The sequence below is a fragment of the Diabrotica undecimpunctata genome, chromosome 6 (assembly GCF_040954645.1).
Source record: "Diabrotica undecimpunctata isolate CICGRU chromosome 6, icDiaUnde3, whole genome shotgun sequence".
NCBI classification, from domain to species: domain Eukaryota; kingdom Metazoa; phylum Arthropoda; class Insecta; order Coleoptera; family Chrysomelidae; genus Diabrotica; species Diabrotica undecimpunctata.
The window spans coordinates 108,146,979-108,435,336 of record NC_092808.1 but is presented as its reverse complement, the minus strand read 5'-3'; the positions used below and the strand labels follow the sequence as shown (position 1 = coordinate 108,435,336).

At 32.3% G+C, this 288,358-nt stretch overlaps 2 protein-coding genes across 4 annotated transcripts; both read right to left on the bottom strand.

The window, feature by feature from the left end:
• Window positions 1–28,077: 28,077 nt before the first annotated feature.
• On the bottom strand, window positions 28,078–136,106 carry LOC140443711 (proton channel OtopLc-like). Its single transcript, XM_072535097.1, has 10 exons — window positions 136,032–136,106; window positions 115,601–115,699; window positions 102,017–102,128; window positions 95,467–95,665; window positions 88,432–88,592; window positions 85,669–86,041; window positions 74,022–74,233; window positions 67,004–67,221; window positions 37,708–37,864; window positions 28,078–28,445 (listed from the first exon to the last, which is right to left on the bottom strand). The coding sequence occupies exons 1-10, from the start codon at window positions 136,040–136,042 to the stop codon at window positions 28,224–28,226; spliced, it is 1,764 nt and encodes a 587-aa protein (XP_072391198.1). The 5' UTR covers window positions 136,043–136,106; the 3' UTR covers window positions 28,078–28,223.
• A 23,913-nt stretch (window positions 136,107–160,019) lies between these two features.
• LOC140443710 (proton channel OtopLc-like) lies at window positions 160,020–288,015 on the bottom strand. Of its 3 annotated transcripts, XM_072535093.1 has the most exons (11): window positions 287,742–288,015; window positions 272,908–273,198; window positions 238,218–238,307; window positions 225,768–225,982; window positions 216,651–216,734; window positions 194,035–194,198; window positions 186,586–186,712; window positions 178,676–178,927; window positions 169,377–169,465; window positions 167,785–167,968; window positions 160,020–160,539 (listed from the first exon to the last, which is right to left on the bottom strand). In XM_072535093.1, exons 1-11 carry the CDS (start codon window positions 287,765–287,767, stop codon window positions 160,043–160,045), a joined length of 2,019 nt encoding a protein of 672 aa, XP_072391194.1. In that variant the 5' UTR covers window positions 287,768–288,015; the 3' UTR covers window positions 160,020–160,042. The 3 variants fall into 3 exon arrangements, with proteins under 3 accessions (XP_072391194.1, XP_072391195.1, XP_072391196.1); XM_072535094.1 differs by lacking the exons at window positions 272,908–273,198; window positions 287,742–288,015 and adding an exon at window positions 253,765–253,919; XM_072535095.1 differs by lacking the exons at window positions 272,908–273,198; window positions 287,742–288,015 and adding an exon at window positions 243,117–243,247.
• Between the last annotated feature and the right edge of the window lie 343 nt (window positions 288,016–288,358).

Here is a 288,358-nt window from a genome sequence, read left to right as displayed (position 1 = left end):
TATTTCCTTCTACTTCCACTTGTTCATTTGTCTGTTTAAACCTTTCTCTTCTCTCTGTTAATAAGTTCTCAAAATGCTCTACCCATGTGTTCTCTGGTATTCTATTTATTATGACTTGGTTTTTTGTCGTTGTTCTCATCGTTTTTATAGTTCTCCAGGCTTCAGAGCTCTTTGTCCCTCCTATATGGTTGTCTAGGTATTGGCATTTTTGTTCCCATGTACTATTTTTCTTTTTAACCACTTCTCGTTTGACTTCTTTATTCAAGTTTTTATATTGTTGTTTTGTATGTTCGTCTCCCTGTTGTAATAACTGTAGATATACTTCCTTCTTTCTTTTTATCTTTTCTTCCACTTCTTTATCCCACCAATATGGTTTATCTACTCTTCGTACCTGTGGCCCTAAGGCTTCTAGCGCTGCGTCTTTCATGCAGTTTTTTATATGTTCGTATTCATCCGTCGTTGATCTGTGTGATTCCTGTAGTTTTTGTGTTAGTCTCCAGGAGTAAAGTAACTGTGTGCTCTCGTTATCTAGATTATCTAAGGTGTACGTAGTTCTCTCTATTTTTTCTCTGTGTTCTTTGTTGATGTCTGTGTGGTTCCTGTCTACGAATGGTGTATATATTTTTCCTATTATCAGGCAGTGGTCCGAGCCGCACTCTGCTCCTCTATTCACCTTTACGTCCTGTACTCTTAACTTAGTTTGTTGTCTTGTTATGAAATAATCTATTATCGATTTTAGACCTCTTGTGTGCTGATACCAGGTGTATTTATGTATGTTCTTGTGGGCGAAAAAACCATTCAAAATCTTTAACTCATATTGTTGGCATATATTTATGAGTCTTTCTCCGTTGTTGTTAACAGTTTCTTCTCCATGCATGCCTACCACTTTACTTTGAACTTGTTTTCCTACTCTGGCATTCAGGTCTCCTCCGCATATAATCTCATGGCTGTTAGGAATTTCGTTCAGGATTTTTCTAAAGTCTTCTTCAAAAGCTTCCTTTTCTTGCACTGAGTAGTCATCATTTACGGCATATACCCCCAGAATTGTTATTTGTGTTCCTCTTAGGAGAACCGTCACTTTAATAAAACGTTCGTTGTATGCTTCCCAAGATTTAATATATTTTTTAAATTTCTTGTGTACAAATATTGATATCCCTGCTCTTGCTCTTTGATCCTTTCCCACTCCTGAGAAGAAATGTAGATAGTCTTCTAAGTTTTCCATCTCGCTAGAAAATAAATTTTGTTCCATATCTATAATAATATATAAAATACTTATTTTTAGATACAAAAGTATGGTTATAATAATTACTTACCAGGTTCAGCGTCTATTTCACTATTTTTCAAAGCTAATGATATTCATTTTAAAAATATATCTCGATAATAAAAAATTTGTGTAGTCAAAAATCTCAACCCAACTAAATTATGTACAAGTTACATTCAGGTAAATGAGATATACTGTAACAAGTCGAACACAAACAAAGCAGCAACTCATATAGCATATGGGATTCCTCGGTAAACTACATACAACTTCATACAAAATTGACTTACGGGATACACCGTATGTTTGATTTGCTCTAAAAGTTAAGCATACGTGCAACAAAGCTGTAACTCCTTTAAAAACCCTATTAATCGTCAAATATATAGAAACTAAGTATTTAACATAGGAAGTTTTACTGCCTTTTTCACGCTAAAATAACACACGTAAGTTAAACGACAAGTTTTTTCAACGGAGTATTAGCTATTGAGAATTAAAGTATGCCATTTATATTGACGTGTACGCAATTTTTTACTGAATTCGCCTGTGTTGAAATCTGAAAATAGATCTAACTTGAGTTACAACCTTGTTTGATGGGGTTATCGTTGTTAATGTGTTGTGATAACTCGTTTTAAAAATTTACTCTCCTCACAAATTTATTTTGAATTTAAAACACTATTTCAAAAAATTGTAAGCTGTTTTCCATATCTAAAAATATCATTGTTGGAAATTAAAAAAACCATATATGAAGGAGGTAGGGCAAGATTTTTAGCATTGGAACCAGGATCCAACTTGTAAATACAATACATTTTAGAGACGGCTATCGCCGTATTCCCGTTCTCCTCCGCCAATCTTCCCGGTCTAGGGCCTGCTCCTCCTCCAAACCTCTCGATTCCGTCGCTTTTCTAATTCCTTCATTCCATGAGCGTCGAGGTCTACCTCTTTTTTTCTTCCAGGGGGCTTCTTCTAAACATCTTCTTTCTATTCTGTCAATGACCGTTTTAGTAGCATTTATGTTATTTCTTATAGATTCGTTGGTCTTTGTTATCAGCCTTGATGTTCTAGCACTTCTTCTCAAAGAATCCATTTCAATTGCCAACAATCTTCTCTTCAGGTCTGCATTAATTGTCCATACTTCAGAGCCATAAAAAAGAACTGATTCAAACCTTTATTCTTTTTTTGTTCCTTTTGGAAATGTTGCGATTCCACTATAAGTGTTCAGACATCCTACAATTTTACGTCCCTGGTTAATTCGGTGTTTAATTTTGGTTTCTTCCAAGCCGTTTTTATCAATGAGCGCATCTTTATATTTAAATTTTTCCACTTGTTTGATTTCCACGTCCTCGTCTATCAACACTTCAAACCTTGCACCTGAATTGGTAACTAAATATTCTGTTTTCCTCATACTGACTTGTAACCTTCATTTTACATATTCTCTGTATAGACGCTTTATCATAAATTCTAGATCATAACAACCTTGAGCTAGGACGACTTGGTTATCCGCAAAGTTCAGAGGAGAACAATACGTCATTTCCTATGAGGATTCCCATTTCCTGGCAGTGGTTTTTCCAATTTTGGAGGGCTGCCTCAATATATAAATTAAACAGTAAGGGTGACATACTGTATCCTTGTCTTAGTCCTTTAGTTACTTTTATTGGCTCTGATAGTCTGTTTCCGATTTTTAGGTAAGTAGTGTTATCCCTGTTATTTCTGTGATTATTCCTAAAAGGTATTGACTAGTGCCGAGTGCCACAATTTAAGTCTTGGAACTGTATCATACACCTTAGGTCGATAAAGGCTAGATGTACTTCGGTACCAACCGCTATTGTTTTTTCTATTAATTGTTGGAGTATAAACAAGTTATCAGTGCAAGATCTACCAGGCGTAAATCCACTTTGGTCTTCGCTAATTAGATGTCCTACATCATCTTGTATTTTTCCATTTATTATCTTTTCAAACAATCTCACGAAAGTAGGTAGGACACTTAATCCTCTGTAGCAGTTAGGATCTTTTTAGTTAGATTTTTTTCACATTGGAACCCAAACTAAAAAAAGTAGTCACGCTTATGCTTTTTACCATCTGTTTCTTTAAGGCAATACATGAATCGTTCCATTGAATTCTACGTTTATTTTCCCATACATATTTATATATCTGAGATCTGTCAAATTCTCTATTTTGATATAAGATTGATGTTCACTTATTCTTACATATAATGGTCTTGAATTTTCACCTAAATAAAAGTTTTCGCGTACAAGGTATTTTATAAATACAATCCTTTGTTCTTTCCTGTTCATTGTAAGGTTTTGTTTAAATATTTAATTTATTTTATATCTTTGTATGTCTGGTATTGTTATTTTCCTCGAATCGTATAAATGTTATGGATCCCGTCCTATGTTGTTTTGGTCCATTTTTTTTATTGTGGAAAATTTCTTTATAAACAATAAAGGATAATTATTTTTTACTAAAATAGATGGTATCAAATTATTCTCCTCTAAAAAAAAAGGATTTTCACTGAAACAAATAATTTTGGATCTTCTATAATAACGATTGAATTATTCCAATTTTAGTAATTATATTGAGGTGTGATTTATTATTTAGGATTAATTTTCTATACTAGTTAAAGTATCCAGTATCCTCTTTTGAGATTAAAATATCCAACGATGGTAATGAATTATTATGTTCCTTTTCCAGCGTAAATTTTATCGACTCTGTGTCCAGGAATATGTTCAATAACTTTAATTCATAAGGCCATATAGAGAACACATCATCTTTATATCTCCATCATACTGTGGATGGTTTTAAATTTTGTTTAGATCTAGTATTTAGTTCGTAGTCTTCCATAATTATATTCGCCTATAATGTAGAGTATTTATTTAACTACATAACAGATACAAATATTGTTTGTAGCAAGTCAAAAAAAACATATTATATATAAAACGTAACTTAAATATATACAAACAAGAACGCATATTAAACAGAAAAACATTTATGGCAAAGTTACGGTAAGCAGTTCAGTGGATGTTCTGCAATGAGTCATATATTCTTCTGAGCAGTAAAAACAATGTTTTAGAGGATATTTTTTTATAACTTTATCGAAACTGTTACAGCTTAGCTGTTTTATACTTTTTGATTAAATATTGTAATAGTTATAATTAAGACAATTTTTTTCTAAAAGACTTAATCTACAGCGCTTTGTTCGTAGGTAGTGACTGATTTGACTGCTATCAGACTGCTTTATTAAAGCTCAATGTATAAATTACATGCAGGTATAACCAAATTTTGCATTTTATCAGAGTTAAGTTTTAATTTGTTTGCAGTAAACCATGAGCTAGATTTAGTAGAAACTTCCTCATGAGACATTTTTAAGTTATCATAATTTTTCCTGATATAACGTATGTCGTATCATCTGCAAATTGTATGGTTTTGTACGGAGATATGAATTTATGCAGATCGTTGACATAAATAATAAACAAAAGAGGTCCTAAGACCGAACCTTGTGAGACTCCATGTTTTACGGATAGAAAATCGGAGAGATGACCTTTAGACACTACCGCCTGGTATCTACCACATAGATAAGAAGTTATAAGCTTAAGAAGGATACCTCTGATTCCATAGTAATTTAATTTGTAGAGCAAAATGTCGTGTAAAACGCAATCAAAAGCCTTCGACAAGTCGCAAAGAGAAATTGGTATGCGATTGCCGAGTTCAAGCCCCTCAGTTACCTCGCTCACAACATTAAATACCGCGTTCGTAGTAGAACGAGCACTTCTGAATCCATATTGTGAGTTGCTAAAGTAATCATTTGACTCAAAATAAGAATAAAATTGTTGTTTAATAACCTTTTCAATCATTTTCCCAAAAGTAGAAACAATGCTTATGGGTCTGTAATTGTCAGTTTTTGAGGAATCACCTTTTTTGTAGATTAGCAGTACTTTTACCTAACCTAGAGGTAGGATTAATACTATTATATTAATAAATATTACACCCACCAGTCTTTCGAGTTGAACCGTGATGATTTCCATTTGGCCAAGCTTTCGACATTCTTTCTGATTTCTTTTTCAGGGATTCCGAGGTCTGTCTCCGAGCCCCCAGACACTACTACACTTATCACTATTCATCTTACCACTTACACTTATCGCTGTAGTAGTATCACACAAAAAATATTATGTAACTTCAAATTTTAAGCAATAAAACACTTCTGCATATTTGTTTTTCGTCCGTCCCTGTGCGTCGCATTTCCCAATGTAAACTGAATCTAGCTATCAGTAGTCAGAAAATTTAATTAATGAGGTGGTTGTTGTTGTGTGACAGAATATTGTTTATAATTAGATTGTTCATTTTCGTTTGATCTATATAATTTAGTTGACTACGTTCCTAATGGAGTATATGGATGTATCGGTATAGTTGTTGTCGCTGTCGATCTAATCAAGTTTGAAAACTTGTAACCTGGAAGTTTACAGCCAATAAAAGGTTTATACTCCAGTTCAAAGGTTTCGTTTAATGTTCCAGCTGTTTACTATTTTAATAGTTAATAACGTTACAAGCGGCTGCTGTTTATATGGAGTTTTCTAAACTCTTTAGCTTGTGTTAAATTGTTGCTAATTTTTAATGTTTTAACCATTTAAAAGGTTTTATAATCATAAGTATTTATAAACTCATGGAGATACTTTAGTAAAACGTACTTACACATAATACACACAACGCAAAATTCTAGGGATATTTTTATAAATAGACGTATTTTGTTTATCTGTAATCAACTGTAATCAAAAAAAGTAATACAAAATTTGTAGTTTAAATTGTTGCTTAATATGTCAAAAACCATAAATTGCAAAAAAAAACAGAAAATTGGAGCAAAAAAAAATATATTGCAAATCACCCATGTTTCACATACCACCATAAAATGTCAAAAATACGAAATATAAACTTAAAATAAAGTATGGCCACCACGTTGGTTTATCACAACTCTGCATCTACTGTTCATGCTCCGAATCACATTGTTAATATCTGCTTGAGGTAGTTGTGTCCATTGTTCTCTCAGAAGCTCTTTTAATTAAAACTCATTGTAGATATTGCTCATATGTGGAGTAATTCTTCGTTGGAGCATGTCCCATACATGCTTAATGGGATTCAAGTCCGGTGATTTAGCTGGCCATGGCAATACATCAATACTCTCGTTATCCAACCAGTTTGTTATAGTATGCGCAACATGCGGTCGAGCGCTATCATGCATAAAGTAAAAAGTTTTCTCTAACAGCAGCAGCAAACGGGCACACAACAGGTTCAAGAATAGTGTCCAAATATTGCTGACTTGTGAGAAAACCACGTGGGAAAATGAGGTCAGTTCTTCCGTCAATCATGATTCCGCCCCATACCATTAATGTACCACCTCTGTATGCATACACTTATCCATATTTAAACTCGTCAATAAACAAAACTGTGGTCCAGTCATTATCAGTCCAATTCTGAAACTCTTGACACCAGGTTAATCTTGCAGCGCAATTGCCTCTAGATAGAGGTGGACATCTCAGTGGTCGCCGACTACGAAGATTGGCTTCATGGAGACGATTTCTCACAGTACTGCTGCTAATTGTTACATTATGTGCAAGCTGTAATTTATTAACCAGCTCGGGTGCTGTGATTGTTGGCTGGCTTCTGGCATTTAAAATTAAATGTCGGTCTTGAGCGACGGTTGTAGAGCTACCACGTCCTGAATGTTGCTCGGCTGGACTCCCAGTGTCTCTAAACCGACGCCACAATCGACTTACGACGCTTTGGGAGACACCCAGCTGGTCAGCAACTTAAATTTGTCGCATACCAGCTTGAAGGAAGCTCACGGCTCTATTCATCTCGTCCAACGTTAAATGTTGTCGTTGCATGGTAAAAAGACAATATCTTTAACTCACCTATTAAGCAAGAATGGTATAAAGTGACTAAAATTAAAAATAAACAAAACATAAAAATGTCGATTTTTTTGTCCCTTATAAAAAACATTCTAAAACACGTATTGCTATCAGTTTTACAATTTTATTTTTATAAGAAGTGAGTGTCTGTATCAACAATTAGAGTACAAGCATATTTATATGGCCATGAAATTTCTGTAATGCGTATTGTCAAATTATTCAAATATCCTTAGACTTTTGCGTTGTGTGTATATTTAGTTCCGTAATACTGACAATATTACGGGATGTGGTGTGGTGGAAAATAATTTGAAAAAAAAGTTTTTTATTTAAAATAAAATTAAATTAAAATAATATTATTAAAACCAACACTTTATACTCAGTTAAGATATGTAACCAGGAAATTTACCATGATTTGTTTTATTGCGAAAATAATTTATTATTGAATCATAAAATTTAAAATAAAAAAACTTGGTAATTTGGGATGTATACGTAAGTATGAATTATGTAAAAAAACAGTAAAAACAGAAAAACACACAAAGAAAGTAGAAGTAGCACAAGCTAAAGCAGAAGCGTATACAAAGGTATACGATCAACTGATAAGACTTACTACAGTATTACAGGATATTTATTGATAATTAGCTCAACAAAAAATAGGTTATTTGATAGATATATCTTTTGAGGTAATGATCAAGAAAATAGATATAATAGTGCATATGTAAGAAATGTTGTCAAAAGGCTATTTGGAACCTGGAAAATATGGTATCCCTGTCTTCAATGAGGTCTACAAAACAAATTAAATGCATCTCTTGCAATAATAAGTGCTACAGCAGTCCTCTACAATATACAGTGATGAGTGTCTTACCACCCGGCTTTTTAACGTAAGAGATAGAAAACACAGTTACCTTGTAAAATAAAAAGAAATGAAACTCGTAGATGTGAGAAATAATCTATAGAAACCTATAATTTACATAACATTACATTACCACTATCGATAGTCTCACACCTTTAGACGTTAGCTTCGAGCTAAATCACCTCGGTCATAATTATTATGTGTAACGTCGTATGTGTGACGTATTTCCATTTTTTAATTTCGCATAAAGTAAAAACTGATTGACCACAATAAAGCAAAAATGTGAATAAAATAATTTAATTAATAGTGATTATTTAATCTAAAGTTTTAAATTATTAACCAAAAATAATTTCTACTATGATTTGAACTGCAGCAGAACAATAACCCAAACTGTCACTAAATAATTATAAAAGTCTGGTGGATCAGAGTTCAAGGCACGATGTTCTCATCGAGGCGCTCAGGGTTCGAATCCAACATGGAGGTTTTACTTTTTTAAAAATTAAAATTTGAAATTATGCAGATATTATACCGTTTTGCTATAAATCACTTAACATTTTTTATTTCAGTCTTTATTAGAAGTGTTTATAGTAAAACATGAAAATCTTATTGAAAAAACAATGTCGAACTTTCGATAATAAAGTAAAAATTCTTCATTCAAACATAAAAGAACGTTCCAAATAAATGTACTTACAAAAAATGTTTAAATAGGTAAAAATTCTATAAAAATATTCTAAATAAACGTATTTTATTCTAATGAAATGTATTTACAAAAAATGGTCGAATAAGCCTCCATTAGCAGCAAAACAATAACCCAATCTATTATAAAAGTTTCGTCTAACATTAGTTAATATTTCTGGACTAATACTTCTCATTGAATCAAAGATCTTTTCTCTTAATTCTTGGAGAGAATTAGGCCTATCGTCTTCAATTCCATATAGTTTAGACTTGATATATCCCCACATAAAAAAATCACAAGGTGCAAGATCAGGTGATCTTGCAGGCCAAAAAATATCTCCGTGACCACAAATCAATGACGATATGACCATATGACAATTACCACTGAGATATTCACTGACGATGCGATAATTATATGCAGGAGAACCATCGTGTTGAAACCATATGGAATCGAAAGGTATTGGTAAATTACGAAGGGCTGGGACAATTTGATTTTGCAGAAGTTCTAACTATTTCCGCCCAGTCAACATACCGTCTATAAAAAATGGACCAATGACATGATTCCCTATTATGCCTCCCCAAACATTTACTTTTCGAGGACGCTTTGTACGAGCGACATAAATCTGACGAGGATTTCCTCGACACCAATACCGAGCATTCATTGAATTGTGACGGCCATGCAACGAAAACGTACATTCATCGGTGAACAAAACGTTCTCTAAAAAATGTTCATCTTGATGTGACATTTCCATCGCACTTTGACAAAATTCTCAACGTCTATAATAATCCCCAGGGAATTGTTCGTTGGATTTATGAAGTTTATAGGGACGGTATCCATGTCTTTTCAAAATTTTACCTACTCTAAATCTTGAAATTTCATATTGTTCTCCGAGACGAGATGTTGATTGGGTAGGATTTTGCTCAATATGGCACAAATCAAAGTGTTCCTTAGTTTCAAATCCTCCTTTACCAAAAAAAGGATTTACCTCCTTTCGTCTACGAACTCCTCTTGGAGCGAACACTGATCCATAAGTAAAAAAAATTACGGACAATAGACTGAATTGTTGATCGTGCTGGAGCCGGCCTATTTGGAAACATATTTACAAATTGTTGTCTAATCATGTTGTCTGATAATCCATTCACATGCCAGACAACAATTTGCACTTTTTCCTCGACCGTTAAAACCATTTTTACGAATTGTTTTTTCAATAAAAAGTTTCTGTTTATTGTGCAAAAATACTTCTCGATATGTTATTATTTAATGGCTGAAGGCTTGATGATTTGGTTAGCTGTAAAGCAGGCAGCTGTTCGCGCGCATCCATTCCAATGTTGTCAATTGTTTTGAAAATTATTACCTGTACAGAGGAATTGATATTAACACTGAGAATTTAATGATGGATTTGACATTAAACAGTCTTCACCGGATTATTTTGCATTCTTTGCATAAGAATAAATTGTAAATAATGAATTTTTCAAAAACTTGTTACCTAATATGTATCATATTTTTTATTATTTTTTGATTGAATAAAACAAAAATTTTATCCTTGGTGTGAATTGAAGCCCAACCTTCCTGTCAATAGACCACGTCTCTAACTATTACACCAATTCCACATACATTAATTGTTTTCGAACTGAACATACCTACCTTTAGTTTAGTCAAATATTTCAGTTGAGTTATTTTTATTATTAACTAACTTAAAGATTTTTAATTTAAAATCGCTACTAATTAATGTTTTTTACTATAATATATCTTAATTTATTCAATCATTTATTCTAACATCAGAAATTATTAAAATAAAATATTTTCGAGGTCATCCGTAATTATGACTGAAGTCAAATAGCCACGTCTAAAACTAGTTTATCTCGTACTATCTCACAACTTAATCTATCTTCTATCCTTTCCGCTATTTTGCCGGGTGGTAAGACACTTATCACTGTATGTTTACAGGAAAATAATGATAGTGACAATGATTTTCTAGAAAATACTGATGTGCTAGTAAATGGAAACGTTAATCATGTCGACCGAGGTTTAAATTTTAGGAGACATTTCATTTAACAATGTTTTGCATGAGAATGAGAATACATTATTGAATACTTATATTATGTTAAATTTTTTTTATTTTATTTGTCAAAATGTATTTCTATATATTTTAATTTAAAATAAATGGGGGTTATACTATACTCAGACAATTGAAGCAATATATCTTTACTGAGTAGTTCAAGGTGTTACCCTCCTTTTAAACAAGTGTTTATTCCTTTCATAAAACATTTCCTTATAAAAAAAAATTAATTTAAACATTTAAAATATTATTATTCTTTATTTATAAATATAATTATAAACCTTTTGATGAGTAAAGTAAATAAATACCTAATACAAAAAATAATCATTAAGTAACAAATTATACAAAATTATTATAAAACTAAAAAATGGAATAATATCGGACTTTATAAATATCAAATAATATAATAACCACTTTACAACCACCATAATATACATTAAAAACAAAATCACCAAAAAAATATTCACAACTAGTATTTACATTTAGAATTTTTAACAGGTTTCAATTTAATACTTCTTGTTTTCTTTTACGGTGCCTTCCTCTTGTTCTGTTTCCTTGGGGCTTCCATCTCTGGACTACTTTTACAGCTTGATTATCTGGCATTCTTTTTAGGTGACCAAGCCAGTTTAGTCTTTGCGACTTTACAAATCTAACAATATCTGCGCTCTGCATTTTATTTTAATTCTCCACGAACCATCACTGCATTGGGTTGGTCCAAATATCTTCCTTAGTATTTTGCGCTCACATATTCTCAGTTGATTTTCATCAGTGGTTGAGAGGGTCCACGTTTCACATCCATATGTGACCACTGGTCTAATTACTGTTTTGTAGATTCTAAGCTTAGACTCACGATTCAGTAACTTACTTTTCAATAAGTCTTTGTATGCATAAAAGCACTTATTACCGCTAAGAATCCGTGCTTGTATTTCTTGACTGATGTTGTTGTTGTCATTTATTAGTGAGCCTAGGTAGGAAAAAGTGGAGGCATATTTGTAGGTATGGTTGTCTACCTTCAGATTCTCATGTTGATTCAATTTCGTGCACTCCATATATTTTGTTTTGCTTTCATTTATATTTAGACCAAACTTCTGGCAGCTTCTCGTTTATTATGGCAACATCAACCGTAGATGCGCATATTTGCATTGATCTTGTATTAATACAGCCGTTTATATCCAGTTTTCTAACAACAGCTTCTAAAGTTAGATTAAAAAGTGTTGTTGATAAGGCATCACCTTGTCTAACTCCATTTTTAATATCAAAGGCATGCTTTATATCTCCATCTATTCTTACCATAGCTTTGGAACCCTCCAGAGCCATTCGTATAAGTTTAACCAACTTATTGGGTATCCCTAACATAGAAAGTTGCTTTAACATCTTTTGTCGATCTACTCCATCAAACGCCTGTTTGAAATCGATATACAAGTTGTAAATAGGTATGTTATATTCAACACATTTTTCATGTATACCTCTTAACATATGTATTTGGTCTATAGTTGACCTCTTTGGTCTGAAGCCACATTGGTATTCACCAATCATCTCCTCCGAAAACGATTCCAGGCGGCTGTATATAATTCCTGATAATTTAATTTAATACATTAAGTACAAATAGGAATAGTTATATGTAAATGATTGTTTTAAAAATCCATAAATATAGATTACCATTAACCTTTCACATAATCCAAACCTTTTTTGGCAAAGGTTTTTATTTGCAATTATAATACTGCCCCTATAATCCTCTGCCCCATTAGTAGTAGTGGTGTTTGTTAAAATTGTTATTATTGTTACAAATTGCTATGAGTACATTTAAGATTACTGACAATTTGAAGCACATTGACATATTCTATAGGAACAACAGGTGTCATATTACAATTATTACTTTAAACTATTATTAAATGCACAGTTAAGATTTCTCAAAATTATCATACATAACAACATCATACTTACATAACAACTCTTTATTTTCTTATTTTGAACTGGAAAAGCAATGAAGGAGTCAGATACTTCTGATGTTACAGTAATTAAACTTGTATGTCGTTCTAGCTGGTGGGCCTCCTTTTGTCTTACAATGATACTATGAATATATAGTAGATTTACCTCTTTAAAATACTTCTGTGCTGTCCCAAGGACAGTCGATGCTTACATATATGTCGGAAATAGCACCTTGCACAAACTCCAGCACTACATCAGGCTTTGGCTATTTCAAAGGGCCACCACCTGTAGCCAACATGATGTTGTTTCTCTGCATTTTCTACGAAAAAAAATTTTGCTTAAATAAATAAAAGTATATTACCTCTGTTTCAATTTGTTTTACAATTTTCGTAGCTGTTCTGAAGTCCTTAATATACCTACCTGGGGCTGGCAGTTATATATGCTTGTAATGTACTCCCAAGCCTTCTTTTTTCATTAAGGAAGCACCGTCTTTGTGTTCTTTTATTCTTTACAGTATTATTTTCCTTTACCAGCTGGATTAAAAACACCTTTTTGTTGAATACACTGCATATTTAGTACAATGTCCGCTTATCTAGAAATCCACATAATGGAAATTTATTCCCTCGAATGCATATTTTTTATAATATATTACATACCTTAAAATAATTGATTAAAAATTAATTTTTTTTTAATACACAGCATGCCTCTTATCCAATAAAGCTAAATTTGGCGCTCAAAATATTTAAATAAAGTTTAGTGACAATGATAATAATTGACAGAATCTTCTTTTTATTCGATGTCATTAATCAGATTTATTTAAAATTCCTAATTTTCGTGCTTGAGATCAATCTTGTACGAGAATAGCCAAAGTATCGTTTATAAAACACAAGAGAGACTTGAGCATGATCTTGACGTAAACTCGATTTAGCGGAGCACGTGCTCAAGTACGAGCTTGAGTACTGAATATAAATATGGGCATAAGAGACCACAATCGATCGCGTCTATCTGTCGCTTGTCTTGGTCTCCTTTGTTGATCCTTTGTTGCGGAATAGTACGTTAACATGGGGCAGAAAACAGAATTTCAAATAAATTATACAAAGATTAAGTAGCCACTCATAACTAGCTTGAATTTAACTTTAGGTAACATATTACGGCCACGTTGTTTCAAAAATTAAAGTAAAATATTAATAGTGTATTATTGTTAGTTAACACTTCAAAGGCTGACAAAAAATAAACCATAAAACGGTGTTGATTTTATTTCTTCAATATCAACTATTGATTTTTCTTGTGCGCCCATTCAGTATTGCAGTCTTTTTGATGTATAGAAACCTACTGCTTTTCTTGGAGGTTAAGCGATTTCTTATCAGCATAGTATCTCGATTTCTTCACAGTTTTTTTAGAATTCTGTTTTTAGCTTCACTGATTGTGCGTTTTGGGTCGCTCTGTGTAGACGCTCATATACGGCATAATCTGTTCCTTAATATTCTCTTCTTCTGTCAAGTATCTGTAATTTACTGTGGGTTTTCCTTGGTTTTTCTTTTCTGTTGTTCTCTGTCGCAGGTATTTGTTTAATATTTCTCTCCCAACGTCTTTTAAATGGCTTATTTTTATTTTAACATTATTTACTGCTTCTGACTTAAATATTTTGTTTATCGGATATCTCCTTATGTCTTATTTAATACCATTATCTCTTAGTTGTTTGAAATCATATCTTATAGGATTAAATTTGTGAATTTGTGAATTTTTTTAAGTTTTAGACTTGAATAACCGACGAGTGGGTTATGATATACCTTAATATCTGCACCGAGGTAGATTTTTATGAATTTATTGCATTTTTGAAACTTTCGTTTATTAAATTATGGTCAATCAAAACGAGAAAATTGCTTATACCGATAATCACTCGGTGAATTTTCATCATATCTGGCTAGGTATGACACAGTTTAGCCTACATACCTATGCAGTTACCCGGACTGGGCGCTTGTAGCCATAAATGAGAGTAAGGTGTCTTATGAAGACCTGTTATCAACAACCATCTCTGGTGCTACCTCTGTAACATAACCTAACACCCCATATGTAATACTCTTCTTATTATATCTGACATCAATAGTATCAATCACCCAATCATGTATTTTACTTTTGATTTTAAACCCATATGCTACTAAAAAATTAAACTAAATGCCATTTACTCGTAAAATATTCTAGGCAATCAAAAAGGTTATTATAACTTGCTTGCTATATTTAAGTATTCTTAGAGCTATAAAAATAACTTTAATTTAACGCACCATCAAATTGTTGAATTTAAGTTCTTGTTCGTGATAGGCGAAACAAGAGGCTATTAAAATAGGACGATTAAATAGAGATCAATCGATTTAAACTAAATTTTTAAGGGTTTTAAATAATAAAAATAAGATTAAAAACAGAAGTTTCCTCTAAAATACCTTAATGATTAGGTTCAATATTGATAGGAAAATTAAAAATTATGAATATTTTAAATTCTCAATTTTAATCACACCTTAAACAAAAATATTCAGTTCTTTGGGGTTAATTTTAGTTATATCTATTTGTAATAGTAATTACCTGACTATATTAAACTAATACTATATTTATGTTTTAGTTCAGATGGACCTAAAAATGGAGATCTGCATGTACGTACTTCTGAAATCTTAGTAGTTACGGGTTTCGTGGCTTCGTAACCGAGATTTACTGGTTCGTTGTCGACGAAACCTGCAATACCTAGGATACATTCAACATTAGAATTAGATCTACAATAATTACGATAGGTATTAACAATGTAAATTTGTTATTATTGTGTTAGTTATGAAATTTATGTAACGTTAAAATAAACTTATTTTGATTAAAATTTTGAGAGAGGGGCTATACGTTGCGCATCACTGTCCCTTACATCCCATGTTACTCAATAATAATAATAATCCATAATGTATATATATATATATATATATATATATATATATATATATATATATATATATATATATATATATATACATATAAACTAAGGTACACTCGAAGAGTGGTGGGTTTTTCGGTCAAAGTGGAGAAATAAAAGACAAAGAAGGTGGCTACTTCATCTATTTATTGAAGACATTTCGCTTTCTGCTCAGAAAGCATCATCAGTTCATCTAAAAAGAACAATATGAAACCATACATCCATAGAGAAGCTACAATAAAAGTGTGTTACCTTACAAAGACATGTAGCAGTCAATGATGTTAAAAATATGAAAAAGCTTACGAAACTGGACATTTAGAGTAAAGTTGTATAAATCAATTAATTGAAACTTGGTATAGTTTGCAATTTAACAAAATTAGCACAGCAAAAGAACATGTGATAAACATACATGTATATAAAAAAGTTATTATAAAAACTTAAGTAAAAAACATTAAGGTTTATTTTAAAGTGTAAAGAACTAGAAAGATCATGAGAAAGCACTTCCAACAATTTATTTAATCAATTAGATTTTAAATTTAACTTTAGGTAACATTATAAGTTATTTAAGATAAATATAGTATAAAGATAAAATGAAGTTACCAGTCTTAAGCTTACTGAATCTCGCCGGTAAATGAATTTACAGGTTTAACACCCACGCACACAACGTGAATAGAAATAGCCTTGAGGTCAAAATGACAAGAACAGCAAGGCAAACTACCAACCTCTATATAATAGGGCGGAATATTCAAAGAATGTAATAAATTTGGTTGACAACTTGTCGTTAAGAAACCAAACAATGAAAGGAAAAGGTGGTTAAGATCACCATTTATCCTACAGTGATTGATTTGTCAACAAAGAACAAAGCATACGAAGTCAATCCAAAATATCATATATTATAATATTATGACGTCACTGGTTAGCCAGCCAACAGGTGAAGATTAATACAACTTCCACAGTTCAAAGGTTCAAAACATTTAGGACCGTAATGAAAAAGATTCTATGAATCAATTTCAGTTTAAAATTTTATCAAACAAGTTCATCAAAAAGAACAATTACTTAATTATGTAAAAGTGATATTGACAAATAGTTAATAAAATGTAAGTTGATAAATCTAAGTTTAGGAAAGAATAATTTATTTTATTTTATTTTTATTTAAATTTATTATACGAAAATGTGATAAGAAAAAACCCATTGTGGGACAAAATTTAAGTAAACAACATATCAGGCCTAATTCTGCAAAATTAATGCATGATAATGAATCAGAATTCGTCACACTTATCCCCCTCTACCATTTAGATAACAAACAACAATTTTACCTACAATTATAAATTTCCTAAAAACTATTAACGTACTAATCAGTTTCTACAAATTCTTAAGAACTAACGGAGAATTATATTTTCTAAATATTTCTATTCTATTGTCTTATTCACTGTATATCGACGTAGAAATCTATTTGGAAAACCCGCTCGCATTGTTCACGATTTCACTAAGCTCACTCACGTCACTCGAATATATTTTACAAAGAAAATAATTTATGCATATCTTTAAATTTTGTTTATTACAGGTAATCCAGGATAAGGGACTTTCATTTCTTCGAAATATCTTTTATTTTGTACTTTGAAATATATTAAAAGCAAACCAATATTATTTTCAAAATTTTATATATATATATATATATATATATATATATATATATATATATATATATATATATATATATATATATAAGATAAACTTTGAGATTCTTTGGTAAAACCAGCTGAAAGGATAGGCTACGTATACTCTTTATTCCTTTAGTTTTCCAATATTTCGTCGATAGTCATCGAATTCATCAAGTTCCTTTCCTCGACACTAAACTAATTAGAACTAATAACAACAATATCCTAGTGGACTGGTATAGAAAACCAACAGCATCAGGTAGATACCTACACTACCTATCATATCACAAACATTCAATGAAAATCAATATATTAAAACAAATGAAGGCCAGGGTGATGAAAATTTCAGATATAACTTTTCACGAAAAGAATCTCAAACTTTTGCACAACCTTTTTACAGACAACTCTTACCCCACTGATTTAGTTAAGAAAATCCTTTATGAAACCCCTTCATTCCTTCCTCAGAGTATAGTAGACGAATTAAACAACATCAATACAAATTTCCAGGGGGGAGTAGGTAGTGCCGAACAAATTGACACCAACATCCAAGAAATAGGGGAAAATGTTGAACAAATTATAACCAATGAACCAATTACAGAATACACAATGATTTCTCTACCTTATATTAAGGAGCTCACACCCAGACTAGCAAGGGTACTTAATTATTTTTATAATTTCAAAATTGCCAATAAAACGGTATTTACAATAAAAAGCCTTCACACAAAAGTAAAAGACAAAACACCTAAGGAGCAAATTCCACATGTAGTCTACAGCATTCCATGCAAAAACTACAATAAAAAATACATAGGCCACACAGAAAGGCATTTAAAAAATCGCATAATTTCACACAAAAGCGACTGCCGACTGCATCATGACCGCTGCTCATTAGCGCTTCATGTAGTAAATGAAGGACATCAGATGGACTTTGATTCAGTAGAGGTTCTAGAAAGGGAAACCAATTACAAGAAACGTATTGTTTTAGAAATGGCTTATATAGCACAAACAGAGAACGACATAAATAAAGAAACAGACATCCACCACCTTAGTGAAATCTACTCCGTTCTTCTAGCAGTTGAAAAACAACATATTAAACTCAATAATTCAATAGATTCCATTTTAGAATAAGAGTATTACAATACCATATTATCACATAGTTTAACAATAGACTCTTAAGGAAAGATTCGTACAGCACATATTCAATTATAAACATTTCAAAAAAATTTTAAATACCACATCATTCAATACTACTCTTTAACCTTTACATAATAACTAGGTTTTGGAACTAACCAAGATCTAGTTATCAAACTCTTGTTAAAGTGATCTTCAATCACTTTAACAATTTTAATTGTTTTTTAAATAGCTAGAACTTGAGCTTCTAATCAAATAGAGGTATATACATCCAATGAAGGCAAGGGCCACTAAAATCTGCATTCTACTTCGACCATTTAAGAGAGAAGAAGATTTTAGAGGCTAGTGTTTTCAAACCTACAAATTAACCACATTACATATCATAAGGTTCAGGTTATGAATTAAATAAAATAGATGTAAAACTCTCGAGAGAGGACTTATTTCAGTCCGATACATAAAAGGAAACACTTGTTTGTTGTTTTTGTACCAGTTTTGTGAATTTACACTACATGTTTTTTGTAAGAAAACTTACACAATTTTTTACAAAATTTTTTATAACATTGATCAGCTTTCATTACGGCATTAATCTCAAATTGTAAGTAATATCAACTTAGTCAAATAGACTGTCAATTTTTCATGTAAAACTATTTGTAGCTTATCACTGATGATTTCGATGACTATCGACGAAATATTGGAAAAGTAAGGGAATAAAGAGTATACTTAGCCTATTCTTTCAGCTTTTTTTCCCAAAGAATCTCAAAGTTTATCTTTTAACTTTAACAGCTGTGATCAACACTATTATATATATATATATATATATATATATATATATATATATATATATATATATATATATATATATATATATATATATATATATATATATATATATATATATATCTATGTACACAATAATAAGTAATAAAAAATAATAATTGAAGAGGTGGATTCCAACAGGACTTGAGTAATTTTTTTCACATTTTGAGGTTTTAATTGGATTTTATTCTAGAGCATCATTTCTAACATTAGAAAACCAATTCATGCCATAACAGCTTAAGTCAAGTATACTATAAAGATTACGAATCAGTATTGTTTTCCAAATGTGCTTAGTAATGCCTTTTTATTTTCCAAACAGGCTTAAGTCAGCTGTTGAGTGTTTGCGCATGCGCTATTCCAGCTGTCAGTATATATATTCTGTGAGTTTTTGGTTATGTTGACTGTTTGAGGTGAAACAAGTGAGTAATCGAAAACATGTGTTATAAGTATAAAATGAGTTTAGATTCTGTAACAAGTGATTTTTCAGTATCTGTAAACGATATTAATAGTGCCAAGAAGAGGAAGCGAGAGAAAAATGAAGACCTGTGGGACAAAAATCTCAAGAAATTCGCAAGAAATAGTAAAGAAGCTCATCCAGGTTCTCGCATTGTTTGTGCTCATGAAGGTGATGTTTGTAAGGCATATCTATTGACTCCTCATGATGTAAGTAGCTTTTATGATAAAATCTACCCACATAAGACTACTGCTGATCAGAACAACTTTGTATTCAAATACGTTCTCAATCAAGAGTCTAAGCAACATAGGCCTAGAAATAAAACAAATCCGCAATCTCGAACAGTTACAAAATACTTCAGATGGCTACTACTACTACGACAGACAAATGGTGTTTTATTAAGTGTGTGTAATTTCACATTCCTGTCCATCTCACAATTTACATCAAAAAGATTGAATCGATTAGCTAAAGCTTTAAAAGAGTCAGGAGAATGTCCTCGTGAAAAGCGAGGTGGAGCTAGGATAAAACCCAAAGATTCAAGTACAGCTCAATCAATGATTGATTACATAAAATCATTAAAGTGCTGTGAAAGTCATTATGGACGGGGTAAGAGCGTCCTCGGTTACCTTAGCTCTGAGTTATCTATTAAAAAATTGTGGCGTATTTGGAAACAGACTTAAAAAGAACAGAAGAAGTCACTTGCAACTCAAAGTTCTTCAAGATCTTCCAGACGAAATTCAATCTAAGTTTTGGCAGTCCAAAGACAGACGTTTATTTTGTGATTTAACAAAAAGTGAAATAAATTTATGCAAATATCTTGAAGAAAAAGATTCACTTATTACTAACTACAGATTGCACAAGTTACGAGCTAAGAAGTTTTATGAACTGCTTAAAAGAACAAAAGCTAATGTAGTTAAGGTCTATTGACATGGAACAAAACCAGCCTCTTCCAAAACTAAGAGTTGGTGAGGTATTTTATTCTTGACAAATTTGGATTTATAACCTGACTTTTGTATTAATGCAAGATACACAAGATTCTACTAATACTTTTGTGTACACATGGACGGAAAACCAGAGTGGGTGAGGCTCCAATGAAGTAGTTTCAGCTCTGTATAACTTTTTGGGGCAGTTTCGTTTGAACCTTCGTATAGTGAGGACTGGTTTGTGAGTGTGTCTCGTATTCAATCGAATGTATTTAGGTTTTAATCAGGTTTACGTTAATTTTAAGTTATTAGTTTAGCAATTGTACCGTAAGTATTAATATTTATTATATTTTTTTGATAAATACTTAATCCTGAGATGTCCCATGGTAAAAATGGTGTATGTGGCAAAGACCCATCTCTACAGGATCCAGGGCATAACGACATGTTAAGTAATATTCACGTCAAAGATACTGTTTTTCTGAGGTTAATAAGTGTAACAATTCAAACAAAGTGTTTTGAATTTCAAAGATGCTATTATTAATAATTCCAACATTAAATCCATTGTTAATGATGGCAATAAAAACTTGCCGTCTACAACTCAACAATATAAACAATCAAGTCAGGTTTTAAATACTTCAAATCGATTTAGCGATACTGATACGGGACCGTATTTTATTTTTGTTCAACATACTGATTTAAATTTAGGTCGTCTTCATCCTATGAAAATAGGAGAAAAATTAAGTTCTCTCGCGGATTACGATAAAAATATAACTGAAATTGTTAGTGTTGGCAGGAATAGAATTAAAATCAAAGTAGATTCGGGACTGGTTGCAAATGGACTGGTAGAATAATCTTTTTAAAAAAAAAATAATTGAATTGCATTTATACCCAATTATTTGACAGAAAAAAGAGGTTGAGCTCGCGCTGTTTACACTAGTATAAGTGAAAATAAACTCCTAAATACTATAAAATCGAATATAATGGTTAAAAATCCAAAGAATGACTAGATTAATACAAAAAGACGGTATATAGGAGAGAGTCCCAAGACAGATAATTATTGTTACCTTTGCGAGCAAATTAATTTCCCAATTTATTTACATTAATAAAGTTAGATGCCCGGTCGAGGTATTTGTCAGTCCGGTCATGCAATGTTACCAGTGTTTGCGTTATGGTCATTCGGCTACTTAATGTAAATAAAAAAAGGTGCAAAAAATGTGGGAATGAAAAAAATAAAGATTGTCCTGATAAATGCTTTTTTTTAGTAAATTTATCACTCAGCTTAGTGTTACTCTTAAAAATTTTATTAAACAAATCTCTCAAGATTGTGTTAATGCTTCTCCAAATATGGCTTCTAATCTTAAAGTGAATGAAATTGAATTTGAGAACAAAGTTAAGGAAGTTGTTAATAACATTTTTACTTAAAATTCATGGCTATCAAAGGTATTAAAAAAATTATTTAGTGGAATATTCGATCACTTAACGCTAACAAATATTCTTTACATCAGTTTTGAAGAACATTTTAAAAGACCAGTTTTATCGGAAACTTGGTCCAAACCCTTAGATAATATTTGTTTTAATAATTTTATTATAGTAAGTAAAAGTGGAGCTAACGGATACGGTGGAGTAGCTATACTTATATCAAATAACATTAGTTACGAACCTATTTCATTTGTTAATAATTTCAATCAAAAGTTTGTGGCGTAAACGTTAGTATTGACAAGAAAAAGTTTACGATTTTGAGTTTATACCGACCAGTAAAAGCAAAAGTATCAGTGCAAGATTATGTCAACCTTTTTTCACAAATTAACACTGACTGTATTATTTCTGGTAATTTTGGGGATCAAATGCATGTTTTTCAAAGGGTAATATATTAGTGGAAGTCTTGGATTCTTTTCGTCATTTAATTATCGTAAACGATGGATCGGCTACTAGGGCTACTCCTTCAGGTTATGCCAAATTTGTTATAGATCTCACGATTTTATCTTCCAATTTATGCTCAACGTTTGACTGGACTTTTATACAAGATACATATGGATCCAATCACTTTCCTATTCGAATGTCTATCAATTATATTAAAATAGAAAATACAAGGTTTATATCTACAGTTAAGTGGTCGATGGCTAATGCTAACTGGAAGCAATTCAGGCTTACCATAGAGTAAGCGTTCACATTGAAGTCAGTTATTAATAATAGTAACAAGATGATTTTATTCTTATTAGATTCTATTGCAAATGCAGCGAACAAATCTTGCACACTAATTAAACATTCAACTAAACCTGTAAAAGTTCCTCCGTGATGGGATGAGGAGTGCCTAGCTGCTTCAATTTTAAGGAAAAATTATTTAAAAAAGTTTAAATCTAATCTAACTCTTTTGAATTTTAATGAATGTAAAAGAAACGAGGCTATGTGTAAATGTACTTTTCGCTTAAAAGCTAAATCTAGCTGGGTACAGTATTGCTCTTCTCTTAATAGACAAACCCCTTCATCAGACATTTGGAAAAGGGGAAATAAAATTTAGTCTCAGAAAAAAATTACCATTAACGATGAATCAGCATTTAAACAACTTTTATCTAAAATTGCTCCCGACTCTGTTCATCTACCAATAAATATACCAGAGAACCATATCGATGCCAACTGTTTACCCACTCCTATCACTCCAGGGACCTTACAGCAAACATTAAAATTTCAAAAACATCTCCAGGTATAGATGGTATAAACTACTCATGTTAACAAATCTTCCCGAAATTGCTATAGATTATCTATGCAAGATATTTAACAACATTTTACTAAAAGGAGATAATTGTGATTCTCTTAAGAAATGTCTGGTCATTCCTATACCTAAAATAAATAATCGTACTTCTTTAAGACCCATTTCTCTGATGTCATGTCTACTAAAAACACTTGAACGGATTCTTAAAACTAGATTGGAATGGTGGTGTGAAAAAGAAAACATATTCCCGGTAGCTCAGTTTAGGAGAAATAAAGGAACCATCGACTGTCTGTCACAATTATAATAGTCAGTCTGTCAGAATATAATACAAGAAGCCTTAATTTAAATTTGCCACTTCACAGATTGTCTATAACAGAGAGAAGTCCTTTGTATGCGTGTGTTAAATTTTATAATAGTCTACCATCTGACATTCAACAGGAAACGCACTATAGAACTTTTAAAAGAAAGGTTTTTCAACACCTAGTTGACATTGAGCCCTATACTGTGGCGGAGTACCTGGCCTATCCTTCTCCTAGATCAGCATATTTAATTTGTAATGTTAATATATTTTAAATGTGTAATGTCAGTATATATATTTTTTAATCTGTAATGAATAATGTGACGTTATTTGCTCAATTATGTTTAAAAATTTATGCAAATAAAAATTTACTCTACTCTACTCTACTCTACTCTACTCTACTCTACTCTACTCTACTCTACTCTACTCTACTCTACTCTACTCTACTCAATTAACTAGTGATATCCAATTGTCCTACTCAAATAATAATTATTTAGCAGCACTTTTTCTACATATTTCGGGAGCATATGATAATGTTATTTCAAACTTACTTTTAGAGAAACTAAGACATATAGGAGTCCCATCTAGATGTGCACAGGTATTGGTTAATATATTTGTTAATAGACAAGTATTCATTCGGTGCAATAATAAATTGATTGGTTCAAGGTTAGTTTATCAAGGTTTGCCGCAGGGATCTGTGTTTAGTACTCTCTTGTTTAACCTATATACTATGGATCTACATGGTATGGGTATTAATTGTAATATTTTACAATACGCCGATGATTTATGTCTTTACACTTCTAAAAATTCTCATCAGGAATGTATTGATTCAATAAAACGAATTATGTATAGTGCAAGAAAATACTTTCTTAACCTTTCTTCCAAGCAAGTTGGAACTTACTTCTAATAAATCCGCTATGGTGTTGTTTACTCGTCATCGCTTACCGAATAAATCCAGTATTAGAATTTATAATCTAGGTATACCTGTCCAAAAACACTATACTTATCTTGGCGTCACACTTGATACTAAATTAACATGGGAAGAACATATTAATAACTGTTTAAAAAAATGCGAAAAAAGCCTAAATGTTTTAAAGGTAGTTATCCGTCACCAAAGGGGCGCCGATCCTAAGGTTAATCTAATGTTTTATAGGGCATATACCAGGTCAGTTCTTGACTATGGTTGCTTTTTATATGAGTCTGCTACAAATACTAGACTTAAAAAATTCGACTGAATCCAGTACAAAGCTCTACATTTGGTTTTAGGTGCACTTAAATCTACGCCTACTGCAAATCGCTTAGTGGAATGTATGGAACCTCCATTACATTTAAGACGTTTTTTTAGCTAAAAAATTTATCCTTAAATGTCAAGATAATAACCAAACCTACCTATTGCAAAAAATATCCGACATATCTGTGTCTAACTTAGTTAACAAATGGTGGCATAACAAAAATTCTCGAAATTTAGCTATAGCATTTTCTAGTGTTTCTTCCTATTTAGAAATCCCATTTGAAACTAATTTTTTCCAATCTAGTTTTAATATTTTTTATTCCCAAACCAAAGTTTATTTCCCTACTTTTGATGATAACAACGCCATTTAACTTCAGCAACAACTTGCCAAATTTGATAAGCCATATAGGATTTTCATAGATGGGTCAAAATCCATTTTGGGAGTTGATTGTGCGGTATATATCCAAAACAATCAAGAACACACTATGTTTAAATGAAACCAACAATGTTCCATTTATTCCGCAGAACTGTTTGCAATATATCATCAAGTTCTGGAATGGACTATTGAGAAAAAAATGTCTGATCAACAAATAGTAATCCTGTCGGATTCAAAATCTGCGTTGTCTGCTTTTATACAAAATTATAAGCTTATCTTACTAGAAAATACTCGAATGAATAAGGATATAAGTAATAAATATGTTTACAGTTTTGAGTCATATGATCTATAGAACAGTATGTAGATGATTTACTTTTGGCACTTCCTAAACACAAAATTCATGAAGTAGTCAACTTAAAACCAAATGGTTCAGAAAACCTATGTGTAGTAACAGATTTATAAGCTATTACTATTATCCAAACAAGATGAAAATGTACCTTATAACAGGAGTAAAAGAACGTGTTTTAAGGCTTTTTCATCCAGATTATTTAGAAGAAGATCTTCAATTGTTGAAAACTATTTTAATTGAAAACTTTCATTCTCCAGATATGCTACATAGGATGCTTTTTTTCTAATACTGTTAATATAAATAACTTAACATCGTATTTTGCTAAATCTCAGAACATTGTATTCAACCAGAATATCTATTATCATTCACTACCTTATATACCATCATTGACACCTAAATGAATACAAACACTAAAGATTATTGACAACATAAAAATAGCAACAAAGAACATCAAAACTATTTCATCTTTATACTCTAAAATAAATGTAGTATACTGCATTGGCTGTACTCAATGTAAAGCTGTGTATGTTGGTGAGACCGGTAGAAATCTATCAAATCGTATTATTTCCCACAAAAGTGATGGTAGAATAAAAAAAACCATCTTGTGCTCTAGCAGAGCATGTACTCGACAAAGACCATTTTATGAATTTTGATACCAATAAAATTTTGTGTAATGAAGGTAAATAAATGCAAAAGGACTTTTTTAGAAATGGTTTGTATTAGAAGTAGTGATAATAATTTAAACAAGAGATCAGAAATTCAAAATCTAAGCAACATTTATAATTATATGATTTCTCTTTGATTTATTTATAAAATCAGTAGAATATCACATTTCTAATTTAATTTTCCATATACTTGTTACATTTTTTCAGGTATCTGTTAATAATACATGCATCTTCTTTTTATTATTAAATCAAAACGAATATTTGTCAAAATTTTAATTTTGACAATATAATTGTCAAAAATGAAAACTGTAAGTTGGCATTCATGACATTGAGGCTTATTTGTAATTTTATTGGTCGCTATTCTAACTTATTTATAATTCATCAAAATTGATTTGATCAAACAAAAAAATAAGTTTTTCCAAATTATGATTAAAAAATGTAAGAGAAACATTTATTAGACAAACTAATTTTTTAAAATACTGTTTTATAAATATGTGTGGCAGCATAATTTTATTAGCTAAACTAATTTTATTTGGTGAAATAATACTTTTTTTGAAATTATTAGTTCCACTTTATAAGATATTTTGTATATTTTTAGCTCTTGAAAATAATTGTAAACACAATTAAAAGCTTGAGATAAAGAATAACCTAATAGCCCCTGTTTATTGTCTCTAAAACTGTGTAGAAAAAAGATATAAAACAACTTTTGCGAAAAAATAGGGAAAATTACAAAAAATGGTGTGAGTGGCGAACTTTGAAAAATCGTATCTCAGATACTGTAAATCCTAAAGACTCTTTTATCAAATATGATTTTATAGATAAAGAATAGGAGATTTTTTTGTAAGGCAATACCTATACCTATACCGCCGTGGAAAAAAGTTATGGGGCGAAAAAGAAGAATCGCGTGTTATCGTGTTTTATTTTGCTTCGGTTTTTGAATATACTTCGGGTATAGATAACAGGTCTGGTTAAGATAACATCTGGTTATTTGATTGATTTTCAGGTGTATCAAGAATTCAAAAGACAACAAAATGATTATAAAGGAGAATTTGGTTTAGGAAGTAGTATAATCCTGCAATTTTCGGAGAATTTGCCAACATTTGAATGTGGTAAAGTAATGCCCCATGTTATTTATGTAGATAATTATTTAACTTTCCTCAAGAAAAGTGGAATAGGTTACGTTGATCACATAGAGTTGAAAGGTGCTCATTCAGCGAAATGGTCTCCGAAATCTCCACGTGCTCATTACGAGGCATATTATGACGAAACCAATGAATCGTTTTTGTGTAGATGAAATGACAACAGTGTGGTCACTGTTGCTTTAAATTGTCAAGATAAGGGAAACTATTGAAGGCCAACGTGAATTAGATTTGTTGTAATTTGGTCGAAATGTAACAAAAGCTTTGCTTATTAGTTATGGTACTCCGTAAAACAGTTTATCAATAAAACGAACTGTGGTTAATACCACATTTGATAATATTGGGCATTTTATAGGGCCGCAAGCAAAACGAACTAGTTGTAGTTTATATTTTCATAATAAATAAGATTTAGAGTCATTTTTTCTGTACTATTTTTGAATGGTTTAATGTTTGTCCTGTACTCTTGCTGACTAAATTTGTTTTTGAGTTTTGCATTTATTTTATAATAAGTGCCTTGTGTTGCGTTTTTGCAAAACCATTTTTTTTAAACGCTAGTGGTATTTGCGAGAAAATCTTAATATTTACCCATTTTGGATCTTTTTATTCACATATTGACTACACTTGAAATCCTGAAAAAATGTTCTGGGCATGAATGAGTTAATCTGGAAACAGGTTATTAATGATTTGAACATTTTAATCACTACAATATGTTAGAAATATGTTTTATTAAAATTTTACAGCACACATGTATAACAACAAAATTAGATAAAATAATATATCTTCAATCAACTTCAACAAAGGTGTATAAAGCTGTAAATTTTTATGCCTGGCATAAAAGGTTAACCATCACATCGGTAAGCTTAAGAATGGTTCTCCAAACGCATATCCTCACTTAAACTCCGTTTAATGGGTCGTTTATACACGTGCTTCCATATTTCATAAAAACATACAGTCGCTTGAAATCGGTACGAAACAACAAGTGGCATAGACACGTGCGTGATTATGTTCCAGGCCAGAATTCCGTAAAAATCCATTTGTTTGGGATGGAATATTGACCTGTTGTTTTTTATTCTATTAATTACCTGAAAATAGCAGTTTATATTAGTAATATTAGGTTTTTAAGGAGAATTTAATATAAAACTCAGTAGTAAATTTTGACCATAAACTTACGATAAAAAGTTTATGATTTATCTTTTATTTTCAGTATCAAAGAATCTATTGACTGGAAAAAAATTAATTAATTAATTTGTTTCTGGTCTTCCTGACAAGATATCTATTTCAAAAGTTAATCAAGTACCAAAAATTTTACCATAATTAGTAAAGTACGTCTAATAACTCAAATCGTTAGGTTTTTAGTCAATTAAATTCAACAACTTTTCATCCTTTACCCAAAAATTATATCTATCATTTTATATATTTATAAAAGCCAGATCAATAACAGATGCAGGTTTCATTATACCTGCTTGAGAAATACAGGGCTTGGGAAAATGCACACCACAAAAGTTCCCTGAGAAATTTTGTGGTGTGCGCGCTCAATGAGAAAGGCCTTCTCGGTGGCTATGTGAAGAATGTGAAAGACCAGTATGAGGTAGTAACAATCATACTCCAGCAAAGATATAATGAAATGAGCCATACGCGTAATCTCTTAAGTTATCGTATAATTTACCTGTCCCTATGAGTTTTACCAAGAAGCGTGTAAGTAGAGAAGAATTTATTTTTTATTAAGCGTATGTGACATATTAAAAGCACATAATTAAAAGCAACATTTTTATAAAAAAACGTTAAATGGAGCATTGCAAACAAACATCTAATATTTCAATATAATCTAAAACATTTTCGGTCGCAATTCAGGAATTCCATCTTCTTAGTTTTTCTTCCTGTTCAGTCAATACATTACCCATTTCTCTTCACTTCTTTTGTTTGAATTCTTTTTTGCTTCTCTTTAGTTTTTAGTAACATTTTCTCGTCTCTATTAACTTACTTAGATCTTACAGTTCTTAAAGTTCTTTGTTTATATTTTCTCTCTTCTTGCTGTCATGGATTTTCTTTTCTTCCTTATCTAGTTATTTATATTTCTCCTCTGCTTGTCGAGTTTTGCGCTCTTGTTACGTCAGTGAATATGCTCTGTTTTTTCTTTCTGTTATAATTTGACATTCTTTATCAACACAGTCATTCGTTCTTGTTCTTTTATGTTTACCTTGCATGCCTAGTAATTATTTAGCTGCTTCTTTCACGCTGTTTCTGCACCCTTTCCACTTTTCATTTATGTTTTCATGTTTTAGATTGTTTTCTAGTTTAATTTTTATATTTTGAATATATTCGCTATTTCTATTTGTATTTTTATGTCCTTATACATTGTATCGTTAATGTTTAGAACCTGTTTCCTTTTTAAATAATATTTCAAATTCTAGCCTTTACCCTACTTTCGATCCAGTAGTGATCAGTATCCGCATTTGCTCCACTTCTGTTGCGGACGTTTATTATATTCAATTGGTGTCTTGAGTCTTTAATGGCATGATCTATCATATTTACTGTAAGTCCATCTGGTTATTTCCAGTTACCTTTGTGTATATTTTGTTAAGCAAAGTTAATATCATACAGTCGATTCCAAAACAAAACTACTATGACAAAAAGAAGTTATTTTTGAAATCAGAGCATTAAAAATATTTAAAATTCGTTTTTTGTCAAGCACCAACTTTTTTTATTTTGTTGGGCTGTGTTATCGTTCCTGTTCCATAGCATGCAAGTTAAACGTTTACTTTGTATTCCAGTTTTCCTTTGACATAATTTTTAGTTTTTTATTGACCCTTATAAAATAAAAGTATTTGCTTCATTGTGTAGTTGCAGCAATCTGCTGATTCAGCTGTTTAGTTATCTGTTGTGTCTTTATTTTGCTGTGTATAAACATTTAGATTTAATGTCAAGACATTTAATAATTCAGTTATTAAGTAGACTTCTTGGTTATTTAACTAACTTCTTCTTCCTTCTTGTATTTAGGCTTTAAACCTGTTTCTTTCTCAATATTAGCCTCCTAAATTGTTTAATTTATCGCACCATCTTTCTCTTGGTCTGCCAATACTTCTTCGTTTTTTTGGTGACTTATCTCGTGCTATTCGTACTATCCTACCCTCTGCCATTCTACTAACGTGTTCGTTCTACTCCTGTTTTTCTATATTGCATGCTCTTCTTATGTTTTCGCTTCTCTCCCTATCCAACAGACTTTTCCCTGATATTCGTCGGAGTATTTTCATCTTTATTGTTTCTAGTAGTCGTCTCGTTTTAGATATATCAGGTCTTGTCCCCGTCGTATATGTGAATATAGGTCTAATTGCTGCTTTATAGATTCTTGGATTTGTATCTTGTCTTAGGTATTTGTTCTTCCAGATTGTGCCATTGAGAGATCCCACCGCTTTACTTGCTTTTAAGCTTTGTTGTCGTACTTTTTCTTCAACGTATCGGTTACTAGTTACATCTATTTCCCGATATCTAAACCATGCCTCTTGCTTTATTATTTTTCCATCAGTTTCGATTTTAAATCGTAGTGGGAATTTAGATGTCATACATTTGGGTTCTTTTTTGCTGATATTATTATATTGTATTTCTTGGCTGTTGTATTGAAGATATGTGTTAATCTTTGGAGCTTGTCTTCTGTCTCGGCGATTAATGTGGCGTCGTGTGCATAACGTGGACCCATTCTGTAACCATGATCTTTACGTACTGTTCGTATTATTTCGTCCATTACTAAATTAAAAAGAAGTGTGCTTAACGAATCACCCTGTCTGACTTCGCTTTGTACTAATATCATCATCCAGCCTCAAGAGTCCACTGCTGAACATAGGCCTCTTTCTCATGTTTCCAACCCCGTCTATCTTGCGCCGCTCTTATCCAGTTTTTATTGAGTCTTCTTAAATCGTCAGTCAATCTGGTAGGTGATCGACCGACGCTTCTCTTGTCTTCCCTTGGCCTCCATTCCAATAACCTCTTTGTCCATCGCCCATCTGTCATTCTGGCTATGTGTCCTGCCCATCTCCATTTTAGTCTGGCTATCTTCTCGATGATGTCAGTCACTCCGGTTCTTCTCCTGATATCTTCGTTGGTTATTCTGTCTCGCAGAGTTATTCCTAACATGGACCCCTCCATTCTTCTCTGCGTGACTCTCTCAAATACCTTTCTCTTTAGGCATGTGGGCAGCTCACTTTTAAAAGTTTCTCTCAGTTTTCCAAATGCTGCCCACCCAAGGCCGATTCTTCTCTTCAGTTTATGAGTCTGGTTATCCCTGCCAATCATAATTTCATGCCCCAGGTATTTATATCTATCTACGAGTTCTATTTCTTTCCCACCAAGACTGATGTTCTGGTTGGGTACCAAATTGGTCATGATTTTTGTTTTCGAGATATTTATATTTAAACCTACATTTTCTGTAGCCACAACGAGTTCCTGTACCATCTCTCTTGCCATACCTAGATCTTCAGCTATTATAAGTATATCATCGGCGACACGTAAGTTGTTTAGATATTCTCCATCTATTTTTATTCCCTTTGTCATCCAATCCAAATTCTTAAAAGCATGTTCTAGCACCGTATTAAAAAGTTTAGATGACATTGGGTCTCCTTGTCAAACCCCCCGTTCTATTTTTATGCGATTACTGTTAGTATGTAATCTGACAGTGGTTGTTGCCTGCAGGTATATTTTGTATAATAATTTAGTATATCTATAATCTAGCCTGCATTCTTTACTACTAATATACACTGTGTTATTTTCCATTTATCTTTGCCTGTATTCGATTATGGAAGTAGACGTTTTCGATGGTTTGTATAATATTGATTGGTATGTTTCTTTTATACAGTAGGTGTAAGACATCTACAACTTGAATGCGATCAAAAGCCTTTGTCAGGTCTATATAGCAGATGTGCTGGTTTATTGTAGTCGATGGCCTCTTGTGTGATTTTTTCTTCTTCTTCAAGTGCCATCTCCGCGGCGGAGGTCGGCAATCATCATAGCTATTCGGACTTCTGTGATTTGTCTTAGTACAAATACGGTGTCTACGCAGGATCTTCCGGATCTGAATCCTTGTTGTTCATCTGATACAGTTGTTAGTTTATTGATTTTGTTGGTTAGGACTTTTGTGGTAAGCTTAGGTGCGATATTCAGTAGATTTATACCTCTATAGTTGTTGGGGTCTTCTTTATCTCCTTTCTTGAAGATGAATATCATTATGCTGTTTCTCCATGCGCCTGGTATCTTGCAGTGCAATATTAGTTTTTGTATAAGTTTTGTCATCTCAAGGGTTATACTTTCTCCTCCGTGTTTTAGAAGCTTGTTGGTTATTCCGTCTAACCCTGGTGACTTTTTATTTTTGAGTGAATTTATGACTATCTCTACTTTCTGAAAACTGATTTCTATTTGGTGTCTTAATTCAGGTACGTTATTACGTTGATTAATATTTTCGTTTCCTTTAAACAGTTTCGTCAAGTATCTTTCCCATTCGTTTGCTGGTATGTTATTATATTCCTTCAATTCTGCCATTTCTTTCCTATAAATCTTATAAATCATATTTGTTTTTGTGTACCGTAGAAGTCACTTTCCATCCTTTTTGTAAACTGTTCCCAGTGTTAATTTTTTGTTCTTCTTACCAACTGCTTTTTTTTCATTTCGTATTTTGTATAGGTGTCTCGGGATTCTGGAGTATTTGATGTTTGTTTCTCTTTTATTTTATTTTTTCTGAACCATGGTTTATTGTTGTTGTTTCTTTTGTTTAGTATGACTTTGCATTTTTCTAGAGCTTCTGTTGCTGCTTCTTCAATGTTGTTTTTAATTTTCTCCCAGCTTGCGTTTATATCTTCGAAGTCTTCTATTTGTTTCAGCTGTATCTTCTGTGCTAGCCTCCTTTGGTACATTTCTCTTGTAGAGTCGTTCCACAGTGATTCTACATTAAATTATTACTCGGTTACTTCTTGTAGAAAATGTTTTGTGTTATTTTCATTCTTAATTTTGCTAGTACTAGCTTGTGTTCACTTCCAGCTTCTGCTGAGTTTAAAGTTCGGATATCTAGAATCTGCTTTGGGTGGATTTTTCTATTAGTGACTATAAAATCAATTATAGATTTGTGTCCCCTGGAGGTTTCAAATGCATATTTATACTGGAGCTTATGGTCAAAAAATGTATTATTGATTCTCAGTTCGTTAAAAGCACAGCGATTAGCCATGAGTTCTCCATTTGCGTTGACATGGCTTTCATTAAATCTTTGTTCTACTCCTGGAACTATTTCATTTCCGATGTGTATTAAAGTCACCCATAAGAATTAAGGGTTCTGCATAAGGTATTTCATCCAGGATGGTTTGCAATTGTTCGTAGAATGCCTCTCGTTCCTTCTGAGATTTGCAGTCCTCGAGGCTATAGACAGATATGACATTTAATTTTTGGTAGTCTATTGTGATGTTCATATATAATATTCTTTCAGATATACAACGGCAGTTATTTATGTTGTTTTTAAATTTTTATGGACAAGTATAACTACGTCTGCTCGTGTTCGTTCTTCTTTCTTCACTCCACTGTATGCTAGAAAATATTGATTATATTCTCCCTGGTAAGCTATTTAACTTACAAGTGAATTAAATTTTTCTTAGAAATAAACTTCGAATTTGGATCATTGGGTTTCGTTCTGTTGACTGCCGTAAACGCAATACGTATAACTTCTTCCAAGTAAACACGTTTTGGCATGTTTTTAGAAGAAATTATGTATATGCAGACCAAACAATCATCTGCGGCTGCGAGTACTCTTTCTACTAACTAACTAAATAATTAAATATCCTTCTGAAATAAAAATACTATACTAATTTAAGTATTTTACATCTTCTGGTATAAGTCCTTCCGCTCATTCGCTCAGTAGACACATTATTAATGTGAATGAATTCACATTAATAATGTGAATGAACAATTATTTTTAAAACTAGATCTTATGTATTATTTATATTATTAAAAGCAGAAATATACTATTTTATTGCTATAATGTAAAGATACCAGCAATGAAAGATATCTTCTAACGTGCCGCTAATAATCGTATTCAAAATTTTTAGCATTCATGATGGGCACGTGATTTCGGCTACATTTTACCACTTAGAGCTCGTGATTTCGGATGACTTATTTCATTTATTATTTGCCAGAATATAGTTAGGACAGATGAGGGACTTATAAATTTCATGTAAAAGTAGAATTGCACCAGAGCTCATTGCTTATTCCTTAGCGATTCTCATTAGTGTTGCATCATATAACAGCGAAACTACAAAGAAACAGGCATTGGTTCTTAATTTATGCTTATGATGTTAAACACTGAATGAGATTTGAAACAAAAACTGCAACAGTGGAGACTTGCTCTTGAGGGAAAAGGTTTAAAACTTAAAAGGGACAAAAACATATTAGTTAAAATGTTTATTAAAGAGATAATTGTAAAGAGTATTAGTTTTAAGTACTTAGAATCGGTATAACAGTGTAACCTCGAAAACCTTTTTTGGATGGTGCTAGAAAGGTCACCAATGGAGACGGAGAACTGCGGACGGCAGCTAGATGGTTGGTGGAGAGCGAGTCGTGGGTTCAAAACTGGCTTTTTGGAACCACGAATGGGTCCAACGGACGAAATAAGTAAAGGTAGAACAGGATAAGAAATATTGGAAAAGATATAGAAATAAACAAAAAGATAGATGGGTAAAATTACCAAAAATAAGAAAAGATAGAAACAGGGCCCCACTTAACTTTTTGGGTTCAAGGAGAAAACTAAGAAGCCTTAAAAAAGAAAAGAGGTAAGGAAAGATATTTAGGTTCTGAGACCAAATCCAAGAAAAGATATCAACAGTTAATTATTAAATAAATTTGGTCAACACACTATATAAACAACTAATAAATACATTAGGTGGACTTCGTCCACCTACCTACCTACGAAACTTAATTAGCCTGCTCTTTCTTCTGGTCGAAGATTTAATAATTATTTAATAAAACAAACATTCAGAGGTATTGTTATATCAGAAAACTTATTAGGAGTCGAGAAATAAAATTCATTAATAAAACAAAAAAAAAATATATTCAACACCACTATGATATAGGCAGCTGAATGTACACACATCTAAAAAAAATGCTTCATCAATTATTACATGGTGGTATACATAAAACAATACACAGTATTATAATTAGGAAATACCTTTACAAATACAATAATATAATAAAATCATACACAGTTTAAATTATCAGCGAAGAGAGCCTGATAGTATTTAATAGTATTCAACTAAAGCTGATAGAAATCTCTCTTTGCTGTTTATGGGCTTATCTCGAGATAACGGGTTAAAAATGTATAACAATTATAGCAAATAACAAAATGATTAAATTTAAATTCTAAAGAATACAAAAAGGTTTCAAGAATTCTGTATTATAAAAATTAAACCAACCCGCACTTGGTTTCAAGATAATTATCTGTATCGCATTGTTGTTTAATGATTAACTGAGAATTAAATGTTCGTAATTTAGAAGTTCTTAATAGCTACTTGAAAGTTATTAAGTATTAAATGTTCCTTGATTGAATGGTAACACGGTAGTTAACCTTAACTACAGGAGAAGAAATAGTCGACGGAGATTCGCCCAGATAGTTAAAGATAATATGATTATGACAACTTACGATAAACCTTGATGTCTGCTGCACTCTTCACTGAAGCTAAATACTTTACTTGTATTAAACACTGAAGTTAATTAAATTAAAGGTAGTTTCTACTAATCTTAAATCTAATATGGTATTAGATTAAGAAACTGAAACACTTAAGTGTGTACATACTTAAAGAAAAAATTCACAGAGACGGTAAGATAACACAGAGACGGTAATATAAGCAAGCGCCTTTACTCAAAGATCGCCCTGCCAGAAGTGAAGTTCCTCCTCTCAAAATTTCACAAGCTTCCCCAAAAATAAGGTGTGATATCCCCCACTTAAAAATGACGGGCCAGCCTGTATCCATTTCTAAGAAGATAAAAGGTTCGAACAAATATCGAAAATAACGGGACACTTCTAGTTAGGACGTGATGAAAGATAAATCCTTTTGGATTAGGTTCTCTCAGAAAAATACTACAACGTGCTTTCGACGATGTTTATCAAATTTAAAAGAACCCGCCTGACTGGAAAAAATTAACCAACTCGGCGTCTTTTGATAAGTACGACCTATCGGTACGTGAGAATTCCGTGATTCGGAAAGTCGGTAGGGTGCAATAAAATTTTCTAATGGTAAACGATCCCCCATATTCTTTGCAAATACGGCCATCGGCGTCTCAGCAACAGAGGTAAAAGGATTAAAAATTATTTAATATTTTAATTATAAAAAAATGTTACAACAGAGGAATGGAAAAAAAATTGGAGATGCACGCAGTAAACTTAGGCTGGGCTGTATAAAGTGAAACGAAGTAAGTGATGTGTTGTGTGACAAAAAGATGTTAATGAAACTGAAAGAAAAATATAAAATTGCCGTAGAACCAACTATGACATATGGAATTAAATGTTTAGCAGTTGAAAATAAAGGGGAACAAAGAATACATGTTACAAAAATGAGACTGCTTAGATGGATAAGTGTAGAGACAAAAAATAAAATTAAAAAAGAGTTTATTAGAGGAAGTCTAGGGATGGAATAAATGGATATCAAAAAGATATTTTGGCAGGACATGTTGGTAAAGGGGATTAATATTTATGGAGAAATGTAAATTGAGAAGGCAGCCCCGCATAGAGAGCAAAAGCTAGAAAGAAACTTTATGTTTATTTCAAAAAAAATTTTTTAAAGAGTAAAATATAAACTAATTTTATAGTTTAAAACGCTGAAATTTAAATTATATTTAAATTAAATACAGAAAACTTAACGCATTTAACGATTTAGTAACTATTTCAAACAAGATTGTAACTTTGAAAAGAAAGGATGATGAATGAGATGAAAGCAATTTCAAATCGAAAGATAAATTGCTATAGCAAAACCCTAAAAGTTACGTAGGTACTATATCTATATTTTTAGGTAAATAAAAGTAACACAACTAAAGTTCTTGTTTTCATCAAAAGGAGAATCTGCCAAAATCAAGTGCCGTTGAGTGTCAAATTCATAATAGGAGAGGAAAGAAAAATAAAATAGAACACAGTTCAAAACAATTAGGAAACGTAGATCTGTAAAAGAAACTAATATCGGTAAAAACTTATTGGAAAAAAAATATAATAAGAAGTCGATACACCGTATAAAGTATTGAACCTTTTAAGAATGATATAATAAAATACCCGATATCAGTTAAATTTGTTAAATAAATAAATAAAATATAAAAAGTAGAATGAATACTCACCCACAAAGATACATTTAATAAAAGCAAAAATGTAATGAGTTGTCTTCCAGGTTTTCTTTTAATTTGGTCTTCAGTAGAACAGCATCTTCGTCGAGCATCCAAGATAAAAGCAGTTTGACAGCAACTTTGCAGTACTGCTAGCGTAGGAGTCAGTATACTAAAATAATTGTAAAAATTTTCTTAAAATGTGTAGCTTAACACTTTAACACTACTTGTAGGTACCAAAAATAGTACACAGTAAATTACTCACGAGTTGTGGCTCAAATATAGTCACAAAATATTACATACTTAAACTGGGCAAATAGACTAGGCGGGATCTGTAAAAATTCAGACCATAATGGACATTTTCCATAGCAAGCTATTTTTTTGCCGAAATCCCTACAGGATGTGCCCAATATCGATAATCACGATATGCGTCAGTCGCAAACCCTGTGCTAAATTTTTTATTTAACAAAATCTGAAAACAATTGAAAATTTTTCATTTTTTTGCTCCTATTTTCGTTTATAATTCGGAAAATATTGGTCCTAGAGAAAAAAATTTATAAGAAGTTAAAAGTTTCGTTATTCAATTTTACACAATATTTCGTTAGCTAGAAATTGAAAATTTAATGTTTATTGTTGAAAAAATAGCAATAATTGGAAAAAAAAGTACAAAAAAATGAAGTTAATCCTTTAAATGTTTTCGACTTCCTTAACTTGACTTACAAGCTCCATATTCCGCCTAGAAAAACTTTTTAATATGTTTAAACCGTGTGCTAAATTTTGTTAAGATCGGTCGGACAGGTTTTGCATAATAATTTTGCAATCCAGCCTACTGTAAAAAATCGCAAATTTTCAAATTTATAGTAGGCCCTAAATAAGGCTCTCAGATAGTTGCAAATTTTTTTACATATAAAAGAAGACTCAAACTTTCAAACGCTTTTTATAAAATTCAAATCGGTTCACTAGGAGAGCCTAGAATTTTTTTTTTAAGTTTTCAACATTTTTTAGGTTTATAAATAAATTGAATAACTTTACGAGCTTTAAACATATCCTTCAAAAAAAGAAAAAGACTTTAAAAAAAATTATTGAAGATTGAGTTAAAATAAAGTTTATTTATGAAAGAAAAATTTTCGTTCGCCTTTGTTTTAACAGTTTAAATTATTTATTAAGAATTTATAAATACATATTTGTTTACTAAAAGTAACAATTTACTTCAATGTATAAATGGCAAGCTCAAAAAAATGCATGAAGAAAAAATGCAATTACTTGTTTAACATACAATTGTTTATTGCAAATTTCCCAATTTGCAATTAAAAATGTTATTTGAAAATATGATATTTGAAATCCTTGTCGTCCGAGACATCAATTCAAAAAAAAAAGAGCAAAATTGGTTAACAAGAAGCCTAGATAATGCAATTTTTAGCGCGCGCTATGATTTTGAACTCGCCACACATTTTGAACTTTGAACAGTCATGTATTCCGAGCGACAGTTTATGCGAAAACGGTTTTTTATTTGCCTTTTTTATGGATGTTGGCATGAAGCGCATTACGTAAAACTTTTCATATAAAAAGTACTTGACAAGACGAGGGTATTTGTTTAAAAACGAGCCCTCTAAACGAGTTACACGGCAAATGTATGCCAACTTTGACCTTCAATATCTCACAACCAGTAAGCCGAATGTATCTTTTTTTTTTAAAGAAGCGTCTTTTCATGTTCTTTAAGTGTATAAATTTTAAAATTGATATGTTTAAAGCTCCTAAAGTTATTCAATTTGTTTATAAGCCTAATATATATAAAAAATGTTTAAAACTTTAAAAAAATTTCTAGGCTCTCCTAGTGAACCAATTTAAATTTTACAAAAAGCGTTTGAAAGTTTGAGCCTTCCTTTATGTGTAAAAAAATTTGCAACTATCTGAGGGCCTTATTTAGGGCCTACTGTAAATTTGAAAATTTGCAATTTTTTTCCAATAGGCTGGATTGCAAAATTATTATGCAAAAACCTATCCCACCGATCTTAACAAAATTTAGGACAAGTTTTAAACATATTAAAAGGTTTTTCTAGGCGGAATATGGAGCATGTAAGTCAAGTTTAGAAAGTCGAAAACATTTAAAGGATTAACTTCATTTTTTTGTACTTTTTTTCCAATTATTGCTATGTTTTCAACAATAAACATTAAATTTTTAATTTCCAGCTAACGAAATATTGTATAAATTGAATAACGAAACTTTTAACTTGTCATAATTTTTTCTGTAGGATCAATATTTTCCGAATTATAAACGAAAATAGGAGCAAAAAAATGAGAAATTTTCAATTGTTTTCAGATTTTGTTAAATAAAAAATTTAGCACAGGGTTTGCGACTGGCGCATATTGTGATTATCGATACTGGGCACATCCTGAACGGATTCCAGCAAAAAAAAGCTTCCTATGGAAAATGTCCAATCCAAAACAGATCCCGCCTAGACTAAAATATTTTATATATTTCACAGAAACTGAGGTGTATTATTTTTTATCAAATTATTTTATTTAAAGAGTTACAAATCATGTCAAAATATGATACAAAAAGTTTTGTACCATAAACGGTTTGAAACAAAAGTTATTGTTTGAAAACTATGTAAATCTCGTTTGAACAAAATAGTACTTTTTATCTGACTGTTATATATAGCAAAAAACATTCAGTGCAAAAAAACACTTTTTATTGCAGGTCTTTTAAAATGATTTTACTTCCTTTGAATTCTTAAGTGGATACGCTTTTCATTTTTCTTTCTTTCTTTAATTTCTTTCACTCAATTTCTGTAGCACTGAGTGCAGCTTCCTCCCGTATTTCATTCAACAAGTTTGTAGTTTCTCTCAGGTTCTCTTTGCTCATTTGACTACTATTGACAGGCAGTTGAGGGCTGTTTAAAAAGTGTGTTCAAGATTTGCTCTCAAAACTATGTTATAATAAATTTTGTCAGTTATGGTTATGCAATATATGCATTTACCACTGCTACGTTCACTAAAAGTTCTATAACCACTTAATTAGGTTACTCCTATACCAATTAATTCTACGACAAACTGATACAAAAGGAATATAACTCCATTTGATCGAACATCAATAAATTATTTGATGATATTCTATTTTGGAATACTGGAATATTTCTTTTTTTTTGTTTCTTCATAGATTATATCTGGAGCCTTCTGTGATGTCAGAAATAGAACGTCTCTCTTGCCTCACCATTTTCCTACAACTGCCTTAGTATTACAGTATCTTGTCACAAATTCTCCCTTTTTGAGTTTTGCTTTTGTTACACGAGTCGGATTGTTTTCTTTTGAATTTGAATGTTTCTATTAAATGAGTATTATTAGGCTATTGATTATGTACTTTAGAAAGGAACTATTTTTTTAAAGGGGTCTTATTATTTTATATGGTTACTGGACCCCCAAATATAAAAAACCGGAGAGCGCTACTATTTCAAGAGGTACGTTTTTGAGAAAGGGGTGAATTTGTCCCTATGAACTAGAGTGAATTTGGGTTAATTCTATGCAGTTTTCTTGCATATACATCTACAGAAAAGTTGTTCAAAATTAAATTTCTTATCAAAATGTTACTTTTTAAAGTTAAAAATCATTTTTTTTACAAAAATATATTCAAAAAATGAGGCAGAAAAACAGGAACAAACTTGATGTTTCAAGAGAGTATAGGCATTGCTTTACAAAAAAAACCTTACAAAAATAAAAGAGAAAACCGAAGCCATTATTCTGAAGGGGAAAGGGAACAGCCAAAGTGTTGAATTACAATGTGCGGGAGCATGTCTAGCACCCAAGAAATACGTAAAATACCTAGGGGTGACATTGCACCAGAATGGAAAGTTGGGGTGGCACGTACGGGAGGTAGCCCGGAAGGCTGCAAATAATGCGGCTGCGTTGGCGAGGGTGATGCATAACATTGAGGGACCCAAGTCCGAAAGGAGGAGGGTCTTAAACGGTATTGTACAGTCGATCATCTTCCACGCGGCACTAGTCTCGAGAGATATCGGCCTATAGGAGGCTCATAACACAAATAAACAGAACAAGTCTGTTGTGAGTGACGAGCGCCTACAGAACTGTCTGCGGCAGCCTTGTGGACCATCACTGGATGTGTTCCGTTGCATGTTTTGGCGGTGGAAAGAAAAGAGAGAAGAGGTCCAAAACTTACTATGGCCGAGAAAAGACAGGAAAGGGAAAGGTCAATTGAAAGATGACAAGAAGAATGAAACAACATAAAGGATATGGCACAGTGGACGAAAATTCTGATTCCCAACATAAGAGATTGGGTAGACTGTGGCCACGGGCGACTGGATTATTTCCTGACGCAGGTGCTCACAGGACACGGGTGTTTTAGGGCCTACCTCTCTAGGTTCGGAAAGGCTGACACAGATGAATGCCTATAGTGTGGACACTCGGACACTGTGACATATACGATGTTAGAGTGCAACAGATGTATAGTAGAAAGGAACAGAATGGAACGAGCGACAGTCGTGAATTTTCTTAAGGTGAGAGAAATTATTGAGAGAATGATTCTAAATAAAGCAGGTTGGACTAGATTACACAACAGCTATATTCGTACAGTGATCAAGAAAAAGGAAGAGGAAGAAAGACAGCTAGACCAACGGCAAAAGTAAGAGAAAAAGATGCTGAAAGTTGAAGCTAGAAAAGTGGGTCAGACTATATGAGTTAGACTGCGTAAGTCAGACTGTGGGGAAGGAAGAAATGCCCGTCTGGGAGTGATGCCGTGATAGGAGCAATGAGGGTTTTCCACGCGCTACCCCGAACAAGACAGGGAGCGCCTCCTTGCTGACAGTCTGTGTATGAATGAAGTTAGTGCTTCGGAAGTGATACCGGTCTTGACAGAGGAGTGTTAAACTTTTTTGCATCTTTTTTTGGTGTCTAAAAATTGACATTCTCAGCAAAATTCAGATTGTTCGTATAATTTTTAGAGATAAAGTGGCATTTTCGTCTCTGACGCTGCGACTGGAGTATTATTTAATTGTACATTAAGTATATACAAATTATTGCAAGTGTCACAATTTGACGAACCGTATTTCGGTTACCGTTAGTCCTAAAATATTTTATAATAGACTATTTTAAAGTACAGAAAATAAGCTTTCTTTTTATTGGGTAATGCATATACCTAAATGCAGTAGCGGCACGTGGGGTAGTGCAATAGAGCCATGGGATTACCTTATTTTTATGCAGAAACATATTTTTTATCTTTAAAACGTCTTAAACTCGCAGGTAGAAAAATTAAACTGAAGATCAAGGCAAAATAAGGCTAATAAATGATATCATTCTACTGGTACTAACATATTATGCATCTTTTGCATGTGGACACATGTGTAACACTGCAATGAAGAGGATACAAGCGGCACACAACAGCAGCCTAAGAGAGGTAATCAACGTACCGAACTACGTCGCGAAACGATTTTTATTTAGAGAACTGTAGCAAATCATGGTGACTAAAATAGTGAAGGAAAAAGCCAGGATAAAATTCGCCAAACTGACGAATCACCCAAAATGCGAGAGATCTTGAGATACGACGCTTGAGATACGAAGCATAAAAGACCTAAGCAACAAATAGTGTAATAAGATAAAAATAAATCTTCTTCTTCTTCATGTACCATGTCCTTTCACAACGTTGGTTACCATCATAGCTATCTTAATTTTATTCACTGCCACCCTAAATAGCATGCTTGTATCAACACCATACCAACCTCGCAAGTTCTTCAACCATAAGGTTCTTCTTCGTCGTGGACTGCGTTTGCCTGCTATTTTTCCTTGCCTGGTATTTTGTAGCCTATCTTTGAAACCTCTCATTACATGTTCGAAATACTCTAGCTTTCCCCGCTTGATGCTTTTTATGATCTCAGTAGTCTTGCTGAGAAGTTCTAGTATTGTGGAGATTCGATTCTTCTTCACCCAGGAAACTTTTAAAATTCTTCTATAGCACCACATTGCGCAAGCCTCAAGGCGATTTAGATCGATTTTATTTAAAGACCAGGACTCGACACCATAAAGTAAGACCGAGAACAAGTAGCAGCGAAGTAGGCAAATCCTCAATGGCAATTTTAGGTCTCTATTACATAACACCTTGGACATCCTTCTAAAAGCCGCTCTAGTCTGCTCTATCCTAGATCTAATTTCTGACTTTCTGCGTTACAATTTAATTGCTGTCCAAGGTAAACTATTTTATTAACTTGCTCAAGTTTGGTATTATTTACATATATAGACGGTTTTATATGCTATTGTTTACTTATTACGAGTATTTTGGTTTTCCGTATGTTTAGATCCAGACCTGCCTCCCTACAACTCTCAACGACACTATCAAGTAATGTTTGCAGATCATCTTGAATAGAAGCTGGGAGTACTGTATCGTTCGCATATCGCAAATTATTGATGACTTCACCGTTCACAAGTATCCCTTCTTGTTTTTTAGAAAGTGCTTTTCTGAAAATTCTTTCGGAGTAAACGTTGAAATCAGGGGTGACAAAAGGCATCCCTGCCGTACTCCTCTTATAATATTAAGAGCCTGTGATTCCGCACCATCTAAATTTTATCAAAAATAAATCCTGGGGAGAAAATAAATAAATCATCAGAGAAATAAAGTGGAGAGTCCGTAGCACAACCACTGTGTAGGCCCCAAGTATTAAGTTTTTTTAATATGTACTAATAAGGTCCCTTTTTTACAGGCATACTACACAAAAAACCACAAACAACACAAAAAAAGGCTTCGGCGACCAAACAATTATAGAAAATACTAACAAAAAACGGCGCAAGCCAACAAAAAAATTAAACAAATCAAAAAATCTGGGCACGTAGGACCCAAATTTTTTATCTTTAAAACGTCTTAAACTCGCAGGTAGAAAAAGTAAACTGAGAATCAAGGCAAAGTTAAGGCTAATAAATAATATCATTCTACTGATACGTACATATGCATATTTTGCATGGGAACACATCTGTAACACCATAAAGAAGAGGATACAAGCGGCACACAACAGCAGCCTAAGACAGTCAACGTACCGAACTACGTTGCGAAACGATTTTTATTTAGAGAACTGTAGCAAATCATGGTGACTAAAATAATGAAGAAAAAAGCCAGGATAAAATTCGCCAAATTAAAGAATCACCCATATTGCGAGAGATCTTGAGATACGACGCTTGAGATACGAAGCATAAAAGACCCAAGCAACAAATAGTGTGATATAATAAAAATAAATCCTGAAGAGAAAATAAATAAATCATCAGAGAGAAAATAAATAAATAAGAAATCAAGTGGATAGTTCGTATCTCTAACAACGAGGACAACCACAAGCACTGTGTAGGCCCCAGGTATTAAGATTTTTTAATATGTACTAATAAAATTCTTTTTTACATACAAGCTACACAAAAAACCATAAACAACACAAAAAAATGCTTCGGATACCAAACAATTATAAAATATACTAACAAACCCGCGCAAGCCAACAAAAAAATTAAAAAAACCAAAAAACCTGGGCACGTAGGGCCCAAACCCTTAAGCACCAAGTCTCTAAACTGGTCGCAGCCCAGAGCTAAGACTTGAGGCCCAAGTAAGCAATTTTTAAACGCGCCTAACTCTAGCCTGAATTGAAATCGGATAGGGTACCATGTTGAAATTCTATTAACGAGGACTTCCACATAAAAAGAATTTGGCTGATAGTTAGATAGGGAGAAAGGGTTAGCCTGGAGCATTGATGCGTGGTGGAGTGATTCCTGCTTACACGCGAATTAACACACCTCGCTCCAATGAATTGTTACAATTGCTACACACTAACGTTATTGTAAGAGGTGAATAAGTCTCACAGTGTGGGTTCAAATAAATTGCTTGCTTTTAGGAGGACAAGTTAGTTCTTAATCTTAACAAAGCATGACCTGTTTTGACTGAGTAACCCATTTTATTGAAACTGCGTTTTTTATTTATCAGCTTTTCCAAAATCATCGAACTTCAAGACGTCTCTAACAAAGAAATTTTTTACTTAGAAATTTGCTAAAGATAAATAAATATAGTCTCAAGACTTTACGTTATCCCACAAATAACAAGTAAAGGAATTCGGGATTGTGCTGTTAAGATATCATTTCTTGGAAATAAAGAAAAGTATGGAACGGACTATTTCGCAAAAATAACTAAACAGCTCGAAAAAAACACTTCACTATTCAGACAGAAATTGTTAAAATAAATACAAGTCTGAGCGAGTTGTCGAACTGCCGCAGTGCTTCGATGCATCACCAACGATCAGGAATAAATAAAAGCCCAAGCGGACGACTTAGAATTATTCTACGACTTGGTTAACGAGCTGAAGCACCACTTTGTCGTTAAAATATTTGTCCGAAATAAATAAAGGTCTGAAGGAAATTATTTCGCGAAAGGTAATGATCTAAAGTGAACACTTTGTTGTTGAAACCTTATTTCAGAAATAAGTAAAAGTCTGGAAAGAACATCTCTGTTTAACAATCGAGGTGCCTTCTGAGCATAGACTACTAATAAACCTTTTTCATGTAAGATATATATTTGAATCTAAGAAACTACGAACTACTACAGTACTCTATATTGCTATTGCTTTGACAGCAAAGTCCCCAGTAAATCTCTCACTAGTATTAATTGAAACTGTATTGATTTCTCAAACAATGGATTGCTTAGATGGAACAAAAGAGTGTTCGTTAATCTTCTCGAGCGGCGGCTGTTAATCATCCAGTAACTCCGGATACCATGGAGGATGATTCGACCGTACGACATTACATACAGCTTAAGGCCTGCCCAGTCAATATCAATATAATATAGTGCCAACCTCCAAATACGGATATTAATAATATAAACGAAACAAATAAATTATATAAATGATTAAAAGACTTCTTAAAATACACTAGAAAAATTAGCAAACGAAAGGGCAGAGTCAAAAATGTTGGTGAGTATAGTTTGTGAAAATGTAATGGGCAATACGATACATGTCATCAATATAATTCTGTCACGAAGACAATTTTGTCATAAGGAGCACGTGGTATATTCCCGTAGACTTTATACTTGTCGGTCTCCGTAATTAAACTATTTATTTAGCGTATGGCTACATCACAGGTTCATATATATATATATATATATATATATATATATATATATATATATATATATATATATATATATATATATATATATTGATACGATTAGGGTTTATAGAAAATAATTTATAAGTTATATACTACATAATATTAGATATAAAAAAGTATTTGATTGTTTTAAATAAGTTATATACTAGAGAATTTAATAAAAATATATTTATGTGAGGGTATTTTTAATAAATTAGCATATAATAAGTGTAAAAAGTTGTATTTTAGTAATTATAATGTGGTAGATAGATTTAAGTGAGCCATGTGCCTAGGCAACCAAAAATACTCTCGAAATTTGACAGATATTTATACTCTGAAGTGACGTTTAAGAATATTTACGAATATAAAGTGGGTTATAATAATATATTGTTTGAAATGTGTATTTTATTAAATTAGAATGTTAAGTTACTAATTTAATTATATATTCTGATCTGAAAAGCCTAAATGTAAACAAAATTATTAATAGAAAAGAATGGAATTCTCTGGATCTCCGGAGATGGCCATGTTTGCGAAATGGTTTGTTCCAGAAAATTCAGACAAGTATTAAATAGAACAAATTGGAACATGATATCTTACGAGATGGTTCTAGAAATTCAAAAACATATAAATACCCGTGATTTGGATTCAAGATGGCAGTTTTTGAAAGTTTTTAGTCAGAAAAGTTTTAGATAGTGCAGTCAGAAGAGTTTTAAGAAGTTTTAAGTTTTTAGCAGTTTTATCATGAAAGTTAGTTAGAAGATAGATACATTTACTTAGTGAAGTCAATTGTTCGGCAGTTTTTTGAAAGTTTTTAGTCAGAAAAGTTTTAGATAGTGCAGTCAGAAGAGTTTTTGGCAGTTTTTGAAAGTTTTTAGTCAGAAAAGTTTTAGATAGTGCAGTCAGAAGAGTTTATGTCAGTTTTGGAAGTTTTTAGTCAGAAGTCAAGCAGTTTATTATGAAAGTTAGTTGGAGTCAGTGAATCAAGTACAAATAGTCAAAATGTTTAATATAGTGAGTTAAATGAAGATTAAAAATTATGCATATAATTTAATGCACATTTATAATTATACACAAATAATTATTGAAGATAAAAAAAGGTATATTGGAAGAAATTAAATTATATTATGGTTGGAGATTAGTATAAATCAACTTATAATAATTGGATATTGGTATATTGAAAAGAAGAATAAATATAAATGCTGTTTGCTGGTTTGGTTGGTGGTGTATACATGCTGGTGAAGAAAACTATATCTTAAATTGGTAGAAGCTGATAATTGGAAAAAGAAATTTCACAAAAACAAGGATAACCGAAGTACGAAGACTTTCAGTGGTGATTAGAATATATATAGTGGAAAACAGTTCATTTAGGTATTCAGTGAAAGAAAGGTACAAAATTTTGTTAATATAATTTAGTTAGTGTCATAACAATTTCAATTTTAAAGATAGTTTGTTTAAATTTTAGATTGTCTATAGAATTTAATTAGTTTTATAAGAATATCAGTTTAAAGATAGTTTATTTTAAATTTACATTGACTAGGTTAGATATATATGTGTGTTTCATAATAGTTATAATAAAGATAATTTAAAAAAGTACTTACAAGCTAATTCTTTGAGAACCGCGATAAAAACCCTATATATTATATTATTAAAAATACTCATTGTTCATCATTCAAACAAAAAACACATCATAACAATTTGGCACCCAACGCGGTGGCTCTCTATTTAAAAGAATTAGTTTGGGAAGATAAGTGCTCTCATATAATTAAATTAATTATCAGTAGAAAGAAAAAAGTATAGATTTTATTTTTAATTATATTTGAACAAGTAAAGTCTCAAAATGTCTCAAGGAAAGAAAGGTACAACAAGCAAAAAGAATGAAGAAGATGTGGAAGTAGAAACACAACCTATACAAGAGGAGAGTTTAGTTCAAGTTCCACAAGATACTGCAGAAATGAATCCAGAAAGAGAGGAAAATGTCAATATGGCAGCTTTGATGTCATTAATGATGCAGATGAACAAGACAATGGAAGAGAATACGAAAAAAATGGAAGAGAATACGAAAAAAATGGAAGAGAATTCAAAAGAAGTCAAAGAAGACATAAAAAAAATAGAACAGAAAATGGAAGAGAATACGAAAAAAATGGAAGAGAATTCAAAAGAAGTCAAAGAGGACATGAAAAAAATGGAACAGAAATTGGAAGAGAATTATAGAAAATTAGAAAAGAAAATAGAAGATAATAATAATAAAATTGTAAAGCAAATAGAAAAACAAATGGATAAAAAACTTGAAACTGCAGAGAAAAAAGTAGCAAATGAAATAAAAAGTATACGGAATGACTACAAGAAAAGGATAGACAATGAGAGGACAGAAGTAAAGAGGATTATTCAAGATAATAAGATAGATATAGAACAGAAAATAGAGTTACAGAAATGTAACTTAGAAATAAAAATTAACGAAGACAGGAGAAACACAGAAGAAAAATTAGACGATATACAACAAAATATCCAAATAAATTGTAATCAAATAAGAAATGTGGAACAGAGAATAGATGATATTTCACAAATGAGAGACATAGGGAGACCTTACTTAAATTTAACAAATGAGACTGGGATTAAATTCTCTGGTAATATAAAAAATTTGCATCCTAGAGTATACATAAATAGTTTAAAACATAAATTAAGATTTGTGAATAATATTAATGATATTAAAGATTATATTAGAGTGACATTAAATGACAATGCAGCAACTTGGTTTGCTAGTATTGAAAATGATTTAGATAACTTTCAAACATTTGAAAATAAATTTTTAAATTATTATTGGGGTGAATTAGAGCAAGCAAAGTTTAGAGAAATTCTATATTTTGGAAAGTATAATCAAAATTTAAAATCAAATATGGTAAATTATGCATTGAAATTGATAACAGTTGCAAAATATTTAGAACCACCACTTAGAGAGGATGAAACAGTCTTAAATGTATCTAGACATTTTGATGCTGATGTTGTGCAAACCGTAACTGTACAAAATATTCAAACAATAGATAGTTTTATTAATTTTATTCAAAGAATACAAAGAGGCAATATGACAAGTAATAATAACAACAGAAAAAACAACAATAACTTTCAATATAATAAAAATGATAATCAACAATATAGACAATCATATAACAATAATACTAGGTATGGTAATAATTTACAAAATTTTAATAATAATAACAGTAATCAAATTAGACAAAATTGTAATAATAATACTAATTATAATAGACAACATTTTAATAACAGTACTAATAATAATAGACAAGATTTTAACACTAGAAGAAATACAGAGCGACATAACTATAACAGACAGGTAAATTGTGTTCGAAGGAATAGAAGCTGCGAAGACAGGGAACGAAGTAGTACAAGGCAGGAAAATGTGAGTAGAAGTCATAGTAGGGAAAGACATAGGACATCAGATCCAAGTGGTCAGATACAATCTGACAATTCTAATAATCAAAATTTTGTGCAGTAAACTTTCTGAATTACAAGTTAGGCCATTGCTATTATGAAAAACCTTCTGAATTTATTTCTCTAGATGAAGATAAAATTATTGAATCTATTAATTTAATTTATATAAATGCTTTGGCCAAAAATAAAATGATTAAAATTATGATAGATACTGGTTCAGAAAGTACTTTAGTCTCGGAGAATTTGATTTTTAATACATTAAAATTATCAGATATAATAAAGATTCCAAAAATTAAAATTGTTGGTGCAAATAATAAGAAGTTGGGTGAAATTGATAAACTAGCCAATTTTAAAATTAATATTCTTAATAAAGAAATTAATATGCAAGGATTTATTGTCAAGGATTTATGTGTTGATATATTAATGGGAAATGATGAATTGGAAAAGAAGAAAGTAAAGATAGATTTTGAAGAAAAAATGATAACTTTGGAAGGGCAAATAATTAAATTTATGCAGAAAGATGAGGTAGAAGAAGGAATAAGAGTTGATAGGATATTATTAAAAGAAAATAATGATGTTTATGAAGAAGAAATGTATTTTGATGATAGGGAATTGTCCCAAAAGAATGTAAAGAATAATTATTGTAGTGAATATTTAAGGAATGGAAATTTTAAGCAGATGGATGCCTACGAGGCGGAGTGCGTAAAATTGGAAGCAAGGAATAATGAGTACATATTGAAGAATAATGTGATTTGTAAAGAAGAAGATATGATGAAAGTTTTAAATTACCCTGAAGAATATAAATTAATAGTCATTTCCATATTGCAGCAACACAAGGGACTTGTCAATAAAGAAAATAGAATTGCACAAAATTATATCCATAGTATAAAAGTTAAAGAAGAAAAAGATTTTAAAACAAAATCATACCCAATACCATATAAATACAGAGAAGAAGTAAACAAAACAATTAATAATATGTTAGAAGATGGAATCATTGAGAAAGCAGACACACGTTTTATTAACCCCATAGTAGTAGTACGAAAAAGATCAGGTGAAATCAGGTTATGTTTGGATGCAAGGAATATTAACAAGATTACTGAAAAGCAATTTGAAGCACCAATGAGTATAGATGGAATATTAGGAAGAATTACAGGAATGTCATTTTTCACTAAAATCGATTTACAGCATAGTTTCTGGTTAATACCTCTAGAAAGAAAAAGTAGACAGTATACAGGATTTCAGATAGATGGAGTAGTATATCAATTCAAAGTAGTACCATTTGGACTTCAATCATCTTGCAGTGCTCTATGTAGATGTCTTCATGATATTTTGGATCAATATGAACATTTTGTAATTCACTACATTGATGATATATTAATTTTTTCTAAAACGGCTGAAGATCATGAGAAACACCTAAAAATTATAATAAATAGATTAGACAAAGTGGGACTAAAAATAAATCAAGAAAAATGTACATTTTTTCAAAAAGAAGTCATATATCTAGGTTATAAACTTAACACTAAGGGAATCGAAATGGATCCAGAACGGACACAAGTCATTCAGGAATATAAAACACCACACAATTTAAGAACTTTAAGAGGATTTATTGGAATAATTAATTATTATAAAAGGATGATACCAGATCTAAGTATAAAAGAAATTCCATTACTTGAACTACTGAGAAAAGGTGTAAAATGGAGATGGGATCAGAGAAGAGAACTAGCATTCCAAGAAATTAAAAACATTTTTCTGTCAAATTTGAAAATATACTATCCTGACTATACACAGCCATTCATATTAAGAACAGATGCATCAATAGAGAGATTATCAGGGGTATTATTACAAATACATGATGGGGTCGAATACCCAATACAATTCATTTCAAGAATCACAAAGCCACATGAAAAGGGTTACTCAGTTTCAGAATTAGAACTAGCAAGTATAATACACTGTGTCACAAAATTAAGATTTTATTTGTTGGGTAATGAATTTACAATAGAAACAGATCACCAAGCTTTAACGTCTATATTAAATAACAAATATGGAAACAGTAGAATACATCGGTGGAGTCTAATACTTAGTGAATACTGCTTTGAAATCAAATACATTTCTGGAAAATCCAATATAGTGGCAGATGCTTTATCAAGGTTAGAAAATACATCACAAAAAGGGCAGCGAACAATAAAAATTGGATTAAATCAATTAGTAGAAAGTACTGGATTATATTCTAAAGAAGAAATTATAAGAGATCAGATCAATTTGAGTGAAAAACAAAAAGTCCTTAGGAAAGATGGGGTATATTATAAAATAATAAATGGCATAGAAGTATATGTAATAACTAGAACTTTAGCAAAGAAAATATTGAAAAATTTACATAACAATTATATGCATATTGTTTCAAGAAAGCTATGGATGCTATTTAGGGACAATTATTTTGCAAAGAATGACATAAGTATAGCAAAGGAAATTACTACCCAATGCCCAATATGTCAACTAAACAAAGAAAAGAATTTCAAAAACCAGAACACATATAAATCTAATGTTGTATATGAAAAACTAAATACAGTTTCCATGGATTTTATTTCAAATTTAGTTCTCAGTCCAACAGGAAAAAAGCATATACTAGTGATAGTTGATTTATATACAAAATTTATTAAACTATATCCCTGCTCTAGAACAAATGTTAAAACATTAAAATTATATATTAATCAATTTTTCGAAGAAATAGGACCATTTAGAAATTGCATAATAGATAATGCTACATATTTTAACAACCAAAAATTTCGGGCATTTTGTGAGAAAAAGGGAATCAACATTCATTTTACAAGTATCAGGCATCCTCAGGCAAATCCTGCAGAAAGATATATTAAAGAAGTTATAAAATATTTAAGGATACTGTGCCAAAACCAACATGAAACTTGGCAGCAACATATACCACAAGTAGAATATTTTTTAAATAATACACATAATTTGAATACAGAGGAAGTACCAGAATATTTAATGTTTGGCCATATAGGAAACAGAAAGTGGATTAGTGAATATAATCAGGATATGTTAGAACAAGTAATGCAGAAAGTGAATAACCGAATTAGGAGGAAAGCTGAAAAATATATCAGAAGACAAAATCGAAATATAAAAAAACCAATCACATTTCAAAAAGGAGACCTAGTGTTAATTCGTTCACTTAGAAAAAGTAATGTTAAAGAAAACCGTTGTAAGAAATTACAACCAATGTTTGAAGGTCCATATACAATTGAAAATCAGAATGGACTAAATAGTTATGTGTTAATAGATGCAGAGAACAGACTAAGAGGCATATTTCATATCAACGACATTTTTCAATATCATGAAGAGATTGAATAATGATTTCTATACCTTTAACACAAATATAATAACACTAATAACTTACTGATAGATCCATTTCATAGATAGATGGTAGATTTCATTGTTGTGAATAAATTTGACATCATACTTGTTGAATTTTGTATATATGGAAATTGTTTGGTACCCTAAAAATCATAATTTGGGGTTAGATACTATAATTGCTATAAAAATGTCTTTCTAATATAATAAAGTGGAAAAACTTACCAATTTATATTGATGAAGTTATTTTGAATGGAAATAATTCCTAGATTTTGTCTATAAATAAACAGAACACCATATCTATTATATTTTTAATTAAGGTTATATTTTATTCTCTGATATCGCATCCATTGCTCCATTTGACATGACAGTTTGACCATAGAATAGCCGAACTGTGCTCCGTTGTTCTCTGTTTTGACATAGACAGCGAACAGGGATGTTGTTAACACATTTTAAATAAAAAAAATTGATTTATTAAATTTAATAAGGTATGAGAAAATTAATATTTAAAAAAATAATAAGTAAATTATTTATTTTAAATATTATTTTGGGGTATTGATACGATTAGGGTTTATAGAAAATAATTTATAAGTTATATACTACATAATATTAGATATAAAAAAGTATTTGATTGTTTTAAATAAGTTATATACTAGAGAATTTAATAAAAATATATTTATGTGAGGGTATTTTTAATAAATTAGCATATAATAAGTGTAAAAAGTTGTATTTTAGTAATTATAATGTGGTAGATAGATTTAAGTGAGCCATGTGCCTAGGCAACCAAAAATACTCTCGAAATTTGACAGATATTTATACTCTGAAGTGACGTTTAAGAATATTTACGAATATAAAGTGGGTTATAATAATATATTGTTTGAAATGTGTATTTTATTAAATTAGAATGTTAAGTTACTAATTTAATTATATATTCTGATCTGAAAAGCCTAAATGTAAACAAAATTATTAATAGAAAAGAATGGAATTCTCTGGATCTCCGGAGATGGCCATGTTTGCGAAATGGTTTGTTCCAGAAAATTCAGACAAGTATTAAATAGAACAAATTGGAACATGATATCTTACGAGATGGTTCTAGAAATTCAAAAACATATAAATACCCGTGATTTGGATTCAAGATGGCAGTTTTTGAAAGTTTTTAGTCAGAAAAGTTTTAGATAGTGCAGTCAGAAGAGTTTTAAGAAGTTTTTAAGTTTTTAGCAGTTTTATCATGAAAGTTAGTTAGAAGATAGATACATTTACTTAGTGAAGTCAATTGTTCGGCAGTTTTTTGAAAGTTTTTAGTCAGAAAAGTTTTAGATAGTGCAGTCAGAAGAGTTTTTGGCAGTTTTTGAAAGTTTTTAGTCAGAAAAGTTTTAGATAGTGCAGTCAGAAGAGTTTATGTCAGTTTTGGAAGTTTTTAGTCAGAAGTCAAGCAGTTTATTATGAAAGTTAGTTGGAGTCAGTGAATCAAGTACAAATAGTCAAAATGTTTAATATAGTGAGTTAAATGAAGATTAAAAATTATGCATATAATTTAATGCACATTTATAATTATACACAAATAATTATTGAAGATAAAAAAAGGTATATTGGAAGAAATTAAATTATATTATGGTTGGAGATTAGTATAAATCAACTTATAATAATTGGATATTGGTATATTGAAAAGAAGAATAAATATAAATGCTGTTTGCTGGTTTGGTTGGTGGTGTATACATGCTGGTGAAGAAAACTATATCTTAAATTGGTAGAAGCTGATAATTGGAAAAAGAAATTTCACAAAAACAAGGATAACCGAAGTACGAAGACTTTCAGTGGTGATTAGAATATATATAGTGGAAAACAGTTCATTTAGGCATTCAGTGAAAGAAAGGTACAAAATTTTGTTAATATAATTTAGTTAGTGTCATAACAATTTCAATTTTAAAGATAGTTTGTTTAAATTTTAGATTGTCTATAGAATTTAATTAGTTTTATAAGAATATCAGTTTAAAGATAGTTTATTTTAAATTTACATTGACTAGGTTAGATATATATGTGTGTTTCATAATAGTTATAATAAAGATAATTTAAAAAAAGTACTTACAAGCTAATTCTTTGAGAACCGCGATAAAAACCCTATATATTATATTATTAAAAATACTCATTGTTCATCATTCAAACAAAAAACACATCATAACAATATATATATATATATATATATATATATATATATATATATATATATATATATAAATTATATATTATAAATTATATAAATTACAAACAACAGTAAATACAAAAATATTATTCTACAAACAAACATCTAGATTATAAATATATTCGATTGACTCTTTTGTAGCAGCCAGGAAATCCGAAGGGTTGCCGTTATAGGATCTAATCGGGCATTCCTCTACCATGTATTTTACTGTTTGCCTTTCGGCGCCGCAGTCGCAATTTGGTGATTGTATTTTTCCCCATCTAAAAGGTGAGTCGGAACATCTGCCACAGTTCGTCCTTATTCTATTGAGTGTGGTCCAAATTCGTCTCGGTTGGTTGAAGCCCTCATGTTTGCTTTTAATACATGGCATGTTCCAGTTAGCTGGTGCAGCGTTATTCTCCCATTGTTCTCTTCACCGTTCAGTTACATTAAAGTTTTGATCTACTAGCCTTTTTGCTGTTTTTAGAGGCGGGTGTCTTGAACGGAGCCTATTTACGTCTCTGGCGGAAGTTCCGACATGATAGCGGAGCTCAGGATCAGTATTGATTTTTGTAAATTCTCTGACAAGGGCATGTTCCCGGCGGATGGGTAGTGGAGCTATATGACTCAAAGCTAGTAACCAGTAAGTGGGCGTGGCCTTGATTGTACCCGATATAGTTCGCATGGCTTGGTTAAATTGGACATAAACACGGTGAGTATGTGGACTGTTTATCCATACTGGTGCACAGTATTCCGCTACGGCGTATACCAGCCCTAATGCTGTCGATCTAAGTGTGGGTGCTGAGGAGCCCCATCTAGTGCCGCAGAGCTTTTGCAGGATGTTGTTACGAGTTCGGATTTTTGCAGCAGTTTTAGTAAGATGCTCTTTAAAGTTTAGCGTTCTGTCAAGTGTAACACCTAAGTATTTTGGGTGTTTATTATAGTTAAGGAGTCTATCCTCAAAATGGATTTGAGGTTGATAGTTGGCCATCTTGTTGTTTAAATGGAAGCAGGACACTTCTGTCTTAGTTGGATTGGGTTACAATCTCCATTTGCGGAAATAATTCCCTAGGGCATTTAAATCGTTTGTTAGAATGCGTTCAGTGACCTCGAATTCTTTATGACCTGCGGCAAGCGTCCCGTCGTCTGCGTATCCAAACTTTTTTGATGTGGTTTCTGGCATGTCTGCTATGTAGAGGCTGAAAAGCATGGGAGCCAGCACGGATCCTTGTGGAAGTCCATTATTCAGTTTTCTTTGGGTACTAGTCTTGTCTCCCAATATAACTTTAAAACATCTGTTGGATAGCATGGCGTTAATAACCTCAGTGGTCTTTCTACATGGGATTATTCGCATTAGTTTATTTATTGCCCCTTGTGGCCACACAGTGTCGTAAGCAGCAGATAGATCGATGAAGACAGCGGTTGTTTTTAATTGCTTTTGAAAGTTTGATTCCACATAATTGGTCAGCGCGAGTACCTGGTCTGTGCACCTGCGGTTTGGCCGAAATCCTGCCTGTTCCACTGGTAAGTGTTGGAATATGGTTTTGCTGATTCTATTATACAACAGTCTTTCGAAAAATTTGTACACCATACTTAAGAGTGCGATGGGGCGGTAGTTTTTTGGTGAATTATTACTTTTCCCTGGTTTTAAAATGGCGACGATTTTTGCATTTTTGAGTTGGTGGGGGACGTTTCCCATTTGAAGGATGTCAGAAAAGAATTCTGCGAGCCATTGCCTAGTGAATCTGCCGCTATCGTAATTAAACTAAATATCGTGATAGACCAAATGGATTACGCAGCACTGAGATTTTCAGAAATCTAAAATTTTCAATTCAAGTCTTACTACATAATCCAGGTAGTAAAGTCATAATAAGTATTAGTTTACTTTTTTTGTGGTTTAACAAGTCTCCGTATCTGGTTTTGCAGTTCAAAAAGACTATCTTTGGTTCTTGAAGAAAAAACTTGCCAGGATTTGTCTTCTGATTTTTTACTAATGCTTTAGTTCTATTCCTTTTTTGTAGTTTTTGTAAGTTTCAAGTGTACAAATCCCACTGGGAAAGTACGACTGGTCAAGCACATTGCAAAACGTATATTGGTCTGATGTACTGCGCAAAATGAGCAGGAATGAGCTTAAAATTTTAACAGGCTTCTTTACTGGACGTGCGTCAGTCAAGGGACATCTATATACATTGGTCCGTTGCACGGATACTTAAGCTTCAGACTCTATGGCAGAGAGCCTGAAGAGGTCATCCATATTTTGTATGAGAAACAGGCACTAGATTGAAGACAACAAAAACTGTTTGGAATCTACTAAATACATCCAAAAACATGTAAAGTTCTTTTCAGTGCCTTTTTTCAGTGCGTCACAGTTTTTCGATTTCTTTCCAACGTATTACGTTGGATGTGACGAAAAAATCGGTAGTTCCGTGATTAAACACAAAAATATTGCAGCGTTACATACATAAGCGGTCTATTCCTAACCTACGTTTGATTTGTTGATATTAAAAATGCGCGCTTTCTAAAGCCAATCAATTACGCCGATTACGAACATTTGACGTAAAACTTCATCCATGTTGGCCATCCTTTCGAAGTGTAAAAGAGTGAAGTGATCGCTGTCATACAGGTCAGTATTTGACATTATTTCACAGCGCTAAGCATTATTTTGTGTTTTGGATTATTTATTTTTTTATTACATATTTTAGAAATTCCAAGATATACGGAAAAGGAACAAGTACTGATAGTCAAATTACTTAACCAGTTTCAATTAGAGAAGGGAACTAAACAAACTTTATTACCAATTTCTACTGTTCGTAGAATGAGTTTTAAATTATGAGGCGTTAGGAATTTCTTTGACAACTATAAAACGATTGGCAAATGAAGGTAGATTATTCCATTAAAATGAGCGAATCAGTAGCCATTCGTTTTGAACCCAAATTATTAATAAATAAATGAATCGAATCAAATATCAAATCTAATCAAATCAATTATCGAATCAAATCGAATCGTATATCGAATCTAATCGATTATCTAATCAAATAGAACCGATTATTGAATCGATTATCAAATATTAAATTGAATGGATCATCAAATTAATTACAATATTAAAAGATAAAGGAGTTGATAGTCAAGATTCATAGAAAAGTTATACTGGCGTCAAACAGCGACAGCTCGCATAAACGGAAAATCAACAGAAATATGTAAAATACAAAGAGGTGTCAGACAGGGTTGTATACTATCCCCACTGTTATTTAATTTATATTCAGATAGAATATTTAAAGAAGCGCTGCATAATTTGGAATGGAGCGTGAAAGTTAATGGAATTCTGATAAATACAATCAGATATGCAGATGATACAGTTATTTTAAGTGATAACATGAATGGATTACAATGCCTTTTAAATGCCATTGATACAGTGGGAAGAGAGTTTGGCCTAAACATAAACTGTTCAAAAACAAAACACATGGTGTTTAGCCGTTTAGCACATCAAGATGCACGATTATATGTTGATGGTCATATAATTCAAAGAGTGTCCAGTTTTAATTATCTTGGATGCCATATTACTGAACAACTAGATCCAGATCAAGAGATAAAACGTAGAATCGAGATAGCCCGCACGACATTTTTAAAAATGAAGTCATTCTTCTGTAATGATAACTTGCAACTTCAACTTCGAAAGCGCATGGTTAAATGCTACATTTGGTCAGTCCTCTTATACGGTGTCGAAGCATGGACTTTAAAAATATCCACCATTAATCGTCTGGAGGCCTTTGAAATGTGGCTGCACAGACGTATACTAAAAATTCCATGGACGGCTATGCTGACAAATGTGGCAGTTCTTGAGAGAGCAAATGCTGCTCGCGAGCTGCTTGATAACATCAAATGTAGAAAGATGGCCTATTTTGGACACGTAGTAAGGGGAGACCGATATAATATTCTTCAACTTATTATGATGGGTAAAATCGAAGGACGCAGAGGAATTGGTAGAAAGCAGGCCTCTTGGTTGAAGAATATCAGGGAGTGGACAGGAATGAGGAAAGCTGACCAACTCTTTAGAATAGCTCAAGACAGAGACAGTTTCGCCATGTTAATCGCTAACGTCAAGGGGACTTGATAGGGCACGTTAAGAAGAAGGATCATCAAATCGAATCGATTATCGAAACGAATCGATTACCGAATCTAATCGAAGCGATTACCAAATTGATTATCGAATCAAATCAAATATCGAATCTAATCAATTAACGGATCAAATCGAATCGATTATCAAATTGAATTGATTATCAAATCAAATAGAATCGATTTTATCGAATTGAATCGATTTTCCAGTCGAATCGATTATCGGATGAAATCTAATTGAATAGATTATCGAATCGAATATCAAATCAAATCGAAGTAATTATCAAATCGAATCGATTATTAAATAGAATCAAAATACAATAAAATAGAATAAAATTTAATACATACAATAAAATATAGTAAAGTAAAATAAAATTCAATTGAATCGAATCGATTATCGAATTGAATTATCGAATCGAATCAATTATCGAATTGAATCGAAATCGAATCGAATCGATTATTGAATCAAAATTGAATCTAATAGAAAATAAACCAATATCAAATCAAATCGAATCGATTATCGAACCTAATCGAATCGATTATCGGATTAAATCGACTATCGAATAAAATAAATTAAAGTAAATTAAAACCATCGCTCCTTGCGTAGACCATCAGAAAGCTATGCTTTCTCTCCTCGGTCACTCCTGAAGTCGGTCACATCCCTTTTTTTATTTCAGATATATCCTTAGTCGATATGTCGTAAAATAACTACAGGTTTGAAAACAAGCTTTTTTGTGTTTACAAAAAATGACGGCAAACTAATTTATTGTATAACTAGAAAACGAACTGACTATGCTTGTATTATATACGATTACAAAAATGGACCGTTTTGTTTATATATTTGAATGTTTACATATTAATTATAAATTTAATAAAAAATATTGTTTACTAACTAACAAAATCTTGATAGTAGAGGCCAGCAGTAGAGGCCAGCAGATCGAAAAAGTAAAAAAGTACACTTACCTAAGAACACTTATAACAGAAAATAATGACTACACTGCAGAAATCAAAGTCAGAATCGAAAAAGCACGTTCTAATTTTATGAAAATGAAAAAGGTACTATGTGGCAAACATTAGCTCTTAAAGTACGCCTAACAAAATGTTACGTATAGAGTGTACTATACTATGGAGTGGAATCATGGACGTTAAATCTGGACACAATGAGACGACTTAACGCCTTTGAAATGTGGACATACAGAAGAATTATGAGGGTTTCTTGGTTAGATAGAGTTACGAACAATAAAGTACTGAGAAGAATAGGTAAAGAGAAGGAAGTTGAACTTACAATTAAAGAAAGAAAGCTACAGTATCTCGGACATGTGATGCGGGGCGAGAAGTAGACGAATTTCATGGCTTAAGAACCTGAGAGAATGGTTTGAACGTAGCTTAAAACAACTATTTAGAGCTACTGCCTCAAAAATTAAAAAAGCTATGACGATTGCCAACCTCCGTAGCGGAGATGGCACCTGAAGAAGAAGAAGATTGTTTACTATTTAATCCACCTTGCAATAAAAGTATTAGTTTAATGCCAAAGTTTTTCATCTGTGGCTAAATACGATCCTAGCATTTGCCAGATTCGTCTATAATTACATGAAATAATAGGAATAGGTGGGGAATATCGACCGTAGGGTAATATCGACTACTCTCAAATTTCATCTAATTGACGTGACAGGGCAAAAAGAATGCGCACATCATTCGTCGCAGGCGCACTGGCCACTTAGTCGTTTTTCATACGCCATAATGTCTAGTAAATTTTTGTTTTGTGGAAGATTTTTATAATATTATACAATCGTATTTTAAGGTAAGGGTCCTTTATTAGCATTTTAGTATTCACAATACATGAAAATATATTTCTAGACTACAGATGTCACAAAATTATATAATTTCATGTTAAGTGTTTTTTAAAAAAGTTCATGTCAACAATGAGCACACTTTCGGATAAAATCGACCATAGTGGTCGATTTTACCCCAACGTGATCGATATTACTCTAATTGTGATGTAGTCTCAGTTGATGTTATTTATTTCAGATACCACGAACCTATTACAGAAAACACTTTTGATAAGAGGAGTATCCAAGTTATACAACATCCCTTATGGAACATTGTAAGACCGATTAAGAGGTCGTTTCGAGGCCAAAAGAATTACACTAGGACGAAAAGCTGTCTTTACCAAGGAAGAGGAATCAGAATTTGTATCTAGAATTTTAGAACTAAAAGCAAAAAACGCCTTCGACGTTTTTTTGGCCTTACGTCCCGTACCATACGTCAAATGGTTTTTAATTATGCAGAGCAAAACAAAATTAAACGTCCATTTAAAATGGCAACAAAAATGTGTGGTAAAGACTGGTTTTATTCATTTATGCACCGTCATCTAGAACTGAGTTTGCGTAAACCAGAAGCAACAAGTTTGAGTAGAATTACAAAAGATATTTTACAAAAACTTGGCAACTTTACGTGATCGTTACAAATTTGAATGTCATCAAATTTTTAATGTTGATGAGACGGGTATCAGTAATATTCATATTTCCTGTAAAATTGTTGCTGCAAAAGGCCAGAAACAAGTTGATGCAATTACCAGTGGTGAACAAGGATAAACCACGACGCTAGTATGCGCTTTCAATGCCTCAGGTCAATATATTCCACCTATGTTTATTTATAGAAGAAATCGGATGAAAAAAGGTTTGTACAAAAACGGTCCTATTGGAGCAATATACAGATGTTCCAAATCACGGTGGATAATGAAACAACTTTTCTTGGAATGCCTGAAACATTTTCAGCGGCATTTCTAAAGACCATCCAGTTATTTTAGTGCTAGATAACCACACAACGCATTCAAGTCTGGCTTCCTACAATTTTTGTCGTGACACCGGAATAAATCTCCTTTCACTGCCACCGCATACCTCCCACCGTCTCCAGCCTCTAGATTTTACGTTTTTTCTCTATTCAAGACAGCTTTCTACCAAGAATGGGACAAGTATATAAAACAAAAAAAAGGAAGGAAAATCAATACAACAGACGTTGCTGAACTGGTTAAAAATGCCTTTAATAGGGCTGCGTCTGTTGAGAAGGCTGTAAATGGTTTTCGAACCACAGGGATTTTTCCCTTCAATCCCGATGTTTTTTGTGAAGAAGAATTAATATCTATACCAGTAGTTGAACAATATCAAGATAATGTGTCTTCTCTGCCCGATACACATCAAACACCATCGCCAACACCAGTTCCCCTAGATAAACTAGCAGGGCCCAGTGGAGTCCAAAATTAAAAACTGAGACCAAAAGCAGCACCATCATCAGAAGATTCTTTATCTGAATCAGAATTGAAAGCTTATCTCGTATATCTTTCAGTGAACTACCAGTCAGGCACTACCAGTCAGTAGTGGTGCAAAAACAAGAAGCAGGCGAACTCAACACTCGATCATTTTAACATCAACACTATTAAAAGAACAATTAGGAAATAAGGAACAAAAAAAACAAAAGAAGAATGAGGTTGAGAAAGTTAAACGAACAATTGGAGCTACTAAGATTAATTAATTAATTAATTAATTAGTCAAGAAGAAGACTTATGGCATGAAAGCATACCAAATACGAGAAAGCGAACTATGAACAGTATGTTCGGAGTTTGGATCAAATGAATTATGGTGCAGATGTCGTGTCTGTGGATACTGCTACTCTTTATATTTGCCTAAACTGTAAATGTAACTAAAGAAATATGTATTTTATACTTAAACCTAAGTAAACTTAACCATTGAACTTGTTCATCTGTGATCGATATTTGCCATCCTTGATCAATATTACCCATCTCCATTGTTGTTCAATCACAAATTAATCCCTTAATTTGTAATCTCACATTATTCTTAACTTTTTAACGTTTTATAGTTTTACCGTGTATAATTGAAACATTGTAAAACATATTGAGTAATATTTTAATAACTAGAGTCTATTAAACCAGCAAATCAGCAAACTTAATAAATTGCCAATAATATATTTTCAAATTGAACTTCCTGTTCCTGAAGTGTTGCAATAACGTCCTAGATTAAGTTGTATTGTAAGCTCATAGTTCAAAGTTTGTTAGTATGATAGAAGCATTAACCTCTGTGCTGAGGTATATATTATTTGTGAAATTATAAATTGGGGATTTGAGCTCGTTTGAGCGCAGTCTATTGTAGAAAGTTACCTAACCAACAACTAGAGTGTAATTATCAGTAGCTGTCAATAAAACTATAATTTTTACTCCACACTTCAACCATGTATTTACCATCGTCGATCGAGAAGAATCGGACAAAGGGGAATTAGAAAACAATTCGATCCTGATATTTACATCGAATCTGTCCAATTACCGATACTACCCGATTGATCAATATTACCCGAATTTTTTGAGTTTCAAAAATACATATTTTTAAAATATTTGTGATTATTTTATAATATTTTTGAAACAGTAATTGGTTAACTAAATGAACTAAGTGTCCATATTATAAGTTTCAAATTCGTAAAAGCTATAGCAAAGAGTCTATAACAGTTTTGTCTTAAGTAGTCGATATTCCCCCACCTTCCCCTACTCGAAATATCCAATACATTATATAACGTCATAATTAATAATGCACTGAAAGAAGGCTCTGAGAAGAACCATTAGATTAGATTAGATTATGTGAGGTCGTTAAGGCCATGCGGCCTCACCGCACTTCGACCTATAGAGATCTTTTGTGCATACCTTAATCTAGTTAAACTCTAGAATGCCAATACCTCTGATGAAGTTGATTAGCTTCCTAGGTGACTTGTTTCCTATGTCAGAGGACGCCAGACTGACCTCTCCTAGGAATTTTAGTCTTTTGCAGAACAGTGCTACGCAGTTGCATAGTATATGTTCTGCCGTTTCTTTTTCATTGTGACAGAAACGACAGTTCTCACTATCTGATTTGCCCATCTTCTTGAGATGATATCTCAGAGGGCAGTGACCAGTGAGAAGGCCAGTGACCATTTTGATATCTTTTTTACTCATTTCGAGAAGGTGGTTTGTTGCAGTAGGCGACACTTTTATGAGCCTTTTTGCTTGCCTTTGTCCTGGTGTGTTAGACCAATATGATCTTAGTTGATTGAGTTCCCAGGTACGGAGTTCCTCTCTGATGTGGCTTTTCGATAGTCCACAGAAGGGTTCCGGACCCTGGAATAGGGTATTAGCTCCTTCTTTTGCGAGGCTGTCAGCTTCCTCATTTCCTGCAATTCCCTTGTGACCTGGCACCCACATCACAGTTACATTGTTGCGTTCCGCCAGCTTCTTGAGAGATTGTTTACAGTCCCAAACCAACTTCGACTCACATGTAAATGACTTTAGAGCCTTTAAGGCTGCTTGGCTGTCTGATAAAATAAGGACTTTTGCCCTACGGCTGTCTCGGTTGAGACATTCTTGGGCACTTATATCTATATCATGTATTTCTGCCTGGAAGATAGTTGGGGCGTTTCCAAGAGATTTAAAACCAAAAGGCCTGAAATTGGGCCCAGTAACTCCCACTTCTGCCCTTTCATCTATCTTAGATCCATCCGTATACCATACGAGTGAACCTTCTTCCACTTTTGGTTCAATTTCTTCACCCATTTGGTGGTTTTTTATGACCACTTCAAAGGGTGTTTCAAAGTCGAATTTGACTGGCATAGCATCTGTCGGGATGTCCTTAGAATCCAATGGAATTTCTTCGAAGATTTTCAGGTGGCCAACTAGATCTCCAGGTTTCATTATTTGTGTCTGTCGCAGTTTTAAGCTATAGCGGTAGTTACTGCCTCTCTCCTTATGCAGAACTGCAAGGGAGGAAGGTTCAGCATCGCCTCTAGAGCTGCAGTGGGACATGTTGACATTGCCCCTGTGATTCCCAAAAATGCTAGCCGCTGCACTTTTTGCAGCTTGGCGTTAGCTGTTGTTTGTTGTGTTTTTGGCCACCATACGAATGATGCGTATGTGACCATGGGCCTAATTATTGTTTTATATGACCAGAGAGTCATTTTCGGTTGTAGGCCCCAAGTTTTTCCAAACGTCTTGCGGCAGGTCCAACTTGCCACCAAAGCTCTGGATAAAATTTTTTCACTATGACTATTCCAGGTGAGTTTTTGATCTAAGGTTTACCCCCAGATGTTTTACTTCCTTGGAATAGTCTAATGTGATGCCATTCATAGTTGGAGCCTGTAAATTGTATTTACGTTTCCTTGTGAAAGGTATCAAAGTCGTTTTACTGGGGTTGACATTTAAGCCCTCTTTCGAGCACCAACTTTTAATTTCGTTAAGAGCAGTTTGCATGAGACTAGATATAGTCTGGTCATGCTTGCCTCTAATTGTAATAACTGGGTCATCTGCGTAACCTTGGGTTATAAAACCAGAATCATGCAACTTAGTGAGAAGATCATCCACAACCAAAGACCACAGCAGAGGCGATAATACTCCCCCTTGAGGGCACCCCTTTTTACCGCTGTCACAGTCACAGTTTCTCCTCCAATACTAGCAGTGATGATTCTCGTTTTTAGCATTGACTGAATCCATTGTATTAGTGAGACTTCAATGCTACTCTTTACTAGTAGAGAAGAACCATAGTATCAATGCAATGGACCTGTACAATCTGGTACAGGATTTTAGAATTCTAAAATCAGTATCATAATGGATGGTACTAAGTAATGACACTAAGCGAACTTATTGCAGTTGGCAGCCGTCTATTATAAGTACGATCAGCTTATAGCAGATAGCCTCAAAAAAAACTGTTAGTTTATTTGTGTTCTGAAGCTTTTCGATTTTCAACGCATTTTAATTTTGTTTCTTGTCGGTAAAATACGTTTTGCGTAAACCAAAATTTTACGCAAAATCTAAAAAAAAACAAGAATTTATAGGATCCTTTATTTATAAAATTAATATTGATGGTGATTTCATATATAACTGGAATTAAGCAATCTGTAAATATTGCCAACATGTAGATTCTCTACTCTTACGAGGAAATACAAATTTTATGTCTTCCCATCCGATTATGTACGTTAATTATCCTGTATAATATATAATATTTTATAATAACATAAATCAAAGAGAAATAAAAAAATATTTTCTTAATTAAAAATAACAGTAACGCATACCTTAACACCCTGCCGAGCCCTTTAGTCCTCATAAGACATCCGCTGATGATTTGAAATAGACAATATATAAACATTCCGGACTGCGTTACCAGCAACAGTAAATGCTCCAGAGGAAGTTCAATATTGGCGTTGCTAATCTTTAAGTCTCTTAACGTAATGGCACTCATTAATACTGCCACCGTAGACGTAGAGAAGAGAATGGATTCCCACATCATCGTCTAAAATAATAAACGTATCAAGATATTTTTAAAAAGATTTTATTTTTTGGTTGTATATATATATTGTATATACAGTGTGTCCATAAAGTATGGAATAAATTCGATATTTTCTAAAAAGCTTTTTAAAAAAATCTAAAACACGTCGATTTATAAGTTTAATGTTCTACCTTCTACAACAAAATTTCATTATAAAAGGTAAAACACATTAAGGTGATAACGTCATCGGCTCTATTTTTAAGTATTTTATGACATTTTTAGATCGATAAAAATGAGCTGATTGCAAAAAAGTATAATACTCGGTGCCTAACGGACATAATTTGAAAGATATGCGCTTGGAAAATAAATTATTTATTATCAATTGCAAAAAAGTAGCGTACTGCTAGTTTTAAGTGAAATGTAATTATTTTTTTCTACTCTCTTACTAGTAAATAAAAAAATTAAGATTACGCTTCAGTTCTATAAAAATGTGTAATATCACATAAGCTTTGTAAGTCAGTTGGTCGACTTACCATGGAAACGAATTAACAGACGTTATTTTGACAGATTAAAAATTATTAATCTGTCAGTGTAAATATAGTGGTAATTTAAATACAGATAAATAAAATGAGTTCATCGAATAGTGAAGATTTATTTAGTAGCACACCACCCAATAGTATGCAGTTAGCTGTGAACACTACCGACAACCTATTACCAGAAAAATATAGAGGAAGATATGAAAAGGTATATCAGCAATTTATGGATTGGCGTAAAACAAATAATGTAAATTCATTTTCTGAAAACGTACTCTTGGCTTATTTTGGAGAAATCGCTAAGAAATTTAAACCATCCTGATTATGGGCAATATATTCTATGCTAAGAAGTGAATTTTGAAAGAATAACTTTGAAAAATAATGTTAATATTGAAAATTACCCAAAATTGCGAGCTTATCTAAAAAGGCAATCATAAGGTTTTGAAAACAAAAAATCTAAAATTTTACATCCTAATGAAATACTTTTTTTTTTAAATGGAGCTTCTGATGTACAGTACTTGTACTTATAATACTTTTATTTTAAGGTTATTGCAATTATTGGAATATGTGGAGCTTGTAGGAAATAAGAGTTAAAAAATCTTAAAATGTGTGACATTGATGATTTAAGTACCATGTTATTGGTTAAAATTCCTGATACAAAAACCAAAATAAGTAGATCTTTCGTTATTTCCGGAAATTTCCATAAAACCTGCAAACAGTATATAGAAATTCGACTACAGATTAGCGATCCGCAAATAAATCTATTTTTTCTTAATTATAAAAGAGGTAAATGTACGAAACACGTGGTAGGATTAAACAAAATAGGCGGTGTTCCGAAACAAATAGCCGAATATTTAAAGTTACCAGATTCCAAAATATACACAGCTCACTGTTTAAGACGAACTTCTGCCACTATTTTGGTAGATGCCGGTGGTGATTTAATGGCTCTTAAACGACATCGCGGATGAAAATCTTCAACAACGGCCGAAGGATATGTCGATGAATCAATAAATAATAAGACGTCAACATCCAATAGAATTATAAATTCAATTGAAAGTAATTTACAGACCTTTACATACACTGAAAATACCAATGTTCAAAAAGAACACACCGTACAGTTTACGTTATCTCACCATTCACCACGTATTATTGAACAACCGCCAAACTCGGATAAGGGTATAATTATAAATAATTGCCAAAATTTTAAAATTAATTATTATAAATAAATGTTTAATTTAAATTGTTCCCGAATTTTGTTAAATAAATAAAATTTACTTGTTATACTTTTTATTTTTATAACTTAAAATAATCGTTAAAAAAGTATAGTACACAACTTGAGTTGTAAGCTTATTGCATGCTTGTATTATAAAATTACCGCGCTTGCCGTTACAACTCTCGTTATGTAATATACTACTAGTAACGTTCTGTACTAACTGTAGTAACTAGTAACGAATGTTCTGTATTATTACTTAGAATTAATTTGAAGTAGAAAGGAATTTGAGTGTAAAGCAAAGAATTGAAATACTCACGATGATTGGGTAGACAAATAGCGCGAACTCGGATGGAAGTGTGTAATTTATCTAATGATAAATTAAAATGATCCAGAAAGACCCATAATGCAGTCAACAGGACGTAAGATTAAAAAGAAATTTCGAGAAACTGGTGCGGTTGTAAATGCACGCAAATCAGGTCGTCCCTCTGTAATTTATGATACAACATTAGATGTTCTATTTGCTTTTGAGAAGGTGAGCGCACACTTCTAGTCGTAAGGTTAGTCGTGATCTCGATGTTTGCAAAACAACGGTACACAAAGTAATAAAACTTGAAAAATTGCACCCATTTTGATGCACACTTGTACAGGAACTAAACGAGGTTGATCCAGATAAAAAAATACAATTTTGCGAAATAATCATGGATAACTGCCACCGAAACCCTCTTTTGGTTCAAAATATTATTTTTTCTGATGATTCTATTCACATTAAATGGCGAGATCAACCGTCAGAATTGTAGATACTGGGCAAGAGAAAACCTTAACTGGATGCGGGAACATCATATACAATACCCGCAAAAGGTAAACGAAGGGACTGGCATTGTAAGAAATATAATCATCGGACCCTACTTTTTCGAAGGTAATTTAAACGGGCCAGCATACCTTCAGTTTTTAAGTGGGTATCTCGTACTTACTTTATTACCTAATTTACTCCCCAGTAGAATTAATCCTGGAGGTTTTGATGAAAGTTTATGGTTTCAACAGAATGATGCGCCTCCGCATTATGCTGTAGACATTCGAAGGTACCTAAACGAAATTTTTCCGAACAGGTGGATTGGAAGACGTGAACATATTGAATGGCCAGCCAGATCGGCAGACCTTAATCCTTTGGATTATTTTATGTGGGGTCATTTGAAGAAGGTTCTGCTGCAAAGATTTGTACAACATTTGGGTTACTGTAAAATACAACAAGGACTAAAATTAGAACATTTAAGATAAAGTCATGTATTAATTATTACTGGATTACTTTTAAGTTATTTATTCTAATTACTTACTTATAAATTATTAATATTAGAAATCAATAAAAACTAATTTTCTAAACGCATGTATTTCAAATTATATCCGTCAAACTCCCAGTATTATACTTTTTTGGAATTAGCTCATTTTTTTCGATTTAAAAATATGGTTTGTTGCATTTGAAAATAGAGCCGATGACGTCATTACCTTAACCTGTATCACCTTGTATAATGAAATTTTATAGTAAAATGTAAAACATTAAATTAAAAATCGGCATGTTTTAGATTTTTTTCAAAACGGCTTTTCATTTAGGAAATATCGAATTTATTTCATACTTTACGGACACACTATATATATATATATATATATATATATATATATATATATATATATATATATATATATATATATATATATATATAGAATGAAGAAGAACAAACTCTGGATTTTTCATTATCAAAATAGAGGACTTCCTGTTCGTGTTGACGACATTAGGGACTCCGATAAAACATTTTTAAAGAGTAACCCTAGAGTGGATCCATTTGTTGAATATGGACCAGGTAGAACATGGCTATCTGCATTTTTGAAGCGCAATCCTAACATTTCCCTAAGGACTTTAGAGGGAGTTATATCAGCAATTTTAAACATTTACCAAAGAGACATTACCAAATGGTTTGATATCATAAAATCTTATCTAGATAAAATAGAAATTGAAGATGTTCCTGACGACCCAACAAGGATCTTCAATGGACATGAGACATGTTTTTTTTATGTCCCAAAAATAAAAAGGTTTTGGCTATGAAGGGTTTCAGAAATGTTTATGAAATTGAACATAACCCAATAGATAGATAATTTACTGGTGTTTACATTTAGTATTTAAACTGATATCGCCAATTTGTTTATATATTATTTATGAGTAAAAAATGACGCTCAATCTTTTGCATATTTTCTTTTTTTACATACTGTTATCACCAAATTTATTAAAAGCAGCTGTTAGCACCGGGTAGCGGGTAGGAACTCCTCTGGATAGTCCTATCAGGGAAAATGAATCAATCCCTGCCCTCCGCAGATTTCAGGGGTTTCCTAACCCGGGAAACTAGTACCTGCTTAGGGTCCCTTATCCAGGGTCACGGATGAAGTCCACAACGGCAGACACGGCGGAGAAGAATACCTTCGGTACGGCGTGGATGGCGGAAGTGGCAATCCCCTGATTTTAGGGATTGTATAGAATCACTCTCCAACCCGCTCGGCAAGCGTGGCGTTTTAAATATGCTAAAACCTCCCAAGTTGAAGATGTCGAGTATCAATACGAAATTACCCCAGGTGAGTAGAGTTAAACACTCAGAATCTCACACTGAACAATCAGTCAGCCTCATGGATTCTGGGGAAGGCAAATATTCGACTGAATCAAATAAGAAAAACTATTCATCACTGCGTCGTATAGCCACTTACAATATAAGAACTATGAGGACCCAAGAACACCTTGACGAACTAGAACAAGAACTCTCAAATATCAAATGGGATATAATTGGACTGTGTGAAACTCGCTTACCAGGAGAAGTATGTACCATCTTAAAATCTGGTCACCACCTATACCAGAAAAGCTCCGTAGAAAATCATCACATAGGCGATGCAGCGTTCCTGATAAACAAACGAGCTCCCTATAAAGTAACGAAGTTCTGTGCAGTATCAAACAGAGTCATATATCTTGTCATCGCTTTGAACAGCAGATACAGCTTACAGATAATACATGGATATGCACCGACAGGAAACAGACGAGGAAGCTGAATCATTTTACGAGGATCTGACAACAGCAAGGAACCAAGAAAAATCACACTTCGTAATAATCACAGGAGATTTTAATGCAAAAATTGGAACAAAAGAAGAGGGCGATACACAATATATCTGTCGCTTTGGGCTGGACAACAGGAACGAAAGGGGTGAGATGTTGTACAACTACTTAAACAACGAAAATTTATTTTGTCTCAACACTTTCTTTAAAAAATCTAAACAACGTAAATGGACATGGATCAGCCCAGACAAGAAAACTAAGAACGAAATAGACTATATACTATCCAATAACAAAAACATATGCACCGACGTGACAGTACTAAACAAATTCTATACCAAAAGTGACCATAGATTGGTTAGAGCGAATATTAAAATACAGACGAGAGTAGAACGAAACAAACTTATTAAACGAGAACGATTCGATAGTAACCTATCGAGCAGGCTGGATTCAGAAAACATTTTAGTACCATAGACCACTTGCACACCGTAAGAACACTGATAGAAAAATGCACCGAGTATAATGTTCCAATTCATATGGCGTTCGTCGATTTCCATAAAGCATTCGATTCCATCGAATTATGGGCAGTACTTGAATCTCTAGAAAATGCACGTATAGATTCAAGATACACTAACATAATTAAAAACATATATGAAAATGCCACCATGCAGATAAAGCTGGACGAAAGCACAAAAACTAATCCCATAAGACTACAACGGGGAGTAAGACAAGGAGACACCATCTCTCCCAAACTATTTACCCTTGATCTAGAAGACATTTTAAAGAAACTAGAATGGAACAATAAGGGTATCAACGTCGACGGATTATACTTAAACCACTTGCGATTCGCAGATGACATAGTTTTAATAGCCGACAATATCCAAGAACTAAATGATATGTTACAACAATTAAATGCAGTTTCAGGAGCGGTAGGCTTAAAAATGAACTACAGCAAAACAAAAATACTGAGCCGAGACCAGACAAGTGTAACAATACAAAATCATACCATAGAAAATGTTGAACATTATGTATATCTAGGTCATGTTATCAAACTAGGAAAACCAAATCAAGATGCTGAAATTAAAAGAAGAACACAACTGGCATGGGGCGCTTTCGGCAAATTAGCATATATCTTGAAAAACACCTCCATTCCTGTAAACTTAAAGAAAAAGGTGTATAACACATGCATACTACCAGTTTGTACCTACGGCTTGGAGACAGTAGTCCTTACCAAAAAATCTGCTAAAAAATTAGAAACAACGCAAAGAGCAATGGAACGAATCATGCTTGGAATATCACTAAGAGACAAGATTAGAAACACCGAGATAAGACGTAGAACGAAGATTAGGGATATTGTGGAAGAAATTGCAAAAATGAAATGGCGCTGGGCAGGTCACGTAGCCCGATATAATGACAACAGGTGGACACGGAGAATTCTAGAATGGAGACCAAGGACGACAACAAGAAGCACGGGAAGACCTCAAAAAAGATGGGTAGATGACATAAGAACAGTGGCAGGCAAACAGTGGATTAGATCCGCGCAAGATAGAGAAAGATGGAAGCAATTGGGAGAGACCTACATTTAGGAGTGGATGGAAAATGGTTGACAAAGAAGAAGAAGAAGCTGTTAGATACCTGTATCAACGAATGTCACCAGAAAATCCTTAGTTCGCTGGTCTAAAATTATAAACAAATTAACGGCTTTCTGTATTTTTTTTAATTAAGCAGATTATAAATAAACTAAGAAATAAAAACATGCTAATAGAAATACTACTTCCCTTTCGTTATTACAAAGTCAATGCGCGTTATAAACACTGAATAGTAAATTTATAAATATAAATATACTAAATTTATTTACAATTCCTAGCATATGTTAAAGAAACTAGTTTATATAATATATATTGTGAATAAGCAAGTTTTATGTCAAATGTCGTTCGATAAAACCTTCTTTAAATAATTTGTTCAATTTACTTTACAAAAGCAATTTACCACTCACCTGTAACAAGGCTACATCCTTTTTATCGTCGTACGGTACGAGTTCGAAAAACAGAATAAGACTGATGATCGTGACAGCTAGTACCAATATTCCACTAAACAATCCTCTCTGTGTTTGAGCACAATCGACTGAAAATTGACTTTGACTCCTGCCGTAAATTACGTTAGAGCCACTTTGTCTTGATATTTCAGTTGAGAGGTCTCTAGAAGCTTCTGGAAATTAGATTGCAACAGTAAACAAAATTTAGGTTCGCCGCATACCCTCAAATCAAAATTGAAGTTAAAAGCCACGACAAATATTTTTGATGGTTTATGCGAAATGCACTTGGTTATTGAGTTAATGACCTTATTTGAGAGAGCTCTTTGTACTGCTTTGTGTATAGAATTTATTGACTAATTTGATATAATTTAATATACGTAAAAGAGAATTCATGTAACTTTTATATTGATCTAATAAAATGCAAGTTTTATGTTTATAACAATTTTTTTATTTTCTAAATACAGTGTGTCTCTAAAGTTTCTCCCGATGAAGTAATATTTTCTGAACCATTAAACTTAAATTAATAAAACTTTGGGTAATTAAACTACGACATTTTTTAAAACTTTTATTGATACTTTAGGTACATAATCTGGATCTCATAAAAAAAGATGGAAGACATTTGGTAGAATTATTTTGAATTTTATTATATAGCAGGTAATAGGGGAGACCGGGGCATAGTAGTCACATTTTTCTAAAATATAGCCCATCATTTTTATTATGCACTATAGATCCAAAATCTCTACGGTACTATCAACTATGGTCTAAAAAGCATTATCTAACATAAAAATTAATATCTTGAGTATTGGTATAAAATCAGGACCCTTAAGCTAGCGGGGACAAATGAGCGGAATCCTTAACCGGAATCCTTAGCGGAAACTTTAACCTACGTAATATTTTTTCACCCATTTTTCACTAATTTATTACCACCCTAATAATTGTTCACCACCACACTACACTTAATGGGAGCGATTCTGCTGGCTTAAGGTTCAAGTTAGCAGAATTCAGAAAAAAAACTTTTTGCCGATGGCATTTTTTCTACTAACGACCTAGGAGGCTTCGTGCTCTAACTGAGTTTTACCTTCCCTATCTTATCTTGGTTTCCAAAGTCCATGATTAGTAATAGATCCTCTGTGGCTTGTTCTTGCCATGAAGAATTTCTAAGGATATTCTGATATACATTGGATGTAGTGGTTTCCCTTTATCTTCTGCATGTTTTTTATGCTGTTGACTACTTTTTAGTTTTTTCACCTTCGGAGACAATTTCTTAATCCCACAACAAAATAGTGCTCTACAACTTACCAACTCATCCGCTTGAAGTCGTTGGTCAATAAGTAGGGGATTGCTTATACCGGAAATTACTTTACTTTAAGTAAAATTTTTGCCGAAAAAGTGTTATAAAAATCAACCGAGGAGTAAGACAAGGAAACACAATATCTCCAAAACTATTTACAGCTGCCCTAGAAGATATATTTAAGTCAATAGACTGGGAAAATAAGGGAATCCCTATTAACGGAAGATACTTGAACCATCTTAGATACGCAGATGATGTAGTACTAATAGCCGACACATGGAATGCACTGAATACGATGATTAGGAAGCTACACATAGAATCCCTAAAAAAAGGACTGAAAATGAATTTCAGCAAAACTAAACTAATGTCAAACAAAGATGACAAACCCATGATAAACATCGAAGGGACAGAGATAGAACACGTAGATGAATATACATATCGGGGTCAAAATGTCAAGGTAAGCAAAGAAAATCAGACTACCGAAATAAGCAGACATGTAAAAATGGGATGGGTAGCATTTGGAAGACTCTCATACGTACTTAAAAATAAAAATATACCTCAAAGACTGCGAACCAAAGTATTTAATTCCTGTATCCTACCTGTACTTACATATGGAGCTCAAACCTGGACATTCACTAAAATAACATGGAGAAGATCAGAAAAACTCAGAGAACTATGGAACGATAGATGCTGAGTATCTCACTCAAAGACCATAAAACCAATGAAAACATTCGTAATAGAACAAAAGTAAAAGATGCTGTCGAACTGGCAGCTAAACTAAAATGAAAATGGGTTGGACATAACGATCGTCTTACGGATGGCCGATGGAATAAAGAAATTGGGAATTGGCGGCCATATGAAGCCAAAAGACCACGAAGAAGACCGCAAATGCGATGGAGCGACGATATTAAAAGAACTGCAGGACCAATGTGGAAACGTCTTACAAACAACAGAGATGGATGGCGAGAATTAGGAGAAGCCTATATTCGGCAATCCGAATACAGAAAAGGTCTTAAAAAAACATTTTTGCTATATTTAGCTATCCTCATACTAAGTTCACTCTGCAGACCAATACAGTTGCCGGTATTTAGTATGGTACAGGGAGCCAGAAGTCAGAGTTAGGTGTCTGCCGAGAACCAGTTATCAAGAACCATGTTCCGTTTATGACGCTCGATGTGGTCGTTTTGATAAAAGGTGTTACTTCTCTTACATAATTCTACACCCCCAATAACTAAAAAGATCGACTTATACCACAATCGTATAATAAACGTAGATTTAAATCGGATAGTAACTTGTTAGTCTAGACATTTTGTACTAAAAGATGAATGTAGGGTATACACAAAACTACTTTTGTGATCGAGGTATGGTACGTTGTAAGGATTAAACGACGCCCTTGAAATCTGAAGTCTAACTTCAGAACTATTTATAATCTAGAAAGCGTAAATAAATTATAACCAAAAACATTGATACAATATTAGCATAATAAATTAAATTTTCTATGAGAACATCCTTATTGGACGATACACCACCGTAAAAGTTACTTTTTCGGATAAATCTAAATTTAGTTTGTAATTCTCGGGATAATACTGTTTTAAACAATCTTAATTAACGTTATGCACAATGGCATAGACGAAATAACATCTTAAAAAAATGAAACGCGCATTTGTTGATTCGTATTTCATTTTTAAGGATTAAAAACTATCAGCGTCTTACTCATTTAACCCATCTTCCCGAAACGAAAATAACGCAAAAATAGACAAAGAGAATAAAAATGTTTAGTAATCCTGGTAAATGAAGCTAAAAATCTAATTATGAACTCACTTAAAATACGAAAGATCTACTACAAAAAGAGGTATGCTCTAACACTCCTTCGTACTTGTTAAGTATTAGTTTTCTGTCTTCTAATTTTTTATTTAAAAAATGAAAATTTGAGCCAAATTCGCTACAGCGAAAATTAAAATGAGTTATACAGGGGATTAGAAAATATAAAGAAAGATGTGTAACTAGAAACAACTGCTAGTCGTTAAAGGATTATTTAAAAGTGTACCATTGTAACTTTGCAATGTAGCACATCTTATAGTATTAACATGGTAATTATTTTTAGTATTTCTATATTAACCACTATACTTAATAAAAATTAATATCAATTTTAATCAAAAATACTGACAATTTTTTGTTAAAATTTTTTAATCAAAAATTTTCTATTCGCTCCGTGCGTGACTGACGCGACATCTACCGCCTTCATCTGTCAGTTTTGGACCTCCCAATTTGAGGTTAAACATATGTTAAATAGATACGAAATTGACAAGTATTAATAATTAGTTTTTTAATTATATTTTGTCAGTTTATGTACAAAATAAATTTAGTATTAAAAACTGGGTTTCTAAAAATTCATCAACTTTATTTTTCAACCCCAAACGGAAAAGAAAGGGAAAATCTAGTACTGGCAAATCAAGTTTTTGCATGTGGAAGAGCCTGTAATTAAAAACTATATTAGTAAAAATTATGATATAAAAGCTAAAGTCATCTGGCAGGCTGCAATTAGCTCGAAGCCTTATGAAATATCATTTAAGGTAAATTATTTAAATTTTTCCTATTTCAATTGCATAAAAATGAAATTATGTGATATTTACTTTTTCATATTAATAGCACGAGTCCATCTTTTTCTTTTCTCTAATTTATATGTAATCTTGTATGTAATCTATGTAATTAATAAAAACTTGATTTGCCAGTACTAGATTTTTCCCTTTCTTTTCTGTTTGGGGTTGAAAAGACAAAGTTGATGAATTTTTAGAAACCCATTTTTTAATACTAAATTTATTTTGTACATAAACTGAAAAACTATATTTAAAAAACTAATTATTAATACTTGTCAATTTCGTATCTATTTAATATATGTTTAACCTTAAATTGGGAGGCCCAAAACTGTCAGATTAATGCGCTAGATGTCGCGTCAGTCACGCACGGAGCGAATAGAGACTGTTCAATTTTTTTTTGAAGATATATTTGACTGTTCAATTTTTTTTTTTTTTGAAGATATATTGTTTTCTTTTTATAACACAACATTTAGTTTACCCCAGGATGTATTTTGTTGAAGGGTGATCCATTAACCATAAATATTCTTGTTTTGTGTCAAAATATCAAGTGCTTTGTTAAATACCTGAAGGTAATAAATGAATATCTGGCGCCCATAAACGAATATTTATTCGTTGGTGGATTCCTTTTTGAACCTTGAAAAGCAATTTCTTTAAGAGAATATTCTTCCCCTTAGAGGTTAAAAGTTTTCAATAAATTTAATTTTTATTAGCCGGAGTATCGAGTTTGAGTAAAGTATTGAGTACTATCCTAATAATTACGTTTAAAGAGTGTAATTTTATTTTTTATAAAATAACACATAATTATGTGTTTATAGGTTTAGACAGAGCGTGAGTAGGTTCAGTAGTTTTTTAAGCCAAAACAGACTGACTTGTGTCCATACATTAAAAATACACTTAACCTTAAAACCACAACGTGCGTAGGGTTTTGGCTGTGATTCCTCGTAGATTTTCATAACGGTCGAAAATAAGAAGTCGTTTCTTGCCTTTTGATCCCACGTTGTGCTTTAAGTTATAGTTTTTTTTTCAGAGTAAGGTTAGATATTTATTTTGTTTCTTTTTATCGTAATTATTATTATAGTAAAATGGATGATAAAAATCTATAACTTGCTAAAAAAGAAAATTGTATGAAAGAAGGCATCCTTTTACGGAAAAGGAACTTTGAGACGAGCTATACAAAGACGAATCGAGTGAAAATATTAGTGACCAGGAGTCATATCTTAAAGAAAATAGTAAAGATAAAGATAAATGTTTATATAACGATTCCACACCTGGTGAATATACATTACAAGAAGAACATGAGGAGATAGAAAACAATGAAGATGTTATAAACATTTTTTTTTCTCCCTGAGCCCGTCTGATCAAGAAGATCTCCGTTATCACTGAAGTTAAAACTTAAGAGTCTAGAATTTTTGTACCCCGTAGAAGTTTGTATAGGCCCTTTGCTAGGTGTGTCCTAAATATACCAGGGTCCCTTCTTAATTGGCCAAAGTTTTTGTCTTTGACGGTTCAGCGCCTCGTAGTCGCATAATACATGTCTTACAGTTTCTAGTTCCTTACCACACAGTCTGCAGTTAACGTCTTCATTGTAAATACTTATTTTATTCAGGAATTTTCTTACTGGTTCATGCCCAGTTAACATTCCTGTTACCGTTCTCAGTTTGTTTCTGCTAATATAAAGCAGTTCCTCTATTTTTTTACATGGTCCACCAATAAAGATTTTTCCATGTGTTTGTTTTGGGATGCTCTCCCAATATCGCTCATGACTCTCTCTGATCTAGGCCTCTACAGCCCTACGAACTGTAGCCTTTGGTATTACCAGAGTTACAGCTAGTTTATTTGATTCGTTCAATCCTCTTTTTGCAAGTTGATCTGCTTTTTCGTTGCCTTCGATGCCCTGATGTCCTGGCTTGTGATGCTGATATCTGTCCTCTCATTGCAAAGTTTCAGTGATTGTTTTATTCTGTAGGCTCACAATCTTGCTTCTCCTTATAATATTAAATGCAAGGAGGAAGGCAGGCCTAGTAGAGCCTCCAATGCTGCTGTTGGAGTAGTACGCATAGCACCAGTTATCCCCATACGCGAAAGTCTTTGCATCTTACTGAGTTTGGTTTTTGCAGCTATTTAAAGTATCTTAGTCTAACAAATCGCCGTTGCATAGGTAATTGAGGGTTTGATTACCATGGTCTACACCCATTGCACCATGTTCGGTTTTAATCCTAATTTCTTCCCATACATACGTCTGATCCTCATAAGTGTTGTAATTGTACTGCTTGGTATTGTTTCTAATTGTAAGTTATAGGTTAGTTTCAAGTCTAGTGTAACCCCGATATACTTTACCTCTCCTTTTGGCTGAATTGCTTGGCCCTGTAACTTTAGAGGACTCAATACATCTTTTTTCCTTCTGCGTGTGAAGGCGACTATGTGGATACGTGGGGACTTATATTTAGCTCCTCTCTAGTCCATTGTCTCACTAGTTCTAGAGCCTCGTTCATGCGATCTCTGACTACTGTATTGTACTTTCCTTGTAAGATGATTACCAAATCATTCGCATATCCAATTGTTTTGTGACCATTTATTTTAAAAGTTACTATTAGTCCGTCCATTACCAGAACTTCCCCTATGGACATCCTCTGTCGATACGGGCCAGCACGGTCTCTCCAAGGATGGTGGTATTTACCTCTACAATGCTAAGCATAGATTCTATCCAGTTCAAACATATGTCTTTGACTTCTTTGCGTCTCAAAGCATTGGTTATGGATGTTATCGAAGTGTTACTGAAAGCCCCCTTTATATCCAAAAAGGCTCCCGACATCACCTCTTTATTTTCAATTGTCTGTCACTTTTTTCTATTAGTCTGTGGACTATTGCCTAGAGTTATAGGCATGTTGTTCTTGAAGTATTGGAGTGAGTATTAATGTTTTATCCCTAATATACCCATCGAAGAGTTTCTCTAATGTCTTCTGTAGAAATGATTTCAGCCTCTCCACGCTTTAGGTATGTATTCAAAGGCTACACTTCTTCTGAGTACATTGCATATTCGGCTGTATAAAAGTTTCAGTTCCTTTTGTAATAACACTCGATATATACTAATCATTCCTGGTGCTTTATAGTGTTCGCATGAATTTATTGCCAATGCTACTTTTTTATAGTTTACAATCTTTTTAGCTGTCTATCAGTTAGTTCCTGAGGAACTCTGCAGAGCCTCGTTGCCTACTGATTTTCAATCAATTGGTGATTCAACTATTTGTGATCCAGGGAAGTGCACCCTGAAGAGTTCTTTAGTCGTGTTTTTTTTGTGTATTAGTATACTCGTCCTTATCATTTAGTAGTGAGTTAATTGGTTGTGTTTTCTTCTTTGAGAGCACCTTTTGAAGTCTAGCAAAAGCATGAGTACTTTCAAGTTCCTCACAGTGCTTCCTTCGTGTGTCTCTCTTGGCTTCTCTTGTAGCTGTATACTATTCCGTCCGTATGATTTTATATTCTCCTTATTTCTTGGTTACTTTGGCTCTGTTGAATAGTTTCTTTGTCCTCTTCCTCAACATAAACAGAATGGTAGCGTCATTTATCGTTTTTTCATCCTCGACAGATGTTGGTTTAGATCTTCTTTATAAGCCTTCCAGTTAGTTAAACGTGGGTTTCAATGAGTGATTTTTGCTACTTTTCTCTCTAAGGTGTATCTAATATGTCTATGGTTTTAGCAGCTCTCCTTCACAGATACATGTCATTCTGATATAAAATTGCTCAGGAGATTTGAGGCTATTGTAATGTCTATTACTTCCTTTCTACTTTTGATTATGAAAAACGGTTTTAATTTTATTTAATATATATATTCAGGGATTCTACAGTATTCACTACCTTCCCCCATTCAACTGTTTCCATCTCCCTCTGTTGTCCCATTCTCCTTCGTTTAGGCATATCTTACTCATGGCGTCGTCTACTTCGTTCCTCCAGGATCTTAGAAACCGTCCTCTTTTCGTCCTTCCTATGGGGCTTCATTCGGTCATTCTCTTTATCCATCTGCTATCGCTAGTTCTTCTTACATGTCCATACCACCTTAGTTTTTTTTGTTCTATATATGTTAGTATATCTGGTTCTGTTGATGTTCTTTGCTTTATTTCGTCATTACTTCTCGTATTCATTCTTGTTACTCTACAGCATCTTCGCAGGTATTTCATCTCTGTTGCTACTATCTTACTGCTGTTTTTCTTGTTTATAATCCAATTTTCAGCCGCAGATGTCATATAATACTTCGTACTAATGTTTTATAAATCTGTGTTTTGTCTTCATACTTAGGTGTCTATCCCACCATACTGAGTAAAGTTGTCGGATTTCTGTTCGTTCTTGTTTGTCCCAATTTTTGCTTAATTTCTTCCTCTGTTGTGGCCTTTTTCGTGATTTTAAACCCCCAGTATTTCAATTTATCCTTTCCTTTGATTGTAACGTTGTCGTCAATCTGTAGATCTTCTATGTATTCTTCACTTGTAGATAGGTACTCTGTTTTTGCGAGGTACCACATTTAAGATGTCCAAATTATTTGTCATCATAAATTATATAGAACGTTAATATTACGTAATACACAGAGAACCTACCGAAAACCTACAGAAAGTCGTTCCGGATTTTCTAGCCGTAGTAGTATTCACAGCGAAGGGTTACCGGCATCCCACATTGTGGTGGGTGTTCGTTTACCTCACGTTCTGGTTCCAGAGTTAATTATACAATTTAAACCGCACACTAACTCGAAACCTGCACAATCATAAAAATATCTAGAATGTTCTTAAGAATTAAAAAATTGAATAATGTTACATGATACATCCTATATATAAAAGTATTTTTTGAAAAAAATTGTAACAATAAATGCTATTGGATATGTATAAGTAATGTTTTGAATACGTCCCCGTTTAAATGTAATCTAATTTATTTCATTTGGTTGATGTACACTATATATTACACGATAATAATGATTGTAGCTAAATCATTGCTGTACTCGGTTTGCACATATTGGAAATTTGTCGACAGATTTGTTGTCAAAAACATAAAACACAAAAATTATAAAAGCCCATATTAGGGTGCTGTCTTATAAAGATAAAGATCACAAAAATTATAGTAATTATGGCAATATTACATGTCTGTATCTATCAATATGCATAAAATTTAATTAAGCAGACAAAGTAAAAATCCACAAAATTGGTAAGAGACAATCTATTGAATTGTAATAAATTAGTGACAAACAAAATACTACTTACATGCCGGTACAAGAATTATTAGGTAATGATTCGTGACACATAGTTCAAACTATCCTGTATTGCTGATGATGGGTGATCTTCGGTTAACGTTTTAACTGTCTGACAATTAGCAAGGAAGCTTCTTGATGAGAGAGATGTTAACAAATGAAATAGGGATAAGGTATATTTGATTGTTTGTTAAATGAAGTGATGTTTTATATTATTTAAATTATTAAAGGTTATTTATATTTATTCAAGATATATATTTTAGAGATGTGTGTTAATTTATTGAAATTTTTACAATAAGAGTACAGCTGTATGACAATGAATGAAATTAGATGTACTATTTTGTGGGTGTGCAATTTATTTGACTTGTAATTATCAAACTTTTTTTGGTAAAGTGCATTTGATTTATATTTTTTCAGAAAATTGTGATGTCATACATGTTAAAATTATAAAACTAGAACAATTAAGGACAATTAGGGACAAACAGAACACAATTAAAAGGACAAAACATACATTAAATTTAAAAAAGGGGGGCTTATTGGCACTACAGCACTTTGTAGGAGACGAACTGGTAAAATTGAGTTTTTTTGTTGTCAAAGAGGTAAATTTAACAAGGTAATGCAGGTTAAAGTGTGACAATTCTTCTTCTATTTCTTAGTGTTGTAACTAAAGTTAAATAGTTTTAAAGCAAACAGACCTTGCTGAAATAGTAGTTAAACATTTAAATGGAAATGGTAAGCTAATATGTATAATATTGGCATACTTTCAACAATCACTAAATGAAATAAATTTAAATTTAAATGTGACATTTGTGGGTTTTTACTGTGTCTGCTTAATCAAATTTTATGCATATTGATAGATACAAACATGTAATATTGGCGTGAATCGAACCCCGGGTGAAGATGGAATAGTATCAGAAGCACTAAAAATTGGAGGGGATGTATTACTTGAAAAAATTAAACAACTTTTCAATATCTGCCTTCTCCTTAGCCTCCTCAGCCATATATATATAAGTTGTTTACGCGAATACTAGTTAAGAGAATGGAAAGAAAATTAGAGACTTATCAACCAAGGGAACAGGCAGGATTCCGAAAAAGTTACGGAACAAATGACCATCTACAAAGTATAAAAACCCTAATACAGAAAGCAGTGGAATACAATAAACCTCTAGTTCTAATATTTATCGATTTTCACAAAGCCTTTGACACAGTTGAGCTAAGCAAAATATTACAGGCGCTTAAAGAATGCAGGCTAGATTATAGATATACTAAATTATTATACAAAATATACCTGCAGGCAACAACCACTGTCAGATTACATACTAACAGTAATCGCATAAAAATAGAACGAGGGGTTAGACAAGGAGACCCAATGTCACCTAAACTTTTTAATACGTTGCTAGAACATGCTTTTAAGAATTTGGATTGGATGACAAAGGGAATAAAAATAGATGGAGAATATCAAAACAACTTACGTTTCGCCGATGATATACTTATAATAGCTGAAGATCTAGGTATGGCAAGACAGATGGTACAGGAACTCGTTGTGGCTACAGAAAGTGTAGGTTTAAATCTAAATATCTCGAAAACAAAAATCATGACAAATTTGGTACCAAACCAGAACATCAGTATTGGTGGGAAAGAAATAGAACTCGTAGATAGATATAAATACCTGGGACATGAAATTATGATTGGCAGGGATAACCAGACTCATGAACTGAAGAGAAGAATCGGCCTTGGGTGGGCAGCATTTGGAAAACTGAGAGAAACTTTTAAAAGTGAGCTGCCCACATGCCTAAAGAGAAAGGTATTTGATCAGTGCGTCCTCCCAGTCTTGACCTACGGAGCAGAAACACTTACCTTAACAAAAGCAGCAGCTACCAAACTGAGAGTCACGCAGAGAAGAATGGAGCGGTCCATGTTAGGAATAACTCTGCGAGACAGAATAACCAACGGAGACATCAGGAGAAGAACCGGAGTGACTGACATCATCGAGAAGATAGCCAGACTAAAATGGAGATGGGCAGGACACATAGCCAGAATGACAGATGGGCGATGGACAAAGAGGTTATTGGAATGGAGGCCAAGGGAAGACAAGAGAAGCGTCGGTCGACCACCTACAAGATGGACTGACGATTTAAGAAGACTCAATAAAAACTGGATAAAAGCGGCGCAAGATAGACGGGGTTGGAAACATGAGGAAGAGGCCTATGTTCAGCAGTGGACTCTTGAGGCTGGATGATGATGATGAATATTGGCGTAATTACTAAGTTGTTTGATCTTTATCTTGATAAGACAGCACCCTAATTTGGGCTTTTATAATTTCAGCGTTTAATTTACTTTGTACCGTTTGACCTTAAGATGCTTTGCAAAGTGTAGAAAGCGAAACCAGTGGTTTTGGTAGTAAAATTAAACTGATTGTGAGTAAGTCTTATTTTATTTCTTTTACCTAATTAAAAATAAAAATGTTTGAATTATAACGTACAGACTTACCTTTCTTTTTTTGAGAAGTACTTATTTTCCACATCAACAATAAAATCATTGTACACAAAAGATTATACTCCACTGCACATGAAGCTAAATGTGGTTCAATCTTCATTAAAATAGGAGTAATTAAATCAAATTTTTGACACGATTTTTCTTGATTGTGTTTCAGTCTCATTACATTTAAAAGTCTGCTTTCATATTGTTCAATCCGAAGAGCTTTCATAGATTTATTACTGTTTTTAGTAAAGGCTATGACAGTATCTGAAAGATCATGCACCGTTTGTTCTACAACAACTTGAAACCAATCACTCACATTGGTTGCAATCAGATGCATCAGTCCAAATTTGGCAATCAACTGGCTTTTTTGTACAGCTATAAACTAAACAGATAAATATACATTTTTAAATAACATAATATTTTTCTGAACCTATTTTCTTGTAGCATCTTTAGACCATTACTATTTTAATGGGAATACGCCACAATTGAACGTTAAAATAAGTTAATTGGCGATTCAAATGCCACTTCGCAAATTGTTGTCAAAATACAAACATTAATAAATTGTTAATAATTTATTAATGCTTGTATTTTGAGAACAATTTTTGAAGTGAAAATGAAACGTCAATGAACTTATTTTAAACTTAAATTGTGGCTTATTCCCTTGAAAATAGTAATTAATATAAAGCGCGTGGTGTTTGTGTGTATTAAGGTATAAAAAATGCTTATTAAAAGCTTAAAATTTTTATTGTAAAGAAGATCTTTTCGGAATTAAATCATTCCATCATCAGTTTAATAAAAAGTTGTTAAAAACATTGTATGGCCACATAAAAAACATTGGAAGGACATCCGTATTAAAAAATCCGCATGGTATTTATCAAGGTAAATGCAATAGACTGTTAACTTGATTATTAAAAACTGAAAATGGGGGCATCTTACATGACCCCCTTTAGTTGGTAAGGTTTTATAGACTTACATTACCTCTAATCTGTGCTGGAGTCTTGGGCTAACTGATAGAAAGATGGTATGAAAAATCAGTTAGTACCCGTCAATGTCACGTGACTATTCACTTATTGTTCACAGTTGGCTTGTCTGAACATGTATTTTCACGTAACGTTTTATCCTATCAGTTCTCGCAAAACTATGCTTCTCCCATCATTTCTACGATCTGACCTTGGATTTCATTTCGATTCGACAAGACGTACGTTTTGCTGTTTACATGCCACGTTTTATTGTATAGGATTTGTCCTATCCAACAAAACGTACAATAAGACGTAGCGTGAAAACCGGCCTTAAGACTGACGGTCGGTTGTTTGCGCGCTGGACTCACATAATGTATTTCCAACGTTAGATGCTAGATGGCAGCAGCTAATACATTCGTAATAAACTCCTTGCTCACGCACTTGCCCCACCTTACTTATACAGATATCTAAATTCAATGGTGGTGGACTAAGACCAAAAAGGAAGAAAATGTTCTGTGATGTACCGCGATAGGGTTTTTATTATTATACTTTGTGTAAAGGAATTTTTAGATAAAATTTTGGTGATTCATGGTATACAGCCAACTACAGGAATTTAGTTTCCTTGTGGATATTTTTATCTGAGCTTTTTCTAACATTTTTTTTTGTCCTCTATGTGTCAGGTCGTGTTTCTGTCGCGTATGTCATTATTAGTCTAATGACTGTTTTGTAAATTCCGACTTTCATTTTTTTCCCGATATTTTTATTTCTCCATATTGTTTTATTCAGGCAACCTGCGGTTTGTTTGCTCTATTCACTAGATCTTCTACTTCCGTTTGGAGCTTTTCGTAGCTGTTTAATGTAATGCCTAGATATTTAAACTCCATCAGTTGTTCTATTATATGACTTTCCAGCTTCAATTTACATCTTGGTAAATTTGCTGTTATAACCATGTATTTTGTCTTCTTTGAGGAATTTACATGTTAAATTTTCTGGTGGTTATATTAAATTGATGCAGCATCTTTACTTTGAGAGAGTAATATTGCGTCGTCTGTATAGCAGATTATTTTAAGTTGTTTTTCTCCCATTTGTTATCCTTTTTTAGTTCTTACTTTTTTTATTATTTCATCCATTATCAGGTTAAACAATAGAAGACTTAGGGAATCTTCATGTCTTATCCCATTATAAGCTTCAACAGGGTCAGTTAGTTCTTCTTCTTCTTTTACTTTTATTGTGTTGTTTTGGTAGGTATTTTTTCTACCAAAGTTTTATTTATAATTACTTAAATAAAAGCTTGTCCCTTCATATTTGCAGAAAAATCGTAAAAACTTTTATAAAAACACAAATTATCGCAGCACTTAAAAAATTAAATAATGTACATCAATTACCAGTTTTGTAATATTTAAAGGATGATCCCGTTATATACATTATATACTCTCTTAAAAATATCTTTTGTTTTCACCTAAACTATGATATATAACATTTGTTGCAACCTGTACCGAATTACAGTTTGATTTACGTACCTATATTATAATTTTATTTGATCAAACTATATCTGGATAAAAATAATCTTATAAAAATGTTTGGCCCATGGACAGGGCTAAATTTTGAACAGCTAATAAGAACAGCTGAAGATAGAGAAGATTTTAAAATTGTAGTAGCCAACCTCCATTGAGGAGAGGGCACTTTAAGAAGAAGAAGATAAAAATGTTTATTACATGTAAAAGTTTCAATAAATTTTTTTTCCGTTCTTTCAGATATGAGATAAATATATTCTTATATCACGCTTGTGTAAGAAAAATTTTAAAATACTTACATTGCTAAAGGAAAATATAAACAGCATTTGCAGTAAAATAAATCCTATTCTCGTAGCAGGTTTTATTGCTCTTAAAACACCTACACAACTACCTTCGCTATTAAACTCAAAATATTGTCCAAATTTAAAAGTTGAGTATATAAGTGAACCTACACCAAAACCTAAAATAATAAATAATATCACTTGTCTCATCTATAACAATTAACTAAAAAAGTGATGGATTCGACCGTTACTTGATGGAAATTCATTTTATGTAGGTAACACTGAAAACTTTGATTAATTTCATTTGACGTAAAAAATATTTATCCCAGTATTCTTCCTACTACAGAAACGTTTGTTCTAGTAAAAACCTTTTTAGACCATAATATTACAAATCCAATAATTACATCTGAAATTTTACATCTTCTTGAAATTTAATTACTATTTAAATGGGAATAAGCCACAATTAAAGGTTAAAATACGTTTATTGACGTTTCAATTTCCACTTCGGAAATCGTTCTCAAAATACAAACATTAGTAAATTAAACAAATTTTGTTTTTTGCTACTTAGTGAAAAATTCTTCTAATAATTTAATTTTATCTGACTCATCTATATTGACAATTCAGACATACATTATACATTTTAAAGTAGACGACTTTAAAATGATATATTGCCAATATTGTTGAGTTGCGTTCCTGGGACGACTTTACTTATAAGATAGTTCATTCGATTACATGAAATCAACTTTAACTTGAGAATATCCGTCAGAAAAGATCATAACATGTAATTCGTCTTCAAAAAGACAAATACATGCGATGATGACAGTAAAATTCCCTGTTAGTGATTCCATAGTAAATTATGAGGGAAAAATCAGGAAAAAAACCTCATAATACTATCCCGACATGTTAAGTATTTGATCGTGCATTTAGTTTACCTTCAATAAACACCAAATTCCGATTTTATATGTTTGTTATTTAAAAAACATAAATGGTGTATTCTCTATATGTTACTGACTTACCAATACTGGCATTTTCCTTTTAATATGGGTAACCAGATCCTACTACATTATGCCGAGGAATTCGCGACAAAATTGGTCTCATTTAGCATAATTAGAGCCGCTTCTTTGATTTTTCTCTTTTTACCATCCGTTTCTTTTAGGACTATATTTGAATCATTCCATTAAACCCTATGTTCATTATCCCATGCGTGTTTACATATTTGAGATCTATCAAATTCTCTATTTTTAATATAGGATTGATGTTCACTTAAACATTTAATGGCCTTGATGTTTCACCTAAATAAAACTGATCGCATTCACAAGGTATTTTATAAATGCAATTCCTTGTCCTTTCTTGTTCATTGTTAGGTTTGGTTTTGGACAAAATAGATCTCAACGTGTTTGTTGTTTTGAATGTTGTTGAAATGTTGAATTTATTTCCTATCCTTGTTCTAACGAAAATTCGTTCTTGGAGGAAAAACATTTGTTAACATCTGTTTTATTAAAAACTGATTATCCTTTATCGTTTATAAATAAGGAATTTTCAACAATCGATCGAATAGAACAAAACAACTTAGCACGAGATCCTACAGCATATACAAGGAATAATACGAGGAAAATAACAATAACATACATAAAAGGATTATCAGAAAAGCTTAAAAGGATAGGACATAAATTTATGGTAACTTTATGGTAAGTCAGTAACATATAGAGAATACATCATTTATGTTTTTTCAATAACAAACATATAAAATCGGAATTTGGTGTTTATTGAAGGTAACTAAATGCACGATCAAATACTTAACATGTCGGGATAGTATTATGAGGTTTTTTTCCTGGTTTTTCCCTCATAATTTACTATGGAATCACTAACAGGAGAATTTTACTATCATCATCGCATGTATTTGTCTTTTTAAAGACGAATTACATGTTAAGATCATTTCTGACGGATATTCTCAAGTTAAAGTTGATTTCATGTAATCGAGTGAACTATCTTAAAAGTAAAGTCGTCCCAGGAACGCAACTCAACAATATTGGCAATATCATTTTAAAGTCGTCTACTTTAAAATGTATAATGTATGTCTGAATTGTCAATATAGATGAGTCAGATAAAATTAAATTATTAGAAGAATTTTTCACTAAGTAACAAAAAACAAAATTTGTTTAATTTACTAATGTTTGTATTTTGAGAACGATTTCCGAAGTGGAAATTAAAACAATCAAATATATACAAATAATAGTACAGGACTTATAATGATCAATCCTCTAAGACCATTGCTATCAGATATTTTTATGGATCATCTAGAGACAAAGATTTCAAAACATCTCGTATTCAAACAGTTTTTATATTGGTGAAGATACATAGACGATGTACTGGTATGTTTTATAGGAACTATCAGGCAACTCGACCAATTTTTATCGTATATTAATTTACTTTATAGTCATAATGAATTTACAATAGAAACAGAACAAAATCAGTCCATAAATTTTTTAGATTTAAAAATAATCAGATTTAAAAACAAACATGACTTCTCCATATTTCGTAAATCCATCCATACTGACACGACTATACACAATTCATTATCCCATCCTAGACAACATAAACTGGCAGCCTATCATAGTACATTACATAGATTAATAAAAATTTTAATCAAAAACTACACAAAAAAGCCCTAAAAATAGTATTTCCACACCAAAAAAAGCCCAGTACCTTCTGCTCGATTACATATACAGGCAAAATATCAACAAACAGACCACATAAAAACCACATAACACATAAAAAAGAAAGGAATAACACCAGCTTTCAGAACATTGCTAAAGTGCGTGCTCTCCAAGTACAAAGACCTGGCAGGACCCTGGGCTACCTATCACGCGACATACGCCCATAGTGAAACCTCTGCCCCTACGAGTCCGACACCAAAGTGAAGGTGCCACGCAGCGTGTGCAAGTCACACCACGTGGGGGCTTCACCCTCCCCGTAGTACCTGTGTTGCGAGTACCTCACCTACCCGTTATTCCCACACCACGGGCGGATAGGCTCGGCAGGCGGAGTAATTTCCACCTCGCAGGTAGACAGGTCGCCGCCGAGGATCTCTCCTCTACCACTCTTGGATCTTCCGGTACGTGCCGGGGCACCCACACCACCTGACACAAGGTCAGGAGAGGTATGTACGGGCCCAGCTTGTTTAACCTCACCAGGCTCTTTTGGAATGGGAGTAGAGTGGTCCCACGAGAGTCTCGTCTCGGATACTAGGAATGTAGACCGGTGACCGTGTCGCCGAAGCGATCGTGTGCGTTTCTACCAACCCGATACCTCAAGCTACGGCTCTCTACCACCCTATTCCTACCCATTAGTCTCCTCTTACGACAGGCAGGGCTTTCTGACCCCGGCCGTATTCTTATCTCCGCGAGCCGGACGGAGAGCTTTCAGAACAAACAACAACTTCGGCAAATATAATAAAAACAACAAGAGCCAAAATAAAAAGCACTTACACAGTGGTGTATACAAACTTAAATGTGGCGACTGTCCAAAAACTTACATAGGTCAAACTGGTAGAAATTTTAAGTTACCAATAGTAGAACATAAAAATGATTTCGATAATAGAAAAACAAATTCCACATAACCACTTCAGCTTCTAGATAATAATTATTCTTTTAATGACGAATTTTAGATTCTTCACATTTAAAATAAAGGCCTTAAACTATCTTTGTTAGGATTTATGGAAATTAACAAATTAAAAAACACTGACATAATTCTGAATGACCAATTTGAGACAAACAGTTCTCCCCTTATCAACCTATTTCGTTAAAGACTATAAAGTGCAAACGCATACCAAAAATAGATCACTTGAGAAAGGCATTCTGCCGAAACAGCTGTAGTGATAAGATTTTATAATAAATTTTGTGGAAGTTTTGAAAACAAAGTTTTCAATGTTTTATTTTTATAATTAACTAAAAACCTGATACTGATTCCGTGTTATTATTCACGCAATATGTAAAAATTGAAACACGTTTACCCAGAGAAAGTTAGAGAAATATTACCAATAAAAATATACACAATAAATAAAACAGTTATCAGGGACGCCAGTGAAGAACTACAAGAGCTTTTACAAAAGCTGAAAACTTGAAAATAATGTAGAGATGATGAAATCTCCTTAAATAATAAAATACTTACAAGCGAATAAAACTGCATAGGTATGAAAAATATGTTAGCCAGCAAACACACACAATGTGAAAGCTATAGAGAAATATGTCGTGTACAAGTCTGATATAACAAAAATAATTAAAAAAAGCAGTGGAAATAGAACTTAAATTAGAAAAAGAAAACGTGGCTGTTAAATCTGAGGAATATACAAATGATATAAGTAGACTTTGTAAAGTGTAATGGAAAAAATAATAGAACTAAAAGATGAAACATTTATAGACTTAAATTGGCACCTCCTATGTAAAGTATGGATGGACCGCGTCACTAACACGCAAGTACTCCAAACTTTAGACAAAAGATGCGAAATTCTAAATGAGATAAAAACTAGAAAGATGGAATACTTGGGGCACATTGTGAGAGGTGAAAAGTACGAACTTTTAAGAAATATCATGCAGGGCAAAATTAAGGGCAAAAGAAGTGTGGGAAGAAGAAAAATATCGTGGCTTCGTAATCTACGTGAATGGTTCGGGTGTAGTTCGATTGAACTTTTTAGGCGCGCTGCTAACAAAGTCGCAGTGGCCATGATGATTTCCAATCTTCGCTAGGAGTGGCACGAGAAGAAGAAGATGTAAAGTATCATCACCAACAAATTTTGGTTTTTCTCTTCTTTTCATTTTCATACTTCTAAACATGTAAACTAACGTCTGCAATAATTAAAATTTTAACATTTCTAATATAAGGCCTCCAGAATTAGACTGTAACATGTCATATGTTTACTTTTGTCCTAGTATATAATCGTATGTTCTACTACCGATATTATACGGTGGTGAGGGCCACTCGGGGCATGATAGCGTTCGTGTAATCGCGTGGCCAATTAGTTTTAGCATTCTACTTATTTCTACATTAATTATTAAGTTAAATAATAGTAACATAAGTTAATACAAGACATGTTGTCTCGAGCACGTAGAATCATTAATCTCATAACAAAAGGACAACAAAGTAATGCAATACGAAAAAAAGAGACCGTTAAAATGAAGGTATGTACTGTTGTGTATTGTTTTTATGTAGTAAAATGAGTATTCTAATATAAACTTAATAATTTTTATTTTTACACAAAACGGAAAACAACGAGGTCCGGTCCAACATCGAGCTGGCCATTCTATCGTACCTCGTCGTCCAATCCATCTACCACGATATTCCTCATCTAGGTAAGGTCTTACTGCACCATAATGGTGTGCAGAAGCACTATCTTGTGGAAACGGATTTTCAAGTATTAACGGTTCAATTGTAGTTTGTAATATCTCCAGATACACTTCACTGGTTAAGTTAGTATTGAGAAAAACAGGCCCAACTATATGGTTTCCCAAAATACCTGCCCAAACATTTATTTTTTTTGGAAATTGAGTATGTGTTTCATGGAAGATGTGAGGATTTGTGTCTCTTTAATACCTCCCATTGTGTGTGTTAACATTTTCATTGAGAGAAAAAGTACTTTAGTCACTAAAACAAATTATTTTTATGTAATCAGGCTATCGGTTAATTTTATTGGACATATTTTCACAGAATTCTAGTCTTGGGTCGAGTTCATCATCCGAAAGTTGGTGCACAATTTTTAATTTGTATGGATGGAATTTGTTTTCAGCCAACACTCGGTGACTGATTCCATAGATAGATGCAACTTGGGCTGTAGAAGAAGTAGAGCTCACTACCATTTCTGAAATTACGTCAATTTTTTTGTCATCACTAATAATTGTTGGTCGATCAGATCGTTTGAAATCTTGAATACTACCTGTTTTTTTAAACTTCTGAAGAAATGTCCTCAAATAAGCTCTCGATGTAGGGCGAGGGGACCACCTCTCATTAAAAAGACGTTCCGCTTCATGGAGATTATTTCCACATTCCTCAATTATTAATACAGCGGCTACTTTGTCGGCACAGTACATACCATTCTGCCATTGTAAAAATTTTAACGTTTTGATAAACAATAATTAAACTAAATATTAACTAAGAACAACTAATTAAAAACAACTTGACTAAACTTGAATTGAGTAAACTGAGCACAAACAGAAACTAAATATTCAGGTATAAACGCGTTTGCAAACTAAAAATAACGAGAAACAGAAACTAAAAATTAAGATATAAACACTTTTGCAAACTCAGAGCCGATTGTTCGAACGCTAATCAAAACATGATTGTAATCAAATATTTAATTAAAATCAAATATGTCACATTTTAAGGTTATGTTGACTGATTTTTTTTATTCAATTTTATTATTTTGCGTTTTAATTTAAAATAAACCTTAATTAAACTCTTTCTGATGTTAATTTTAGGTTTTACTTACAAATCAATAATAATAATAAGCAATTTTTAATAATTTTGATAGCTGCTGTGACGTATTTGATTGTAATTAAATATTTGATGTCATGTTTTGATTAACGTTCGAACAATCGACTCTAAAAATAACTAGAGAATTGAGAAACGTCAACTTTTTTGACAAATAACCAAAGGCTGACGTTAGAATTTTTATTAATTACATGTCAAACTAGAATTTTAGTATTTATTTAATTTATTTGTCAAAATCATCTTAAATCCAAACAAAACTTAAACTCAAATAAAATTAGTATGGTTGAATAGGTATTTGTAATACCTTTCAAACGAGGTATCACTTGCCATAAGGTCCTATTTAAAATTATCTGTCACAGTGGCGCTGTAACGTCATCTGTCACTATTACGTCACTTATTATGACTAATTAGCAAGCGTACGTCTGTTTATTACCTCCCTTCAAATTTCACTAATAAGTATAACCGTTCAAATAATACGAGGGGGGAACGGACCTAGCACTGTATATAAGTAAAAAAAATACGTAAATAAAATAAGTAAAAAACCAAAAAGTATTTTGCGTAAATACTTACCTACAACACCCATTCTAAAGTAGAAACTGCCGTAACGTACATACAATTTTTGTTTATAACTGTCCATAGTTTCATTTGATCCATTGCTCTGATTATTGTAAGAAAAAATTTCAGTAATAAGGGATCTAGTTCTTGTATGTATCATGTACATGTATGCTAAAAATATTGTACTCCCTACATATAAATATATGTAAAATACCTGCAAAAAAGTTTATCATATATGTATATACTATAATATTGTTTTAAAGCTGTCTTCCTATGTATTTTACTGCACTTAGTTTTAGTTAATATATAATGGAAATTTAATGACAACATGACATAACTATTTTGTTTAGGGACTCTATCTCCAGGTTAAAGCAAGGCCAGGCTTTTTTAAGGTGTTATCCGTTTTACTCATTAAACCTGAGAGAAATGGTATAAAGTTCCATAAAAGCTTATACAAAGAAGGAAAACATTAACATCATTTCGTTTTAGGTAATCTAAAACATCGGTGGGTATTTTAATATCGTAAAAAAATAATGTCTGTGGGAACGTTATTAAAAACAAGAATACTTAGTTTGAATTGCCATATCGTTAATTTAGCACATGGACTTCTCCAGTACTTAAAAAAAAGAATAATACTAATTAACTAGACTAGTACTTTAAATCAATCCAAGATTTCGTAACTCTATCATAAGTGCAAAAACATATCCCAGCGCTAATGCAAACAAGGATTAAATCACAGTACTAGTAGCAAATATTTTCAAAGTAATAAACAAGATAAAAACACAGCAGACAGCTTGGTAAATATTGGCATCTTCTTCTTTATGTGCCACATCAGAATTATCCGACAATCACCATTGCGAAGGCTTCTCGATCTTCTGTTACATAAAATAATTATCCTGAATTTGACGTCAGAGTCCATTCATTAATAACTCTTAACCAAGAAACTTGTTTTCTTTCTATACCTCTACAGCCTTCTGTTTTGCCTTTAAGGATCATTTGTAGTATTCTATATCAATTTTTACTCAGTATATGTCCCAGAAAAAGACATTTTACGGTGTTTGACAATCTTCAGCAATTCTCTATCTTTGTTGGCCTGTCTTAGTACTCTCTCCTTAGTTTTTCCTGCTGTCCAAAATATTTCAGCATTCGTTTATAAATCCATATTTCTAAGGCTTCAAATCTGTTTACGCTTGATATTTTTAGTGTCCACACTTCTGCATACGATAGCACTTAAGCATTAAATGTCTTAATTCTAAACTGAGGCGAATCTTGCAAATAAATGCCGAATGCCTTTTTAAAGTCCAAATATTGGCATGCGATCTCGAAAGCAGTATGAAATGCCCACATTTTTGCTCTAACTAAACTCCTGGAATTATCGACTGATTCCTGACAAAAGGTCTCTAGTAATAGAGGCACTTAGGTGCATGGCGTACAATGGGCGTATGTACAGCTGACGGGAGTGGTGTAAAGCGAGTTTCCGGTACCTGAAAACTATAACAAATTGGCTAAGAGAGATAACATTGACAGAAAATTCTGGTCCTCCAAGAATGGGGGTTGGAGCGATGGGTCAGGTCTCCATTATCTCTAAAAATAGTGTTTTGCTTAACGTCTTTGTTTGTTTCGAAGCAATTGCAGCATCAACGGAAAACGACTACGGCAACGGCAAAGAATATTGAATTGTGGAAAGTGAAACAGTACATATCAATCAAACCCAATAGATACTGTATAAAAATATTTGCACTATCTGATGCAAAAGTTATTTTATACCAGTAACATCGAAGTATACGTTGGCAAAAACCAACCAACCAACCAATACTATCTAGACACTAGTACCAAGGCAGTGGAGGTCTGTCAACATCTCTACGATCTAAGAGCAATGTTACCACTGACGATTGGTACACCAGCGTTGATCTTGATATAAGCTTGAAGGGAAATGGTTTAACTCTCTTGGGACTTGCGACCAATAAAAGTAAATAGAAGAGATATTTCTGCATATTACTCTAACAATCAAGGACGACCCATTGGCTCTAGTACATTTGGGTTTGGCTTAAGGGGATCACTAGTGTCATATAAAACAAAAAAAAGAAAATTTTCTGTTAGTTATATAGAATAATCTATTGTTAAACAATAGCTTATTCCATTGAAATTTAAACAAAATGCATCCAGAGGGCTATTTTTATGACCGGTGTAGTAGACCGTGTGCGACTACTGATACACAAAATTGAACTGCGTCGACTCAAAGGTTAATAAATTACACATTTTTAAATTAATAATTCTTACAGCTGAAGTCAAGACAATGATTAAAAAAAAGTTTTCTTTTACGACCAGTAAAAGTGGAGTTAGCTTAATTTGTTTAAATTGTAGTAGAGGTTTTGGCAGTTGAGCTACTTCCCTTCAATTCCACTCTGACGTCGTTCAGCTCGAGAACAGCTGAAAGGATAGCGACGTACGAAGGGCGGTTGGAAAGAGAATAGCTTAAGAAGTAAATAGTAAAGGATTGAGGTCAGAGCATGAATTGTCTAAAAGACTCAAGCGCCTTAACATACAGGACCGTTCGATATGTTGTGTGACAGGATTTAGCGAATACAATACAATAACAAAGAAAAATTAAACATAGCGATATGACAAAAAGACCTTAAACTTATTTCAATTTAAATTAGACTAAATGCATTTTGAATACACAATAACAAATTTAAGGATTAATTCGCAAGGCTTGTTAAAATTAGAAGATTTTTGTACTGTTAATATTACACATAAAAATCAACTTTTGAGTTCAAGAGGCAATGTCACAAGTTATATTTTATTCGTTTGAAACATAAATATTCGTTCTATGTCCCAATATTTAGTTGATTCTTTATTATTAACTAGTTCTGTTAGAGAAATTATATTTTGTATTGTGTTGCTGATTGATCTATATTAATATTAATTACCTAATTAGTAATTTATTCAAAAAGTATGATTAAAAAAATAAACCGTCAACTATCTGAATTTTGCATCTATACCATTATACAGGGTGTCTCATAATTAATTGGACATTAGCTAATGGGTGATAGCTGACATCAAAATAAAGCGTTTGAGCTCAAATTGCTTATTCAAAATGTTGCTAGTTTTCGTTCTACAGGGTGATTCATTAATATTTTTTTATATTATTTTTAGGGATATATTGAAAACTATTCAACCGATTTGAGTAAAATTTGGTATCTTGCTATTATTTAGTATGCTTAATATGAAAATGATATTAGTTTTACCGATGACACTAGGTGGCGCCACCTACTATAACATTGGTTCATTAATGGGGCCATAATTTTTTTCCCGCCCTGTATAAACATTCTAGGAAAAAAACATGAAATAACATTCAATTCTACACAAAAAAGGTATTCTTGTTTCAAATCAAAAAAGTACACTGTTTTCGAAATAAACGTATTTTTTAGAGACGTGCATAAAATAAAAAAATTTTACAAAAACTTATGTAAATTCAAACATTATTCAAAAGGTCTTAAATAAAAGTGAATATTAAATGTATCAGTAGTAGATAATTTTTGCAAACAAAATGCATATGATTGAAACAATTATTTTTATTAAACCTTTGACTCAGTAACAAATTTTAAAAAAATCAGAAATTAAATTAAACAATGAAGTGAATATAAAACAATTAACAAAGTGAATAATTCAAAACGAAACGAAAAAAGTGTTCAAATGTGCACCATTATATAAACTACATAATCTAAATCTTTTGTGTAAGTTTTGTCTTATTTTAAATAATGAGTTTCTTTGGGCCCTAATTACGTTAACTCCCTCTACAATATTTTGCCATAACTCTTGACGGTTATTTATTTTTTTTTATAAACTAGTGACTTTAGGTAGCCCCACAAGTGAAAGTCTAGGGGATTTAGTTCGGGACTGCGTGCTGGCCATGGGTATACACTACCCCTACCAATCCACCTTTGAGGATAAATTTCATCTAGATAATTTCTAACTTCTAGGCTATAATGTGGTGGTGCACCATCATGCATGTACCAAGAGTTCCGTCTCAAATTTAGAGGTATGTCTTCTAAAAGAGTTGGTAAATCTTTTCTCAAAAAATTTAGATACGTTACTCCGTCAAGCCTAGTTGGTAATTCAAATGGTCCTACAATACAATCCCCAAATATGCCACACCAGATATTTATGGAAAACTCGTGTTGAAAATGATGTTCTTGAAATGCATGAGGATTTTTTGTCGCGTAGGTATGGCTATTGCGCCAGTTAAATACACCCCTTCTAGTAAATGTGGCTTCATCGGTAAATAAAATTTTATTATAAAACATTGGATCGTCTAAATGCCACCCCATCATAAACTGAATAAATCGGAGCCTTGCTGGAAAATCCTGTGGTAAAAGATTCTGTACTGGAGTAAAACGATACGGATACAGATTTTCTGTCCGTATTATTCTTGACACCGTAGATTTGCTTATATCAGTGGCCGCAGAAACAAGCCTTGTACTGGTTTCTGGATCTTCTGCAACACGCACAACAATTTCATCCTCCATATCCGCATCAATTACTCTCGGTCTTCCAGCATTCCTGTTTTTGGGATGAAATGACCCTGTTTCGCCTAATCTGTCGAACAATGATCTAATAGTTTTATGGTTTGGTTGCCTTCTATTGGGATAAAGTTCGAAATAGAGTTCAGCTGCTTTACGAGAACAAAAATTTTCCTGGGCATACAAACAGATCATATCGCGCATTTCTACATTAGAAAATTCACTATGACGTGGCATTTTTCCTTTATCGTAAGTGGTTTATCAAAAACTTAATAGCACTTTGACAAATAATGACTCGCACTGCACTTTGACAACTAATAATAAATAAATTCGTAGTTACCTTTGACAACTAATAAGAAATAAATTCGTAGTTACGTCTTGACGTTGTCATTAAGTTCAAAGCATACCTTTTTTGCAAAAAATTAAATAGAGACATGCATCATTAACAAAATACGTTTATTTCGAAAACGGTGTACTTTTTTTATGTGAAAGAAGACTAGGTACCTTTTTTGTGTAGAATTGAATGTTAGTTCATGTTTTTGAAGTTATACTTCTTTAGGTGCAATTGGGAAAAATGTTGAGAGTGAATTTTTATAAAAATGTGCTAATTGCTAAATCTTTGAATTTACGTATGTATCAGTGCAAATAAAGTGTGAAAAAAATATATTTTATAATTTTTGTGTCTTTGAATTTGTCTTCGTCGGATATAGGATAATAGATATTAAAATATGATGATAAGAAGATTAAAAGGCAATCTTAATATTATTTGTAGATATAATCATCTGTCAAAATAATTCACTTTAGTATGAATTTTACGGCCATAGCACACTGGCTACACTAGTTGTCGCTCGAAAACGGGAGTCAAGCAGTGTCTACCGGGGTCCTACTTTGGATGGGTGACCGCTTAGGAACATAACATGTCCTGTTATTACCTTGCTTACTTTTTTTTATTTTCGGTATTATTTAAGAAAATTTTTAGGAAACTTGTAAGTATTAAAATTAGTTTAATATTTAAATAAAACACAAATAAACTGTTTAAAATATATTAATTTCGTTGAAGTCATATAATAGAAGTATAACTTCTTACCTGCGTACAAAGTACACACATATTCTTTTTTAATAATAGACTCGCACTGCACTTTGACAACAAATAGTAAACAAATTCGTACTTACGCCTTGACTTTGCCATTAAGTTCACAGCATACCTAGGTACCTGCTTGTTTTGCGAAAAACAAAATACGTTTATTTCCAAAACGGTATACTTGTTTGATTTGAAACAAGAATACCTTTTTTGTGTAGAATTGAATGTTATTTTATGTTTTTTTTCCTAGAATGTTTATACAGGGCGGACAAAAAAATTATGGCCCCATTAATGAACCAATGTTACAGTAGGTGGCGCCACCTAGTGTCAATGGTAAAACTAATATCATTTTCTTATTAAGCATACTAAATAATAGCAAGATACCAAATTTCACTTAAATCGGTTGAATAGTTTTCAATATATCCATAAAAATAATATTAAAAAAATATTAATGAATCTCCCTGTAGAACGAAAACTAGCAACATTTTTCCTAAGCAATTTGAGCTCCAACGCTTTATTTTGATGTCAGCTATCACTCATTAGCTAATGTCCAATTAATTATGGGACACCCTGTATAGTTAATAGGGCTTGTAGTCCTAAATACGAAATCAAACGCATGACAGTAATTAAGTAATTAAGTAAATAATTGACAATTGTAAGACTTATTAGCGACATTTTAGGAGACCCACAATATTATTAGAATATTATGTAGTAAGTCTTTTCGTTGCGATGAAAATAGCCAAATCAAAAATACCAGAATAGATAGACTTCTTTAAAAAAAAAACATTTGACCAATTTGGCCAAAAACCGTTTGGCCTGGAAATACTAAAGCAAGCCTAAATGTGGCAAACGTAGGTACTTAATAAGAGAGTGTGAATTGAGATGGTACTGCGGTACCATAATTATCTCTGCATATTAATATAAAGAGTAGAAAAATATTTTAATGTTTGTTAATACTTACATCGTGCTGAACATTTCCCTCAGTAGTTATGGATCGGGTTATTGAAAAAGCTATTCCAATTATTACCAAAATTTTTGCGTAAAATGCAGATGATATGTATGTTAATTCTTCGCTAAAAAATCAAGAGTAAACTAAAATTAAGCTATACTTATGCTACGCTCTTATACAGTGATGAGTATCTTGCCACCTGGCTTTTTAACGTAAGAGATAGAAAACACAGTTACCTTGTAAAATAAAAAGAGATGAAACTTGTAGAGGTCAGAAATAATCGATAGAAACCTATAATTTACATTACTTTACATTACCACTATCGATAGTCTCACACCTTTAGACGTTAGCTTCGAGCTAAATCACCTCGGTCATAATTATTATGTGTAACGTCGTATGTGTGACGTATTTCCATTTTTTAATTTCGCATAAAGTAAAAATTGATTGACCACAATAAGGCAAAAATGTGAATAAAATAATTTAATTAATAGTGATTATTTAATCTAAAGTTTTAAATTATTAACCAAGAATAATTTCTACTATGATTTGAACAGCAGCAGAACAATAACCCAAACTGTCACTAAATAATTATAAAAGTCTGATGGATCCGAGTTCAAGGTACGATGTTCTCATCCAGGCGCTCAGGGTTCGAATCCAACACGGAGGTTTTACTTTTTTAAAAATTAAAATTTGAAATTATGCAGATATTATATCGTTTTGCTTTAAATCATTAAACATTTATTTCAGTCTTTATTAGAAGTGTTTATAGTAAAACATGAAAATCTTATTGAAAACACAATGTCGTACTTTCGAAAATAAAGTAAAAATTCTTCAAACATAAAAGAACGTTCTAAATAAATGTACTCACAAAAAATGTTTAAATAGGTGGAACTTCTATAAAAATATTCTAAATAAACGTATTTTATTCTAATGAAATGTATTTACAAAAAATGTTCGAATAAGCCTCCATTAGCAGCAGAACAATAACCCAATCTATTATAGTTTCGTCTAACATTAGTTAATGTTTCTGGACTAATACCTCTCATTGAATCAAAGATCTTTTCTCTTAATTCTTGGAGAGAATTAGGCCTATCGTCTTCAATTCCATATAGTTTGGACTTGATACATCCCCACATAGAAAAATCACAAGGTACAAGATCAGGTGATCTTGCAGGCCAAAAAATATCTCCGTGACCACTAATCAATCGATTAGGAAAAGTCGCACTGAGATATTCACTGACGATGCGAGAATTATGTGCAGGACAACCATCGTGTTGAAACCATATGGAATCCAAAGGTATTGGTAAATTACGAAGGGCTGGGACAATTTGATTTTGCAGAAGTTCCAAGTATTTCCGCCCAGTCAACATACCGTCTATAAAAAATGGACCAATGACATGATTCCCTATTATGCCTCCCCAAACATTTACTTTTCGAGGACGCTGGGTACGAGCGACATAAATCTGACGAGGATTTCCTCGAGACCAATACCGAGCATTCATTGAATTGTGACGGCCATGCAATGAAAACGTACATTCATCGGTGAACAAAACGTTCTCTAAAAAATGTTTATCTTGATGTGACATTTCCATTGCAGTTTGACAAAATTCTAAACGTCTATATTAATCCCCAGGGAATTGTTCGTTGGATTTATGAAGTTTATAGGGACGGTATCCATGTCTTTTCAAAATTTTGCTCAATACTTGCACAAATCAAAGTGTTCCTAAGTTCCAAATCTGGATTTACCTCCTTTCGTCTACGAACTCCTCTTGGAGCGAACACTGATCCATAAGTAAAAAAAATTACGTATAATAGACTGAATTGTTGATCGTGCTGGAGCCGGCCTATTTGGAAACATATTTACAAATTGTTGTCTAATCATGTTGTCTCATAATCCATTCACATGCCAGACAACAATTTGCACTTTTTCCTCGACCATTAAAACCATTTTTACGAATTGTTTTTTAAATAAAAAGTTTCTGTTTACCGTGCAAAAATACTTCTCGATATGTTATTATTTGATGGCTGAAGGCTTGATGATTTGATTAGCTGTAAAGTAGGCAGCTGTTCGCGCGCATCCATTCCAATGTTGTCAATTGTTTTAAAAATGATTACCTGTACAGAGGAATTGATATTAACACTGAGAATTTAGTGATGGATTTGACATTAAACAGTCTTCACCGGATTATTTTGCATTCACAACTGAAGACTGTTTTTCGAAAACTTGTTACCCAATATGTATCATATTTTTTATTATTTTTTGATTGAATAAAACAAAAATTTTATCCTTGGTGTGAATTAAACCCCAACCTTCTTGTCAATAGACCACGTCTCTAACTATTACACCAATTCTACATACAATAATTGTTTTCGGACAGAACATACCTACCTTTGGTTTAGTCAAATATTTCAGTTGAATTATTTTTATTATTAAATAAACTTCAAGATTTATAATTTAAAATAGCTACTAATTATTGTTTTTTACTATAATATATCTTAATTTATTCAATCATTTATTCTAACATCAGAAATTATTAAAATAAAATATTTTCGAGGTAATCTGTATAATTATGACTGAAATCAAATAGCCACGTCTAAAAACTAGTTTATCTCGTACTATCTCACAACTTAATCTAATCTAAATCCTTTCCGCTATTTTGCCGGGTGGTAAGACACTCATCACTGTATATAAGTCTGTAATAACTTGGAACTGTAAACAGTTCCTTAGGAAATTAACAGAGCACAAAAGTAACATTGTTGTTATTACAACAAATACCAAAATACTAAATATTTCGCTATTTTATTCAATTTGGACAATAGTGTACTATATTAAAATTCGTTTGAACATAAATAAATATTTTGTTATCTAATCTCTACCATTCTACAGGTTGTTAATATTGCTATGAAATTAATAATTGCGAAAATACTTCAAAAATGTAAAAATATGCAGGGTGTTCTATTAAAAAAAAAAAGATAAGTTTGTTCCACCCTATCAATATAGTTGACCCTGTATATTTAAAAATATTTGCAAATTTTGGTCCTATCAATGTAATTTCTAATTTTTTTCTTATCTCTTACTGCAAAAGTGTAAGGTACATCGGGGTAAGTGGAAAGTTGGGTCAAGTGGAACCAACGCTTATTTTGCGGAATTGAACTTTTGTAAAATGGCTCCACCTATTTAATACTAGTGTATTTATAATCTTTATAATATGCTCTGTGGTAGATGGGATCGCTAGTCATTTATTTGCGGTTTGAATTCGACTGCGGACAGATTGTTGACGATTGTCTTCGCATAATGAGTTAACAGGTGTTTGTTGTCAGTGCGTAAATTTTAGAAGAGAATTGTGAAAGTATTTAAACCGTTTAAGTGAGTACCTACCCTAAATAGAGAGTAGTCCTTTATATTTTATCCTCTATATTTTAAACGTATGGAAAGTGTACATAACTTCACATTAACTAATCAATGCATAGGTTACACTGCCTCCAACAAAATGGTGGACGGGGCATGTGTAATGTATGTTAGATTTCATTTGCTCCAGTTTGTAATTAATAATTGATTATACAGAGCATCAATAATTTATAAAATTCCCAAAGCAATCTTTAAACATATTAAACGTCAAAGAGATATCAAAAGCTTGACAATTGGTGGACGCACTTCTATATCTTACGAAGAATAAAAAAAGATGGTAGAAAACATAAAATAAAAAGTTCGGCCTCTCAAAGAAAGTGTTAATAATTATAGGCCGTTATGTGAATGAGACTAAAAACGTAACTTCATTTAAGGAGGGTTTACTAGGTCATGATTATTTCCTGTTATTTAAAAGAATATTTAATTTAAAAGGAGTGTATATCCATTCAGTATCATTGATTATTTTACTCTGCTAAAAAAAGGCATAAAAGATGTTTCTCCATCAGCTATTTTCAATATAGATGAAACTAGTTTTTGTCTAGATCCGAGCAGAATATTGTTGGCTCGAAAGTAACAGCTGCTTATAGAGCAACTACTGGGTCTGGAAAAGAAAACATTTCCCTGTTGCTAGGCGGAAGCGCCATTGCTAAAAAACCACCACCGCATACTGTATTTAGAGGAAAGAATGTGTGAGACTTATGGCTCTCAAAAAAAATGAGGAATATGCTGAGATAATATACATAACACAAAAGGCTGAATGGAAGCGGAAATGTTTCTAAATTATTTCAAAAACCATTTTTTTAAGAAACTTAACCCAGGACCGTCCTGTTATTCTTATTTATGATGTCCATAGCTCTCATGTTGGCATCTCAATTGTTTAAATGGCAAGACAAAAAAACATAAACATTTTTAAAAAAACTTTTTCCAGAACTTTTTCAAGAACGTCAGGCAGATCAACCACAAAAAGTCGTACCTAGTACCCGCAACAACCACAATCGCAAACAAAATCAGTGTGTCTGAAGCCAGAGCCCTAACTTCTTCGAACCATCAGCAGATGGCAGATGGCAGATGTAGGATGTAGTGAAAGAAATAAATGAAGGAATAATTAAGTTCCCCAATCAAATGCAGCTAGACTTGACAAAAATAGGTCAGCTAACAGAAAAAAAATGCTAAGGGACAAAATTTTGTGGGCGAATTATTAAGAGATCCACATTTCATTGACCTGTTGTAGAAGATAAAAGCCTAATGAATGAATAGGGAGAGTTTTTGGTGCACTTTGCCTCTCCTACAGTGGATAAATAATATTTAACAGTACATATAATAAATAAATAATATTTGATACATATAATATGGATTAAGTAATGTATTTACTATTGCAAATAATTTTTTTGTAGCGTATAATAAGGCTAATTATTTACTTTTACCCTGGTAAATTTGCTTACACACTAATAGTACAAATGTGCCTTAGGTTACATTCACGCCAGTGGGGTGAATGTAACCCATTGGTCGAAAAATAAAAAAAAGTAACAAAATCATTTTTGTTGTGTGGCTTTAGCACTTGCTAACTTAATGAGAAAACTGGAAGCTTTTAAGACGTGGCTTTTTATGAGAATTTTGAAGATACCATTTACCGATCATACTACGAACAAAATGGTGTTGCACAAAGTGGGAAGAGACAGAGAACTTTTGACCACCATTAAAAGGCGAAAGACAGCATATTTGGGGCACATACTTAGAAATGATAAGTACGAGTTGTGGTAGGTGATTATGAAGGGTAAAATCGAAGGAAAAGCGGTCCTGGTAGACGACAAATATCCTGGCTGAAAAACATTCGCGACTGGACCGGGTTAAACACACAGACGCTCTTAAGAAAAGCAGAAAATAAAGAATTTGCAATGATTATAGCTAACCTTCATTAGTGAAGACGGCACTAGAAAAAGAAGGCTTTAGCACTTAGCCATTTAGCCAGATACGTGTTAAGAAATAAATAAATGAAGAATGACTAATATTAATATTCTTATATAATTAATTGGTACTAAAATAAAAAAGTGTGTATACTAATACATTTTTTTTGTTTTGAGTTTAATAGGTGTCCTACAGTAAATGGGATGTGCTGATCACGAACCTGTACTTAGTTTTTTTCCAGCATGTCAGGTTTTCAAGAAAAGCGTGTTTGAAATTTTTCATAGAAACTGCCAAAAATACTGAGAAAACATTTATTGAAACTTTATTTAATATCAAATAACACTGCAAAATTAAGTTATTCTTAAAAAAAGGAATTTAGTATAACCTACGTTTGACAATATTTGGTTTTTTTAAATAAAACCGTTTTTTTTTCCATGAAAACTGCGTTTTGTGGTCTTCTTTTTATAGATTTTTGTGATCGAGTCTCTCTTCAAGGTCCAACAGTAATAAGCCATCATTCTTAGATCCCATCTTCCTTGGTAACGTCTCTCCATCTCCTTTATATTTTGATGGAACCTCTCTCCTTGCTTCTCGATGACAGCTCCAAGATTTTTAGGAAAATAGTCAACGTGGGAATCCGGAAAATGAAGTTTGACGCTCATATTGCATCCCAGTTTTTTATAATTTTCCACCTTGTTGGCTAGAATTTCTTTATAGTTTGAAAACTTGTTGTTTCCAAGGAAACCGTCTATGACTTCTATGAAAGAACTCCATGCTTCAGATTCATCCTGGGTCATTGTATTCTGGAATAATATGTCCAATTTTAAGGTTCGAATTTGAGGGCCTACAAAAATTCCTTCTTTAAGTTTTGCTTCAAAAAGTGCAGTAAATTTGTCGCACAGATATTTAAAGCAATCACCTTGTTTATCTTAAGCTTTGATAAACTGCTTCATCAATCCTAACTTTATGTGAAGAGGAGGCAAACAAACTAATTTTGGGCCAACTAGTGTATCACGTTGCACATTATTTTGTCCCGGTACAAGTCTTTCTCTAAGTGAGCACTGATTCTTAACGTAATGTAGATTTCGTGCTCGACTGTCACACTTGCACAAAAACATGGATACTTTGTCCAAACTACTGATCCAAAAGCATGGATACTATTTTGAGATCTCTACAGAGTTGCCAACAATAATCGCTATACATTATTTCATTTAGCAACAGCTCAGGATTCTCATATGTTTCTTTGAAATGCACGGAGTGAGCAACAGGAACTGAAGCATAAGTATTACCATTGTGCAAAAAGACACCCTTTAGACTTCTCTTAGAAGAATGAATAACTCTCCCAGTTTCATAACTACTTCAGGAATATTATGACAATACACCAGTGAGCCCTCTTGAGAAAAATATTCCGCTAACTCTTTTTCACGATGCCTATACCACAAAAATGTGGTACCTAGAGCCAGTTGATTTTTATCTTTCATTCGTGATCCTAAGTTTTGTGCAGCATCCTTCGATAGGCACAAGTCTCTCTCTTAGTCATTTAGTTCAGCTTGGATAAACTTTTGAGGTTGGTCTATCTCAAGATTAAATTTTTCTTCATCGGTTTTTCGTCTGAACTTTTATCTGATGATTGCTAGTGGATAATGTAAAGAAAAGGTGGAGGAATAGGGATACAGGTCATGAAGAAGAAGGTAAATTAGGATATTGAATTCTGTGTTTATTTTTTTAATTGAAAACAATATCGCAAGAGCAAAAGTAGAAGTCGTCTCCATAGTTTTTTGTTTCCTCCACACATAGGAATGTCGAAGGGTAAAGAGTTACGTTAACCTTTTGTCCATTTTCTTAGTAATTCGACACACTGAAAGCCTACTTTGTGTGAAGCCCAAGGTTTGTCCTGATCACCAAGCTTTATACTGAGGTAAGTGTGATAAGCATCCTTTATAAAGTCTGTTATGTTTCGTTGATGCTTTCCTATTGTTAAATCACCACACACGTAACAAAATATATCAGGACTGTTCTTACACTTTCTTGATGACATTATGGCGCAATAAATACTCATAAAACAAAATACAATTCGATGCTACAAAAAACTGACTAACTCTATTTACGCAATACACAACTGCCGATGCCGTCAAGTTGACGGTATCAGCAGTGTTGCCATTAAAATGAAATTAACTTAAATGTATTAAAATATTTTCCTTCGGAAATATAAGTATTTTAAAGAAATAATTTTAATGCAGTTTACGAAATATCAATAAGGTACTTGCTTGCGCTAGTACATAATATCTCACAAGGCTTTTTCAATTTTGTCGTGATGGGCTTAACCCTCCATCACTCGCACCATTAGAAAAAATCTAACATTTTTAAATATTTCGCCATAATTTTCGAAATATTGCTTCTTTTGGGTTCTACAACCAGGAACATTCTGATGAAGACTCGTATAAGACTATGTTAAATAATGGTGGGAGTATCTATTATCTTATAGCCGATAGCAGTTGTTGTTAATTCAAAACTAACACGCGAGCGATCGCGTTCGTCGGAGCGTTAGGAAAAATCTAACTACACGAGTGTTGGCGTGTGTTGATTTTTAGAGAGATCACTTAAGAAAAGTTATAATATTATAATAAAAGGTAAGATTTTTAGTGAAATACCTATAGATTGTTGAACATCCGTTATTATAAGCGCTATTTTGGTTTATTGCAGGTAAATATGGACAAGAAAATGGAGAACCAGTTACTAAAATGGTATGAAGAGATAGGCAGACAGCGATGTGGAACCACTAGATTCTGATAAGGACTTAAGTGATGTTCGTTCTGAACGCAATATCCACAATACAGATTCTGAGCAGTCCATACAAGATCTACCCAGTGATCCTGAAGATGTCATGGAAGAAAGCGGCCAAGATGATGGTTATCCAAGATTTTATGGCAAAGATAAAACACTATGGCTGAAACGTAAGAAACACACTCCCAAAGGTAAGAACTTACCTGAGGTAAAAGCAAAAGCAAAAGGCGCCAAAACCGTATTAGAATGCTGGAAATTATTTTTCTCGGATGCTATGATCAATAATATTGTAAAATATACAAATCAAAAACTGGATATAATGAGTGTTTTATACTCGCCCTAGGGATTTCCTGCTATTAACAAGAAATCTAATTTTATGCGTAATGCGTACATTTTTTTTGGAATAAATCCCCTATTTATTTTGTTCTAGGGTAATGTGTATATTTTTTTAGTTCACCTAGTAGTTTTTTTGCAGTTAAGTTTATCGTTTTTTGTGAGTTAATAGCCAATAAATTTAACCAATAAGTACTAATGACTCATTTATTTGACCTATACCCATATGTTAGATAAATATAATACGCGAGTGATGGCGTAATTTTTTGAGGTGCGAGTGAGGGTTTTAAACCGAATTCATATTTAGAATCAGCGTACCCGTATTAGCTAAGGACACATGTCAAACTCAAAACACCAAAAATCATGTCGGCCTGTGTAATTTCTAGTAAAAAAAGTATACCTATTATATATCGAAAAACCTTATAAAACTCCCTAGAGCTAAATCAAACCAAAAGAGAAAATAATACAAAGATAAAACAATAATCAGGAAAAACAGTGATACGTGCTTCTCATCCAAGGACCCATTAAGATATTTCTTTAAGACAATACTAGAAATAGGTCATGGTAAGGGAGGTAAATAACAATTAAATGAATGACAAAATAAAGTTGGAAAGTGTGATTCGCTTATATGTTTGTAAAGCAGTTAGTTAATGCCTCTTCAGTAATCTTACCAAAAATGAGTCAGATTAAGAGACATATTTTCTTTGTAATGCATTTCAAACAGGAACTACTAAAATTCTAGATTTCACTTACCCCGATGTACCTTAATTGGACCACTAATGCCGCACCCTATATGTATTTAGACACCTCCTACGTAGAATATCGTAAGAGCATTCGGTGAACTTGTTTAAAGGTTCGCTCATTGTTTATTGATGATTTTTCTAAACATCCAACAACCAATATATTTGAAAATTTGCATAATAATTACGAAATAGGTGGGTAATAATTATATGTAGTAAAGTTTGTTAAGCAGTAAATGGTTGACTTTAATTAGTACCGACTATAATCCTGGTTTAACCGATAATAGTATAAAAGGCCCGGTTTCAGGAAACAATGGTTTATCTGAGATACAAGGTCTTAACAATGGGCTAAGTCAGATAAATTTAATATTATTAACGAACGCACTAATTGAAGTCAACCATTTTCGGCTAAACAAACTTTACTTGAATTAATATTTTTTCTTGTTTTCGAGAAAAATCACTGACGATATTTTACGTTGACCAACTTAAAAAGTAAATTATAATATGTAACAATTACTATGAATTACGTTGGCCACTATACAAAACTACTTGTCGTATGTCATAGATACCATATTTTTCTTTATAAAAAATGGTAAGTAGTTGTTGTAAGTAGTAGATAGTATATTCTACTTCGTTAAAATTTTAAACAATAGTGTCGTAAGTTTATTAACCTCATTATAATAAAAATATTCAGGTGTATTTTTAGGAAAATATGCAATGAAAAAGCATAAAGTTATTATTGATAGACTCACACTACCATATTTTATTGATAGAATAAAAGTTATTTGTCATACAAATTAAAAAAGTAGTACCTTATTGTAATTATTTTAAGGTACCGTAGTCTAACCCCTTTTACCCTGTCCTTCATGCTACATGAAGTAAGTACCTTCTTTATCCATGACATTGAAAACAGTGAAGTTGAATATTAAGTTTAGGTTTATAATAAAGATAATAAATTACCGTGTAGATCAATAAGTATTTTCTGAAAATTGAATGCATCTGTTAATATTTTCCCTTAGAGGTTTTAACATCGTTTTTATCAAAGCACTTTATTTCACGCGTGAGATTTTTACTACGCAGATGTGACTCATAAATCTGTGTTTCAAACAATGTTGGTTTAGATTTGTTTTTATAAATGTGACATTTATCACATAAATCCTTTTTGGGAACGAAAAAACTTAATTTGTAGAGAAGTATACCTGTTCGTTAAAGTATCCCTTATATAAATTAAATCTTCTTCTTCAAGTGCCATCTCCGCGGCGGAGGTCGGCAATCATCATAGCTATTCGAACTTTTGAGACGGCTGCTCTGAAAAGTTCATTTGATGTACATCCGTACCACTCTCTCAGGTTGCGCAGCCATGACATTCTACGCCTCCCTATGCTTCTCTTTCCTTGGATCTTTCCCTGCATGATCAGTTGGAGCAAGGTGTATTTCTCTCCACGTGTAATATGTCCAAGATATTCCAATTTTTTTGTTTTTATTGAATTTAAAATTTCCATTTCTTTGTTCATCCTTCTCAGAACCTCTTTGTTTATGACGTGTTCGTCACATTAAATAAGCGATGGAAATTCAAATCGCTATCCAAATTAGCACTTCTACTTCGTGTATAATCAGATTCTACGGGTTGAATAGACTTGATGTGATCACAAACACGTTTGACAACGTCTTCGGTTATCACCTTACGATAATTTTGATGGCGTCATCTCTGGTATATTTATATCAAGCTGCTAGTAAGGTCTAGTTTTTCCAAAGCAGTATATATAAACTGTTCACTTATCGAGAAAGTATTTAAAAACATCTTTTTATAAACAGATATAAATTCGTTCTTTCACCTTTCTTCACTTTCAGTCTATAAATGAGAGTAAAATTGCGCCTTGATACTGTATCAGTAAAAACCTTCGTTTCTTTTTTGATTAAGTACTAAGTCAGTTACAAAACCCCATTGCTTTTTCCTCTTACCTAAATTCCAAAATTTATTGAAAATGGAAATCCTTTTATGGCTACTAGTTTTTGAAGAACATTTTTGTCTACAATTTTCTGGACACATCGGTTTTAATGATTTCGCAAACTGGCTGTACCATCGCGACTTTTATATGATTTACCTGTATTTTTTAGTTCCTTTCATCTATTATCAACCCAAGATGCAACATGTCGACGTCTAATGTTACCTACATTCTTTCAAGAAATCTTTTTCGTTTTCTTGAACATTTCGGAGTTGATTCTAAAAATAAAAAAATCGAGTGGTGTTGATAGTAGTGGTCAGTAGTGGCTGAAAAGGCTGACTGCGGTTTTTGTATAACATTTTCATACCAAGGACAAAAGTAGTTATCACAATCGTAGTCTAAATGGTTTTTAACACACTCTGGAGATGGAATGTGCATGTCATCTTCTTCTGACTGATTCTCTATTGATTCTAAAAATAATTCAATGTTAAGTGACCATTGTGTAAACATAAATAATATTTTAATAATTTTTTATTTATAAATGTTTATAATGATAAAAAATCCATAATTTGTTCTATTACACTCATGTCTACATCCGATGGCAGATAGAGCAGAGGTTGGCGTGAAACACCAGCATAAAACATCTTATCATATACATACAACATAATTTTTATTTATTATCCGGTATAATGCATGAATAATATATATGAGACCATAATTAAAACTACTCTTCTTTATGGAGAACATGGAGAATTAGTGAAAGGAACAAAAAGCGAATAGAAGCAGTAGAGATGGATGCAATGAGAAGGTCTTTAGGTATTTCCAGACGAGACCGAATCAGAAATGATGTAATAAAACAACATATGGAAATAGAAGGAAATATAACTCAAGGTATAGAGAAGAAACAATTAAGGTGGTATGGGCATGTTCAACGGATGCCAGCAACAAGACTCCCCAAAAAAGTAGTAGCAACACGGCGTAAACAAGCCCATGAGCGAAAGAAATTTAACAACAAACGACTGCGAAGATGAGAAGAGATGGTGTTTAGGACGTTCTAAACCAAACCGAATATATAATGCATGAATATGCGTAAAATGCTCTGTAACCCCAAGCTATCAGTCTCAATAAGATTGAGAACACTAAAGTGTTATGTGTGGTCTCTATTACTATATGGCTGTGAGACCTGCACATTAAAACAGTATGACGTCAACAAATTAAATTCATTTGAAATATGGATGTACCGCCGAATGCTAAGAATAAGCTGGACCAGCAGAACTACGAATGAAGAAGTATTGAGAGCAATGAACACGCGCCCTCATCTGGTGAATACTATCAAAATTAGAAAGACGTCATATCTAGGACACATAATGCGCCATAGGGAATTTGAGCAGCTCCAAGTAATATTAGAAGGCAAGATTAGAGGTTAAAGGGGCATAGGACGAAAGAAAAAATCTTGGCTACGAAACATCAGAGATTGGACCAACACAAAAGGAAATGAATTAATTCATCAAGCCCAGAATAGAGAGAAATTTGCCATATTGATCGCCAACCTCAACAGAGAAAGCACTTAGGAGGAGGAGGGTCCGGTATAAAATATCTTATTTAACACACACGATATTATGGCACAAACAATAAAAAGTATGGTAAATATACCTTACGATATTTTTCGTCGGTAAAGATAAAAATTATTACATTATTTGTATTAAATTACTCATTTTACTACAAAATATGAATACACATTAATACATACCTTCATTTCTTTCACTTTTTTCAATCAAATGAGTTGCTTTAACTATAATATTGCTTCCATATTTTGTATTTGGTATCTTTTTTTCGTATTGCATGCTTTTGTTATGAGATTAATAATTCTGTGTGCTCGAGACGACATGTCTTGTATAATTTGTATTACTATTAATAAACTTACGAATTAATGTAAACCTAACAAGACTACTGAAATTAATTTGCCACGCGAGGAGCTTGTCTCTTCACCAAGTACTCTGTCGTTATTAATAGTTACGCGAACATTCGAATGCCTCGAGAGCCTTTCACCGCCGTATAACATCGGTAGTAGAACATACGATTTGTATACTTGGACAAAAGTAACTATACGACATTTTAAATTTTAATTTTGGAGGCCTTCTATTAGAAATATTGAAATTTTAATTATTGCAGACGTTAGTTTACATGTTTAGAAGTATGAAAATGAAAAAAGCGAAATTTGTTGGTTACGAAACTTTACGTAGGAGGTGTCGATTTGTAATCTCAAATTATATTATATTTCTTTGATAATTAATTTTTGGTTTTTATATTTTTTAAAAATAGTCCCATATGTGACATATATTCGGTAAAAAGTAATATCCTATAAGAAAACAGATACTTATTTGTAAATTGAGAATAGCCTAATTATTGATTTATATCCCACGAAATCAGAAACTGGGACGAACCCCATATAATGAAGAGATTATCTCTTTGTACTCACTCCTCCAATTGTCTCCCTTTCTTTTCCTTTTGAGGCTTGTGCCTCGTTTCTGGTAAATACTCAATGTCGAGCGCCGGCAGTGAATGATGTAGCCTTTCTCTGGAATATTAAAAACTAAAGAGAGACAGATAAAGCGGTAGAGTCGGTTCCATGAGATTTCGGTCCGGTTCACCGAGAAATTCTATTTAGGGTTGATGTTAAAATGAGGATTTATCTTTTAAATTATTTACGCATCTTAAATCATGTTTTCATTGCATATTTTGTAACATAAATAAATTTTATATAGGTGTTTATAAAGTTACAGTTAATAATATTTAAAATTAGTAGAGTCATGGACAAAAAGTGTAATATTTTGAAATTTTCGTAAATATATTCAACATAATGGGTTCATCTTACCAAAACATTTTTTTGAAATAAAACTTTATTTAATACGTTTTAAGAGAATAATTCAAATTCTCGCATAAAAATGAAAGTTTTAAATATATGTGTACAGTTGTTCTGTAGAATTGCGACTGTACTATTTGGCCACAGGTGATCGACGCGTTCTATTAACAATTCACATAAAAAGAAAACCATATTCTTATCCAGAAATAAAACAATTATTAAGCCTTCAGCTAAGTTTCTGATTTTCCACCCGCTGACGTCCATTCTACAGTTATTAATGAGGGGCTTTCTGATCATGAAGCGGTATATACCAATTTTAACAGTTTAAAAACACCCCACTCAAAAACCCGACGATTAGGTAGTAGGATTTTTTCCACTAATTTCGTAAATTCTATAATTCATTCTTGATTTCTGATCGGAGTTTTTCTTCCGGGGACATTGACTGTAATGTTAGTGATTTTCTAAATAGAGATGTATCTATTTTTAATAAAGCATTTCCTCTAGTAAACATCAGGCCAAAACATTACAAATCTTGGATTACCAAAGGCATTCGAAGAATATGCGTTCCCTGCTATATATTAAAAAATTTAATGACAGTATCCCCATCTCTGATTATATCAATACGTACAAAAAATGCTATCTAAACCTACTCAAAGTAGCCAAAAAATCCTACTTTCATAATAGCCTAACAAGCTCTAAAAATATTTTAAAAGAAACTTGGTCAATAATAAACGATTTTCGAAATAAAATCAGTGCAGCGAATCAAACCTTTTCTTTTCCTAACCCCGAAAATCTAAATGATTACTTTGTTAATGTTAGTAAAAATATAACCTCAACTATTTCGCCACAACAAGATCCAGTTTTCTATCTCTTTAATTCAAAAAACATTGCTGATTCCTTCTTTTTAAGACCAGTTGATAAGACTAAACTCATTCGAACAATTCGTAGTATAAAAAGCAAATCGTCCTGTAGTACAGATGGATTATTTATTAAAATTTTCTCAAATCTTCCGCATAATATATTGGAGGTCATGGTCTCGCTAGTAAATGATTCCCTTGAAAAAGGTACATTCCCTAACTGCCTAAAGACTGCCATCGTTATACCTCTTCATAAAGGTTTAGACAAATCTGATGCCTGCAACTATAGACCTATTGCCTTGTTACCAGCACTATCAAAAATTATTGAAAGGCTTATAAAAGTTTGACTTATGCCCTTTCTCCTTAAACATTATATTTTATCGCAAAATCAGTTCAGCTTTTTGTCTAATAAATGTACTAGTGATGCCATGTTTTCTGTGTTATATAAGGTATATTTATCACTAAATAGTAACCTCTCCTCCGCCACCTTTCTATGGAATTCGGGGTGTGTCTTTGAATTGGTTCAAAACTTACTTGGTAGGTAGGAAACAATTGGTTAGAATAAAAGACACTGACTCTAGTTGTAAAGACATTGAGTGTGGAGTACCGCAAGGTTCAGTATTAGGTCCTATTCTTTTTTTACTTTTCATTAATGACATCACTTACTTGAAAATTAAAGGGAAAATTTTTCTATTTGGTGATGATACCAGTATTACTTGGAGCAGCTCTAATATTTCAACGCTTCACTCAATTATAACCGCTGATTTGCTTATAATCAAGGCTTGGTCAGACTCCAACTTACTTAGCTTTAACGTGGATAAGACAGTAGCATTATCTTAGAAAGGAGTCATTCAACCCTTGCTTTTGAATGAGAGCCAAATCAGTATCGTTAATTCCGTGAAATTTCTAGGTATTCTTATCGACAGCGATCTTAAATGGTCTTTGCATACTGACTCCTTAAGGAAGAAACTAGCCTCAGCTTGCTTTGCAATAAGATCTGTTTCGAAGGAACTAAATTTATCTTCTGTCAAAATGGCATATTTCTCATTGTTCGAGTCTCATCTTCGATATGGGCTTCCATTTTGGGGTTCTAGTACAGCGGCCCATTTTGATACTATTTTTAAGTTGCAAAAAAGAGCAATTCGTTATCTATTTGGTCTCAAACAAACAACTCATTGCAAGACCTACTTCAAAAATCACGGAGTTTTGACGCTTCCCTCTTTATTTATTTTGGAAACGGTTTGTTTGATTCGCAAGCATCTAAACATTTTTCCCGATAGACCTGATCAAGGCTACTCCATTAGAAATTCGGATTGTAACGTTTATTTACCGATCCCGTCCACTCAGATAGTAAAGAATTCTATTCTATATAGTGCAAAAAAACTTTATAATCACCTTCCAAGAGAAATTAAATCCGCAACATCTTTCATTCAGTTTCGTAAAATGACAAAAATCTATCTCTCTGAAAGACCATTTTATTCAGTTGACGAGTTTCTTAATGTATAACAAAGAAACAAAATTAGTATTGTTTATAATTGTTTATAATTACATTTGGGTGTCACAAGCAGTGGCTACAATTTGTCTCATTTGTTGTTGTCTGTACAAATTATGTAAGTGATACAATAATTTTACTAATTTAAAATTGTATTGTTCTGTTTTTTTATTATGTTTGTTTTTGTTTTATACTTTTTATACTTTTTGTACTTTTTGACTGATTTTTTTTAGCTTTGTCCATAAAATTGTTCAATAATTTTCAGTGACAATTAAGCATATTTCTATTCTATTCTATTCTGTTCATTTCGAAGATAGTAGAGACCTTACCTCCTTAATACAAGACTTACAACGACTAAACAAATCATCCAACTAATCACCTCTAACCTTCTTTAACTGATTACAAGTATTGAATGCAAAATTGCATGTCCCGATCAAAAAATCAAGTTTGTCGCAAGATCAAAAGCCGCCCAATGTGAATTAATTGATACCACGAATTATAAGAACAAGCAACCCTCCTGATCTCAATCGTATCCGACGTGAACTTCAATTATCATATTTCGAAACTCAGAAATCAAATACTAAACTAATCATCTTTAAACCCTCTCAATAAATAAGAAGGCCCTCGTGCCAATTTTTAAAATGTACAAATTGTGACCGCATTGGTCATTTAAATACCGAATGCCATTTTTCACGTTTCGAACAAACAAACCAAACCTTTTCTAGACCACCCGGTTACCAAAACCAATATAATGGCAGACAATCAAAACAATCAAAACTATATTAAGAATCAATATCCCTCCAATTAACCGAATTTAAATCCACAGAGAAATTATTTTTCATCTCAAAATCAAAATCGAGCATCTGTTATTCAGAGAAATCCAAATTTTCAAAGGGCACATGTTTTAAACGAATACCCTGACGAAATACCAAAAAACTATTATACAGACGACAATTATTATACAAACAATTATTATTATACAGATAACTATGATACAGAATATTATACAGAAAATAATCTGCAGACCGATTTTTATAATAAAGATGCCAATAATACACCCAGTAGAGTAAATTATCAGGATTTTCTTTCACTTCGTAATCAAAACCATCCTCCGAATCCTACAGATATTACGGAAATACAAGAACAAATCCAACCACTCAACTTGGACAACTTCTACCCGAATCTCAATTTTCCCAACAGACATTCCTGTAAGCCCCTTTCATACAACAATGACTTTAAAAAAAATGACTTACATTAATGATGCTACTAATTCTTTTAAACTTTCACAGCACGAAACTTTCATAATAGATTTCCCGAGAAAGTTACTGTTCAAGGCATAACCGACGAAAAATTATTAATTACAGAATATGTCCTTACTCCCTTTACTAAAGATAATCATCACAAAGTTTTCATTGTTAATCTGGACATTGATTTCAATGGCATAATAGACTTCTAGACTTCTTAGATCATTATAAATGTGTAATATATTTAAAATCCCGTCTGTTGCATACAAATTTCAAACCCTTACTCCTCACACAGTAGAACAAGAGACAAATACACTCGCGAAAGACAAATCACAGACAGTTCTTACAGAAACAATACAAGTAGAACCTAAGAATAAAATTAAGTTAGATCCCGAACCAAAACCAAATATAGAAGCCTAAAAAACCATTAGTAGGGATTGTACCACTTTCCAAAAAAACCCAAGACCATTACAAAAATCTGGAAAGACTGAAGGAAAAAAACAAATAAAAAGAAAAACAAACAGAATAACGATTGACAGCCGGACCGAACAAATATGCAGACTTAAATGCAACTTATCAAATACAGATGCCATCATATTATCAGCGCAAGAAATAAAAAAAGTTAGATTACCTAATTCATTAGTCCATGTAGATGAAAATGGAGAATTCTTAACTTCCGTAATTAACACTAATGCTATATCAGAAGATAATTAAATTTTCGGACATTTCAATTGAACCTTTTGAAAATTCAGATGACAATATTATCATACAACGAAAATTATTTAGTGGACAGAACACGGATAATTAAAGAACAACTAAGAATTGACCATCTAAATTACGAAGATCAAGAACTAATTATAGACATTTGTAGTGGATACGCAGATATATTTTATGTAGAGGGCGACAAACTGACGTTTACAAACGAAATTAAACACACAATTAGATGCATTAGAAAAACAAAAATGGCCAGTTTTTATTGACTATCGTAATCTCAACGAACCTACAGTACAAGACCGTTATCCACTACCACAAATTTCAGAACTATTGTACCAACTAGAAAAATGCCAATATTTGACAACCCTAGATTTAGCGTCTGGATTTCACCAGATTGAAATTGACCCAAAAGACACCCAGAAAACAGCCTTTTTTGTTGAAAATGGACATAAACAATTTGTTAGCATGCCATTCGGACTAATGAATGCTCCATCTACTTTCCAACGAGTAAAGAACAACATCCTCTTAGGAATCCAAAACGAAAGATGCTTAGTATACATGGTTAACATAATAATTTATTCACCCACTATTCACAACCAAATGTCACGACTGACAGTAGTATTTAAAAGGTTAAGAAAGGCAAATTTAAAAATACAGCCAGATAAATGTGAATTTTATGAGGAACGAAGTAGCATATTTAGACTACCTTGTAATACAACATGGAGTGAAAACTTTCTGGAACCAAAAAACAATAAAGAAATAAAATTATTCTTAGGCTTAGACGGTTACTACCGAAGATTCATTCCAAATTTTGACAAAATGTCGAATCCTCTTACCAAACTGCTTCAAAAAGACGTACCTTTTATTTTTAATTCTGAACGCAAAGAAGCCTTTAATGACCTTAAAAATATTTTTATATCAGACCCAATTCTTATCAGTATATCCAAATTTTGAGGAACCATTTTTACTAGCTACTGACGGTGGTGCATTTACAACTGAAGCCGTTCTATCGCAAGGCCTTATAGGAAAAGATTTACCAATCGCATATACAAAACGCTGTGCAGTGCCGAAACAACATACTCTACTATAGAGAGAGAATTATTAGGTATTGTATGGACAGTTAAACACTTTAGACCATATCTTTTTGGCCGTAAATTCACTCTAATTACGATCATCGACCACTTACATGGATTTTCTCGATAAAAGATCCCAGAAGCCACTTAGCACGTTTGCGTCTAAAATTCGAAGAATATAATAATTATAAAATAGAACATCCCTCAGGAGAAATAAATATAAATGCAGATGTCCTTTCAAGAATAAAGATTTACCATCTTAGGGATTTTGCAAACTTTCAATTAAAAATATCGTTACATGCATCGAATAGAAACGAAACGGAGACAGAAGAAAACGAAGGAGACGATAATATAGAAAAGATATCCGAGAACTTGATAAGTTTATCAAATTGTATAGAACCAAATAGATCTATTATTCTAAAATTGAAACTTCGAGTACGGAATTACTAGATAAATCTCATAAAAATATTGTTACCTTTTTCTGACAAAATAAACTTGAGGAACTTAATTCTAGTAATATTGAAGGAATATTGATTAGTGTAGTAGTGTCTGGAGGCTCGGAAGACTGAGACATCGGAATCCCTGAAAAAGTAGCCTGTAGTTAATCCTATCTCGTATGGAGGCCCCTATGGGGAATAACAAATAACCGTTAAAACGTGTCTGCTCCGATTGTTTAATAATATACAGGATGAGTTGTGAATTTTGACTTAAATCTCTATTTGTCATCACTTTTGAACGATAAGTTCAATGTGTCTTATATTTTGGTCTACTACCACCTACTAAACTGACGTAGGTATTCAAACTTAAAATTCAGGTCCAGCTTTAAAAAATTAATTCGGTAAGTTAATTTCATCATTTCACAAACAAACCGAACTTGATTCAAGCTGGAAAAAATCAGGTCCGGTTTTAAAAAATTTGTTAATTTGGTCAAAGAAAAAATGTCACCCTGTTTAAGATTTTTATAAATTCTAGTAAGAATTTTATAAATAAGACAAATATGCAATTAAAATGGTATACTAATTTTTTTGCCACACGATTACTTAATTTTTAATTAAAAACTCAAATTGTACTATGAATTCAAAGTTTGTTAAGCTAAACCATAGATTTAAAAAATGTTGCTTTTCTTTTAAAAATTAAAATTTTTTGAAAGTCAAAGAATCTCAGCTCTTGCTTTACATTTTAAATATTACCACCTTTTTGTCAATTTTCAGAATTTCAGAAGGTACAAGTTTTTTTGAATAATAATAAAACATCGTCCTATATAATTTCCTATAAATTTGTTTAGTAATGCATCGTTAGAGTCTCAGAATTCTATTTTACTTTTTCTCAAAAGAAAAGTCCACCGTAGTATTCAGTTTATTTTTAAGGTATTGAAAAATAAAATTAACATTTATAATAACTTGCATTCAATCTGTGGTTCAGCTTACCAAACTTTTAATTTATAGTCAAATTTGATTTTTTTAACCCTTAAGTGGTCGCTAAGGCGTAAAAAGTACGCCATTCTTATTTAAAACGTCAAAACTTTATATCCAGATGTTAAATAGGCAAGACCGATCCTGTATCCTTCTACCACACAGTGTAAATCTTCCTCACTACAAATTTATTACTAGATTGACGTCATTGTTGATGCGTGTTACTAAGTGGTGCATAAAGTACTCCAAGCGACTATGTAAGTAACAATAATTTTTTGGTTATCGGAGCAAATAATTAAGTAAAAGTATAGCTTATTATGTTGTAATTATTTATTTTAGGTCTAACGTACCATATAATTATAGAAAAAAACTTACCAGCGATGAGTTAGAGGAGATAGCCAGAAAAATAATTAAAGAATCTGATGATGAAGACATGGGTGGTAGTGATCTCGATGCATCCGATGAATGTATTGATTACAGTGAACATGATTCTACTTTAGGGCAGGAAGGTGATAAATAGACTTGGGCAAATATGCAAATTGCATATTTTGCATATAATGCATAAAAAATGCAAAAATGTCAATTTTGCATATTTTCATAAAAGTGATCATAAAATGCATATAATTTGAGAATTTGGTGTTAAATATATATATTTTTATATTCAAACTTCAGATAGCATGAAAATGCCAATATTTAATTTTGTTTTATAATCACTTGGTATTCAAATTCTTGGTATAGTAACTAATAAAAGACAGCGCCAGCGGCTTATAGTTTTGTCACGTTTTGTCCTGGAATTAAGGGTTTGTGTTTGCCAGTTTATGTCTCTAGGTAAAAAATTTTATTTTGACAGTCAGTTTTACTTGGTTTCACTTTTGTTGTAAAATTGGAGGCGTAAACAACGTGTATTCCTAATTGTGAATAATTATTATGCTTTGAAAATGCCGAAAATAAGCAATGTTTCAACTTGGATAAAACCTTACACCTTTCTATGGATATGGATAAAGTTTATTGCTCATGTTGTGGCAAAACCGTAAGTACATACGTATTATTTTTTATTTTATTTAAAAAATTTACACAGTAGTACAAACAAAGATTTTAAAATTGGAGATTATGTTTAAGAAAAGTACCGGCACAAGGCTAGCTCGCAATAAATCGATGTATTTTTTCTTTTTCAAGCATTTTTTAAAATTCTTGCGATAAAAAATAGGATACCTATTTAAAATGCAAATCATTCAATAGTCTACTGAAAGGTTGCTAACATTTTTTTTTCTAACAACAGCATAGTTTGCTTTAATTTTGATAAAAACAAAAACATATCATATATTGGACTTATGTACTTTAATATACCGCTTTCAAATTATCTAATGAAAACTTTAGTTCTTTTTTAAAAAAATATTGCAGACAAAACATTCCCAGTGAACGAACTCTAAAGAGAAATAATGTCAATTTGTTATACTAATCAGGTATCCACAACATAATAGCCGAGATAGGTAATAATTACTTTTACATGGAAGAGTCTACTGACTTGTCAGGAATATACATTGTGCACTTATTGATTGGTGTACTTAGCGATGAAACCTTTCCAAAATCGTATTTAATTTCCTGTAAGCAAGTGGAAAAAACCAACGCTCTAACAATATCACGGTTTCTACAAGAAGCATTATCAACTTTTTTCTTCGTGCTGCTGTGCCTAATGATAAATTATTGCTTATTTTATCTGATGCCGCACCATATATGGTGAAAGCAGGACAAAATTTAAAAATATTTTATCCAAACTTATTACATGTCACTTGTTTAGTGCAAGGAATAAACATAGTTGCGGAGGAAGTAAGAAAAACATTTCCACTAGTTAACAGTTTAATAGCAAGCGTCAACAGTTTAATAGCGAGCGTCAAAAAGGTATTTTTGAAATCACCTGTAAGAATACAATATTACAGAAATATGCTTCCTGCTGTTCCACTGCCACCGCAACCCATTTTAACACGTTGGGGAACATGGTTGGAAGCAGCTAATTTCTATGCTAATCATTTTGTTGATTTAAAGAAAATAATTAACCTTTTAACGGATAATATTTGCCAATCTTTATTGGAAGCTAAGCAAGCCTACCAAAATAACATCCTCCAACAGCAACTGTCATTCCTAAAATCAAATTATAGTTTTGTCCAGAAAGCTAGAACTCAATTAGAATCCTCCAAATTATCATTGTTAGAGAGTACAGTTTTAATAAAAGAATTTGAGTCATTGTGTCAAAACGTTAAAGATACTATTGAAAAGGAAATGTTTCAAAAGTTTTAAAGTAACCATAGAAAAAAATAGTGGTTACCAGGTTCTTTCTGCAGTTGTGTGCTGGCATCGATAGTGTCCACATCAATTAAGTGCTAATTAGTTTTCAATTTCTAAGCAGTTAAAGTTTAGTTTTTTAAATAGTAAGGAATAATAAAACAAGGTAGGATTGTTCTTTATATTTAAAAATGGATGATTCTTCGGGTGGCGAAAAGCCACCCCCTGATAAAGGTGAAAATATGGAGGCAGTAAGTGCCCGTTTTGATTTAAATAATAGGTATAAATCCTCTGATAAAGGCCCGTTTTTTGTTTTTGTCGAGTCCATCGACCCAAATATTAAACGTTTATCACCAGTCCGAGTAGGTCATTATTTATTCATTAATAACTTTTTTAAGAAAGATGTTGTCGATATTAAACTCGTCGGTAGAAATAAAGTGAAAGTAATTTTTAATTCTTACACTTGTGCAAATAGTTTAGTCAATCACGACATAATTATTTCTAACAAATTTATTGCTTACATTCCGAATTTTTTTAATCACAAAAAAGGAATAATTAGACAAGTTGATACTTTTTTGGACGAAAATTATATGATGAATAATATTATTTCCGACCAAAAAATAACCGAGGTAAGACGTATGAAAAGAAAACTTATTGATTCAGATAATGAAACTATTTTTGTTCCTAGGCAAATGGTAATTTTAACATTTGAAGGAAATATTATTCCTCAATATATTACGTTAGATTTGGTAAGGTTTCAAGTTGAACAATACATATACCCTGTGGTACAGTGTTTAAATTGTTTTAAATTTGGTCATACTCTCAGACAGTGTAAGTCCACTTTCAGCTTATGTAAAAATTGTGGCAAAGAACACGAAGACAACTCCCGTTGTAGTAACTCACAATATTGTCTTCACTGTAAAACAAACGATCATACGACTCTAACGAAACAATGCCCAGCTTATCAACATCAATATAATATTAAAAAAATAATGGCGATTGAGAATACTACATTTAAAGAAGCTGAGTTTTTAGCAAAAAATCCATCCTATGCCAAAATCACGACACATAATAAATTTAAATTGCTTAGCAACTTAAATAACTTTCCCCAACTCCCGACTGCGGAAAATGACCGTACAGTAAACAATTCATTCGTTCCTAAACCTAAACAAACTTCTAATCCTCTTAAACGAAAAGCCATATCCCCGACTCAATGTAAAACTGCCTTACAATTTCCTTCAACTTCTAAAACAAAATCAGTGTCACATCCTATAATTCCTAATCCATATCGTAATGAGTTTATAGCATATAAAGAAAAAATACAATTACAAATTCTACAAGAAATTCCATTTGCTTTAGAAAGAATAATTAAACAAATTGACCCCAAACTAGTCTCAGTTGAATTCCAAAAAGTCACTCAAAATGAAATCAGAAATATACTTTCTTGTTTATCAGACAACGATAGTGATGGGGAATCATAGAACATTTAATATTCTTCAGTGGAACTGCCAATCTATTATAAAACAAAAGACTAATTTGCTTAATTTTCTAGAAAGTCATACAATTGATGTCATTCTTCTGAACGAAACTTGGTTGTCACAAAATAAAAATTTATATATTAAAGGTTTTAATAATGTTAGAGTTGATCGACGTGATGGCTATGGAGGCGTTGCTGTTTTAGTTGCAAACAACATTTCCTTTTCAGATATAAAATTCAAAACAAATTATAATCCAAATATAGAGGTTTGCGGTGTCTTTCTAGAACAAGTTAAATTATCAATAGTATGTGTTTACAAACCTCCTAAAATATATGTCTCATCCAAAGATTGGGAAAATTTATTTGGACAAATAAAAGGCAGAGTTTTAATTGGGGGCGACTTTAATAGTCATCACTGTAGGTGGGGTTCCATACAGGATAGTGCACAAGGTAATATTTTAGCTGACGCTATAGACAATACTAATCTAATTTTACTCAATGACGGAAGACCAACCAAAATATCCAGACCAAACGAACGTCCTTCAATGATTGACTTAACATTAGTATCTCCTCATTTAACAGGCTTTACTACCTGGAATCCTCTAAATGACTCACTAGGTACAATCCACATCCCTATCCAAATCACCCTAGATTTGAAATATTCCCCAAGAACAATCCATACCTCCACAAAATGGAAAGAGTCTTCAGCGAACTGGTCTATATTTGAAAATTACTTAGAAAAATGCCTTCTAGACACTCATTCTATAGATGTTACATCTTTGGAAATGTTTAATAACTTAATAAAAACAATTAGCGAAGCTGCAGACTCTGCTATGATTACTCAAAAATCATTTCAACCAAAATCCGGTCTTCCCGTATGGTGGGACGACGAATGTAAAAATTTAATATCGTGTCGAAAAAAAGCTTTTCGAGAGTATAATATTGTCTCAAATCTTGAAAATTATTTAAAATTTAAACACATCCAAGCCAAATGCAAAGTTGCTTTTATGAAAAAACAAAAAACATCTTGGATCAACTTTGTAAATACTATCAATAAAAATACACCGCTCAACAAAATATGGAAATTTGTTAATAAAATGGCTAACAAAAATTATCATTCAAAGACACAACCAATTTCAACAGAGCTAATAGAAGAGTTACTTGACAAGTTCGCTCCACCATACGTGCAAGACCAATTAAAACACGTATCAATATGCAATTCCAGTAAATTTAAATTACTAGAAAATCCAATAAACATCCAAGAACTGGAAGCAGCTATTAAAATATCAAAATCTACTGCGCCCGGGAAAGATTATATTACTTATTCCATAATTAACCACCTTCCCGATAAGGCAAAAAATCACTTATTAAAAATATTTAATGATTGGCTTTTGAAAGGAAATTACATTGACAAAATGAAAGAAACAATTATATGTCTTTTTATCAAACCCAACAAAGACAAAACTCTCTCATCGTCTTATCGACCCATTTCTTTATTGTCTTGTATAACAAAAACTTTCGAAAGAATTATCAAAAATCGTCTTAACTGGACAGTCGAACACTATAATCTTTTGCCAAGCACTCAATACGGATTTCGATCTGGTCTGGGAACACTAGATGCAATAAGTCACTTAACAACAGATATCCAACTAAATTTTTCAAAAAATAAATATTTAGCATGTTTCTTTCTAGACCTTAAAGGCGCTTACGACTGTGTTAATTTAACAGTAATGCATTCAAAGTTATGCAAACTGGGGTTGTCCACAAATTTATCCGCTAATATAGTTAATCTTTTTAGCAACCGATCTTTATATATCAGAGACCATAGTAATCAGTTATATGGTCCACGAATAACTCATACAGGATTACCACAGGGGTCTGTATTAAGCCCAATTCTCTTCAACATATTTTCGGCAAGTATACACGACATTTTTGTTGATTCCATAAAATGTATACAGTACGCCGATGATATATGTATTTACTCCGTCCGTGATTCATATGACGATTGTGTGGAGGTCCTGGAACACATCATGAAACTAGTAGATAATTGGACTAAAGACCACGAACTTACTATATCCCCAGAAAAATCTGCCATTATGATATTTACAAGACATAGGTTACGTACGCCTGATAGTCTACACCTGTCAGGATATGATATACCCGTTGTCACTGAGTATAAATATCTTGGTATAATCCTAGACCCCAAATTATTATGGTCTAAACATGTCCAATGCGTAAAAAAAAGATGTGAGAAAGGCATCAATCTCCTTAAATGTGTCACTTGCAGGAAATGGGGTGCTGATCCCAAAGTTGCATTGATGTTTTACAGGACCTACGTGCGATCAATTTTGGATTACGGATGTGTGTTATACGGATCAGCAAGCAAAACACATTTACTAAAAATAGATCGTATTCAGTTTAAAAGTTTGAGATTAACTTTGGGTGCTATGAAATCAACACCATGTCCCCTGTTACTTGCTGAAAGTAATGAAATGCCACTAGAATATCGTAGAAATTTATTAGCAACAAAATATGTATTAAAATTAAGGGCTAGAACAAGTGGCCTACTAAGTATGCTGTATGAATTATCCATTCAAAATCTAGTAAACAATTATTGGAGAATAAAAAATTCACCACCATTAGCAGATGCCTTTCTGGAAACCAATGATTTACCGGTTACACTTTCAACAAATTATATTAAACCATCTTATAAATTAGAATTTAATACAATCTTCAAAAAATTAAATATTATATTTCCGAAATATTCAGATTCACATCAAATAAATAACAAGCTGTTGAACTCCATATTGAGTGAATATACTAATAAAACTATAATTTACACAGATGGCTCGAAACTGAACGATGGGAAAGTAGGGTCTGCAGTGTATATTCCTTCCAAAAACAAATCACTTAAAATAAAACTTCCTCCACATTGCTCTATTTACACAGCAGAAGCGGTAGCTATTAGGAAAGCTCTGGATTGGCTAGAGCACGCAAATTTGCAAGATGCTGTGATCATCTCAGACTCTAAGTCAATTCTTAGTGGACTTAATAATACTGAGTTAAACCATAAAACATGTGAGCTAATATGTGACATTAAACAAAAAATGAGAAACAAAGATATAACATTTATTTGGGCAAAAAGTCACTCCGGGATAAAAGGTAATGAAATAGTAGACGAGCTCGCTAAGGATTCTACTCATTCAGGTATACAAGAACATATTTACACAGTATCAGACCTAATCAATTTTTATACTAAAAAAATAAATTTTAACTGGCAAGACAGATGGAAAATATTGGCGAATACTTCAAATAATCATTATTACAAGATCCATCCTACGTTACCATCCCTAACAGAATTACCACACATATTCCATTATAATATATCTAAACGATCAGCAGCAACTATCACAAGATTAAAAACTAGTCACGGTGCTGTTCCTGCTCACCTGGCTAGATTAAACATTATAGAATCAGGAAAGTGTTTATGCGATAATATTTCCCAGTGTGATGTTAATCACATCCTGTTTGGATGTATTAAAAATAAAGCACTCTCATCTACGTTTTATGAAAACCTAGTTAAAAGTAATGTGCAACTTCCAGTAAACATAACCCACCTACTGTCATTGAATCAGAAATCTATATACGAACTTATATGTAATCACTTATATGCATCCGGATATATAATATAAATTTAGTACAATCAAGTTTTTAATTGATAAACATAACATAAGTCATTTAAAAATCTGTGGCAAAAGGACTAGTTTCCATGCCAAAAACACTATCATCATCATCATCAGGTTCTTTCTGAAGTGGTTCAAGTACTAGCTGGGACATTTTCCGAACCACTTAATTTAGAACCATCTATTATAGTAAATTTGAAAAATGCCCAAGTTACATCAGTTGTTGATGTCGACAGAAGTTTTTATTAGAAAATTTTGAACATCATTTGATAATCTATTGTTTCCACAATTCATAATAATATTTATATATTAAAATAATTGTATATGTTATGTATTTATAATATTGTAAGTATTTTTGTAAATAAAAAAATATTGTAAAAAATATGCATATTTTGCATAAAATACTGCATATTTTTGCATAAAATACTTTATACTTCATACTTTTTTATTTGCATATTTGCCTCAGTCATAAAGAAGTATTTCAAAGAGTATGTGATTATTAAATGAACGCAGAGGAAAAAAAAGTACCTACCTTCACGAGGGAAAATGGTGTAGAATAAACATTCTATTGTAAGTAAATTTGCCAAAACTCCCTCAAAAAATATTGTAAAATTCTTCCGCGACATCTAGTCGATGCAGAAAGTGTTAAAAACGAGCTTTTTAGTGAATTTTAAGTTTTTTACTAAAGAAATGATAGAAAGTGTAACATCGTATACACATTTTTTTATTACAACAATTCAAGAAAGATACACAAGGGACAGAGATGCAAAATTACCAACGTTAGAGGAAATTATTGCACTTCTTGGAATTCTCTTCCTTGCTGGTGTAAAAAAGTTTTAACTCTCTAAAATCAGTAATCCATACTGATTTTAGAGAGATATGTGCAACTGATGGCGCAAGAATCCCAACCTTGCCGGCATGTATGAGATATACACGTTTTCTGTTTCTCCTTGGAGCACTTAGGTTCGACGACAAAACGAGTCCTGAAGTACAAAAGCAGAACGATAAATTAGCGGCGAGGCGGTGCGAGAAATTACAGACAAATTCACAGACAGCTGTCGGAAAAATGTCTGCTCAGGTGAACGTATTACAATTGATAAAATGTTAGTTCCATACCGTGGTCGTTGTAGTTTTGTATAATATTGGACTAACAAGCCCAACAAATATAGGATAAAAAGAAATCCCGAAGAAAGATATAATCTACCAAACACTGCATTAGATATTGTACTCAGATTGGTCGAGGCCTTCAAAAATTTTAAAAGAAACTTAACCACAGATAATTGAGTGGCTCAGAGGCAAAGGTGCCTAACCCCAAAAATTTCTTTTACTGGATTAGGCATAATAAGTGCTTATAATTTATGTAAAAATCGTGTGCAGAATCAGCCTAAACTTAATTTTTGTTGGTATGGTGTATCTATAAACTGTGAAAGTAGACATGAGCAGTGATGCATCGGAGCCGTTCGGATCCGATTTCAGCGATATAGATAGCGATTATAATCCCAGTTCTTCAAATATCGAGTCTTCAGGTAAGACAGTAACAATATTATTAATATTTAAATATAAAACAAGACAGATAATCCTTAAATACCTATTTAAAAACAAATGTGGCTTAGGCTGTTTTGTCGCAAACTTATTTGTAATATATTTTTTATTGTTCTAGACGAGAATAATGATGATTCGATTGAAAAAACTCAATAAAGGGGTTGTCAAACACTAAGAATTAAGACAATGATGAACCAAAAGGCAAAACCCATTTTAGAAAAAGAGTAAGAAATCTTAAGAATCATGCAAGGTATAACAGAAAAAAAGTCAGGGAGAAAGGAATGTCACGGAAGAAGAAAAGCGTAAAAATGCTAAAGAAGATGCTAAAGATATGAAAATTTGTAATGAACAAAAGCACAGCATCTTCAAAAATTACTATTCGCTTAACTGGTCAATGAAAAATGCTTTTATTCAAGGTCAAATAAAAGTAGAAGATAAAAAGAGAACTTATACCCAAAATCAAAATTCACGTAGGTCTAAAACTAGTGTATATACTTTACCAGATGAAAATGGTTGTGACCAAGTGATATGTAAGAACTTTTTATAGACACAGTTTCCATTATAGATGGAAAAATTTCATTAGCTTTAGCACGAAAACAAGAATATGGGACACTTCTTCAAGATGCAAGGGGCAAACATCCACCCTATAATAAAACAAATATTGAAGACGAGCAGTAATTATGGGGCTTAATTGAACTGTTCCCAGCATACGAATCCCATTACTCCCGACGAAATAACATAAAAAGGAAATATCTTTCACCAACTTTAAACATGTCGATCATGTATCGAGAGTATGAAAAAATGCACAGAAGACTTAAGAAAACCCCTCTCGCTGTTTATGTTTCACAAAATTTTCATCAATAAGTTTAATTTGCATTTTCATGCACCACATTAAGTTACTTGTCAAAAGTGTGACAGTCTTAATACTGAAATAAAATCATCTGATACTTCAAAACAGCGTACACAGGATGCAAAAGTTGAGTGTGAGTTACACCAAAGAAAATCAAAAGCAGTTAAAGAAAACAAAAAGTAAAATATAATTAAAGCAAAAGAATCACAACAAAAAATGTCAGTTTTAGTCTTTGATCTTCAGAAAACGCTTCCTACTCCTGAGTTAAGTACAAGTGTAGTTTATTATAAGAGACAACTCTAGACATATAATTTGGGCATCCATGATGAAGTCACATAAATATGACACATATATGTCTGGCCTGAAAATGTCGCATCCCGAGGAGTTCAAAAGATAGCTTAATGTTTAATTAACCATGTTGAGGTGCACTTACCTGACACAACTAAATTCCTAATTTTGTATAGCGATGTTTGTGGTAACCAGAATCAGAATATATAGGTGGCTTTAATGTTAAGCAATTACTTTCAAAAGTGTAAATCGTCAGTTAAAGTTATAGAACAAAGATTTTTTGTATCTGGACATATCTTTAATACATATGATCAAGATTTTGGGTTGATTGAAAAGAAGAGAAAACACCATGATCGAATTTTTGATCCCGATGATTGGGTTTCCATAATTCAATCGGTCGAAAAAAGAAATCCAAAATTCCATGTCAAAGGGTATTAAAAAAGTTGGAAACGTCACGTCTGCTGAACGAGTGATATTAGTAACTGCCTGTTGTGGTATTAGTGCTGGAGGGAGATTCATTCCACCATTTTTCGTCTTTCCAAGAGTAAATTTTAAGGTCTTTATGTTAAGTGGTTGTTTTGCAGAAAGTGCTGGTGTTGCTTATCCCAGTGGATGGATGTCTTCCAAAAACTTTGTTGTTTTCCTGGACCACTTCATAAAACATACTGGTTGTTTAATGAAACACCAAGTATTGCTGCTAATGGATAACCACGAGAACCATATTTCCGTTGAGTCCCTAAGGAAAGCAAAAGAAAATGGAATTGTGATGCTTACGTTTCCACTACACTGCAGCCATAAAATGCAGCCTTTGGACGTATCCGTTTACTTTTCCTATAAAAATCATTATAATTCGCAGTGTGCATCATGGATGGTTTCAAATCCAGGTCAAACTTTGACCATTTACAACATTGCTGCTTTAGCAAGTCAAGCGTTTGAATTAGCTTTCACACACAATAATATTGTATCCGGTTTTTCAGTGGCCGTCATTTACCCCTTCTATCGTGATGTGTTTACTGAAATTGGTTTTATGTCTAGCGCAATGACCGATCGACCAATGGAAATATCAAGTATAATTATTCTAGAAGATGCATCATCTATACCGAAAACCTGCGTGCAAGAGGAAACTTGAACCCTGCGAACATTCTAGAGTGTAAAGCGACAACGTCAAAAGCCCACGTAGAAGAGAACAATGTCAACGCTAAACAAAATTTTTTAGCCCACAAATTTTACGACCGCTTCCGAAGGCAGGTCCACGAAAGCGGATTACAAAGCGAAAACGAGGATCTTCAAGGATTCTTACCGACACACCAGAAAAAGACGCTGTAGAGGCTGAAGCAAATCCACGTAAGATAAAAAAGTTTGTTCCATTGAAGCATGAAAGTCTTTTTTCAAACAAACAAAAATCGTCACAGAAACTTGAAAGTCCACCAGGATCTTCTTCGAGTGATGTAGAGGAACGAAACGAGTCAGGAGGAAGCAGTGAAGATATTTCAGATGAAAGCTACGAAAGAGAAATGCTTCAAATTAAAGCTCTTGAGGATGTCAAGACACTCCAAGTGGGAGACTTCGTTTTAGTTAAATTTGACACAAAGACTTCAACTGTGCATTATGTGGGCCTGATAATAACAAAGGCAGATGATGAATATGAAATTAAATTTTTACGTCGTCACGAAGACACCTGGAAATTTATTTATTTATCAATGGAAGATATTTCTTCAGTTCGAGAACAAGATATTATTTTGAAATTACCGTATCCAAACAATGTAGGTGGAATAGAAAGAGTTAAATCTACACTGACATTTGGTTTGGTCTTCCGTTATTATCAAAATGTTCGTTGATTTTTGCATTTTTTTAATAATTAATATACATTTTCCGTTCTTGATTAATAATTAATAAACATTTTGCGTTGTTATCTTTCTTATTTTTTTAATAATTAATCAATATTTCCCAAAAGCTTACAATGCCTCAATGCTCCCTATGACCTGTCTCAACGCTCCCTTACCTAAAGAGCAGTGAGACACTTTATACCATTTCATTTAAATACATCTTGAACATTTTGAATAACATTTTGGAAGCATGAAAAAATATGGCAAGATTCGTTAAATGACACACAATTAACTAGCACTACACATTATCTTTAAATTGCAAATTGTATAATTTATAAAAAATAAAATTCATTTTTTGTCTCAAGTCTCCCTAGTCTTCCTGATTTTTTCCAGTTTGAATCCGATCCGGTTTGTTTGTTAAATGTTGAAATACATGTAAGTTTGTTTAAAAAAATATTATTTTTGTAAGAAAAGTTATATTTTTTTACATCGATGGTTCACTTTGTAAAACCTGACACTGATGATGGAATACTTATTCCGAAAACGTTTTGTCAATTTAACATAGCCCAACTGGGTTTTTTGTATACCTTTTTATAAAGGATTTTATTGAAAACTTTGTAAAACTTTTAATTCATAGTCAAATTTGTTTTTTAATTAAAAATTAAGTAATTATTAGGGAAAAAAATAATTAGGGTATTTTATGTTTCTATTTGTCTAATTAAAAAAAAAATTTAAATAAAGTTTTCAAAAACCGTATATAGAGTGAAATTTGTGCTATAAAAAAACCAACTAATTTTTTAAAACTGGACACGATTTTTTTCTAGTTTAAATAAATATTAGGTAGGTGCAGGTAGTTGTAGTGTAACATTGAGACACATTGAGCCAGATACGAGAAACATCTAACGTTCAAAAGTTATGACGAACAGAAATTTCAGTCAAAATTCACAACTCACCTTGTATATTATTAAATAATGGGAATAGACACTTTTTAGTGGTCATTTGTTGTTCCACATTGGGGTCTTCATATTAGGTAGGACTATGTACAGTTCCTCATAACTCACCCTGTACAGACAGTAGCATACGTAACTATTCCAATGTTTTGGATGTAAGATGATTACTTACTTAAATTATAGAACGTGAAAATCGGTATACCTACTTATCACTACGTATTATGCAATTAACACATAGAATATGCTTACTATTGAATTGCACTTGTTTTATTTTTACCTAGAACTAAAGAAACACTACACGAAACAAATCATCTCATGGAACCCACTAATATTTAAAAATTTGCTGATGGCTTGGTTACCTGTTATCCATGCCGCTATATCCTTATTACTGGGCTAAAGATAGTAATAAATGTTTGATGCCATTGATAAAATCGTACTTTATCGATAAATATTTAAGCAAACACTAGCTTTACGTAGATATTTAAAAAACTAAAAAATTTAATAACGATTACTAATCTCCAAATGAAACCACAAATCAATTTTATATTTTAAGGAAAATTAAGGAAGCGTTTCGACTGCATTGCCATCTCATCATCAGCTTTATAACAGGATAAATTGGGTCTAATTTAAAGGGTATTTATTAAGAAAACTGACGTAAAATTGACTGGGTTGCCAACGTCATAGAAAACATCAAAAACTACACAATTAATTCTTAAAAAACCTTTAATAGTAGATTATTAAAAAGACCCAAATTACCCAATTGTTCTCATAGGAGTGCCAGTTTAAAGAGCTATATTTAGGCTATATTTAGCTCTTTAAAATGGCACCTTTATGAGAACAATTGGACGTGTTTGGTCTTTTAATAAGCTAATATAAAATGTAAAAAGACTGTATAAAAAGTCTTAATTGCGTATTTTGTGATGTTTCTATGACGTTGGAAACAAGTCACTTTTTTAAGGCTGTATTCTCAGTAAACACCTTTTAAATTAGTTTCCATTTGATTTCTTCTGTAATAAATCTGGTACTGTGATATTGTGTTCAACTAAAAATTATTACCTTGTATTATTACACTGATGACGGACTTTTTAGTCCGAAAACGTTCTGTGATGTAGCCCGAAAGGGTATTTTTTATTCTATAACTTTTATAACGGATTTTTAACTAAAACTTTTAATATAAAAATATTTTGCTTTTCTCTCTCAGTAAGTCATAAAAAAACAGAAAGCAACTTGTTTACCCTTTTTTGAGTCATGAGTATAGCCTTTTCTTTTTCTAAGCAAGTTTAGCATACGATTAAACAAATTTCTTAAATTCCACTAAGAAACATGCAAGTCTTTATTTTCCGTTTCCCACTGCATTCTCCATAACTTTTTTCGAATGGAAGATATTGGATAAGATATAAGATATCACCCGGATTGGAGCAATATTGCAATTCGCTTGCCTTAGGCTTGTTTGCGTTACATTATCTTTCTTAGATAGACATATATCACGTTTTTTTAAATTCACCCGTTTCAAAGATTAGTGCTCCATCAGACTCATAATATTGCTTACCAATTCGATTTGCTAGAAATTTTGAAACTTGAAAAGCTTTTAAGAAAATATTAACACATTCGTTTATTTTTGCCTTTAACGGGTTAGTGATGAAGTTCTTTCTTTGCGCGTATTTTTCTTGCCTTCTTTATATTGTTTTTAGTTTCGTTTAATACTGTACATCAATTTTTGTATTATGTTGATAAAATCTTTTAAGAAATCGTCTTATATTCTAAATCGTTAACTTCTTACATTTTAACGTACCAGAGCTATGTTCACAAGTAGGAAACTCAGGTAGATGTTTAAAAGAGTATCTGAAAAAATACATGACTGATCTTTTGGCTTTGCCAGTACCATTAACTTAGGAAAAAAAAGAAATAATATATACTAGTGTAGAATTCCATTGGGCCTTTAATAACAAAAAATGCTTCAAATCAATACCTACAACAATAAATACGACTAAAACTAAAATTTACTCAACTTACAGGCTTCTTTTCTTCTTAGTTTTTTCCCATTCAATTTGCATCGGTGCATTTTTCTGCAGATTTTAGAGGAGTCACTAGAACATCTATGTATGTACTTAGAATGAATAACAATAGCGTAACATTACAAATTTTAATTTGTAAGTTTGGTAGGGGTAACGCCCATCATTTTTTTTGTAATTTGTATTGCTTTATTTGCTAGACAAAACCATGTGTTCTTAAGGTGGAGTAAAAAAAATATCTTGGAAAGTTTTATCTGATACTTTGGACTTCTAAAAACGTAGAAAACGTTTTGATACCGTGAAGACAAAGTAAGCATTATTTGAATTTTTGTTTATTATATAGAAACAAATAAAATAATAATTTCAGAGCTCATAATGGATATAAAAAAGCCTACAATTATTGATAAAAGATGATTGCTCTGACATACAAAAAATAAGTAGTGATGGTTCTGACTATTATGACTGGGAGTCAGACACTGTAACAATTGAAGGTAATTTAAACTCATAGACTTTTGTTTCATCACTAGGTGGGGAATCTCTGGCAGTATTTCGTCTATACCGGGAGCCTTGCATAACTTAAGGAACTCCACCACCGACGCAAGTTCCTCTCCGCACTCCATGGAGTTTGCCCCGGGTGGGAATAATTCTCGGACAGCCTCGAGCTTCTGGTCCAGTGGCATGTCGTACGGAGGAGATGCTTTGAAATGCATTATTATGATTTTATAACCCTCTCCCCAGAGTTGCTTGTCCAACTTGCTACACAGATCCCTCCAGTGCCTTTTCTTCTCAACTCGGATTGTCCTCTTCAGATCCTTCTTCCGAGCTTTGTACTCTCTCTCTCTATCTCACTCGCTGTTTCTCCCTGTCTTCGACTCCTCGCCCTGTCCTCAGACAGCCCAATCTTATGCATCATACTATCGCCCGGGTAGCGCAGGTGACATAGATGTATATTCCGGAATCACCTCTTACAAACGTATGCTACAGGCCAGTATTAAACACAACAAGGTTAAGAGCCCCCACATATTCCATCATCACTTGCCCTTGGTTGTCGGTGATCGGCAAACCCTAAGCCGCTGATATCGCGTTAAAGTCGCCGAGCACCACGCATCCGTTTCTACTTTTTCCTTAGCTCTTCCATTATTTTATTCATTTTTCATTCGAAATCAATTACCGTCATATTTGGCGAGATATAACAACAAACGAAAATCACTTTCTCCAGCCTTACACACATGAAGCTCATGTGAGCCTCGATCCTTCTCACTTTTAACTTTGGATTTCGGATCCATACAATGACGTGACCTGAGTTGTCTACAAACCAGCCACGATTTTTGACTAAGGTGAGGTTTGATTCCGACGCCACGTGAATGTCGAAAATTCCCTCAGAGATCGAAGCAACGGCTAGATCGTGAGCCAATCTTCCCGTAACCACGTTGGTCTAGAGAACCATCAACTCAAGATACCAATTGTTGTGCGCCATTTTGAACAGAGAGCCCACGTCTATCGTACCGCGTTAATAGACCTACGACAAGCTTCCTCGACCAAGCGCCTGAACTTCGGGCACTCCCTACTCTCACTCCTATGACTTTCTGCGCTGCAGTTCACGCACCACGATTTATTCTCGTTCTATTCTTTGTCGATATGACCTTCCTTGGCACATCTTCTGCAACCTTTAAGACCGCTCTCTGCCTTACATTCCTCTCTTAGGTGCCAAAATGTCTGGCATTTGTGGCACCTAGCAATAACTTTCCTTTACTAGATAGGATATTATTCCTACCCTCGGTCTTTCCCTCCGGATCAATCTGTTTGCCATGCACGATTCAATCTCAACTCTGGCAATTTTGCCAGCCAGACAGAAGATGATTGCTCGAACATACAAACATTGAGTAGTGATAGTTCTGAATATTATGGCTAGGAGTCAGACACTGTAACAATTAAAGGTAATTTGAACCTTATTTTTTATTTGTGCCGTAACAATATTGATAAAATTCTTTCTTCTTAGCTATGGTATAGACTGAAACTATTGAAATTGAAGAGTTAAAAAATAAGCGAACTATATTTGAGAAGAAACTTTCAGAAAACCAGGAATTCGCAGAAAAAGTGAAAGGTTTACGAAAAATATTGCCTACCACATAGGGTATTACTATTTGGGGTTGAAAATTGGGGACAGAAATTATTAAGGTGAAGATAGGTTAAGCAAAATAACCGAAACTGTTGCGAACGGCTCTCAGGGTTAATTTGGAGTAGCTGGGTCGTGGATAAGTAAATGGCAAGGGGATTGGATTGGGACAACTACAAAAATGAAACAAAAGGGTACTTACATGAATCTCCTGGAACAAATGGACAAACAAAACAACAAGAAGGACCTCTAGCTATTTAAAATAAGGACGCTGCTTAGAGGTGCCAAGTTATGATGATTACAACAACTAGTTGTAACTAAAAAGGGGTTAGAGAGTTAGTTAAGAGAAATAAACAAAATGGTTTAGGAAAAAAAATTAAACATTTATTGTTGTCTCACCACAAACAGTTACAAAAATAGACAATACAAAAATGCTATATTATTAGTCACAAAAGTAAATACAAAAATAACACAGAGAAACACTTTACATGTCCTATCCGTTTACAAACTCTAGAAGTTGGAGATACTACAAAACTTACTATTATTACTGGGCTATAATTTATAACAGAAATAAATTATTGCAAATAAAAAATTATCTTTTTAAATGATGATAGCAATTATTAATAAAAATGTTTATTTTTCCTTTAAAATCTAAACATAAAAGTTACCTTGATTTCACTAAAACTTCTGGGGGTGGAAACTAGACTTTACTGGAATTTCTGGGGGTAGAACTGGGCTTACACTTTCTGCCACACGAACAAATTCATCTCCATACTATGGAAAGTATTTTGAAACGGGTCCTTGGGACATACAAATTGGATATTGAAATTGAGGCACTGGAACACAAACTTTAGACTGGGCTTCTTAAAAAACAGGTAACTGGAACATGTGGATATCTTTCAAAACCTCAGTTTAACTGTAACTATTAACTGCCACAATACACTACATATTTTCCATGAAAAGGGCGAAGAAGGACGAAGAACGAGAAAACATTTTAAATTTGACGTGAAATTTGGACAAACGCTGAAGCAAACCGCTAATAACAACGCCTCAGCAAGAGTGATTAAATTTTTAAAAATCCTTCGCTTAACTTGATATAAATAAAACATATAAACTTTAATATTTATTTGAAACGCAGAATATATCTCAAAGCGGCTTCGATCAAAGAAAATTACCAAAGAATATGCGTCCGTAATATAAAAAAACTTTTTATAAAAATATTTTTATATCAACTCGGCGACGCAAAGAGGATTGAAAATACTTTTTGGTATTTTAACACATACGAGGGGATTTCAATATATACCAAGAAATTTTAAAATGCTACAAAGGTAAAAGGAATTTACATAGGAAAATTAAAATAATTAATACATTTTTTTTAAATAATGAATTGACTAAAAATGAAGATGTTAAACTGGAAAAAACAATGTTCTTTTTTACCAGTTTTTACTGATGATTTGTTTCATTTAATGGTAAATTTGACTAATTTATATGCAAATTAAAATTAAACTCTAATTGGAGCTAAAAATCATAATAAAATAAAAAATTTTGTTTTTATATATAAATATCATGAGTAATTCGCATTATCTAAGGGTAAGAAATTAGTGAAAGCAAAAATTGCAAATATTGGTTATCGAAAAGAGAATATAATATGCAATAAGTAAAAAAAATTTCAAACTGCGGAATAATATACATTTTGTTGATACATATACAAAAGCCAAACAATAATGACATACTTTGGAAATAAGTCCGCTCGGATAAGGAAGAATTCGAAATAAGTATTTGTACAAAAGGTGGGACAGAAATATTAAAAAATATATACAAATTTTAAGACCTAATATAATTAGACTCCACAACGCACGCATGGGAGGAGTCGATAAATTCGACTTTCTGACAGACTTTTTGATAACTATACAAGAACTTTTATTCGCTCAAAGAATGTTTACACACGCTACAGACTTGGCCTGTATAAACGCCTGGGTAGAGTACAAAAATAAAGCTACTCCGTTGGGTTATTAAAAAAAAAAGGAATCATGGTTTTACTATTTTCTCGTACTTATATTGCAGAAGTTTAAATATTTTTTTTTAAACAGTACCAAGAAAGGAGGGTCGTCCTTTTACCATACTAGATAACTCTATAAGCTGATCGCGTTCTTTAACCCCACAAAATTTCGAATTAAGACCAACAACTGAAGTACGTTTCACTGAAGTCGTTGATTCACAATGTATATATATATATATATATATATATATATATATATATATATATATATATATATATATATATATTGTTATGATTGTTTATTTTGACTTTAATCTTAGTTTATTGAGCCAATAAAAAAGAAATATAATTTATTTGTTATCAAAAGTAAAATAATCCTTATATTACCTGTGTTCGATGGATTCAAAAGATTTTCTAGTTGTCTTTTATCGGGAAGAGAAGAAAGGATAAGAATACAAATATATTATATTACAAAGATTTACGTTTCTTTATTTTATATGAACGAATAAAACAATTATTAAATTCTGTCGTTCTCTTATCAATCAGCATACAAGCAAATAAATCAAATTTTTATAATAATAAGATTATAAAGCTACATACATTTATATTACGTGAAAAACCAATTTTACTTAAAATTTTCTTTACTTGAAACAAGAAACAACAAAACTTTAAACTTTTGATTAGCCTAACAAAACCTAAGTTCTTAAATTTGAATGCTAATGACCATGATGTCGAAACGATCCTTCACAGATATAAAATTCAATTGTACAAACACTTACAGCTTATTTTCTTCTTGAGCTGTATGTTGGAAAATACCCAGAAAAGTCCAGTCTCCTCAACGATGTAATCTCTCCTTTTTGGCACCTCGGCTCTTTCTTAACGTCTCTGCAAACCTCCTGCAGACTACACAAAAAACACCTGATTCACTTCTCCAAACTCAGCTACTTATTTATGACACCAGGACCTCCTTTTGTCAACTTGATGCCGTAAGAATACTTTCACATATACTTCATAAAATGCCCACGGTAGATACAAGGACCTCTTTTAATCTACTTGTTATCTCCTTCTTCAAACTATTCACTTCTTTTCGTTACGCCGGTATCCAAACTCACGAACCACACCCTATCTTGAGACAAAACGACTGTTTCCTTTCGATTCCCAAAATATGACTAACTTCTCCTGTCTCATGGTCGACTCCCAAATTTCCATTTAAAAACGTCCGTCCAATCAAAAAGCTCAAATTGTGTTTACCATGATTTTGGAAAAGCCTAATTTCGGTTTCAGAGAAAACTAAATAGCTTACTTTAAAATTGGTTTTTTCAATACATCATTTATACATATTTCAAAAGATTAGAATATGGTCATGTAATACTCGACTATACAAACAATGAAAAGATTAACTTACAGGTAAAATGTCTTCTAATTCTAAACAAAGGTTTTTTGATAATTTTGTTTGAAACGGAAAAAGGTCGTTTGCCAAACAAATTTCTATTCTTATCTACACTAAATCTTATCTTAAATTAATATATACATTTTTGTTTATAATGATATCTTAAAATTTTATTCCGATGGATATTTTTATTTATTTTTCTTTGGTTGGGAAAGAAAAAGTATGACAATATATATCGACACATATTTTAATTCAATTATTCAAATATTTCGAAAAGGGCACTCTGTACATAATTTTAGGTGGGAATAAGAGTTTATAAAAAAAGGATTTACGTCCTCAAGCACAAAATTGTAATCTTTTATATTCATAATTTATGACTGAAAGGGTTAAAATACTTGCCTTCCATCTGTCGAAATAAAAGTCGTAAATAAGCAATTTATTTATGTAAGTGTCCGGTGTTTCTTAAAAATAAATGTTTATATACCTATCTTGATTTACATTACATATCTATTTTCTTATTAATATAATTACATTAGTCAAGAAATAGCGCGTGTAAATTTTCTCATATATTTATAAATAATAATTCTATAAGTAAAAACTTACACATGTTTATCTAAATCATTTGTTTTGTTTAATAAGCAGATTATCATAGTCATTGTATATGTCGATTTTCATGCTATCGCAAATTTCTTACGTATCTGTAATCTGTGTACAAAAGACAAACTGATACCCAATTAGCGGAAATAAAAAATCAAATGAAAATATTTTGAATAACCGAGGTCAAGTACAAATGCTGGTCAGTAACATGTTAAAAATATTAAAACAATACCAATCAAATCTTGAATGTGTTGCCTGTGTGAATCAATTTCAAATAGGTAAAAAGAAGTAAAATAAGACTTACTCACATTATATTTAATTTTACCACCAACGACCGGTTTCGCGTCTCAGCATTTAATTAGTAAATTAAATGCTGAAACTACAAAAACCCACATTAGGGTGTTGTCTAATAAAGAAAAAATACAGCAGTTATGCCAATATTATATATATATATATATATATATATATATATATATATATATATATATATATATATATATATATATATATATATATATGTGAATATTAATATGAATTAAATTGATTAAAGCAGACAAAGTAAAAACAAATGGCACAAAATAATCTAACAAATTAAAGAGCATATATGAAGAACTCGAAAAAGATGCAAAGAAAATATGTAGAAGAAAAAAGAGAGAAAGGTTGAATAGAAAAATACAACAAATTACAGATTATAACAACAGAAGAGAGACTAGAAAATTTTACAAGGAAACCAAGCAATACACCCAAGGATACATGACAAGATCAACAGTTTGCAAGGACAAATATGGGGCAATTATCAGCGAGAAAGAGGAAATAATGAAAAGTTGGAAGGAGCATTTTCAAGAGCTATTAAACCCAGAAAAAGAACAACACGAAGATGAAAAAATAATTCACCACACAGCAGAACAACTAGTTGAGCAACCAACATTGAAAGAAACGATAAACGTCATAAAGCATATGAAAAATAACCAAGCACCTGGCACAAATGGAATAACTGCAGAATTGATAAAGAATGGTGGACATACGCTATGGAGGAGTATCCATAAACTAATCGACCGCATATAGGCACTAGAAGCCATCCCAGAAGATTGGAAAGTAGGAATCATATTTCCTAGGTACAAACGACTCTGCAAAAATTATAGGGGCATAATAGTTTTAAATGTCGTCTACAAGCTATTGTCAGGAATTATATACAGCCGCCTGGAATCGTTTTCGGAGGAGATGATTGGTACATACCAATGTGGCTTCAGACCAAAGAGGTCAACTATAGACCAAATACCTATGTTAGGAGGTATACATGAAAAATGTGTTGAATATAACATACTTATTTACAACTTGTATATCGATTTCAAATAGGCGTTTGATGGAGTAGATCGACAAAAGTTGGTTAACTTATACGAATGACTCTGGAGGGTTCCAAAGCTATGGTGAGAATAGATGGAGATATGACGCAGGCCTTTGATATTGAAAATGGAGTTAGACAAGTTGATGCCTTATCAACAACACTTTTTAATCTAACTTTAGAAGCTGTTGTTAGAAAACTGGATATAAACGACTGTATTACTACAAGATCAATGCAAATATGCGCATATACGGATGATGTTGCCATAATAAGCAGCAACAAAAGGGTATTAAGCGAAAAAGTTATATAACTAAAACGAGAAGCTGCTACGTTTGGTCTATATATAAATGAAAACAAACCAAAATATATGGAGTGCACAAAATCGAATCAACATGAGAATCTGAAGGTAGACAACCATACCTACAAATATGCCCCATTTTTTCCTACCTAGGCTCAATAATAAATGACAACAACATCAGTCAAGAAATACAAAGCACGGATTCTTAGCGGTAATAAGTGCTTTTATGCATACAAAGACTGAATGAAAAGTAAGTTACTGACTCGCGAGTCTAAGCTTAGAATCTACAAAACAATAATTAGACCAGGGATCACATATGGATGTGAAACGTGTACCATCTCAACCACTGATGAAAATCAACTTAGAGTATTTGAGAGCAAAATACTAAGGAAGATATTTGGACCAACCCAATGCAGAGATGGTTCGTGGAGAATTAAAATGAACCACGAGCTGGATGAACTAATCTGAGCAGAGCGTAGATATTGTTAGATTTGTAAAGTAACAAAGACTGAACTGGCTTGGTCGCCTAGAAATAATGCCAGAAAATCGAGCTGTAAAAGTAGTCCAGAGATGGAGGCCCCAAGAAAACAGAACAAGAGGCCCCGTAAAAGATGGATACATGACGTAGAGAGGGATCTTAAAACCATGAACATCAGGCAGTGGCGAAGGAAAGTATCCGACAGGGCAGAATGTAAGAACATTGTTAAGCAGGCCAACAAAGGGTTGTAGCGTCATTAGAAGAAGAAGAAGACTTGTGATACATCAAATAAAAGACTATAAAAATGCTGCTCAATATTATAAATATTAATTATACAGGGTGAAGCAATAATTGTGAAACTTTGGCTTAAATGGAAAATTTATTGAGGTTTTTATTGAACTACAAATTTGTTAAAAATGTCAATTAAGTAAATGTTTAAAGTGGGTTCCGTTGTTTTGTAAATAATAATACAGCCTATTTTCAAATTTTGCACGAACTTTGGCAAATGTTGTTCTAGTAATAGCGCGACATAGCTTTCGTAATTCTTTTTCGCAATTCCTCAAGTGACGCAGGTTGAGTTTTATAAACAACTGACTCGAGGTAACCCCATAGAAAAAAGTCAGGTGGCGGTAAGTCTGCTGACCTCGGTAGCCACTTAATAAGACCTCTCCTTCCAATCCATTTGTTTGGATAATTAGTATCCAACCAGTGCCTAACTGGAGCTGCATATTGAGGACGTGCTTCATCTTGTTCACTCACTAGTTCACTACTGAACTAGAAGTGAACTAGAAGTGACTAGTGAGTGTAGTAGTGTCTGGGGGCTCGGGAGACTGAGACCTCGGAAGCCCTGAAGAAGACATCAGAGAGGATATCGAAAGCTCGGCAAAATGGATATCGACGCGGTTCAACCCTGGTGAGTTTAATATTAATTTTTATAATAATATTAATCTTAGCTCTAAGTTTAATTGTACTAACCGCGGAAATCTTTCCGAACATTTTATATACATATATATATATATATATATATATATATATATATATATATATATATATATATATATATATATATATATATATATATATATATATATATATATATATATATATATATATATAAACTAAGGAACACTCGAAGAGTGGTGGGTTTTTCGGTCAAAGTGGAGAAATAAAAGACGAAGAAGGTGGCTACTTCATCTATTTATTGAAGACGTTTTGCTTCCTAATCAGAAAGCATCATCAGTTCATCTAAAAAGAACAATATGAAAAACCAAACATCCATGGAAAAGTTATTATAAGTGTATTATCTTAAAAAGATATGTAGCAGTCAAAGATATAAAATGTGTAAAGAAGCTTATGATAATGGACATTATATTATCATGTTGTATAGACAATTAATTGGAACTGAATACAGTTTACAAATTAACTTAACTTAGCACAGCAAAAGACACGTGGTAATGGTACATGTATATAAAAAATATATAAAAAAAACTTATGAAGAGAACCAAAAAGATCATATGATGCATTTCTAACAGTATATTTTTATTTAAATTTGATGTTAACTTTAGGTAAAATTATTAAAATTGAATTATAGATATTTAGAAAATATATATATATATATATATATATATATATATATATATAATGAAGTTACCACTCTTAAGCTTCTCAGTCGCTGTCGGTGAAATGCGACCAGCATTTAGGTACCACGCCGAACGAGAAAAGACAGTGGACTTGAGGTCAAAATATGACAGAACAGCAAGGCATATTTTAAAAAGTTTATGTTATGGCAGAATAGCCAGCAACAGGTGAAGATTGATTCAACCTCCAGCAGTTCAAGGTTCATAACATTTGGAACTGAGAATAATATAGATTCTATAAATCTATTTTATTATAAAATTTTATTAAACTTGCCGAGTGATTTATCAAGCTGTTTGCTTCACAAGTGTTAGGAAGCACAGTGGTAAAAATTTGAATTCGGTTTCGCCAGGTAGAAATCGTTTCGATTTCTCTTTTTGTTTTTAGATGGCGTAGTTACGTCCGTATATAGTTATTTTGATAACTGTTGTCTAGAACGGGAAAGATTTTTGTTTTGGTTGAGAGTAGTGGCTATACCGCTCTGAGGAGACCTAAAGAGGTCGAAATACGTATAAGCGGCTGTCGCTGCCTTGTATCAAAACAAAAATCTAATACCGTCATTATGTTTTAATAAACTATTTGAGCAGAAACAATTATTTAAATATATAAAAGTGACATTGACAAAATAATCAATAAAATGTAATTTTGATCAGATAAAAGGCATATATCGAGCACAGTTTAATTAAATCTTGCCCAAGTTTAATTAAACTGTGCTCGATATATGCCTTTTATCTGATCAAAGTTCATTTATTCGAGCATTCAACCTTATATTTATTTAATAAAATGTAAGTTGAATAAATCTAAGCAAGAAACTATTTTATTTTATTTGAAATTATTTAATATGAAAATATGACAGAACATACACCTTAGGGGACAATTTTTAAAGTAAACAACATATTAAGCCTAATTCTGCAATATTAATGCATGATAAATTTGGCTCAAGTTACTAATGTCCGTTATCTTATTAAGAGCGTTAGGGTGATTAAGTATTAAACACATTTTAAAAAATTGTCTTTTAACGAGATTGCGTTCATTGCCAAGAAACTGAACAACTAATTGTTTCTGCCTACTTATAATAACTTTTCCATGGATGTTTGGTTTTTCATATTGTTCTTTTTAGATGAACTGATGATGCTTCCTGATTAGGAAGCGAAACATCTTCAATAAATAGATGAAGTAGTCACCTTCTTTGTCTTTTATTTCTCCACTTTGACCGAAAAACCCACCACTCTTCGAGTGTTCCTTAGTTTATATTGGACTGACGGTCGTACTCCTTTTCTCGATATATATATATATATATATATATATATATATATATATATATATATATATATATATATATATATATATAATATATATATAAATATATATATATATATATATATATATATATAATATATATAAATATATATATATATGTTGTGGGAAAAAACACTGAAATGATATTAAATGGAAAAGAAATCAAGGGAGTACATAAGTTGATAGACCTACATGTATACAGGGTCGATCCCGATATGACTGCGGAAAATATGAGGGAACTTATGAAGACTACATTTCCCGAAGTAGAGGTAGAATCCCTAAAATCAAAGCATCCTGATATTTACAGTTCATTTAAAGTTACAATTTTTAATAACAATTTTAAAGAAGCTATGTCTCCTAAAATATGGCCATGTGGAGCTCACGTACAACGTTTTTTTCACGTAACACCCAGAAAGCCGCAAGAGATGTAGATAAAAGTGTACGAATAGAATCAGCGGTAGTGCAAAAGAATATAGGAAACACCTGTTTTTGTGAAAGTGATATGATAAGTTCTGATAAACAAAAGTTGGTAGTAAATCCTGACCAAACCAGTTTGGTAAGCATTTTTCATATAAATACACAAAGTTTATTAAATAAAATTGATCAACTTAACATTTTTTTAAAAGATAAAACTTACAATATTTTGTGCTTTTCTGAACATTGGCTTAGAGAATCTGAATTAACAACAGTGATAATTGACAGATACTTTTTATCAACTTGTTACTGTAGAAAAAGTAGAGAACATGGGGGTGTTGCTATTTTCTGCGATGGCAAAATATCTACACGTCCAGTTTCTTTAAATGATATATCTTGTGAATATGAAGGTGAATTTTGTGCTTTGGAAATTATAGATATAAAAACTATTCTAGTATCAGTGTATAAAACAGGTAACGCAGATTTCCAAATTTTCTTAGGCCTATTTGAAAAATTATTAATATTCTGTTCTAATAATTATGTTCAAACAATTATAATTTCGGATTTCAATATTGATTTCAAAGGCACTTCAAATGAATTAAAATATTTTTCCGATCTAATTTCTTCTTTTGGTTTAACTATGAGGATTGATGAATTTACAAGAATCACTGCTACATCAGCAAGTTGTTTAGATAATATTTTAACAAATATAGATAATGAAATAGTTGGGTGTGGTGTTGTAGACCCATGCCTTGCTGATCATTGTGCTCAATTCCTGAATTTAAAAATAAAATCTGATCAAATTGACAATGATAGGATATTCAGAAGACACATAACATGTAAAGGCACCCAAATGTTAAAACAATCACTAAAATCTGTGGATTGGTCGTTAATAAACAATTCAATAACAGCAACGGAATTAGCTGAGTTCATAATTGACACATATGTAAAATTAACTGAAGTTTGCTTTCCAGTAAAAAAGTCAAGAATTCATTTTGAGGCACCTGTTTCTTGGTTTGACGATGAACTAAGGAAAATGCGAGTAAACCTTTCGAAGATAAAAATTACTGCTAACCTTACTAGTGATTACACTCTGTATAATCAATTCAAAAAACACTATCAATTAACAATATCAATAAAGAAAAAACTGGCATATGAGCAGTTTTTCTTAAAATCTGATAATATATCTCGAGATTCTTGGAAAGTCATCAATTATCATAGGAATAAAACTCAAAATAAAAAAGTAACTTCATGTAATATTTCATCAAACGAGTTTAATAATTACTTTACTTCGGTAGCGGGAAATATATTGAACTCGTTAGATGAGACAGATGAAAATGATGCCATGAATTTTTTGGAGGGAATATACTCCCCTTGCCACTCGTTGTTTTTAACACCTGTTAGTGATACTGAAGTTAGGAATACATTATACAGCTTGAAAAACTCAAAATGCACTGATTTTTACTTCTTAAACAAACAATTAGTGATAGAAACTCTGGATATTATTATTGATAAACTGGTCATACTTTATAATCTTTGCCTTATCGAAGGAATCTTTCCCGATGTATTAAAAGTAACAAAAGTGTTACCGCTTCTCAAAAAAGGATCTCCAGAAGAAATTGAAAATTATCGACCTATTTCTATTATTCCCATTCTTGGTAAAATTTTTGAAAGTATTTTGAATAACCGCTTAATAGAGTACATAGAAAAGTACAAAATACTTCATTGTAATCAATATGGTTTCAGAAAAAAATGCAGCACTACTCAAGCAATTCAGGAAATTGTAAGGGAAGTAGTTGATGGCCTAGAGAGAGGTCACTTCGTGTCTTTAACATTGTGTGACTTATCTAAGGCTTTTGATTGTGTCTCACACACTTTACTTTTAGACAAAATGCACAAATATGGCATAAGGGGAAATGCTCTAAATTTATTTCGATCGTATTTAATAAACAGAAAACAGGCCGTTTTTTTAAATAATAACTACTCCAATTTTCACAATGTTGAACATGGAGTTCCCCAAGGGTCTATATTAGGACCTACATTTTTTCTTCTATATCTCAACGATATATTTCATTATACCCACCCCTTAAGGTGTATATGTTTTGCAGATGATACAACTGTTATTAGTACCGACCAGAATCAATATAATTTAAATAACAAAATAGGAAACGATATGCTTAAAATTAAAAACTGGTTTACACATAATAAACTAAAACTAAACGAGGATAAAAATCAAAATATAGTTTTCAGTTCAGATCGAAGACACATTTTTGGATATAGCATCAAATTGTTAGGGATTTTTATGGATGACAACTTAGATTGGGGCATCCATATAGACAACTTAAGTTCTAAACTCGCCAGTACAATATTTGTAATGCGTAACCTGGTTTATTTGGTACCTAAAAGTACCCTTAAAATGTGTTACTTTTCATTGTTTCATAGTCATATACAATATGGAATAGCTGTTTGGGGCAACTCTGGTCATGCCGACAGAATATTTAAATTACAAAAGAAGGTGGTTAGGATACTTGCTGGAGCGGATTTAAGGGATCATTGTAAACCATTATTTTTGAACATGGGTATTATGCCTCTACCTTCGCTTTATATGTATGCAACACTGTTGGAAATTCACGATAATAAAAATAAGTTTACTATAAACTCCCAATTACATGATCATCTAACAAGATCGAGGGATTTAATTAGGTCACAACGATTCAGACTATCAAAGGGCACAAAGAATTCAATTGATATTCACTTGTATAACTATCTGCCTAACGAAATAAAAATTCTGTCTCCACCACTGTTTAAAAATAGGATCAGAAAGCATTTTTTAACATATTGTTTTTACTCAAAGACAGAATACCTCAATACACCTTTATAACGTGTACCCAGTTTGGTCAGAATACTGTCGATTTACTATCTACATATCACATTGTATTATTGCTATTAAAATGTACTAAGTTTTATGTATTAGTTTATTTAGTCATCGATTCGGGAATATTCTTAATTATTTGCACATTTTTGTTACTTCCATATTTCAAAGATTTTTTATGTGACAGTTTAGGTTTGTTTTTTTTTTTTTTGGTTAGAGATTTTTTTATCTTAAATTTTTAATTTTAATTCTTCTGCTAATACTTACATATGTATATTACTTTAGCCAATATGGTTAAGTTAATTTTAAGTTTACATTATTCTATCTTTTATTGTATTTTTTATACGGACTTCAAACTTTATGTAAAGTGGTCAATAAACGTTCTATCTATCTATCTATATATATATATATATATATATATATATATATATATATCCTGAAGAAGCAAATAAATTTTGCGAAAGCTAGATAAAGAACAAATAGTTTCACTTTCCTGCCCTATTAATGACTGCAACCCCAAAATAAAACTTTATTTTACATAACGTGTCAGTCAATAATACCTAACTACTTTATATATATATATATATATATATATATATATATATATATATATATATATATATACAATGTGAGTGAGTTTAAAATCTCACTGTAAAAGAGGATATCGGTTAAGGAGAAAAAAAAATTAAAAAACTATTTCAATCTTTTAATAGAAACCGTTTCGTGCAGTATTTCTGCACTTCTTCAGTTCTAATGAGTGTAAAGTTATATAAAGATGTCAAACAATGTGAAATGCATATTTTTAGGTGTTAGAAAATACATTTAATAACTACAATAAAATTACAGTAAAAAACACATTCAGTCAGTTCAGTTATATATATTTCTTTATATATATTTCTATAACTTAACTTATGCACACCCAAATCCGATCAAGACATGGCCTAAATTTTCGGTTTGTGTCCTCTAGGAAAAAAGTAGCTACCATCGGTTCTACTCTATTACTTCTAAACTCAATCCCTATATTCATTTCAACGAGAACTTCAGCAATTTTCACACTTCGCATTCGATGTAAAATCTGTTCCAAAAGGAACCTCATGGTGAGTTAAATAAATTCATATCACAATTCATTTCATTAACATTCACTAATTCTAGGTTCCCCAACACAATTTCGTGCTCAATGGTCATCGGTACCTTATATTTCCAACCTTCCTTGTAATCAAATTTATATAAAAAATGTGACTCTTCTATTCTGTCCCGCTTAAACGAGTATTTTTGTTATCTAGTTGATTTTTCGTAGAAAGTCTGATTTCCATAGATAGAAAGCCATATTATTTTTTGTTTTTCTATTCGTAATAGTTGAGCCATTTCTGTCAAAAATAGTTGCTTTTTTTTAATTGCTTTGGTGTCTCCAACAATAAAGCTAACTTTCCATGATTTTTTTTTAATTTTATTTTTTTAAATTGTTTACTAAGCTCTAATTAAAACAAGATACTTTTTCTCCTGGCTTCATTTTTCGATATATTGTACATTAGCGATAGAATATAAGTATTGTATTATATTATATTGTTTTCTTGTTAACATACTGTGACATTTTTGTGACTTTTTAAAGTTTGTATAAAATTTAAAAAAAACTTTAAATGTGTTTTTTACTGTAATTTTATTGTAGTTATTAAATGTATTTTCTAACACCTAAACCTATGCATTTGACATTGTTTGACATCTTTATATGACTTTACAACCATTAGAACTGAAGAAGTGGAGAAATACTGCACGAAACGTTTTCTATTAAAAGATTGAAATAGTTTTTTAATTTTTTTTCTCCTTGGCCGATATCCTCATTTACAGAGAGATTTTAATCTCACTCACATTCTGTATTTATATGTATATATATATATATATATATATATATATATATATATATATATATATCTTCTTCGTCTTTATAAGCAATTCTGCTTCTTCATTGGCGGATTAATACCTCTATGGAAGGTTGTCACTCCATCTTTTGTGCGGTGATCCGATACTTCTTCTGCCGATTGGTGACTTATCTCTTGCTATTTTGACGACACGGGTCTCTCCATTCTCCTTATGTGGTTATTCCATTCTGTTTTCTATTTTGTGTCCATTCATATATACACTGTACGTTACATTTTCTTTTAACGTCTTCACTTCTCTTTCGATCTCTCAGCGTATTTCCTGTAACTCTTCTCAGTACTCTGATTTCTGCAGTTTACAGTAGCGTTTGCGTTGTGGCTGCGTCGGGTCTTATTTCTGAGGCATGTCATTATTGGTCTTAGATTGGCTTTATATATTCTTGACTTAATCTTAGTGTTAATGTGTCAGTTTAGCCAAATAGTGTTATTAAGGTATCCTGCCAGTCTATTTGTTTTTTGTACATGATCTCTTACTTCTTTGTCTAGGTCTTCTTAGCTAGACAGTGTAATTCCCAGGTATTTTATTTCCATTACTGGATCAATACTGATACCATCAATTTCTATTTTACTTCTGTTTGGTTCTTAACTGACTACTATTGTTTTAGATTCCTGAGATGACATTGTCACATTAAATTCTTTTGCTCTTATGTTAAATCTGTGGACTAGTCTTTGCAGACTATCTTTATCTTGGGCTATTGAAACCTTTTGCTTTAGCTTGAGTGGTAATGGTCGAAATAGCTGTATCAGAAAAGTTATGAAACACTGTAGTGGATTTCAATAAAAGAGATTCGGCCTAGAGATCTCTCATAAAGAAAATATCGTCCGCTTCACGCTTTAATCAAAATCCTACTGTCAGAAATGTTCGCGGCAACCCCCACATCTAATCCTTAAATATAAATTACTATGTCAATATATATGTCGGTTCTTTACTTTATAGGATTAAGTTAATAAATTAATTATAATAAATCATAGTTTATTGGAGCGCATAAACAAACTGACACCATACCATTCATAGTATATTTCTCTCATCTCCAATGTTCAACGAAAACTGTTTGCATGATAATGGTTTTAGTATAAACAGGCACCCCAATTTCATTACTCCCGTGTGTACGATTATTAGCAACCAATAAATGCATCAAACATCAAAGAATTAAAATCAATTTCATCACGTTGTGGTGTTCGTCCCTTTCAATATTGAATAGCCATGTAAATAACACCGCAGTTTGGTTTGGCGAAGACGTAATTAACATACTAAAGCAATAATGTCGATTCCACAAGTCCAATTAATTCTGCGGCAGGCTCGTATAACATCATTATGCCGTAGCTCGATCATTACAAGCTGCTCTACGAAATAATAGCATTTTATTTGCCATAAAAAAAAGAAATTTAAAATAAGGTTTAGAAAATATTATTTACAGCTAATCGATTTTTTATTGTAATTAAATCGAATTTTTCTTCTTCTTCTTGCTGTTTAGGTTGTTTTGATCTGTTAATTACGATTCGTCGCTATAAGGGAGGTGTGCTCTCAAGTGTCTCTGCATTTTTTCCATGTCTTGTATTGCACGCGTATCCCAACTATATTTGCCTCTAGTGCAATTCTCGGGAGTATATCCTCCTTTGCTCTTATTACATGACCATTAACAATATCTCTGTTTTTCCTTCCTTATTATTATATCGCTCATAAGATTGCTCAAAAATCTTTACTGCAATCAGACCGCTTGTATTAAGGTGGATCAAGAGGTTTTAGCTAAAGTTACAAACACTGAAACAGTTTTTGAGAGAGCGTTAAATAATCGTCGCGAAGGTGTTCAAATCGTTGGTTAAATTACTATTAACATTAGATACTCAGATGACACCGCCATAATGGCAGCGAGCCCAGAAGACCTTCAAACAATGTTAAACGCTGTAAACAATGTATGCACTGAAAAGGACTTAACAATCAATGCAAAGAAAACAAAATGGATGAACTAATGAAAGAAGCATAGTAGTCAATGAAAGAATTCTGGCAGAAAACAAAACTTGCTGGCAATGCAACAACTTCCTCAAAGATAAGAAGCCTACTTAGAATACTAAACTGAAATTTTCAGAGCAGCAATTAGACACAGAAAGATGAAGAACAATTGAGGATATTAAAGAGAAAAATCATTCGAAGAATAGCAGGCCCACTAAACTTGGGTAATAATGAATTTAGAAAACGAAAAAGCCATGAAGTAAGAGCACTTTTGAAAGAAGAAGACATAGATGGATGGGACATTTAGTTTTTCCAACTTGTTTTGTTTTTCTTCTTTTTTCTCTGTGAGTTTCATCTTGTTATTTTTGAAATCAATCACTACATGTTTTTCTGCCAATTCGTCCACTCCTACGTTCATATCATGCGACATGTTTGGCATGATCACACATTGTAGTGCATAAAATTTCTTACCCAATCGTATCTTTATTTGTATGCCTTCATTTATCGTTGCCAATGTCCGTTTATTTGCGCCCACTAAATTTACCCTAGGTATTTTGTAACTTAAATTTGGTAAATTACCTTCTTCTATTAACTTTCTGTTGACTAGCGTTATTTTCGATCCAGTGTCTATCATAATTTTAATTGCTTTCTGATTGATAAATCCATTCACAAATTTTAAATTTATTACATTTCTTTTATCATTATTTCCTACAAGTTTTATAAATTCCTTCGGGTGACAAAAAATTCCTGTTTGATTTTTTGTCTCTTGTGAGCGCCTTAGTGAAAAGACGCCTGTTGCTCTTCAGTGCTTCTCCTTTCGTCGCTTGGTCTGTCTTCCTCATATTCTTCTATCTGGGTATTACTTACCTCTCTTCTATTTTCTTTCGGTCTGTCGGATTTTTATCTGTTTTCTCGATACTTCTGTTTATTTCGTCTATTATTATTTCCGTCTATTATTATTTTCTTGATATGTGCGGGTGGTGTTTTGATTCTGGTCTTCCCGATATATGTCCTCGTTCCATTGCCGATTTCTTGGTTCATAATTTCCTCTTCCATTTCTCTATTTTCGTTTTCGTAATGAATTCTCTTTTTGTATAGTCCCTCCTATAATTTTGTCCTCTATCTCCGTATTCATGTGTTTCTCTGGGTCTGTAATTTTCGTGAGATCTTCTCGCATTTTTTTCTCGCAAGCGCGATTCTCTTATTTGTAGGAATCGGCCAAAGCCATCTATATCTTTGTAATTTTGTAGAGTGGTATGGTCTTCTAGCGTTTCTTCAAAATGTCTTGCAATCAGTTCGTCTAATTGTTCTGATGAATAATTGTACTGTAAATAATGTTTTACATTATTATAAGCTTGTAATGCGTATGTTTTTTCTAAGATATCCACCCTATCATTGTATCTGCCATTTTGCAATTCTTTATTAATCGCTAATTGCTGGATTTTTCCCCAGAAATAGTTCAAAAATTTCTTTTCAAACTGGTGCCAACTGTAAAATTCTTCCTCTTTGCTGTCAAACCATAGACTAGCCTCATCTTTAGGATGATTTATGATCGTTTCTTTGGCTGTTTCAAAATTTCCAATCTATTGTACTTTCTTTTTTATGAATGGCACTAAGTGTAATTTTTAACATTTCCGCCAAACTGTATTTTCACATGTTTTTCTATTTGTTTGATTCTTTTCTCCACTTTGATTTCCACACTGTTCTTAAATCTTTTCTCCACTTCTTCCACGTATTCTTGAATAGCGTTCTTCAACTTGATTTCCAAATTCTCTAGTCCTCTAGTTTCCAAAGTCTCAGCTCCATATAATAATATTGAAAATATATAACAGCAAATGGTATGTAGTCTGATCTCTAAATTTAGATTTTTGTACGTTAGAAGTGGCTTCATTCGTATAAATGCTGATCTGGCAATCTCTATGCGCCTGTTTATTTCTGCAGTATGATCATTGGTTTCATTCAAAGTCCCCAAGTACTGATATTTTTCTACTTGTTCTATCACGTTACCGTTGATTGTCAATAGGTGATGTATATTTTGTGGTCTTTTTGTAATTAGCATGTACTTCGTTTTTTTAGCATTTATATTAATTTCCATCTCAGCACTATTCATATTTAAGCTTTCGATAAGATGTTGTAGATCTTCTATACTCGTTGCTATGATCACATTGTCGTCTGCATATCGTAAGTTGTTAATTAAGTTTCCGTTAACGGTAACTCCCGCTTTGATATTATTGAGTGTGTTTTCGAAAATTTCTTCAGAATATAAGTTAAACAAAAATGGCGATAAAACACATCCCTATCTAACTCCTCTACAGATCTTTATTTCTTTTAAGTGTTGCCCATCAATTTGAACTATGGCACTTTGGTTTCAATATAATGTTTGCACTATATTTATAATTTTACTGTCAATGTGTTTGTTCATAAGTATTGATATTAGTTTTTCATGTCTTACTTTATTGAAAGCTTTTTCGTAGTCAACAAAGCACAAGTGTAGATCAACATTTACATCCTGACATCGCTGAATCGATATGTTGATGGCAAATAGTCCTTCTCGAGTACCCATTCGATTTCGGAACCCGAACTGCGTCTCGCTAATATCCTCTTCTAGCCTTTCGTATATTCTCTTATGTATTACTTTCAGCAATACTTTTAAAGTATGACTGACGAGGCTCAGTATTCGATAATCAGAGCACTCTTTTGTTGCTTGTTTTTTGGCATGGCTATAAATGCTGACTTCAGCCGCTCTTGTGGTATTATTCCCGTATCGTACACCGTGTTGAATAAATCTGCCAATACTTCCAAGATATCCTCCTCCACTAGTTTTAAAAGTTCTACTGGAATTTCATCTAATCCAGCTGCCTTGTTGTCTATAGAGTTTTTGATAGCATATTTGATTTCATCTATCGTGATCTTCTGTCTCTCTAAAGGATTTAATTCTTGTATTTTCTGCTTTTCACCTCTTTCATCTTGGAAAAGTTCTCTAAAGTACTCCCCCCATCGTCTTAATTTCTCTGGTAAATCTATTAGTACTCAATTTTTGAGTTTTATGTGTCCTTGCTGTCCATTTCGACCCATTCCAGTCAGTTCTCTTATTTTTTTGTGCATATTTCTCATATCATATTTTGTTTCTAGTTCTTTTATCTCTTTACATTGTTTCATCAAATAGATTTCGTTAGCTGTTTTGATTTTTTCCTTAATTATTCCTTGTATTTCTTTATACTTCTGTAGATCTTTTCCTTTATATTTCCTTCTTTCTTCCTTCTGTAATAGTATTTCTTCTGTCATCCACTGTTTTTTAGCCTCTGACCTATGTTGTATCAAACTGTCTTGAGCTGGTTTCAGTAATGTGTTTTTTATATTATACCACTTTTTATTTAGATCCATAATTTGTTTGTTGTCAGTTAGTGTTTTTTGCATATTAACATTCACATTATTTTTGAATTCGTTTTTTAGTTCCTCGTTTTTTAGCATTCTTACATTAATTTTTGGTTGTTGTTTTCTGAGTTCAATTCTTTTTAATTGTATTTTCACGTCAGCAACTAACGGATTGTGATCTGAGTTAATATCTGCTCCAGGATAAGTTTTAACTGAGGTTATAGAGTTTTTATATCTGCTATTTACGAGTATAAAGTCTATCTGGTTTCTGACAATGTGGTTTTTTGTATGTGAAGGAGACGTCCATGTATATATATATATATATATATATATATATATATATATATATATATATATATATATATATATATATATATATATATATATATATATACTTGCTGTTGCGTGGAGTAAATTTCCGACTTATTTCTTATACTTTAAATGATTACGCACGGGTAAAGAACCATGAAAACTATAATGATTTTTTTTCTAATTTAAATATTTTTAGATTTTATATCGATTTATTGACAAATAAAATAAATAAATTAATTAAAAGAACAAAAAACATAAACAAAACAAAACAAAAACAAAATAAGTAAACTCAGATATTGGGATACGAAATAAAAATACAAAAGTATTTTATTTAAATTTATTTTACTCACACCAAAGGAAAAGCTGTATCATATTTAGTTTTGATTTTATAAGCTGTTTTCCAAATTTCAAATAGACATATAGTCGAATGGAAACGGTAAAATATAGCTAAAGGCATAGAAACATGTGTAATAATCGTCCATGCCCAATCACCAAAGAACTGCAGATGATTTGGCATAAACTCTGCTCTGTTCTTCTCCAATGTATTGATAGCCCACATAGCCATATTAGCAATAATCAAAAACGTGATCAACTCCTTTCCCGGTTTGAGTCGAACTTGTTCAATGTTTTTACATCGGCGCCACCAGGCATCTAGTACGAAGATGGTCTGAATGCAAGTCTGTATGAAAGAAAAAATTTCTGTTGCCAATTCCAATTCATTATTATTACCTACAGTAAAACAGCAACCTATGACGGAAAAAACGCAGTAAATAAACATTCCGGTTTGGGCAACAACAAGTAAGATGCAATCTAGACCAATTCCTGTACTGTTTCCTTCGTGTCCTTGAAATAAAAAGAATATTAAATTACGGTATCATAGAATATAGATATCTTTTAGATTTGTAAACTAATTATAAACCTTATTTTTATATATACATGGATATAAATGGTAATCGTATCAATGTACAATTTTTACTTTCTGTATATTTGCTGTATGCTGCATAATAGAAACTTGTATAATTAAGCATAAATAAAATTATTAAACAAAATAAATTGGTAAAATAGGTAAATAAATACATGAAATAAATTTTAAAACTGTTTAAAAAGAGGTACGCATTTACTATTAAGAATAATGACATACAATAGATATGTCAAGCACAAAATATAAATAATAGAATAAACAATATTGATTTCAAGCACAAAATATAAATAACGGAATATAGAAAATCTGGGTTAATATGGAGGACCCTAGTAAAGGCAAAGAAATATAGAAAATCGGGGTAAAGAGCAAAACTTTATGTTGTTGAAAGAAATAATTTGATATACACACCTCAAAATAATCTAGGGGATACCTAGTGCCGGATTTAGTTCATGGACCGCCGGGGGCTAAGTCATACTATACCGCCATTCTCCAGTAGTTATAGATGCGTATTAGGTTAACAATTCATTAAAACTATTTTAATATTATTAGGTAATTTATTACAAATATACAAAAAAGCCACAAAGACACAAACTCACAACTCATAAAGTAAATTAACATAATTATTTACAAACAAATTTTACAGTAACAGCAAATGAATTTAATGTTTCTTTCGTCATCGTATTTCTCAAATAATTTTTGACCAGTTTTAAAGTGGAAAATGATCTATCGCCAGTTGCGTTAGTAACCATCCACGATAAGAAGATTCTTAGTGCTATTTCTATTTTTGGGAAGGTTGCAATTATATTATTTTTATGCAAAAGCTTCATCACAAAAGTAGTGTGAGTTGTTGGATTTTTATACTCAACTTGGCCTAGTGGTGACATTATAAAATGTTTTAATAATTGAATACACTCACTTGCTAGAGATGTATTCAAGTCATTCGAATAAATATTTACTAATACCGACGCATTGTCTGAAATCACGTTATCCTCTGAAAAAAGTAGAGAAAATGAAAATGAGAAAGTGATGGCAAGATTTTCATAAGCTTTTCCTCTAGATTTCAGATTATTTGCCAAATAATCAATTGTTTTATACAGCACTTGGGTTCTAATCTTATTTTGCGGTGTAAGGATCTCTTCTGTATCTGCTTCGTCAAACTGTAATTTTCTTTTGCGACTTCTAATTTCTTTGCTATATTCCATTTGTGGTGATAAGAGCTGCCGCTTTTTTTAAAATAAATTACATTTATCATGAAGAGATTCGTAAAAATTTTGTAATGAGCTATACAAAGATAAACATGTATGTAAGTCCATATTTGCGCTTTGTAAAGGTTTACTCGCTAGGGCAGTTCTTTGCAGTACTTCGAACCAAAAGGCAACATAAATACCAAATTCTAACCTAGCCATCTTTTCGTGTAAATTGTTTGCTCGACAGCGAAATGGCATCTACTCGTCGTCGTTAGAGGATAACCCTAAAAGTGCTTGCTTTATTTCTTGATAGCATAAATTAAGATCTTTTAATGCAATAAATCGTTCTGACCATCGAGTCACATTAACTCTTTTTGGAACAAATGTTATATGACATCTATTTTTCAATAGATCAGTGAGTCGTTTCCATCTGTAAGTTAAAGCTGAGAAAAAAACATAAATTTCTTCAGCAACTAAAAAAAAGAAGTATTTTCCATAGTGCATTCTGCTGCATGTTGCTCAATCAAATATAGGGAATGGGCTGCACATGGAACGCATTTTGCCAAACTATTCCTAGATTTCATTCGGGCTTGGAGACCGCTATAAACGCCAGTCATGTTATTTCATTGTCATACAATTGTCCCCTGCAATCATCGATATTTATATTCAGGTTTGACAAAATTTTTACAATGCTGGCTTCCATGTTGTCTAAAAACTGTATGAACCTCTCGACAGGTGTTCCGGTGTCCGAGCAATACCTAATAATGAATGCCAGTTGATCTTTACGTGTAATATCAGGCGTAAAGTAGATCTGATTGAATAATATTTGCCACAATAAATTTGTTTTACAATTTCTTTTAATATGTGGTCCGAAAGCACTTGTAAAAATTCAAAACTAATCGTTTTTGATAAATAAGATACTGAACCACAGCCTTTTGAAGCATATTTTTCAAAATGTTATTTTAAAAGAGGATTAAATTCCGCCAACAACTTTAGTAATCCAAGGTAGTTGACATTGCTAGTAGAACCAAATTCTTCGTCGGTTCCTCTAAAAGGTAGTCCCCTACTAACTAAGAATTTTATGACACTAACGACTCTTTGTAATGTTTCGCCAATATGTGGTCTCATGTTCAATCTATTGCCGCAGAGAATCATTGATCTTTCTCATACTCAATGAATTTCTTGAAATAAAATTTTTAAGATGTAATGACTATAAAAAATTTAACAAAACTTCAATATGCATTTTTTGTTTATAAGATAAAAAGTAATATTTCTTTATTTGTACTTGATTGTCGACGTCTATGTGGATTTTTATTTAGTTCTACAATTGACAATAATAGAGAGACATCATTTAAATTTGATGCAGTGATGCATACTTTTTATACAGTTTAATGTAGTTTTGACCAATTATCGTAAAAGATCTAATTTGTTGTGTTTTACTGTCTGGGATTTTGATAATTATTACATTTTCTTTATCCTCAATGTCCACAGTCTTCATTTTTACCATTTCGTCGCATCGACAGGCGCCGGTAACCCCAATTAACAAAACAATCTGAAATATTTTTATAATTTAGTAGAGTATAGCGTTTTTTGTTTATAAGATAAAAAGTAATAGTTCTTTATTTGTACTTGATTGTCGACGTCTATGTGGATTTTTATTTAGTTCTACAATTGACAATAATAGAGAGACATCATTTAAATTTGATGCAGTGATGCATACTTTTTATACAGTTTAATGTAGTTTTGACCAATTATCGTAAAAGATCTAATTTGTTGTGTTTTACTGTCTGGGATTTTGATAATTATTACATTTTCTTTATCCTCAATGTCCACAGTCTTCATTTTTACCATTTCGTCGCATCGACAGGCGCCGGTAACCCCAATTAACAAAACAATCTGAAATATTTTTATAATTTAGTAGAGTATACTACATGCTTTGCAATATAATTTTTTTTACCTTTAATCCTAAATACATCTGGCGCTTCAAACAAAAATTTATCAAACTCGTCTTTAGTGAAAACTTTAGACTTCTTTGCAGTATATCCTTCGCTTGTTTTTTTCAGAAAGGCACGTGACTTTAAAAATTTGCTTATATCCACATTTTTTCTAATAACTAACTCGGATTTTATCATAGAGTATCGTGACCACATTGTAGAAGATTTCCATTTATTTTTATTTTCCATTATATTAAAATATGCCAGTAAAACGTCTTCGGTAACTTGTCGTACTCCTCTTGTATCGCACCACTCTTGGAAGTGCTTGTACGCTAACCGATACTTTATTCCGGACTTGGAGGGCCCCAAACGTGCTATTATATCATTAGCCGCGGACTCAATTTCGTTTAGGTTTTCCATTTTCGCACTAAATTTGCGCTTGTGGTTGCAACAACAATAAGCTGTCTTTAATAATTGCAAACCACTGTCAAACAACTGTAACCAGGGAGACGCAAATCCCACCGACGACTTAATTATTTTAATTTCTAACATCTAGACGACTTTGATAGTTGTCACAGTTAATTTCGAATAAAAATAGCGTATGAATTGTACTAATTATGGTTGAAAATTGCTACGTTTGAAGAAAAAATAGTATACTTTATTCTGCAAAGAAGCGACTTTTCTTGACTTGCCCTCTATTACGCGCCTCACTTCGTTCGGCGCGTAATATCGGGCGCGTCAAGAAAAGTCATGCTTCTCCGCCTCATAAAGCAATATACTATTTTTGTATTAGCATTTTTTCACAAATTTAAAAAATTGTCCCTTTTTTAAAATTCGTGATATCAGAAAATTAAATATTATCTTCAAACTCGGGCTATAAATTATATATCCGGTTCTTGTTAATAAAATTCAAGTATAAAATGCTCTATTCCTATATTTTTCAATGAAAATCATCTTTAAAATTAACTAAAATAAAGATTTTTTTTTTCAAAAATTGTTTAAACAATTTACAGGATTAATTTACCATTAAATTTAATAACAAAACCATAATCGTAATGTACCCAAAAAGTAAGTACAAATTATAATAATAAAAGTCCAAGCCAATCAAAAGATGTGGAAATGTAGTTTATAGCGCGGATTTTAAAGCTTCACTACTCCAAGCTGAACGGATTGGGGCTCCACATTTTGAAGTTTTGTAGACGACGTCGTTCATAGGCAATTCACTTCAAAGTTTTTACTATAAAACATCAGTACTTGATCTTTCAAAAGCCGCTAATTAGGTTTCTAATTGATATAAACCATCTATGATTTTGTCAAAACAAAGGATTAACTTTGTCTCTAATTATCTTAACTTTTCTTTTTTTCAATTTGTGAAATAATATTAGCTTTACTAATATGAAATAATACTTTTTTTCGAGAAAAAGCACATTGTTTAAAAGTGAAAAATTGCAATGCTTTTGCAATCAAGTTTTGCAATGTTGGAAAGGGTTTTTTCACTTTTTTTAAATTTATATGATGGAATAACTATTGTTCTTGTTTATGGTATACGAAGAATTATTGTTCGTTAAAGTTCATGTTTTTACTTATATCATTGCAAAAAAAATGTTAGGGATAAACGATTTAAATCAATTTTAAATTAGTAGTCCAGTCGACAGAGATTTGGCCCCTAAAAATAATACAAACAAGCTGAATTTTGCCGAGAATATCAATTTTGGGGCTCCAAAAAAGGTGCAAAAAAGTTTACCACTTTAACCACTGGGCTTTCCCCCTAAAACTCCCCTCGTAGGGGGGGTAAAAACGCAAAAAAATCTATTTACCAAGAATCTATACGCCGTAGAAAAAAATGTTTTAAATAAAAAATGTTTATTAGCACCTTTTGCGTAGAATAAACGGTTCTCTCAGAAACAACGCTTAAAGCAACCAGGGATATTGAATGCCAGTTCCGCCAGTACTTTCATTGGCGCTCGAACTAAAATTTTCATTGTTGAAAACCAGTCTACAAAACCTATAACATAAAATTTCGATTTTAATTTTTAGCAACAAATATTAGGCATTTGAAATATTATGACTAAAAACGCAAAATTTAAACTTTTACATTTTACGTCGAGCTGATACAAATTTTATTGAGCATTGATTTCGCGCGCGTAACTGAAATTCAAAATCGCCGATGGCTTTTATCTTTAGCTACATATTTTTTATTTGAAAAATGTTTGTCTATGTCGGATAGATTCTTGGTAAAGGGGGGGAATAAGTAAAGTACTTTATTAATTTAATAATACTTTAATAATTTAAAAACTATTAAAGTAAAGTACTTTAATAATTTTAATAATATAATTTAAATAATATAAAACATCAATTTTCTTTCAACAAACAATAACATATACCTTACTCCTATATCATCTGTTAACATCCCTTCCCTCAAGAAACTTCCTCCTAAATTGTCAGACAGTTACAACATTGACCGAAGATCACCCATTATCAGCAATACGGGATAGTTTGAACTATAAATCACCAATCACTATATAAAAACTCTTGTACCGGAATGTAAGTAGTATTTTGTTTATTTCTAATTTATTACAATTCAACAGATGTTTTTCTCCTACCAATTTGTGGGTTGTTACTTTGTCTGCTAAAGCAATTTTATGCATATTAATAAACACAGACATGTAATATTGGTATAATTACTATAACTTTTTTGATCTGTATCCTTATAATACTGCACCCTAATATGGGCTATTTGTAATTTCAGCATTTAATACTTTGTACCATTGACCTGATGATGCTTTGCAAATTTTAGAAAGCGAAACCGGTCGTCTTGGGTAGTAAAATTAAATTGATTGTGAGTAAGTCTTATTTATTTCTTTTACCTCTTTTTTTAATAATTATTGTGTTTTACATAAATAAAGTGGTTATTTAATTATTCAATTAGCGTTTTGGATTTTTGTATTTGTGTAAAAGTTACATTTTCCTACTATTCTTTATATATTTTTTACTTTATATGCCCCGGAGGGGGGTATACTCCAAACCCCCCCTCCTGGGTGCGCCACAGGGTAGAATACGGAATTCCTGTTACAAACGCCGTTTTCTACTTTTACAGCTCTTTTTAGGATCATCTTGTAGATTTTTGTAAATGTTTATACAAATTTTTTTGGATTGTTTATTCAAAACAATTCTTTTGTTTGGAAACTGTAAACTCTTTCCTATAGTTTCAGTCTCAGTGTTGTTGTTTTTTACATTACTTAACTGATTGTCAACAATTATACTTTTTCTACTACTAGGTACTTGGGTTCTCTTGCTGCCATGGACTAAACACTGCAGGTGATTTTTGACTTGGTCTAAACATTTCCTTCACCTACATAGATAGACAGTTTTAAAAAACAAACAAAATACTACAAAATTATAATGACCACCTCAAAACAACGAAACTTCAACACCACTCAAAATTGAAGCAATGTACATCTATAAACAACCTCGTTGCAAAGAAGACAACTAAAGGAAAGTCCAGGTTTTTAAAGATAAGCACTTGCCGGTATTTTAACAATCGCAATACTCATTGTAAATTAGTTATTTTTGAACTTAAAGTAAACACGTGCTTATTAGTACTGTTAAAATTATTAAACGATAAAGATTAAGCAAAAGAAACTAAACTGTTTTTCTAAAATCAAAATTATCAAGCACATCATATTTGAACCATTATTTGTCTGAACTAAAGGTTGTATTTGTTTGAGTTTGTCGATAGGCGATAGATAGATGAAGGCGACTTTACCTAAAATTTCGTTTAAAATGCTTTATTTTTTAATGGTAGTCAAAAGTACTTAAAAGAGTGCATTTTTGTACTTAAACCATTTAAAAAATTCACAGAATTCACTGCAGGAATGATAGAGTTTACAATTATTGAGGAACATAAAACTCAAAAAACTGGTCCGATAACTAGCCGGGTGAAAGTCCCCAGGAGAGTACTTTTTTACCTTATTTCTCTGTACTATAGAAACCGCTTACTTATATAGGTAATAAGAAATGATTAAAATTATATAACTATCCTTACCAATTTTGCGATCGTATTTTAAATTTCTCATTTTCACCGCAGCGATGAATGCAGCAATACTGGTTACAATGTACAAAATTAATTCTACAATATTTACTTCAAATATTGCAACGTTTTCACTGTGTTTTGGAGTATTTGTAAATACGAAGAACATTATAAGCGATATTATAGTTAAAACAATAACCTAAAACATATAAAATAAAGTTAATCATAATACAGGGTTATGATAAAGTATGGAACCAAGTAAATATCTTTGAAACGCAAAAAAACGCAAAAAACGCAACTACAAAGACACCTAACACATCTGATGCCATATTTTTTGTTACTACTCTACTTCCGTTCTTTTCGGAAATACCCACAACTTCTTTAACTTAAATGGAACACCCTGTATATTTTTACAGATTTTAAAAGACTTTGTGATTCATAATTCATACATTTCAAGTTTAGTAAAAAAAAATATATTTAAACAATATATAGATCAGTTTAAATTTAAAGAATAGGTAAATTCATTTACTAAAACTAATGAGAATAATAATTTAAAAATTTTACTGTCTGACACTGTGTAAGCGTATTAAAAAGTTCGTGAGTCATTCTTTACGTCGGCCTTACGTAAGGCTTCGTCATTAGTTCACATTTATCATATCCTGCACGCATGTTAGTAGCCGAATGCAAGCACATAATTTTAGATAACCCCAAAGGAAAAAGTCTAACCGGTTAAGGTCTGGAGAACAAGCAGGCCACTTTATGAATCCTCTATGTCCAATCCATCAATTTGTAAATTTTTTTTAAGAAAATCTCTTACACGTCAATAATAGTGATCAGTTAACTCCACTTAATAAGGAGATATGCTGACCAATTGGAAAGTATACAATTTTTAAAAAACTTTTGAACCTTAGTACCAATACACCTAATTATTTTTTAGAATAGAAATAGAAAGAGTGAAAATCTGTTTAACCATTTTCAAGCTTATGAATGATCTCAATTATTCACAATGCCTCATCCTCCCCTACACATTGTCAGGATGTGAACTGATAGCATTTTGACCACTTAAACATATTTTTTTAAATTAACGGTCTCATTGGTCTTAGTAAATAAATTTACCTATTTTTATATTTATATATAATTGTAAAATGATTTATTTTTTAACAAATTTTTTCTAACGAACTTACAAATATGAATTAGGAATTACAAGTTCTTGTAAAATTTTGCCTATTTTTAATAATGGACAAATCAGGGCTGTTTGATGATGATATACAATCAAGACACATGAAATAAAAGAAAGATTGCTATCACTCAAAGTGAAGGAAAATTGACGAGACAAAATTATAAGACAGAAATGAAACATATGACGATACCAAGCGGAGATAATTACAAAAGCGTAAAGAGGAATAAAAATCACAGGATAACCTAATTGCAAAAAAATAACCTTTACACACATAGCATAATTTTTTTGTAGTATCGCTAAACATGTATTATATATTTCTGTTTTTATGGAACATTTGAATTCGAAAAGCAAGAATATAAGTAGGAATTGTTCTTAAAATATAATCAGTTGAAAGCAAATTGAGAACAAAGTATTATAAATAACTCACCAATATCCCTGCAAATAGTCCTTTATGAGCATTGGAGCAATCAATTGTAAAATGATGATTTGAGTTAACTACTTTACCACCATATTGATCTAAAACCAAAAAATATGATTTTGATAAATTGAACTTTTTTTTCTGTCATACCAACTATTAACAAATCTTATATTTGATAAATGACACGGTCTGCTTTAAGTTAAAAATAGAAACGATGATACAATAAAATAAAAAAAAATAAAATGGTGGTGGGAGAAATTTTACAAGATTCCAACTAATTTTTAGAAAAAGCTGCAACAAAGCCTTTCCGATGACATCGTTGCAATGAATTATAAGAACAATTCTGTCAAAATACATCGATTTTCTTGAGATTATAAGAGTAAGTAGGGAATACCTTATGCAAATATGCAAAATCTACCTTATGCCGAAGCGTGCCTTTTCGCCGATGGTGGAATACTCACCAACTGGGTGATGGGAATCTTTACATTGAAAATAATCTTAAGAATCGTTATAAAAATACGTTCTAGCCAAAAAATGTTGTATAAACTTTTTTTGAAAAATCAATACTTTTGGACATTCGTTATTGAAAATTTCATTTTTTATGTTTTCAATTAATTTTTTACGAGGAAATCAAAAATTTCATTTTTTTTAAATCTATAAAGAGATAAACAACAAAAACAAAGTTCCTTTTTTTGCTCGAAGCCTAATACCGGAATGAGATAAGAAGATCTAAGAGAGAAAGGTGGAGTAACCTGCTATAGGATCTCGAAAGGAATATCTGGGAGCGAGGCTTCGAGATGGCTCAATAATAAATGACAACAACAACATCAGTCAAGAAATACAAGCACGGATTCTTAGCGGTAATAAGTGCTTTTATGCATACAAAGACTTAATGAAAAGTAAGTTACTGAATCGTGAGTCTAAGCTGAGAATCTACAAAACAGTAATTAGACCAGTGGTTACATATGGATGTGAAACGTGGACCCTCTCAAACACTGACGAAAATCAACTGAGAATATTTGAGCGCAAAATACTAAGGAAGATATTTGGACCAACCCAATGCAGCGATAGTTCGTGGAGAATTAAAATAAACCACGAGCTGGATGAACTAATGCAGAGCGCAGATATTGTCAGATTTGTAAAATCACAAAGACTAAACTGGCTTGGTCGACTAGAAAGAATGCCAGATAATCGAGCTGTAAAAGTAGTCCAGAGATGGAAGCCCCAAGAAAACAGAACAAGAGGAAGGCCCCGTAAAAGATGGATAGACGACGTAGAGAGGGATCTTAAAACCATGAACATCAGGCAGTGGCGAAGGAAAGTATCCGACAGGGTAGAATGGAAGAACATTGTTAAGCAGGCCAAAACTCACAAAGGGTTGTAGCGCCATTAGAAGAAGAAGAAGAAGAGGGCTTCAAGATTGTCTGTACCGAATTAAAGGGGGAAAAGACACCCTACTTCCCTGCCTGAAGAGGACAAACTTCGTTTAATACGGGAACTCTTTTCTCAGGTGGAGGACAGGCGTGAAAGGGTTACTGGTTTCGTAAAGGCCGAACCTCTTACTGAGTTGGAACTCAGCGAGGCTGATGGATGGATAAAGGTCCGAAATGCATCTGGCATAACGAAGTCATGCCAGAGACAGTAAAACTCGCCGCTCTAAGATACCCGCAGGTTTTCCTAAGATTACTGCTTGAACTTCTTGAACAACAGCAGTTTCCAACACTGTTGAAAGTCGCTAAGGTTGTTCCTATCCCGAAAATTTAGAGGTGAAAAGGAAGAGGTGGGCTTTTGGCCACTTTACCTTTTTAGTTCGGTATCTAGATTGGACGAGCAACTTGTGAAAAACCGCCTTGAGCAAGTGCTAGAAAAAAAGCATGCGCTGAGTGACTGCCAATATGGTTTTAGGGCCAAAAGGTCCACCACAGAAGTAACCTTTTTAGTCACGCAGGATACAAAGAATAGGTGGCTTGACGTCAAGAATGCCTTTAACATGGCATCATGGAAAAAAATCATGTCCAGTTTGAGCGAATTAGGCGTTAATTAGTACCTGGTAAACGTAATTGACAGATACTTTACTGACAGGTCCATAAGAGAAAAAGATACCAGCATCAGTTTGTCGCAATGTATTCCGCAGGTTCAGTACTGGGTCTCACCTTGTGGAATGTCCTGTACGATGGGTTGTTAAGGCTACAGATGTCAAGGAGATGTACTCTTGTAGCGTATCAAACAGAAAGGCAAAAAAGGCAATGCGAAGGCAAATCAGGAAACAGACAAGGCTAATGCGGCTAATACAGTCCTGCGTCGTATTGGTAGGTGGGTCAGAAAGAACGATCTACAGCAAGCACATCAGAAAACTGAGGTGGTACTCAAAGTGAGCCGGGACAAATCTGTTCTTGGATTCATAGTGGAAAGTGTGGAGGTTGCACCAGTTCAATCAGTTAAGTATATCGGAGTCTGGCTGTCGGAAGAATTGGGGTTCGGAGTACACATCAAAAAGAAAAGGCGAACCGAAGTCTGGAGGCGATGGGACGGCTAATGCCACTTGAGGACCAGGTAGCATCAAATGGTACCCAAGCAGGCCGAAAGATACCAGGATGTCTTGCTCCGTGACGTTAGACGTCTAAAAATGATTTTTCTATCCGTTGCTTGCCAGAATTCAATGGATACCTTCTTAGGCTCTTACTAGAATCTGGCAATACGGCAATGAAAACAAAGCCTAATAAATATCAACTAAGTAATTATAAGTGAAAATTACAAAAACAAACTAACTCCTCTTTACTATATTTATGTCAAAGTTTCGAAGAAAAGTATCCAAATTTAAAGCTTTTTTGCATTCCTTCCCTGATTGTGCTACAACGCCAGCATTTTATAATAAGGATAAAAAGAAATTTTTTTAACTTATGGAAAAAAGCCGGATTTAAGAGAATAGGTAGATAATTTTACAGTAGTACCTTCAAAACAGAGAAATTTTTAAAAAACGGTGTGTACTGTTTAAATATTCATTTTATACGGGGCTGCTGTAGACACACAAGTAAAAAATTATTGCGGTAGATACAGCAATGGCGCTTGCAGCATTGAATGAGCATATTTAAAGATTCTACTATCAAATTTAAGTTTGGCTTAAAACAAGATTGATTCAACTGATTGGGGGTCTGCTTAAATGATCTTGAAGGATCTTTGCAATCCTTCAGACTGCAATATAGTCTGGCACCACAAGAACTCTTGCTAATGATATTTTGCAACTGCAAAAAAGGATGTAGTGCATCATGTGGCTGCCTAAAAGTTGGCCTTTTTGCAATTCAACTTGTTGTTGATCGTGATCGATCGATAAAAAACATTATATTATTCTTTTCTAATTTTCCAATTTCAAATTTTTTCCTTCCTTACCTATGATGGGTAGTTTTTAAGGGATGAAAATGTGTAAAAAATTATGTTAATTTAACTCGTAACAAGATAAGTAAGTTGATATATTTAATTAATGTATTAAGTTTTTGTTTATATTTATGTATATTGTTTAAATACAATAAAAGGATAGGCCAATTTAGTATAAATAAAATATGACAAATTCACTAAATTGTTTTCAATGTTTAAATTAACAGGCGAAGCTTTATTCGCTCCGTGCGTGACCATGGTAGGGGTACCTTGAAACGATGCCAGCGTGCGTAGCGGCGAAATATGACAAAATTGAACACTATCTTTTTACGCATAATTTTATCAAAAATGTGTGCAAATACATGTTGCGTATTTAGTTGTGCTAATAATAGCAAAAATAGTAAGTGTAGTTTGTATAGGTTCCCAAAGATTACATATAAATTAGAGAAAAGAAAAAGATGGATCCGTGCTATTAATATGAAAAAGGAAATATCACGTAACCTCATTTTTATGCAATTGAAATATTTAAATAATTTACCTTAAATAATATTTTATAAGGCTTCAAGCTAACTGCAGAGTGCCTGATGACTTTAGCTTTTATATCATAACTTTTACTATTACTGTTTTTAATTATATGCTCTTTCATGTGAAAAACATGATTTGCCAGTACTAGATTTTTAACTTTTCTTTTCCGTTTGGACTTAAAAAGATATATTATGATGAATTTTGAAAAACCCAATTTTTAATACTACATTTATTTTGTACATAAACTGAAAAAATATAATTAAAAAGTTAATTATTAATAATTGTCAATTTCGCCTGTATTTAACAATGTCAAACATATGTCATTAATGTCATATGTTTAACCTGAAAATTGGTAGGTCCAAAACTGTCATATGAAGGCGGTAGGTGTCGCGTCAGTCACGCACGGAGCGAATAGGGGTTAAAATAAATCGAAAAGGGTTAAAAAATTATATTATCAGTATCGTACAATCTTGATTCAAACTCTATAAATAAGTGATGGTTGTCACTGCTTCTTAGGCTATTACCCACTGCAGGATTATTACTTTCATAACGCAGTTAATTAAACTAACATTTTTACATATATTTAAAATTATACTCCAGTCGTCAGAGACGAAAATGCCACTGAACCTCTAAAAATCATAAGAACAAGCTGAATTTTACGGAGAATATTAATTTTTGGACCCCAAAAGTATGCAAAAAAGTTTACCACTTTTACCCCCAGTCTTCCCCCTAAAATCCCCCTCGCCCGGGGTCAAAAACGCAAAAAAATCGATTTACAAAGAATTTGTACACCGTAGAAAAAAATATTTCAAATACAAAATGTAGCTGATATAATTTTAAACAAGAATGTTTATAAGCATTTTTTGTCTAGAATGAACCGTTCTGTTGGAAACAACGATTGAAGCGACCGTCGATTTTGAATGTCAGTTACGCGCGCGAAATCAATGTCCAATAAAATTTGCATCTTTTTTGGGGTCCCAAAATTAATATATTTTCTGCAAAATTCAGCTTGTTCGTATGATTTTTAGGGGTCGACTATCTGATGACTGGACTATTAGAAGAATACATTGATACTAGGTTGCCAGTCAAAAAGTGGCCGCAAATATTTTTAATTCAATTAATAGTAATTAGCTTTCGACAAAAATTTTATTTCGTTCATTTATTTTTAAATAAAATACTCAGCGCATGACGTTTGTGCATGTTTTTTATATTAAATTAAAGCTAATGTTTTTCTTAGTACGATGATATGTTTTCCTGCGAAAAAATGGTCGAAAGTTAGGATTGTTAGCTGTTAAAAGACAACTAGCGCGAAACGCTACTGAGTAAGAGAAAAGAAGTACTTGTGATTCATTTGGAAAAAATATATAAATGTTTGGATGGGTTGGAGTCAATAAATGTTTCTCTGAAATTTTAATATAATTTTGAAAAAGTTTCTTAACACAAAAACAATTGAATTTATAAATAAGTTACAATAGCGACCAATTACAATTAAGCCTCAATGTCATAAATGCCAATTTAAAATTTTTATTTTTGATAATTATATTGCCAAAAATAAAATTTTGTTTAAAATTTTTTTTTTAGTTACAAAAAAGAAGATTTATTCACTATTGATAGATGTCTAAAAAAATGTAACAAATATATGAAAAATTAAATCAAAATATGATATTTTACTGTAAAGAAATAATATAATTATAAATTTTACTTAGATTTTGAATTTCTGATCTTTTATTTAAAAAAGTCATTTTAGATTTATTACTTTCACTAAAAAAAATTTTGTTATCAAAATCCATATGGTCTTTATCGATTACATGCTCTGCCAAACCACAAGATGGTTTTTTAATTCTACAATCACTTTTGTAAGAAATAATGCGATTTGAAAGATTTCTTCCGGTCTCACCAACATACTCAGCTTCACACTGAGTACAACTAATGCTGTATACTACATTAAATTTGTTTTATGTAATTTGTCTATGGGATACTTAGTTTGGGAATATAAAGATGAAATAGTTTTGATGTTCTTTGTTGCTATTTTTATATTGTCAATAACCTTTAGTGTTTGTATTAATTTAGGTGTTAATGATGGTATAAAAGGTAGTGAATGATAATAGATATTCTGATTGTTGGATATAATGTTCTGAGATTTAGCAAAAAATCGTGTAAGTTATTTATATTAACAATATTAGAAAAAAGCATCCTATGTAGCATATCTGGAGGATAAGAGTTTTCAATTAAAATATTTTTTAACAATTAAAGATCTTCTTGTACATAATCTAGATAAGAAAGCTTTAAAATACGTTCTGTTAATCCTGTTATAAGGTTGATTTTCATCTTATTTGGATGATCGGAGTAATAGCTTATAAATCTATTACTACATATGAGTTTTCTGAACCATCTGGTTTTCAACATATTGTCTGTATTTCTTACAATTCTCATGTCAAGGAATGGTAGAGAATTATCTACCTCTTCCTCAACTGTAAATTGCATATGTTGATTATGATTGTTGAAAATGTTGACTGTTTCATGAATTTTGTGTTAAGGAAGTGCCAAAACTAAATCATCTACATATCTTTTAATAAAAGGAATGAAAAAAGTGCAATTGTTGATACAATCCCTGATAACATCATCCATGACATAGCTACTTAGAATGGGTGAAAGACTAGATCCCATAGGACTACCAAAAATTTGTTTATAAAAGACACTATTAAACATACAAATATTAGAATCAAAAACAAAGTTGATAAGTGTTTTGAAATGTAATAGGTCGATATTAGTATGTTGCGAAATCTCATTCCAATGTTTTTCAACACTACTTATAATTAATTCTAAAGGGAAATTGGTAAAAAGAGATGTCACATCAAAACTAACTAAAACATAATTTTGTGGTAATTGGAGATTATTAATGTAAGAAATAAAATCAAATGAATCTTTAATGTAAAAATTGTTGTTTAAATTATAAGCATTAGTTAAGATATCAGTGAGGAGCTCAACTCTCAATTCTCAATTCTTGGTCATTCAGAATTATGTCTGTTTTTTAATTTGTTAATTTCCATAGATAAATAAAGTTAGCTTAAGGCCTTTAAAGTTAGCTTAAGCTAACTTTATTAGAATCTATATAAATTAACAAATTAAAAACACAGACATAATTCTGAATGACAAACTTTAGACAAACAGTTCTCGCCTCCTCAACCTATTTTGTTAAAGACTTTAGATAATTGTAAACACATCCAAAAATATATCACTTAAAAAAGGCACTCTGCCGAAACAGCTGTAGTTATAAAATATAATAAATTTTGTGGAAGTTTTGAAAACAAATTTTTGAGTATTTTATTGTTTAAAAAAAATTAGCTTTAACTTGATATAAAAAAGTGCATATACGTCAAGAACAGCATATTTTATTTAAAAAGTAAATGGACCAAATAAAATATTTGTCAAAAATTAATTACTATTAATTGAATTAAAAATATTTGCGGCCACTTTTTGACTGGCAACCTATTATCAATGTATTCTCTTAATATTAAAAAATGTATGTATAAATATGAGTTTGATTAATTTCATTATGAACATTGTGATCCTGCAGTGAGATCTTGTACTATAAGCACATATCGGCATAGAGTAGATTTCGAAGTTAACCTTCGTCTTCCCGAGTGGGGTACAGGTGTACCCCAGATATACATTTTTTGTAATATTTTTGACATTAGCCCCTGTTTTGTTTGGGTAATTTTATTTTGTGTCCATTAGGGTATTGCAAATAATATCCTATTCATAAAATCAGTAACGATGTTTTAAAAACAAATAAATTATGATCGGCTTGGGGTACATTCGTACCCCGCGGGTAATCTGTGTCATTTGTATTATCGTTGGCTTTGCAAATGACTACGCGCATTTCGCAACTCTAAGAACAGAACATCGAACGAAATTGATACCACAGATAAGATAGTAAAGCAATACTCTGATATGCAACCGATGGCCAATGACAGTGTTTGGCCAAATATTGGATATTTCTGGCCTGAACGCTTACATCTTATGGTGTATCAAGTACCGGGATTCATCTAGAGAAAAAGATGATAGACGTAATTTTTTACTAAACCTAGGAGAAGCTTTAGTAAAAAAAAATATTACCAGGCGATATAATGAGGGAGTACGATTGAGTAAGACGTTGAAGCAGTACATGCAAGATGTCGTTCCAGAGTTGGCGCTGGTGAAGATGCAAATGGAAGTAGCCTGTTAGCGATCTTCAAGTGGACGTTGCTACTTATATAGTCGAAATTAAGATCGTAAATCAAGGCAATATTGTAAGCGGTGTAAAAATTTTGTATGTGCAGAACACCATATCAAGGAAGTCATTTGCACCCGATGCCAAGAAACTTCAGACTAGTTTTCGGTCCTAAGATTAATTTTTTATTCCTACAGTTAATTTAATTAAATAATGAAAATTATTTTTTTGTTTGATATACCCTTTGTTGTAATAAAAATGTGTTAATTTTAGATTTTATTTCATTTTCTTATAATAAAAATTAAATATACGCATTTTTTTCTCTGGGGTACAAATGGAACCCACATGGAACTCCACGTAATTTTACCTACGTGGGAAGATGAAGGTTAAGTAAATAGAGGATACTTCCAAAATTTTATCAAAATCGACGGGTGTTAATGAAAATAAAAGAGTGTACCCTATTTTTACCAAAGTACACTGGACTACTAGATTTTGTTCTAGTTTATTAGGGTCCATTATTCTACACAATTAAATTTTTGATATAATGGTGATATAGATTAGACTTTTTTTAATTTTTAATAGAAAATAGAAGTAAGATCCACAGTTATGAAAATTAGTCTTCTTCTTCTTTTGTTGCCTCTTCGTTTCGAATATTGGCGATCCTTCTACCTATAATTATTTTATTAACTGATGCTTTAAATAGCTTAGTTGTTGTTGTGGAGAACCATTTCCTTACGTTTTTTAACCATATTCTTCTTCTGGTACATATTATCATGTCTGATAAAATAAGTAGTAGGTAGATGTTATCATAAAAACAATATTGACAAACTTTATTGACCAAATACTTTCTTGACCAAAAACTTTTTACTTCGAACATCTCAGATAAAATGTAAGAAGAATAAAAAAATAAAAATTACTTCACTTTCCTGAAAATATTGTGAAGATATTAATTTCGATAGAACATATATTAAGGTAACTATTTTTGTGATACTACCAAATATGAAAATTAAAGTTTAAACAATTGCCACAAAAAAATAATATGTCTACGCTTACAAACACCAAAAAGCGATAATAAATATATGAATTTTATATTATATTTTATAAAAGAAATATATTTATTTTAAAAAAATATATAAAATAATATAGAATCTACAAACTATTATCAATATAGAATATCTATTTTTTAGGGTAAACTTACTAAACTGAAAATGCGTTGCCACTTTTTGGTTCCCCGTATCGAACCGGACATTTTTATCCTTTTCTCCGTCTTTTCCTTTTTCGGTCATCTTGACTCTTTTCCACATTTCAAAGAGTATTACGGCACAGATTAGACTGTATTCAATGGTACATGGGAATAAAAAAGGACTGGCATTGGCCACTAACGAGCTCATCACAAGTCCCTCTTGGCAGAATTTTTTGTTAAGCGAAATATTACCTGTATTTCGATGTTCTAAAAATAGACAATATTCAATAAAAATATTATTATTAAATTATAATTAAAAAAAAAAATAATATTTAAGCTGGTATAAAACTTTTACAAATCAAATCATTTACAATCAAATTTTATAGTAAAAAATAAATTTTCACAAGTTTTAAATAGATTTATGCTTCAATCTATCACATTTATTACAATTATCAAAAGTGATTACTAGCACAGTGAAGAAATAAAGTGAGGTATTTTAAATTACACACCCTGTATTTAACTTATAATCTTTGCACTTTTATATTATAATGTGAATAGTGCATACATTTTTAACAGTATAAATCTTAAATAATATCAAATATTTTAATTTTTGTTAAGATTATCTATTATTTTTCTAAAGATTTATATAGCCTACTGATATCTTACTGAATAATATATTCTACTATAATAATAATAGAAAAAAAATAGGAAACAGAAAAACTGAAGAAATAATGCTAAGCACTGAGAGACACTCTGAACCTAAAGCAAGCTGAAGCAACTACATTACATCGCGCAACTTACGGACTAAATATTGCAACACCGTGTAAACGGAAGGAATAAAAAGTGCGCATAAGCTAGCTGTGTAAAGGAGAAAAAATATGCACCTTGATAGGGACACCTTTCCATAGGCGGCTTACCAATGAAATTAATCAAAGCTACTTAGAAAACACATCCTCAAAATATTGGTTAACATTAGAGAGATATTACCGGTAACAGATGGTTTCCTATTTGCCATTCAGGCTCAGGTTATTCTAAAAATAGGCTAAAATTTGTTGTCAGATCGTTTAGAGCAAGATAACAAATGCCGATACCATTTGCTGCAACTAAAAATAAGAAATAGCATTCGGTAGGGAAGATATACTATCAAGAGAAAATGGGAGCTTATATAAACCAACAATTTCCAATAATCAAGATATCCCTAACAGTATGCTTGAGAATTATAACTACAAACTAAATCTAACAACAAAAATCGTGCTTCCCTCTCTATCTTTAACTTGTTTCTACCTCTCTCAAAACTATCTACATTTCTTTAGATAGATTATCTGGTGCAGCTACTTTACCTATGTTTAATTTTTTATAAACTTAAGTTTATGTTTTATAAACATTAGTTTCTAATGCGGGACTTTAAGAGTCATCTAGACTTCTTACAGACACTTAATAAACATGAAAGTTGATATGTTATAGGCCACGTCAATGGAAAAATTGTGGAAGGTCAGCAAGGTCAAACTGTAGGTCTATATGGTCTTGAACGATCGAGTAAAGAGATTGTATGAATTTTGTAATGATAACGATATGGTCAGTGCAAACACCTGGTATAAATTACCTAAGCGACGACTATATACATAGAAAGTCCCATTTGATGATGGCAGCAAACCTAGGTCTTCAAGAAACCAAATTGATTATACTTAATACTCGTAAGTGAGCGTTTTTAAAATGCCGTCAAAAATTAATACATTTCTTGGAGCAGATATTGAATGGGATTATTAAACCCTTGTGACAGATATTAAACTAAGGTTAAAACGAATCCAACAACAAACATCAAAAACAGATATAATTAATTTTGACGAGATAAGCATAAAAGATAACAATAAAAATGAATTTAATAATATAATAAAGAACATCGGAAAAGAACTAAAAGATTCAGAGGAAGTATGGAATTAATTTAAAAACCAAGTTAACAAAATCTCCATCTCTCCACGATTATAGAAATAACTTAATTAAGAAAAACAATGTATAAAAGAAGACATCTTAAAATTGATGAAAAAACGTCGACTTATAAAATCAAATGAAAAAGAATATAGATATCTATAAAGAAAAATTAAAAGGGAGATAAAATTAGCCAAAGAAAAATAGATGAGAGAAAAGTACGAGGAAATTGAGGACGTGGTATCTAGGCACGACTTTTTTATTATGCACAGAAAAGTAAAATAAGTAACATATTTAAAAAAAGCATTCCATCAATATTAGTTGACAATAACAACAAAATTATTTTGTACTCATACCATTTCTAAAGCCAAATTGTGTGTCACTAATTTCATATTCAAGAGTTTTAACAATTCTGCTGTAAATTATTTTCAAAAATGTTTTAAGTATGTGACTCATTAAAGCTATTGTTCTGTGATCTGAGCAAGTTGTTGCACTTGGCTTTTTGGGAATTGCTACAAAGGTCGATTGCAGCCATTGTCTGGGGATTGTGGCAGTCTGATATATTAGATTAAAGAGTTCAACTCAATCATCATCATCAATAACATCTTCATCGATGAGTTTTAAATATTCGCTTTTCCCCTTTTTTTGTGTTTTTGATGGCATAGATAATTTCTTCTCTTAATATTGGTGGTCCGGTATCCTCGGTGATTTCTAATGACAGCTCTTCTCTTTCATCATTAAATAGTTGTTGGATGTAATTGGTCCAGTGATATAATCTCTCCTTCATATCAGTAATAATATCCCCTTTATCATTTTTAAGGATATTCGTTCTTGTACGTTTTCTAGAACCTGTCATATTTTTGATTTTTTTGTGTAAATTAAAGCTATCATACTTTTTATCCAGATCTTCTATTTCCTTGCATCTGTCGGAGAGCCACCTCTCTTTTGCCTCTCGAATTTTCTTTCTGAGGTTTCTCTGAATTTCTTTGTATTTATTCAGGTCTTTTGCTTTGTGTTTTCTTCGTTTTTCCATAAGTTCAAGAAGTTCGACTGTCATCTTAGGTTTTGTTTTTTCTCCAAGTGGTTTGAGGGTTTCTTTTCCAACTGACACAAGGGCATGTTGAATTTTTCTTCATTTTGGGTCAATAGTTAGAGTTTCCGCATTATCTTCTTTGACTTTTCTTGATTCTCGTTTATTTTAAATTTCGTTTCCGCATATGTGTTGTCTTGTTTGAGACGTCTTGAATCCATGATTTGTTATAAAGATGTTAAATAAGGAAAACTTTTCGTCCAAAAGATACACCAATTAAGTTGCTGAAGCTTATAGATAAAGATAACATAAAAATATTATTAAAACTTTTTAATGCAATATATATCATTGAAGTAATTCCACAATCAAATATTAAACAAGGGAATATGAGGTCTAATATACTTTAGTAATAATAATCTTTATTAAATTTTAAGTAAGAAGTAATTTTATATTTAGGCAACTACAAAGTTTAAGAAACATATATTAAAAATTTTATTAATAAAATATACCAAAGAACCTGCTTTATGAAGACAATATTCTCTATTTACGCTGACCCTGGCTATTCATTATTATTCATTGTGTACCTACTAAATGCATTTTTAAAATATCTTTTCTAAGAAATTCTCGAGGATAACAGTGTGATGCTCTAGTACGCACCTGAGTTGTTTTAAATAAAACATGGTCATTGTTTTGTGTGGTGGTTCATTCAAACCAGCTGACAAAAGCTGAAAGATACATGAATGATGTTGATAACTGAGTTATTTAAAAAGCACCACCAGTTAGAAGAAAATAGTTTCAAGCATCGCCGCATGGTATTAATGATAGCTGTAGCAGTTTCAGATGAAACTTCAGGAAAAAATAATTTTAGACCCTGCTTTAATACCTTGATCAACGCCTAATTAGATTAGTAGTCGTTTTTTGCTTTGCTGACATTCTTTTGTCACTTATCTACAATTATATATAACTTAAAAATTTTATCTGACAAATATCTGACTTTGATTATTACTAGATTCTGATAACATTTTTATAATTTATTAATCTTAAAATTATTGACTGTCAATATCAATAGACACAACACTATTAGATGTCTTGTTAGATGGTAATTAGGTCAGTATAAGTGTAATCGAGTTAGAGGCCTACATTATAGAACAAGGAGGTCAGGGTAAATGGGATTATAGTTAGAACAAACTACTGTTAACTCAAATTCTCTTCGGACTTACTTATACACAACTTTCTGAAGAAAATATTTCTTGATAAAGACATTATTTAGTGAGAAAAATACCGGTAATTAAAAATTACAGATAATCTCTTAGCTTTATCAAAAATCGGCTAAATAAACATTATGACTGGCTTAAATGTTTGCTTCTTTATTTATTTTTTTTTTTTAGTTGTTCCGAACACTGTTCTTCGATCTAAGAATATAATAATTCATTTTCTGAACTGCAGGCTACGTCGTAAACTAAGATTGAAAAATATAGGTATAAACTGATTTCAACAAATAATACATGAAACTCTTAAGCTAATAATAATTAAATAGAACAGAATAGAATAGAAATACCTTTTTTCACAACAATCGGTTAACAAACAATCAAATACACGATTTAAATGACTCCAGTTAAAGTGAATAGTGTCAATACAAGAAATACAAAAGTAATAAAAATATATAATGAAAGTACTTATAAACAGGATAAAAAATAGTACAAGAGATACAAAAGCAATAAAAATATATAAAAAAGATACAAAAGTTATAAAAATATATAATTAAAATATTTATACATAAACAAGATAAAAAATTTAAATCACATGTATTGAATAAAACAACAAAAAACAAGTTTGGTTTCCTCCAACCTTTATCTATCTCACTAAATATTCATTGGCCGAATATGGTTCAAGATATATTATAAGATCGCTTATATATTGCCTAAGCTGTTTAAATTGTTTTCCATTTTAATCACATCCGGCAATTTATTATAAAATTTTACACAGCGTACATCGGAAACCTCTCTGTGATAGAAAGTCTATGCGCAGGCATATTGTAGTTGATACTGTAGCTTCGTGTATTAAAGTTATGCTTTATGCTGTTTACTTTAAATATATGTCTATTTTTGTAGATAAATACCAGGCGCTCTGAATTTTCCTTTTCAGGAATCTCTAAATTTCAAACCAAGCAGTATCCTGTTCCACATATTTAGTATCTATCCTGCTAAGCGCTAATAAATAATCAAGGAGCTGTTTACAGTGTTTCAGTTCTATGCTCTTATAATATGTTACCTTTCTTTTATTTGATATTACCGTTTTTTCTTGAAAGCAGTAATTGAAAATAGGAACTAGTATTTGCATAAAGATTTCCCATTGTTTATTAAAATTGTCAGATGTATTAAATACTTGTTTCCACCACTGTTCTCCAAGCATGGATCTAAAATGTTTCTTCTTTTGTTGATTAATAACCCCCTTCTTTTGATAATATTCACATTATGGTTGTCAGAGACCTGAAAGGTCAACTAAAGGTGCTGAATGATCAGATATATGATTAACTAGATAGAAGTATATCAGATATATACTTTAGCTTCATAAAACTCACAGTTTGTTAAAATGTTCTCAGTACATGATCTAGAGCTTCCGAATATGCGTGTGTAATCTAAAATTGAAGGAATTATATTAAAAGTGTTTAACATGGAAAGAAAATTTGTTTTATTGTTGTTTTCAATGCTCAAATTTATGTTAAAATTACCTGCAATAAAAACAAGACAATTTTGGTTATAAATATATAAAAGCAAGGCTTTAAAAACATCCATTAATTGCTGGATACAAGATCCTGAAGAACGATACACACACAAAATGAATACTTCCTTATTACTCAAAATTACTTCTGCAAAAGAACACTCAAACACCCTAGGTATAGCCATCTGATCAATATCTTGTCTTGCTTTCTACAATATTCCATGTTTAAGATGAATAGCTACTCCCCCATGCTCTCCTTCACTCCTGCAGAAAGCAAAGACCAGCCCAAAGTTTGCAAAATTTTAATTTTCAAGTTGTATTTTAGATTTCCAATGTTGACTTATACATAGCGTAATACATTCTTTGTGTTGTTGAATTTCCTCTTAAATTGTGTTAAAACAGTTTCCCATCGATTTAACGTTTTGGTGAAATATACTAACCTTACTTTTACCTGAGTTTTCTTAATTCCTTAATTGGAAGAATCCACTATTGTATTCATCGGAGGTGGTATCGTTTTGCTGACAAAAAACTTAGAAACCAATGATCCACTTTGTCAGATGTCTCTTTGCCAAGCCTTTATGAAATTTGACTGGTTAATAGTTACCTTAAAAGATGCATGGACCTCTGGATGTTTTGATAAATTATTTTCGCATTTTGCTTCTGGAAAATGTTGTTTCCTCATTGGTTCTAGATCTTCTAATTTGGTGTCTGGTGTTAATCTGGTTAAATGTACTGAAGCTATTTTCTTGGGGCATTTTAAACTAATTACTATTTAAATGGGAATAAGCCACAATTAAAGGTTAAAGTACGTTTATTGACGTTTCAATTTCTACTTCGGAAATCGTTCTCAAAATGCAAACATTAGTAAATTAAACAAATTTTTTTTTTGTTACTTACTGAAAAATTCTTCTAATAATTTAATTTTATCTGACTCATCTATATTGACAATTCAGACATACATTATACATTTTAAAGTAGATGACTTTAAAATGATATTGCCAATATTGTTGAGTTGCGTTCCTGGGACGACTTTAACTATAAGATAGTTCATTCGATTACATGAAATCAACTTTAACTTGAGAATATCCGTCAGAAAAGATCATAGCATGTAATTCGTCTTTAAAAAGACAAATACATGCCATGATAACAGTAAAATTCTCCTGTTAGTGATTCTATAGTAAATTATGAGGGAAAAACCAGGAAAAAACCTCATAATACTATCCCGACATGGTATTTGGTCGTGCATTTAGTTTACCTTCAATAAACACCAAATTCTGATTTTATATGTTTGTTATTTAAAAAACATAAATGATGTATCCTCTATATGTTACCGACTAACTAATACTGGAATTTTCCTTTTAATAACTTCCTCTTTTAATATGGGTAACCAGATCCTACTACATTCTGCCGAGGAATTCGCGACACAATTCGTCTCATTTAGCATAATTAGAGCCGCTTCTTTGATTTTTCTCTTTTTACCATCCGTTTCTTTTAAGACTATATTTGAATCATTTCATTGAACCCTATGTTCATTTTCCTATGGGTGTTTAAGTTAAGTTGATTTCATGTAATCGAATGAACTATCTTATAAGTCAAGTCGTCCCAGGAACGCAACTCAACAATATGTTGAGTGCAGGCATAAGTCACTACGCAAAATTCGCCGAGTTGTGATCTGTGAAAGGCCCAGTTCTTGTGAGCTACGTGAAATCAACTGCCGCAGATTTTTCTGTACACTCTCACGGACAGCAGTGATGTTTTCGGCAGATCCTGCGTTTCGTCGATGTATTAGTGTTAAATGATTATTTGCTGAACCAGTACACTCAAATTTATCTACTATACTGAGAATAGTCGTCCCAGAAGAAAGATTACGGCGACGATAAAATAACGGAGAACATAACATCTATCGTGATAAAATAATTTTGTCACTTGCACGTGTACGCTATGTCCATCAATAGTGATTTGAAAAAATAAGCTGAATTTTCATGTTATTATTATACACAACAAACTTTACTATTGTAAATGTAGATAGCGTGTTAAAATTCGCATTTGTGTTCACACAAGAAACAAAATAGTTTGTCTAAACTCCTACTATGAAGCGGTTTTACACCTGTAGTCGAAGGGTTCCAAGTTTGCGATTGAGGATAATTTACATTTTTTTGGAATTGTAAAAATCAATTATTTTAATTAAAATAAAAAGAATATTTTACTTCATAAAACCTTGTATAAAAGCTATTAATGAATTATATACCTGATAAATGAACAATTTCGTGTTTGGTCTCCTCAACCAGAACATACAACCATTCCGATAAGTTAGTAGCTATCATATGCATTATACCGAACCTGGCTACAAGTTTGTGCTTATTAAAGTCAATATCCTAAAAAATAATACAAGGGTTAAAATAGAACACAGAAAATATATCGGTAAAACAGGACCCTTAAGCTAGCGGGGACACATGAGCTGAATCCAATTTAACCTACGCTATATTTTTTCACCAATTTTTTACTAATGTATTACCACCATAATAAATTTGCACCACCAAACCACTCTTAAGGAGAGCAAGTCTGCTGGCTTAAGGTTCAAGCTATCAGAATTTAAAAAAAAACTTTTTGCCTATGGTATATTTTGACAACCATTTTTTACTTATTTATTACCAACTTGATAATTTTTCACCCCCAAACCTACCCCTAATAGGAGCGATTCCGCTAGCTTCATATTCAAGCTGGTAGAATTCCAAAAAAAAATATTTATGATATACCACAGTGCTTTGCTAGGTTTTTACGAATTATTACCACACTAGTAATTATTCACCCCTCAACTACCCCTTATGAGAAGTCAATAATTCTGTCGGGTTAGTATTTAAGGTGAAAAAACTTCTTTTACAATTTCACTGTCATCTACTTATAACTGAAATAAAAAATATTTTATGTTAAGTTATCAAACTTTGACCACCCTGATAATTTTCCACCCCTAAACCAATCTTATTTGGAAACGTTCCCGGTAGCTTATTTTTTGAGCATACGGAATTAAAAAAATATGTATTTATGATATACCACAGTGCTGTGCTAGGTTTTTACGAAAGGTGAAGAAGTGTTTTTTTATAATTCTACTGTACTGTATTTATAAATAAAATATGAAACTGCTCTGGTAAGTTTTTACTAAATGTTAGCCAACTTAACCAATTCCACCAACTACACATTTTCCACACACGCTAGTTGAATACAAAGCAAATCTCTTTGGAAATATGAGATACTACAGTATTATGCTAGATTTGTACTAATTTATTACCATCCTAGTAATTTTTTAGCCTTTAACTACCCTCTACGAGGAGTCAATAATTCTGCTAGGTTAAAATTTAAAGTAATAAAAAATCTATTTTTACAATTTTACTGTACTCTACTTGTAACTGAAAGTATAAATTGCTAGCCAGGTTTTTACTAAATTTTATCCACTCTTATAATTTTTGAACTCCCAAGCCACAATTAATGGGAAACATTTAACAAGCTACACATTCACGCTAGCCGAATGCAAAATCTTTTTGGAAATACAAAAGTGCTCTGCTAGATTTTTACAATATTTTTATCAGCCTAGTCATTTTTTCCTCAACTACACTAATTAAAAACCTTCTGAAATAGTACTCTGTGCTAACTAATATTTATTTTTTAAATGTTTAAATATTGAAAATATGAAAATATAAAATTATTCCAAAAATTATAAATTTTTCCTGTTTAAAAATTTTTTCTATGATTCGAGTTGTGAGTACATTTTTGGAAGGGGGTTTTGGGATTAAACCCCCCCCCACCCCCAGGGCACTATTGCGACACTGTTACTCACAAATTTTAAGGCCTCAAAATAGAGGTAGCATAAAAAAATAGCATAAAAAAAATTCGGTGCCCAATCAAAAATCCCCTCCCACAGAAATAATCTAGGTGCGCTACTGCCAAGTCAGATAAATTTAATAATATTTACGACCGCACTTATTGAAGTCAACTATTTTCTGCTAAACAAACTTTACATGCATAGACTCAGAGCTGAGCGAAGTGTACCGCCAATCAAGGTGTGGGGGCTGCAGTCTTAATCGGATATTAGATTGATGATTGATACCGCACTCTTCACTATTATGATATATATATATATATATATATATATATATATATATATATATATATATATATATATATATATATCTGTATGCCGGAGGTAAAGCGCACTATGTCCATTTTTGTCAATATTGAGATTAAACTGCAGTTATAATGAACTTTTAATTCTCCACACAGAGGTATAAAGCACTATGTCCTACGTTATAAAATAACGAAGATAAGCACTTTAAAAAAAGTATCATGTCACATTTTATTTAGAGGCAGAGGGCACCATGTGGACATGAAATCCTATACCTCTGTGTACATTGCAGTATCATCAGCTTTGATTACAAAGGTGTAGGTAAGCACTTCTAAGATCAGTTTTTATAAGAGAAAATTGTGGACATTTAATTTTACGATTTATGATTCCTTCGACTCTTCAGTACACTACATGATGTGGGATGAAAGTAAAGCAGCTCGTGACAGAAAACAAATGGCTTCGTATTTATTAAAATGGCCAAACTGTTATGATCAAAATAAAAATACGTTTATTGTAATGGCATATTTCTGGATTTTGAAGACCTTCCCACAAATTCCCGCAAATAGATCACAAGTTTTTGTTAAAGGGCCATACTCATATGGAAGCAGGCACTGTATATGGTCACATTGAAAGGAAAAGGAAAAGAGTGCCAAACATGACAATACTGACTCCTTGGCAACAACTACTAAATACACTGTACACAATATGAAATGTGAGGACTTCAAGCAATTCAACTCATTATCTGTCGGAAAAGAAGCTCCTTTTGTCTTAAGAAAACTTGACACTGAAAAACAACGTGTATTAATGTCTGCCTGTGTTCATCTTCAAGTTCGTCGAGAGGCTATAGTAAAGCTATTTTTGAAAACTTCTTTTGATGATAATAATTTCAAACAACTTGATATGATACGATTTCGAAAAAGTGAAAAAATTACATGGCCAGAAGTTCTACTGCCTATCACTAATGACTTATTACTGATTTCTCGCCAAAAGTTCGATGACTTGATATCACTGCTACCATATTTACCATGTGTATGTCATAAATTTTATAAAAAATTACCTACATCTAACAACGCTAGTGATTACCCAGAAGATGATGAAGAAGAAGTTTTTGATGCATGAGGGATATATATTATGTTTCTTTTAGTATTCTAACAGTATCCCGGTCGTTAAATGTAAACAAATATTAAGTTTTACACTTTACCCTGTAATGTTTGTCATGAAGGAGAAACAAATTAAAGTTTAACCTTGTATAATGCATTTTAGTATACATCTAGTACAATGACCCAAAAGATCTTGAAGAGGTAAACAGCACTATGTCCACTACATTGTGTAAAATTTTTTTTTTATTAAAAATAAATCAAGTTTATTATCACAATATGTGTTTTAAATAATACAATTTTGAAAGATAATAATCTGAAGAATAAATTAGACAAGGGTTTGTGACATAATGTGTATTAACATACATCCTGTGAATAAACAAACACAAAAATAAACTTAAAACGCTTCTCCTGTAAAATTACAAATTTGTGACATAGTGCCCTTTACCTCCGGCATACAGATATATATATATATATATATATATATATATATATTTATATATATATATATATATATATATATTTATATATATATATATATATATATATATATATATACATCGGTTTAGAACGTCTTTCGACGTTGTCCGATACCTAAACCCCATCTCTTCCTATCTTCGCAGTCGTTTGTTGTTAAATTTCTTTCGCTCATGGACTTGTTTTAGCCGTGTTGGCATTCTAATCTGGGTCTTCCTCTTTTCCGTCGACCTATCGGTTGCCATTCTACTACTTTTTTGGGGAGTCTTGTTGCTGGCATCCGTTGAACATGCCCTTCTTCTTCTTATGGTGCCGTGCACCTATAGTGCGTTGGCGAATTATCTTAAGGCCAGACGTCTGTCTTTTGCGGCATGCAAAAGTTCGCCAGTGTTAGTTACGCCTGTCCAGTTCTTTATATTTCGCAGCCACGACATTTGTTTGCGACCTACTCCTCTCTTGCCCTCAATCTTTCCTTGGATAATTAGTTGAGGGATTGCGTATTTTTCCCCTCTCAGGATGTGGCCCAGGTATCCAATCTTTCGTGCCTTGATCAAGCTGAGCAATTCTCTCTCAGTATTTGCTCTTTTTAGGACTTCCTCGTTTCTCACCCTATCTGTCCATGGTATGCGGAACATTCTTCGCAAGGTCCACATTTCGAAGGCTTCCAACTTGTTAATGGAAGATATTTTCAACGTCCATGTCTCCATGCCGTATAACAATATGGACCATACATAGCACTTAACCATTCTGTAACGGAGATTGAAGGAAAGATTGCGGTTACAAAGTAGCGGTTTAAATTTAAGAAAAGCTTGTCTTGCTTGTTCGGTACGGCATTTTATTTCTTGTTGAGGATCCCATTGGTCATTCACCATCATTCCCAAGTATTTGAATGTTTTCACTTGCTCGATTGGAGCATTATCTACGTGCAGTTGTACTCTGAAAAATGCGCCCTTTCTTATTGTCATGCATTTTGTTTTTCCAGCATTTATCTTCAGGCCATATGTTTTTCCTGTGGTGTTTATTTTATTTAGTATCAACTGCATATCATGTTCGTTATCTGTGATTATTGCGGTGTCGTCAGCGTAACGAATGTTATTTATCGGGTACCCGTTGACCTTTATACCACAATCAGTGCCTTCAAGTGCCTCTGCAAAAACATTCTCCACATAGAGGTTGAACAGCATAGGAGACAAAATACACCCCTGTCGCACCCCTCGTAAAATTTCGAATTCCTCTGTGTTTGTTGATTTGTTCAGCCTCACACGTGCCTTTTGATTCCAATAGAGATTCTGGATAACTCTTATATCTTTCTCATCAATATCAGCATTGTGTAGCATTTTTATTATTTCATCGTGTTTTACGGTGTCAAAAGCTTTTTCGTAGTCGAGGAATGTGATGACTATATCTTTTCGTTGGTCCATACAGTTTTGTACCAGGGTATTCAAGCAGAATGATGCTTCGCGCGTCCCGAGTCCCTTCTTGAAACCAAATTGTGTCTCGCCGCTCAGCTCTTCTAGTTTTCTGAACATTCTTGTGTGGAGTATGCGAAGAAATATTTTAAGTAAATGACTCATCAAGCTAATCAGTCTAAGGTCCTTGCTCCTTGTCGCTCTTTGTGATTTAGGGATCATTATGAAGGTTGAACAAAGCCAATCCGTTGGAATGTGGCCGGTGTCATATATGGCATTGAAGATTGTTACCAGAGTGTCGATGTTGTCATCATCCAACAGTTTAAGGGCTTCCGTAGTAATGCCATCCGGTCCAGGGGCCTTGCCCAGTTTTGCTATTTTTATAGCGTACTCCACCTCGGCGCGAATAATCGGAGGACCGGACAAAGTTTCTGTAGATAGGTTAGTAGTTGCCCATACACATGCCCATACCACCTTAATTGTTTCTTCTCTATATCTTGAGTTATATTTCCTTCTATTCCCATACGTTGTTTTATTACATCATTTCTGATTCGGTCTCGTCTGGAAATACCTAAAGATCTTCTCATTGCATCCATTTCTACTGCTTCTATTCGCTTTTTGTTCTTTTCACTAATTCTCCATGTTTCAGCGCCATAAAGAAGAGTAGTTTTAATCTATTTATAGTTTAAACTATTATGATATATACTCGCCCCCAAAATGAGAGCGTAAAGTGCGGAATTTACGCCCAGTGAAAAATATAAAGATAGCAAAAAATAGTAAAAGGTTGAAGTAAAAGTACAATACAAAAAAAAAGTTATTAAAAATACCTTTTTTAATTTTGTTTTGTCAGTTCAAAATTCAACCTAACAGAATTATTGGGTAAGTGAATTGGAAAAGATGTGTAGCACACGGTGGTATTTGAAAATGACTTTTTTTATTTTAACCTAACCTACCACGGGTTAGTTGAGAGGCAAAAATAAAAAACACTTTTTTATTTCAGATATAAGCAGGGAAAAGTGAATTTGAAAAAAAAAGAGTTTTCCCCTTAAATTTTCATATAACAGAATTATTGACTTTCCATAAGGGGTAGTTGAGGGGTAAAAAATTACTAAGATGGTAATAAATTCGTAAAAACCTAGCAGAACACTGTGATATATCATAAATATTTTTTTTTTTTTAATTCTGCTAGCTTTAACCGTAAGTCAGCAGAATCGCTCCCCTTAAGGGTGGTTTGGTAGTGAAAAATTATTAGGCTGGTAATAAATTAGTAAAAAATAGGTAAATAAATATTACGTAGGTTAAATTGGATTCCGCGCATTTGTCCCTGCTAGCTTAAGGGTCCTAGGTAAAACACAAGATTAAGATAATAAAAAATAAAGATAAATTTTCTTCTTTTTTTTTCGAAATCATTTAAGTGATTAATTTTTTCCTTAAACATTAAAGTGATTAAATCATTGACACGACCATACTATTTCAGTCTTTTTCATTAAATAGTTTCAAGAATGTCGACGTCTATGCCTGTACGCTCTCTGATTTCATTATTAATTACTCTATCTTTTCTAGTTAATTATCAACAATTTATTTTCATTGGTTTTATTTTGAATGCATTATTTTTTATTTATTATCTAGAGCTCAAACCCATATGCGATCATCACTTTCTATGATACTTTTGTATATCCTAATTTTCGAGTCCCAATGATGCTAAGGTAAGATCTCGGAAGGTAATAGGTACAACCACTAAGAGTAATTTGTCCAGTATAGCTTCCTTTTACTGCTTCTTCTCCGAGCGATGTTTTTAATAATGAATATTAGCGATTACTTTGGCAATACTTTTGCTGTTTTTTGCTACTTTGAATAAGGTTTTCGTAGCTTTACCCAGTGTAACGTTAAATTTTTACGCTGTGTAATAAAATTTTATCTTAAAATCTTTTTCTGTTTATCCTTTGTTAAAAAAAATTAAATTTAATAAGTATTTTTGTGTTGTTAAAAGAGATTGTCTTGAATTTACTAAATGTTTTGTTAACTAATTTTGGTTACTAACAAATAAAATCAACTTATACTACCGAGCTCTTCATGGAATGTAACAATATTTTTAAATACCCCATTGCAGCAATAGTGGTTCACAGAAGAGAATAATTATTAGAACTCTCCTATTATGAATTAAAATGGATAATCTTCAATAAATGTTTTTTATTTGTTATAACAATTCATTATCTGTGACAAAATATTTCTTGCACTGGTTTCTACAATTATCTTTTTTGCTTGGATCTTTGTCTACTGCCTCGGACTACTTTTTCCTTAATAAAAATCTTTTACTTAAAAAACAAGCTTTTCATATTCATATTTTTGATCCATTACTTTATAATAACTACAAAACTTTATAAAACTGAAACTCAGAGCCAAAATGTTTTATTCTGGCCCTTTTGTTTTCCAAAATGTTTTATTCAAATCTTTTGGTCCATAGGTTATTACATTCCATAGTACATTCCTTTACAAATTTATCAATTTGAATTAGTTATTTATTACTTGTTGAGATTTCAGTAAATTTCAAGGCAATACTAACTTTAACAATATTAAAAAACTGTTTTGATAAATACCTTACTGTTTAGAAATATAAACTGAACTTGAACTAACGTAAGGACCATCCGAGTAACAGGAGTTAGGGCTTGAAGGATATTTGAATTGCATTCAGGATTATTCTTGAGCTCGAAATATCGACCAAATTCTAAACCTGAGTAGACCATGCTTCCAATACCGAACGCTGAAACAAATATATACTGTATTAATTTTACTGAAACTTTTTTATTTTACTAATCAGTTTGTTAAAACTTGTATGTTATATAAAACCATACTTTTTGTACCAAATATTTTTGTTTTCATCATATAAGCAATAAAATGATCGAAATTTAGACCAATATATTAGTTAAGACTAAGAAACATGTGGAAAAATATTTTTTTAAATATGCAATATCAAAAAAAAAAGATTCTTCAACTTGAAAGTAACAATGTTATACTTTGCAAAAAGAAATACATTTTCTTTGATTGTTTTGATTCTTTTGATTTTCTTTGATTGTTGTGTAATTCTTGTTAAAATTAAATAGATATTTTGGTAATATCCTTTTTTTTTGTACTGACATTCTTTTTTTGTAACAGTTCGCTTGATAAATAGCAGATATTTTCTTATAATTTATAGTTTATTTTTCTGTTTCTGGCGTCCTCTCAACTACTGAAGACTACACATCAAATAGTATAAAAAATTTATATGAGTCTTGTAAGATTCGTGATAGTGAATGATCGTTCATAAGTTTCGTTTGCTCGTTTTTGCACTTAATCTACGACTTCTCGATTTCGATTTTTTATATTACGTCTTCTCACAGTATCTACAATTATAAAATTAAGCCGAAAATCAATCCAAAATAAAATGCATTAAACAAAAACAGCAATATGATGAACGACGGTAATTGTTACAGTAAATTTTAACTTTAGATAATAATTTACCTATGTGTAACCTATGTGTAAATGTATATAGAATAGAATAGAAATATGCTTTATTGTCACTAAAAATTGTACAATTTTATGAACAAAGCTTTCAAAAAGTCAGAAAATGACAATACCGCAATAAAAATTAAATTACATAAATCTTTAAAATTACATAACACAATAATTAGAAGGAGAGGGTCTTGTTAAATGTTACCGTGCGTTACCGGGGCAGGAGGGGAGTTCGAACAACGCGTTACGTAACATTGTTTTTTTTTGTTAAAATAAAAAAATATGGAATTAAAATCTCCCAAGTAGGAAATCCTTTTTGTTTGTTTTATGTTTTACGGGTAATTTCTCGATTATGTTGTACAATATTGATATTTTGTTACTTTTGTTTGTTTTACGGGGGATCCTTTGACTGTACTGTTCATCCGTTTTATTTTGTTTTTATTGTCCGTAAGACACACAAACACGTTGCTCTAGTCACTGTTATTAAATTGAATTCATACTTTTTAAATTTTTTTTAAATTTTTAAAAATTTTTAAAAATTATAAAAAATGATAAAAAATTATAAAAAATTATAAAAAACTACAAAAAATTATAAAACATTATAAAAACTTATAAAAATTTACTAGCGTTAAGTAAAATTATATGAAGTTAAATAACATTAAATAAAATTAAATGGAATTAAATAAAATTAAATAAAATTAAAGAAAATTAAATAAAATTAAATAAAATTAAATAAAATTAAATAAAATTAAATAAAATTAAATGAAATTAAATAAAATTAAATAAAATTAAATGAAATTAAATGAAATTAAATAAAATTAAATAAAGTTAAATAAAATTAAAAAAATTAAATAAAATTAAACAAAATTAAATAAATTAAATAAAATAAACAAAATTTAATAAGATTAAATGAAATTAAATCAAATTAAATAAAATTAAACCAAATTAAATAAAATTAAATAACATTAAATAAAATTAAATAAAATTAAATAAAATTAAATAAAATTAAATAAAATTAAATTTAATTAAATAAAATTAAATAAAATTAAATAAAATTAAATAAAATTAAATACGATTAAGTGAAATTGAATAAAATTAAGTAAAATTAAATGAAATTAAATGAAATTAAATAAAATTAAATAAAATTAAATATAATTAAATAAAATTAAATAAAATTAAATAAAATTAAATAAAATTAAATAAAATTAAATAAAATTAAATAAAATTAAATAAAATTAAATAAAATTAAATAAAATTAAATAAAATTAAATAAAATTAAATAAAATTAAATAAAATTAAATAAAATTAAATAAAATTAAATAAAATTAAATAAAATTAATGAAAATAAACAAAAGTTTATTTTATATTAGTTTTTAAATAAGTATTTACAAATGGAAAGTTTTTAATGAAAATTAATTAATATACCCCTCCATTATTCATTTTGTCAAAATGAAATAATTAGATTATGAAAAATGAAATAATTAATCAAGAATAAATACAGGATAATAATGAAAATATATATATTAAATAAATTTTATAGGTGTTATTTTAACAAATTTTGGAAATGACTAGTCATTAAACAAATTTTTTGAAGGAAAAAATTTGTTTAATGACTAGTAATTTTCAATTTTATTTTTTAAATTTTAAAGATCTTAAGTGTGTAGTGGTATTATAAAAAATATTAACAATTTAGTAATAAGTAGACATGAAATTTCAATAAGCTACATACAGTAATTAATAACACCTTAGTAGAAGTCTTTTTTTTGTCGATGATATTTTAATTTATGATAAAAAAATTAGAATACATTTTTATAATTTTTGTTTGTTATATTTCAGTAGATACACAAAATTTACTAATAAAAAATCTGCAAACACATAAAATCTATAATTCTTCTCTAAATATATACACAACGAAACATGCTGTGTATGTAAAACCTCATATCGAAAGAAAGATTGTGATGTGTTATACAAAATATAGTACAAATATATAGGGTGTTACAGTTAAAAATAATTTGAAAATTTTGTATCTGGAAGTAGTGATCACACTGTCTATTATATTGCTGGATGTCAAAGATATTAAATTATTTAAAGATAACACCTCGCTAAAAAATCTTTGATATATCATATACATTTTATTACCTCGGAAACCTAATTCACATCTCTTTAAATATTAACGTTTTTCTCAAAAGTGTAAATATTTCAAAAATTGATAACTTTAGTCTTATAAAACCTTATACAAACTTTACGTATTTTAGAAATAATACATTTAAAAATGGTTAATTATAAGAAGCATTCCAATTAATAAACACAACTTTGGTTTATTCCATAGTTCTGACTGACCCTGTATAATCGAAAATAATTTTAAATTATGCACGTCTTTGATATACATCAGTTTTATTATTTTTTTTTTATTTTCTGAAACAGAGAAAAATCTTTTTTGTAGTAAACATACAGAAAATATTACAGTTCTACTTTCAGTTTATTTAAAGTAAAAAAAAAAACTTAAGTGCTTTTTTTACTTTAAATACATTTTTCTTTGCTGTTTTAGTCCTGCATTTTAGTTTACTCCAAACGAGCTTTAACTATTCTCAAATTAGTAATAGTTTGTACAGAAAAAAAGATATCCACATCACGCTTATTCGAAACCAATTTTTAGATTGAGGTAGTCCTAAAAAATGCGTTTTCCTGAATAATTTTAAATATTCGTCAATTTTACTTCATCATATTAATAGACAGGACATGACTGTAATACTATACGTATTGTATATACCTATCACGGCAAATTTTATGCTTAGAAGTCGTAATACCGATAATAAAGTATCAGATTATCTCAGCTAAGTTAACGGGCTCAAAATCATTTCTGGTATTATTCCAAACCGTATCGATTCTCGGCTCTATAGCAAGAGAGCTGCAACAGAATACTTCCTGATCGTTTATTTTTGTTCTCGCCATTTTTCAAGAAAGTCACGTAATTACTAGTTTCAAATCCACAGACACGTAAGATTTAGGAGATAGTTTTTTTAATCTATAAGGTAATGAGAAATTAAAAGATTATTTAATATCAATGTAATATAGCTATTCATTTGAGACATTGTTTTTAAATACGGTAAAAATTTTGATTAATTTCAAAATTAACAAAAATGTGTGAAAATAAAAGCAAAAAAAGTGTTTCTTTGTTTATGTTTAGTATTATTGTAAATCTTAAGAACGGTTGCAATGATTGAAGGAAGCGTAGTACTGGATAGTATATAGGGACAGTATCTATAGTGGAATACTAGGAAGGTGACAAGCAGTAATTATCAGATTATAAACTACAGAAAGTGTTATAAGAAGGATTTGACAACTATATTCTAAAACCAGCACACATAGTATGCAGGAAAGACATTTAGAACGAGAAAGACAGAAGAAACAAACATTACATTACTAACAAGTTAGTCGTTAGACAAATATACATGCTCGATGATTACTTAGACTTTCTTCAATGGCACAAGGTAATCTTCTTCTTCTTCTTAGTCTTCTATCGTCCATTTTTAAACATAAGCGTCTTCCAACTCCTTTCATCTATTTCTATCCTGAGCAACCTACTTCCAATTTGTTTCGACTATTTTTTGATATCATTTACCCATCTCATTTGTGTTTTCCTCTCGATTACCTGCCTTTGTTGGGTTTCCAATACTGTATTGTGGCATTCCAACATTGTTCCTTTTGTCTAGAAGTGTGTCCATCGGTGCTTTATTTGAGTTTGACAATTTTTATTGCGATATCCTCGACTTTTGTTTTTGATCTTACTCAGTCGTTCTTCCTCCTATTTGATAGTAGGGTACTTAAAATTGCCCTTTTCATTTCCATATCTGTTGTCATTTTTTTTTTTTTTTTTATTTAGAAATTACAGCCGCATCCACCATAATGGTTATTAGCGGCGGCTACAGAATTACAAAATTAGAGTTTATAAAATATTCCTATAGATTTTAAGAAATTTACGATATTAATAACAGAAAAATTAGTGCCTAATAAATTACTTAAACTGTTAGGTATGTTAAATGTAAGACGAAAATGGGCAAATCTATGACATTCAATTAATAAATGGTTAACGGTTATTTGTACATTACATGTTTCACAAATAGGTGGATCACTTTTGGACAGTAAATATGAGTGAGTAAGTCTCGTGTGTCCAATTCGTAATCTAGTTATCACCAATTGTTCTCTTCTGTTCCTGGTTGAGGGTTGCCAAGCTGTAACGTCATTTTTAATTTGCTTCAGTGATGTTTGAGAAGATTGCCATTCGTTTTTCCACTTGCACAAAACTCGATTTTTTATAAAAGCTTTTATATCACTCGCGGTATTTCGATTCTCGGCTTTTTCTATATCGGCACATTTAGCAGTTTCACTCGCGCACTGGTCCGCACTTTCGTGGCCAGCAATGCCAATGTGGGATGGAATCCATATAAATCTGATACTCCTAGAATTTTCTTGAGCCTTCATGAGTTCTAGTTTTATCAGTTTCTCAAGGGGACCTTTAGGATAGATCTGTTTAAGGGTTTGAAGGGCGCTTAGTGAGTCACTTAAGATAACAGAGTTAGGAATGTTATTAGAATTTATATGCATGGTAGCTTTAAACATTGCATAGAGCTCAGCGGAGAAAATCGAAAAGAAGGTTGGAAGACGAAATTGATATGTATCGCTTGGAGTAACGAATGCAGCACCTACTCCTTTATCACACTTAGATGCATCTGTAAAGATTTTATAGCTATGTTCGTAATGCTGACGGAGAATTAGATCTAGATTATTCTTAATCTCTGCGTAACAGTTAATATGTTTGTTGTATTGGGTTAGACAAGTATTTAAATTTGGGGTATTAATTATCCAAGGAGAGGGGCTTTTAATATTGATTGGAAAGGTATTTGGGAATTCTATATTAAGACATCTCAGGTAACACCGTACTCGCTCATAGTAAGGCTTATGTTTGGTACTATTGGTAAAGAGATTTATATATTTATTAGTGAACGTATTATTAAATAGAGGTTTGTTTACATTTGAGGCTATTGACGTTGCGTGTGAAAGTGTTAAGGAAATTCGGCGGTGATACAATGAAGGCTCCCCACTTTCAGAATATAAACTTTCCACCGGTGACGTTCGAAATGCGCCAAGAGAGAGTCTAAGTGCTGTGTTGTGAATAGAGTCTAGTTGTTTTAACAATGTGGGGGAAGCAGAGGCGTAAGCGATTGATCCATAATCAATTTTTGATCTAATTAGAGTTCTGTAGATTGTAAGTAAGGTAGAGAGGTCAGAGCCCCAAAATCTATTTGACAGTGTTCTCATTAGGTTAAGTTTCTTATGACAAGTCGAAAATAATTGTCTAATATGTTCGTTCCAAGTAAGTTGATTATCAAACCACATACCTAAGAATTTTACACATGATTTGAAGGATAGCGATGTATTGAAAAACTTGAGATTGGGATTATTTAAGAAGTTCTTTTTTGAGAATACCATACCAACGGTTTTTGTAACCGAGAATTGAAAACCAGTATCGCGAGACCACTTTTCGAGTTTTTGTAAGAAAGTTTGCAAAATTGTTGAAGTTAAATTAATATCTTTGCCTTTTACGTAAACCACCAAGTCATCTGCATATAAACGTGCTTTTAAAGGTTTTTTGAGGTTCTTGATTATGTCATTAATAGCAATTAAGAAAAGTGTAGGACTAATAATTGAGCCTTGAGGGATACCGTTTTCTTCCTCCTGCATTTCGGAATAGAAGTTGTTAACTCTTACACGAAAAGATCTGTTTTCTAGAAAGTTCTTGATAAAATGAAGGCAATTTCCACGAATGTTCCATGACTGTAACTTTTTTAAAATGTTGAATCTCCAACATGTATTAAATGCTTTTCTTAAGTCAAAAAATACTGCGATACAATGCTGTTTTGTTGCCAGAGATTCGTGAATATCACTTTCCAGGTCCAATATGTTGTCTATACCGGATCGGTTTTGTCGGAAACCATTTTGTTCGTTTATAAGTAAGTTCGAATTTTCTAGATGCCAAATCAGCCTTGAGTTAATAATTTTTTCTAGTAGCTTGCCCATTGCACAAGTTAGGCTTATCGGTCTATAGGAATTAGGGTCTAGACGAGATTTTTGGCTTTTAAGAAATGGGAGAATGATAGATTTTGACCAAACAGATGGGTACTGGTGTCGCTGCCAAATGAAGTTAAATAATTGAAGCATGTAATTTTTAGCGGAAGTGGGTAGGTGCTTTAAGAAAATACTTGGGATATCGTCAGGCCCAGGACTTGTTTCTTTTAGATCGTTCAGTGAGTTGTTTAGTTCTTGTAACGTGAGAGGAGCGTTTAATGGAATATTATAGTTTTCTAAATAGAGGTTAGACCTTTCGGCCTCTAGTTTATTTTCCAAAAATACAGGGTCAAAATTTTCATTGGAAGACATTTCTCTGTAGTTTTTAGCTAATGTATTAACAATTTCAAGAGGAGAGGAGACAATTTGATTACCTATTTTGAGACTAGATATTGGGGATGACTCCTTTATACCAGAAATTTTACGTATTTTCTTCCATACTTCTCTTGCAGGAGTGGAGGTGTTAATGCTAGAGACATATTGGGCCCAACTGGATTTTTTTGTTTGATTTAATAAACGTTGAGCTCTGGCTTTCATTTTTTTGTAGTTAATTTTATTTTCGAGTGTTTTATGCTTCTTAAATCTATTAAAAGCTGTTTTGCTGGCACGTACTGCTTCGTTACACTCCGAATTCCTCCAAGGCACAGAAACATGATTTTTAATGGGCTTTGTTTTGCCGATGAAGAGCTCCGCACTCTGCAGAATGACACTATTAAAAGTACCTAAAGAATCGTTAATATTATCACTCAGTATAAGACTCTCCAAAGCCTTATCTATATAATTTTCAAAATCGATCCACTTAGCCGAATTTATATTCCATTTGGGCAAGAAGGATATTGGGCAAGGCTGACCTGAGAGATTCTCAATGGTAATAGGGTGATGGTCGCTACCATAAGTATACTCGAGAACATTCCAAGAGAGACGCGGAGCAAGACCTGGATCACAGAGGCTTAAATCTATCACGGACGATTCTCCAGTGCAGATGTTAAATCTTGTAGGTGAACCATCATTTAGAAAATTAAATTGAAGATCCTGCATTACCTTTTCTAAAAGTTTTCCTCTGTGATCAGTACGCTTAGATCCCCAAATAAGGTTATGACCGTTAAAATCACCTACAATGATTCGAGGGGAGGGTATCTGTTCGATAAGGCTTTTTAAATCTTCATATGTAGCTGAAGAACTAGATGGAAGGTAAATATTACAAATAAAAATTGGAATGGGAGCGGTGATCTCTATAACTATAGTTTCAATGTTACTATTGACAGGAAAAACATTTGCAACCAAAGATTTTTGGACAAGTGTCATAACACCACCTGAAGAGAAATTATTGTCATGTACTCTATCTTTTCTAAAAATGTTAAAATATTTGGAATTATAGTTTTTTTGGGGGTTTAAATTTGTTTCTTGGAGACATATTATTTCGGTAGAGAATTCAGAAATAAGTTTTTGTTAGGTTGGGAGTTGATGGAAAAATCCATCTATATTCCATTGCAGTAGTTTAGTGAATTGTATTATATACGAAAAATATGAATTTACGGGTTAACCTGAGATGACTCGCCCTCGGATTCAGAGATGTCGTTACCCAAGTGCCGGAGGATTTTCTTTCTTAAGAAGGTGATATATCGTTTGGTTGATCTATCTTTTAATTGCGGATGAACTTTAGTTAACATATGAACTAATCCCAAAAGGTCAGATGTAAACTCTTGAATTATGTTAGAAGGATCTTGCACGCCGCTAACATTGCTTAGAAGTAGATTTAATTGGTCAAAATTGAGAACAAATGTGGGTAAATGATTTTGGATAAAATCTTTGGCAGGTTCAAGGTCATATGATTTTGTTGATTTTACGAATGTATGCTCCTCGTTGCTTTTAACTTTGTTGGCTCTAGGTTTGGATGTGGGTACAGCAAATGATTTTTCTGTATGAGTTGTTTCTGGAGACGTAAGAACATCATTGATACTACGTTTTGGCTGAAGATCGATATTGATTACTTTGCAGCTTTCCAAGGTGTTAACTTCTTCTTGACCACTGGGAGTGCTCAGATTATTTGCTAATTTTTCTTGGACGGAAATTTGTTCGTTTGATATGGATGTTGATGCAGGTTGAGGCATGATGTCAGGGGTGAAAGGAGTAGTAGATTGACTGTTATTAGAATCAATTAAATTTGTTGTTGATTCTAGTTTATCGGGACAGTTGGTGGCGATATGTCCAGACTTTTTGCAGTTATAACAGGCCATAGTTTCTTGAGATAAGAATGTTCGATATGTTGTATTATCGAAGTCTAAGGTGAATGAGTCGGGTAAGGAGATATTATGGGGACTGACATATATTTGTCTTCTGAAACTTAAAATATGATTATATTCCGGAAGGGTGGAACTTATTTTCAGAAAAGTGACAGGAGAGACCATATTAAGTCCAATACTTTGTAGATAATCAACTAACAGACTGTGTGGTATTGTTGGACATACGTTTGAAAAAACAATACGTTCCGCTGGTGAGATTAATCTTCTAGCTTGTACAATATTGTTCTGGATTTGTATGTGTCCATGGTTTTGCATGAATTCGTCCACGATTTTTTTGTTTGCAAGGTACATGCAAATCCGATTATTGGATAGTCGGGAGGAAAATATAATATTTTTGGGATGAATTAGGTTACCCAAAGGAATTAAGTAATCTTGCAGTCGAGTATTTTCTAAAGCGCTGAAGACAATTGCTTGGTGTTTTGAGGGAAATTGTGTAGAAGCTGCTGATGAATAGGTTTTATTGGTATTTGTCTGTAATTGCGATACTTGTGGTATGTTAGAGAGACTCTGAATATTAGGTTCCATTTTTGATTTTAACACGGAACATGTGTTTAAAAATAATACGGACCTGCCTAGTAATCAAACAGGTAGTAAAACTGGAATAATATTTCTTGAGTCGTATCTTATTGATAATTGTTAAATTAAAAATCAACCAAAAACTGGTTGATCACGTTATATTAATGAAAACTAATATGATGTGTTCACTTACTGGTGTTTCATGTAATTGTCACTTAACTATTTATAAATAAACTGTTATAATTACTGCATAAAATTTGCAAATTTGTTGAGACCAAAATAAACACGCCTTTCGGTGGCTCATTCAGGGCCGAACCTCTGTTGTCATTAGTTTGTCTATATTTGCCTTAATTAGTGTGTAAGTTTGACATCCATATGTTCTGATAGAAAATATGTAGTGGGCAAATACTTTGCTTCTCAAGTATTAAAGATACTTTGTGGTTCTTAGGAATCCAACTGAGTTTTCCAAATTCTCCGTAGGCTAGTCTTGCTTTTCCAGTGATTTCCACACATTGGCACTTTCAGTAACTTTCAGAATTTGGCCTAGTTAAACATATTCTTGTTCTATCTCATTGGAATATATAGTTATACGTCTGGGATAGTCTGTTTTTGTCATAGATTTTGTATATCTGAAGTGGCTAAACTGGTTGCCATTAACGTTGATGCCATATTTTGGCCAATTTGTATGTGTTGCAATATTTTAAAGACGTTTTCTAGGGCTTGATTAAGCTGTTTTGGCGATATTACATAGCCTTGTCGAACTTCTCTCTTAATTGATATGGGATTTGTATTTTCATCTAGTTGTACCATAATCGTTGAGTTTTCATAGGTTTTATTTATTAGTTGTCTATATCTTAAATCTATTCTACTTTTCTTTTTCATTATCTGCGAAGGCAAGAAAAGCGCGTATTTGGTATTCATGTTGTTTGGCATATCATAAATGTCATATTTACGTTTATGATATAATCATAATTTTAAGACAACACAATTAAGCATGTATAAACATGCATTTGAAACGGGTTATACTAGATCATAATCCATTTTTTTAATAACTGAAGAGGTTATTGTTCTTTAGAGGTTACACAAAAATAGATGGACCCAGGAACACCTAAATTAGACTAATGAGAAATGGAACAGTTTCAATCGCCCAAATCTATCTCAATTTAGACTCCATTCAGACTTAAGACGACTGAGAATTTGGTGAGAAAACTAAAACATAGGAAGCAGAAAAATTAGATATGTGTGTACCTAACCTATACTGGAATTAAACAGTAAGATTTGAAGATAAACCGACTGAGGACATCCAGTCATTTAATTTATATAGTGAAGCCATCTGTAAACTGGCCGAAGTAAGCGAGGGCCTAATAATAAACAGTGAGCCACTCAATAGCATAAGATATGCTGACGACACCGTCCTTTTGGCGGGAACACTAGAAGAACTGCAACACCTTGCTTAGCAACTCACTATACTTTTCAACAATTATGGAATAAAAATAAATCTGGAGAAAACTAAGTTCATGGTAATTAAGAATAACGCTGATATTGTCCAAGAAAATAAATCACAACGACTAAGATGGGCAGGCCATGTGCACAGAATTCTTAAATCAATTAGAAGTTTTAGTAAAACTAAGAAATATTTTACATTTTTGGCATTAACCTTTGGGAGCTCCTTCCCAGTCAGTTGTGGATCAAGTCCATAATGAAATCCCTAATAAACAGATTCCTGAGCCTCTCATGCAAGAAACTCAACCTGTAAATACGTAGCAGGACAACAGCGAGTTGCACGATAGCCTGGTAAGAGAAATGGCACGTGCCGTACAAGAGTTTAATGGAACAAACCCACTTAGCAGGCCTCAGCTACCAAAAATAAACTCTTGTAAGAAACTAGGTGCGCTATTACAATTTATGAACACTGAAGTCCTACCCAATTATATCGTGGAAGCTCATACATTAGAATATTTGCATATGCTGATTTACTAGTTTAGTTTTAGTAGTTAAATTTTACTAGTTAAATCTTCCTTTTTGTTTAATATATATATATGGATCAATAACTCAGTTGATCTTTTCTAACTTCTTTGCAAGGAATCGGTGCTCTTGTATGGTATTTATTTTTTTTCCCTATGCCGTTGACACAGTGGAACTAGCTGGACGCCCCCTTTTAGAAGAATTTACCTTATTTTTATAACAAAGGGTTTGTGGAATTGCTATTTTGAATTCAAGTAAATGAAACTGTTCTCTTTTTTTTTGTATTTTTAAAAAATTGCAATATCTTCTATATAAAATATATGCTTGACATCCATAAAGACAACAAAGTGAAAAAAGAATTTGTGGTACCAATTCTTTGACATAATCGTTATTATATATAAGGTAATAAGCAAATCTACCAAACCAATACGTCTCATACTCTTATTCTTTAAAAGGATGGATAATGGACAATAAATATCAATATATTGTTTAGATATATGGTACCATCTCTCCTTTTACCATGGCCACATGGATATGATCCTGCATATAAGCGTAGAATAGTAACACCTTTGTTATCATACCACTTCACCACAATCAGGGTAACACCATCGATGATAGTTTTCTGTTCCTGACAAATAAACTTCTTTCTTGTTTGTTAATTTTTTTTTGTCTCATATCAGATCATAGTCAGCGAGTCGATTTTGCCTTACAGTCACTACACAATGTATGTATACCATTCTTTGCTAATTCTTATTGCAAGTTGATGCTGTTGAAACAATATTGTCGTAGTACAATTTATAATTCTGGTGTTTCGGAATAATCTCTGATAAACTGAGGATCACATTACCAGCTGAACCAATATATATTTTTTGATAGAAGGTTGAATGCTCAAATAAATGAACTTTGATAAAGTAAAGGCAGATATCGAGCACAGTTTTATTAATTAAATCTTGCCCAAGTACTTTCGCTCCCTAGAGCATCTTCAGGGGGCTTTTCGTCAATTTTGGGCTATCCAACAGTCGCAGAATGACATAAACATAAGTTAAACATAACACTACACTATACAAGGACAAACAGTTTAAAATTAACCTTTTAAATGCCTACTAGATTTGACTTGCAATTGAGGTATGGTATCATTGGGAGGTCTATGTATGGATAATATTTTGGTTTTATATAAAAAAAATCACACATTTTATTTTTATTATATGTTCCCAAAATGGGAACGTTGGCATGTTCCAAGAGTGAAAAAAAAATCAATTTTTTGACATGTTTGTTATAAGAACGTTTATTTTTAATTTGGTACATAGAAATCATTATTTGCTATGGTACGTAATGAAGCACAGCTTATGCATCCTTTTCTCACATTTTCTACAACGCAGGCGCGTATTTTTTTGACAAACAATACATCTACCTTGAGTATCGGTTGTCAGTATATGATTGACTGCGTCATACCTGATGTCCTGGATAACGGACGCCGTCGGCTCACCCAATCTTTGTCGAAGCACTATTTCTGCCTTCAGAAGAGCTAGTGTCACTTGTCGATGAAAAGTTAGATGAGAAATGTTTTCCTTTGGATGTAAGTGTTGATAGAATCTGAAAGAAGCAACGACTGCCATATTCAAGGCATTAGAAAACAGATTCCACCACCATTTTTTTGACCGCAATCTGGGCCGGTAGGTGCTCAACATTCGATCCAGAAGATCAACTCCCCCCATTCCTTCGTTATATTTTCTTATTAGGTCCGGCTGAGGCACATCTTTCCTACTTTCATGTTTCACCCTTCGTTTCGCTGTGTGGACTGGTTTGACTGTGAAATGATTACTTGCGACTGTAACGACAGAGTTATCATTCCACTTGACACAAATGACTGTTCGGTCTGAGCGAAAATCGTAAAAACCACGTTGTTTTTTTTTTCATCTCCTTTGAGCTTATTAGCGGGCAATTAGCTGTACGGTTCTCGCGAATTGTTCCACAAGCTCGGACTCCTTGCTTTGCCAAATCTGTCAATAATTTGTGACTTGTGAAAAAATTATCAAAGAACACTAAATGTTGTTGAGGATTTTGAACAACGGCAAGGAGGTCATTAACAACACGCGTTCCCAGTGGCGCTGAACAATTTTCTGATTTCCCACAATAGATTTGAGCATTGTATGGATAACCGTCTACTCCACAAAGCATCCATAACTTGAACCCGAATCTTATAGGTTTATTTTTATTAACATTTTTACAGAATGGTGTCCATGATATGGAACCATTTCTTCATATATGCTTAATAATTCGTGAAATAATCCAAATTGTTGAAATTGCGCTAGAAGCTTGTCATACAAAGGTTGGACCTTAGCTACTTTAAACGGAGTGAGGTTCTGATTGTCGCATGTATGTAAGTATTTTTTGATAGAGCAAAATGTTACTCTGCTCATAGTTTTTCCAAATAATGGAGCAGACAGATCTTCTGCCGTAAACCAGTAATCGTTCTCGCTGGGAAGAGAGAGATAGCCACTGAGTAGCACTAATCCATGAAATTGCCTCAGTTCTTGATCAGTAATTTGAAAGGATGGATTATTCTTTTCTCGATGAGCGTACAATAATGTCTGTTCTAAGATAAATCCCATAATATCCGGTGTAAAAAACAGGCCAAAGATTTCAAAAGGTGACTTTTCAAGGTGCTCCTCTCCTACTTTTCTAGGCGCGACTGATGGAGTCTGAATATGTACACTCTCTTGCTTTTTCCATGTAATTTCTTTATTAGAAAAATTCTTACCAGTTCGTTTTGCTTTGGAATGTCCTGGTTCTTCTGTGTTACTGAAAGAGTCATTATCTGATTCGTGCACCTATACTTCTCCAGAAACTTCCTTGGGTAGACCTGGATTGTCTAATAGTAGTTCATCATTTCCCCCATCCTCGTCGCTTTCATTGGCTTTGTCTCCAGAATCAGGTGGCAGAAGAACTATGTCAGCTGTTCCTTGTGAGGAAGAAGCCAATGAATCAATAGCCTAACTCAGAAATCTATATCTTCTAAAAGAGTCACTGAAAAACAAAATAAACGTGTTTTCGTACAAATGATAAAAAATAAACAAGTAAAATTATTTCTACATCTGGTTACATTGAAGACTCTTATTGCTTAGCAAATTTGAGTGCTAATTTGGAGTGATAAGTAGCTTACACAATGAAACATATAATGTTATGTATTATACGTAACTGTACAGAAGATGCTAACAAGAATACGCTAAAATAAAAAGTATAACTTACCCGTAAAACGTTTTTGGGTCCACGGTAAAATTGGAAAATAAGCTAACTAAATATTCTAATTTTAAAATGTTTCGTAAATTATGCTGAGCAAACACTACAACACTACACTGCTAGAACGAACCAACTACAATTTGTTATCGGTAATACGTTACGAACACTTTGAGCGGAAAGGAGAAGTTTCTTCATTGTTGCCGGATTTCCCTACTAAAACATGCCAACGTTCCCATTCTGGGAAAAAGTATTAGAAAGCTATACTTTTGACACTTTTTAAAAACAAATTCGTTTTATATAAAGACAATTACATTCATTACCATACTAATAACTAAATAGAAAAAAAAAATATTGAAAAAAGATCTTTTTATTATACTTAAAATGAAATTCAAAGTTGAAGATCATAATTTTATAAAAACAGTAAATTTCATAAATCATGAAAAAATACTAAAAATCATTATTTCAGGAAGTCTTGCAGTTATTCTGGTAGATTATAGGTTGGTTTATTCAATATTGGTTTTAAAACTAAAACTGACGTAAACAATCTAAAATTATACATATAGGTATATAAGTATGTTCCCAAAATGGGAACGTTGGCATGTAAAAGGTTAAAAAAAGTCGAAGCTACATTCTGGTCGGCAACATGAGAGAGAATATTCTCTTTTTATGTTTTTATGCTTCTGTATTTTTTATACCTACTTTGAAAATAATAAAATACGTATTTACAAAAGACTGTGTGTATAGTTTAAAACAAAAAAAAAAGAAGATAATTCTTTTCATATACAGTTCGGAATTAAATCACCATTAGGCCGGAGTTACCACTAATTTTTCAACATAGGCCGGAATTTAAAGTTTTTTGCATTTTCGTGAAAACAATTTTTTTTGTCGAATAACAAACACATTTTTCATTTTTTTATTAATTATTTTGATAAAGAAACGACCAAGCTATTAAATATACTTTAAATCCATTTGCTCTAATATTTCGTTTCCTTAATATTTACGTCTAAAGTCAAATATTCCTTATTAGGTCGGTTTACCTTGATCGTAAAAGAAAGAGTCACTCATGAAATTCCCAAAGGCAGATTTTCTACATTTAATAGTGATCTTATAAACACTCGTATCGGTCATGGATTAAGTGGATCAAGTTCGACAAACTCCGACCAACAACTCTCTTTCGTACGTAAACTATTTCCCGATCCGGGATAAAGGATGAAGAACGAGAAAGAATGAAATCAATATTAAAATAAGCTAGATTTTTAAATTTTGGTTAAAATTTTAATGAAATATTATTTATATAAAAGTTTATTATATCAAGTAACTAGTTTTATTAACAGCAAAAAGTGTAAATGAACGCCGTGAGGTTGGTCAAAAACACCGTAACTTTACCGACAATTTTAAATGTAAACAGTTCGGAAAGTCAATCGATAGGGTTTAACTGCGTTCACTACGTTTAATTACTGGATAAATTGCTGGATTATTACACAAGGCTGCTGCGAAATTGCAGTCGAAATGCAGTTATCGCAATTTACTATAATTATTATTGTTTGCCAGAAATGATAATTGTAATTGATTATATAGTACAGTTGATGTGGAACCATAGAATTTTAAACATTAATTAGCTTTGTAATATGCATTTAAAATTTATTCTAATATTATAGACCAGGCGGTATCTGTTTTTAAATGACCACTTTGGGTGGAAATCATAATTTCACTATGAGTGAGTTATCAAAATTAAAATTTTAGGAAATTTTAGTTTATACCTTAATAAGAAGTCAAATTTTTTGCATAATTTTCAAAGTGACATTTGACAGGATTCAAGGACTAGCACAATTGTGTCATACAGTAGCACACAGATAACTAGCACAATTATTGTGATAATTTTTCGACTGTTCTAACGACCATTCAAATTTCGTCATTTTGCGTCATGTGGAACAATTTCACCCAATCATGTCAACATTAGACTGATAATTGCATTCAGTGCAATTTTCAATCCCTATGACAACACTATCGAGTTTGACAACTTCATCCAAATAAATTTCAAAATGTCACGTTTCGGCAATGAGAATGTTAACTTAAATTTTAATAATTGTACTTTCACTAACTGTACTTTTAATAAATAAATGTTTCGTTATGTTGAGTTATGATTTTTTTTTTTTTTTCGAAAAATTATCCGCCGAATATCCCTCGGACATTGATGAATGCTTCATAATTTCATGAGAAATTTCCATCTAGTTAGAATCTATGGAGAAGCTATGAGCATATTAACGTATGTACTAAAAACGGCGTAGGTAGGCGAGGATAACTGTGATATCAATATGGCGGTGGGATCATGGCCGGACTCAATAATATTAAAACTACTATAAAAATATGACCAGTTATTCAGAAGATTTAATCATAATCTAAAAAAGTGCAATACATTTTTAATAAACTATGATTTATTTATCCCGCGGTAAACACTAAAAACACGATATATTATACATAAAGATAAATTAATACAGTCAAATACTATTAATTTATTCTCTGAAGTACGGGCCATTACTTTGTTTACATATTTGTATGCTAACCTGTAGAACGTTATTCCTGAAGATTTTTTATTAACATTGCTTCTGCCACTGCAACTACGTTGAGAACAAGAAACCATTATTATGCACTATCACGATATATTATTACAGTTTCTATAAAAGTATTATAAAACTAAAAATATTCGAAAAACAACAATCATAAATAAACATATACGATCTGTCAAAAGTGGCAAACCAATATGGCCGAAGTGAGGTCGTTTTTAGTCACGTGATGCCCTCTCCATAGATTCTAACTCGATGCAAATTTCTCAAGCTCGTTGCTTACCAAGGAACGAGCTTTCGATTGTCATGAAATTATCTCGTCTGTTATCAATGTCCTAGGGATATTACTGCTGATAATGAAACCAATTTGAGAAAAATGAAACCAAATTTATTGAATAAAGTTATTTGCAATGAAATTGAACAAAACAATTTTGTTTGTTACTTAACGAAGATAAACATCACAATTACTACACCTTATTCTTGATCTACTTTGACAGGTTTCTAGACGATATGTGTTAGGATTTTTTGATTTTCATGGACAGGCCAATGATCAAACCCATCATACCTTTTGTCACGACAGGGCATTGAAGCGTACTTAACCCTTTTGATACTGAATTCTTCTGTGTTATCTTTATTGTCTCTTTCTGGTCTTCTGGTTTTTGTTCCACAGATCAAAAATTCACCCAAATTTAATCGAAATTGTAGCAGGTCCAAGATTATCTTTTGTTTTGTATTTATTGTTTTTACAATCTTTTCGATATTCCATCGAGCTGTTAACGATGGATAATTCAAATAAATAAAGGATAGTTTTAAAAGTCCATTTACGAGTTTTAAAAAAGGTTCTGTAACATTCAATCATTTGATCGCATACATCGACACCTCCCATCTTTTTATTATATATGTTAACAACTTTTTGGACAAGTTACTTCGACATGTTTTTTTTTTCTTGTTTAGATGTCCCATCTCTTGATGTTTTTTAAAGGTTTTACTCCAAAAGCCGTGGAAGCCATAATTACGGATTTATTATCTTTCCACTTTGTCAAGCATACCTTTTTGTTACTTCTTACGTATTCTTCTGACTGACCTCTTTTCATTTCTTTGTATTTTTTAAATACACATCCCTTTGTTCTGTTTGGCATAATTGTTCCCGTTCCTTCTATTTTCAATTCAAGCAATTTATCAAATAATGACAAAGTCGAATATTATCTATGAAAGAAGACGCAACCTTCCGGAGGCAACATTTCTACTAGGCGAAGAACGACTTGGTAAATTTTAAAATCAAGTACTGTGCCACAAGATATCGTCAAAACAAAATTTTTTAGGCCAACAGGTCTCGGCTTCTTTTTACAAATTGTCGTATTGGACATCGGCCCAAAAAGGGTATCATTTGTTCATCAATTGAAAATAACGTCCCACATAGTCTCTGAATTTCTAGACATCTTTTTCTTACTCTATGTATCATCGGCTGAATTTTCCAAAGGCGATTTTGTTGTTTTATCTCTTCAGTTACCGATAAATTATCTACAACGTGAAAGTTTGTGCGTAATTTGTAAAATCTGTCTCGATTCATTACATCAGCTATGATTGGTAGTCGGTACTTTACACTCCAGTAAAGGTGTATTCTGGGCAACTTAAAACATCCCATGACCGCATGCATACCAAAAAATTGCTTGATTTCTTCGGGAGAAATATCTGGTTTTATTTCCTTGCCAGTCTCTTGCAAATAGTATTGCGAAGTTAGTTTTGCTTATTTCAAAAAAATCATCATCTAAATATCGACTGAAATAACCAAATGGACTCAAAACGTCATTGATATCATTAGTCTCATTGGATTCTTCCAAAATATTCTTGCTGGCGAATGAATCTTTGATCCATTTTATGCCTACGGAAGGTACATTTTTGCTCTTAGAAGGTTCAGGATTTTCCTCTTTGATGTTATTTTCCTGATCAGACTCTTCATCAGCGATGTTTGGCTCAAAATAATTATTATCATAGTCACTTTCAATCTCTATATCGGACCCACATTCATCTATCAGTTCATAAATTTTATCCGAATTAGCAGTAAGTTCGTTCAAGTTAACCTTTTTTTTGTATCTCCAGCAACAAAAAACATAGCTGGTTTTGTCTGGTTTTTTTTTTCGATTTTTACTGTGTTAACTCCCGAACCCCACAATTGTGATCTAGCGCTAAAAGTAACTCATAAGAACATAACCTTTAATACATTTAATCATTTTTATATGAAACTTAGTGAAACTAAACCTATTTAAAGCAATAATATCCATCAAATATGTTTTAAACTAATTCTTAGTAATACTTACTATTTTTGCCATTGCAGTACACACAAGTCTAAATTATTACGAAATACATCCGTTTATACTCTAATCGCGTCAAAGAATGAGAAGGGAGACGAACGGTACCGATTCAGTGACTACTCGCACCTAGCACAGTCATGTCGTGCGATTCGTGAAAATTTGATTTTAAGTCTAAAACAGCATTTGGATTAGACTCACACAATTGTAACATCATGGAGCGTAAGGGATAATATGAAATAAGATTTGTAACATGTAACGATATGCATCGCCTCGGTCCTGTCAGCGCTCCGTTCACACACATTACCACAAGTATTTCTTTCATCGATGTGCGCTAGAGGAGAAGAAAGGCCTATGACTGTAGAATACAGTAGCCGCCGAACGAGAAAGGCGAGTTCCGTTAGAATATTGATCTGATAACAACTCCACTGACCCTAGGGTATTGACTGAAGTGTAGCTTCTGTTGTAGTGTTGATCTAGTGGTAGTTCCGTACCCGGTCTTGAAGTATTGATCTGAGACAGACCTATTTTTTCCTGTAACTGAGTACTGATTAGTCGCTACCCGTTCCTCGCCGGACAGAGTGTTGATTGGCCCATTCCATCGCTATTTCTTTAACCCCTCATTTCCCGTCTTCGCCGTGAGTGTATTAACACACCGTAGTTAGCGTTTAGATTTTATGACGTTAATTGTATTTTATTTTTTGCAGGTAATAAACAGTGGGTCGTAGCGCTGTCAATACAGTCGTCGCCAGAATTGACGTTTTATGATTATGATAGAAATTATGATTTCTAGTGATTCAAGGAAGCATTTATACAAAAAACTATTATAATATATACAGTATTGCCCAAAATAAACAGTACTGAAACTGAAACATAGATGTCTCTTTGTGCGCGCTGTCATATTCAAATTAACTAGTATATACCTGTCAAGTAATCCTTAAACAATTAATTATTAAGGCCTAATTGTTAAAAATGGTGTTAAGTACAGAGAAGAAAGTGTTTCTTGTGTAGCATTATTTTCGCTTATACGGAATCGGCCGACGTAATAGTGCAAGTATGCAATACGTATACGTAACAGTTTATTAAACGTTCTCCAAGTAATGCTGTAATTTTGAAGGTTGTTGAAAAGTTTAGAAATACGGGTAATGTATTGTTGCCAACGAAAAGGAAACTCAGGGCGTCCCAGGACAGTTAACAACAATGATAACCATGAACGTGTTTTTGAGCGAATCTTGGAAAATCCGAAAGCCAGCCAGACAAGAACAGCGTTGCATCTTGGCTTAAAACGAACTTTCTTGCAAAGAATCCTGTAGGAGCTGGGTACATTTGCGTATGTGATTCAGATACATCAACAATTACATCCCAGGGATTATCACAGTAGAGTGGAATATTGTGCCAGAATTCTTGCATTACAGTATGAAAATCCTAAATTTTTGAAAAATGTTTGATTTTCAGACGAAGCACACTTTTATTTGTCAGGCCATGTAAATCGTCGCACAAATCGATTTCTGGGCTTTGCCAGATCAGATGTAGTTCAAGAAGTTCCTTTACATAGCGCAAAAGTGAGTGTCTGGTGTGCAGTTTCGGAACACGGAATCATTGGTCCATACTTTATCAAAGAAAATGGTAAGAAAGTCACACTTAATCAAAAGAGGTACATACAAATTTTTAACACGCTTTATCCCTGATCTCCGTCGATTTTGTCGTGTACGTAATTTGGCATTTTGAGACCAATTTTTCCAGCAGGATGGGGTAACTTGCCATACTGCTGTCGCAGTTCGTCTATTTCTTCAGGGACATTTTTTAAACAAAATCATTTCACGATTTACTGACTTCCCCTATCCTACTCTCCAGACTTAACATCTCCAGACGCATACATTTGGGGCATGGATAAAACTGCCGTTTTTAAACGGGCACCACAAACCATCAATGAGTTAAAGGATGCCGATAAAGCCTTCTTCGCGGACTTGAGACAACCTTAATTCCATAACATTACGAGAAATCTGGAATATCGGTATGAAGTCTGTCTTTAGAGAGAAGGAGCTCATTTAGAACATGCTATAAAGTGTCAATAATATGTATTTTTTAAAACAATAAAATAATTAAAAGTTCAGTACTGTTTATTTTGGGATATACTGTACTTCTCACCAAACTCAAAACATATACCGCCTGATATATTAAAATATCACTTAGAATAAGTCTAAAAAGTACTGTTTCTGTTAAAACAAAGGACACTAAAATTATCAAGCTTGTCAAATATATTCGCGCCAAGTATCATAAAGGACTTTAGTAGGAGCGATATATCTACAGTATTTATTCAAATAAAGTAATGAAAAGATTCAAAATGTTTTTCTCATATGGAAATTGACAATCAAATAGACCTGGTTTGGTAATGATTGCTAATGAATTTTGGGAATAGTAAAATGTATACTCGAAGAAGGTTTACGAAGATTTATGGATTTCACTACCATTATTTATTTTCATTATTAGTCAAAAAAGCTAGCATGGATAAAGTTTAAAAAAATAATGAACATTAAGGAAAGATCGCTAAAAGATGTTCAATTTTAATGACAAAATAGTATTTGTAGAAAACAGATAAAATTTAAAGTCGGCACACGGCTAAATTCGAACCATGTACATTTCTAAAAAATTAAAACACCATTTGTAAACTATAAGACTTACCAATAATATATTAACTTACCAATTGCTCCTAGTCTCAAATAAAAACTTCCGTATTTTGGAACTATTTTGTTGGGAGTCCTAATAGCATTTAATTTTTCATTATCTAAAAACAAAAAAAAAGAAGTACTGAGCTTGTATTATTGATTAAACAGCTTTAACATACTAGTACACTTTTGGTTTGTGAGAAAATTCTTTTTTTTTTTCATTTTTCAACTCCTTAACCTTTAACTACTCGCGCATCAAGTTATAAGATAAGTACACGCGTGGCGTACTTTATACGCTACAAAAAAATGAACTTAAAAACAGCAGTTTTGTTTATTTTTTTAAATACACTTAGTTGTTGGTTATAAACCTTATTTATTAACATATTAATAATATTGAATATTTTGATTAAGTCAGATGTAGTCTGGCTTTTCTGTCTACCACAAGAAAAACACCTTCCTCTTACTCTTGCTGGTGGTTCGTCATTCCGTTGAGCTATTTAAGGCCACTTATATCTGTTGCCACCAATGATATTGTTAACGATTTTAAAAAATTTCTTCTAAAGTTGGTTGGATTGTTGAAGTGACCAAAATTATAAAATATTTGACTATTTATTGCTGCCACATTCAATATAACTAAAGGCCACCTACGGGTACGTCTTGCTACTGAATACTTCGGTGTTGACGCCACCTTTGTTAGAATTATAGTCCATAATAATATTGGGCTTATTAGTGACCTGATCTATAGAGGAATTATAATGCATCGTGGAAAGTAAAATAAGCGCTCTGTTCTTTTTGGAACAAATGATAAAAATGTAGCTTCGTGTTATATTCCAAAAAGAGATAAACCTTCTATTCGATTTTTATTGGGTAAAAATTTTTTTGGGTTCTGCCTTTTATATTTTTTTATTGTTCCAACTATTGAAGTTTTTTTTTCAACGGATCTATTGCTAACTTATCCGTTCCGTTTTTCAACCAATCGTTGTATAATATCCTCTGGTTTATTCGAATTTTTGTAAGGCCCATCTGGTTGTTGTAAAACTTGATACCGCTCACATAAAATGTTTTTAAGTAACACAATACGAATGCTCGTATCACATATTTTACTAGCTTATATGGATATACTGTAAAAACTGCATCTCCCTCGAAAAGGAATAAGCATTTTGTCAATTGTCAGATGTTCATCTAATGTGTAGCTGTTATAACAATTGTCGGAAAAGCGGTCCAGTATAAATCTTATAGGGGCAAGTTTGTCAGTAGCTTTTCTTTGGGCTCATGTATCTTTATTGTCGAACCTAATAGCACATAAAAGAAATAAAAATCGGCTGCAGCTCATGCAAGCTCTGAAAATTTCTAAGCCTGTTCCTTTAGTTGTCCACAATTCCAAAAAATGTGTGTGACCTTGTTTTTAAGCCCAGTTAAAAACAAAAGTACTATCATTGCCATAATTTCAGATTTGGTTGTATTTCTGAAGTGTAATTCGGGCGCACCTTTTCTATTTGCATATTGGTACATACCGCAATATTTTCAATGTCATCAGTTAACAGTTTAGTGAAAGCACTTGCCTTATTTGTAATGTCTTTAGCGTACTCTTTGGGTCCAGGAAGTGCTTTTACAATTTTCGTTTTGTTAATTTTACTAAACTTATTTTTCAAAGAATACTCATACCATTTTGTTTCATCCTTACCTTCATAGAAGTCTTTCTAAACTTAGTTAATATTTATTATCGCTAGAAGTTTCACTGGAATATCCATTGGAATTAAAACTGGGTTCTTGGTTAAAAATAACTTCTTCGTCTAAAGTATCAGGATTTTCCCCAATTACTTTTTCGTCTTCTTCTTAAAATAATGCATAAGCGAATACTTGAAGTTCTTTGCAGGAGAAAAAGTATTGTTTATAAAGAAAAATATATTTTGTGCCATAATGACTAAAAAAACAATTGAAAGATGTACTTACATTACTACACGCGTGGCGTATTTTGTACACTACCGGGAACAACAAAAAATAAACAGCTAATTACGGTCTTCTCAAAACGCCGATTCTAAAAAAAAACTAAAACCATTTGTAAAGCACGTTCCAGTGATAGGTTAGATAGATAAATAGGGTCGATTTTTAAATTTTAAAATATTTTTGCAGTAGAATTATTATATCTGGCATACAAAATACGCCAGCGCGTGTAGTTAAAGGTTAAACTTTTAGAAATAACTTTCTCAAAGTACTTATTTGAAATATATTGGCAAAATTTGAATTCTAAGTCAGTCAAAAACAGTATTGAGCGCACGTGCCTTCTCAACACTTTGCAGCTGTCGAGCGTCCAACGCTATGTTTATTTCACATACTCAACAGAGTATAATATCTTCATCCTTCACCCGTGTTTGCAGTAGATATTTGATGATTTGAAGGTGTCATGGCACACATCTTACAGAAATTCGAATGAAAATACAAAACTAAAAAGATGAGCAGTATAAGATGATCTCACGGATATCATAGAAATCAGCATAACGCTGAACAAAGTACATCGTTTACTTATTCATCCGCCAAAAAATTATTAAAAAAAAAATTTTGCGGTTAAATAGATGAAAGTACAAATTGTATAATGGCTTTTAAGCTTGTCTTTGGAAAACTGTCGATTATGCTAAAGCAAACGTGTGACAACGATATTAAATTGAGAAACATTCCAACGACTCATTAGTAAAGTGTCGATAAATTTCAGCTCCAAATAAAACGTGTTTTTTGTTGGTTTATACCAAAAATGTAAATACAAGCTTGTACTAACAGTGAAATTAAAGTGTTTTTTAATTACAGAAGATAAATATTGTAAGTACAATTTTTATTTGATCCACATAAAACCATTTAAAGAATTTTATTGAAAACTAAACAACAGAAGATACCTTAAGTCAGTAGCGGCTCTAGTATTAATACTATTAAATGAAGAAAATAGAAATTAAAAATGGATAACAATTTAAAAACTGACATAGTAATCACCAAACTATTATTAACATCTTCAGCACCAACCTCTTTTTCAACATTAACCTACTCTAATGCCGTAAGCAACTTTAACTTTCCATCCAAAAACAAGCAATTGTTCAGTACCGGATATAAAAATACACGAATACATAATAGCAATAGGAACTTTAATACAACCAAACAATATCATCTTCGCGTCCAGAATCTCAAATAACAGAATATGCATTTATTTTAACAACACTACTATCTTAGAAAAATTACTACATAATCACAAATCCGTTTCAATATAAGGAAACGACATAGAAAATAGAAGATTAATTACTCCTGCGAGCCGACTAGTGATGTCAAATGTCTGCCCAGTATCCCAAACACTATTATCAAAGAAGATCTCAAAAAATTGGAGCTTATTGCAGTGTCTAAAATAACATTTTTAAAAGTTGGCATGCCTGAATCTGAATACAATCATATTTATTAAGCTTTAGGCGTCAAGTATTTGTTGCTCCAACAACTAATAAGCATATCCCAAATTCACTTCTAATATCTCATGACAATACTCCCTACAGAATTTATCTTTCCTAAGATAGCCTAAATTGCTCCAAATGTAATACCACAGGACATAAAGATGAAAACTTCACTTTCGAACCAATTAATATACAAGATATTGACCAGCTATCTCAATCTATAAATGTTAATATTTCTGAAACAGAAAATTATCCAATAAATAAAACATTCCTTACATCAGAAACCCCAACTGCTCATCAATCCAGTTCTCCTGTCACTTTTTCAACCAGACCACTACCAAATACATTACACATCTTCTTCTTAAAGTTCCATCTCCTATCGGAGGTTGGATATCATAACGGCTATAGTCACTTTGTTGGCTGCTGCTCTGAAAAGTTGTAGTGAATTACAGTTAAAGCATTCTCTAAGGTTCTTCAGCCAGGAGATGCGTCTTCTTCCTATGCTTCTTCTTTCTTGGATCCTTCCTTGCATAATAATTCTCAGCAGCTCATATTTTTCTCCTCTGGTTATGTGACCCAAATACTCTAGTTTTCTTCTTTTTATGCTGTTCATAATTTCTAACTCCTTATTTAGACGTCGTAGTACCTCAGCATTGGTAATCCTTTGAACCCACTGAATTTTTAATATTCTTCTGTAACACCACATTTCGAACGCTTCTATTTTCCTTATGTGTTGTTTCTCCAATGTCCAAGCTTCCATTCCGTATAGTAAGATAGAAAATATGTAACATCTTAGAGCCCTCAATCTGAGATGCAACTGAAGGTCTCTGTTGGTAAGCATTGTCTTCATTTTCACAAATGCTTGCCTTGCAGTTTCAATTCGGACTTTAATTTCTTTGCTTTGGTCATTTTTGTCATCAACCCAGGTTCCCAGATATTTATATGTCTCTACTTTTTCTATTTGGGTTTGCTCTATCATTAATCTTTCATTTCCATGTTGCGTTTTTGAGACAATCATAAATTTAGTTTTTCTCTTATTTATTTTTAGTCCGTATCTAATGCAATAATCGTTAATTCTATTTACCAATTCTTGTAGCGATTCCAGGGTGTCTGCCATTATAACGGTGTCATCAGCGAATCTTATGTTATTTACTATTCTTCCGTTTACAGAGATTCCATCACCCAGATCCGCTATCGCTTCCTGGAATATGGCTTCACTGTACACGTTAAACAGTAATGGTGACAGAACACAGCCCTGTCTTACTCCTCTCTTTATATCTATATTTTCGGACTTTTGTTCTTCTATCTTTATATTGGCCTTTTAAATCCAATACAGATTGATAATTATTCGTAAGTCTCGTCTGTCTATATCTTTGTTTCTCAGTATTTCTATTAGTTTTTCATGTCGGACCCTGTCGAATGCCTTCTCGAAGTCGATGAAACAGGAATAAATATCTAGGTTCATATCTAAGCATCTTTGAGAGAGGACATTAAAAGCAAACAATGCCTCTCTCGTTCCCAAACCCTTGCGGAACCCAAACTGAGTATCATCCATATCATCTTCTAGTTTTCTATATAATCTTCCATGAATCACCTTTAGAAATATTTTGAGGGTATGGCTTATTAGCCATACCCTCATTACACATACTTCTATAAAAAGACAAATTTCAACATTTCCTGATATAATAGAGTCGTAAAATCAAAAAATAATAATTCCTGTTCCAATGAAATCTACACATAAAAGTATGCAAGTATGCGACTATAATACAAATGCTATAGGTTCAAAGTTTCCTGAAAACGTAGCAAAGGATTATACAAATGAGCTAGAAGAACTTAGTACTGAATTGCAAATGATACACACAAACACAAACGACCGAAGCCTTAAAAACATTTCAAGGATCTTAAAAAAACAACATGGAACAGACAACTCTTCTATTACTGAGGAAGAAAGCGACGGCAACTCTATCCAATAACTAAATTCATAGTTCAATGGAATTTGAATGGCTTTTACAGCCATATCGAAAACTTAAAAATATTAATCAATGAATTCTCACTTTTAATATGTTTACAAGAAACACGAATTTCTAATAATAATGTAAAATTGAAAAACTATACACCATACATCAAAAATAGACCGGTGCAGCAAATAGCTAGCGGTGGTGTTGGCATCTTTGTGAAATCTACAGTCGAGTCCAAAGAAATTCCGTTAGATACAAATCTGGAAGCTGTTGCAGTCTCAATAGTTCATCATTTCAAAATTAACATTTGCAGTGTATATTGACCACATCCTGAAGAATCCATACTCCTAGAATTACAAAAAGTGTTAGAACAAATTCCATCTCCTAAATGAATTGTTGCTGACACAAATTGTCATAACAATTTTTGGGGATCTGCGAAAACTGACAAAAATGGCAAAACTCTATTAGAAATAATTAACAACCTCAAACTGGTGCTATTAAACACAGGAATGTTTACCTGTTTCAACTCGTACAATGGCACGTTTTCAAGCATCGATTTATCCCTCAGCAATTCCACTTTAGCACCACTACACACATTAATCTATTCCTAATTAAAGACGCGTTACAACAGCTCCAATTTTCTGGGAAAACCATATCATTTTGTGGGTCCCACACAACATGTTGGAATAACTGGTAATAAGCTAGCAGACAAAACAGCGTTTGAAGCAATTACCAATGTGAACATTCCGACTACAACAGGTGTACCAATATCAGATACTAAAACTTTGTTCAATACTCATGTAAATAAAATCTGGCAAGAAATATGGGATCAAACAAACACAGATCTTAAAAGCATCAAACCAGAGGTATCTTCAAAAAATCTTCCTATACCACCAAAACGAAAAGACCAGTTAATTATCAGCAGTTTTCGGCTTGGGCATACACGACTTACGTACGGCTACATAATCTTCAAACAACCACTATCAATGTACAAAATATGCCAAACACCTTTCACAGTCAACCATATAATAATAGAATGTCCAGAGTACACCTCAGCCAAGGCGATATTCAAAATAACCAACAGCCTGAAAGAAGCACTGGTTACAAAATTCAATGAAGTTCTGTCTTTTTTAAATTACTGTAAACTCTATAATAAATTTTGATTTAATTTTTGTTACTTGTACATACATTGTACATACATGTACATTGTACCATATTGTTGTAAGTCATGACTTTTAAAATATACCTTATTTACTCTATTTGTATCATAAACCTACCGCTAATAACCGCAGTGGTTGATGCGGATAAATAAAATAAAAAAAAAACAAAATAAAAGATATTAAATTTTCCAAACGTAGTATTATTCGCGGTCTTGCTGTTAAAATTAATGTCGAATGAAGACATTGAAGACCTATACAAGAAGTAATATCAATGGATATTACTTCTTGTTTCGGTAGAACGCAATTTTAGAAAATATTTTATTTGCATGCAAGTCTCTTTCCAATGTGGGTTTAAAAGTGCTGGTTAAGAAGATATGCAAATAAATCGAGAAAAAAAAATGTCCGAGGATGAATTTAATGAGTATGATAAACGAATTTTAGTGGCGGAAAAGTGGACCAAAGCGGCAACTAAAGAAATTCGTTTAGCTAAAAAAATGCTTAGTAAGAAGAAGAACATACCTTCAATGTTTAGTGGTTTATTACTATATGGTCCAAGAAAGGTAGATTAATAAATTTTAAGTAATCAACTTCAATTTTTTTAATAGAAACAAGAAATAATACGAGAAAAACTTTAAATGCGGTTTTTCTCAAAACCATTTTTTTTGCACGGCCGACAGTTAATTTTCGGATTGGCTGGAGTGATTTAAATGGATTTTGATGTATTTTACTTGATAACATATCTTACATGCAAATTAATTAGGTAAAAATATAAGAAAAATGGTAAAAACATACTAAATTTTGGACACTTTTTGTTATCATAAGTCCGTCATTTTTTTTTCTGGTATTTTTTTAATAGACGGAGGTAAATTCGCCCTTGCTTTTTAAAATGCCGCGTGAGTTTTTTATTTCAGACTTATAAATACGCAGTCTTGAGTTTGGCGCCCTCTATTAAATGGAAAAAATATGGAAAACATTTTTTTTACAGTCCAAGAAATAAATAAACTTTTGCAAAAAAAATGCATTTTGTAATAAATAAATGAGTCGAAAAAATATGTATTGAAATTATGTGCTGATATCATACATAAAATACATAAAATTTTCAACTTAAATAACGCTTCTGTGGTGTAGTCTAAAAGCATTACTATAGGGACTACATCAGGCAAAAAATGCAAATCAGATTGGCTTGGAGAACAATGGTAAATTTGTTTTTCCTTTCCTTTTGCTTTCCTGTTTTTTTGTGTGGTCACATATTAAGGTAAATCACTGCAATTTTCCATTGTTCCGGCATTATTTCTGTATTCTAATCTATGTCCCCACATTTTAACATTTCTACGATTATTGTTTCGCATCCTCTGGCCTTAATTTTTTCATTTTTTTATTACATATTTTATTTCTTCTTTTGTTGCTACATATAGGTCTGTATTATCTTCTCCGACAAATTTAGCTCTTCTATTTTGAAACGTTGATTTTGTTGATTCAACAGACAGCTTTTTCGTCTGCTATTTGCTGTAATTTTTGTCTTTACATAATTGTGTTCTTGATTAAAAACCTTTTTTCTTAAAATTTATTTCTTTATAGAATTGTTTTATATCATTTTTCTGTTCATGTTCTTCTGGTCTTTTAATCTGTTCTATATTTTTTTCCTTTTTTTAAATTGTAGATATTTTTATAACTGTCGTCTACTTGCAATATATTCCTCTATAGTTTCTTCCGTACTGTTGATTAGCATTTTAATCCTAGCTTGATTTTTTGGTTCCATTAGCTTCCGATAGTTTTTGTCATACCATCTTTTTTGACTAGGTTCTTTGCTTTTCCCCACTACTTTTTTTGTAGCTGTTATAACTGCTTCTCTTAAAACCCTCCACTTATCTTTGATGTTTCTGGTCTGATTATCATTGACTTTATTACATTTTTTGTATTTTCGTTTCATATATTGCTCTTTTTTCATGATTAAAAGCCAATCTATTTACTTTACTGTGTTTCCTTGGCGTAAATATTTTTGTTTATGTTTAATTAGCACAAGATGGTGATCGGATTTGATATTTGTATCTCTGTGACTTCTCACATCTGAAATGTCTAAAGCATGTATTGATTCTATTACGACGTGGTTAATCTACTTTCTTGTTTCCATATCTGGGAAAACCCATGTTTCTTTGTGAATTTTTATATGTGAAAATTATACAGCAATTGTACAGCCATTTTTTTGTCTGATGCGAAATCTATAATTCTTTGTCCGTTTTCGTTACTTATTTCATGCAGGCTATGTATACCTATTGTTTCCTGATATAATTTCTCTCTTCCTATTTTCCGTTTAAATCTCTTAAAATTATTTTAATCCTCTAATTGTTTATCACTTCTTAGTCTAATCTGACATAAAAAAATTTCTTTTCTTCTGCTTGTTTGTTCTCTGTAGGTACGTGCACGTTAGTGAGATTTATATCAAAGAACGCTCGTTTCATTTTTAGAATAGCTATTCCTTTCGTTATTGTAAGTAAAACTACTTGATAAAAATAAAAATTTCTGCTATGGCATCAAAAATTTTACTAGTTTTAGTAGAACTTTTTACTTAGTTTTAGATAAAAATTTAGAAGAATATTTTTTATACTTACTATAGCTGTTAATCATCTCTACCAAGGCTTTTTCCTTAACCAAAGTAGCATACATATAAGTTACGAAGACAATACTTCCAAGGTAAAGATAAATGTAAAAACTCTGGTAGAAGTAAGGTCTCTCATTGGAGATAACTTCGATTACAGGAAATGCGATACCCAGCACCACAACTAGCTTTGCATATAGGGCTGATAGTATGATAGATAGGGCATCTCTAAAAATAAAGTTATATAAATCTACTGCTGTTTGTTTTGTATGATGAAGCTATATAAATCTACTGCTCTTTGTTTTGTATGATACGCTTTATTTTTATATTACACAATTTTAAATAAAATAAGTGCTTAAAAACGTTCAAAGGAAAAGTTAAACTTGTATGTATAAAGTTAACACCATTTAACATTCAACACATCAAATTATTTTGTATTGGCAATACTGGAGCTAATAAAGAACTGAGAGTAAGAGCACTGAGATGCTACGTGTTTTCGATACTGCATATGGACATGAAAGCTGGACATTAAAGCAAGAACACATAAATAAGTAAAAGTCCTTTAAAATGTGGTGTTATAGGTGGTTGCTTAGAATCGCATGGACATAGAAGAAAACTAACACGGAAGTATTGCCAGAAATGGGCAAAGAATGCGAAATAATAAACACAATAAAAATAAGTTACAATATCTGGGACACGTAATGAGGGGACAGCGATATAAACTGCTAAGGCTGATAATACAGGGACAGATAAGAGGAGGAAGGAGTATAGGAAGAAGGAGAGTGTCATGGTTGAAGAATTTAAGGTACTGGTTTAAATGCAGTCCCATAGAACTCTTCAGAGCAGCAGTAGATAGAGTAAAGATACTGATGATGATATCCAGTCTCCGATCGGGAGACGGCAGTTAAAGAAGAAGAAGGAGCTAATAAAATTATATATTATCACCTATTTTCAATTAAATAGTAATATTTATAAACAAAATTATGTCTTGGCAGTGGGAACTTTCGCGTCTCCAGTATTATTAGAATTTGAAACTAAATTGTCTACAAATACGCAATATAGTAGAGATATTTATAATAATGTGTTCTTTACACGGGCCCATTGATTGAAAGTATTTGACAATTTTCATTAGACAATCAGAATCACAATCAGAAGAATCGATCAGATTCACTATGAAAAAAAAAACAACTAATTACCATTTTTAAATGTGTTAATTTACAAAGGAGGATACAAGATATGTAAATAAAGTATACAGAAAACTAACATGCCAATAGATATTTAAATTACCATTTGTATTAATATATAAACATTAAAACGACGATTATCAAATCATTGCATAAAAGAGCCAAAAATATCTGCTAAAAAAATGAATTCCTAGTAGAAATTGTTTTAACATGTATTTTATTATTATAATAAATAGAATTTAAGGGTTGCTGTCAAGGCCATAAACCATTGCCGTCCAGATGTAGTTAAAACCAATCAGAATTTTTTTGGAAAATTACGAGTTATGTATTAATTTGTTTAGTTACATATACTTTTAAAAAGACCCCATAAAATTAAAAACCCAACACTAATAATAATAAGAAAATAGAATGCTCGAATTTTGTAAAAGTTGTATATTAGGCAGATAATTAGCTGTATTTTCTTTCCGCTCTTTAATTTTTTTACGAAACAACTTCTCTCTTTTAATCATCATCAGTGGCATTACAGCTCGTTATGAGCCAAAGCCTTCTTCACAACAATCTTCCATTCGCCCCTGTCTCTGGCAACTCTTCTCCATGTTTTAACTCTGATGTATTTTAGATCATCCTCTAGGTTATCTTGATACCTACGTTTTGGTCTTTCTCTGACTCGTCTTCCCACTGGTCCTCTTCGGTCAAAAATTTTTCTGATCGTTGCATCTTCATCTAGCCTAATTACATGTCCTATCCATCGAAGGCGTGCTAATTTAATATATTTTACAACGTCAGGCTCCCCAAAACTTCTTTATAACTCAAAGTTGTAGCGCCTACGCCACAAACCCTGTACTTGGACTCCTCCATTTATATTTTCCTTAGAATTTTTCTCTCGAAACGTTTAAGCAATTCTTGCTCGTTCTGTGTAAGTGACCACGTTTCTGATCCTTATGTTAACATTATCCTTATTAGTGTTATATTTTGGTTATATATTTTAGTTATATATGGTAACTTCAATTTTTCTGGGTAGTGTTGGGGCCATCTGTTTCCTCAAGCCATAATAGCACTTATTGGCAAGCACTATTCTTCTTTTAATTTCTTCGCTGACATTGTTGTCTTTGGTCAGCAGCGAGCCCAGGTAGACGAAGGTGTCCATACCTTCCAGTTCCAGATCATCAATTAATAGTCTAGGTATCTAGTTGCCTGATCTAGTACAATACATATAGTTGGTTTTCTGTGCGTTTATTTTTAATCCCATTCTCAGTGCAGACGCCCTTAGTGATCGAAATGCTTCGATCAGAGATTCTGTGGACCTAGCAATAATATCTATGTCATCTGCATATCCGACCACTTGTACAGATTTATTAAAGATGGTGCCATTCGTATTAATATGGCACTCTCGAATTACTTTTTCTAGTGCAAGGTTAAATAAGAGACACGACAGTCCATCTCCCTGTCTCAGTCCATTTTTACAATGGTAGGATCTTGAAAAGACGTTTTGGATTTTGACAACACTCTCTACGCCTGTGAGTGTAAAATCCGTTAGTTGAGCAAGATGAAACGGCATTTGAAATTCCACCATAACCTGTAGAAGTTTTTGTCTGTTAACTGAGTCGTATGCTGCTTTGAAATCCACGAATATGTGGTGGGTATCGATTCTAAACTCAAGCGCTTTCTCAAGAATCTGCCTGACTGTGAAGATTTGGTCCGTTGTTGATTTATTGGGTCGGAAACCGCACTGGTAGTTCCCAACTATTTGTTCAGTATAGGGGATCAATCTTTTGTACAATACATTGGACAATACTTTATATGGCACGTTAAGTAGGATGATGCCTCTATAATTATCACACACCATCATATCTCCCTTTTTGTGAAGAGGGTGCATTACACCTAATTTCCAGTCCGCGGGCCTTTCCTTCCGATGCCAGATTTCGGTTACTAATTGATGCATGTGTTTAAAAAGGGTGTCACCACCATTTTTAAAGAGTTCGACAGGCAGATTGTCTAAACCGGGGGCTTTGTTATTTTTCAGTTTTGAAATGGCTTTTCTAATTTCTTCTTCGGTGGGGGGCGGCTCTTGAGCGTTTTCATCCACCTGTTTAGTATCTGTTCTTTGTCACTAATTATGGAACCATCTCTGCCTTTACATGCTGTTATTCTGGGTCTGAATTCTTTTCTGCAGATGTTTATCTTCTGGTAGAATTTTCGAGAATCTTTTCTATTGTGGTGGTTAACAATCTCGTTTAGAGCGTTTTCGTATGGCTCTTTCTTTTTGCTTCTAAACGTCCTTCTTTCTTCTCGTCTAAGATTTTCATAGTCTTCCAGGTTTGATCTCGTTCTGCGCTGCTGAAGTCTATTATATGCTTCATTTTTCTGTTGGTTATTGGATTTACATTCTTCGTCAAACCAATCTTCATTTATTTTAGCCTGGTTAGGTTTTAAAAAGCCTTTAGCCGCTGTATGGATAGCTTCGTTGCATTTGGTCCAGTGTTCTTCTATACTTAAATTTTTGTCAATTCTTGTCAGCTCGTCACTTAAAATTTCTCTCTCGCTCTCTTTTAATAGTAGTGATATTTTAGATTTATAAGGCATATCTATACTATAACATTGGAAAAATTTATCTCATTAGGGAATATTCCTTTATTAATGACCTTGAAGAATTTGACAAATAATCTTTGGGGTCTATCTACCGACCGAGTAAGGGAAAGTTGTGACGAATTTGATATCGTCCGTATTATCAGTTAGCAGTATTGTTGCAATGTGTTGCAGCTAAACTTAAAAACTACACGTATTCTCTGAGATAAACTATTGTTTTACATGTTCATCAATGATTCCCTTATTTATCAATAACCTTCAATAACAGTTAATAGTGTAACAAACTGAAAAGTTTAAATGATTTAAATCAAGACTTTTTTGGTGGCCAAGAAAACTTACTACCACGACGAATCCATCGATGCGAAAAGTGTTAATAATAAGCATTGACTAATTTTTAAAGAATACTGTGGTGTCCTCTCGTGCAAAAACCACATGTTTTGTCTTAAGACGAGAGGTATATCCTCTAGTAATCCGTGTGAATGTTCTTGAAGAAAATCTAAATCCAGTGGTAAATTTAAATTGGTTCACAGTTGAAAAGAAGCTATTAAGTAGTCACATATTTCACCACACTAAATGCTAACCTAAAGTCTTGCTGAAAATAGGTTTCTCTTGCAGGATGAGGATTTTTAAAATCCCACAAATGATTATTTTTTCAATTAAATATTCCTCGTCTGTAAATGTTGCTTCATTAGTAAAAAGAATTGTATCCGAAAAAAAAAAGTTTTTTATTTTTATTTTTTAATTTTTTATTGTTATACAGTTAGATAATAATTTTTTTTATTGTAAAATAAAAATTCATGGGACTTTACATTATTTATGAAATTTTACACATATTTTACCCGACAAAAAAATTTGCTTTGATTTACTAAACACAACCAAGTGTAACTAGCGCCCTTCTATTAGCAATGCTAAATGAGAGTCTAAATTAGCAATCCTCATGTAAAAAACGTAAAATTGTCAATTTTTAAAAAGAGATTAAACATTCATCAAATTGTTAAAAAATCAGAAAACTCAATAAATATTTAAGAACTTTCTGTACCACAAATTGGGGAGCAGACCCAAATATTGCTTTGATGTTTTACTGTAACATGATTAGGCCGATTTTCGACTATAACTGTCATTTATTTGGATCAGCGGCCAATACACATCTAAACAAACTTGAAGTTCAAAAAAATAAATGCCTGAGATTATGCCTAGGTTATTTAAAATCCACTCCAGTCCAAATAATGGAAAATGAAGCGGTGGAACCTCTATTGCATTTACACTGCCAATTCCTTAGCGACAAATTTACAGTCCATGTCCAAAAGTTGTAAATACCTTGAAGATCTTAATGATCTTAAGTTTAGACCTCACCCATAGGTTTAGATTTAGATTTAGATTAAGAGAGGTGGCCTTTCGGCCTATTCCACTGTGACCTTTTCAGATCTATTGTGGTCCTCTAGTCCTAGATAACATTCTCTAGCCTGACCCTTTTTATAAAGTCTAGTAGCTTCGAGACTGTACCTTCCATGTAGCTATTTGCCGGTGGATTTTCTTCTCCTAATGCAAAGAACCGCACATTTGCCAGACTGTCACACTGACATAAAATGTGCTCTGCTGTTTCTTCTTCGAGGTGACAGAATCTGCACCCATAGGTACTGGAGAACTAAAAAATCTATACCTTTGGTAGAAAGCTATCTAAGTACGGTAAAATATAATGATAATCTCTATAAAAGCCAAATTCTGCCCTACTACGGTGAAATGGTAAAAACACTATTTTCTAGAAAGGTTAGGATATGTAACTTAAACTCAGATTTACTCCCAAATATGTTTGATATAATTATTAAAAAAAAATTGACAAATTATCAGTACATTTTTACTGGGTCAAAAGATGCAAATGGAACGGGCTGTGCAATGTTCCACGAAAATAAAAATTACCATCACCAGTATAGCTTACCCAGTGAATGCTCAATATACACAGCAGACATGATGGCAATAATGTTTGCTCTTCATCAAAAGTCATAGTATCAGTATATAGTACTGAATCCGACTAGCAACTACGTTATATCTACTAAAAGCGTGGTCGACAGATTTAACTGAAAATTCTTAAAATTCTTTATGAAACTATACAATTACGATTAAATGTAATAATTGGATCATGGATCAGAGCTATGACAACATACAAAGTTATTGCGAAAATTAAAATCCATATTTCAACTTTAAACACCCTGTATCTCGGAAACTAGCAATTTTTGTATAAGGTATATTGGGCAGAATCATTATATTTTGAGGTCTAGAATCTACAACTCAGAGATTGGACATGCTTAATGAATGACCCTGTATAATCCATGGGTTTTTATTGTTATTTCTGTGTGGACTGTTTAAAAAATCTTAAGCTAGATTTTAACAGGAGAGAATATTATTTTGAGTGATTTCAGTTTAACCACTTTACGTGCTGTTTGCAGCTTAGTGACCATTTGCATTTGTAATGAGCTGCCTGTTACAAACAAATAAAGTGTAGCAAATGATTATCCATCGTCACTTAATATTACATCACATTAATAAAATACAAAAAATAATTTAAAAAAGTTCTGAAATACTTACAAGACGTGTTTCGAAGATAATAGCCATACCATATAAAAAAAAAAGTTTAATCAGAAAAATTTAAATGATATGGTACACCATAACATTTAAAACAACCAACACACTAAGACACACCAACAAACACAAAAAAAGGGGACACATGTGACCTAAAGAATTATAGAGCTATATCGTTGCTAAGTATTCTTCTTCATATGACTCTGTCTGTTTTTCAATGTGCCTCCAGTTGTCATTCCATCGTTTTCGTGGTCATTCTACTAATCGTCTTCGTAATGGGGAACCGTCTCTGGTTTACACTACGCTATTTGTTGCCATTCGGCTTATATGATTATTTCATTCTACTCTTATATTTCAGTCCTTGATGTTCTCCACCTCGCATCAACTTAGTATATCTGTACTTCTAGCTGTGTCCCATAGTGTTTTACCATCAATTTTTCTAAGTAATCTTTTTTGGTTCTCTGTGTCAGGTCGCGTATATCATTATTGATTTGATGACTGTTTTGTAAATTCTGCCTTTCATTTCTTTCCCGATATTTTCATTTCTCCATATTATTTTATTTAGGCAACCTACGGCTCTGTTTGCTCTATTGACGTGATCTTCGAGTACTGTTTCTAGCTTTCCGTAGCTAGAGAATGTGATGCCTAGATATTTAAACTCCATCACTTGTTCTATTATCTGACCTTCCAGCTCTTGATTGTAAATCATCTTCACTTTGAGAGAGTAGTAAAGCGTCGTCTGCATAGCAGATTATTTTAAGTTGTTTTTCTCCCATTTAGTATTCTTTTTTAGTTTTTTTTAATATTTCGTCCATAATCAGGTTGAACAATATAAGATTTAGAAAATTTCCCTGTCTTATCTTATAGCCAGCTTAGATATTTTCTATAGTTTTAATTTTTCCTAAAGGTATCTCTCTTGCATACCTTTACTTTGCAAGTAAATAACGTCTTTTAATTTGACTCGATCAAACGCCTTCTTAAGGTCCACGAAACATATATATATATATATATATATATATATATATATATATATATATATATATATATATATATATATATATATATATTTATAAATATATATATATATATATATATATATTTATAAATATATATATATATATATATATATATATATATATATATATATATATATGCCGGTTTGTTGTATTTTAATGATTTCTCTTGCACTTCCCTCATAAAAAATATAGCGTTGGTGCATAATCTTCCCGAATTAAAACCTTGTTGTTATTCTGCTAGTGTTATAATTTCATTGAGTTTATTTGTTATCATTTTGGTTGTTAATTTAAATGTTGTATTCAATAAGTTAATTCCTCTGTAATTTTCCAAGTCCGATTTATCTCCCTTTTTGAAGATAGGTATAAGGATACTTGATCTCCATTATTGAGGAATTCTATTTTGTTCTATTATTTTGATTAGTTTTAGTACTGATTTGGTCAGATCTGGTCCTCCGTACTTTAGCAGTTTGTTCATTATTCTGTTTTCTCCTGGTAATTTTCTGATTTTTAATTTTCTTAATAGTTGCTTTACCTCTTCCTCCTCAATATTTATTTCTGTGTTTGCCGTCACATCTGGTGTTAATGGTTTATTATCGTCACCTTTAGCAAATAGGAATTGGAAGTAGTCTACCCATGATTCCTCCTATGTGTTTCATTTTTATTGGTTCGTTCATCTCTTTTCTTTGTCCTCTGATTATTTTCCATATTTTTTCTGTGATCCGTAGAAGTCGTACTTCATCAGTTTTGAGAATCTCAGCCAGTGTTGTCTTTTTATTTGTCTAAGTAAAGTATTTGTTTCATTTCTAATTCGTTTATAGTGGCTGTATGCCTGTTGTGTTCTGTATTATTAAAAGACTTTCTTCTTTTCTTTAAATTTTGCTTTCACTTGCTTTCTAAACCATGAGGTTTTCTTTTTTGATATGTTAGTGTTTATTACTTTCCTTTCTCCAAGTGATTCGGTATTTAGTCCTTCGACCCTGATTTTTGTTTGTGGTGGAGCCGCTCTATTAGGTGTGAAGTATTTGATGTTTATATTCCTATTTTACATAATACTAGGCTATGGACGCTACCTATATCTGCTGAGTTGAGGCATCTTACGTCGATTATTTTTAATGGAGGTACATATTTGTTGGTTATAACTAGACTTCGGCAAATATGCAAATAAAAATGTAGCAAATATGCGCATAAATATGCACGTGTTTACCCGAAAATATGCAAATATTTTACAAAATATGCATACAAATAAATAAAAAAATCGTAAAATAGTAACAATTTTATTTAAAAAAAAAAGTGTACATAACTAAATATTTCCTACTATTCATTAAGATTTACATTTATTTTAAGTAACTACATCATTTTTAAGTATGAATAAACTTATTTAGAATTATGGTAACAATAAATGACCAAGTGGTGTTCAAAATTTTCTAACAAAAACTTGTGGCTTGTGTCTGAGTACATATATTTATATATGGAAAAACTTCGTTCAACATCAACTGATGTAACGGGAGCATTTTTCAAACTAACCAAAACATTTGGTTCTAAATTAATTGTTTCCGAAATATTTCCAGCTAGAACACTGACTACTTCAGAAAGAATATGGTAACCTTTATTTTTTTCCATAGTAGCTTCAAATTTTTTTAAAATATCTTTTCCAATATTACCTCTAACGTTCCGACAACATGACGCAAATTCTTTTATTAATGCTGTACTTTCGAACAATGACAGTTTTGGTGATTTTAACTAAGTAATTGTTTTTTGAACAAAACTAAAATTTGATTTTATAAATGAAAGTTCTTGTTGAAGCAAGTTACTCTGAAAAGTTTGTTTAGAATCCAAAAGAGATTGGGAACTTTCATCTGTTAACGTATCAATTATGTTCTTTATTTTAACAAAATGATCTGCATAAAAATTAGCTGCTTCTAACCATGTTCCCCATCGCGTTAAAATAGGTTGTGGTGGAAGAGGAATGTTAGGTAGCATTTCTTTATAAAGTTGAATTCTTATAGGAGATTTAAGAAATACTTTTTTGACACTGGATATCATGGTATTTACAAGAGGAAACTTTTTTCGTATTTCCTCTGCAACTCTGTTTAATCCATGCGTTACACAAGTAACATGTATTAAATCTGGGAAAAATATTTTTAAATTTTGTCCTGCTTTCACCATATAAGGAGCAGCATCCGATAAAATAAGCAGTAATTTATTAGAAGGAATAGTTGTCGGAAGAAAAAAAGTTGCTAATGTTTCTTGTATAAAACGCGAAATTGTTAAAGCATTTGTTTTCTCAAGTTGCTGGCATGAAATACGATGAGATTTTGGTAAGGTATCTTCTTTAAGAACACCAATCAATAAATGAGCAATATACTTTCCTGAGGAATCAGTGGTTTCGTCTACAGATATGTAAAAATAATTATCTGCAATTTCTTCCTTTATATTAATTAACACCGACGAGTATAGCCCGTTCACATTATTTCTTCTTAGAGACCGATCACTTGGAACATTAAGTTTGCAATATTTTTTTAGAAACGAACTAAAATTTACATTTGCTAATTTTGAAAGCGGTATGTTTGCAGACACTAATGCGCGACACAAGTCTTCATTAAAAGTTTCTTGCTCATCTAATTTTTTTGAAGTAGATTGGAAACATTTAGCCATTGAAGTTTGATGTTTTCCTTTTTTTGCAATGTGTGAAGCAGTTCTCACATGTTGGTCTATCTGAAATTTCTTCTCACATGCTATCTATAAATAAAAATAAAAACCTTTATTTTAACCCAACCTTTAAAATATAAAAATATACAAGGTGTTTTTGGTTAATCAAATAACTGGTTTGGAAAAAAAAAACACTCGCTAAGTGTTTTAAATGCAGTATTAATCCACAAATTAGTTTTTGTTACTAACCATTAGTACATCATATAACTTATTTTAAAATTCAACAAAAGTTTTGTTTTAGAATAGCTGACTTCATAAAAAAAAAGTAAAGGTGAAAAATTTTTCTAAATACACACCATTGTACTGTACCATGGACAAATTTTTCTCACTAAAGGAAACTATTTTTCATTTAAAAACAACCTACGAGTACTAAATTTCAAGTAAATACGTTTATTGGTTTTAAAGTTATTGTTGTTATTAACTAAAAGAATTTAATTTTTTTTAATTTTAACACCCTGTATCTCGAAAAGTAAATAAGTTTGACCCCTCATTAACTATATCGTTTTGTTCAATTTTTCGAGAAGTATCTACAGTCAAACGTTGTAAGTGTCATTTGGAAACACCCTGTATGTATGAAATATTAGATATTTAATAGAAAATATTAGATACTTACAATTTTGCCACAGACTGAACAGTAGATTTTTCCCATATCCATAGACAGCTCTTTATAAGGTTAAATCCAAGTTGAAGCACTGGTTGTTTTAGGCATTATAAAATCACAATCTTCCTTTTTGTTACGCACAACGAGTGTTTACGCTTTGAATATCAAAACAAAAATGATTTACAAATCTGAGCATCAAATTAGAAATGTTTAGGTACCTAATTCAATAAACTGGGAGATTTTGGAAAATCCCTAAATTAGGAACAAAACTATTAGCCGTTTACCTGCTGTTAATATACAATAAATTGTAGATAGATTTGGGGATTAGATCATAAAATGCAAATGAGCGAACCCTTAGCGATTATCCAATAACTGAATGCCTCAGTGACCGAGACTTTCTAAGAATGTTGAGGGCTACTTAAATTGATCTTCTTTGAAATTGTAAATGTTTTGTACCTGTAGAGATTACGTACTTAGATCATTTCTTGATTAAAATGACTACAAAATTTTATACAAGAATTGAAATAAATTGGTATGTTTAAAAATTTTCAAATACAGTATAAAAATCTGAACTTTTATGCACTTTATGCAAACTTTTATACAAATATGCCAAAATATGAAATATTTGCATAAAATATGCACAATATGCAAAATATGCAATATGCATATTTGCCGAAGTCTAGATAACGTAATCTATCATAGATCTTTATCTACAAGTTTTATTGAATGTATGTTTGTGTTGGTATTTGTGGTCAAAAAATGTGTTACTTATTTTGAGTTATGCATGCAGAAGTTTATCATCAGTTCTCCATTTTGGTTTTTTTGTTTTTAACATTCTTGTTATGTTTTTGCTTAATTCCGAGTATTACTTCATTGCCTATTCGACCGTTAAAATCAATTCTAAGTCTAGTTTACAAACTGTTTATGAGAATTATTCATAACAGGTTGACTTACCAACAATTACCAACTAGTAGAACTGGCTGGCTTCCGCAAAGGATATAGTACGTCAGACCATCTGCTGATAATAAGACCATTGATCAAGAAGGCAAATAAATATCAACTTCCCGTATTTCTTGCCTTCGTAGACTATGAAAAAGCATTTGACAGTATCGAGATGTGGGCCATAGAACAAGCTATTATTAATTATAAAATAAATTTGAGATATTTATTATCAACTATGATAGCACAATTAAACGAAAATACAAATCCCGTCCCTATTAAGAGATGAGTTAGACAGGGCGACATAATATAACCAAAGTTGTTTAATGTAGTCCTCGAAGACGTCTTCTAAACTACAAATTGGTTAACATATGGCATGAACTTTAAAGGCAAAAAGTTAAACCATCACAGATTCGCTGACGACATCGTGATTATATTATAAGTGCAAAGGAAAGGCGGTGTTAGGTATACTACTTTCAGACAAAAAAAAGGAACGATGAGATGAGTATAGAGATCAATAAAAGGTGTTGGGAAATGCTTAAGTCCAAAAATGGACCATAGAATGATAATAATAAGAAGAGAAAAAAGAAGACTATAGTAGTTTATAATAAAGATACAGTCATAAAAACGAAGGAAATATCCACTAATTCAAAATTGTTAGGAATTCCACGTACAAACCATACAAGAAATGAGAGGCACCAAGAACAACGAACTCAAAATAAAAGGCAATGCGTTTAAAGGTGATATTTCACGTCTAACTACCTCTTCATTCAGAAATATTAAAAATTATTTCAACGACCAAATGTAATTTTTATACTTACGTTTCAGTTTATGTTATAATAATTACTTACTCTCCAATTCTACGGTTTCTTTTTATTTTTCCCAGTTCTTTTGAATCCAATTCTTCTTTTTTAGATGTTTCAGAAGAATCATTGAATAGTCTAAAATAAATAATACATCATTACTGATGGTTAATCCAATAAAAAGATTTAAAAATTATGTGGCAATAAAATATTCTGAAATTGTTGTCCTGTGACATGTTTAACTTAGATACGATCGTATTTATATGTGATTTAACCACAATTAATTGTAATGAGTATATTACATTTTACATTTGTTTTGGCTTTACGATTTGCAATCCAGAAATTTACTAATGTTTGTATTTTGAGAACGATTTCCGAAGTAGAAATTGAAACGTCAATAAACGTACTTTAACCTTTAATTGTGGCTTTTTCCTATTTAAATTGTAATTACTTTAAAATGCCACAAGAAAATAGCTTCAGAACAATATCCAGAAAAAGACAAAAAAAAATCTGAAACAAAAATTTAGAAATGCTGTACCCGGCTGTACTGTAATAAAATCTGTACCCAGATTTAACAATTTTAATAGAAATTAATTTACAAAAAATCTGAAGAATTTTATTATGTTTTTTTAACGTAAATATACATGTAGGAGAAAAGATGAGGTAGCTGGTTTAATGATTAAAAAGCAAATATGTGTAAAATTATATTCTCATCTTCCTATATTTGGTAGATAAAAAATAAATATTAATATCGAAGGACCAGCGACCAATAGGTCGCATAATTGCGGATTAGTAATAGTAGAGTAAAATTGAAAATAGAATATTTAAAATGAGACTTCCGGTAGAAATATTTTTATTTTATGATTTACATAGCAGAAGTAAATAGCAGAAACATTCTCTAGAGGGAGCGGCACATTAGGTTTTCGCACGCGGGCAGCCAACTACCTAGGATCGGCCCTGTATTCACTGAAATTATTTTAGACCATTATATACAATCATATTTACAAAAATAAGTGTAAGATCCTAGTGTAAGTAACATGCAGTTCAGATTTCGCGATGTAGTAGAGAGTATTAATGCAACGTTGTTTGGACATGAATAAAGATATTTATGCCCGCCTTATAGATTATGAAAAGGCGTTTGACAGAGTATTGCTCTTTCGTTTGATCTTTGTACTGCCTAGATATTTACGTAGAAAATAAACAAGAATCTTTCCGCTTATGCTTATACCAAGTTTTAAAGATGAGGTCACAAGAAAGACCCTAAACCTTTCTTTCTAAGCAGCGAGAGGTTTTTAGACGGCGCCCTAATTTTAAATAGTTTAGAAATTTTCTTGTTTAGAATTTGCCAAGGACATTTCTGTAAGTATTTGTTAATTTCTTTTCGTAGTTAGTTCGCCCAGTCGCCCCAGAAAAGGAATCCTTATCCACGACTTTGCTCTCCAACCAAAACATGAGTAGCCGTTCGCAAACGTTTCAATTTTTTTGCTTACCCTATCTCCGAGTCCAGTTATTGTTTAGTTCTCCCTATTAGCCATTTCCTTCCTATAAGAAAATTATATTGTTATTATAAGTAAACAGAATCCCTATTATTAACCTGAGGTATGCGGATGACACCATGTTGATGGCAGAAAATATTGAGATTTCTAGAGAATACTTCAAAACGTTTATATGGCAAGTTTATATTATTGGTTAAATATAAACTTGGATAAAACAAAAAAACCAAATATTAACGCACAAATTATTATTGACGCCAAAATTTTTCGGACGTGTATGATTTTCCAAAGGAATTAACAACCAGAATTGAAAGTGCAGGTAACTCATTTATGAAAATGAAACAATTTTTTTACTACAATAGCACTTTGAATGTTAACATAAAAATGCGCATGCTTAGATGTTACATATTAATGGCTCCTATACGGTATAGAAGCCATTCTGCCTAAATCGAGAATGGGAAAATGGAAATTTTCGAGATGTAGCTTTACAGAAGAATCCTGAGACTATCTAAAGTAAACAAAGTTACGAACAAAGAAGTCTTTCAAAGACTGTCAAAAGAAACAAAACTGAATATTGAAATAAAGATGCGAAAACTGCAATTCCTTAGCCAAGTAATAAGAGAAACAAAATACCACCTTCTATAGAATATCATACAGGGAAAGATTGTAGGAAAGCGTGGCGTTGAAAGGAGATGAAGATCTCTCCACAGTTTCAGAAAATGGTTTAATTGCTCGGCAAACCAGTTTTTTACAGCAACAGTGAACAGAGTTTAAATAATCATAATGACCGCCAACCTTTGAAAGAAGGCGTACCTTAGGAAGAAAAAAATAGTTCTTTGAATATCACTGTTAGGTGAAGTTAATAAAAAAAGGAATTCCAAAGAAAAAATATACATATTTTAATTGTAGATCTGTTAAATATCGGTATATAATTGAAAAATATTCTACTGTATTGAAACTCAAAATTGTAATGATTATTAAAGTATAAGTAGATATTGAGGTCTTTAAAACACGCGCGATTTTTTTCGTCGACTATTGGGCTATCCATTTGAAGTTGCAAAGTATGTTGAGGATAAACAAAGGGGTCGATTTTAAATCATTTGTGAAAGTGCATGCATTCATAAAAGCAATTAGCAAGAATGACGTGGCCAAGAAGGTGCATGTATTCAAGGAAAACGATTTGCAAAAGTTTTTCATAGATGCTCCGGATATTACGTATTTAATTTTGAAGGTAGTAGCCCTTTGCGGTATTTTTGGCTCTTGCAGAAGATGTGAAGAAGAAAGAAGAAAACGTATTGCTTATTACTATCCGACCATCTAAGACTGTGATTGCTTGACGTTTTGCAGTTTCTGATAGCTGTGCAATTTTTTATGTGCATTAGGTAAAAAAGTATTTATTATTGTCAAAAATGTAAGTACAGATTGAGTTTTCTTACGGTATGATAAAGGGAAGTGCACTGATCGAGTAGTTGGTATTAATACATTTGGATCATGTTCCTTGCAAATTGCACCTTATCTAAAACTTATTGATCCTGAAAAATACACCGGACATGCGTTTGTACGTACGTTCGCTACAATTATGGCAAACAGTGGCATCACAATAGATCAAATATAACTACAAGTAGGATATAAATCGGCAGCTGTGGTGACTGGTAACGTTGAAGAGCATATTACCAATAAGAAGAATGTTTCAAACATTATTGGGAGTGCTATTAATGGAAGTACAACCCTATTGGCTTTCAAAAATGTCGATAGTGTTAATTTGAAAAACATTTCCTCTGATTATAAAAACGAAAGTATAAATATTTTAAACAATACCCACTGTACTTTTAACGTTTATTTAAAAGATAAAATTTTCAAATATTTGAATAAAGTTTTTGAAACATTTGTTAGTAAAATTTTATTCATAGGGTATTTATTTGACGTTACAAGGTATGTACTCCCGTCAGGTCAGATCAATATTTAAAACTGTTGATGTTGCCTGGTAAGTTTAAAACTCGCACTTTTTTTAAAGTTTAATTTAAATACGCTGAGGCGTACTTTAAATAAGCAAAATGAGGTATCAATAAAAAAAATTATTTAGTAGGTAGTTCATTAGACACGTAATTATTTGGATCTTGTATAACACTATAAGTCTGGCAAATATTAAATGAAACCATAAATCACAAATCATGCGTAGTAAATGGACAAAAGTAGCCAAAATCACGTGTCTATCATGAATTCTCCGAAATTTTGAATGTAATCAATGGCGGTGCGTAAGAAAATATGTTTCCTTGTTGGTCACTTTACATTGTAACAATAGAATATTATATTTCTGTTTATAACAATAAAAATAATACATTAGATCTAGTTTAAAAAAATTTTATTTACATTATTAATGTGTAGACTGAGCAAATGTGCGGAAATCGATTATATACCTAAAGATGTAAAATACTCAAATTAGTATATTCTTTTTATTTCAGAACCATCTTCAATTATTTACTCTGTGAATAAAAAGAGTAATAGCCACCGCAGATGCTGGTTTGGTTTATATGTACATAATGTCTTATAAAACATGCCAAAACGTGTTTATTTTAAAATAGTTAAAAACGCAATTATCGAGATTCGAAGGTTATATCTGAGAAAAATTTAATTCTCTTGATTGTCAAATAATCGAGAAGTCTATTTAATAACGAAATTAATCAATATCTTGAAATTATGTTGTAATATCTTTACACGCCAAAATAAAGACACAACACATGAATCAACAGCTGAATCAGCATATTGGCCAACTACACAACGAAGCAAATACATTTATTTACCAAGCGTCAATCAAAAACTAAAAATTCCGTCAAAGAAAGAACTGGAAAGCAAAGTAAACGTTTAACTTGGATGTTATGGAGCAGGAATGATAACACAGCCCAACAAAATGAAAAAATTTGATGCTTGAGAAGTAACGAATTTTAAATATTTTAAATGATCTTATTTCAAAAGTGACTTCTTCTTCATAATATTTTGTTTTTGGAATCGATGATATAATTTTAAACAAAAGACGTAAAGAAATAAGGACGGTAATATATTGACAGAACAGCAAGAAAACCTAAGAAGATAGAATTCCTTAATTAGACCGAAAATGTTTTAGATTATATTGATCTATTAGATGTTCATTTGACGTTTTTTATAAAAATATTGATTTTAATTATGTGTTATTAATATGCCATACGCTAAATAAAAAATAAATTATCCGCACTGATATGCTGCTTGGTAAAACTCATAACGACATCTAAATTATACGATAACTTACGATGTCACGCATATGACTCATTTTCTTATTTCTTTGGTGGAAAACTTGTAAAATTTAAAGAATCTATTCCTCCAGAAGGAGAACTGACCAAATCTAATAGAATACATTATTATCAATAATTATAAACAAAACACAAGCTATAAATTATAATAATAATATTAAGCTATTTACCTTAAGATACACATTTTCTATAATTAAATATATTAAAGATGCACAAAATATATACTGACAACTCTCATTAAAATATATAGCCGTGAATACAGATTTATTATAGGAGCACATCATGCAAATCAATAGACTGTGATTATAATAGAATGCGTATTAAGATATATCAATCTGTCGGACTGTTTTCTTTACTCACACTACAGTTCTAAGTGTTTTGTAAATATATTTTAGGTTTTTTTAATCAGAATGTGGCCTTGCAATTGATTTTCCTTGTAATTTGTGAATAAATTCCAGGTTGGTTAAATGCAATAAAATACGTTTAAAATGAATCACATAAAATGTTTAAAAAAGCAAAGCCATCGTATCTACTTGGTCTAGAAACAGTGGACTTGTAAATGTACCAACAATCATGAGCAAAAATTGCATTAATATGGAATATTGATTCTCTCCAGCTCCTGGATTACACAGAGTTAGTATGGAGATTGAAGAGTGTGAATCCCTTCGAGTTAGTGTAGTGTTATTATTAGTTCAAATGCTGAGTAGGGGAGACCGGGGTTAGTTGTTACACGTTAGCTTTACATTGTCTATACGTACCAGATTAAATATTTGGGATTGATGAGTAATTACAATTTATTTTTAATATGGCGTCCTGGGACTGGTTGTTACTATTTTCAACGGACAAATCTCAAAAAATTTGTGTGTAGGTTTATTAGTAACCTAGATTTTAGATAAAATTGTAAATTTTTGATAGATCAAAATGAGAACCTACAAGAAAGAAACTAAGCGTGGTGAAATGCCACAGGAAATCATTATTGCTGCAGCAAAGAAGGTGATAGAAAATGAAAGATTCACTAACCAGACATATATAAGACTTAGAAAACGAAATAAAAGATATTGAACAAGCAAATAATGGCATAATGAAGGTAGTAAAAGAAAAATAAAGGAAGTGCTGTCCAACTGTCGTAACACATAAAGAAAACTAAGGCAAAATAGCAACAACTAAAATTCAAGTTTAAAAGATTTGAGGAAGAAATAAGAACAGCATAGATAACAAAAATATGTACAGAATAAGAAAAAAAAATATGGAAACATTACTACTTTTACATTACATTACTAAAGCCCCTGGCGATGACGGAGTAGTGATCGCGGCGATCAAACTGGGTGAAATAAAATTATATGGCTTTGGCCAAACTTTGTACCAAATGCATCTATCAACAAAAACCCATTGTCAATAACAGAATGCAGTCATTATTTTAGTACACAAGAAAGGAAACATAACAGATCTAAAAACTACCCTTCTATTAGTTTCTTATTACACATATATAAACTTTTCACAACAATTATCAAGATATGACTGGAGGCTAAGTTAGACTTCATTAATCCTAGAGAACTAGCTGGATTTAGATTGGAATAGAGTACTAAAAACCACTTACTAGTGATAAAACCTGACAGAGAAGTCTACAGAATACAACAAACCATTAGCACTGATATTCGTGGACTACGAGAAAGCATTCGATAATACAACCAGCAGAAAATGTTAAAAGCATTGACAGAATACCAAATAGACCATCGCTAAACTAACATAATATAGAACAAATACATCTACCAAAATGCGACGGCTAGTGTAAAATTGTTCTATATACAGCGAGGAGTACAGCAAGGAGACACGGTCTCTCCAAAGCTATTCACGACGCTTTTAGAACATACTTCTAAGAAAAGGTAAATCTGAACAAGTATGGTATTAACATAAATGGAGAGAAGCTTAGTCATTTAAGTTTCGTAGATAACATCGTCATTATAGTGGATCGTATGGATGAAGCAATACTAATGTTGGAAAAATTATATCAAACTGCATTGTATAAGTACATAAAATTTGGTTGGGCAGAGATAACTAGACATAGGAGCTCCCACGTTACATAGAATTAGCCTGGGCAACATTTGGTAAATTGAACTATGTATTTAAACCGGACCTATCCATATGTCTCAAAAAGAAAATCTTTGTGTGTTACCTGTACTGACTTATAGAGTGGAAACACTAAGACTTACAAAAAAGGTAGTGAATAATAAAATCACAAACGATGAAACATGTGGTAAAAAAACAACAAACGCTATCGAAAAAATCGCGCCTATCAGACACCCGAGAGGCAAAACTTTTGATTGAGTGGAGGCCAAGACAAGTCTCACGATGGAGCAGAGGACGCTCACCAACCAGATTGACTGATGATCTGAAGCGTGTTAACAGTGTCTGGATGCAAGCCGCACAAGACAGAGACAGATAGAAAGAGCAAAGAGACACTACTATGTCCAGTAGTGAAAGAGTACAGGTTGATTATGATAACGAAGATGTTTAAGGAGTGGTCAATGAACCTCTAAAAATTATAAAATCAAAGAGTAGTACCAAACAGAACCTTGCGTTTTTTTAAATGAAATTTTACTTATGAATTTTTTGCTACAACTCAAAAATTATGCCTTTTTACTTTTTAGTAAATAATTAAAGTAATTTTTCTATCGAAATGGCATCTTGTAAACTCCATCTTTCTTTCGAATTTCTTTTTTTTTTTTTAATGCAGAAAACAGAATGAACTATTCAATGCTTTTCAAGTTATCATTGGCGTTAATTCTGATAACGTTAATGCCTATTTGTGAGAAGATGTTGTTACTGATATTGACTCAGATATAGATATTACATTTACAAATATATATTTCAAACATTTTACTTCAAAGATAAATGAAATGTGTAATCTAATTTTAAATTTAAATATATCATTTTTAACATTAACTTACCTTTAGAGAAATTATTTAGTGTGTAAAAATAGATTTTTTTTACGTAAACCTGAGCTTTCTTTTCATAAAGCAACACCTATACCTAATACGCTCAGAAAAAGTTACAGTCAAAAATGTTTAAAAATTATCAAATTTTTAACATTGTTTTTCAACATTTTAGTTTTTTTAACATTGTTTTATAAATTTATTTTGTTGGAAAAAATATTTCTGACTCTAAAAGATATCATTGAGACGCCAACTGACGATATGACACTACAAAATTCTTTGAACGCCTTAGTTCCTTAAAGAAACGTTTATTAAACAAAATAGAATACTGTAATAAAGTTAGCAAACTGTAACCAAAAATTGGCGTGAGGGATTATTATTTATACAGCGTGTCCAACGAAAATTTGACCCCCCAGAAACTCAGAAAACAAGAGTTTCTACAAAATTTAAAACATGTCAATTTGTATTGGAGGGGACGAATTTTTATGCAAAATTCATGCTCTCAAATGTAACCCCCACCGCCCCCCAGTTTTTTTTAATGGCAAGTGTGGTCGAGTGGTAAATCATTTGAAAGGTAATGTTTTTCTCTACATGATACTCTATTTTTTTTTTAATTTACGTAAAAACTTTAAAGATAGTTTTAGATTTAACTAATTTATTGATTTAATATCAGTAATAATTAGAAAAACATAAACTTTCACCAAATTAATCAATTAAATGTTGTTAGTAACCTCCAATAAAATAATTCAATCAACCTTCAAATTTCAAATCAATATCAACACTGTTTTGAAGTTTATTTTTTTTTTGTAAAAATATCACTTTTTTATATGAATTTTGTTTTAAAAAAGATAATGATTCCTAATTATCTTCTTTAGTGATTACCAGGTTACCTTTGATTTGAGATTTGTTAACGACTGATTACTCAGAGATATTATAGTAAAGGCTTACAAAAATGAGATATTCTATTGAAGAAATAATAAACTTAGTTAGAAGAAGCTACAGCTGATGTTAACAAGAAAAGGCATGAAGTACACCGTCGAGTGCGAAATGAAGCAGTTGAAGTAGTTGTGTTGGGTCATTTACAAATGGAAAATCGACAGTCTATCAGATGACTATTTCGTGCATTTGGTGTATCAGCATCTAGTGTTTATCAAGTTATAAAATTTCATAAATTTCACTCTTATAAAATACGACTACTTCATCAATTAAACGAAGATGATTAATTAGAACGAAGGGCATTAATTTTGTGACGAATTTAGTAAAATCATAAATAAAAACCAAGATCGATTGTACAAAACGTGTTTTTCCGACGAGTACGTTTATGTTGAATGGTGAAGATAATAGGCATAATTGTCGTTATTGGAGCACCAGTATTCCTTATTTATTCATGGAGACATACACAAACACATCAGAAATTAAATGTATTGTTTGACATTTCAGGGAATCACGTTTATTATTTCTTATACATCTAATATTCTATTTCTTATAGGAAATCTAAACGGAATAACCTATTTAAATTTGTTAAAAGACGTTATTGATCAGCTGATCACTTGGAATCGGATAATCATCTTTTAGGGGATGAACACTTTCCAACAGGACGGGGCACTCCCACATTATGATATATACACAATTTTTGAATCAACGTTTTCCAGGGCGTTGGATTGGCAGAAGGGGTCCAATAGATTGGCCGGTCAGATTACCGGATCTCTCGTCTTTGGATTTTTTTTTTGTGAGGATACCCAAAATTAAATATACACCACTCCGCCTACAGATCTTGTTGCAGAGTTACGTCAAAGAATTAGGACAGAATGCCGATTATTGACACCGGAGGTATTTGTAAATGTACAAAGAGGCTTTAAAAATGTATTATTTTGTGGACTTATTAAAAATGTGGACTGTATCATTTCGTAAACTAAAAAAAATAGAATGTCGTATAGAGAAAAAAAATGCCTTTTAAATGATGTGCCACGCGACCACACTTGCTATTTAAAAAAAACTGAGGGTTATTGTAAGGCAGTAGGATGTTACATTTGAGGACATATATTTTGTATTAAAATTCGTCCCCCTACCAATAAAAATTGACGTGTTTTTTTTTTTATTTTAAAAAAATTCCTGGTTTCTGAGTTTTTGGGGGAGTAAAATTTTCGTTGGAACACACTGTACATATTCAATTTATAATAAATTTTTGAAGAACCCGAAAATTGAATATTCGAAAATATGTATACATTTTATTTTGATCAATTTCTGCTTAACAAATTTCCTGTATTCTCTAATCAAATGATAAACCGGAAATTTTTTTCCTGGTATATGTTTAAAAATATTTTTGTAAGTAATTTCATGATTGTCGATGATTTTTAATGGCTTTGAAATTGATTATTCGACTGGTAAATTAAATATATTTTTTTATTTTTACAAAATACGGATTGTTCTCTTTTTTAAGACATTATATTTTTACTCAAATGTTTGTTTAAAAGCTTTAATTTACAGCAATTTTGCAAAAGTATTTTTCGTAAATAAAATCGATTTTGTTTATTTTTTTACTACTTATTGATAATATGACTCTTTAGCTTATAGATGATATTCACAGAATTGTCGTATCTTCATTACATTTTTTGACTTATGTTCAGAAAGTTATATTAGAATAATTTTTAAACCAAGTAATAGGTCGACATGAAATTTTGAGGGTTCGTTAAGCTCGCTAAGCTCACATTAAGCTTCACGCCTTCTCTTTTGCCATAATAACAAAGGTGCAGGTTGATTTTTACGTGTGGTGTAGGTTGATTTTTAGTGTGACTGCTTTGGGGAGGATGATGCACAACATAGGTAATAACTCCTAATAAGGAGGGACTTACACGATGTTGTACAGTCGATTGTCCTCTACGCAGCACCAGTCTCGAGTGGGGCGGTAGAAATACCGGCCCAAAGGAGACTCATAACACGAGTGGTCACAACAAGTCTGGGTCTACAGGACTGTGTCTGCGGTGTCCTCGTGAGCCATCACTTGATGTATTCCGGTGCATATGTTGGCAGTGGAAAGAAATGAGGTGTATGGGAGAAGAGACCTAGAATTTATTATGGCCGACAGAAGACAACAAAGAAAAAGGTCAATTAAAAGAAGCCAAGAAAAATGAAGCAACACCGAGGATGCTGCGCAGTAGACAAAGATACTTATTTCGAACTTATAATATTGGGCAAACTGTGGTCACAGGCGACTATATTATTTCCTAACGCAGGTGCTCACAGGATATGGGTTTCTTAGGGTCTACCTCTCTAGGTTCGGAAAGGCTGAAACGGATGAATGCATATACTCACTCGAACCCTGTGACACATACGATGTTGAAGTACAACAGATAAAGAGTAGAAAGGAACAAAATGAAAAGAGAGTTTGGTACAGTGAGAGATTAATTGAAAATAAAGCAGGTTGGACTAGTGTGCTTAACTATATCCGTTCATTGATCAACATAAAAGAAAAGGAAGAAAGATAGCTGGACCAAGGGCAAAGATAAGATGAAACGATGCTGTTAGTTGAAGGTAGAGGAAATACGTTTTCATAAGAGGCGAAAAAGTGATGTAGAGTCTATGATTTAGACTGTATGAGCCAGACCGGAAAAGATCAAATGCCCGGCTGTGAGTGATGCCGTTCTAGGAGTGATGAGCTACCTGGAATGGGATTTCTCTAAAAAATAAGCCAGTTTATGGGATCCAAAAAAAAAAGGAGAAACAGCCAAAAAGGAACAAGGAGCCTTCTTGCTGAGAGTCTGTAGATAAATAAAGGCAGTACTTCGGAAGTGATGGTCGCCCTACAGCGGCCATTGCGCTTTTGGAGCACTGGATGACAGAGAAGGATCTGTTTTAGCAGGTAGGCATTCGACGTAGACTCGGCGAACAGAGAATACTTTAAAGTACTTCGGTAACTATCGCTGAGACTACAAAGAACGAATCCTGCACTAAGATCAATCAGACGGCGTCCTGAACTGAGATATCTTTATAAAATTTTACACAAAGACAAAAAAAATGTTGATTTTTACGAAACTTATAAACAAATAATGATTTTGCTTATTTTGTTGATTTCGGAGTAACAGAATAATTTTACAAACTTTATAATACAATATTATGTAGATTTGGTAATGTTTTGAAAAAAAGAATTTTAAAATTTTATTTTAATTACATACATTTTAACGGTAAGAACAAAATCGAAAAAACTGCATTTTTGCACTTAATTATTATTAATTAAAAAGCAATGCCGAAATTTTTGCAGAAAATTTTTGATCAGCTTTACGATATCAGGACTTGATATGCCAAAGTCTTAAGTTGAAGAGAAATATTTAATAGAGAAAGATGAGGTCGATGCCGATGAAGAAAAAGCCGACTGATATAAAAATATTAAGTAATATCGGCGGAGGAGGTTTAAAGATCCTCAAAAGATAAATCAAAAATAGATATATTAAGATACTCATTTTGGTACTTTGCAGAAAACATGCGTGTTTCTTGCTATATATGTTTATACCAATTAATTAAAAAACTGGTCAGATACTTCGGAAATTCAAAGACCTCAGAAAAATTTATTTCCCTATGCAATTTCTCATCCAGGACATTCTGCGTCTGTCCTTATTTCCTCTCCCTGGTATCTTTTCTCACATAATCAATATTACAAGTGACGCATATTTCTTCCCACTCCTTATAATGTGACTCAAGGATTGAAGGTTTTATATTTGGTCACACCCAGACCAGTTTGAGAAGCATGCATATATACAACATTTAATACTTCTTTATCAATTGTAAATTTCACTGACTTTATTCTATCACCCGTTCTTATAACGTTCACTACATTATCCGGTATTTCACTATAAGAAATTCTAGAAATGGAATTGGTATAATTGGTGATAATGAAATAAAAGACAATGTAGTAGAAGATGTAAAACAAAGTGATAGAACAAGGCTAGTGAAATTTGTACTTGATAAAGAAGTATTGAATGTTATGTGTGTATGCTTTTTAAACTGGTCTGGGTGATAATAAAAAAAAGCATTGTTATGATTGACTTACTGAGTGATATTTCATCAGAGGAGAAAGTCATAATAGGATATGATTTTAACGCATGGCAAATTTAACCCATAATATAAAGCAATATATGAAGGAATATGCTTTGGAACTAGAAATGAAGCTGAAGATATGTTGGAATTAGCAACAGTATTACCTAGATATGGCGATTGTTACAAAAATTTATCAAACGGGAAAAACTCAACTTATTATGTACAGAAACGGACAAAATCATCCCCACATAGACTATTTAATGACAAAAAATGTGCATATAAGAAATGTAAGGTAATAATTAATGAGACTGTAAGACAACAACATAAGTTACTTGTAGTGGACATCGAAGTAAAAAAGCGAAACCAAAGCAAAATATCGGAGAAGGCCACAAAAAATAAAGTGAATGTTAAAATATGGAAACAAAGATCTGTTCAGGGCATATGTAGTAAAAAACATGTATTTTAACATAAAATAAAGTCCTAATATAATTTGCAAAAAGATGACCTGTATCATTGGAGATGCTGCTATTAAAAAGCTTTAAAAAGCCTTGCTCGTGCCGGTGTAGTTTCCAAGAAGGAGGGGTTCTGAATTGTGTAGGGGCTCTTCAGTACTTCTTGAAAAACACACTCGGAGGGGGGTAGTTCTCAACCTCAACACGGCGCGTCCCAATGGCTGATAGGGAACGCCCTAGAGATATGTGGAACAGGTGTGAATAAGGCTTTGCCAAATAAATACCCGCGGATCAACTAAGAGAATGGCATAGGACAGCAGCTATGCCATTACAGGATCGGAACGGTAGATCGGAACGGTAGAGAAAAATCTCCTTACCCGTCTAATACTGAATAATCAAAGGCGGTAATTATGATTTAACCGGTTGTGATACTGCGAAGTCACCGAACGATTACCGGTAAAAGTAATCCCACATTTGTTGGTCAACAGCTACGAGTGAAAGACCTGACATGTGGTAGGGCACTTGGGCACTAGGGCACTAGGCAAAGCAGCAAATACTATTCAAGAAATGACTTTCCTGAACATAAATATTTTACAGTGAAGTTCGATAGCCAACTTCTGGAATAAGAATGATAGGTGAGCATCATATCTAACATTCTGGAGACGACACAACAAGAAACAGAAATGGCGTAGCGAGAATAGTAAAAAGGGAAATAGCTAAAGCAGTAATGGGATTTACACCCATATCAGACAGAGTTGTGCTATTGAAAATTAACTCAAGTCCCTCTATTATAAACAGTATTCAGGTCTACGCACCGACATCAGAATCCACTGAAGGTAAAATAGAAAATTTCTATCAGACTCTAGAAGACTCTCTAAAACTGACCAAAAAACATGAATTACTATTATTATGGACGATTTCAATGCCAAAATAGAACAAGGTACAGTCGAGAATATCTTGGGGTCATATGGTCTTGGCATAAGAAACGGAAGAGGAGATAGACTAATCCAATTCTGCCAAGAGACGGATATGGTTGTAACGAATACATTTTTTAAATTACATCTAAGAAGACTTTATACATGGAAACAACACAATACAGGCATAGTTGTAGACATTGAAGGCCTGATTTTAACTACCATTGAAGATAAATAACGAAGATAAAAAGAATATATGCAAGAATTATTCGAGGATGCAGCACGAAATCCGACTGAAATAAAAAACCCCTACGGCCCAGAAATAACAAACGAAGAAGTTAATATGGCCATTAAGCGGATTAAAGATGGGAAATCACCAGGACCTGATGAGGTGCATGGTGAAATTTTTAAGCTATTACTTAGAGTGACAAAAAAGGATAAAATTATAAATGGTAAGTATATTAGGATAAGTCTAGGGAACGCACCGATTGATGCCAAGATGAGAAAGCATAGGTTAAGACGGTTACTGCGAGGAGTAGGAGAGGGAGATCAAAGATGACTTGCAACGAGTCGCTTAAGCAGAGAATGTCGATAAAGGGTATTGACAATAGAATAGCCAATATTAGTATGCTAATAGCATTTATATTATATAAGATTAAGAAATCGTCTAAAGAGAATATTAAAACTACAAATAAATACTAATAAATTAAAAGAACCAAACAAATACAATAAAATCAAAATAAAATAAAGAATTACGCCAGAAAATAAGAACACCTCAGACTTCTCATACATAAGAATATAAAGAACACAGTCCAGATTGCGGAATGGAAAAGGTTGACATGTAAAAACTATAAAGCAAGAATGAATGACATAAGAAATTCTTAAAAAAATAAAAAAGAAGAACTTGTAAAGGAATTATGAAACAGGTATAAACAGATATAAATAAAAAAAATAAAGGAGCAAAAACGTGGATATCCATTTAATGTCAAATAATTAAGAAACGTAAAGCAGGAACCGATGAAACTTTCAACATTTACAACAATGCAAGAGGAAAGCGTAAAAAACATACCGAGTTATTGAATGCCAGTACCAGTTGCACCAATATTACTTTAAAGAAACAAACGTTTAAGGGATCCAAAGAATATATCAAAGAAATAGTTTACGGAGACAAAGTAGAAAAAGTAGAAAATAAAAAAATATTGAATCAGAAGTAACACAATTAGGCTTGATTACTCCATAAAACAAACAAAATGCAGGAAGGCTATGGGACAAGATAAAATACCAATAGAGCTGTTAATGGCTGTATCATACAATAAAGTCGTCAAGGGATATCCTTTTCTTTCAAAATTTATAAAGATTTTATTCAATTAAATTAAAGGAATAAGAATAAGATTGCATATCAGCAAAACCAAATAAATTATTGTTATTGATCTCAAAAAAAAAGCTTTATTGCTAATATCTACAGAATAAACAATATTAAAAACTTACTCCACAAAACGAACAATATCAAAATCATATCTCACAGCGACACTCATAGCATAACCTTATTCACTGTGTTTTTAACTACAGGATAACATTGTCAGCTTCTATTGATATGTATGTATATCTCGTCAATCAATTATTCGTGTATGTCAAACATATTATCACTTGCTTATTTTGATCACCTCTGTAGTTAGTTTCATTTACCATAAAAATTATTAAACCCAAAGAAAGAGATTCATACATCGACACCGTATTGACATGTGACGTAATATTTGCTAAATTTGAGTCAATAAACCATAATCATTAATGTATTTACAATCAATCACATCTAAAAAACGTGACAAAAACTAATTAGGTAATTAATCAGAAAAAATTAGCTAAAAAATATTTCCTACTAGGTATACTAAATAATGAAAATATTGTATATAAGAACAACATAAAAAATTAAGGTCATGAAAATGGACTATTGGTGACGATGTTTCCGGCACACTAGACTTGGTAAAGTGAGGAACGTAGACATTAGGAGAGAAATGGAAGTTGACCTAGATATAATAGATACTATCGAAGCCAAAGAACTGAACTACTATGGATACCTGCAGAGAGTGCCTGAAAATAGATGGCCAATCCGCCCATTAGAAGAAAATGAAGTAGACCAAGACGGTCATGGAGACTGTTATAGAGACGTATAGTTTTACAATGCACGTTAATTCTCCTACAAGAATTACTAAAACAACATCTACCATAATTGAATATGTTGTTTCAGATTTGCCACCCCTTGATGTACGCTCTACAATTATTAATGGAGGACTATCTAATGATGAAGCAGTATATACCAAGTTTAACACTCTCAACAAAAACACTCCTCGAAAACCTGATGTTTAAGTAGGATTTTTCCTGCTTAGAACTTTCGTAAATTCCAAAATTTATGCTTAACTTCTGGTTGGTACGTTCCTTCTGTGGACGTGGACTATAATTTCAGTGATTTTTTAAAAAAGGTTGTCTGTATTTTGAATAAGACGTCTCCTTTTTTTACAATTAAGTCAAAACATCGCAAACCCTGGACTACCTTAGGTATCCGCATATCAGCCAAGAATATGCGTTAACTACTGTACATCAAGAAATTTACTACCAACGTCTTTGTCATTAATATATCACTAGCTACAGAGAAACCTATCTAAAACTTATCAAATCAGTTTAAAAATGGCATATAAAAATTGTCTGGGAAGCTCTAAAAATGTTGCAAAAGAAACTTGGTCCATAATAAACGATCTTTGAAATAAAACAGCTCAAACATTTTCTCTTTTACATTCTAAACATCTAAGTTAATACTTTGTTAATTTGAGTAAAAATATAACATCAACTATTTTGTCACAACAAGATCCCATTTTCTATCTCCACAATTCAAAAAAGGTCTCGAATTCATCCCTTATAAGATCAGTTAGTAAATCTAAACTTATCCAAACAATCAATAGTACCAAAAGTAAATCTGTCTGTAGTACTCAATTACATAATTAATAATTCGTTTGAAAAAGGTATATTAGTGTGCCTAAAGGTGAGTGCCTGAAGACAGCCAATATTATTCCTCTTCATAAGGGTGGTGAAAAATTGAAAGTCTGTCTAACTATAGACTTATTGCCTTACTACCGGTACTATCCAAAATTATTGAGAGACTTATAAAAGCTCGACTTATGTTCATTCCTGTTAAAAACATTTTATCACAAAATCAGTTCGGCTTTTTATTGGATAAATGTACCAGTGATGCTATGTTTTCTGTACTGCATCAGGTCTACCAAGCACTAAACAATAATCTTTACACTGCCACTGTTTTTTGTGCCTATGGCAAAGCTTTTGATTGTGTAAATCACATTTAAAAAAAAAACAAAATTTCTATGTAGTTTGAGGTATTTGTTTAAATTGGTTCCAATCTTACTTGAGAAATATAAAACAACTAGTTAGAACAAATGATTCTGACTCTAGTCACAACAGCATTGGTTGTGGTTACCACAAGATTCAGTACTGGGTCGTCTACTTTTCCTTATCGTTACATCTTTTATCTTTATAAATGATATCAACTTAAAAATCGATGGAAAAATTTTTCTTTTTACTGATGATACAATAATACCATAATACCACTTTAAATTTGACAAGCAATACCAGTATCACCAGGAGGAACTCTAATATTGCAGCTGTTCATGCAACTATAACTTCTGATCTACTTAACATAAAAACCTGGTCTAACTCTAATTTACTTTCTTTTAACGTGGATAAAACAGTAGTCTTTTCCTATAACTCATTTCTGTGAAATTCCATTTCACAGAAATGGAAACTAAAATGAATAAAATTAAATAGGATGTCAAAGGTATCAGTGAAGTTAGAAAGACAGGTAAAACTTTGAAAACACTGAAATCAGGGCATATATTCTATCAGATTGGCCCTGAAAATACATCAGTTGGAGGCATCGGTTTCTTTGTCCATAAAAACCACGCGAACAAAATAATAAATATCCAAAGTATATCATCTAGAGTGACATATCTTATTCTGAATTTAGACAGTAAATAATAACTCAAAATTATCCAAGTATACGCTCTAACAACAGACCATACAGACTAAGAAATCGAAATGTTTTATGACGATAAATCTACTACGCTTAATGACTCTCGTACTCAATTTTATGTGGCGATTTCAACGCAAAAATAGGTGTAAAATAAGCAGAGCTAGAAACATCCTTGGAAAAATTCGGTTTCCTAGGAAGAAATGACCGAGGAGAAACGCTACTAGGATTCCTGCTCCAGAATAATTTCTTTAACATGAACAGCTTCTTTCACGAAAAGATGCACAGAAGACGGACCTGGAAAAGTCCAAACCGTAGAAAAAGTAACGAAATCGACTACATCATAAATGACAAAAAAACAAATAATTAAAGATGTAACAGTACTCAACAAGTTCGCCACAAGCAGTGACCACAGAATGATACGAGCGAAAGTTCAAATCAACATAAAAAGAGAAAGGAACATAAAGATTAAAAATAATATCAACAATATAAATAATATCATGAGATATCAACAAATATCAGTAATAGCACATGTCAATAATAAGCTACTACTGCATGAAATCTCCGAGAACGATCTTAACGACTTGAATAATTGCATCATAAACGCCTTACCAGAAAGTCACGAAGTACACTGTCCTAAAAGAAAATCAGATAGTAAAATAAGTCCATATACTGAAACGCTGCTGGATCAAAGAAGACAAATGAAAAGGGATAATAATGCAGACAGTCACACTCTAAGAGAAATAAATAAAACTGTTTCGAAGGCAATCAGGAGAGAATTAAGGAAATTTAAAACCGATAATAATGAACGCACTATAGAGGAAAATAACAGCCTAGAAGTTTTACGCAGAAAGCTAACAAATGCGAAATGGAGGGGTAAGAATACAAAGGGTACAAGTACCTTTGTCTTATAAAATGAGATATATGTACTCCTGAAAACTAGATACAATTATTTATTGGAATACATAGGATGCAAGTGCATTTTGTAACTCCTAACGCCACCTTTTGGGTACTAGAAAAAGTATGTGAACATAATTGTAGATATAATACTTTGAATTATTGTTTTTGTGTTCATTTGTTAATTAGCTAAAGCTAAACTAAAACGTTTCAACTAATAGATAAATATCACTACTGACGAATCATAACAATGGAGAGCGACGAAGATAAGTTTTTTGTTAATTTTAAACAATAGTATTACACTATTTATATTTATTTTTCCTAAATGTTGTGAGGTTATTTATTTTTGTTTCCAGATTCTTACAAAACCGATGAAGATGACTCGTACCACCCTTCTGGGAGCAGTACTGATAGTGAAAGTGGTTATAGGAATGAAGCCAACTCTATAACAAATGAGGCAATGTCATCTGTAAGTAGTCTATCTTCTAAAAAAACTAGAAAACGGCAAAGGCACGAATCCTCATGGAAAATTAAAAAACGTCAAAATCTACGAACCCACGGGAAAGAGTATGTGTGCCATAAAATGAAATTACACGAGGCCAAATCGTTAGTCGCGTATCCACATCAATGTCGTTATAAATGTACAGAAAATATATCTCAAAATGAAAGACAGCAATTATTTAATGCGTTTTATGAACTGCCATTGTACGACCATCAGACATCATTCTTGTATAAAAAAAGTAAGTATTGTAAAAAGAAAAATGAACAGAAACATAAGCAAGGGTTTTAGTACACAAATTTTTTTGTTGCAAAAACGAGTGTGCAAGCCATATTGTTTAAAAACGTTTGAAATTTCAAACAAAAGATTTACATTTGTATGCAAAAAAACCAGTGACCTTGGAATAGTTGAACCAGATAAAAGAGGTAAAGGACCGAGCAATAGAAAGATCAGTGGAAACGACACAAAATTGATTACTGATCACATCAACAAATTTCCGAGATACAGAAGTCACTATTCTAGGAAAGACAATGCCACTTCAAGGTATTTGTCTTCAGAGTTAAACGTCCAGTGTATGTATAATTTATACAAAGAGATCTGCCTTGAAGATAATAGGACCCCAGTCAAGTTATCTTATTACAGATATGTGTTCAATAATCATTTCAATTTACGATTTCATAGACCACATTCTGATACCTGTTCCAGATGTGATAAGTACCAAAATATTATTAAACACTCAACAGATCAAAGAAATGTCGCTGAAACTAAGGTTCAACTATCTGTCCACCAACGTAAAGCTGAGCTAGCCTGTGAAACAAAAAAAAATAGATATAGATACCTACATATCTTCAGCAGGTACCTTAGTTGTATGTTTTGATCTGCAACAAACTTTACCCACTCCGCTGATCACAACATCTAAAGTGTTTTATTTGAGGCAGTTGTGGACATATAACTTTTGTGTTTACGATTTGTTGCACAACAAGGCTCATATGTTTACGTGGTCTGAAAATATTGCTTCGAGAGGGTCACAGGCAATAGGATCGTGTCTTCTGCAGTTCATCAAGTCGCTTCCACCAACCGTAACAAAACTTATTGCCTACAGTAATTCCTGTGGAGGGCAAAATAAAAATAAATACATAAGCAAATTGTTCATGTTTCTTGTACAAGCTACTCACGTAGAGGAAATCCACCATAAATTTTTAGAACCTGGACACACGTATATGAAATGTGATCGTGCATTTGCTCTTATTGAACAAGCCAAAAGAAAAAAATCCACAAGTATTTATCCCACAACATTGGACTTCCGTTATAAACTCATCTGCAAGAAGTTTTGTTGTGCATGAAATGACTTAAAAAATGTTTTTTACATTCCAAAAATTAAATACTCTAATAAACGATCCAAAACTAGATGTGGAAAAAAGCCTCTATATTTTAGAGAGATAAACCACTTTAAATCGAGAAAACCAACCGAGAAAGCAAGCAGGATTCCGATCAAATTATGGTACCAATGATCACCTCCATACACTAAAGATACTCATTGAAAAATCTGTAGAATACAACAAACCTCCTGTCCTCACTTTCATAGATTTTCATAAAGCGTTCGACACGATCGAAATATACAGCCTTATAGAAGCAATGAACGACATCAGGATTGACCATAGGTATAGTGAACTTATTTACAGTATTTACAAAAATGCCACTATGACTGTTAATATACACGATAAAACCCGATCAATAAAAATTAAACAAGATAAGGCAAGGAAATACATTGTCATGGAAATTACTCATAACGGCATTAGAGTATACCTTTAAGACGATTAATTGGGACCACAAAGGAGTAACAATAGTCGGCGAAAACCTTAATCATCTTCTTTTCGCAGATGGCATTGTCCTTATCACAGATAATTTAGGAGAAGCCTCAGATATGTTAAATGAATTGGACTTTTCATGTTCGAAGGTGGGCCTCATAATGAACTTGACCAAAACTAAGTTTATGAAAAATATGGTCCCCAATAATCATTTACCTATTTAAGACGAAGTGATAGCGTAGCGTAGACTAATGCATATTACTGGTCATGACCTATGGGGCCGAAACTATGACTCTAACCAAGACTACGGCTTCAATATTAAGAGTAGCACAGAGACAAATGAAACGGTCTATGCTGGGAGTGACGATGCGGGACCAAATAAGAAACGAAGATCTGCGAAGAATGATGAGTATTGCTGATGTTGTGGAATGCATAACGGAACTGAAATGTAACTAGACCGGCCATGTAGCGAGAATGCATGACTGACGATGGACGAGCAAAATTACAAAATGGAGGCCAAGAACAGACAAACGTAGTAGAGGAAGACCACCTACACGTTGGGCTCACGACATCAGGCGTATCACCAAAATTAGCAACTTCTTCTCTTCTTTGTCAACCATTTTCCATCCACTCCTGAATGTAGGTCTCTCCCAATTGCTTCCATCTTTCTCTATCTTGCGCCAATCTTATCCACTGTTTGCCTGCCACTGTTCTTATGTCATCTACCCATATTTTTTGAGGTCTTCCCATGCTTCTTGTTGTCGTCCTTGGTCTCGATTCTAGAATTCTCCGTGTCCACCTGTTGTCATTATATCGGGCTACGTGACCTGCCCAGCGCCATTTCATTATTGTAATTTCTTCCACAATATCCCTAATCTTCGTTCTACGTCTTATCTCTTCTTTTATTATAATTACAAAAAAGAGCAATACGGTATCTTTTTGGCCTCAGTAGAAGAACATATTGCAGAAGCTACTCCAACGATCACGGGATTTTCCCGCTTTATCTTTATATATTCTTGAAACTGTTTTCTTAATTCGTAAACACCTACATGTTTTTCCAGCAAGACCTAATCATGACTACTCCTATCTAAAATTATAAAAGCATATCCATCTTATTCAATAGAAGAGTTTCTTAACGAATAACTAAGAAGTTACACTTTATGTACAAGTAACTAAAGTATTTTTATATATATTTGGGTATCACATGCAGCAACTTAAACTTCAATTTATGCAATTATACAATTTGTAATTTATTTCAATTTTGCAATTGATTGTTTATTTTATTATCTTTTATTTTGTAATATATACGATTTATGTAATTTTAGTAAATTTTAAATTGTTATTGTTATTTTTATGACTTTTGTATGATTTTCCATTAAATTGTACAATTTTATATATATATTTAGGGATTCTACAGTATTCACTGCCTTCCCTCGCTCAACCGTTTCCATCTCTCTCTGTTGTTCCATTCTCCATCGTTCAGTCCTCTCTTACTCATGGCGTCGTCTACTTCGTTCCTCCAGAATTTTCGGGACCGTCCTCTTTTCCTCCTTCCTATGGGACTCCATTCGGTTATTTTCTTTATCCATCTGCTGTCGCTAGTTCTTCTTACATGTCCATACCACTTTAGTCTTTTTTGTTCTATATATGTTAGTATGTCTGTTTCTATTGATGTTCTGTGCTTTATTTCGTCATTACTTCTCCTATCCATTCTTGTTACTCTGCAGCATCTTCGCAGGCATTCCATCTCTGTTGCTACTATCTTACTGCTGGTTTTCTTGTTTATGATCCAATTTTCAGCCTCATATGTCATAATACTTCGCACTAATGTTCTATAAATCTGCGTTTTTGTCTTCATCTTTAGGTGTCTATCCCACCATACTGAGTTAAGTTGTCGGATTGCTGTTCTTGTTTGTCCTAATCTTTGTGTAATTTCTTCCTCTGTTGTTGTCTTTTTCGTGATTATAAACCCCAGGTATTTGAATTTATCCTTTCCTTTGATTGTTACGTTGTCATCAATCTGTAGATCTTCTATGTCCTCTTCACTTGTAGATAGGTACTCTTTTTTCGCGAGGTTAATATCTAGGCCAGCCTTGGTATATTCTTCTTGTAGTTTTTTCATCATGTAGCTGAGGTCGTCTTGGTCTTGTGCAATCACTACTTGATCGTCTGCAAAACTTAATGTATATAGGTATTCGTTCCGTACCGGTACTCCCATGCCTTCGCATTTTCTTTTCCATGTAGTCAAGGCTTTCTCTAAGTATATTTTGAATAGGGTTGGAGATGTGGAACAACCCTGCAGGAGCCCTTTTGTTGTGGTGAAGTCTCCTATGATTCTTGTTCCCATTTTAATGGACACTTTATTTTCTTTATACAGAGCTTTTGTAGCTTCTATGAGTTCCGTCTGTATTTCTAATTTGTACATTGCCTCCCATAGTTCTGACCTTGGTACAGAGTCATACGCCTTTCTCAGGTCCACAAATGCCAAGTGTATATCTCTATTTTTTGCTTTTTTCTTTTCCAACAGTTGTTCCAGTGTGTACAATTTTAAGTAACAATAAAGCATATTTCTATTCTATTTATTCTATTCTCTAATTCGTCGTTTTATTTCAACACTACGGTCCCATTCTTCATTTAGGTCACATTCCAAGTAATTGTGTGTGGGTACTTTCTCTAAAACTTTTCCTTTAACGTAGATTGTTTCGTCTTTAGTCTTGTTCTTACTAACAATCATGATATTTGTTTTTTTTGTGTTCAAAGTTATTCCATGCCTCTCGCAGTACTGCGTAGTGCGATCAACCAAAATTTTCAGCCCTTCTCTGCTGTCACCAAGGAGTATTATACCCTCTGCACATCTGAGATTATTTCCTACTCTTCTAAGCAAATATTAAAAAGTAGAGGGGACTTTTTTTTTAATGGCATAGACATTAGTCATTCAGCCAGTTACAATAGATTTTCCAATCAGACAAATACACAACTCTATCCCTAATAGAAAACTAACGGATAATTAATAGAAGAATATACGATAAGGAAACTTATAGGGTCACTTGCTTCTCGTCTAGGGGCCCATCAAGACATTCTAAGTAGACAAAGAGGGGACAGTACACATACTTTTCATACTCCCCTTCTTGTAGATATCAATTTAGATTTGTGTTCGTCTATTCGTATTATGACTTTCTGATATCAGTATAAATTTGTAACGATTTCACATCGTTATCATCTATTTCTGTGTTTCGTAATATTTTTAAAAGCCTTCCATGTTGTATAGTTGATAGCTCGACACTATTCTATGAGTGTTTCTATAGTAAATAATACCTCTCTAGTCCCAAAGACTTTTCTAAATCACAGGTGATTTCTTGTTATTCCAGCGTCTAGTTTTTTGTAAACACGTTTATGTATCACCCGCAAAAAAATTTTTTAAAACATCGTTCATCAAGCTGATCGTTCTATATTCTTCACATTTGATTTGTTGCATTTTTTGGGCTTTGGGATAAATTCAAATATTAGCCATTTTTTCGGAATTTTCCCGGTATAATAAATTTTATTAAATAATTCTACTAGCATATTAATGTGTCTCTGTTCCTAGTTTTAAGATTGCTATAGGTACTTCATCAGGGCTTTTTTTATATGTTTTGGTATTTTTTAATTTCCTCTTTCTAGGCTGGAGCAAATTTCAACAAAATGAGAAGAATACTATGCTATGTACAAGTGATTTCAAATTGGAACTAAAAGTTAGGTTGGCGAGGTGCAATGTTTTTTCGACTTTGTTTTATGGAATGGAATCTTGGACCTTAAATGCGACATCAATGAAAAAACTGGAATCATTCGAGCTGTGGGTGTATAGAAGAATTCTGAAAATATCGTGGTCAAAACACGTCACAAACAAAGAGGTTTTTAGAAGGATGAATAAAGAAATAGAAATTTTAAATACAATTAAAACAAGAAAATTGGAATATCTCGGACATATTATACGTGGAGTAAAATGCACCTTGCTCCAACTGATTATGCAAGGAAAGACCGAGGAAAGAGAAGCATTGGGAGGCGTAGAATGTCATGGCTGCGCAATCTGAAAGGGTGGTACGGATGTACATCAAATGAACTTTTCAGAGCAGCCGTCTCAAAAGTCCGAATAGCTATGATGATTGCCGACCTCCGCCGCGGAGATGAGATGGCACTTGAAGAAGAAGAAGAATTTTCTCTTTGGTAATTGTAGGTCCATTTCTACCTCTGGGTTCTATGGTCTCAATTCTTTCGTCACCTTCAAATATCTCTTTTATATATTCTTCGTATCTATTTATTTTCTCGGCACGTTCAATTATTATTTTGTTGTTTTGTTCATTAAGATTCCAGTACCTTATATGCCAGATGTTTCTTTAATTTTCGTCCATATGTTAAAATTGTCATGTTATTTACATAGACATTTTATTTCTGCGCATTTTTCTGATAGCCATAATTCCTTCTCTTATTTGATTTTTTGTTTGATTGTTTTATTTACGTTTTTTGTATTGTTGTTCGTTTTTATTCTTGTATTTCCTCCTTTCCAATATCAATGACTATTTGTTGTGTTATCCATTTTTTGCTTTTAGGGGCTCATCAGTTGTATTGCTCTCCAGTTGTTATTTTATATTGTTCCTCAGTATCTTCTCTCATCATTTTTCTATAGCTGGTCGTTTAAGGTACCATTAAACTGATTGTAAGTAGTTTCTTTTCTTTCTATTAACCGATTTAGAAATGAACTTATATGTGCAATCAATTTGTCATTTATATAATATTAAGTTTTGTATATTTTTCATCATATCCTCTGGTACATGTTTGTTTTTTTTTCCAAAATAAAAAATTTTTCTTATGGCTATGATTATAAAATTAATGACAGTGACATATTTACAGAGGTGTTAAAAAGTCCTGCATCACCTTACCAAATACATGAAAATAGAAGTTTAAGGCATTAACCTTAAATATTTTTTAACCATTTACTATCTACATCAAACAAGCACTTAAACAAAATATTATAAAATGGAAACACAGCAAAAATTTTAATTAATCAAAAAAATGTAGTTCGGAAAATTTTTTATTCAATATTACAAAAATTAGGCTATTTACATCAAGACGATATTGTACATCACATTGAAGTAATTTAAACTAATTTTAATATTTAATTGGTCTGCCCGTGTTTTTAATAACTAGTTCACATCTTTTGGGTATGGAATTTATTAATTTTTGCAGTTTCTCCATGGAAATACAGTGATGCCAAGCGTGGATTAGAGATTCGATTAATTTCGTTTTATTTGTGGGCTTGCTTTTTGATATCCTTTGCCATAAATTCTTGATGGGTTTGAGGTCCAGGGATTGCGCTGGCTAGTCGATCCTATCAATTTCATTACTCTCCATCCAAGCTTTAACCAATTTTGATTTATGGCAAGGAGCATTATTATCCTGAAAAATAAATTTTTCTTCGTCAAACAGGTCTTTTGCACTACGCAGTATCTTATTCTGTAGTACCTCAATGTATTTAATAGCATTTATCATCCCAGAGACAACGTGTAGGCGACCAACTTCTCGAGCAGACATGCAACCCCGTATCATAAAGGAGATTGGAGGTTTATTTGTGGGAAGAACACATTTTGGAGAAAATTCTTCACCAGGAAATCTTCTGACGTAGGCATTTCCAGCACGATTATTAATATTGAAAGTGGATCCATCACTAAACAGTGCACTCTGCCACTACTTTGCTGTCCAGATTCGATGTTCCTTGGCCCATTTCAAACGGTGCAATCTTTGCCTTTCTAAAAGCAGTGGTTTCTTCCGTGTCTTACATCCATTAAGTCCAAAACTAAGCAGTCTTTTTCTCACAGTGGGAGGGCACACGCTTACACCTGTAGATTCAGACCACAGTTTCGTTAATTGGGTGAAATTAAGGCTTCTGTCTACCAGACTTGTTCTTCCTAACGCAGCGTCATTCCGAACAGAAGTTTTTTTTTGGTCGGCCAGTACGCGGTCTGTCGTCAATTTTTCCTTGTTCAGCATACTTCTTAATTACTCTAATTACTGTAGGTTGATTACAGTTTACTGCGGATGCTATTTCACGACTAGATTTGTCGTTTTTATGGTTAAAAATAATTTCAAAACGCTTTTCGTCCGCTAATTTAGTTTGTTTGGTCTGGGATGAAATTTTGACCTTTTTATCATTTTATTAAAAATCAAAGAGTGTTTGGGAAAGTATATACTTTATTTCTTATTTTTTACATTTAATATTTTTCTGTTACGGTACTGTAGTATGGTCTAATTCAATTCTATGTATTCTAACGACTTTCGTAAAATATATTGTTTCCTGTAAAATCTGGTCATCTCATGTATTATGTTTAAGTGCGGAGAATTTTACTTCTCTTTTGTCTTGTGTCGCCAATACACACAAGTGTACAAGTACGGTTTCGTATTACGGTCTCAATTACAATACAATAGAGTGATTTATTGGTGTACCCTCTTGGTATACAGACCACACGCAACGGTTAGGAGGGTGGTTTCTGACCGTCTTAAGTCTCAACTCAAGACACTTCATCAACAGACAGCGAACGAAACGGACCTAGTGCGTGATAGGTCTTCGCCATCGAGCGCCGGCCGGCGCCACGACGCAGTACCAACGAGATTTCCTTGGCTACGATTCCAGTATTTCAAAGGGTAAGTCTATATTCTTTGTACAGACAACAATAATGAGTAAGACCAGTTTCTTTCCTAATTTATTGACAGTTATATTTGCTATTTTTCGCTAATTGATTTACAAACAAATTATTTCATTTTTTTCGTTATAATTATTTATCTATTATCATTTTACCAGCGACCTCATTAAGTTTTATACAAAACATTTGGCCACTTCGAGCTCGGATGATAAATAATTTTTTTGACTTTGATTCAATTAATTTCATTGTGTTTCAATTAATTCATTTCAATTAATTGTTTTTTTTTTCTTTTCAATTTAACTTTAAATCGGTCCTTCGGCATTCTTTTTAAATTTAATTTACATAATTAAATTGGATCATATTTACACAGCAATTTTTAAATTTATTTCTATTTTTATAATTCATAATTTCAATAGGTAAAATACTTTTATATATATTTTGATTAATATCATACATTAATTATACATATATTATATTTACGATTTATTGTGTTTTATTGTGATTTATTTACATATTTACATTATTTTTGTGTTGATTTTTATGAATTATTTTTGTTCTACTTGTACAATACTTTCCAACTCATTCTGTACGTCTTGTTTGTTAACTTAAACACATTTCTTTCGATTTTCTTTGTAATACTTATCTTTCGTTACTTACCTTTTATCGATATTCTTTGCAATTGATTTTGTTTAAAACCGTTCACTTCTTTAAATCTAGATATTCTCTTCGTATTGATTTGTTAATTTATGTTTGTATTGTCCTCTCTTTCGTGCTTGTATCTTACAATGCTCAACAAAATGAACAAATCCAACTTTTCGCGCCATACTCGGCATTCTCTAGATTCAAGGAGGCCTATGAAACGCATTCAAGTATCAAAACCACACGCCTTCATGATTATTCGTAGCCAGGGTAGATTTTCATAAGTCTCACAATCTTGTTTCGATTGAATTTATTGTCTTCTTCTACTCGCTTTCGATTATCGCTGTCTTATTTCAATATTTTGATAAAATCTCCTTACTTGTGGTTTCGTTAGTGTCACAAAGCACCCTAAGGTAACTAATCAAGGTGTTAAATGTGTCTTGTGTTCCGGTTCTTATGAGTCATATAAATGTTTGTATTTTTTGTGATTAAACGGCTTCAAGAACTTTTTCGTTGGTTAATCCACATAATTCTTGTGTACGTGGCCTGATTCCACCTCATTCGAAACGACGAATTGCACGGTTAGCGAATCACGGTCTCGCGTTTTGCTTCGTTTGTTAACCAACGCTCAAATTCATCTTGTTGCTTTAGACAATCACTTCTTCAAATACCAACATTTATAATTTGCATCACAAACACATTTAATGTCCTCGTCTATTTCGTGCTTTGTGTTCTGGTTCTCACTAGTCATGTAAATGTTTGTATTTTTTGGGACTAAATGGCTTCAAGAACTTTTCTCGTTGGTTAATCCACATCATTCTTGTGTACGTGGCCTGATTCCACCTCTTTCGAAACGACGAATTGCACGGTTTGCGAATCACGGTCTCACGTTTTGCTTCGTTTGTTAACCAACGCTCAAATTCATCTTGTTCCTTTAGACAATCACTTCTTCAAATACTAACATTTCTATTTTGCTACACAACCACATTTAATGTTCTCGTCTATTTCGTGCTTTGTGTTCTGGTTCTCACTATTCATGTAAATGTTTGTATTTTTTGGGACTAAACGGCTTCAAGAAATTTTCTCGTTGGTTAATCCACATACTTCTTGTGTACGTGGCCTGATTCCACCTCATTCGAAACGACGAATTGCACGGTTGGCGAATCACGGTCTCGCGTTTTGCTTCGTTTGTTAACCAACGCTCAAATTCATCTTGTTCCTTTAGACAACCACTTCTTCAAATACTAACATTTCTATTTTGCTACACAACCACATTTAATGTCCTCGTCTATTTCTTTCCACATAGTTGATACAGATCAAATATGTTTTCGCATCTTTCTTATAATTCGTATCCTGCTAGATACAGGCTCCACAGCCAATTTTATTTCCGTGATCTACCAAATCACGCATTTTTGTAATCAGATCTTATAGACATACTCATAGGTGTTGAATTGGTTTTTCGTTTCGTAAATTTTGGTCAAAATTCTTGGCGAACCAAATCATCCTGTGGTCTTAGAAATCATTTTCAATTATGTTCTATAAGGGCGAGTTTCTACGACTTATTCTATATTTTATTTCACCTCTTTCATTACTTCTATGTATACAAACATAGATCTTTTCTACAAAGGTTTTGGGAAGTCGAAAAGAGTAGGCACCTGTTAGTTTTGTCCCAACACGACGAAGCTCGTGAAGGATATTTCTAAGTTGTTAATTTTTCGAAAATTAACAGGCCGATTTTCTGTTATTCCACCGTTTTTACAACCCAATCCTCTTTATTTATCTTTTTCTCTTGTTTATATTCGCTATTTATTCTTTATTCTTATGCATATCTTCATTTTGTATGCTAGAGAATCGCTTCAGGAAACTTCCGAATCTCAAAGAGACATATGTTGCATTCGTGGAAGATTTTGTTACTTCTCAACATATGATGCCGGTTTCTGAATCCGATTTTAAATCGATTATTTCTTATATCTCTCACACAGTTTTCAAAAAACAAATTTTTATTTCGCTTCTTTTATCCAAAATTCGTACTAGCTTCGACGCCAATCTTTATGACGTTTGAGGTGGATCGGCCTTCTTAAACCTCTCCAAGAGTTTTTGCTACGTATCATTACTAACGGTACTTCTTCGTTTTCTTTCGCTCATAAACTCTACAAGAGTACTGCTTAGTTTTTAATGCTCGATGGTTTTCCGCTAGGCAGTGGGCCAGCAGCCATCTCGACGCACTTACGTCAGAATCACGCTACAAGTGATTCTCTTTGATACTACTCACCTTCTGCAGTGAGCACTCGCTTAGCTTTTAAAGCTCGATGGTTTTAGACAAATCGACAACGTCAGCAACCATCTCTAATTATTTTCAGGCTTTGGCTTAGGCATTTTGACATGTTGTTCGTTTACAAAGAGGAACCTTTCATTTTTACGGTACTGGGCCTAAAATGGAATCCTACGACTGATTTCTTTTCTCATTCTTCTTGTCTCTTTGACAAACCGTTCACAAAGCGGGCCATTCGTTTGTAAATCAGTCGTATTTTTGTTGCTATCCTCTTGTTTCTATTCATTTTCCATGTCTTTTTGCAAGTCAAACGTGTTCTAAAATCGTTGTGGTACTTCAATGTATCCTGGGATGATGAAACATCTGAACAGATACATCTGACCTCTGTACTTGTATGTGTTACATTTCTGGTGTTATTTCTATACAGGAACATCTATCGCGAGATCGGAGCTCTTGGCAGCTATACTGCTGACGGATCTAGTCACTTTTGTCAACGAGTCTAGTCCAATTTTCATGCTCGCTCTGTCTCGACAAGATTGGAACTCCTGGCAGCCATATTGCTGGCTGATCTAGTCACTTTTGTTAAAGGGTTGTTCGTCCGATCTTCCGATATTTCGATTCCGATATCGACGATTGCGCTCTCTTGAGCTAATTTTTCTACCCCAAATTGGCAATCGTATTAAACACATACACGAACTGATACCACACTTTACTCGGCATCAAATGCCTTCTAATCAACACCTCTCTGATTGTGTTAGTCGTGTTTTATCACTGGCACAATTATTAGAATTTTCACCAAACTGGCATTTTCCTACCGTGGAGCTCGTCGAAATATCATTACGCCGAGATTTCGACGCTATTCTTCTTCTTGTTTTTTCGCACCCCACGGAATTCTTATAGGAAAAGGGGCCAACGGTATTGTATATGACACAATCTTTCTAGTTTAGTCGGTCGAAAAATTCTACTGATTCGACGCTATTCTTTTCTAATTGATGACATTGTACGCGTTGTTAATCTGAGCACAGGGTCAGACGACATCCAACAATGGTCTGTGGTCAAAATATGACCGCCGCTTATTTGTCAATTCATATGTTATTCTTATTTAGTTCTTTATTAGTATATCGATCTTTGTCTATTCTTTATACTTATCCTTTCAGCTGTTCTTAAAAACATTCGTTTTTGGCGCGGGAGAATGTTTGGGAAAGTATATACTTTATTTCTTATTTTTTACATTTAATATTTTTCTGTTACGGTACTGTAGTATGGTCTAATTCAATGCTATGTATTCTAACGACTTTCGTAAAATATATTGTTTCCTGTAAAATCTGGTCATCTCATGTATTATGTTTAAGTGCGGAGAATTTGACTTCTCTTTTGTCTTGTGTCGCCAATACACACAAGTGTACAAGTACGGTTTCGTATTACGGTCTCAATTACAACACAATAGAGTGATTTATTGGTGTACCTACACTCTTGGTATACAGACCACACGCAACGGTTAGGAGGGTGGTTTCTGACCGTCTTAAGTCTCAACTCAAGACACTTCATCAACAGACAGCGAACGAAACGGACCTAGTGCGTGATAGGTCTTCGCCATCGAGCGCCGGCCGGCGCCACGACGCAGTACCAACGAGATTTCCTTGGCTACGATTCCAGTATTTCAAAGGGTAAGTCTATATTCTTTGTACAGACAACAATAATGAGTAAGACCAGTTTCTTTCCTAATTTATTGACAGTTATATTTGCTATTTTTCGCTAATTGATTTACAAACAAATTATTTCATTTTTTTCGTTATAATTATTTATCTATTATCATTTAACCAGCGACCTCATTAAGTTTTATACAAAACAAAGAGCAAATAAATGTGTTAGGGTAACTACAGTGTTTTTATAGTCAAAATATGTGGCAAATTTGTTATTAAGATTCAATTTAATAGTACTTTTTTTAATTTGACGTACTGTCAGATTTTAGTAAGAGCCTAAGAAGGTATCCATTGAATTCTGACAGGCAATGGTGGGGGAAATCTTTTTTGGACATCTACGTCATGGAACAAGACACCCTGGCATCTTTCGGCCGAGTAGGATACTAAGTCAGAAGACCCCAGGGTAGTGCCGGATTAACCGTGTTCCGGCTAAAACCTTAACCACCGTTTTATAGAGGTGGTCTTGCCACTCAATGAACAACTAAAATAAAAAACTAAAAATTCATAAATAACCATAACCATTACCGTAAATCAGAAAATGTTGCAGACGTTAGGCCGTAAACTAATAAATAATATTAACCATAAACTTTTGATCCATGGCTCAATTTCCTCCTCTGTCCTCCTGTTCCGTTTTCTTCATCACCCCAGAAAGCAGACAGTGTTCTTCTCTCCATTCTTTCTCTCCTCTCAACATTATGTTTACAACGTTTCTTTCGACCAGCCCAAAACCCATTCGCCTCTCGAAATCCCCCTCTCATTTGCCCGTCTCCGGCAGTTTAAAATGTGGGCGGGAGCATCTGGTACCCCACAAACAGTAGAGTTTGCCGAGGCAGATTTGCCTATTCTATTTGTAAAGGTGCCAAAACTACCATGTCTGGTCAGAAACTGCGTCAGGAAGTAGTCTAGTTTCCTGAATTTACATTCCCTCCACGGCCTTAGATCGGAAATAAGCTCCTTCGTCCGCCTTACCTTTCCTCTATCATTCGACCATTCTTTCTGCCACTCTACTATCGTTCTTTCTCTCTCATTTTAATCTATATTTACATTCATCCTCCTCGCATACACCCTCGCTCACTCTTTGCACAACAAAACCATCGGTATCACCGCTCCAATGGCATGTAGAGCCTCATTTGAAACTGTCCTATATGCGCTATATACCCTGAGGAGAATTTGCCTTTGCGAAGTCTTCATCAGTTTAACGTATTTCGCAGTGTTTAGTTCGCTACACCATACGGGGGCAGCGTAGGTTACCACCGACTGGAAAACTCCATTTAACACCTTTCTTTTGGTGCTACCTGGGCCTCCAATGTTTGGCATCAGCCGTATCAACGCGTCCCGATTTCGGTTCGCCTGCTCTACCGTCTTTTGGATGTGTTCTCCGAACCTTAGTCCTTCCGACAATCAAACTCCTAGATACTTAATCGATTTAACCGGTGCAACCTTCCACTATAAAACAAAGAGAGGATTTTTCCCGGCTTCCTTTGAGAACTAACACATCAGTTTTCTGAGGCGCTAGCTGTAGATCGTTCTCTCTGATCCACCTACTAATGCAACGCAGGGCTGTGTTAGCCGCATTAGCCATGTTCGTTTTCTGACTCGCCTTCGCAACCAGTACGAGATTGTCGGACTTTAACGACTTAATAATCACCTCATAATGTTCTCGGATTATAAATCCCTTCAATCAGATTATTTTAATCTTTTCTGTAGAATTTTGAGCGAGTAATTAAAAAACATTAATAAGTATACCGATAATGCTAATTACAAGCACAAACTTAAAATAAATTAGCGAAAATATACAAAAAAACTTGTGTTAAACCTCAAAAACTATAAGGCGCTTAGGTGATGAAGAACTTTTTAACGCCACTGTATGTAAGTTAATAGGGTTTTTCGAGTAGGGAAATCACATGGAGGGAAAGGTTTTAAATGTAAATAATATATATACATACTAGCAAATGACGACGAGTCTAAGCCGACAGTGCTAAAGAAAAATTTAAGTGTTACACATTTTTAGTGTATTAATAGAAAAGCACAAAAACTTAAACGTATATAATGCCTATTTATACCGGACTTTGGTTAGTATTTTATTGTAACAGTAAATATACTTACCCCATTATATACCGTCTTTGATTCATTATAGCCTGAGCAGCAGATAGTGCAATGGCTTGTGACGGTCGTCTCAAAGCTTGTATAATTGCTGAAGCTCTTCTGGAATTGTTCCTTGAATCATTAGTAGTATCCAAAGGTTGCTCCGAAACTGCCCTAGATAAAGATGTTGGAGTATCGGATATAGTTATTTGGGGTATCGTATGTTGAGATGTCGCTATTTGAGTTTGCTGTAGTGGGGGAGGCAACAGAAATGCATAACTTTCGTCATTGTGTCCTGGTGATGGAGGAGGACTAAAAAATTAAACATTGTTTTACTTTGTACATATAAAATGTATCTAAATTTTAACAAATTAGTTATTGGAAAGTTTTTATTATAAATATGCTAAACATATCATATAATCTAGTCAGGATATGTTTAGGCTTAGTTCTAGTTACTTTTAACTTTAATTTGTTTATAATTATGTATAAACATATCCGAAACTTTTATCCTCAAAAGGCCCGTTTTCACACTACGTCTTATTGTACGTTTTGTGGGTCATATAAAACGTACGACAAAATGTACGTTTTGTCCAGTGTATACACACTACGTTTTTCCTTCCGTTTTCTACCTCATTTCTAATTCAGAGTCTTGAGTTGTGTGAAGTTTGTTTAGTTTTTTTTTTATTATGAAGAAAACGCGGCCGCTTTCTTTTATTTTTTCAACTATAAAGATACTACGACTGAGGAAAAAGGAGATGAGGAGGGAAAAGACAAGATGGTCAAGAGAGTGGGCTTCTAAAAAGAAGCCAGTATTTCCACGTCTCGTTACTAAAACATGCGAACCAGATGACTGGGGCAATTATTTGCGAATGGACACCTCAGCCTATTGTCAATTGCTAAAGTTGGTAACACCATACTTATTGAAATAAGACACCTCATGAGAAAAGCCATTACACCCCATGAAAGACTCACAGCAACTCTCAGATATCTTACAACAGGACGTAGCGTCAAGGACTTGGAGTTTACAATCATAATATCCAAACCAGCGTTAAGCCAAATAATTCCTGAAACCTGTAATGCAATCTACATACTTAGTTTTAAAACATAACTACTTAAAAACTATTATACAATTCAATAAATTCCTCGAGAAAATCGTGGGTGCATTGCCGCAAATCTGACATTATTAGACTTTTTTTGGGAAAAATGAAACAAACTGCAGTGGAACTAGTCGTCAAATAAGTCAAGATCGGACGACTTGTCTGAACATGTATTTTCACGTAACGTTTTATCCTATCAGTTCTCGCAAAACTATGCTCTCCCATCATTTCTACGATCTGACCTTGGATTTCATTTCGATTCGACGTATGTTTTGCTGTTTACATGCCACTTTTATTTTATAGGATTTGTCTTATCCAACAAAACTTACAATAGGACGTAGCGTGAAAACCGGCCATTACATTTCAACTATTGAAGAAAGCAGCTACACCGGCGAACGATCTGGCCACGTATCAACTGTAAGTCATAATGTTTTTTATATCAAAGCACACAGAGCAAATAAATGGCAACTGTTTGTAATTTGACATAATACATTTCTTCCGAGTAAAAGCAGCCTATTTTAAAACCATAAAATAAAAAAGAACCACCGCTTAATGATGATACACCACAAGTCGAAGGAATAATCACAAGTAATTTGTACTCAATTACTTGTATCAGACCAAAGAATATTTATTCAGTTACATTTAAACAATGTTAAAGAACCTACCCATTCCTAATAATGTTTTGTAAATTTACTTATAAGGAATGCTCTTTCAAATTTGCGAAACCTTTCTGCTGTTTTTTCATAATGATTATCCGACTCCAATTTGGAAAATTGGACCATTTTAAAAAAAAATCTTCGAATTTTAAATTTTGATGTAGTAAAGAATGAGGTTATGAACTTGCTAAAAGAGGAATAGTTGCGATGTGATACTTTAATCCTAAACCTTGACTCGGACACAACATAATTCTCACTGGGCAGGTGTACCTGGCTAAAGATATGGCAAAATGCATATTGGTAGAACCGGTGCTAATAGAGCTTAAGTACTTTGTAAAATAAACATAAATCAGCTCAGAATCATAATGGGCTTTCTTACTGAACAGCTGATAGTCAAGAGACAACTACACATAATAAGGCTATTTGATTGAGTCTCTTAATTTCTGTCTCAATTAATCTGTAGTCTCTGAGGCATAGAACCTAAAATAATCAAGCATGTTAATTGACTGCTAGGCAGTAGATTATGGACAGCAAACACTATTTAAAGACTAGTACCAAGTAACTCCACAAACATATGGTACCTATCCACTAGTCCTTACACGCTGGTACAGTTTCAGATATCACAACAATATGGTTCAGAATTTTGAAAACCTGCACAATGTAATAGAGGGTTTCAGAATTCGTGAATTTGTATCATTAATAAATGAAAAATGAAAAATTAACCAATTGTTATAACGCAGACTGTCCAGAGCGGCAAAAAGAACTATTAACCACAATAGATATGAATTTTATTACAGAACAATTAATTTTACAGCGAAAAGTAAAAGGAAAACAAACACCAAGAAGATAAAGAATTTCCTGGCTGAAAAATCTATGTAGGAGATTCAACACATTAAACAAATATTTGCAGAGCAGTAGTGTGCAAAGTACAGATTACCATATTGGTCGTTAACATCCAAAACGGGTAGGCGATACAAGAATTGACAATGACAAGAAAAGTATGCTGAAATAAAAGAAAGGACATGTACATAACGTAAAAATTAAAATAAACAATATCATTATCATTGGCTCTACAACCTATAGTGAGTCTTGGTCTATTCTAAGATCAGCTTCCATTCCTTTCTATCCTCCGCCTTGATTTTCCAATTTCGTTCCAGATATTATTGTACTTTTAGTCGCCAAGGTCAATGCTACGATCTTAATAAACATTGAAGACTACGACACAAAAATAAAAAACATTTTAAATGATAGTACATATCAAAAATCGCATCAAATACAACAACGTATCCTGAGAGAACTGCGAAAGGCAAAATACAAGCGTCAAATAACAAGAAAGAACAACAGTCCCGGCTCATTTCACGAGAAAAGTCATCAAGATATCCAAAACTTTACGATTTACCCAAAGCACACAAGGCAGGGCTACCATTACTACCAATAGTCAGCTCTATTGGATAATCTTTACAACCACCAGTAAAATTTCTGGCTGATTAGCTACAACCCTACGCAGAGCAAGCAGACTTTTACGTCAAGAACGGAAGTCACTTTATCAACAGTATAAAGAACGTTATGCTCGAACCTGGACACTTATTATTCACCAATGTTACAGTTGAATAATCATAAAAAATTATGCGCAAAACATTTTCAATACCACAGGATACACTAAACTTGACTTGCATACAATATGCAGATGATATCTGCATATACATCATGCAAAAAAGTTATGAAGGATGCACGGAAGCTCTTGAGAATTTTGTGTTTAAGGTAAGTACATGGACAACGAAAGGCAGATATCGAGCACAGTTTATTTATTAAATCTTGCTCAAGTACTTTCGCTCCTAGAGCATCTTCAAGGGCATCTGAAATAAGCCAAAAAACGTTTTTCAACTGAAGAAAATTAATAAACTTCGATAAAAAACTCGGACAAAAAGTTGATAGTTGATAATAGCTTTTTATGTAATATAACGTTTTAGACTTACTTCGTCAAATTTGGCCTATCCAACATTCTACTGAAAATGTCATATACATAATAATTATACATTAACACTACACGACACAACGACAAACAGTTTAAAATTTTAAAAACGGCGAAGCTACATATTGGTGGGCATCAGGAGAAAGAATGGCTCCTGGTCTTAACGGAAATGTTAAGGTGACATGTGACATATGACAACTTGGATGGGCAGTCATAATCATGGTGATGTGATCTGCACATTTCAAAATTCTATGAAACTGAACATTGACCAAAGGTCTAACTGACACTACTATAGGAAATCAACTGACGAAATATGAAATTATATAGATTACTTATATACATATCTTGACCAAAAAACTATTTTGTTGTTGTTGTTAACAAATTTCCGTTCGAAGCTGTCTAAGAAAATACCAGCTGGAAAAGGTGATAATGGAGATCACATCGCTAAACCTGTTGGTTATTTATACATTTTTTTATTAAATTGGATTAAAAACTTTATTGCAGTTTCACCTCGTGGGGGACCCAGCTCGGCTGTTTAGACTATAAAGGATTTTAAATAAATTTTTTGTTTAGACTTCCTGCACTAAGTATACCCATCAAGAATTTATTAATTTCATATTTTGATTAACATTACTATTTTATTATTTAACAATTTACAAAACTAGCTTGCTCAGGTTCAATTGATCTATAGTTTTCGTTGATTACACTTTCCATATCTCTGCGTGATTTAGATATACCATCTACACAGTTGTATATTTCAACATCTCCCACTGTTGGTCAGTTGGTCTTGAGTAATGCTTTGACATTTTAATTTTATGGTTCTCCCATTGACTCTGGGTTTAATTGAACTATGTGGATTATACCCCATTTATACACTCTGCTTTCAATTTTGATTTTTAATTCTTAGTATTTCAATTTCATAGTTCGTTTTCTTCTTTTCTACAGTATGGGTAGTTCTTGGTAGATCCTTTTATTGTAGTCAACAACCCACTATCTATTAGATTGTTTAGTCTATTTCTTGCATTCATACTCTACGTACACTTCAGTTGCCCTCAAACTAACGCCTTTAATTTTTACAGACAGATTTGAGTGTGAGATCTGGATTATGCAATATATTTAAAGTAATCTGTATAATTTCATATTTCATTAGTTGACCTCCTATAGTAGTGTCAGTTACACCTTTGGTCAATGCTCATTTTTATAGAATTTTGAAATGTGCAGATCACATCACCATGATTTTGACTGCCCATCCAAGTTATCATATGTCACATGTCAACTTAACATTTCCGTTAAGACCAGGAGCCATGCTCTCTCCTGATGCCAACCAATATGTAGCTTCGCCGTTTTTAAATTTTTAAACTGTTTGTCCTTATGTCGTGTAGTGTTAATGTATAATTATTATGTTTATGACATTCTCAATAGATTGTTGAACATGCCAAATTTGACGAAGTAAGTCGAAAACGTTATATTACATAAAAAACTTTTATCAACCATCAACTTCGAATTTTTTATCGAAGTTACCTAATTTTCTTAAGTTGAAAAAACGTTTCTTGGCTTATTTCAGATGCCCCTGAGGATGCTCCAGGATCAAAAGTACTTGGGCAAGATTTTATAAATAAACTGTGCTCGATATCTGCCTTTCATTTGATTAAAGTTCATTTATTCCAGCATTCAACCTTATATCACTTTTTTTTATTATTGTACATAATCAGGTTGAATAATAGAGGACTCAAGAAATCTTCCCGTCTGATCCATTGCCAGCTTCACTATGATCAGATAGTTCTTCTTCTACTGTTACGTTTATTGTGTTGTTTTGGTAGATATTTTCGATAATGTTTCATACAAGAAGTTTAGCTCGGATAATTTTGAATAAAAATGTTAATGAGCACTTTTTATGTAGAATGAACCGTTCTCTCAGAAACAATGTTGAAGCGACTAGCGATTTTGAATGTCAGTTATGCGAGCAAAATCAATTTTTTAATCAAATTTTTATTAACTCGACGGTAAAAATTCGACATCTTTTGATCAAAGTAACCTATCGACAAAAATTAAAATGGGTTTTAAACGCCAAAAGTACAGCTTTTGTATACAATTTTTTCAAAATTATGACATTCATTTATAACATAAAATAAAATTTCAAGTGCCTTATATTTGTTGCCAAAATTTAAAATCGAAATTTCATGTTATAGGTTTTAAAGATAAGGTTCTTAATAGATAAAGTCCATAGTGAACGGTCAATGGAAATGATAAGTTTTATTGATCTAATGAGAATCGTAGAAAATGTCAAAAATTGCACAACGTTTATTTATTTAACAGCTTTATCGAAACTGACTTTATTTGTGGCAAAATGTAAATCTTGCATAAGAAAGCTGCACTCTTCTCCTTTAAAACGCTTTTTGATTTTTGTCGATAGATTACTTTGATCAAAAGATACCGAGTTTTTACTGAACGAGTTAATAAAATTAAAAAAAAATTATTTTGTTGAATTGAATCGCTGGTCTCTTTAGGCGTTGTTGCTGAGAGAACGATTTATTCTACAGAAGAAGTGCTACTAAACATTTTTGTTTAAAATTATCTTAGCTACATTTCTTGTTTAAAACTATTTTTTCTACGGCGTACAGTTTCTTGGTATATCGACGTTTTAAACCCCCCTACGAGAGGGGTTTAAAAGGTATGCCTAGAGGTAGGAGTGGCAAACTTTTTGCATTGTTTTGGGGTCTTAAATTAGATATTCTCAGCAAAATTCAGTTTGTTCGTTTTTGGAAATTCAGTGGCATTTTCGTCTCTGACTACTGAACTATATAATACAAAAGAAAATAATATTACGTCGAACCAATAATGTCTATAACTAGTTAATTGTTTACATATATGCAAATATTTTAGCACATTAAGTGTTTAAACAGACTAAAAAGTTCCACAATTCACACAAACAAAAATAGTATGGTTATTACCAGTATAGCTTGTGTAAGAACATAACAAGTTTTAAATTAAATTTAAAGTAATTTTTGACTGCACACATTTTCTATTCAATTGAAGAATCTCTTCCATTTTATAAAAAATGTTCTTTTTGTTGGTTTGTCTAAATATGGTTACATATACTGTATTTGTCTAAAATAAAATAAAGTATTTAGTTATTTATTTATTTATTTAAAAAATAAACATATAAATATAGCTATCCTGATAATAACGTAAATTATGGAAAAAAAGAATACGACATGGAGTTATATCTACTTAGAATTTTATTGCGTTATTGCGTTAGTGTTTCTAAGAACTAGGTGAATTAAACAAATTGTAGTATGTAGGGACAAGTATTTAATAAAGACCTGAAATTTGTACTTCATAAAGAAATGTACAATGTTTTTTGTCTGTACACTCCTCAAGTAGGTCTCAGTAAGAATTATTAAAAATCTCTCTCTCTCTCTCTTTCTCTCTCTCTCCCTTTCTCTCTCTCTCTCTCTCTCTCTCTCCTAAGGCGCTACAACCCAAGTCGACCCCTGGCTTTCCCCAGCATCTGCCTCCAAGCATCCTTTTCCTTGGCTGCTCACCTCCAGTTATCTAACCGTTCTACTAGGTGTTCTGTTATTATCCATTCTTATTAGGTGACTTGCCTAGCGCAATCTTTGTAATTTTGCATAATTTGTTTGTCTGTACACTCCTCAAGTAGGTCTTAGTAAAAATAATTAAAAATCTCTCTCCCTCTCTCTCTCTTTCTCTCTCTCAATCTCCCTTGTCGGTCCTTGGCTTCCCCCTACATCTGCCTCCAAGCATTCCTTTCCTTGGCTGCCGTCCTCGAGTTATCTACGTTAAATATCTCTTTAGCACTGGTCCTCACTTCGTATATTCACCTCTTCCTTGGTCTTCCTACTGGCCGGCGTCCCACCATAGTTCCACTAAGCGTTCTACTAGCTGTTATGTTATTATCCATTCTTATAAGGTGACTTTATCATTATCATCCAGCCTTCATTTATCATGTCCACTGCTGGACATAGGTCTCCCTCCTTCATTCTTTATGATTTTGTGCTCTTTGTTATCAATCTTAGGTGACTTGCACAGCGCAATCTTTGTTATTTTGTATAATTTGCTATAGAGGGCTCTTTCTAATATTGGTATATCTCATGGTTGAACCATATTCTTCACATATCATTGTCGCAAGTGGGTCCCAATATCTTTTTTTCAAAAATATTAATAAAGAAAATCTATTTATAGTCAATTAGAAGACACAATAGACACAAATGATTCACATGTTGGTCAATGTGGATGATATAACGCAATATATGAAAGACTCTGCTTGGGAACTATAAATTATTCTGGAGGTATGTTGGCATTAGCAATATTATTGGATATAGCGATTGTTAATACATTGGTTCGAAAGATAGAAGATTAACTTATTTTATAAAAAATGGATTTCGTTGCAAAAAAAGAAAATATACATAAATTTAAGGACTACAAGATAATAGTCAGCAAGACTTTTATCTTCCAACATAAGTTCTTTGACTTGGACATTAAAGTAAGATTCGAAACGAAACCAAAATATCGAAAAAGGTTTAAAAAAAAATCAAATGGTAGCTTTTGAGAGAGGAGAAAAATATTGATTCAGATCAAAAATACTGAAAGAAATAAGCCGGAATATGATCGAAGTCCTAATGCAGTTAGGAATCATGGCTAGTATTATTAGAAATATAGCAATTAAAGGTTTTAAAAAAAACCACAACTCAGGACAATATTGTAAATAAGTTCAATTCTAAACTTGGTCTTACACTTGACAAAATGGTTTGGAAAAGTCACATTAAAAATGTAAAAGATACTTGCCAACCAAGCATGAATATTTTGATGACACTGTCGAACATCATCTGGGGCAGAGATACGGCAGCTCCTCTACGAATCTTTTCATCATAAGTTCGATCAAAAATTGACTACGGCTTAGTGGTATATAACTCAGCCCAGAAATCTATTCTTAAAGAACTAGATTCAAAATGGGACTGCGAGTTGATTTGGGCGCCTTTAGAACAAGCCCCATACTAAATATATGCAGCGAGTCAAAGCAAACCTCTCTAGAATTTAGAAGATATTTTTTAAGTTTGTCGTTTGCTTGTAAAGTTCTATCCTCTCCAGATAACCCAGTCTACCATAACGTTCATAATAATCATTTCAGTTTAATATGACTTCGAACAAAACTATGAATACTACTCACACTTCATCTTACGTCGGATATTCCAGTGTTGTCAACACATTTAAAGATCCAACAAAAGAACAAGTTATAGTGCTTTCCAGTATTGAAGGAACTAATGTTTATGACTATATCATAGCCGTTCAATAGTTGGTCCACATAACGTATCCTTCGCTTCCAGAATTGCTAACAATAGAATACGTTTTATATCTTTCATCAAAAAATGCAGTTGATTCACTGCTTCATTCTCAAAAATATGTTAATATAAAAGAAACTCAAGTAGACATAAAAAGACTTATCTCTCCAGCTCAAAGAGTAGTCATATCAAATGCTTGTCTTACTGTTCCAAATACGTTAATTGAACAAGAACTACATCAGATGGGTATAAACTCCGTGTTAAAAATGACTTTCCTAAAAGTAGATATGCCTGAAAGCGCATACAACCATGTCTTGAGTTTTAGAAGGCAAATATTTATTACATCTTTAGACAATATGTCTATTCCTGATTTTTTCATTATCTCTTATGACAATACTTTAGGATTTAACTGTACAAAATGCAAGACTATTGGTCATCAGGCAGCTGAATGCTTCCCAAACCCCACTACGTCTAATGTACACTCAGAAACTTCTCAAAACATATTACCTACAGTAAATACATCTAATAACCAAACATAACTACACAGTTCTGACAAAGCTAGTTCATCCACTGCTAGTGCACACCCAAAAACTTCCCAAAACACATTAATTACAATAAAATTCTTTAATTACCGAACAGAACAAATTATGAAAACTGACGATAATCTGACAGAATCCGTAAGTAATAGAAATGAAATATCTTCCTTAAAACCCCAATATCATCAACCTCAAACAACATCAGAAATCCTACTCCAGTAGAAATAACAACAAATCCAATTACTACAAACGTCCCTAATCAACTAAAATGGTTCATCTCATCTTCTCCAGACATTAACGAAAATATCCCACAGACCGATTCACATATATTTACTTCTCCTGTAGTAAGCAAACCAAAAAAAGTCAACCAGAAATTCCCGCAAAGAACTTTTACTTTCACTGGAGTCAATTAAAGACAAAATAGAAATAAGATCACCACCGTTTATCCTAAAGTATAACGAAATATGTGACTTTCTAGAAAACACAATATATGCCAAACATCCTGAAATAATTTCAAAAGATTACTCGAATGAAACTGTCGAGCTAATTGAGATCCTTAATTTTGTTTCACGGTTATACCCACAATTCAAAATTAAAAATAATATAACTAGATTCAAAAAGAAACTAAACCCCAATTATATCTCTTCCACGAAAGAGACAGATGAACAATTATCTTAGGCAGAATTCTAACATGTCCAATTCCTTTTTTTGCAATGGAATCTTAATGGGTTTTATACCCATTTAGAACAGTCAAAACTTTTAATAAATTAATTATGCCCAAAGATCTTATGTCTTCAAGAAACTCATTTTAAACAAGTTAATATAAATCTTTGAAATTATCAATGTTTTCCAAAAAATAGAGTAGCACAACAGGCCAGTGGCGGAGTAGCTATCTTATTAAGTACTTATCTCAAAGCTGTAGCAGTGAGTATTACATAAAAAAACATACTAATATATGCAACATTTATTTACCACATCCTAGCGAGCTAGTCCTACAAGAACTAAATAACCTTCTTGATCAAATTCCACACCCAAAAATAATTTTAGGGTATATGAACTGTCAATTGGTAGTGACCACTATCTACTAGAAACCACATTCAAAAGCAAAAGAAAAGAAATAAAAAGAAATGAGAACATAAACAGAAAACACAAAGAAATAATAAAAATTTATAAACTAAGGGAAGAAACAACGAAAATAAGATACTCAGAAGAACTAGAGAAAGAGATGGACAATGAACATGAAATAACAGAAACAATAGAAGAAGAATGAGGAAAATTTAAAAATACGATGATAAAAACAGCTAAATCAATGTGTGGAACTACAAGAAATATCAACAGAGGAAAACGAACATCTTGGTGAAACGATGAAGTGAAAAGAGAAATAAAAGAAAAGAAGAAATTATGGAAAGAATACATACAAGATAAAAGACAACAAAAATATGAAAATTATAAGAGACAAAGAACAACAAAAGTTAAGGAGATAGTTAAGAAAGAGAAAAAGAAAAGTTGAGAAAAAGTCGGGGAAAAAATGGAAGAAAACAGCACAGAAAACGTAAAATTATTTTACAGAACACTGAAAACCCTAAGAAGCAACAAAGAAACGAAACTGAAACAAATAATGAACAAGGTAGGAACAATAATAAACGACGATAAGACAATAGTGGAAAGATGGAGGGAACATTTTCAGCTGATACTGAATGGAAATCAAGCGAATCCAATGCAGAAGGAAAGCCACAACAAGAAAGTATCCATGAGAAACACGGAAAATCTAGAAACTATAGAAAAAGAAGAACTAGAAGAAGCAATAAGAAAAATAAGGATTGGAAAAGCACCAGGAAGCGATGAAGTAACACCAGAAATGATAAAATATATAGGAGTAAAAGCAAAAGAAAAATTGTTATACATATATAACCTAATATGGAAGAGAAAAGTAATACCCAGAGAATGGACAAATCCAGTAATTATACCTATATACAAGAAAGGAAACACCAGAGACTGTAGGAACTATAGAGGTATATCACTACTATGTGTAGCAGCAAAAGTATACAAAACCATAATAGAAAGGAAAATTAGAAAAGAAATAGAACATAAATTAGAGGACGTACAAAGTGGATTCAGGAAAGGACACAACACACAAGACCATATATTCACCATGCAACAAGTAATAGAAAAAACCTTAAAGAAAAATAAAGAAATATATCTGAACTTTATAGATATGGAAAAAGCATTCGACTCGATTAAAAGAAAAGATATATGGGAAAGCCTAAAGAAGAAACAAGTAAGTGAAGAACTGATAGAAGCAACAAAGAGTATATACATGAAAACAACAAATACAGTAAGAATGTTAAATATACAGTCAGAACCATTTGAAACAACTCAAGGAGTTAGACAAGGGGGAAGTCTCAGCCCAGTGATATTCATAAATGTAATAGATGAGATAGTGAAAGAATGTAAGAAAACATTCAAGAAATACTGCATCGGTTGGAACAGAATGCAAATGATAAATGCTGAGATGCGTATATTTGCAGACCACATAGTATTAATTGCGGAAACTGCAGAAAAACTGAAATACAACTTAGAGAAATGGAACCTAGAAGCAAGCAAATACAACTTAAACGTAAACAAAGAGAACACTCAGATAATGAAAATATCAAGGAAACAAGGGACGGAAGATCAAATAGAAGTAATGATAGACCAACAAAAAATAATACAGACAAATTCATACAAATACTTAGGAACAGTAATCAACAACAAAGGAGACATCGAGAACGAACTTAACAACAGAATGGAAAACACAGGAAAACTATTCCAAGCACTAAATAGAAGATTCCTTAATAACAAAGAAATATCAACGAAGACCAAGATGACAATATACAAAACAATATATAGACCTACAGTGACATATGGAGCAGAAAATTGGATATTAAACAAAAGACATCAGAGCAGAATTCAGGCAGCAGAGATGAAATACCTCAGAAGAACGATAGGAGTAAAAAGAACTGATAGAATCAGAAATAAAGAAATAAGAGAAAGACTCAAAATCAAACTGATACTCGAGTCAATCAAGGAGAAAAAATTGGCATGGTTCGGACATCTAACCCGGGTGGACAGTCATAGACAAGTAAAAAGAGTGTGGGACGTCAAACCAATAGGGAAGAACAGAAGAGGAAGACCCATTAAAGAATGGAACAGTGACATCTCGCAGATACTGCAGAGTAAGGGTAAGACTTGGCAGGAAGCAACACAGATGGTATCCAATAGGAAGGAATGGAGAAAGTTCGTTAAGAGCTAGGACACCTCAGTAGACTGTCAAATATTGTAATTTATTGAATTGTATTTTAAACGGCCCAACACCGAAAGGTACAAATGGGTCTACTGATTAAGTAAGTAACAGTGACTCACAGTTAAGTGACAGTGAACTGTCATGATTCTGCATGGGGAAGTTTTAAAACAGACAAATACGGTAATCTAATGAAACATTTTATTGACTCTTCTGATCTACTATTACTTAATACAGGGGAACCTACCAGATTTAACTCCTGTAACGGCTCTTTTTATAAAGAGCCTTTTTTGTAAAGAAAATTCTTATAGCATATCGATACCAACAAACTGCAGTATACTCACAGGTGAGGCTACAGCTATTTTGGGAGCCCTAATCTTCTTCGAAAAGAGTAGAACGATGAAGTACATTATCGTAACAGACTCATTCAATACATTACTGGAATTGAAAGAAATATATACCAACAACCTTATTATACAGAATATAAAAAATGAACTAGAAACATTCCGATTATTAGGAAAGAAAGCGGCTTTTATTTGGGTATCTTCACATACGGGTATTTATGGCAACTGGCAAACAAAAGTCGAATGAACTCAAACCATACTGCAAAATTGAAAACATATCTGTACACCGATCTCAAGAACCTGGATAAAATCCACTGTTCTAATACATGGCAAAATCATTGGGAAAAATTAGGTATAAAATTAAATGTAATTTGCCCAAAAATAAATGCTGTCCTGGAGACTCCTTCAAACAGAAGAAACCAAGTTATTATTAACCATCTAAGAATTGGCCATACTGCCTTAACACACAAATACCTAATAACAAAAAACCACTACTTATCTTCTCCAGCTACTCTAACCCACTGACTTATACATATTCTGCTTGATTGTCCTCAATTCATAGAAAAAAGAAGATCTCATGGATTCACAGATGATGATCTCAAAACATTTCTCACCAAAAACATTTCAACAGTGTTAACCTATTTAAAAGACATCAAGTTATTCAATGGTATTTAATGTAATATTTCTTGTATTTGTTATATCCACTAATAACCCTGCGCGGTCGATGTGGGTTTGTGTTTAAATAAAAAAAAAAACTAAGAAATTTCATGGCGTATTTTAAATATTTCAGGACTTTAGTGCAATGAAAAAAGGTTCATAATTTTATGTTTAAAAGCACTCAGTTCCATGCCACTTAATTCAAGGCTTGTATGAGATTGTTTGAATGTTTTTTTTTTCAGTTTAGAAGTCCACATGTGTTGGGACTACCATATATGCCAGGTGGTAAGGGTTACCGGGTCAAGTAGATAGGATAAACATTACAGCATTACATCAAATGTACAGACGACTCGCTGATATACAGCCAGATTAGAATGTCGTTAATATGATAGTACGTCTGTTAAATGGACACTAGAGGCCCAATATGTATGTGATAAATGAGAAGTAAATGTTTTGTATGTTTTAATCGTTTATAGTTATATGAAAATTCAAATTTTCAGACATCAAATCTAATTATTTTTAGAGATAATTCTAATGTGATCTTTACATGGAATGGCTGGTATTTCGTTTAATACTGGTGGATATATTATTGACGCAACATGTAATATCAATTTATATCTTAGTAAGTGATTACTATCTCTAGTCAACAAAATGTGTGGTTATATCTCACACAATGTCAGTATTGATTATAAGTAAAACCTTTTTCTATTATTATCATGCAATAAATAACGAACAAAATGAAATATTTATGCAAAGTATGTACATTTTTCCAAACTACCAACTGAAAAAATATTTTTGAACACTCTATAATTTTAAGGTGAAAAATTCTGTAGTCGTTTTGCTCAATATTTTATAAAATAATCTCTACTCTTGTTGTAAAAAAGTTATACATAAATCAAACTTAATACCTAATACATAATATAAAGCAACTTTGGTTATATAAAGGACATAAAACCCTTAAAAATTCGCAAACAACTTCTATATCTCCGAATTAATATAAAACGCCTTACCTGGTTTCTTCATGCACGGTGTCCATTAAAACTCTTAATTATATTCCTTTTTCCCGTTTCCCGGGTGGCTCGTAACTTTTCTTTATTAAAAACTTTATCCGAAAAACAACGAAACTCTAGACCGTTTCCGTAGAAAAATTATTGTTCTTATAATTTACGAAAACAAGCACGTAAAATAGTTTCTGGGGAAAAGTTTAGAGCCGCTCGCGAAGATATACCTAAAACACCCAATGTGAGACCCAATGATAATGTTTTAATTTTAATAAATTTGACTCGGGCTCTTATGCCAGCAAATCCTGCTGCGAACTGTTTGTGCTAATTGGTAAAATAATTGGTAATATTTACTTTGCAAACTTACTCTGTTTGTTTTAACAATTAATGTGCTAAAATCTTTACTTATGTGTCCAATGTAAACAATTAAATTCATATAGAAAATATATGTTATCTATTCGACGTAATGTTGTTTTGTTTATTATTAATAGATCCAAAAAACATGTAAAATCAGGGAGCTACATATATATATATATATATATATATATATATATATATATATATATATATATATATATATATATATATACTCTCGTACTACCTAGACATGGCCTGTGGTGGACAAT

Excerpts from the sequence above, each read along its gene's own strand:
- LOC140443711 (XM_072535097.1), bottom strand. Across the intron at positions 95,666-102,016 it reads AGGGAAATGTTCAGCACGAT|GTATTTTACATATATTTATA; the intron begins GTAAGTATTAAC and ends ACTTTTTTGCAG. Across the intron at positions 74,234-85,668 it reads TACTTCTCAAAAAAAGAAAG|AAGCTTCTAGAGACCTCTCA; the intron begins GTAAGTCTGTAC and ends TCTAATTTCCAG.
- LOC140443710 (XM_072535093.1), bottom strand. The coding sequence starts at position 287,767 with ATGGACACCGTGCATGAAGAAACCAG. Across the intron at positions 238,308-272,907 it reads CAAAGACGGTATATAATGGG|ACTATTCAATGATTCTTCTG; the intron begins GTAAGTATATTT and ends TATTTATTTTAG. Across the intron at positions 160,540-167,784 it reads AAAATACGATCGCAAAATTG|GACACGAAGGAAACAGTACA; the intron begins GTAAGGATAGTT and ends TTTTATTTCAAG.